At 38.8% G+C, this 288358-nt stretch overlaps 18 protein-coding genes, 2 long non-coding RNA genes and 1 other non-coding gene across 31 annotated transcripts; 11 read left to right on the top strand and 10 right to left on the bottom strand.

The window, feature by feature from the left end:
* The first annotated feature begins 13361 nt into the window (after nt 1-13361).
* On the top strand, nt 13362-15746 carry LOC108651108 (calcyphosin-like protein). The gene is made up of 5 exons (XM_018100567.3): nt 13362-13525; nt 13586-13734; nt 14962-15081; nt 15140-15197; nt 15256-15746. The coding sequence occupies exons 1-5, from the start codon at nt 13517-13519 to the stop codon at nt 15568-15570; spliced, it is 651 nt and encodes a 216-aa protein (XP_017956056.1). The 5' UTR covers nt 13362-13516; the 3' UTR covers nt 15571-15746.
* A 36344-nt stretch (nt 15747-52090) lies between these two features.
* On the top strand, nt 52091-110931 carry beat-Vc (beaten path Vc). 3 transcript variants are annotated; one of them, XM_089264513.1, is made up of 7 exons: nt 52091-52197; nt 59356-60404; nt 94718-94871; nt 97170-97378; nt 108527-108660; nt 109862-110138; nt 110199-110931. In XM_089264513.1, exons 2-7 carry the CDS (start codon nt 60314-60316, stop codon nt 110261-110263), a joined length of 930 nt encoding a protein of 309 aa, XP_089120639.1. In that variant the 5' UTR covers nt 52091-52197; nt 59356-60313; the 3' UTR covers nt 110264-110931. The 3 variants fall into 3 exon arrangements, with proteins under 3 accessions (XP_089120639.1, XP_089120651.1, XP_017953515.1); XM_089264525.1 differs by having other exon boundaries at nt 52159-52197; nt 59840-60404; XM_018098026.3 differs by lacking the exon at nt 52091-52197 and having other exon boundaries at nt 59300-60404.
* Nucleotides 64614-65308, top strand: LOC149092075 (uncharacterized). Its single transcript, XR_016196240.1, has 2 exons — nt 64614-64871; nt 64927-65308. It is a non-coding gene; the product is annotated as an uncharacterized LOC149092075 (long non-coding RNA).
* A 1141-nt stretch (nt 110932-112072) lies between the features above and the next one.
* On the bottom strand, nt 112073-145392 carry LOC149092074 (uncharacterized). The gene is made up of 2 exons (XR_016196264.1): nt 144565-145392; nt 112073-112279 (listed from the first exon to the last, which is right to left on the bottom strand). It is a non-coding gene; the product is annotated as an uncharacterized LOC149092074 (long non-coding RNA).
* A 146-nt stretch (nt 145393-145538) lies between these two features.
* Men (NADP-dependent malic enzyme) lies at nt 145539-157562 on the top strand. Of its 2 annotated transcripts, none has more exons than XM_018113471.3 (4): nt 145539-145785; nt 149386-150181; nt 155445-156373; nt 156440-157562. In XM_018113471.3, exons 1-4 carry the CDS (start codon nt 145724-145726, stop codon nt 157113-157115), a joined length of 2463 nt encoding a protein of 820 aa, XP_017968960.1. In that variant the 5' UTR covers nt 145539-145723; the 3' UTR covers nt 157116-157562. The 2 variants fall into 2 exon arrangements, with proteins under 2 accessions (XP_017968960.1, XP_089112870.1); XM_089256744.1 differs by lacking the exon at nt 145539-145785 and adding an exon at nt 148141-148316.
* Nucleotides 157563-157879: 317 nt separating this feature from the next.
* Or88a (Odorant receptor 88a) lies at nt 157880-159541 on the bottom strand. Its single transcript, XM_018102188.3, has 3 exons — nt 158346-159541; nt 158134-158289; nt 157880-158075 (listed from the first exon to the last, which is right to left on the bottom strand). The coding sequence occupies exons 1-3, from the start codon at nt 159342-159344 to the stop codon at nt 158025-158027; spliced, it is 1206 nt and encodes a 401-aa protein (XP_017957677.2). The 5' UTR covers nt 159345-159541; the 3' UTR covers nt 157880-158024.
* A 136-nt stretch (nt 159542-159677) lies between these two features.
* On the top strand, nt 159678-163068 carry dind (diamond). Its single transcript, XM_018111972.3, has 5 exons — nt 159678-160051; nt 160114-160161; nt 160242-160639; nt 160700-160901; nt 160970-163068. Exons 1-5 carry the CDS (start codon nt 159890-159892, stop codon nt 162116-162118), a joined length of 1959 nt encoding a protein of 652 aa, XP_017967461.1. The 5' UTR covers nt 159678-159889; the 3' UTR covers nt 162119-163068.
* On the bottom strand, nt 163055-166455 carry LOC108659176 (uncharacterized). Its single transcript, XM_018111975.3, has 2 exons — nt 166167-166455; nt 163055-164910 (listed from the first exon to the last, which is right to left on the bottom strand). Exons 1-2 carry the CDS (start codon nt 166188-166190, stop codon nt 163357-163359), a joined length of 1578 nt encoding a protein of 525 aa, XP_017967464.1. The 5' UTR covers nt 166191-166455; the 3' UTR covers nt 163055-163356.
* A 1549-nt stretch (nt 166456-168004) lies between these two features.
* LOC108659182 (mitochondrial import inner membrane translocase subunit Tim22) lies at nt 168005-168893 on the bottom strand. Its single transcript, XM_018111982.3, has 3 exons — nt 168539-168893; nt 168280-168473; nt 168005-168223 (listed from the first exon to the last, which is right to left on the bottom strand). The coding sequence occupies exons 1-3, from the start codon at nt 168774-168776 to the stop codon at nt 168068-168070; spliced, it is 588 nt and encodes a 195-aa protein (XP_017967471.1). The 5' UTR covers nt 168777-168893; the 3' UTR covers nt 168005-168067.
* Nucleotides 168894-169070: 177 nt separating this feature from the next.
* Nucleotides 169071-170211, bottom strand: Gos28 (golgi SNAP receptor complex member Gos28). The gene is made up of 4 exons (XM_018111979.3): nt 170037-170211; nt 169788-169969; nt 169347-169732; nt 169071-169282 (listed from the first exon to the last, which is right to left on the bottom strand). Exons 1-4 carry the CDS (start codon nt 170062-170064, stop codon nt 169180-169182), a joined length of 699 nt encoding a protein of 232 aa, XP_017967468.1. The 5' UTR covers nt 170065-170211; the 3' UTR covers nt 169071-169179.
* A 106-nt stretch (nt 170212-170317) lies between these two features.
* Nucleotides 170318-172826, top strand: Cpsf73 (cleavage and polyadenylation specificity factor 73). The gene is made up of 5 exons (XM_018111971.3): nt 170318-170498; nt 170556-170717; nt 170778-172069; nt 172136-172578; nt 172645-172826. The coding sequence occupies exons 1-5, from the start codon at nt 170425-170427 to the stop codon at nt 172732-172734; spliced, it is 2061 nt and encodes a 686-aa protein (XP_017967460.1). The 5' UTR covers nt 170318-170424; the 3' UTR covers nt 172735-172826.
* CstF64 (cleavage stimulation factor subunit 2 CstF64) lies at nt 172758-174260 on the bottom strand. The gene is made up of 2 exons (XM_018111976.3): nt 174031-174260; nt 172758-173974 (listed from the first exon to the last, which is right to left on the bottom strand). Exons 1-2 carry the CDS (start codon nt 174165-174167, stop codon nt 172828-172830), a joined length of 1284 nt encoding a protein of 427 aa, XP_017967465.1. The 5' UTR covers nt 174168-174260; the 3' UTR covers nt 172758-172827.
* A 70-nt stretch (nt 174261-174330) lies between these two features.
* On the top strand, nt 174331-186427 carry LOC108659171 (uncharacterized). Of its 2 annotated transcripts, none has more exons than XM_018111970.3 (7): nt 174331-175304; nt 177095-178066; nt 178133-178959; nt 179042-181145; nt 181284-181423; nt 181491-182533; nt 182591-186427. In XM_018111970.3, the coding sequence occupies exons 2-7, from the start codon at nt 177284-177286 to the stop codon at nt 183367-183369; spliced, it is 5676 nt and encodes a 1891-aa protein (XP_017967459.1). In that variant the 5' UTR covers nt 174331-175304; nt 177095-177283; the 3' UTR covers nt 183370-186427. The 2 variants fall into 2 exon arrangements, with proteins under 2 accessions (XP_017967459.1, XP_089121750.1); XM_089265624.1 differs by lacking the exon at nt 174331-175304 and adding an exon at nt 175443-175793.
* A 157-nt stretch (nt 186428-186584) lies between these two features.
* qin (tudor domain-containing protein qin) lies at nt 186585-257167 on the bottom strand. Of its 2 annotated transcripts, none has more exons than XM_030383075.2 (11): nt 256869-257167; nt 255393-256015; nt 255181-255261; nt 192015-192218; nt 191801-191952; nt 191062-191742; nt 190870-191007; nt 190104-190558; nt 188843-190027; nt 187615-188780; nt 186585-187559 (listed from the first exon to the last, which is right to left on the bottom strand). In XM_030383075.2, exons 1-11 carry the CDS (start codon nt 256999-257001, stop codon nt 186825-186827), a joined length of 5553 nt encoding a protein of 1850 aa, XP_030238935.2. In that variant the 5' UTR covers nt 257002-257167; the 3' UTR covers nt 186585-186824. The 2 variants fall into 2 exon arrangements, with proteins under 2 accessions (XP_030238935.2, XP_089121510.1); XM_089265384.1 differs by having other exon boundaries at nt 186585-187556; nt 256869-257165.
* On the top strand, nt 197176-212690 carry LOC108659181 (uncharacterized). The gene is made up of 4 exons (XM_018111980.3): nt 197176-197927; nt 210310-210504; nt 211747-211857; nt 211940-212690. Exons 1-4 carry the CDS (start codon nt 197867-197869, stop codon nt 212164-212166), a joined length of 594 nt encoding a protein of 197 aa, XP_017967469.1. The 5' UTR covers nt 197176-197866; the 3' UTR covers nt 212167-212690.
* Nucleotides 213652-213723, top strand: TRNAP-UGG (transfer RNA proline (anticodon UGG)). Its single transcript has one exon. It is a non-coding gene; the product is annotated as a tRNA-Pro (tRNA).
* LOC115562175 (uncharacterized) lies at nt 222769-255156 on the top strand. Of its 2 annotated transcripts, XM_089265398.1 has the most exons (8): nt 222769-222870; nt 223734-223975; nt 248390-249413; nt 251814-252380; nt 252508-253298; nt 253833-254038; nt 254096-254238; nt 254303-255156. In XM_089265398.1, exons 2-8 carry the CDS (start codon nt 223924-223926, stop codon nt 254913-254915), a joined length of 3396 nt encoding a protein of 1131 aa, XP_089121524.1. In that variant the 5' UTR covers nt 222769-222870; nt 223734-223923; the 3' UTR covers nt 254916-255156. The 2 variants fall into 2 exon arrangements, with proteins under 2 accessions (XP_089121524.1, XP_089121530.1); XM_089265404.1 differs by lacking the exon at nt 251814-252380.
* On the bottom strand, nt 243911-245263 carry LOC108659179 (Testis-specific serine/threonine kinase). The gene is made up of 2 exons (XM_018111978.3): nt 245006-245263; nt 243911-244930 (listed from the first exon to the last, which is right to left on the bottom strand). Exon 2 carries the CDS (start codon nt 244889-244891, stop codon nt 243989-243991), a length of 903 nt encoding a protein of 300 aa, XP_017967467.2. The 5' UTR covers nt 244892-244930; nt 245006-245263; the 3' UTR covers nt 243911-243988.
* LOC108659178 (testis-specific serine/threonine-protein kinase 6-like) lies at nt 246318-247813 on the top strand. Of its 2 annotated transcripts, XM_089265621.1 has the most exons (3): nt 246318-246510; nt 246564-247534; nt 247571-247813. In XM_089265621.1, the coding sequence occupies exons 2-3, from the start codon at nt 246614-246616 to the stop codon at nt 247640-247642; spliced, it is 993 nt and encodes a 330-aa protein (XP_089121747.1). In that variant the 5' UTR covers nt 246318-246510; nt 246564-246613; the 3' UTR covers nt 247643-247813. The 2 variants fall into 2 exon arrangements, with proteins under 2 accessions (XP_089121747.1, XP_017967466.2); XM_018111977.3 differs by having other exon boundaries at nt 246564-247813.
* Nucleotides 257168-257563: 396 nt separating the features above from the next.
* LOC115562176 (E3 ubiquitin-protein ligase RNF181 homolog) lies at nt 257564-280937 on the bottom strand. Of its 3 annotated transcripts, XM_030383078.2 has the most exons (5): nt 280704-280937; nt 274989-275006; nt 257931-258254; nt 257834-257866; nt 257564-257762 (listed from the first exon to the last, which is right to left on the bottom strand). In XM_030383078.2, exons 3-5 carry the CDS (start codon nt 258237-258239, stop codon nt 257661-257663), a joined length of 444 nt encoding a protein of 147 aa, XP_030238938.1. In that variant the 5' UTR covers nt 258240-258254; nt 274989-275006; nt 280704-280937; the 3' UTR covers nt 257564-257660. The 3 variants fall into 3 exon arrangements, with proteins under 3 accessions (XP_030238938.1, XP_089121581.1, XP_030238939.1); XM_089265455.1 differs by lacking the exon at nt 274989-275006 and having other exon boundaries at nt 280704-280837; XM_030383079.2 differs by lacking the exons at nt 274989-275006; nt 280704-280937 and adding an exon at nt 264372-264635.
* fray (oxidative stress responsive kinase frayed) lies at nt 258985-280905 on the bottom strand. Of its 2 annotated transcripts, XM_030383077.2 has the most exons (3): nt 280704-280905; nt 274989-275006; nt 258985-262062 (listed from the first exon to the last, which is right to left on the bottom strand). In XM_030383077.2, the coding sequence occupies exon 3, from the start codon at nt 261551-261553 to the stop codon at nt 259877-259879; it is 1677 nt and encodes a 558-aa protein (XP_030238937.1). In that variant the 5' UTR covers nt 261554-262062; nt 274989-275006; nt 280704-280905; the 3' UTR covers nt 258985-259876. The 2 variants fall into 2 exon arrangements, with proteins under 2 accessions (XP_030238937.1, XP_089121543.1); XM_089265417.1 differs by lacking the exons at nt 274989-275006; nt 280704-280905 and adding an exon at nt 267581-267931.
* Nucleotides 280938-288358: the final 7421 nt, after the last annotated feature.

Here is a 288358-nt window from a genome sequence, read left to right as displayed (position 1 = left end):
AACAATGTTGTTGCCTCGAATTATGCAGCCCTTGCTGTGTGCTAAAGGAAATTTGATTTTTCCGACTGCAGAGCCTACCAATACACAGCCATGCCGGTGTCACTCACTCACAATGGCCAAAACCAAAAATTGTCCAAGAAAATTTGCTCAACAATGTGCAAAGGCTCAATGCAGCTATGCGTGTGTGTGTGTGTGTGTGTTTTCACATTGGTTACAAGTCAAATTTCCTGCACACACCTGAGGAAGTCGACTCCCACAACCCACCCTCACCACCTTTGCCAGCCCACTGGCCATTCTGTGCGGAATTTGTAAAGATTTTGTTCGCTTCCCTCTATCGACTCTTTTCAGTTTAGTTCTCAGCTCAGTTTGGTTGCTCTGCTGTGCGAGACATATGCAGTAATATACTAATACATGTGCAGCATTTCACCTGAGCTGAATGCGACTGCTTTAATAAAGCCTGCCTTCAGCTGCAGACAAGACACAAGTTAACCAGCTGCCCCGCCCCTCCTGCTACCCGTTTGCCATGTGATTACAACAATGGTCGCTGCTGCGTTGAGCCGCACACTGACTGCCAAAAGTATGCTACCCAGCTGCCAGTCACTGGGCCACAGTGGGCACCAGGCCGGAGCCCAAGCTGAAAAGGGTAGCTTGTAGTGTGTATAATGAATCTGATTAGTTGGAACATTTTTGTATATATATTATTATTTTATTTATTTATTTATTTTTATTTATTTTTTTATAGTCTTATGTTAATTATTTATTGATTTTTAATTCTAATTTGTACTTTAATTTTGGGTTTCATTTCAACTAAATCTCTTAATGACAAATATTGACCATGATATGTATAAGGAAAAATATGTATTACATAAATATTATTCTTATTAGCATTATGTACTACTTAATTATTATTTATTTATTTAATTACTACAGAGAATTAATTCTTACAATTTATTTAATTTAAGTAAGCTTCAGTTTGCAGTTTGCTCATGTTCACTTGAAATTTATTTCGGAGATTTACTTAAGGCGTTTCTGCTGAAATATCACTCAGATAAATTGTTTATACGTGTATTTGAGTGAATTATGAATTGCTAAGAGCACAGACTGTGAACATCATCTATTTGTTTCACAATAAATTGATTGATTATTTCTGCATTACATTTTATATATTGATTATTATTTATTCGCTATTAATAGTATTATTATTAATTCGATTTTATTTTTATTAACATTAAGTAAAAGTCATGTAAATACACAAATGATTTAGTATAATTGAGCAAATTTGTTTCTATATAAAAGAGTAACTAATGCTCCGGCGAATTCCAATAAAATGAAGAGGATTACTTGACAATATTCAATTCAGAACTAAATATAAATAAATACCAGCCATCAATAATCTATCAATTTGATAAAATATAAATATTTGTAATCTCTTATATATTTCAATAATATGTACATCTCAAATATATATATCTTTAATTAATTATTATTAGTATATAGAGTATAAAGAAACTCTTTCGCCTTCCATTCATATTACGCAAATTAGCCAATTTAAGTTACACATTACAAAAACAATTCATTCACCATAATTTGCTGTTTGCTAGCAGATCCTCAACCAAGCCCGAATGAAGCACGGCTAAATGAAGTATTTAAGCCACAGTGGCAGCAGCAGCAGCAGCAGCAACTGTGTAAGTATTTTGTAACTGAGCGAGTGTTGGCCTTTGACGAGCTCTGTCTTTAATATCCCAATGGTTGGCTAGCAGCTACAGCAGCAGCAGCAGCAGCAGCAGCAGCAGCAGCAGCAGCAGCAGCAGCAGCCGTCAGGCAAAACAAGCTAAAAGATGCGCTACTCATTCCCGGCAGGAGCTGCTTTGGCTGCTTGCACACAGCGGGGCCAACACATGGCAGTTGCCTTTGTCAGACCCCATAGAGATTTAGCAATGGCAGCCCTTGGCATATTAACGAACTAACACATCGCATGACAGCACAGACCCAGATACAGATGCAGACACAGATGCAGACACAGATACAGATACATATGTCGATGCAGATAGAGATACAAATACAGCTGCAGATATGGCTTAATGGACGCGTCGTGGCCTGCCTCAGTGCTATGATTAATAAAACCTCAAACAAGCATCTGCATAGACAGCACTCTCTCTCTCTCTCTCTCTCTCTCACTCACTCTCTCTCTCTCTCTCTCTCTCTCTCTCTCTCTCTCTCTCTCTCTCTCTCTCTCTCTCTCTCTGTGTGTGTGTTTTGTATCCAGTGCTTGGAGCTCGTCTGCCACTGTGCGGATATGCACGCGAGTGCCATTCAATTTGCCGACTCGCCCCATTATTTATTGTTGTACCCGTTGGTGGGCGTGGCGTGGCGCATGTCTCACTTGTTAGCAGGACGCACGAAATGCCTTGGCAGCATGAGCATGATGTTCTATTGAAATATTTGCAAATTACAAAAAGTACCCATATGCCCGCCGCTGCTTTGATGATCCTGCTGCAGCATAAAGGACATCAGGTATTTAAAATGCACTGTAGATGGCGCTGTGCCAAGCAACGAGCAGCTACTGTATTCTGTATTGTTTAGCCAGCACAGTGTAGCTGCTGGAGCTGCTGGAACTGTCCGCTGCACATAATTTATTACACTCGGTAGTTATTTTAAGGCGTTACAGGATGTGCACACACACACACACACACACCCTCCAACACACACTTACACACATGACAACCAATTTTTCTCCATTGTGCAATCTGTGGCATTCATTAAATAAAATAACTCTGCCCTGTCGTAATTGTCAAAGACAGTTTTGAAGCTTTTGTGAAATATTGCCCGTAAATTGTTTCGTTGGCCATTGTCCCGGCCCGGCCCGGCCCGTCCCAGTCCGATCCGATCCGGCCCGGACTCCACTCGCATGCAGATTTTCTATTACAAATTATTGTCTGCTGTATCCTTATTGACAGTGCTGCAATTTCATGCATATCAAATGCGCACAGTGGCTGCGTGATGTATGATCCCAGCCATGATTAATGATGGACCAAATCGATAGCTAGAATGGGGAAAAGGGGGGGAACTGAGACAAAAGTGCCTGAATTGCTTACGTGGCAAGGTCAAAAATCGTAACAAACTCAATTAATATAAGCGCCAGGCAAACAATCAACAATGAAATTCTCCCGTTAGCTCCCGCTCCTGCGGCATGTCCTTGTCCCGTGTTTGCATGCGGCGACAATGACGAGGCGAACGACCGTCGCGACGTCCATTGCGGTCCGTCATTTCACTAATTAAGCAAATATTTACTAGGTGCTTCGCTGTCCACTGTCGGCTGCCCGCTAACTCCTCCCCCCCCTCGGCTGTTCGCTGCTGGCGCAAGTTATCTGAAAATTTGCACACTAAACGCCGCAGCACTAAGTCCCATCTAAGTCCCTTTCTTTCGCAGCGCTGCCATAATAAAGACTAAGAATAATTCCATGCCAACACACTCATAAATAATGAACTGGCTAAAATGCTGGACGGCAATGCTGTCGCTGCTGCTGCTGCCTCTGCCATCGCCGTTGTCCTTGCCAGCGTTACGCATACATTTAAGCACTCCAGGTACAGGCGAAAGCACAGCCAGCCAAGTATTTATCATTTACAATAACAAATTCGGGACAAGGCTTGACCAAGTCGCAAGTCGAATGCTCTCTCTATTTATAAATGCCAAGTATTTGTATTAAAAATTTTTAGTTCGTTTTCTTATTTAAAAAATATTTAATATTTAAAAATAAAGATACAAAAAAAATAATAATACAAATACTTCTTAGATATATTTATTATTGCCATTTTTTTAATCAATTGAAATAGAAAAAATGTTTTTTTAATATAATTTTTTTTTTTTTTTTTTAATAATTTTAAATTCCTATATTCTAAATAATAATAAATAAATGAGTTATTAAATTCTTTAGAAAATAATTCATTCTTTAAATTTAATTCTTAAAAATTATTATTTTTTCTTTTTTGTTTTCTATTTTTTTTTTTCGTATTTTATATTTATTCATTTTTTATTTCTTATTTTATTTTTTTTATTTTTTTTTTAATGTTTTATTTTTTATTAATTTTTCTTTTACAATAGAAAATTTTAATTTTTGCAATTATATTTTAATTATGCATGCAGTTTTTCATATATCTAAAAATGTTTTAGGCTATTTAAATTATTATTTATTTATAATTATTTAATACTACTACTTATATTTGTTTTAATAATACAATTTTATTGTTTTATCATTAAATCAATCATCCACAATCATTCCGAAAATACATTAAAGACTTAAAAGCTTCAACTTTTTAAAACGATAGCAATTCTTAATGATGCATACTTAGAGCCAGGCTCAACCCGATTCATAAAGCAGAGCTCCTCCGCAACAATTGATGTATTCGTATTCGCTGGTTATTCGGTTTCATAGGGTATTCATAATTTGTGAAGCATTTTTATGGTCGACAAATTTATCAGTGCCACAAAATGAGTTTCCCGCGGTGTGATATAGCTGCCGCTGCCGCTGCCGCTGCTGCTGGCCACACCCCCCTCTGTTGGCTGTCGACGATTTGTCATATTTTAAATAGAACAGCAACAACGATAACAGCAACAGCAACAGCAACAATGAGAGTGGGAGGAGAGCAACAAAAGACAAGGCAATAATGCGTCGCAGCATAAATTTTATTTATTTTATAAGCGCTGCGAGCACTTGACGTGGCCTCTGCAAAGAGGTATTCAGATTGCGAGCAGCGAGCAGGTCGCTCAGTGACGCCACAGAGTCACCGTTTGATGGCGGGGGGGCAACATTGTTGTCAGTCGGGCATAGCCGGGAGTAGCCAGGATCGGGTGGACGGGCTGGACAGGCGACACTCTTTCTGGCTGGCACTCAAATAGGTTTTTAGTAGACCTTCGTGACAGCGCCCGTTATGAATGGAGCGAGCGGCTCCACACTGTGTGTGTGTGTGTGTGTGTGATATCAGTGTCCTGGCTGCCACTTCATGTCAGGCTTTGAGCGTAATTTTTCTCAAAAAACTCAGAGGAATATGAAAGCTTGCAGCAGCAACAGCAACAGCAGCGGCAGCAACAGCAGCGACAGCGGGCACTAAACGAGATTTTCGCGTGGCAAGGACGCGCTTGTAAAAGTTGAAAGATTTGCATAAGTAATTTGACAAAATGTAGTTGACAGTAAAGGACGCTCAAGTGCTGCCGAATCGCACACACACACCCGCACACCCACACACATGCAAATAAAAGTGCGAAAATAATATGCGAACAAAGGAAGTCGCACACACATAAAGCAAATGCATGAAGCTAGAAAAATGTTTGATGACGGCGCAATTTCTCTTACTTAGGCCCAAAACACATACAGACAATGAGCACAGCACATGTATGTACGTATGTGAGTGTGTGTGTGAGTACTATTACTACTTCAACTACATCGCAAATAATGCTAAATGGCAAAAATGCATTCATCATCTTAAAATACAACAAGAACTTTTTAATAACAACTGCAGACTGAGTTACCTTGATGTTTGTTGGCAAGAAATGTTTTAAGATTTCAGTGCTGTTAAAGAGTCTGCGGATCAAGGCATAAGATAGCTTTAAATTTAGAGAGAAGAGAAACGGAATATTTAAGAGGAACCACAAAAAAGTCTTGAATTTCTATATTCAAAAATCATATAAGATAGAAAAGGAAAGAAATTTTTGAAAGGGGGAATATTTAATAAAATATAATATATAAAAAAAAATATTTTTAAAGATTATTTAAAATATAGTAATATATAAATTTACATATTCAAGATCATTTTTGTTAAAAAAAAAGCATTAATATCAAATGATTTTGAAGAAAAAAGTATTTAATAATATATATTATATAATTAAAAATATATTTTAAAAATTATTTAGATTATTTCTTTATTTAATTTTGCAAACTTAAAATAATGTCTATTAATAATAAAAAAAAAAAAATATGTAAATTTTAATCAAAAGAAGATATTTGAGAGAAAAATATTTAATATTCCAATAATTTAAAAATATATAAAATTTTAATAAAATAGCAAAATAAAAGATAATTTACAATATTATTTAAAAATATTAATTAAAATAATATTTGAAATAAAATAAAAATAAAATAGATGTAAATCAAGTGTTTACGGAGAGAAGCATATTTGATGGAAAAAAAAAAATAAATAAAAAAATAGTTCTTAAATATTATTTGCTCACATTAAATAACAATATTTTTTACACTTATACAACTAAATCAGACTGCTCATATTTCTGTTAATATTTCAACAAAATATCTAAAAAGCCACAACTTTTAACAGCTCACTCCTAAAATATTTATGCAGAAAAAAAAAGAAGAACAAAGTTTATGTTGCTCCAGCTAGACCCTAAATAAGCCATTTCCAAAAAGCTCTTCAATTGCAAAACCTCTGGGAGCTATAAAGAGAGAGAGAAAAAAACTACTTTAACAGTTAATTAGGCTAAAAGCTTTATGGTAAATGTAAATAGGGAAAACAAAAAATAATTTTAATTATTCGCCTAGCCCTAGGCAGCGGGCTATAAGAATAATTAATTTCTCAAAACTCTTTCGAGTGGGCTTCGAATCCATTGACAAACATTGCAATTTATTTTTGATGCTATTTATAGCAAAGCTTATAGCGAAATTGTAGCAGTGGCTGTTTTTGTGTTTTATAGTGACAAAACCTGAACGGCGCACAATGTGAGCAATCAAATTATCTGGCACAAAATAATGCCAGAGAACACAACTCATAAAGCGAACATCAATTTGCCAAAGCGGGCCACGATATGAGCGCATAAATTTTATGCACTTCGACACCACAAAACGGTAATGATAATGCCGTGTCGTGCCATAAAAACCAAATCCTCCATAACAGCACAAAGCCCCATGCCCGCCCCCCCGTGCGCTTGTGACAAGGTGGTAAAAAGGTGCGCAGCAAATGTAGCTAAACAAAAATTGCGAGAAAGGCTCAAAAGCTTCTGCTTGAGAATGTCGCTATGCATTTTGGCAATTGCCAGCCAAATGGTTCAACTAAGCTTTTTTCAAAATACCCTGCAGTGAGCTGAGAGTGGGGGTATGATGAGTTGCAGAAATGCACTGAAGGAAAACAGGAATTTTGAATTGAAATATATTTATGTTAATTAAAGTTTATATTTATGTATGACCCATAAATGCGATTTTTTTATACCCTGAACCCATTGAAAATGGGAAATCAGGGTATAATGGTTTTGTTAAAAGTATGTAACAGGCAGAAGGAGGCGTGGCAGACCCCACAAAGTATATATATTCTTGATCAGGACGACAAGCTGAGTCGATTTGGCCCTGTCCGTCTGTCTGTCCGTCCGTCCGTCCGTCCGTCCGTCCGTCCGTCCGTCCGTCCGTCCGTCCGTCCGTCCGTCCGTATGTATGAACGCGTCGATTTCAGAAGATATAAGAGCTAGAGACTTCAACTTTTTTTTAAAATGTCCGTATATATCACGCGCAGATCGAGTTTATCACTAAAAAACGATAACTCATTCCGATATTTTTTTATCGATAAAAAACCTTATCGAAGATCACTTAAATAATTATATCTCCTACATCTTTCAAGCTACAGTCTCCAAATTTAAAATGTATATAAAGATGATTTTATACAATTTCGGTTTTTGTTAAAATTTACCCCCCACCCCTAAATCCACCCCCTCACCCCCATCTTTGTAAAAGTCGTATATCAAATACTAGAAACTTGTGCTTCGGTATACACATACATTTTAACATTATGATTACGTTCTGAAAGTTTCATTACGATCGTACGTCTAGAAATTAAATTATTCAACAAATAAGTTCTCCTAATATTGCCAACACTGCAGCGCAACCCAAGCGCAATCGCCTGTATATGTGAGTGTGTGTATGCGTGTGTTTGTTTGTATGCGTGTGTGTGTGCGTGTATTTGTATGTATGCGTGTGTGTGTGTGTGTGTGTGTGTGTGTGTTTGCTAATTATTTTTGAAATATCAGTTGCTTGTAGGGTTCAGGGGATCTCGTAGTCGAGCAGTCTCGACTAGAGCTTTCTTACTTGTTTATAATTATTCTTAATTGCTAATTTGAAATGAGAATGATAATTTGTATATAATCTTTATTTTATTTGTATATATTTTTATTTATATATTTTAAATAAACTTGATTGAAATATAGCTATTATATATATAAATTATAAATATTACTTTTTACTACTTATTGATTGATTTTGAATTTTTTAATTTTTTAATTGATAATTAACATCAGTATAATTTTTTGATTTATCAATTAATCAAATTAACATCATTTGCATGTCATGTGAATTTTCTTTATATTATGAAAGTTACTTTTTATTGCCATTCACAAAAATAAAAAGCAGTCATTTTTTATTTATTTTATAAAATTATATATTGCATCCATGTCATTGACATTCACATTATTTTTCGTTTGAAAATAAATTATTTTAAAAATTCATAAAATTTTTTTTTTTACATTTTTTTTTTTAAATTGAATTTATCTACATATTTATTTATTTTATGCTTTGTAAAAATTAAAAAAAAGGAAATTTTAGTAATAAATATTATTTTAAGTAATTTTGTCAAATATTATTTTATAGATCAGACGGAAATCTCATAGCTAACTTGAATTTTAAATGTCAAGCAGAGAGGGATTTTAAGACAGTTAGAGAGAGAGAGAGAGAGAGAGAGAGAGAGAGAGAGAGAGAGAGAATGAGGAAATATTATAATATATTAATTTATATTTGTGTATATTTACAAATTTAGCCTTATCACTAACGTTTATCCTTCTGATATTAGTTTTAATTTGTTAGCATGTACATGAGTTTACTATATGATAATTATATATGTATTTATGTGCTTATATATATGTGTGCATTTGCATACACATCTAAGGCAACTCATATCCTCTCACTCTAAATTTCAATTGCAGAGTATCTTCTAGTCCATCAGCATCACCATAAAGCTCTCTTTATAGTTTGCCAGCTGTTGTTGTTGCTGTTATTGTAGCTTTGGCTGGCCTTAGTTTCATAAGGACGCCGCTTATGGTGCTGACTGTGGCGACAACAACGCCAACAACAACAACACGAGCAACAACAACACCAAGTAGATAGCATTATTGAGTGTAGTTGTCGCTGCAACGGCTGACTGGCTGCGCGGCTGTCGCTTGATGTGGCTGGCTCAGTTGCTGGCAGCGTTCGGCACACGCGACACGTGCGAGGTGCGTGCAAAGTTGAATTGTCAGCGGCAAAAGTTGAAACATTTTTGGCAACAATAAAATAACAAAATACCAACAGCCAGCAAAAAACAATAAAAGAAGGAAAAAGTGAAAGAAATAGAAAAGTAACCAGCTGCCAAACACACCGACACACGCCTCCCTCCGCTCGACTCAAAGGTAAAATGTGTGCCAAGAAGTAGAAGTAATCGACATGTCTGTTAATTATTGTGAAAGTTTTCTGACACACACGCGGATACAAATTGTCAGCCCTTGTGCTGTTGCCCACTCCTCTCCCGCTGCTGCTCCTTCTCGTTCTCCTGCTGCTGCTGCTGTTGTGTTGGCGTTTCTATGCCATATGACAGCTGCTGCTGCTGTTGTTGTTGTTGCTGTTGGTGCTGCTGACAGGCGGCGCCCTGTGTGAGCTGCAGCAAACGTTGTCGCATGCTGTGTGTGTGTGTGTGTGTGTGTGTGTGTGTGTCTGTTTATCTATCTCTTTATCTGTGTAACTGTATCTTCAGTTCCATCTTTCGTCTCCATCCCCAACTCCATCAGCATCGCCATCTCCGTTTCCATCTATAACTGTAACTGCGCTGCGTGTGCGTGTGTATGTGTGTGTGTTCCACACATAAAGTTATTCGCCCGTATGGGGAATGTGTTTCATGTCATAAAGACACGCACAAATCATGCTTAAACTCGGCCAGGCGATGCGACGCTTGCCTCGCGCCTCCTCTGCTGCTGCTGCTGCTGCTGCTGCTGCTTCTTCTTGCTCCTCGTCATCTTCTACTTGTTCTGGTGTCCTGGGCGTCCTGGTGCTCGTTGCTTTTTGCTTAACTCGCAATTTATGGTTAATCGATGTTGTCTTTGAACGTGACCTATTTGCTTTATTTCGTCGCGCAGTATCCTTTGTCGCCATGTCCATGTCCATGTCACCATTATATCCGCTGCTCGTCTCACAATGTCACCTCCCTCTCTCTCTCTCTCTCTTTCTCATTCACTTTCTCGCATTCTCTCATCATGTCCGCCCCCCCACACACTCCCATCACACTCAGCGTCCTGCTGACGTGTTAAATTGTCTTTTTGTTTACCCTCAATAAAGCAATAATTTATTTTTCATGCTCTCGGCTCTGCGTTTGCTGGCTTCAGACTTTTTGCATGAGCCCAATACAAATATACATTTATATGTACATGAGAATATATATGCACATACGTATATGTATTTATCTTTAGATTTGCCAAAATCGATATATGCGAATAACCTTGACTTTCAGGCTGAAGCTGCACAGCCTCGCAGACTCTCTGACTCAGCTGCTGCAGCTGCACTTTGTTGCCAGCCACATTTGCTGTCGCCGAGCAGCAAAAGCTTTACAGTTTTGCAGGCACTGCCACTGCCCCTGCCACGGACACTGCCAGGCGTGACCAGCTTCTGGCATGACGCATCAGCGTGAACTAAAGTGCCACCTGGGTGCTTTAATTAGTGTCATTGTGCTCTGCTTATCGCAGCAGCTGCAGTCGTGACAGCGCTCGGCTATCTAACTGGGCCATCGAACCCGTTGCGGAGGACACTTTGCCTGGAGCAGGACACGGCCAATGAATGAGCTCATTAGCTTATCGATTTCATAACTGACATCAATAATTCGTTTACCTTTTGCCTTGCGTACATCAATTTTACATTGATAGGTTTGCAATCGTCTGAGAAATGCTTACATGCATATTTACATATTTAACATGCCTGTTAAGTTCATTGTAAGGAAAGAGTCTTAATCATGGTACCTTATTCTATTATTGTTAATATTTATTAGCTTATTGATTTAATATTGTGCCTCTGCATTTGGCATTGCTTGAGGTCTAGTTTGGGTAAACTAATAATGAAGTTAGATAACACATTTAACATGCATGTTAAGCTGACAAGAGCTATAAAGTATGAACATGTTACGGGCATATACATACTTGTAGTAGGAGAGATGGAGAATACTATAAGTGCCAGAAATGCGGCTTGATTTGGCAGTGAACGACTAGGAAATACCCTGATCAGTTTTTTGTTGGTTTACAATGTAAACTTTACATCCATTCTTAACAGTTCTGTGAGAGAAAACTAGCATAGCAGATTTAATGTAGGAGACAATGTAGTCATAAAATGGATATAGAAGCAGTGAACGACTAGGAAATACCTTGACCATTGATTCATCTATCTCCAACAGTTTTGTGGTTGAAAACTAGGCAAAGTTTCATACATTATTACGTATATAGCAGTTCACACTATTCATATAAAAAAAATAGAAAATTTATAATTTACTAAATCACAAAATTTATATGAAGTAGTTCAGATATGAAAAATTTGATACAAAGAAAATGAATTCTTGATTTATTCATATGAAATATATTGAAAGATAGTGACGAAAAATTCTTTAAAATAAAAGTGTGATAATATATTAATGCAGCAAAATCACAAAACTTCTTTGGGTAGATAAGTACTGGGAAAAATGTAAATATAAAGGTGTAAGAGTGAATTAAGTGGGTTAGGCTGCATATTTAGAAAAAAGTATAAATTATGTAAGTGTATGTGAGTTGGGTGATGAAAGTGCACGGTCTGGTAGATATTCAAATGGATTCTTATAAATTTGAATTCAAGGAACGGATAAAACAGAAACAGTAATACTGACTAGACTAGGCTCAATCATGGGAGCTGATCAAAAGTAAATATATTCGCGTTTCTCTCTGTCTAAGAGTTGAAAGAGTAAAGGTGTATTAACCTTGCCATTTTCTCTTCCCACTCTCCACCTTTTCATTCGGAGTTTACCTTGCAAGGGTAATTCCTGTAAGCAGTCAGAGTTGCGTGTCTACATTTGTTATTTGATGGCAGCCCAATCAATAGCAAAAGGTAAGCAAAGCTCAGTTCTGTCACAGAAATTACAGCCACTCCCACCCGCACCTTCTGTTAAATTCAGTTGAAATATTTTAGAAAATTCCCATTTAATTTTCTTGATTTATTTGTGTTACAAAGTAATTATGAAAATATTTTTCCATATATTTTTCTTCAACAATTTATTCAAGAGTTTCCAGCTAATTGTTGCAGTGGGTGCAGCAATGGCTCTCGTTGTGGCACGAGCGCGTGTCGATGTGTCGCAATTGTCATTGTGATGTCATGCATGAAATATTGAGGTGAACGGGCACACACACACGCACACTCACATACACACGTGAGCAGTGACTGCAACACTAATCAACCCGTTAAGGTTCAAGCAGTTCCGGTTCAATGCGCAAAGTGGCAATCCTATTGATAGGTGTGTGTGTGTGTGTGTGTGTGTGTCTATAGCAAATTGTATAAAGCTGAAAGAAGAGCGTTGCGCGTGCCGAGTCTATGATACATTTATATCAACTCGGGCTGTGTAAACTATGCGCAGTTCAGTCAATGGGTGAATCTCTCACGGAGTCAGCTATTTAAGCAGTTTATCAGTTATCGCAGAATCAATCAGTCAAGCTGTCATAGAGCTATTTGGTTGAGTAGAACAATGAATCATTTTGACATTAAAGCGCAGCTCTGATGACCTTAAGCAGCTGCCAGTGTGCTTTATTATATTCACAATTAAGATAATGGCATACCCTACAATGCCTTTTAAGTCCGAACTGAATAAGTCAACTGGGCGCAATGAAGCGTTAAGTGAATCGACATTAAAACACACACACACTGGGAGAGAGATTCATGTTTGGGCATCTTTGCTGTTGTTTAGAGCCCTTCCCCGCCCCCACCACACAACTCTTGCCCTAATTAAGCCAAATTCTTAACCATAATAGCTGCCGGCTACGGTTGTCATAATAGAAATAATTATGCGAGGTAAATTACCCAAAGTATTAAGTGAAGCTCGGATGTCCGCGGGCCAAATATCGACTTCATTTACACAAAAATATGAATGCAATAAAAACAACAACAAATGAAAACATTTTAATTATGTTGAGAGCAAATGAAAAACGATTCCTGTTTGCCGACGCCCCGAATAAAATAAATATATAAATATTATTATTGAAATGCTGTCTAGGCCCCGCTTTCAAGCCATGCGATTTCAACTCGAATTTCTAAACGCACCAGGGATAGCATAAAGTCGGCCTGGAGTTTCAACTCAGGCGTAGAGCTACTGAAAATATTTCGTTTAGTATTTCATTTCATTAGAATCCAAATAGTTTAATCTTTCTAAATTTAACAATATATCGAATTTTGCTATTTTTTTATATAAATTCGAATATCAGCCAATTGATCTAAAAGCAATCATGGTGAAGGTAAAACCACATAAGAATTGAGTAGCGAACGAGTTTACATGATATTTTTGCTCTCGGCAGATGCAACGCGAGGACATGTTCTCCAAGGAGGCGGCTCTGAAGAACCAGGCCAAGCGCGAGCTGGCCAACGGACTCGAGAAGGCTTCGCTAGACAAACTGCGTCTGCAGTGCTTCAGCCGCGGCGCCACAGGCATCTTGGGACTTGCCAGGTGAGTGAAGCACCCAAAGATTTTTGCTTGTGTGCATAGCCAGCAGAGCAAAGAGCATGGAGCATGGAGCAAAGGGTCAGAGTTTGGGTCAGGTGGCCCAAGATAACTTTCTTTACTTTAGTTTTTCGCTTCGGCATATCTATTAACAAATGCAGGGTAGCTGGCGGATGATGATGAAATTGTTGAGTGCTCAGCATGTGAAACATGTAGAATCGGCAGCTGCCCAAAACTGAAGCATGTTTTTTATACCCCATGCATGCCAAAGATGATGAAGCTGCTGCTGTTGCTGCTGATGATGATGATGAGCATTGAGCTGGTGATGTGTTGGGCCGTGCTCGAGGTTAGTGGGGGAGCGAGCCGAGTTAGGCACTAGCAAATATGTCGAGTGCATGTTGAACTAACATTTCGAAAGCTTCTCCAAGTGTGTGCCAAGCGGCAAAAACTATGGATGAAGCAGCCGCAGCCGCAGCCGCAGCCTCTGCCTCTGCTGCAGCATCTGATGCTGCCGTCGCTGATGTTGGGGGCTGTGCGATAGCAAAAATCGCTGACTGAATGCAAACAAACATAATTGGATTTCTCTGCTTTCAGTACCATTCAACACTCTTGCGCACACCCCCACACCCACCCATCCCCCACCCATGGGCCACCCAAACGCACTCACGCCCATAACCTGGCCGGGCAAACAGAAGAGTTTGCTTCTCGGCTCTCAGTTTTTATTTCAATTTCCGACTGGCAGCAGGTCCGTTAACAATTTTCCGTATTGAACATATAGACATTTTTAACAAAATCGCAACTTCAATATACACACATGTGTGAGTGAGCCTCGCTGTGTCTGTGTGAGTGTGTGTGTGTGTGTGTATTAGCTGAATCATTGTATGTCTGCCTATTGACCAGCATGAGTGTGCATGTGTGTGTGTGTGTGAATGCATGTGTGATTTTTTTTTATTTGTATTTATGCAGCTTGTTTGTCAGCCGGAAAATTCAATGCATTCAATGCATTTTCTAAAAAATTCCACACATTCTATTCAGCATTCTTGCCCCCTCGTTCCGTTTGTCATTGCATTCATTTCACGGCTAAAATTTATTTAAAATAACTTTTTTGTTTAGGGTCAGAATCGGTTTAATAACTGATGAAAAACGTCATAGCTTTGCTGGTTAGACGGGGAAACCTTTTATATATAGGCATGTCATGAATCGTATATTCCCTCATGGTTTACTCCATTTCAGAGCTTTCCGTGTAATGGATGACGATGGCAGCAAGACCCTCAGTCTGGAGGAATTCAAGAAGGGCGTCAACGATATGGGCTTCGAATTCAATGAATCTGACATTGAGGAATTGTTCAAAAGGCAAGCTAACCCAATTTTCAAATGCTCTTCTATCTGCTCACAGTTAGTCCTTTCGCAGCTTTGACACCGATGAAAATGGCTCCATTAACATGACCGAATTTCTCATGAAACTGCGCGTAAGTCCCTCATATTTCTCAACAGTATACATGTCTCTAGCGCCTTCCTTTCTCATAGCCCCCCATGGGCACATGTCGCCTTAATATCATCGACAAATGCTTCGACAAGCTGGACACCAATTCCGATGGCCAAATCACAATTGAGGACCTGAAGCACGCCTACTCTGTGCAGGATCATCCCAAGTACTTGAGCGGCGAGCTGAGTGAGGATGAAATCATGACTGCGTTCCTAAAGAACTTCGAGGCTGGTGCACCCAATCCGGATGGCATCGTTACCAAGGCAGAGTTCATCAACTATTATGCCTCGATCAGCGCCTCGATCGACAATGATGCTTACTTCGATTTGGTGTTGCGACGTGCCTATAAACTTTAATACCTTTTTCATTTTTATAGTATTGATATACATATGGAAGTGCGATCTAAGCTCATACGATTCCAATCGACGGCTATTTAACGCTAACTATATTCCATACTGAACAAAAAATTCAAAAATATTTCAAAAAAAATTTCTGTTGATTAGTAAAAAAGCTCTACGCTAGTCTAATGCTATTGTTTTAATTCATAACTAACGTCCTCTTTATTTTACTAGCAAAATTAAAAAATCAGTAAAAATTTTCAATTAAAATCTCTTTTTGTGTATTTTTAGCTGAATTTGAATAAAGCGGGAAATGTCTGTTAATATATTATATTTATCCTGTATACCTAACTCATATATATGCATATTTCCTTTCAACAACAAGTATTTGCTTGTCTTCCGCCATTTGCTTTTGAAGAGAGCGAAGAGAGCGCCCATTGACAATCAAAACGAGCCTGTGCGAAGCGCTTACATGGCCCTCTCGCTCTCACTGAGCAACAGCCGAAACTCTACATTGAGCCGCAACTATTTTAATTGCCTTCTCGCTCCCACACAGTAATGAGTAGTGCTCTGCCTGTTAACAGTGCTCGTTCAATAACAGCTGTGCGTATCTCCGTCTCACTCCAACTAAGCTTCACGAGAGGATATGTTCAGCTGGTGCTATCTTTGACTCGCTCTTTCGCTCGGAGTCCGATTAGAAACAACAAATGGGAAGCGCGCAAGTTTAACGCAAACTCATTCGGATAATATATATGTATTTATTAATATTTTATTTAACAATTCTATAAGCTGCTAGACTTGTTGCTGATGATGATCAAAAATGTAACAAAATTTTTAAACTATAAACAAACTTTCTATAAATATACATATATATATATACACATATATGAATGTATGTATATACATATGTATGTATACTGTATCTATGTACTCTACTATAACCTCCACGCTCACAAGACTTTTCTTATATTGTCTCCACGCTAGCTCATTATCTATCATACACGCTATATTCTCTAGACAATTGGCATAGGCTTGACATATCTGAGCCGACTTTAATCCCCTTGTTTTTCGACTTAAAACTAATACAATAGCTGCTCGAATTGGCTAAGAGTGCGTGTTTGCATCCCAGTTGCGCAGTTGATTCCCTAGTTTCACGTACTTTTGTCCAATATAATGTGCTATAATAATTTATTAAATTAAAACCGCGTGCTAATTAGCATAAAACTAATTAGATTACTTGTACATGTGCAGCCACAAAGCACAAGAGGGATAGCGGAAGAGAGTGGGCGAGTGAGAGAAAGTAAAAGAGAGAGAAGGTTGGGTATGAATAGAAGCATGTACATGGAGTTAAATATTTGTGGCGTATGCGCAATCGTTGCCTTGCGTAAAATTCATGTTTGCCAAAAAGTCAAACGGCCCACACACACACACAGACACACACACACGCAAACACACACAGCACCAATACCACACACGTGGAAACAAATAAGCCTGATTAGCTGATGTTTTGTGTACCCATGAAACCGTTTTGAGTTGAGTATGATGGGACTTTAGAGACAAGCTTTGCCTATGTGATTTCAATTTATAAAGAGAACAGTTGGAGGAGTGCACACATACAGGGTATCTCGTAGTCGGCTACAGCTACAAAATAAATTCAAGCTTCTATTTTTTAGGAACGGGTGATGGTGCCAACACCATATGATGATATCATCGACACCTTTGCCCTTCGGCAGGCGACGGCTGCGGCCCGTCTTTAGACACCGCTAATTAGAAGCTTATTAGAAGAGCAGCGGCAATTGGCAAAAGTCTAATTACATTCATTTCGCACCAATGATAACAATGCGGCTTGCCCAGCATTTAATGCGCAGTACAAAGCCAAGCCCGGCGTATGTGTGTGTGTGTGTGTGTGTGTGTGTGTGGAATACGCTTGTTAGCTAGACAAACATCGAGGCCAACAGCAAATGCTATGAGTGTAGCGGCGGGCATAGATATGGCCGGGAGTCGAGCCATATCCGGATGACGCTCGCTCGCACTTGGGGCCATTGATTATGCAGCAAAGTTTTAGTATGCCAAGTAGACAATGTTAAAAGTTTGCTCAAGTAATTAAATCACTTCGATCTTGGCTAATTACAAGCGGCGAACATACAGCTAACAACATGTTGGCTAAAGGCTCACCCTCAGTACGTGTGTGTGTGTGTGTGTGTGTGTATGTGTGTGCGAGTGGCTCGTTAGATATAGCCTGGCAGCGGCAACATCCTCATCAGAACAACAAGAGGGCAACAACAGCAACAACAAGAACGTTGACAAGTTACCTGCCAAATTAATGCAAACATGAAACGTGCGGCAACCGGGAATATTAATTAACTAACAAACACACACACACACACACACACATGCACATGTACATGTACATACATATAACATAGCTGCAACTCGTTCGTGTCCCTGGCCTCTGCAGTGTTGGCACTTGGCTTTGTCAGCAGTTTGTCAGAGCGAAGCAGAGGGATAAAGAGAGAGAGAGAGAGAGAGAGTAGGAGAGAGGGAGAGAAGGTTAGTATAACACACGAGATCTTTTCCCAAAGAAATGTCCGCTAGTCGACAGTCAAACACCTTGACTTGAAGACGTACAACGTGGCGTATGAGCAATTTGTTGCGCTTATAGCGACCAGCGCTGCTGCTGCTGCTGTTGTTGTTGTTGTAATTGCTGCTGTCAAGTGGCATATGATTAATGAACGTTTCATTAGCGCAACTCACATTACAAATTTGTCCGAGTGTACGTGTGCGTCTCGGTGTGCGTGCGTGTGTGTGTGTGTGTGTGTCACTGCAACTCAACTTGGGGCATGTTCTATTTGCATTTCAGCAGGTTGCCGAACGTGATCACAATATTATCTCTTCATCAGCGCACGAACACAGACAGACAGAGCAAGAGAGAGTGAGTGAGAGAGAGAGAGTGAGAGAGAGAAAGGAGCTGAAGCTGCTGCTCTGTCCCCATTGGCCTAGCCTATCCCAACCTGGCCCAGCTTCGTCTCTGCTGCTCGGCAAAAGTTAGCTGGCATGGATTCCATTTAGCCAAGAGGGGGCATGTGCGGGGTGGCGGGGCGCGCGGTGCCTTGGCAACGAGTTACAATGATTTTCGTGCTAATTAAAACGGTTTTTGCATACAGTTTACCGCATTAGTATTTCGTTTAGCAGTTGTACAAACACCTTGGCGTTGTCTGGGCACGGGCAGCAATAGCATCCATCCCATGTGGAATGTTTGCTTACGGCAGCCAGCAGCCAGCAGACACACACACACACACACACTTACATAGATGCTCAGCATAAATTACGCATACGCAGCATTGCCGAGCGTCGACTGAAACACACAAAAAGCCTTAGCCAGAAAAGTATATTTTTCAACTGACGCAGCTGCGCCTAATGAACTCCCATTGCGGGCTACCACTGGCCCCGCTGTCACCCATCCACATTCATCTCCTACTCCATCTGCATCTCCTGCTACATCTCCATCCATATAAGCATATCCATATCAGCCTCATAGCCACACACAGAGCTCTATCTGTTTTTTGCGGCCAGCTGCTGTGAGAGTGAGCGCAAGTTGTCAGTGAGTCGACTTAATTAGCTGTTTGATATTTTGACAGCTGAGCGTAGTAAAATTGAGCTCGTTAGTGGCTGCGCCATTATAGACTAGCTAGCATTTATCAACTGCGCCTGTGGCTGGCGCTCTGACTGATTATTGCTCAATTAACAAGCTTCTGGTTAACGCCCGCCAGTTTTATTCACATTAGTCGAATCCGCTCCAACTAGTTGCGTATCAATTTTTAATTAGAGACTTCATTTGCATTTTTTATGATAGGTAAACTATCTGCAAGCGCAAACAATTTGACTTGCTTAACAAGGCAGACCTGTCAGCCCCCACTGGAAAATTCCTTGGCTCTTTGCCCACTTACGAACTATGAATGAATACAATTAAGTGCAATTAAAGTAAATAAATAAAATATTTGCCGAATACTCATTATTGAGGTACTCCATGCGTCTATTGTTGCCCTCTCGCCCAGAGAAAGGGGAGCGCACGCTTGATGCAAACTTTGCCCCCAGCACGACAATGTGAAAGTTTTTAAAAAATAATACAAAAAACCAACAAGAATTCAGAGGGAGGAATCTGTTTTGCAAGTGAAAATACCCTGCGATAAAGAGTGGTGTGTAGGGTAAATATTATGAAATGTGAGCGAATATTGTAGTTAGACATAGATACCCTGTAACTTAGGGAAGTGGTAGTAAACTCAAGAAATTGAATAATATAATAATATAATAATATAATTTAATTATATATACGCTGGAAAAAAGTGCAAAGTTTACAGTAAAAATAGGTAATTAGTAAAATATAAAAGGGGGTGCATAGAAAATGGAATTATAAATAGATACCCTGTAAATAATTTTGATTGTTTTGAGTTAAATTGTTATTGAAACACTGCAAATATCCTAAACTGACAAAAAAAATTGTAATAGATACCCTGTAAATAAGCCAAGTATAGAAAATGAAAATTTGATAGTAAAATTAGCTGATGGAAACCCTATAAATAAGTTCATTTGCTATTGGCTGTCGAGTAAGAGAAATCTCAAAAAAGAGATTGAAAACTTAAATGAAATTCCACAGAAAATTAAGAATTTCAAAGAAAATAAAAACAGTTTATCAAATCTGAAAATGCACAGATTTGGAAATGACAAAAAAATAAGTAATTGATATACAAATACATATATCTGGCAAATATATATATCTGTAAGATAATATATACCACAAATCGATGTCCTTAATAACGAAATTATATACTCAAGTAAAACAGCAGATTTTCTTAATTACAATTATGAATTTAGCCAAAATAGTTCATGGAAGGCATATACCCATCCTTTAATCAAAAACAGGGCATAGAGTTGCACAAGTATTTTGATAGTTTTCGAAGAAGGTATTCTTATTGGCTATATATAGTTACAGCGCCTGCTGTAGAGCAAGCCAAGCCATGGCTACAATTGAACAACAAACGATTGACTTACACACACACACACACACTCTCAGACACACACACAGTGAATGAGTTTGAGGAAAATGGCAACTGAAATGCTGGACACGTGTAAAAGTTCAGTTTTTAAACACTCGAACACGAAATGTTTGTTTCGATTTGAAAACGTTTTACGCTTTTGTTTTATGAATCACAGCAGAAGTCCTTACATGTGTAGCAAGCATGTGCGACAGATACACAGACAGAGAGAGAGAGAGAGCGAGAGGGGGGCACAGGGTAAAATCCCCAAAGCGCTGCACAAACTTTTAGTTTCGCTTCGGCCACGTTTACTGTCAATAAAACTTTGCTTGAGCTGGGGCAAAATGAAAACAGCATAGATTACTTTGAACAAAAAGCCAGCGAAGGCGTACAATCTGAGTACAAGAGAGCTGTAAAAAAAAGACACAACACAGACACACACACACACACACACTCATATATGACTATATATAAAATATGCAAATGCAATGAAATTACAAGTTACGTATACGCCGCATGTTGCAGCGCCTCGAAGGACTCGCCTCTGCCACTGCTACTGCCGCTGCTGCTGCTACTGCTGCAGCACAAAAGGATTATGCAAAATTATGCAAAAACGGTGGAAGGCAAAATCCACGCACATTAAATTCAAGTGCTTTCTATAAAGTCAAATCGTGACTCTGCTGCTAATGATGAGCATAACCGAAAAGCATCGAACATTGCCACCCCATTACGCTAGGTACTACGACGAAGGCGGAGAGGGCGCAGTCGGAGCTGAAAGTGAAGTGTTTTTTATTCATTGACAAATTGACTTGCAAATCATTTTTGGCATTTGCCATGTTCGGCAGATTATCTACTGAAATTTATAGCAAATTGTACTTAATAAATTTTGCGGCCATCAAACGAACAATTTTTGGGGGGCATTTGCTGATTTGTCAACAGTTTAACAATGCAGAGAAAGAGAGAGAGAGAGAGAGAGAGGGAGAGTGAGAGAGAATGTGTGTGTGTAAGCGGATGCCACACTAAAAGCGCACTCAGCTCAAAGACAACTAACGGAAATAGTACAACAACAACAACAACGGCAACGGCAACGGCAAAGATGCTGCTAAAAAGTGCAACAAAGCCCGTGCCGTACGTGCCCAGAGCCAACAAAATGGCGGCCCAGACGAATCATAAGCAGCAATGGCCGACAATGACCCAAGTGCGCGGCGTCGTGCGGAGAGGAGGGACGGGGGCAGGGGGAGTGGACGAAAAACCGCAGCCAGACGACGGACGAGTCTGGGTCAGGGCGAGGCGAGGCGGGGCGGCGGATCATATCATTTATACTGAATGGATTTGGATTTGGATTTTGGATTTGCGCACAAGATAATGTGCTCAGTCGATGCTGATGGAGGTGGAGCTGGTGGTGGTGGTGGTGTTAGTGGTGGAGGCCAGCGTGCGAGCAGCTAAGCAGCTCCAATGCAACGGAAATAGTTTTGTGTGAGATTTATTACCACTCTGGAGAGTCATAAAACGGAAATTGTACACAAAATCCTTTCGGATGCTCGTTTAAGTTGCACCATGCCTCAGCCTCAGCCTCGGCCTCAGTCTCCGACTCAGCCTCAGCCTCAGCCTCTGCCTCAGCCTCGGCAGCACTGAGCGCCGTCTATTGCTATCTCGCTCTTGGCAACGTTCGTATGTTTAGATTTTTATGGCTTGTGTCATTTCTGTTTACTCAGTGCTGCTCCGACTCCAACTACTCCTGCTGCTGCTGTTTCTCCTGCTACTCCTGCTGCTGCTGCTGCTGCTGCTGTTTGCTTGTCCTTGTCCCAATGTTTATGTAAGTCATCGCTTCGTTTACGATGCCCAGCGCCAGTGCAGCTCCCTTCCCCGCCCATCCCCGCCCCACCCCTGCTCGGCCAGTGTGGCATATCCTATTTTGAAATTATATTTTTGCCCATTCTGTGTGCTGGCAATGTCCCTTGTTCGCCTGCTCGTTGCTCGACTGATTTTCTGCTAACTAAAAACTCTTTGCTCTGCAATTTCACTTTATTTATATTATTTGCCACATTGCGAAAATGCCTTTGACCGAGCGAGCCACCGACCGACCGGGTCAGGCGAGGCGACATGCCGCAAATGCATTCCATTGTCCAACTGCCCCAAACTCTGCCCAGCCGAGCCGAACCCCTACAAGTGCATACTTCATCATTTAGAGCTGCATTGAGACAGGGCTTTTAGGCTTAAGCCTGGCCCAAACGAGAATTTACAATTCCAAATACTTTGCACTAATTAAGCGAGTGCACGGAACTCGATTGCAAGTTGATCTAGTCGCAATCTTTAATTAGATGACAGAATGTAAATTTGCCCATCAGTCACTCATTCACCCAGTCATTCAGTCACTCAGTCATTCACTCGGTATTGGCGCAAGCTTTATTAAAATTGTGCAAGCCAGGCAAAAGTTGAAACCGAAAAGCCAAAATGTTATTCTCATTCATTTCAATTCCAAATCAGTTTTGCCCCAAACTAACTACAAGACAGCTCCACCTCCAGCTCCAGCTCCTGCTCCTGCTCCAGCTTCAGCTCTAATAATTTGGCTGACAACCAAAAACCCTGCCGCCCCTCTCCTGCCCTCTGCGGCCGCTGTCTGGGCAGTCATTGCCTTGGCTGATGACAACCCGCAGATATCGGCTCTGGGACGCCCGGCCAGCCCAGCTTGCACAGGGAAAACGATTTTCTATGGCCATTACCATAGATCTAACGGTTTACCGAAGTGGAATTCGCTTTAAGCAGGACGACTCATAGCTCCAGCTAGTCGCGTTCGCCTTTGTCATCTTACGTAAACAGCATGAACTACCTTGACGATGGCGAGTATTCAGCTGCTGCATGAGCTCCACGACTCCTTCCCCTCCTGCCCCTCTTCATGCCATTCCTCACTCCAGTTTAATGCTTACATGCCTTCGCCTGGTCATTTCCATTTCTGATGCTGACAAATTTTTGGCAAGAGATTTTCTGCTTATTTGCCACAAAAGAAAACCGAGCGCGACAACAGAGATGCACAGATCACGAAATCATCAGCAGAATCACAGTTACAATTTATGTGAAATATATTGATGGAAGTTGCACAATTTATTATATTTGATTGGAAATTAATTTAAAATTTTAGTATGATTTTTTTTAATTTTTGACAGTAAATATATTTAATTTAAAAATATTTTCATATATTTTTCCTTTGCATATATATTGATAAAAAAATATATAATTTAAATTATTTTTTTATCAGTATGTTTTTTTTTACTATTTTCAGCTTGCTTCTAAAACATATGCAATATATAAATTGTCTATTTGTTATGTGTTTGTTTCATACTAATTTTTTTAAAGATCAATACTATAAAAATCAATAAATTGACATTATCAATAAGAACCGGACAATATGAAAAATAAAATTGTTTATAAATATATAAATACACAAAAAATTCCCTTATTTGTATTATTAAAATAATATTTGTGGAATATTTTTGTATATTACTTATATTTTATATTATGGAATATTTTGTATATTATTTCTATATTACATTATTATTTTTTATTATTATTTTATTTTTAAGCTTTAAGATAAGATAAATATTATAAATGTACCTAAAATATGAAAATAGTATATAAATAGATGATGAGAAAGAGAGAAAGAGAACAAGAGAAATAGAATGTGGAATATGTTAGTTCTTCTTTATTCTCTGCCCCTACATCTGCCAATAGAAAGTCAACTTGATCTTAAAGACTCCCTCTCTCTTTCTCTCTCTTCCTTTCACTCTCTTTATATACTGAATTAAATTACTTATATAAAGTAATATTTATTCGTATCTTTATCTTTACTTATATAATTTTTTTATCCATTTATTTTGTGTATATTAATTTTATATTTTATAAATATCTAAAATGATTGTGCATTTAATATTATGTATTTATTTTTTATCATTGCTTATATCATATTTTTATCTATGCTCATTTCCACTTCTGAGCTGTTGTGTTTCAACGGTAATCCGTAGTTTGTCTCTGTTTCTCTTTTAATAGACTTGGCCAGGAGTTACCTCAAGTGCGGGCTTTGCTCAGCTCTGGCTGTGGCTGCTGGCTGCGATATTCCCTGGCTCGGCAGGCAGCCCGGCAGGATAATCATTTTTTCATAAAGTCATTATTGTTGTGGTTGCAATCGCTAGTCTCTGTCTCTGGCTACGAGTCGAGCACCAGCAGGGGCAGCGCAGCAGCAGCAGGAGCAGGGGCAGCAGGGGCATTATCTACGAATTGTTCTCAAGTGTTTGTCATCCTGACTGTGACTGTGACTGTGGCCAACTAAAATTATATTGCTGATGGCCGAGACAGCCGCAAGCAGCGAGGAAAACGAAGGCAGGAAAACTAGAAAACAAGAAAACAATTTTCATTTCAGACATTTGCTTTTCAAGTAAACACTTTTTGAAATGTGGAAATGGCTGAGCGCTGACAGCGTCAAAGCAAATGATGAAGCAGTCCCCCTCTCTCCCTCTCCCTCTCCCTCACACTCTCTCTCTCTCTGGCTGGCTGTGATTTCTAAAGGACTTTGTCCTTTAAGTGCGACTGCAATTAACTGCGCTAAGCCACGAGGCCGACTTAAAGGCTTTGCCATTTGAGTTAATTGATCGAGAGCGCAAAGCCCAAAGCCATATAACCATATCACATTTCAGCCAATTGCACAGACGCGCTACATTTTTCAGCGGGGGCGGTGAGGGGGCAGGGCCTGAGCTCCCCAGCTCTCCAGCTCTTTAGCTAAATATTCATTTTGACTCATTTGCCGCAGTCGAATTCTAATAGGGTCAATTGCAATAATATCATTAACAAAATTAAACACGACCAACGACAGCCCTCGACGCAGGCAGCGGCTCCTGCCCGGCCAAGTCAAGCGTATTATGCCTAATTGGGCGCTGCCAGCACCAACCAGCCAGCCAGTCAGCCAACCAGCCAAGTGGCGGCCCCATCTAGGACATCCAGCTGTAGCTGTAGCTGTCGCCATTGCCATTGCCAACCTTCTCGGCCATCGTCTCGGTCTCAGCTTCAGCCTCAGCCTCGTTCGCGTTGCACGTTTTGTCTACGCGAGTAATTAACTTTAATTGCGGCCATTAAAATAAATTGGCAGATACCTTTAAATATTGTTATTGTTGCATACTTAGAGGCGCAGCGAACGTGGCGCCAACTTAAGAGCCCGCCACGCCCCACAGACACGGCCAAAGCGAAGCACCTGCATATTCCTATATTGCCGGACAGCCACTCACTGAGCTTTGTAAAAAAAAACCAAAAAAGTAATTTGCTTTTTAAAATTAAATATGAAACGGTGCTTAAATATGAAAGGCCTTCTCTTAAGCAGCTATACTGCAGAGATTTTTATTATGTTTTTAGTTGACAGAAATCTTTTATGTTTTATAATAATTAAACATAGTGTTAAAATATTAAAATAGAAGTACTAAGTATATAAGTACTATAGATATATGACAAATATTATCGGGTTTTGTATCACTGTGTATGTATTTTATGTCAATAGGTCAAATTCTTAATCTTAAAACTAAAATACTATTTGAGCAGGCTTACATATATTGACAGCTCACTTATTATACCCTGAACCCATTGAAAATGGGAAAGCAGGGCATAATGGTTTTGTAAAAATGTATGTAACGGGCAGAAGGAGGCGTGGCAGACCCCACAGAGTACACATATTCTTGATCAGGAGGACGAGCTGAGTCGATATAGCCCTGTCCGTCTGTCCATCCGTCCATATGAGTGCGTCGATCTCAGAAGTTACAAAAGTTAGAGAGCTGAAACTTGGCATGCATACTTGTGTATATAATAGGCAGCACGAGTTTGTTTTATTTTTTCGATAACTCATCCGATAGGTTTATTATCGAGATTAATCGAAAAATTGATTTTGTTTTGTTAGCCCCATTGGAATGCTATTAGACCTAAAGACTTCAGACTTACTGTGTTTATACATATGATGAATACAAACATTTTGTAATCAACAGATTTTGGATACCACGCCCCCCCTATGCCACCAATTTATAAAACAGCATTTCAAATTTTAGAGACTTGTGTTTTGGAATGTAGATACATTTGAACATTATGATTACGTTCTGAAAGTTTCGGTAAGATTTTACGTCTATAAATTAAATTACTCAACAAATAAATTCTCATAATATTGCCCACATTGCAGCGCAGTCGCTGCTTACTGCGAAGTTAGCAGAGTTCGGTTTTTACGTGCATGTGTATGTATGTATATGTGCATAAAAGAAGTACAGAATGATTATAGTATCCGATTGGAGGGTTCAGGGTATCTCCTAGTCGAGCAGTCTCGACTAGAGCCTTCTTACCTGTTTAATCGAAAACTAGTTTCATTTCTCCTGTTGCTTATGTCGAGCACCTTGTCTATGCTCTTACCTGATGTCTTTTAGTTCTTGCGCTTCAGTTGGCAAATATTTATAGTTTTGTTTGTTTTCTTAATATATTATCTGCTATATGGTGACTCTGGTCTGTCTGTCTCTCTGTCTGTCATATGCCTACGTAGAGCCAGTCGCTGGGCCGGCGGCAAATTGGAAGCGCAAAAACTTCTTTAATTTTTGCTGCAGCGCCGCAGACGAGCGAAGCGCAACAACTAAAAATGTTTGGCTTACGGCAATAAATGTCAAACAAAGTTTTACCATAGTTTAAGCTGCTGTTGCTGCTATTGCTGCTTCTTCTTCTTTTTTTCAATTAGAAAATTTCTGAAATAAAACGCAAAAGAAGACGAAGAAGAAGAAGAAGAAGAAGAAGAAGAAGAAGCCATGATACGAGCAGCTCGAAACGGAGAATGGCGAAGCGACAGACGCGCGCTAAATCAACTGGAAATATAAATGGGAAATGGAAAAGCCGCTGAGGTAGAAACTGACAGTGTGACAAGCGAGTGATGCGCAGCTGACTGGGCTGCAAGGCTGCCAGGCTGCCAGGACGACGACTGCAGGGATTCAGGGACAGCTGCGAGTCGCTGCAGCGCCTGACTTTCGGGTATTTCAATAATAAACGCCTCACTCGCGACAGCGGCTTGTTTGCGTCGCCCGATTGATAACAGCAATCAGAGCAGCGCTGGGCACGCGCACATTGATCGAGGCTACTCCTGCTGCTCCTGCTGGCTCAGTCGCTACTCTTGCACGTTGGCAAACTTCCGTTTCCGGTTTTAGTTTTCGTGTCCGGCAGATGGCAAAAGTGTAGGCCGCAGGCATTCACTTGATATTTACTTTGTTGCGCTGTTTACTTAAATACATATTCTCTGCGCGTGTGTGTGTATTGTACCACAAAGTTGCTTACTTCCGCCTGCGTCTATCAAACTTGCGGCTCATCTCCGTCGCTTGACCAGCAGCCTCCTGCTCCTGCTGCTGCCTCCTGCTCGTCAAATGTTTTTGTTGATGAAAAAACTTTGACTGCCTTCAACACTTCTCAACTTTTGTGTTAGTTTGTCTGGTCGCCTCGCATCCGCATCCGCATCCGCATTCGCATTCGCATCCCCATCTGGTCCCATCAAGCATCTACATATCTGGCCCAGGCATTGGGTGTTAATTGTTTTCGTTGCCACATATCGAATGGGCCCCCATTAATGGCACAGCACTCATACGCGACTTCAATATACTATCTAGACGAGATGAACTTCCGTTCTGACGGCCAGTCGGCCAGCCAGTCAGCCAGCTGGCCAGATTGGTCTAAGCCAACATGGCTTTTGGGGCGACGCGCAAATGGTCTTAATCACTTCGAGCTCCAGCCAGACAGAGAGCAAGCCAGCCAAAGCGTCCAAGCTGGAGCCACTGAATGTTTTGCTTGTGTGCATGTATGTGTGTATGTGTGTGTTTGTGTGTGTGTGGACTTTAGCTGCTGCCAGAGAAATTGAGAGAGACACTAATTGCTTTTCTTTCGAAGCAACTCTTTTTCTTTTCTAATTACTTTATGCATGTCTATTAGATGTGCGTGTGTGTGTGCGTGTGTGTGTGTGCGTGTTTGTGTGTGTGTGTTTGTGTGCGCTCTAGTCAGACTGCTGGCGACTGGCGACACACATTTGGCTAAGTAGGAAAATGATAGTTTGAATGCTCTTCAGACAGCGTGCTCAACAAAAGGCAACAGCACGATAAGGACGAACGAAAGGACGCACATTTAAAGCACATAATTCGGTTTTGATTATGTTTTGGTCTTAGCTGCCACGCCCCCCACACACCAGCTACCCGCTGCCCGCCTCCTGCTGTGCTACCCCGAAAGCACATTTCTAAAGTTAGCAACTTCATTATGGCTAAGACCCAAATGTGTTGATATTGCGGCTAAAGCGTTCCACCATCGCCCATTCCCCCTTCCACCCTCCACACCCCCCCTCTCTCTGTGCCATGGCAGACGAACTAAATGAGTCTCGTTCAATGGCTTTAGCATCTCATATGTACCCGCAAATAGAGTACCACTTGCTGTTTATTTGCGGCTTAAGCCACGCCCCCTGCCAGCCCCCGCCGAAGACGAATCGAATGTCTTAGAGATTAGTGCAAGTAACTTGGCTTGAACTATGGCCTGCCTGGACTTGTGTGCGCCGCTGAGCTCAAAAGCCTTCGCAACAAGGCAGTTTCTAATCTATTTTTGGGCATTCGCTAGCTCAGCTTCGCATGATATCGCAATGCCATTCTTAACTTTCACCAGTTCGCTTGGAAATGCTATAGACTTGAATTTTAATTATTATTCGTTGGATTTTTAAAAAGTTATACAAATAAAAGAATAATGTCGTTTCTTCGTCTCTTTAGAATTCATGGTAGTTTATGTCTCGAATGGAAATCATATACATATATTTATTTTCTTGTCCAAAACTTTCTGATGACATATTCTCAGAGTTTGTAGAAATCATACATATATTTGACATTTGTCTTTATCATTATTATTGTAATCATTATCATTGCGCTTCCTACTCATTGTCATCATTAGCATTATATTTTTAGACTTTAAATTTTAAATCATCACTCACCCCTACTGTTTCCCCACAGACCCTGCTAGGGTATTTAATGTTCCACACTTTTGCTCTAACTAGCCATCATTTGTTGTTGTTGTTGTTTTTTTTTTTTCCATTTGCTTTACAACGGCCTGAGAAATTAATCCGAGTTGGTTCTTATCACCTGAGACCTGAGCTCCTTAGAGGTTGGCACATAATTTAAGCTGTTTATGCACAGGTTTTGCTATAAATTATGTACTAAAAGCCGAGCCAACAATTCAGCACATCGTTTTGGACACACTCAAACAAGACTTAGGACCCGAACCTGGACCCCAAACCGAGCCCAAGCTGAAGCGGAAGTGCGTAGAAGTCGCGCAGGAAAAGAGTAAACAAAGCAAACCGAAAAAAACGTAAAGGAAAACATAAAAAATATTAAAGCTTAGCAGAGTGAAACACGCCCAAATGAGATGGAAGAGATGGGCATAGATCACTTAGAGATACCCTGGAATAAAATACAAAAAATAACAATTGACTATGAAATGTATTTAATATGTATAAAATTGATTGACTCAGAGATATCCTGTATACAAAAAATGAAATTTAAAATATATTTATTCATTTGAATGGAGGCAGGCCGAAGGACTGTAGTTACCCTAGCTTCTGTTTTGTTACCTCGACTCTACATAGATCTCAGAGCCTAGGTCAATATACCCATCTTCAGCTATGCTCCGTGTCTGCAGGGAATCGAAAGGGTTTGGCGCACGAGTTGCCGCAAATTTGGCAAAAATTTAACTTTAGCCAAAGTTGCGCGATTTGTGGCATGGGGCGGGGTGAGGCTGGGTGGGAGGCGGTGTGCGGGGCAGGGTCGATAGGTGCCTGTGATGTGTCCCCAAGCTGACGCAACGATGCTCGGGGAGCAACGCCGTCGCCAGGGGAGACGCTGGGCGTGGCATAATAATCAGCGGCAAGCGAGACTTTAAATATTTTATGCTGCTCAAATTGGCGGCCAAAAAAGAGAAACCAAAAACAACGAATAACGGGTGGAGCAGTGGGCGGGAGAAGAGGGCGCAAGGGGGCGCCAGGGGGCGCTATCGCCCGATGCCAGGGCGCTGTGGTTGTCATAGCTGCCAAAGGGAAACTCGGTGCACCCACGTCCACGACTCCTGCCACAGGGACAACAGCGGCGACCAGACTGTGGGTGGACGAGGGCGTGGGCGTGGGCTTGGGCGTGGGCCTGGACGTCTAGCTGATCCGGCCAGTTGTCTGGCAACTTGAGCCACTTTGATTTTTGCTCAAGCGTAATTACAAGTTAAATGAGGCCAGCAGCAGCAGCCAGCGTCCAGGATGTGATGGCTGCGAACGGCGGCCGCCAAAAACAGTGTCATCATGCGGAAGGATACTGGACTGCGGCTGCGGCTGCGACTGCGACAGCGACTGCGACTGGCAATGAAACGGAAGGAAGGAACGACAAACGGATGGACAGAGGGACTGACGAAGGGACGATGGGACGATAGGACGCTGGGACACACTGACGAGCTGACGGAAGGACGGACAGACGGACGGACGGACGCAAAGCGTGCGCTCGGATGATGTACGGGGCGGCGATTGCAGGCGTTGCTCGCAGGACACGCTGCACGGAAGGAGTCGGGACCCTCTGGTAATGAATGAGCTAGCCCGTTGGCGCGTCTGCTGCTCGGCCGGCTCCGGCACCGGCTCCGGCTATGGCTATGGCTGTGGCTGTGGCTGTGCCTGTCCGCTGCCAGGCGAAAAATGAAAAATTGCGCTGTGGACGTGAAGCGTCGTCGTGGTCGCGGTCTCAAGCTTGTTTGGCTTTGGCAGCCAGGCCGCGTAGCAACATTGTTTGCTCTACTCTGCGCTGCAGATTGCATAAAAAGCGACAGAATGTAAAACAAAACATGAAATAACGAAGCGCTCAACAACAACAACAACAACAAGAATAGCGAAAACAAACCGCATTAGTGAGCAGCAACGGGCGCTGAGGGCGTGGCAGCTGGACGAATGCAACAATGAATGCCGGCGGATGGCAAGCAGTGATGATCGGCGAGGAAGCCGGGTCGCAGCAGGCACTGAAAACATTGTCAGCATCCTCGCAAAAAGGACATGGACACAGACATGCCTGAGCTGCACAGGAAGCAGCAGCTGCTGCTGCTCCTGCTCCTTCTCCTGCTCCTGCTCCCGCTGCTGCTGCTGTTTGCTCAAGTCCAAGCTGTGCCGCATCTCGACTATGCGAGCTCAGCTCATCAACGGGAAAGTTCATTTTGCAGTAATTAACAAATTGTAAAACGCACGCGGCAGGATGGTGCAGGAGGCGGGCGGCGGGTGGCAGGAGGCGGCAGACCTTGGACAAACGGGCAAAGCCAATGCAAAAGTCCGGCGAACTGTCAGCTGAGTAGAGTTCAGTTCATCTCGGCCCGGATAGCCCAAGTTTGTTTGAGCGCAAGGAATTATAGATGCCCGATGCCCGATGCCCGATGCCCGATGCTTGGCTGTTGATGTCCGTGCTGCTGTCTGGCGTCCAGTGCAGCACAAGTTTCGAGCTGGGCTGCCTTTGGCTTGATGATAGACACTTGGCAAGAAGTTGGCTCGATTATTAATATTTTATTCCATTACACTTTTGTCAGCAGCACTTGTTGGCCGAGCAGGAGACGGAGCAGCAGCAGCAGCAGCAGCGGCAGAACGAACAGAACTGCCAAACAAAATGCGAACTGATGATTGAAGTTAGCAAAGTATTACACAAGCGGGCCAATGCAAATAACGATTCAACAATCATTCACAGCGATAACCGAACAATGCACTTAGCCAAATCAAAATGATGTAACAGCTTCGATTCCCTAAATAGATATATATCTACAATTGAATAATGAACAACTTGATACAAATTTCTGCTCTGTTGCTCTGCTCTGATTGCTCTGATATCATGCAAAGAAAATTTTATGAAATACAGAACAAATTAAAAGTCATTTATTAATGTCAAAAGTGTTAAATTTTTGATTTAAATTCATATATATTTATGTTCACATTGTTATTCATTATAATATTAATAGATATTTTGTCTTCAATATTCTTTATACATCCAAAAAATATTCTTTATTTCTATTATTTTATTTTTTTTTTTTTTAATTTTTTTTTTATTTTATTTTTTTTTCATTACATGCATTTTACTGTATAACTTTTGTTGTTGTTTCATTTCTATATGTTGTATATATATAAAATAAAATAAATATATATAAAATAATATATCTCATTTATTTTCATCTTATGTCCACCACTAGTATTTTTATTACACTTTTTACTTCCTCACACATATATATATATAATATTGTTTTCTATATACATTTTTGCATTGAACACTATGTAATATCTCCAATATTCTTCATTGTACATCTCATGTATCTTCCCTAGTTATTTTATTTAATTTTTTTTTCCTAACAGTTCTTTGTTATATTTTAGCATATGAATTAAAATTTGTTTTTGTTGATTTCAGTTGATTTTACTCCTTTTTATAACTACATGATTTTGTGAATGGTATTTTACAATATTTTAAGAGTTTAGCATATAAATTTTTCTGCACAAATTGTGTGTTTCAGTATTATTTGATATATCTTTTCTATATAATTTATCCTATATCTCCCACAAACATCTTTATTTCAATTATTTATTATTTCAATTATATAAATTTCAATACATATTTCAGATTTTTATATATATTCTATACATTTTGCACATAATATTATTATTTATATTATTATATAAATTATTATATAATATAATATATATATATTCATTTCATTAACTTTTCCATTTACATTTTTGCATCGAGTACATTTTGCAACACTTTCGCTTCGGCGCACGCAATTACAATGTTTGCCTAATTGTGTTGTTCAGCACCAACCACGCCCCCTTTTCACACGTACACACACACGCACACACACACACTCACACGTGGTGTCTGGGGCTTATTGTCAACTTAGCGCAGCTCATGTCAAAGTGTCAACTACTTTTTGCAACCTCAAGGCTCACATAATTAAGCGACGGGCTGCAAGTGCGAAGCTGCCGCCAAATGCCAAAAAGTATCATGCAAAAGAAGAAGCCAAGCTAAATTCTAACTGACAGACGCCGTCAGCCTCCCACACACACACAGAGAGTGTGTGTGTGTGTGTTGCATGCAACATCATGTGACATCGGCTGCGACAATGCCGCAAAGCCATGTCAACAAAAGCTGCAGCAAAAGAGGCTGCCAGAGAAAACGTTGCACAGATCCCCCTCTCAGGCAGCCCAAATTGATGTGCGCCAGTCGTACTAGGGGGCGGGGCACTCGTCTTTGTTTGAGCACTTGAGCGCATTTGGAGCACTCCAGTTAGCTGGAGTCGAGTCCAGCTGCAGTTGCAGTTGCTGCTGACATCTGACAAACGTAAATCTGCAGCAGGGATTTAATTGCGATTGGCTGGCAGCCTGCTAGCCTGGCCAATATGCTAAGCAGCTGCCGACGAGCAGGTGTCGAAGAATTCCATAATGCGAACCACAAGCCACGAAAATGTGCCGGACATTTGAGTCGCATGAGTCGAGTCTGGAAATTCCTTGCGGCGGAGCTCAAAAGCCATTCGCATGAATTTCGTGAACTCGATTGGGCATTAAAATATAAATGGCAAAGCAGGCATAAATAAATTAATTATTAGAAAATAAAGAGACCTTGTTGGACTTCAATTTAATATTTTAGGCCAAAAGCGAGAGGATAAAGTTTAATTGTTTATATTTTTCGCAGTATAAAACTGAAATTAATTTAAAATTTACATTTTTCAATACTTTTCCAGTTTGTGAAAACGTTAAGGAACAATTTTTACTTTATATTACTTTATATATGTATAGAGATATTGCATATTTATTTTATCTGATGTCTCTCGCAAGCACTTATATTTGGCTATCTTAAATATTAAATTTAATTTCTATTTACTTTATATAAAAATTGGTTTGTTTCTGAATATGCATATATACATATAAATAAAATAAAAAATTTAATATATATTTTTTTTATTTTTATCTATTTAATTTTTTTGTGTTATATATATAAAAATAAAATATATACAAATAAAATGGTATTTTATTACTTATGTTTTTATACCTTTTTATATATTTTATATATATTTATTTATTTATTTATTTATTCATATATTCATTTCTTTATTTATTTATTGATTTATTAATTAATTAATTTATCTATTTATTTATTTATTTATTTATTTATTTATTTATTTATTAATTCATTTATTTATTATTCATTAATTTTTATTTATTTATTTATTATTTAATTATTATTTATTTCTTTTCATTTATTTTATTTTATTATTTATTTAATTATTTGTTTATTTTTTATTTATTTATTTATTATTTCTTTCTTTAATTATTTTAATTATTTATTATTTCTTTTATTTATTTATTTATTTTCTTTATTTTTTATTTTCTTTCTTTCTTCTTTATTTCCTTTCTTTCTTTCTTTCATTCTTTCTTTCTTTCTTTCTTTATTATCTCTTTCATTTCTTTGTTTCATTCCTTTCTTTATTTATTTCATTCCTTTTATTTACTTTCTTTTTTCCATTTTCTTTGAGTCTGCCATGAAGTTTCTATCTGAAACTTTTCGCATCTACAACTTCCTCACTTGAGCTCAGCTCGCTTGCCTGCTTTTGGCCAACTAGCTCTACTCAAGCCAACTTATGAAATTAGTAAAATCAATTCGCAGGCAATTGGCATCTTCAATTTGGCGAAATTTCACAGCACAGTGGCTGAAATATGTTTTGACACGATTACACTGCGCAAAAAGCCATAGCAGCATTCAAGCAGCATATCAATTTGCATGGCTCGTCACTTCAGTGGCGAAATCTTCACGCATTTTGCATTTCGCATTTCACATCTCGCATTTTAGTTGCTTTGCTTCGTTGCATAAATTACTCGAAGCATTACTTAGTGCCCCGCCCCATTGGCAGCGCTCTTCCCTTTCGCTTTGCCCTTCTCTGTGCCCTTCTCTTTGCCTTTCCCTTTCCTTTTGCACCCACGCAGCCACACAGCTTCCACTCCAGCTGCATCTCAATGCACAATTTTATTGTTTCAGAGTGCATATTTGCATATATGAGCAGGCGCTGAGGGAGAAAGAGAGACACAGTGAGATAGAGAGAGGGAGGGGGACTCATCTGCCATGTTTGCGCCAAGCAGATTTCAGCCAACAAAAACATGTTGGGGAAGACAGGAAGCAGCTTTAGCTGCATAGAAAATGCTGCATTTTTACGCTTCACTCGCGAAAAGTGTCGTAAATTTTTGATTTGATTAAAATGCGTGTCCGGCAATTATGGCCATAACTTGAGCAGAGCGAAGAGAGAGAGAGAGAGGGAGAGGGAGGGAGCAGGAGCAAGCAGGAGGCAAAGGCAGACACAGCCAGCCAAGCCAAGCCAATTGGAGCATGAAATATGAATCGAATAGCATTTGATTTCTAGTCGAACTCGCATTCAATTGCAGCGCACTTTTAATCGATAGCAATGCGAAGTAAGCAAAAACCTGCGATGGTTTCAGAAATCAATACCAAACGTATACCAAAATGTGAATGAGTTACCCAATGAGAATGAGATATGAAATGAGGTATTCAATGCGAATGAGATATCGTAAGACAGTTAATTAAAGTTTGGTGCGAGTGAGAAGAAACCAACTTACCTTCAACTCTCTTCACTGACGTTTACTCTAATACTCCATATTGCAGTCTATATCCTTATCCGATTAAATGTATATAGACTTTATTAGGTCGATTAGCAAAGTTGACTCTGTCATGCCAGTGCGTCCTTCTGCCTTTCGTCTGTCTGTACGTTTGTATGTCCTTCTGTCAGTTCATCTGCCAGTCAGTCCGTCCATTCATAGTCTTTTCATCTGTCCGTATATCCATCCATTAGTCAGTCCGTCTGCTCATCCGTTCGTATGTTTATCCGTCCGTCTGCTCGTGTGGACGCACTGATCTCGTAACGCTCGTAAGATGTCAAGGCATTCAACTTCACTTCGCATCAAAGTCAGCAAACCTTCTGTCTCTCATAGTTGATGCATGATAATAGCTATAAGAAGAAGCAGAAGCACAAATAGCGTGAAGATAATGATCTGGAATATATATTCCCATGCATTGGCAATTGTCGCAGCTGTCGCCTTCCACAAGGTATAATAATGCGGGCGCAGCATCGTTTGCCGCATGCGGTCGAAAGTTCATTTGCAGTCAACTGGAATTTTTTGGGGCCAACATTTGAGGGCCGATAACACATTTGGCACTGCCCACTTGGCAAGGGTTCAAGACGGCGCCAGCAGCAGCAGCAGCGACGACGACGACACTGACGACGAGTAAGCCCGGTTAATCGGCAAATAAAATACGTATAAAACGATGGCCAAATGGCCAAAAAGAATATCAAAAAAGTTGAGGAAGAAGTAGAGGAAATGGCAGAGGGCATAAAGCGCGCGCCAACTAAATGCAGCAGAAAATCAAATGATTTTCAAGCTTTTCGCATTTTCCATGGCTTCAGCTGCTGCACCACATTGCATTGGCAACTGATTTGCACTTGCTTATCGTCCTGCTCGGGCATGTGCAAAAATATGGGCCCGCGGCCACGCCCACGCTCACGCCCACTTTAGCCAGAGCCAGAGCCATAGCTGTTGCTATTTTGGGGCAGTCAACTGCAATGGCCGTGATAAAGATTGACGACGGCGCTGTAAATTATCTGATTTTGTCACTTCGGAAATTGGCAAAGCCTGCAGCGGGCAGCGGGCAGAGGGCAGCGCTGCCAGCTGAATTTACTAAACTCCATTGAAAACTTATTTATAGTAAATCAAAATTTGCACTCGCCAAATACTTGGAAATAGTTGGAAAGCGAGGCGCAGGAGGCGAAGTAGGCGAGGCAAGGCGAGTTTTCATCTCAGTAAATTCATTAAAAATTTGACAACAATTTAATTGCTGTGCAGATAACAGCAAATTGAATATTTATTAGAAATATACTTAAAAAGTTTTCATGTGGACATCAAACGGCAAGCATTAAATATTTAAAGCTCTTGACTGCCAATAAAAATAAAATAAAAATTGAAAGCAAACAAGAACAAGAAGAAGAAGTAGGAGAAGAAGAAGAGGCCAAAGAATCCAACCGCAAAAGGCAAGGACAATGGCTGCTGCTGGGCAAAAGGCTGCCCAAAGGGACATGAGATCTAACGTATGTTGCTCTCCACTGTTGTTGTTGTTGTTGTGGTTGTTGTTGTCCATGCCTGAGTGTTGCTGCCAAAGTGCAAATAGAACAACAACAATAACAATTGAAAGGAATTTAAATTTGCATTTGGCGCCGAGCTCATGCCCCAAAACTTGTGGGAACAAATAGATGTACATATGTATATATATATATGAAGATATATATCTTGGCATATGTATGGCTCTACTCTACACATCGATGTCATCATTAAGGCAAGGTGCAGCAGCGTCCACTGCGGGGCCGGCTGGGCCGTCTAGAATTTCAAATTTGTATCGCATTTTTATCGCCATTTAAATGTAAATTGTTGCTCAAAGGGGAGCCAAGCACACACTCACAGAGAGAGAGAGAGAGAGAGAGAGAGAGAGAGAGGGCTAGAGACTGTGGCTAAAGGGGAGCTGCACAGTTTATGTGAGTGCGACGACTTCCGACCGCAATTGAATTTTTTAAAAGCGCTGAGCGTTGATAACCAAAACAATAAAAACCCCAGACTAGCGAGCAAAAAAAATATAAAAAAAAGAGGGCAAAAAAATTGAGCCAAAAGGAATGTAACAAATGTTTTAAAACCGCTTAAATATTCAACAAGCTAGAGCAGAGAGAAATAGAGTGAGAGAGGGAGGGACTGAGCGGCAGGGGGAGTGGCAAATGTGTGTGGACACTGAAATATACGATGCAAAGGGCACAAAGCCCAGGCCGGCCTATAACAAAATATGTGCCATTCAGCCAAATATTTAAAACGTGTCTCTGTTTGTTTTTGGCAGAGGCTCGGGGTTTTTCTTTTTTTTTTTGCTTTCAGCAGCCACAGCCACAGGACAGGAGTGGCATTGCCTGCGCCTGTGCCTGTGCAACGTCATGGGGCATCGTTAAATTTGATATCAGTTCGCAAAATTTGTTAAAATTAACAATAAAACGTGACCAGGCAAATAATTTCCAAATATGTCGCAAGTGAACCGAAACGAAAACAAAAACAAAAGCAAAAGCAAACAAAAAAAAAAAACAAAAGTAAACAAACACACTGACTGAACTAATTTTTGCCATTGTAGTTTATGAGTAGAATTTTGCAGATCGATGGGGGGCACTGAGACTCGACATGTTACACCTGAGCCCTATAAGCATATGATGTATGTAGATAGAGAGAGAGGAGTATACACGTAATCTGATGTATATATAGGTAGAGAAGGACAATGCTCCTGCATTGATATAGATGTATAGATGTTGCTTTAACTTTCTTATAGAGTAATATCTTTTATCCTACATGGACTGTAAACTTCTCTTCTTCATTGCGCTTTTTCTATAACATTCTGTCTCTATATTTATGTATATTTACATATCCATGTCAATCTCTTACTCTCTCTTACAACCATGTTTTCATCTCTTGTTTTCTCTTTTTCTCACTCCATCTTCGTATCCATCTCTCTTCTTCTTTCTTATTGTAGATATCCCTTTTTTTCTCTCGCTCACACTTTGTCAATTTCTCTCACTCTGGATTTCCTTATCTCACTCTCTCTCTCTATCTCTCTTTCTCTATCTCTCTCTCTCTCTCTCTCTCTCTCTCTCTCTCTCTCTCTCTCTCTCTCTCTCTCTCTCTCTCTCTCTCTCTCTCTCTATCTATGTCATTATCTGTTTTTCTCTCTTCCTCCGACTCACTCACTCTCACTCAGTGTCTCTCTCCTTCTCTCTCTCTCTTCGTGCCTATCCCTCTGATTTATTCATCAATCAACTTTCTTCTGTTTCTCTATAACTCTTTCGGCTTCCTCTTTTTCTGATCCTCTAAATTTTCATTACTTATTTATTCATTTATTTATTTTTTATTTTTTTTATTTTTATTTATTTTTTATTTTTTTTATTTTTTTTTTTGTAACTTTTTCCTAAAAGAACTAATTTAGTTATATGTTGAAATGAACATATTTATTGCATCTTCTATCCAATTCATATTTAAATGAACACAAACAAACATCTTTTGCAGCAACGCTCAGGCGAAGCATTATTTTGTAAACATGAAATTCAAATTGGATTTGACTTATAATACCTACTTATGGCTGGCTATATTTAAATATATATGTATGTATATATATAGTATGTATAATAAATATTTCTCATAATTTATGCAACACAATTTGTTGCACATTAAATCGTATTACTGCAAATCCATTCCACATGAAGCAATGAATGATCGACTAGGAGATGACCACGAATGAAAGAATTCATAAAGATAGAATAGAAGATAGAAGATATAACAAAAGTAGATACTCTAGTTATATGATCAGCTCTCAGCAGAAGTCTGGGCATTTCTCAATACCACACACACATATATATATAGCTTACTTGGCAAACCTCCCCGCTTTAACCAATTCCCATAGGGTATATACAGCTTAAATTTAATATCTCTGGCCTAGGCTGGTGTAATTAAATTTGATTTGCCGCATTAAGGCACTAAAAACTAAAAACCAGAAACTGAATACTAAACACAATAAATGAATTACAAATCTGAGCTGCAAATAAGCTGCCAAAAATGTTGGAAAATTAATTATAATAAACAATAATTGTAGTGAGCGAGCCTAAAACAATGCGAAACACATGCATTCCGTTCATACCTTGTAAAATAGCTCATAATTTATAATCGAAAAAAAGGAAGAAGAAGAAGAGGTGTGCCAAATATATACGACTAATAGATGCACTCTCTCTCTCTCTCTCACACCAATCAGAACCTTAATAATACATTTATATCAATTTGGAATAAATTTCTATATATAGCGTACATATAAATACTCTCTCTCTCTCTCTCATTCTCTCTCTCCCTCTCTCTCTCTCCCCCTTGACATCTGTAATGCGCTTTTGACATATTTGATAGTGTATTAACCCGCTAGTTCAGCCTGGTTTCTGCTATAGATTCTATTTGGCTTTTATTAAATGCACCATAAATAATAAATTGCGCTGCCTGGCGGTAGCTTTTGTTGAATTTCAGCATGGATAACATTTAAAATCTGCTAATTTGAATTAATGATAGTTTTTTTCTTTTTATTTATTTTACTATTTTTTGTTGCTCACTTTATTTACTGATAAAAATTAGAGAAAAACGAATACAAATAAAATGGGATAATAAGTCATTAAAGGGATTGAAGACAATGAATTTTTTTTATATATATATTTTTATACCCTGAACCCATTGAAAATGGGAAATCAGGGTATAATGTTTTTGTGTAAAAGTATGTAACAGGCAGAAGGAATCATCGCAGACCCCATAAAGTATATATATTCTTGATCAGCACGACGAGCTGAGTCGATATAGCCCTGTCCGTCTGTCCGTCCGTCCGTCCGTCCGTCCGTCCGTCCGTCCGTCCGTCCGTCCGTCCGTCCGTATGAACGCCGAGATCTCAGAAGATATAAGAGCTAGAGAGCTGAAATTTTTTGTGCATACTCGTGTATACCATACGCAGTACGAGTTTGCTTTATTTTTTCGATAACTCATCCGATAACTTTTTTATCGAGAATAATCGAAAAATTGATTTTGTTTTTTGAGCCTCATGGGAGTACTAATAGACATAGAGACTTCAGATTTACTGTGTATATATATATGATGAATACAAACATTTTGTAATCAACAGTTTTTGGATACCACGCCCCCTTCGCCCCCAATTCGTAAAAAACGTATTTCAAGTACTAGAGACTTGTGCTTTAGAATGTACACACATTTTGACCATATGATTACGCTCTGAAAATTTCATTAAGATTGCATGTCTACAAAAAAAGTTATTCATCAAATAAATTCTCATACTATTGCCCACACTGCAGCGCAGCCCAAGCGCAGTCGCTGCTTACTGCGCAGTTAGCAGAGCACAGGCGCGTGAGGGTGGATGCATGTGTATGTATGTATGCGTGCATAAAAGAAGTGCAGAATGATAAGAATATCAGCTTGGAGGGTTCAGGGTATCTCCTAGTCGAGCAGTCTCGATTAGAGTCTTCTTACTTGTTTTTATTTTCTATTGTTGATAATGCAGACAGATAATCTATAATCTATCTATCTATCTATATGTATATTTAATACTATTATTAGGAGTAGCAAATGGGTATAAATATCACAGGTAAAGACGCTTTGGTAAGTCAAGCTGAATTCTGAATCGCAAAAGTTATCTGACTCAAGAGAGAGGAAACGAATCGCCTGAGTGGCGCTGCGGGTAACCAAGCAACGGCAACAATAAAAACTAAACAACAACAAAATGCGCAGAGATAATATTCACACAAATACACACACACACATATACACATACACTGTGTAATGAGAAGTTTATGCATGCAGCAACTTGAGTAATTTGATGCAAGTTTTTTAATTCCGCTTTATGCTGCATTTACTCTCACTCAAATTGCAATTCATTTGATTTATTTTGCGCCGATCATTCACTGAACTGAAGCCAATTCGAATGGATTCTATGGTAATATGTATGCTCTATCTATCTATGTTTTTATCGATCTGTCTATCTATCATTTTATCTTGGTGGATAGATATCCATCTATCAATTTTGCTATCTTTTTATTTGTCTATCCATCTATCTATCTATCTATCTATCTATCTATCTATCTATCTATCTATCTATCTATCTATCTATCTATCTATCTATCTATCTATCTATCTATCTATCTATCTATCTATCTATCTATCTATCTATCTATCTATCTATCTATCTATCTATCTATCTATCTATCTATCTATCTATCTATCTATCTATCTATCTATCTATCTATCTATCTATCTATCTATCTATCTATCTATCTATCTATCTATCTATCTATCTATCTATCTATCTATCTATCTATCTATCTATCTATCTATCTATCTATCTATCTATCTATCTATCTATCTATCTATCTATCTATCTATCTATCTATCTATCAATCTATCTATCTATCCTACCATCTATCTACTTATCTATTCATCTATCTATCCTATCATCTATCCTATCCATCTGTCTAACTATCTATCTATCCATCTATCTATCTCTCTATTTATTTATAAATATTTAGCTATCTATCTATGAGCCATCTATATCTTAAGTTCTTCAAATTCAAAATTTACATTTTAGGCTAACAAAATTACTATGAAAGCTTCCACTGACAAGTTAATGGCACACTTTAGCTATGCGATTACAGTTCTCATCAAGGAAAATACCCAATTCATACGCCCTGTTGCACACTCATAACAGCCTGCTACAAAGTTCCAAGTATAAATACATATACATGCATACATATATAAGCGTATCTATGTAGATGTTGTTTATCTGCAATGATTGCTTTTGCATTCGAGAGCTGTCAGCGTATTTAATGCTCTTTAACAAGAGATGGACGCCACGTACGTGTCCAGTAACTGAAATGGTATATAAAATGAGCGAGAGAGAGAGAAAGAGGGTGAGAGAGAGAGGGGCAGAGAGCGAGAGTCAACTCTCGAATGAAGTCGAGCTGGTTCCAACTGGGGCGTCAACGCAATGTTAATTGCGTATCTACGTGATTTCTTACCAAATTAATTTGGCCAAATTGCGAATGAGACAACAAGCCAGCAAGCCAACGAAGCTCAGGCGTATAAATCAGTTAAGTTGCTGTATTAACATTGAATACATTTGTTTAATTAAATGAAACAAAATATAATAAAATATGTGTGGCCATGTGCTGGCCACGGAGTGCACTGGAGTTGGAGCTGGAGTTGGGGCGAAAAGCTTTTCCTTTAATTGAAAAGCCGTTAAGCCCGTCCCCTACACGAGTCGAGCGCATGAAATGCATGAGCCAACACCAGCAGCGGCCAGCATTAAAATCTACGTCAACAGAACTGCTAGCTGGCCAATAGGTGTTACCAACGGCCAGTTAGTTAGTTGGCCAATGTGTGCACAGCTACAATCATGGCCATCGTCATAGAGACAACGCGCTGCATATGAATTTGCACATAGTCTATCCCTCTCTCCCACTCTGTCTCTCTCTAGCTCTCTCTCTCTCTCTCTCTCTCTTTCATCTTTGTTAGCAAAACATGTAATGAAAACATTCGGTCTGCTGCATGCAACAACCAGGAGAACGCAAACAAAACGCTGCCGAGTCGCCGCATAGACAAACAAACAAACAAAAAGTTGAGCTCCAAAATTATTTCTGTTATCACAAGGGTCATCGAAAACAATCAACAGAGAGCAGCGACGGCAGCCCTCATATGTAGCCAGTGCAAAAATGCTCTCGCATTAGTCTTAAATGCCAAAATGCTACTCAAATATTTGTCAAGCTATTTAGAAGTTCGCAGAAATTTATTGCAATTTCGAGCAATTCAAATTGTTTTATGCTAAATATTTAGCCAAAGCAATTAAGGGAAGCTCATAAAATTGCAATTAATTTATGTTTATTTATCATTTTAGTTTTCTATACTCATATTTGAATTTTAACGGAACTCTTTTTTTATTGTATTTGTATGTAATTCAATTTTAATATAAATATTTAAATATTGTTTTTATTTTTACATTAATTTATATAAATATATTTTTCTCTTTAAATTAATTGTATATTTTATATTATATAACCAAATTTTCTCTTAAAATAAAACGAATAATTATATTTACTATTCTATTTAAATTTTTTTAATTGAATGAATTTATTTTTAACAAAATTTCTTGTTTCAATGTTAATGCAATTTTTTTTTTTTAAGTTATTTTGAATATTTATTTTTGGATAGATATTCACACTTTTAAAACTAATTTTATTTATATACAAATATTAAAATAATTAAAAATATATATATATGATAAAATTCGTATACATATATAAGTTTACTTATATTATTATAGAAATTTAAGAAATATAAAAAAGTGTGAATGTCCAAAGAGAATGTGAATAAAATAAATAATTTAAATAGTTTTAATTAATTTTTTATTGTATATAGTACCAATTTTGTAATCATTATTTTCTTACATTAATTTGTATTATTAAATTTATTTATATATTAATTATAACTTATAGGAATTTTCGTTTTTAAATTTATTTATTAAATAATTTTTTTGTATATAAATATTTTATTATATATTTTTAGACTTTTATCTTTACTCATTAATTTTCATTTACATTAATTAATGTTATATATATTTATTAATGTTATATAGTGAATTTATATTATTTTTGAATCCTCAAGCCTTTTTAAATATATGTATATCTAGTATGTTAGTTGCCCAAAGGGAAGCCTAATCGATTAACATTCAATTTACCTTCATTTATTGCTAATGTAGCTCAATAATAAATAATATCTAATTTGATTGCAATGATATGGAGATAAACAGTTATGTGAGCAAAGTCCATCAAATGCTGCTTATGCATACATATATAATACGCACTTATCCAATTCTTATAATTCCATTCACTTCATCAGTTTTGTTATGAATGGCAATTCGGTTATTTGTATGCAAAGTCAGTCAATGTAGCTGGGAACAATATGCACGATTCTCTCTCACACTCTCTCTCTCTCTCTCTCTCTCTCACTCTTCCTCTCTTTCTCACTCTTTCGCTTGCTGTTACTCTTATGCAAGACTTGGCCAAGCGTTACCAAAATGCAGCTTAGCCGAGTTAAATGGATGTTTTGCTGCTTGGCTCGCATACAATTTCTATAGCATACTTTGCTGCGCAGCACTTGACACTGATAACACATCGTCTGGCGCATTAAATGGACAAAGAGCAGGCGAACCCATGACTGCCACGCCCTGTCTCCCCCTCTTTCTCTCTGTCTCCCCTGTACCCACTGCCAGCTGCTGCCTTGTGTCGTCGTCTTTGTGGCTTTCAGTCATGTTCTGCTGTTGTGTTCCCTTCTCTTCCACTTTTCTTCCCCTCTCTTCTCTGCTCTTTTGTTGTGTTCAGCTCGCACTTGCTGCATTTGCATGCAACTGCCAGCTGCCAGCTGCCAGCTGCCATTTGCAACTGCGACTGTAACCTAATTTTGTGCCTCTAATTGTTTCATTATGTCGCCGCATTAACAAAAGCCCGGACCGCATCAAGTGGAGCGGCAAGCGAAAAGATGTCGAAAGCGCAAAAGAAATGCGAGTCGGCCACACGAATCCAGCTAATATAATGTGAGCCAGGCTTTGACTTGATTGGCTGCCTTGCGAGATGCCTCGACTCTGGTTGTTGTTGTTGCCGTTGCTGCAGCCATTGTTGTTGCAACCTACTTTATACAGCCATTGTTTGTTTTTAATTAGCCGCAATAAACGCTCACACACACACACACACAGGCTGGCAGACACATGCACACATGGGTCACGTCCGTTGCGCCCACTTAAAACAAACAATTGGCAAATGGCATTTCACTAAGCAATTGAATTTGTGCCGAGGCCTTGAAACAATTTGTTATTCTTTTATGTAGATGGAGGACAGACGGACGGGCGGACAGACGGATAGCCCAGCCTAGCCTCTGCCGTCTGTTGGGTAATTAACTTGGCACAACATGTGCCCAACTTTGTTTGACTCTATTTAAATGACACACACACACACACATGTCTTAATGAGTGTGTGTGTGTGTGTGTTCTGCCTCTGCTCAAAATCAAATTAGCAGCCAGCAAGCCGAAAATCTATAAATCTGCTGATTTACACAGAAATAAAGCCATCGCTCGCTCATATGAGCTCAGCCATAAAAACAAATTAGGCCAAACTGTTAAGTAAACAACATTGGCTAATACCGACTGCCTCCCCTCCCTCTCCTTCTCACTCTTTCCCTCTCTCTCACTCTATCGTAAACTTATCTTATTAATTTCTCGGCTAATACGCGCAATCAAATGCGATAAATATAACCACATATATATGTATATTCCAGCATAATTTCTGTGTAGGGACTGCGCAAGGCTGTGGCTAAGCTGACAGAAATAACACTTAAGCAAATATTTCCGCTCCTGGCCCGGCCGAGTCTGTCTTTGTTGCTGGCCATTTGACTGGCTATTAAGCAATGTTTGCTCTACGGATTGCTCTGAGCCAGGGTCGAGGGGCGCCACGCGTCATCTATGTATGAGTAATCGCTTTCATGCTTGATGGCCAACATGATTAATAGCCTCGGGGGCCATTGGCTAAACTCCAAGATTAAACGCAACAGTTTCGAGTGTTGATCATTTGTTATATATCATTTTTCAAGGGCCTAAGCCTTTACATACACAGCTACACACACACACATATGTATGTGTATATATTTGTAGCCATTTGTCTATATATATATTGGCCTAATGAAATTTCGTGCCAACCTTTTCGTCATATTTTATTAATAATTTTTGCTACAAGTCGTATAACAAATTTTGATTTCATGCCAATTTCTCTTCATGTTTTCCCACTCACTGAGAATATTTTATGATTTTTTTCGCAGAGTGCGAGGAAGGAGGAGGAGGAACAGGAGACTTTCAGCTTGGCATGTATATTAGTATATTATTATTTGTTTACACATTGTCGGCAAATAATTTTATTTGCTTCATTGTTTTATATCTTGATTTTTTTTATTTCTCATATATTAGATATATTATATACAATTAATTTTATATGTAATTTTCTGTTGATATTCTCTAGAGATATTCACATCATATATATATATTTATTTTATTATATATACTATATTATTTTATGATATATTTATGATATATGCTACATATATCTGTATTTTTTATGACTCAAACGTTGCAACAATTCACTTTCCAATTGAATCACTGAATTCGTCTATTATTAAACTCGACTTCACTTTAATCGATTATGAATTCTAAACATTAATAATGAGTGACTATCAAATTAGGCATTTATTTAAATGTGACACTTCATTTGTCTAGATTTAAATATTAATTTCATTGAGTGTATGACATATAATATTTAATAATACAGGCAATTAAACTTTGCTTTATAGCCAACAAGTTTACATCAAAGAAATGTTGAAAGTTGAGAATGGAGTATTTATATAGAGAACCTCTTAAATGACTTGATTAAAAACAACTAAAAATAAATAAAAATGTATTATATGCATGTTGAAATAGATATATGATATAGTCTAGTCTCTATCATTTTTACGCCGCCAAATCGAAAATCGCAATAAATCGAAAAAGATTCTATTATTCCCTTAAAATAAATTCGATTTCAATCAAAAAAATTTGATCCAATTGCCATTTCGAGTTGTATATGAAAAAATTTTTAGATAACTAGCTTGGCCTAAACTAATTAAAACTGAGCTATTGATTCTCCTCAGTCTCAATTCGTCTGAATTCTTTCGCATTCATTTACAGTCTTAAGTCTAAGCAATCTATTTGAAGTCTAAAAAGTCTGATCTAAACAAAATAAAACTAAATTTATTCTCAGTAAAACATATGAAGCACTCGCTGCAACAAAAGGCTTACTATATCCCTCTCTCTCTCTCTCCTCCCCCCCTGCCCAAGTCTCTCTGGAGTGCAATTTCCGTGGCTCATTTCTAGTTGGGCTTCTGTTTAGCTCTGCAGTTGCAGAAGAGCGAGAAAAATAAATGCTTTATCGCATGCACGAATCAACAAGCCATAAACAATCCAAACAATGCAGCCCTTACTCCCCAAGGACTTGGCACCCGGCAAGGATACGCCGAATGCGTAGCTGCAATTGTCTCGACAAATCCTTCCACTCCTTGCTAGTTCTCTCATATTCTTTTTTTCCTGTTGGTTTTCTGTTCTGTTTTCCTTTGGCCTGCTGATGTCTGGGTCACTGGCTGTGACATTTCCAACCATTTCAGTTTGTTTTTTTTTTTTCTCTCTCTGTGTGCCCGAACTCTGGTCAATTTGACTATGACATGAGCGCGCAACTGGAGCTGGCCATAAAACATGTCCGTGGCTGGACGCAAACAATTTCACGCGGAGCTGGCTAGCCCACTGCCAAAACCCATTCGACGGGTGTATCAATTTTAGCCAAACTCTGGCCCTTCGGGCCGACAACTTAAAGCCGAGCTGCGAACTTGACGAGTTTTTACCCACGCGCACGCAACTCGAGCCAAACATGAGCAAGACGAACGACGACAACATTCAGCATGTCAGCCAACAGGGGGGAGGGTGGGTGGCGGTGAGCGGTGTGCGTTGGGGCCACTCTGGAATCTGTCTTGTGGCCGCCAGCAGCTAGATGAAACTATTATCCACGGAAATTAGCGCGCTGCATGAAGAAAAACACATGAAATGCGAGCAAGTTTTTTCCCTACTTCAAGCGAAATTTCTAAATTGCTGTTGACATTGATGTTGTTGCGGTTGTTGTTGCTACAGTTGTTGTTGTTGTTGTTGTTGTTGCTGGTGTTGCTAACTGCGATTAGCTCAACTGAACGCCTCTGCTTACACATGAAACTTACTCAATTCGCATTTAAGTTCAATCAACAGCAGAAACGTGAGATCTGGGAATGAAATGTTGAGAGAGGAGAGGGATTGATAGAAGCACATTGAATGCTTAAACGAGAGGAAGGAATTCAGTACCTTAAAAACAATTATGAAAATGTATGCAAAAGGCCAAAGAAGGCGTGGCAGAACACTTAAAGTACTTACAGTTACCTTAAAGCTAATTTAAAACAATTTAAGCAATCGAAAAAATCTCAATTAAAAAAAAATAAAATAATAATAATAATTTTATCAATGAGATGTAAATACAATTTATTAAATTAAGATTACAAGATATGAGCTTAATTAATTCTTAAAAATTTTTAATAAAATTTATTACAAAAGTAAACAAAAATAATGTTTTATAGTTTGCATATACAAACTGGCTCAAAGTTATTAGCTCCAATAATGGTCAAGGATGTTAAGCAAGAGCTGGGCTAGATATGCCAGCCAAAGGGGATTGAGCTTGGGTTACTAAGGCAAATATAATATATGTATACATACAGAAAGCTTGTATAAATTATATAAAAAAGATGTCATGCATATGCATGCAGAGTATGTAACTATTTATTAATTATATTTATATCATCTATCGTGTACTTAAACGTCAGATAAATTGAATTGAATACTTACAAATTATTGGGCACATTTTTTAAGATTTTTATTAAGATCAATATGCATACAAATGAACGTATAAAACCTTGTAAAAAGTTGGTGTAAGAAAATGTGAAATAAATTAAATAAAGAAAGTAATTTATATATGCATAAAAATAGGCAATTAAAACCTTATAAAATAAATGTACAAAATATTTTATATAAAATAAGTAAAGTAATTCAAATTAACGAAATGAAATTTCAGCTCTGCTGACTTGCCAAATGTGACTAGGGTAAGAGGCAAATAGAAGTAGCCGCAAGGAGCATCACTTCAATGATAAAGAACCGCCTAGAAATCCTATTCAAAAGCAACTAGTCAAGAATATATACACCTGAGCAGAACAAAGAATTCAGTCTATATAGCCAAGTCGACTCGTCTTTCCCTCTGAGAGTCTGTGTGAATGCAAGTAAGTCGTAAGCTATAAAAACTAGATATCTGGAACTTTAAATATTATTTATTTATTTATAGCATTTTGAAGTAATTAAATAGAATATTAGATCTAACTAAAGCACTGACTGCTAATGTCTTTGATTGAACATTTAAATATATGTATATATGTAATATTATGTATATTTCAGAATACCATACCATACCATAATCTTCGCTAACTCAAGCCGTTTCCCTTCTATCGATACAAATTGCTCAATTCACTTCCAATAGCAGCTTCGCCCCGAGCTTATCTCCTAATTCTAGCCCCAACTAGAGCATATACATAGTATATCATATATCACTTTATTCATTGCTTAGCATAAAGCACACACACACACACACGTACATATGCGAGAACATGAACTGTCCGTTATTACGTAAGCAAATACCTATTACAGCGCAACTACTACCTAATTCATATATAATCTTCAGCTTTACTGCAAGCTCCATTAATAAGCGCTTGCGGCGTCTAGCTAGATCTGCAGACAAGCGCACGATATTTATGTATGCGTGCATATAAATTACATTGGACTCGATTCGGGGCCATGTTCTAGTCTGTTACTCTTGCCTGGGCCGCTTAACTTTGCGGCCATAAAAGTCGAGTCCAACATTTTGGCACATAAAATATGCGTAAGATATACGCGCAAATAGTTGACGGCTCGCAGGAGTGAGGGGACATTGCCGGACTTGGACCCGGACCCGGTCAGTGGCTAATAGCAAAAGCGAGTCAAAGATAATTGCTGTCCGACTACATTGTCGTTCTGTGCTTTGCATTTCTCTGCCGTCTCCGAAGAAAGATACACTCAAAACTTTACGAGCGCAAATGCCATTAAATATCCAAACGAATCTTGGCTACGTGAAGTGGCCCAAACGGCTGCCTATCCAGAGCCGTCGCGCTGCTCGCCCTTCGCCAGTCGCTTTTATTGCGACCCATCAAAAAGCCAAAGCAGAAGAGCAAAAAATGCCAAAAATAATGTTAAAACGAAAGATTTTCATGCCCATTGTCTGAGCCAATGTAATTGCCGAATGTCTGAAATTCTGTCTGAGGCAAAACACTTGAGCGTGGAGCAAAACCGCTAACGAAGCTGCTTTAGCAGCGACATGCAATGTTAAGGCTAACAGCGAGCGTAGCAGCGCGTTGGCAGAGTGGAGACTTTTTAGCAGCGCTGTTAGCCTAACAGTCTGCAATAATGTTAAGCGCTGTGGGGCGAGCAAAATGTGAAGCGAAACGAAAACTTAAAATAAATGCATTTTTAAAAGAATTTCTGATAATTTACTAGACTGTTATTTAACATTTCTTCAACAGCAACTGACCCAGTAACAGGAGCGTCGCTTAAGAGAGTGGCGACAGAGCGGCAAAAGAGAACAAATGCAATGGCAGAGTGGCTGAGTGGAAGGGCGTGTGGGAGTGGCAGAGGCGCGACAAATGTAAAACCGAACGTTGAACATTGTTGAGGCAGGTGACGAAGTGTTGAACTTCGTCCTTGATACGACAATATGTTACGCTGAGCGCTGCCGCTAATGTCCTGGCTGACGGCACGGCCAAAAGACAACAGCAGCAGCAGCAGCGGCAGGAGCAGCAGGAGTAGCGGCAGCAGCAATTGCGGTGTCTTCGTCTCATGACTTGAACGAAGAGATGTCGACAACAACAACAACAACAACAGGGAATCATTCCTAAAAGCAACCGACGATGACTGAGGCGAGAAACAAGTTAGCTCTGTCGTTAGCGACAGCGACGCCGCCACTGCTGCTGCCGCTGCCGACGTCGACGTCGCTTTGGCTACACGCTGTGCGCGCCGAGCGATTGGCCCAGCATCAGTCTCGAAAAGCCTTCTGTGCGTGCAGAGGTCAACGCGTGCCACACACGTCGCTAACGAAAAGACGAAAAGACGTAACGCTTTGCGCTAACGAAAAAGACGTAAAGCCCGAGTCACGTGAAGTGAGTGCGACTTGGAGTGTTTGTCTCTCAGTCTGTCTGTCTGGCTGTCTGGCTGTCTGTCATGCTGGCTGTCTAGTGTTAATCCTTGCCAGGTGCCTAGCCCAATGAACCATGTCGAAGGCATTGAACTGTGGCTGCACATGGACACGAACGTGAGCGTGGACAAGGCGCTGGCTAAACCTTTGGCCAATACACGGGCCGGCAAAGATGGCCATTAAAAATTGATGGCCATTGAAAGGCCCTAACAAGTGCGAAGGGCTGGGCGTCTTTGTTATTGTTGCTACGCATGTTTTTGACATTTTCGGCTGGCATTGGCAAGAGGTCAAAGGTTGAGCAGCCGAAATTGCCAACTTGACTGCTCGAGTGCTACCAAATTAATTAACATGACAATGACGAAGGTGAATTGCGTGTTTTTTCTTGTTGTTATTTTTTTTTTTTTTATCCTTTACGACTTTTGCCATGCCCGTGCCACAAAATCCTTTCTGCAGCAGCCGCATTAAAAAGCTGCCTCTGCCTCTGCCGCTGCCGCTGCCTCTGCCTCTACCTCTGCTGTTGTTGTTGTTGTTGTTAAATTTTTGTTGCTTGATTTCCGCAAGCATTTACAACTTTTTAATTAGACCCTTTATGTGTCGAAGGCATCGACTTTGCACCGTAATTAATTGTTTATTGTTTGGCGATTTGAGGCCGTGTCTGCAACGCCTCCCCAATCGCTACGGCTACTCAGGACTGAAGGCTGAAGGTGTTGAGAGTGGGCGTGGCACGTAACGCCTCGTCGCCAAAAGCACTGACAAAGGCCAGCATAATTAAGTGTGAAGTGAATTGGTCGCGCCTGTTACAGCCCCATCGAGAGGCCCAATGCGACAGAATTGCTCTGAAAACAGAGTCTCATGCTCGAGCAGCAGAAACTAATCAGAGATGCCGACGAATCAATAGCAAGACGTGGCTAATAGAGATGTGATTGTGTTTCGATAAGGGTTGACTTTATTTTTTATTATTTTTATGAGTGATGTTATTGTAATTTTTAGTGAAATTTGATTTTGTAGGTCTTTCATTCATTATATATTTAATTATTTAAGAAATCATGTTTCCTTAAACATTTTTAGCAATATCATAATCATTGATGGCCGCTCTGATAATTACTCTAATATATAAATTTATTATTTCGTACTTGGCTAATATTATATGTGAATCTTTCGCAATTATTATATCAATTAATTATTATTATAGATTAATTTCTACTCTACAAAATTCTTTTATTTATTTTAATACTTAACACAGTGTATTTTAGATATTAATTTGTCAAACAAAATGAATTTAGCAGTTTTCCATTTCTTAATAAAGGGTTTACTTAAAAAAAAAAAAAAACATTTTGTAATTTTCATAAATTTATAATTTCGTACAAAAAAAATTAATTTCATTACACATAATAAAATAAAATCATTTTAAATCAAAAGTAAAATTAATTTTAACTTTAATTAAAAATCAACTTTGCATAAATAAATAAATTTAAATTCTGTATAACAATTGACTATTAGTATAAGCAATTTATCAATAATAAAATTTTAATTATGTATAACATTATTTACTATTATTTTTTTCATAAAAATTTGTAAAAATTCACGTTTAAGGGAAATGTTATGAATTTTAGTAGTATTACAATTAACATTATTGACAAAGATAACAGCCATTAGTATGGACAAAATTAACGTAGTCCTGACTATTTTCCAATTATCTTCAAATTTGTCTTAATTCTTTTATTACAATATTAACTTGAAGATCTTAGATCATTGGAATTATCAATAAGTATTAACTCTATCATCATCTATATCAATATATGTATATATAATTATATAGATATAATTTTTACTATATTTTTTATATATAATTATAGTTATATATATATTTATTTTTATTTTTATTTATTATCATTTATTTATTTATTTATTTTCTATACAACATTTTTGTTAATTTTATTTTTATTTTTCAGTATTTTATATAGTTTTACTTATATTTATATTTATACAATTACTATCAATATTTTTGTACATATTTATTTAATAGTATTACTACAGTGACGATCAATAAAATAAGATTCCATATGATTGAAAAATTCGTGAAATTTATGAGGCAAAAAGTATTTAAAATTATATATTAATTTTAAGAGTATTTTTTAGGTATAAAAATGCAAACAGGAGATATTGATTCATGCTCATTAGAGCATTCACAGATGTTCACTACACAATATTCATTATTTAGCTATTTTCCCTCTCAGCTTTCACCTGCCAGCTAATTTCCAATGCCTGCCCAGATCAAGGGAATATTTGTGCACAATGAATTGAAGCAGCCAGCTTAAAGCTAGGCATATCGTTGCTTAAAGATTATAGAGTGGAGCGTACAAGTTGCTCGTCACGTTTCCAGAGCGCTCAAAGCAAACCTTTTGCCTTGAATATTTGTCTAGCAATAAGGGGATGACTGTCAGCTGCTGCTGCTCCTGCTGCCGCTGCGACTACTTCTCCTGCTGCTCCTGCTGCTGTTACTCGTAGCTGGTTGTTCGCTGCTCAAGAGCTGGCACTTAAACCCTTTTGACAATGTCACAGGGGTAGCATCAAGCTGATGGTTGCGCGTGATCATCATGTCGATTATGTCGATGATGATGATGATGATGATGTGGCTGAATGATGAGTTAGCATATATATATACGTATATATATATTTGTTTAAAGCCAAAGCATTATTGATAGACTGTAATAGGAAAGAAAAACTGACAGCGCCCAAAATAGCAGCAGCACAATGAACTCCAGCTGAAAGTAGCTGCTGGGTGCGGAGGAGGGGGGGTGAGAGGGGAGACGTGTAACGGAAGTTGCTTTCATTTGAAGTCGACTTTAATGGAGGGTAATGACAACTCGAGTGCAGCACTCCACATAAGCATATCACAAGGGCAGGCAGCTCAAAATGAAGTGCTCGACTTGACTTACAGCAGATTGAAATTTAAAGCAGGCAAATTGCCAAACAACTGGTTAATTTATTTGACAGGCACTTTACCAACGTTGACTGTGTGCGAGCGAGAGAGAGAGAGAGAGAGAGAGAGAGGAGTAGAGCTCATTAGATCATAAATTTTTAATACAAATATGCAATGCTGTGCTCTCTCTCTCACACTCTCTCTCTCTCTCTCTCTCTCGCTCTTTGTTTTTAGCACAAGGAGGTGAGCTTGCAAATTGAAAATGCAAAGCACTTCAAGTGACATACACACGCATACAAACACAAATACACAAGCACATGCTTAGGCAACAGCAGGAGGGGGGAGGGGGACAGCAACAATAATTTATAAATGCATGAATAAAAGGGCGCTGGGCAAATAAAAATAAATAAATAAATAAAACTGGCAATGCGGCATAAAATGTGCGCCGCCTCGAACAGCGAACAGCGCGCAAAATTGTAACTGCGGCGCGTTTATTTTATTGCGTATACGCAGCGTTGTGCGGCCCCACCAAAAAAGAAACGCCATATGACTTATGTGCTCATGTGTGTGTGTTCTGTGTGTGTGTTCTGTGTGTGTATCTGTATGGCCACAGCAACAGCAGCCACGCAGCGGCTCAACTTATTTTCCACAAAATTAAACCATCAAAAATTTGCCAACAACAATGCTGGGGTAATTTATTTGACTCATGGTGTTTTACCCGCTTGTTTAGAAAACGCCAGCCGCAGCCGCAGCAGCAACAACAACAACATGGCCAGGGGCTAAACAACAACAACAAACATACACAAACACACACTCACATATAATAGCAGACAAAAAATAAACAGTCAAGCTGTATTTAAAGCCTGTGCATATGAGCAGCCCGCATCGACAACAACAACAATAGCAACACCAACAACAACAACATGGACTGTGGTCATGTTGGCAACGCGAACCACTGCCACTGCCTGCTTTTGGCTGCATTTGCGAGGCGGCGTCTAGATTTAAGCCCAACTGGTTGACTTGATGTACAGCACGTATACATCAGCAGCAGCAGCAAGAGAAGCGCAGAGAACAGTTCCTCTATTATATAGACTCAGTATAGGATACCCTGTACTCACGAGAGAGAGAGATAGAGAGCTGTCGATATATGAGTTGAGCCAACAGATTCATTTATAATTTTAACATTATTTTTTTTTTATAAATATTTGAGTTTAGCAGAAATTAATTATACTTAATTATATTATTTATATTTTATAAGATTTTCTTTACTAGTCTGCACAGAAATTCGTATAAGTTTATTTGCAGCAAATGGAATAGATGGAATTTTCTTAAGTGTTTCAGGAAAATTTAGGTTCTGTCTTCATCAATCAAACATAAGCATCATTATTTATTAAAATTTGCAGAGTTTTTATTTGCATTGATTTATAAACAAAAATTGGTAGAAGATGGTATGGAAAGTCTTTTAGATGAAATTCAGCTCAATTTTGATATCGGTTTAGAAGCTAGTTCGCATACTCCAAATATCTGCAGTATAAGAAACTAAGCTTAACATTTACTTTAATTATCAATTATTTAGTTTATTTTATTTTGAAGCTCAACATTTATCGAAAACCGAAAACTAGTTTCATTTGGCAATTTTATATATATATATATATATATATATATATATATATATATATATATATATATTTTTTTTTTTTTTATTTGCAATCTGTCTTGTACAAAACAATAAGCAAATTTTTAAACTATAGCTATAAATAACTGGCAAATAATATTTATAATTTTAAATTGACTTTAAAAGCCTACTTGGGTTACATGAAATAGAGCTTACAAGCCATATATATTTTTGTAAATTTTTTCTTCATTTTTGAAGATAGTTTTTAATATATTATTTAACAAGCCTGTCTAAATAAGTTTTTAAATTTTTTATAAATTGTTCAGTTTTGATATATTTAAATTATTATCTCGAAGAGCTAAAATTCGAATGACATCGATTCAAAAGCTTATGCATTATAATCAACTATCGAGAGCGCTGTGCCTTGTCAGCCAGACTAAGTAAGAGTTTTATATAGAGATCTGCAGAGAGATCGATAGTTGATTAATGCTTCTCTAATTGAATAGAGAATTTTGTCAAGTTTACCCATTCAAATCAAAGTTTTTCGTTTCCCACTCTGGCTCCATTTCGACTCAGTCAATATCTCAATAAGCCTAACATCTTTTTCCTCACTCTATTTCCATTTGAACTCTGTTAATATAAAACTAATGCTTTCATTTCTACTCTATCAATTTCTCTTTCATCTCTTTCCCTATCTAGTTAGGGTATCTGTGCGTCGCATATTGTCGACTCTGTCGAGCCACTCCTTTTTTTTCGCCAGTGGCCCCTTGACGTACCGCACTTTTTGTTGCCAAAAATTAAACAGACTGCTGTGCGCACACTGCTGCGCCGCACTGTGATGATGAATTGATGTTAATGCCGCTGGGGCTGCTGGGCCACATACTCTCTATAAGTATGTGCCACACGCGACTCACGCCCCTTGACTTTTATTTATTTATTTATTCTTTATTTTTATTTCCTTTGCTGGCTTTGAAAGAGTTAAGCATTTATTTATTTACATGCACATTTTTGCTGTTTATCCTGCTGTCATTTCTGTCCCCTCTCCCTCCCGCTCGCTGTTCGCTCTTTTTGTGTGTGTGTGTGTGTGTTTGTGTCTGTGCAGTTTATTAAGTCTCGAGTGGCGGTTCCCAGTCTCCGTCTCAGACTCAGTCCCAGTCCCAGTCTCAGTCCCCGTTCGAGTCTCCGTCTCGCTCGCAGCCAATTTCATGGCAAGTTGCGCCCGCCTAAAGCTGTCGTCCTTGATGGATGGCTTTTGACGCAGGCCAGCCAGCATTTGGCGACCAATTTGATTTGCGCCGCATTTGCCAGCTCAGGCGAGGCCGCGCTGTAGGCGTGGCCGGCGTGCCAGACAAACGCTTCAACTTTGCCTTGCAGGCTTGGCCAACTCGCTCGCCTTGGCATTCACAATTGGCATTCAGCGAAATGAATTTGCATGCAGCTCGGCAATCATTGAGCATCAGTATTTAGAGACTATTCAGTCTTCATTGAGGCGCTGCCCTCTGCCAGGCTCTAAACTTTTTTGATGTGTGGAAGGGCAAACGGAGGAGCGTAAATCCCATGCCTGACAGATTTCTGTCTCTTAAACATGTCCTAAATAACTCATGAATGGGGTTTATTGAAAGTATTTCAGTTGCTGTATGTTCATGTTCTTATTTATATTATCTTATTTAAAATTGTTGTTTATTTTATTTAATTAAATATTCTAATTTATATTATTATTTATACAATAAACAATGAAAAAATTTAATTAAGATAATTTTTCAATTAATAAATAAAAATAATAAAACATTTTTTATACATAATTAATTTATATTAATAAATAATTTAAAAAGTATATTAAATTAATTTAATTTAATAATTTAAATTAAAATAATAATTCCATAATTGAATTAGGTTAATCTAATTTAAAAAATAAATATATACCATAAATAATATATATTTTTTTTAAATTAAATTAAATTAATTTCTATTTTTTTTTATTAAATAATTTAAGGAGTAAATTTAATTAACTTAATTTAATAAATTAAATTAATAACATCTAAAATATTACAAATAATTCAATAACTAAATTAAAATCCTTTCATTCAATTAATTAGGTTTATTTTATTATTTCATTTTATTTTATTTTTATTTCTATTTTTATATTATTTTTATTTTATTTATTTTTTTTTTATTTTCTTTTCTTTTTAATATTATGTTTTAATACTTGAATATTTAAAAAAAAAAAGTTATTGATTATCTATTAAATTTTGTACACTTGAAGCTTGACTTTACAAATTTTTCTACTATGATGAACTAAATTGGCATTAAATGTCTGATATAGAGAGCAAATGTAAAGCGGAAACCCTTAAGTTTCAAGTCGATGATTTATATATAAATATATATATGTTATGTATATATATATATATATATGTATGTAAATTTATATAAGACGATGATTTATATGTATGTATATGTAAATATTTAAGAGGTTGATTTATATATACATCAAAATCTATATACATACATACATATATATGTATATATCCACGCATCTCTCTTTTCTACATCATCGCATGAAATCTCCAACATCTGCGGCTACACAGTCTCAGATTGACGCATTTGCGCCTTATCTGTGAGTGCATTAGATGAAATTCAACATTGTTTCTGTTCCGCTGTGCCGCTGTCCCCTGTCCCGTGTCCCGTGTCTCTCGCTGGCCCTCGCTGTCGTGGATAGAACATGCCGACAAGCCGCATGACGTATACGCCCCGGGGGCCGCAAGTGCAACAATCAGCTTCGTGCCTTCCGGCGCTGCCAGCAGCCAGCTAAGAAACCCTAACCCAAGCAGTCAGCCAGGCAGTGAGGCAGTGAGGCAGCCAGATCGTGCGTGTCTGTCTGAACTTTAAGCCAATGCTAAGGCAGGTCTTTGCCAATGTCTGTAAGTCGAGGCGACGTATATAAATTCTCCGAGCAGCAGCAGCAGCAGCGGCAGCAGCTGTGACAGCAGACAGCCATAAATCTTGAACAAGGATTTTGACAGTGAGCTGGCAAAAATTTAATTCGACAAACCTTTAATACAATTAGCATAGAGTTGAGGCAGGGCGTGGCGAGGCGAGGCGAGGTGAGGCGAATGCTTAAAGAGCCAGCAGCACGGCATAAATATTATCAGCGGCAGCGACTTGACACGACAAGGCGCCTCGCATAGACCAACAGAGGAAAATCATAAAAAAAACGACATAAAAAACAATAAAAAAAAGAGCAGGCAGATAGTGAGTGAGTGTGAGAGAGAGAGAGAGAAGGAGAAGGAGAAGCGACGCTGGGCAACCGGAGCATTTAGCAGCAGGCAAACTGGCAGCCAACTGCTGCGCATCCTGCGCCTCCTTTTGTGGCAGGCGCGCATTTCCGTTTGTTATCGCGGCAATGTAAAAGCGTTTCCGCTCCATGCGCCCAAAGGACAACGTCACCAACGCCAACAACCAGCACCAACACCAGCAGCAACAGCAGCCGCTAAAGACGCTGTTAAACTAGTGCGGATTACACACGAAATTGGAAAGGATTCGAGAATGAGCCAGCCGCCAGAGACGCAGCCAGCGTCGACGTCGACGTCGCTGTTGATGGCGACTCTGCTGCTACTACTCGGCCTCCTGCTGCATGGTAAGTAATGGGGCAAGTGGGGGCGGGGCGTAAAGAACTACTGAGGCGGGGTTTCAATTTCATTTTCAAATATTTATGCACGTGATTAAGCGCGCTTTTATGTGCAGCTGTGTGTGTGCGTGTGTGTGTGATGCGCACACCTATCATATGAGCCGCGATTTATATACGCTCACAATTTATTTGCACAACTATTTACGAGCTTTGGCAGCAGCAACAGCAGCAGCAGCAACAATTCAATAAATGCAACAATTTGCATCGACAACAGTCATAAATTTATCTTAAATGAACAAATATTTTCTTGCTGCTGATGTTGATGTTGATGTTGAAGCTGCTGCTGCTAGTGGGGCAAATAAAATGCGATATGGTTATATGCAAAAAGCTTATCGCTGCCACAAAAGGCAGCAGCAGCAGCAACAACAACGACAACAACAACACCATTTACAACAGCAAACAAATAAATGCTCGCTGTGTGTGTGAAAACATGACTCACAATTTCACAATGCATTTCAATTTGTAATACATTAAAGACAAAGTGCATACAGAAACCGAATACATAATAAATACTTAAGCCTACACGGATACACAACACACACAAACAGACACACAGATACACAGAGATTGTTTGCATTCGATATTTGGCTCGATATGTTTTATTTTCATTTTGGGTTGGCATTCGACTACTTATGACAGACGGGAGTCATATTGTTTCAGATCAGATCATATTTGCTGATATTATTGTATGTACAATATATATGAATATGTATGTGTATTGAAAAAGTTATTATATGTATTGTATGATATATGTATGTATAGGTATATACTTAAAAAGAGATATTACTATCGTATATTCATATTACATTCAATTTACAACAGAAATATCAAGGCAGAAGCTTCAAGGAAAGAGTTATATTACGGACAAAAGAAGATGGAGAGAGAGAGAGAGAGAGAATGAAATAGACTGAGAGAGAGAGAGAGAGAGAGAGAGAGAGAAAGATAGAAAGAGCCATAAAAAGAGAGAAATAGAGAGAGATAGACTGAGAGAGAAAGAGAGAGAGAGAGAGCGCGCGAGGGATAGAGAGAAAGAGCCATAAAAAGAGAGAGATAGAGAGAGTAGACTGAGAGAGAAAGAGATAGAGAGAGAGCGAGAGAGAGAAAGGGCGAGAAAGGAAGACCCCGTATATATAGTCGTGAAATTAAGCAGTACAGAGTTGCCCATAATCGACGGATACATCTGGCAGCCCCACAAGGTTGCCCATATTCAACTTATCTAAGTTAAATATAAACTCAAATTGTTTGATGATAAAAATAATATTATTTGGTTCGAGTAGATTTGTTGACATACTTTTTGTGAATATCATATCCCTCTAATGGCCGCCATGAGCCTGAAAAGCTAAAGATATAGGGTTGCCAGATGGGTCTGTTGAATAGAAACATTTTTATATATGTGATCTCAATATTTAAATGAATTAAACTGTTGATCTTAATATTTGTTTCCAATTATTTTTTAAAAATATTCACCTGTTCTTAAGTGTTTTTCTTCACTTAATATCAATATAATAATAATTAATTAATTGTTGTCAATTTATTCATTTTGATTGCCTCGATTAGTTGAGAGATGAGAAATGCTCTAAAATCAAATATGCAAACCAATAAATAACTCCAACATAAACCCAAGCGCAAATCTCATTGATTCAGATAATTCGAGGAGCACTATAAATCAGACCTGACGCAGCTAGTTGAAAGATATGCCATCAGATCTGCTCGCAGTGCAATGCTTCTGCAATTTTATTTTCATCGTCATTTAGAAAACAAATGCATTTGCTTCAATCAATTCCTTGGGTTTTATTATTGTTGTGGGGAGGGGGGGGGGGGGGGGGGGGGGGGGGGGTCCCCAGTACTTTGGGGCTTTGCACATATGTCTCTGCTGCGCTCGAATGGCACAGTAATTTGATATATATTTATGCTCGCTGTGCGAGCGAAAGCATAAACAACGAGAAAAAATAAATAGATTTCTATATACAAATATATGTCAAATGCAAATTACGCGCATAAATATAAATATAAATATATCAGCAAATAAATGCGCTTGCACCCGCAACAACCCCCAATGCCAATGTGTGTGCGTGTGTGTGTGTAAAAGTCAATTTGCTTTCTGCTGTCGCCCAAAAGTCGCGAGTGTCATAAACAGGGCCAACATGGCGTATGACCGCCGAGCAAATAAAAGCGCGAGCTGCCGCCGGCAAATGCAAAATAATTGCATATTTATATGGGCAATCGAAGATGCTGCGCCGCGCACGTCTCGAGGCGCTGCCACTGCCGCTGCCGCAATATCATAAACATAAATCTGCATTGATGCCTCGTTTAATAACGCACCAAATGTGCAGAGATATATTGCCAAAGCTGCGCCATTTATCAGCGTAGATTGCGCCGCGTCAGCAGAGCGCAGCGCGCAGCGCGCAGCCAATGAGAATGAATTCTCAATTCAATTAAGTAAATACATAACTCAGCCTTATGGCCGTCTCTTGCTCTCAGCTGATCTGGCTTAAGTGATAATTGATTAAGACGGCGATTTGCATTACTCATGCTGAAGCAATTCAATTGACTAAGAATTAATATAAATACATTCGCTGATGCATTGTTTTATACAATATTCTCTAACTTTTCTTTGTATTTCTAATACATTTAATTCGAAATGAAATAAATAAAAATCCTTTTAACAATTGCTTAACTAATTAAGCTATACAAATATAGCCCAACTGAAAAGCAGCTCTACCCAAGAGGCTCATTCAACTCCTTATATCTTATATGAATTCGAGGCATTGAAATATCGATTTATGCCTTAAGAGAATCTTATTGTAAATGTTGAGCAATGCAATGCTAGCAAGAGTCGGTGGAAGTTTCTATAGAGAGTGAAAGTATACAGAGAGTGAAATGTCAGCTAGACTTTTAATATTGAGTCGACAGGTTAAATGTTAGTTCATATTAATAATAATAAATTAAATGAATTTTTCAACAAATCTTAAATGCATATCGTGTGACTGTAACTACTATATAGTACTAAGAGGAGCTAATGAAAAGATTAGATTATTTGGATATTTGGACCTATAGGTGTCAAGATACAGAGATCAGGAAATTGCAAACTCAAATAAAATTATTTATATCTAGATAGAGCTAACATTCCTTCAATTTATGCTACCAAACTGATCTATGAGAAAAAATAATTATTAATTATAAAATTATAAATAAAACTAAATAAAAATAAAAATAAGAAAAAAAACAAAATTAATAATATAAAAATGTGCATACATTAAACTAAATACTTCTGTGCAACATTTAAAAATATATATATATATTGAAATTAAAAGTAGGCTTAAATCCATATTTTAAATGCAATTTAAGGCATCCCATATCAAGTTCTATTTAACATATAATAAGCATTTTTTATATGCAATATTTACTGTACATCTTCTTTACATCACTTTATAAAACCCGTCAAATCTACATCATTTGAGATTTCGACTCCAGCTGGAGTAACCGAGAGCAACACTTGAGTTGTAATCGAGTCAAGTTGTGCATGCAAAGCTCAAATTGTGTTTGCCATGGAGATGACTGTAGATTATTGTTCGGCAAATGCAATGAGTACTGTAATGTACTGTACTGACAAAGCAACTTAATTACTGTCAATTGTGTGGATTGATTGACATCAGCTTGCAGGCACTCAATCGATTCTTCCCCTTCCAGACGAATCCTTGCAAGCCAAGAACAAAGCGAATTAAAGTTTGTGCACGAAGCCAAGAGATGTACAAATATATATATAAAGAGATACAGGGAGAGGGAGAGAGAGGTAGATAATAGATAGGGAATGCAGGAAAATAATCCAATGAAATTCAGTTAAAATCACTCAAGAGCATGAATGGCAGCATTTTATCTTGTCGCGTTGCTTTTGTTCTCTGGCTGCGGAAAAGGAAGCGCGTTGATAATAATAATAATAATAATAATGCCAACACTTGGCTTTTGTTTTAGTCACCACAGAGTAACAATAAGTGAGCGAGAGAATGTATGTGTGTGTGTGTGTGTGTGAGAGAGAGAGGGGAATACATGACACTTAAATAGCATAAATGCGCCACTAAACAAAACCAAAATCAACGAAAATGGAATGGGGTAACGGGCCACAGCAATGGCAAGGGAAGTGGAGAGTGGCAGGGGGAAGGGGGAAGGGGAAGTGGCAGAGGAACTGGTATGCAGACAGCGCCAGCAGCGCACAGCTGTCATAATGAAACAGTCAAGGACAATGGCGGCCACAGGATATACAAAGTGTACACGTTCCTGGCAGTCGGGCAGCCACTGTGAGGCGGGCAGGCACAGTGACCTCACCCAGCCACGCCCCGCACCCCAAAACGCCGCCTCTGACCGGAGCTGTCTGTCGCACCGCTGCGATAAAAGCGCCAAACGAATTGTTGTCGGTGAGTCCACGAAGGAGGCGGCAGGCAGGAGGCGGCAGGCAGGAGGCGGCAGGCAGGAGGCGGCAGGCAGGAGGCGGCAGGCAGGAGGCGGCCGGCAGGAGGCTGGCGCTGCGGCCATTTATAAGAGCATCAGTTACAATAACACTGTGTGCGCGATGTGGGCGTGGCTGGCCGACAACAATAGCCAGGCCATTGTCATAAATTAAAAATGAGGAAGTATATGAAATTTAACAAAAACAAACGGCCCGCGGAACAAACAGCAGCAGCAGCGGCAGCAGCAGCAGCAGCGGAAATACAAAAAGCGTTGATAAATAAATTTCTAAAAAACAAAACAAAAAAATACACTGCAAAAATATGATATAAATAAAAAAGAAATGTGCGCGGCACATGGCATAATGTTACGCCTAAAGTCAAAAGCCGCAGCTGAAAAAAAAAAAATAAGGAAAAACCAAAAACAATTTTGCCGCAGGACCAGCGCAGCTTCAAGTTGGCTTTAGTCTAGGTCAAGAGCTGTTGCCAAGGCGCCTCTATTGACGCACTTAATTTACTGCCAGTCTCTCTCCCTCTCTCTCTCTCTCTCTCACTCTCTCTCTCTGCCCCTCTCTGTGTCAGTTAAAGCGTATTTGCCATAGAGCCGAAATTGTTATCGCCTTAAAGCAAGTCTAGCTGACATTTTGAGCGCGTGCCGCAAATATCCTGGTCACGCGTATTTCAGATATGTCCTTGAGTGTCGCAGTCACTACGCCCACCCACCCATACACACACACACACACACACACACACACAGATACAGTTATGGCGTCTGCAGTGGCATGCCACACTGCAGCAGCAGCAACAGCAGCAACAACAACAACTAGAGAAATCCCTTTACAAAGTCGTGGCCGCTGGTTTGCCAACCTGGCATCCGTGTCCAAGTCGCAACGGCTTTGCTGGCATTTAGAAAACTCCAATGGCCAAATAGGGCAACAAAGAAGCAGAGCGAAGCGCTACACATAAATTGCCAACGAATAACAAATACACTCAAACTGTGACAGCAAATGTAAAAGCTGAGCTGACTAAAACTAACTAAAGGCATTCAGTTTACTATTAATTTTATAATTATTGTTATTTATAAAGTATGTTTATCTTTTTCAATTTTAAACGTTTGTTTATCCAATATTTTTAATACTAATTATTGGTGTTTTGCGACCTAGAGAACAATAATTCACACAAAAAAAAATACAAAAAGTATTATATAATATTTAAAATAAAAAAATAAAAATAAATACTGTATTAAGTTTATTTTAAAAATTTTTAAAAATTTGTTTATTCAAATATAAAAAATTTAAAAATTGTATTTTACCTTAAATCAAAAGAAAAGATAGAATATTTGTATACTTTACAAAATAAATAAATAAAATTAAAAAGAAAGTATAATAAAATTTTTTATTTATTTTAATTAATTTTTGGAAATTTATAGTTATAAAAATAATTATATAGAAAAAAAATTAAGCACTTATGTACGTTTAAAATATAGAAAAAAAAATTTAATAAATGTTCAACAAATTATTGAAAATAGACAATTATTTATTGATATATTATCATATATACGATTTGTACATTTTTATAATTTTATAAGTTAATAACATAGCTAGCCATCAATAATTATATTAAACATATGTCTATCAATATATATGTTTAATTTTAATTAATCTTTCTTAAATTATCAAAACAAATCGGCTGCTCTCGTCTTCGCTTTGCCTTTTCGAATCGATCTTCTTCGCTTCCATCGATATCCAGCTCAACTATCTCTTTGCCTTATACTTATACTTATCTAACGATAGTTGACTTCCCTAATAATTCCCACAAAACTGTTGGCAAACCGCACTTCAATTCCGAACTACCTCTGCTGCAGGGCATTGCAAATCATAGCAAACTCTATTTTTATCTATGACAGCTCTTGTTTGGGCTCCTGCATTGCTCAGCTATTATTTCCGGCATTTTACTTTATTTTATATATGTTAGAGCCAACATTTTTTTGCACTCTCTTTCTCTCCCCCTCTCTCTCTCTCTCTCTCCATATCTATATATTGTTGGTTTTTTGATTATTTTTAAGCTGATTTGCTCGCACGGCACGTTTCATTTTTAGTTCAGTTCTCGACTCGGCGTAGATTTTCGTTTGGGCTCTCAGTCGAGTCCTTTGCGTCATCTGTGGATTTATTTTTGGCTCTGGGCATTTGTTTAAATTAAAGATTATGCAAAAGTGAAAAATGAGCCCAAAACCAACAAAATGCCTAAAACGAACAGCGGAGCGCCAACCAAAAATGCCTTTTTAAAATATTAATGTGTGTGTGTGTGGGGGGCACACGCGGCGTATGATGAATATAACTATTTGAGCCAGCCACAGGAGCATCACGAACAGTCAAATCAACAGCCTAGACAGTCGAACCTTTTGCTTAGAGCAAAGTGCGCAATATCTCTGCCTCTCCCTCTCTCTCTCTCTCTCTCTCTCTCACTCTCTCTCTCTTTCACACAATGACGCAAGTTGAAACGGTAAACAACACACAAAGCACAATTATAAATGAAAATATTCGTTGTAATAAGCCATTTAGCACTCAGTTCTTGCACAGCCGCCGCCTTTTATATAATTTATATTGTTAATTCCTTGCCGGGCGGGAGGCCATACACCTCGCCCACCCCTCGCCCAGCGCTCGCCCCTGAAGCACCATAAAAGCTTCATAAACATTTTACAGCTGCAGTCGTTGCAGGAAACTGCGCCCGGGCCATAATTGCTGCCAGCCATTTTCCAGTTTAGCCAGCTAGAAAGTCAGCTAGAGGACGGAAAGAGAGAGAGGGAGCCGAGTTGGGGTGGGGCCAGCGGGCGGCGCCCTTATGGCATTGTCAAAATGTTACCGCAGCAAGCTCTTATGGCATTCTACTTAAAGCATTCACAGCTGACTGAGCGAGTTTTAGCTAAAACTAAATTTTAAACCGATTAAGGCAAATAGTAGCAGAACAAGTTCTTCATTTTATTCAATTACAATTAAAAACTAACGATGTTGCCAGCCCTCAGTATCACTTGCTATTCATTTGAGTCAAAAACGTAACGGAATTCGTTAGAGTTTAATTGGGCCACGTTGTTCACCTGCTTGTTGGCCAAGGTGTAAATTACAAATCTGAACGGCGCATAATGAATGAGGTCGGGGCGGGCTGAAGTGGCCGAGCGAATGCCTAAATGAAATGAAATCGCTGCGAAAACGCTTCCATTTAGGCCTGGCCAAGGCAGGCAGAGAGAGAGAGAGAGAGAGAGAGAGAGAGAGAGAGAAAAAACTTTTGTGTCGCGCGACAAACTGCGGTCCAAGTTGATTAGAAACCGGCCGCATTCCCTTCTGGGACTGAATGGGGCTGGATGAGCACTGGGGCAGTGGGGGCCCCGCCTAATGAGAAACTTGAAAATTTACGGTCAACGAGTTGTCAAAGTTCCGGCACCGGGGCATAGTTTTCGATGCCAACTCAAACAATTAGGCGCCTCGCTCCCAACGAATTCCATTTTAAATAAATAATTGCCAGCGAAAGCGAGTCGAGTCGAGTCGAGTTTAAAGCCTCGCTGTAATCTCAGCTGCGTCCAGGACAATGTAATGCGAGGCCGCCTGGAGTAATGACAGGAAACGGCGATAAAAGAGAGCAAAAGAAAGCGTATGCATTAACATTGATAAGAAGCGGACGGCGACAACAAATGCTGCTGCGAGCCGAGGGCAGCGACTCGGACAATCGTCAACTAAATGTTCATTAGCGCTGATCGGAAGCGGAAATGTTCGTGGGGGCCAAATGACCAGCCAGATAGCGCGCAGCTGAGCCCCGCCCGGGCGGGCCTAGGCGGAAGCGGAGGAGCGGACGTTTGCAGCCGCTCATTAATAATTCACCGAGAGCAAATGGAAAATAACAAAATATAGAAAAAAAAAAATACAACAACAACAGCAGCAACAACAACAACAGAATTAAAGTGCAATCAAATGCGGCTTGAAATTAAGAATGAAATGCCACGAAAGCTTTTAAGTCCTCGCCCAAGCCCAAATAAATAAAACCGAATGACAAAAGTTAATGCGAGCGACACAGAATCGACGAGGCTCCATTAGAGATGGCCACATTATGGTAATCCGCTTAGCCAGCGCCCAAGCAGATGCGATATTTTATGCATATATATATACATAGTGAATATCGAATGTATAAAGCAGCAAGCGTTGGCTTGATGAAATGCAGCTGCATTAAGCATATATGGGAGCATTGTGCAGGCAATATTCCGTTCAGCATCTGAGCTGAGCTTTAAGCGCAAAAATTTTTCCATTATTAAAGGCAGAGGGAATCACACGTAGATGCAGAAAAAACTAATTAACAAAACGTGACAAAAACCAAATGGTTTCAACTAATGCCAAAGGGTCAGAGAAATATGTAAGGGAAAGCGGGGTAGATTAGCTGAGAGGACAAGAAAACGAAGAGCAGGTGAACTTTGACTGATATCTTTATAATATTATCAAACTAGCAAACTCTATCTCTCTAGAACTGCATATAATGCTGAATACAATATACAGGGTATCTTGCAGTTGATCAGCTGCAAAGCAAACATTTGTATTTGCGGTGTTGAGCACGTTTCCATCTCTAGTTTGCACAGCATAGGTCAAAGTGCGTTACTATCTGTGTGTGTGTGTGCGATAGTGTGGGAGCGTGTGTGTGCATGTGTGTGTGAAGCATTTTTGGCGACCCAACTTGATGCTATCATCAATTGTCAAATAACCAACTGTGTGAGATTTGTGCACCAGCTGTGCCAGGCGAAGGGCAAAGCGTTGAAGCATTCATGGCGTTGCAAATCAACAGACAAGAGAGAGCGAGAGAGAGAGAGAGAGCAACAGCATGCATGTGGCATACCCATAGAACAACTCACTTTGTGGGCTATTTGTTTTGGTCATACGCTCATTTGGCTTTAGCCAGGGAAATCGAATGCGGGTCCAGCAACGTGGGGTAGCCAAAAAGAAAAAACAAAAACTAACACAAAAAAAAAAAAAAATCACAAAAAAAAGGCAAACGCAAAAGGTTTCCCAAACGTATCCTTGAGCAGAAGTGAATCGGAATCGAAATCGAAATCGAAAAGTACGCAAAAATCAAGCGCCAGCCCCAGCGCAGCGCCAAAACAAACAAAGCGAAGAGCGAAGAGCGGCAAGAGGGGGGCGGGCGGCCGACAATAAGGAGCTGGGATGGGCATGGTCAGGCAGTGTTAGCGAGGGGCTGAGCCGCAGTGGAACGTACGTATGTACATACAACGAATCATTGGCCAAGGCTCTGGGGCTGCCAAAAACCGAGAGCCAAGCACCGAGCTGAGCAATCGTAAATCTTCTTATGTGCAGCAGCATTTTAACGATAATTTGCTTTATTGGAGCAGTTTAGATTTGGGCAGCGGACCGGCCAGCAGCAGCTCCGACCACAAGTCAAACGACACAACTACAGCGCAGCTACATATATATGTGTATGTGTGTGTGTGTGTGTGTATGTGAGTGTGTGCTTGCATGTGTGTGCGACAATGTGTGCTTGTCTGTTTATACCCTGTGTGCGTTTATCGAATCAGTAGTGTATATAGTATATACAGTTTCCCTTAAGCTGAAGGGAAAATACTTGCCCTAAAAAGTATGCTATATATTTTTATATTTTAGAAGGGCTTCATCTCAAACTCGTTGCGAAATTCCACTTTAAATAGGGAATTATGCTCTCAACTAATTATACTAAAAGTGTTGTTAAAGTATAAATTGATGTTCAGACCACTTTATAATAATTTAATGTAAAAAATAATACTAAAAAAAATTTTTGTTTTATATAATAATGATTGTAATAATATAAAAAAAAAAACACTAACTTGCAAAAAATACAAAAATTTAAATTTGTTTCTCTGAAATCTGCATTAAATTGTTGCTAAATAATAAATTAAATGTATTCCAGAATTAAAAAAAAAAAAATTTAATTAACTTAAATAAATTTAAAATTACATAAATTAATAAAATAAAAAAACAGAAAAAAAATAAATAAAAAAATAATACAAAAATAAAAGAATAAAATAAAAAAATATGTATAATTAAAAAAATTTATAAAATAAAATAAATTTTAATTATATATTTTCCTAATAATTTTTTTTTTTAATATTGTTTATTATAGCCAAACAGATTTTTGATATAAACATAGCAGCTAAGCCTAGCGAATGCTTTAAAAAAATTATATTTAATATATACCTACGTATATACAGACATAAATATTTTCAACATTCATCAGTGACTTCAATATGTAAATACTTTGAAGCAATTAATATGAGAAAAAATGTAAATCAATTAAAGTTCAATTTCTCTTCTTGTTAAAAAAAAATGCTAGAATTTGCAAAAAATTATAAATATGATTATCAGCACATAATTGGCAAAAATAAATCCAATTGATCTTCTAGGAGCTCCAATAAAATTTAAATTTTCAAAAGGCTTCCAACAATTTTGCTTTTACTTTAATTCAAGCTTTTTTGCCCATGCAATTCAACATCTACTATAAATATTTTTATGCACAAAGGAGATAAAAAGTAACAAAAATTAAACAAATTTTCATTAACAGTTTTGATAAAATCACAACAAAGGAGTATCTACTAGCCGGTTACTCCCGTTCATAACACTCTTCGCTTGTTTAGATTAGAGCTTGGCGCTTGGTGCTGGCTGGTTGGGGTTTGGGGCTTGGGTCTCTGGGCTAGGGTTCTCTGGTCTGCTGACTAGTTTTCGCAATGTCCGACAGTGGGTCTTTGCCTTTTGAATGTTTCAACGTTTCCGTTTAAATGGTTTTTATAGCAAATTTATGTAGAGGAAAAACACTTCTAAGGTTCACCGAACGACCAGATGCAGCAATTCGAAACCATAAAAATTGCTCACAAACACATGCGACCCATTGTCGAAGGACCTGTGCTGGCTGCCTGACTGGCCTCAACTCTTCACTTATCCCCATCATCATGCCCATCCTGGTCCAGCTCCAGCTCTGTTTGGTAGGTGTGAACAAAGATTTGGCACTTTTGTTGGTCATTTAGTTAGCTGCCCTCCGCTCCGCGCCGCTCGACCAAATGCCTCAATATGTGCCATGAATAATGACCCGACAAATTGCTGCCAGCTCGATTTGTATCAGCTTTTGTAGCTGCTGCAGCTGCTGCAGCAACTTGTCGCATCCATGTCGGGCTGCTCCTCGCTTTCGCATTGGCAATGCTGTAACCACACGGCTTCAGGTAATTGCCGGTTCATTTAACTGCTGACAATCAATTGGCAGTTGGCTAACATGGGTCTAATATGCGGTCCACTTGCGGCCGACTCCTCGATTCGATTTAATTAGACCTGAGGACCCTTTTTCGTTACCCCAAATCCCTTTAATTAAATGGCATGTTAACTGTCTAGTAACTGTAAATAATAAATACCTGCTGTAGAAAACATTGGCCCATAGCACGAACTTTGTCAATTTCTTACGAATTTCGGCTCTGTTTGCCAAGTAATTCGATTCGCTTGAGCTCGACATTTTTATGTGGAACTCTATTGACTTTTGTTATTGAGACTATGTTTTATGATAACAGAAATTGTATATGAATTTTTAGAATAAGCTTTATATGATTTTTCAAAAGATTTTTCTAGAAATAATGCACAGAAATAAATTCTAAGAGCCGAAAACCGAAAGCCAGTAGGAGAACCGGGGCTGGAACTATGCTATTAACATAATGCTGTTAATAACATAACATGCAGCAGCAAATCCTGTTAAGGAAATTTATCATTAAAAAAGTCCTACATTATTTAGTTGCTTGAAATTATTTGTTGCGATATAAGCAATCTTGGCTTAATCGACTATGCTTGAAACCAATTTCCCTCAAGGAATATATTCTTCTCCAGCAAAATGGCTAGGAAAAGATTTACAGAAGCCCAAAAATGGACTATAATTGAACTAGGCAGCAATGGACAATGCTCTATCTATATTCATCCCTAAGCCAAGTTTCCATTTTATATTAAAATTTTACTCACATTATATATATTTCCAAAAAAAAAACCATTCCGAACTCTCTTCCTACTGCAATTCTTTCGACTCTTCAATATTCTCTCTCCCATCAGTGATGCCCCAACACGCAATATCTTTCAATTACATATTTTTTAATATTTAATATTATGAAAAGAGTAAGCACACACACACAGTCACAGCTGCCATCCACTTTTGAAGCAGCAACCGGCAAAAGATTCTTTATGAGTCCACTTAATTAAAATATTTTCTGAATGGATGAATGAAAAAGTGCGTCTCATAAATTCGGATTGAACAGTAGGCAATAAATCTGGGCTGACATTTAAAGCTCATTATTTCCATAATGAAATAAATAAAATAATATTGAGAGGTCAGCCTAAAATGAGAAATGCATAAATTATGTGAAATTGCGCATACGCCCGATTGGCATGCTTTTATTTTTTAATTATTTCATTAATATGCACTTATCTTTAATATATATATGTATGTGTGTACATTATATATAGAATTTATCTGCTCTTTGCTTTCGATTTTATTATTTCCGCTCTTGCCACACAGTAGCGTGCCGCAAACAGAGCTGTTGCATGCAGCACTTCCGCTGTTGACATTTCTTTCGTAATAAAGAAATAAAACCCTTTACTCAGCGCTGTGTGAGTGTGGGTGTGGCATGCTGCACTTTCCCCGGCTGTGGCTGCATTTTTCTTTCTTCCTCTGTCACTCTCTCTTCTCCTTTTTTTTGCATTTTGTGCGCCGGAAGTGTGCGTCGCTGTAGGCCTTTGAATTATGTTAAGCTTTGTGACAGCAGTACTTGTATTCACACTCACACAAACACATCCCCACCCACACACACACACACACACGCACACGTCTGCGTTGCGCATTGCGAAGCCAACGCCGTGCCTTGAGGCTGGCTAGCAACTGACATTTGCCGGCATAAAAGTCAACAACTGTTGGTGTTTGCTGTTTGCTATTGCAAGTGTGTGAGTGTGTGTGTGTGTGTGTGTGCAGACTATGGCTGTCAACAATGCCAAGGTGGCGCCTGGCTGTTGGCATTCCATTGCTGACTTTGTGGCCAAGAGCCACTTACAAGTAATTCACAAGCACCTGTTACTCATACGACCCGTTGCCCAGTTAAACAGCGCTCGTAATTATTTTTGTTTAGCCTAATTTGCAGCAGCGCAGCACAGGCAGCACACACACACATACATATATACACATATATATTTACATTAATACATATACATATATATATATATATATATATTTATGCCCTCGGCAGCTGTTGCTGTCCCAAGCCAAAACACATGAGACTCACATTCCGTCTGATTGGCAACGCTTCGGAGTACAGCATAATTATATTCAGCTATGGCACTTGGGCAGCCAACTTTATGCATAAAAACAACAGTTATCGCCATAATAATAATCATCATAATAATATCAAGAATATCGTTTGAAAATAGTTGAACGGGCTTCATAAAAATCCAGCTGTTAATGCCGCCATTCTCATAATATCATCAATGCATAGGAGAAGCATGCCAAACAAAAAGAAAAAAAATGCTAAAATGGTGTGAAGAGAGAGAGAGAGAGAGGGCGAGCGAGAGAGGGGGTGCGCATAGAGAGAGATAGAGAGCGTCTGGGCCATCATAAAGTGCACAATGGCCCAGAGTGTTAATGGCCGCCAGAGCCGTAAAATATTTAACCCCAAAACTTAAAGAGCCAACTGCCACAAATTGATTCATAAACAATTAGCTGAGCATTCAAATTGCTCAAATTGTTGCCGGCAATTGCTAAAAATAAAAGCGGAGCAACACCTAAATTAAACTAATGCCAAAAACGTGTGGGATAACTGAGGATATGCGATTGATAATTGCGGTTCAATTTATACAAAGACCTAAGATTTTTAGATTATTTCAATGGGATAATTGAGAAAGACTACGTTGGTTATAACATGTAGATACAAAGAAGTAAGAGCGGGCAAAATAGGATAGAAAATAAATGGGAATATTAAGCAACTAATTAATGCATATTAAATATAAATAATAATATAAATATTTATAATTATTTAATAAAAAATAAATAAAATCATATTGAAATGATATATAAAAAATTTAATAATAAATAATATAATATATAAATATTTTATATAAATATAAATACACTCGGATAACAAAAAATAATATTAAAAAAATACACTCGGATTTCATGAATATTTAATTTTTATTTTATTTATTTATTTTTTTACTTAAAATCTTTGAAGAGTTTGCAAATAAGCTTGAATCAGGTTAAAGAAAAAACTTGTAATAAATACTTCAAAAATATAGATTAATGTATATAAGATTTATGACATACATAAATAGCCAGTAATTGAAAATTATGAAACAATTGGCCATCATATGAGTAGATATATCAATTCAATATATTTTGATAATTAAAAGCCAGGATCACATATTTTTCTATAGCAGAAAAAAGGAATATACATGTAAGTGTGTATTGTGCTTGTTATGCAAGCAAAAAAAAAAGAAAAAAAAATCGACTTACCTAAAATATTATTACGAGCATTTACTCCAAGTGGAAATTTTTAGCACTTTATGTAATGGAGCTTTAGATTTCGATAGTAGATATATTATTTGATAATATTTCCTGGTCTGCCACGCTTGCAGCACATTATTAGTCAAGCACACACTCAAGTATACATTTTCTATATCATATATCTAAATTGAATAACAAGACGAGCAACAACACAGACATTGAACTACGCCAAAAGAAAGTCCACAATGAATGCATAGTTAATACCATAATAATCTCGACTCTGTCATAGTTATATGAATATCTACTGATGATGCTATAAAACTAAAAATATAATTACAATAGGTAATTTTAAGTCTATCATAAGTATATGAACATCTACTGCATGCATTGATGTTATGATACGGGACATTCATTATTCAATTGAATTAAATTTGGTATTCTTGACTCGATATAGAGTACTTACTCTTACTTACTTACTCTGCAAATTCATGTTAATCAATATCAAAATCCACCGCCGCATGCCCAAAACCCGTAGGCAAATCCAACTTATTTATGTCTTCTCTTACGTTTATGGTTTCTTGGTATTTGAGTGCATAAAACATTGCGTGGCAACGTACTTCTGTTCCGGGCAATACATATGTCGGAATCAGTTACGAAAATCTGACAGCTTATCTTACACCAAATGGGATGAAACGTCGTTGTTTATAACGTACTTCTTGAATTCCTGCAAAACAATCGACGGAAAATACACCTACGTATGGAAGCTCTTAAAGTGCGTAAGAAAATTAAAATTTCTGTTTTGTACTCAGGATATAAATATTATGGTAGCTGCTATAAATAACAAAATACAGATCAATATAGCTGAAAATACATGCATTTATAAGACTCTGTCTAGACGTTTCGTCAAAACTTGTGACCTGCCTCTCAATATAGATTTAATAGCAGTTTAATCTCCCTTTGAAATGCTCTCTCAGGATTTGCGATATTCCGAATACTTTCTGAATACATCTTCAATCTGTTGATTTCCTGCCATTATTCTCTTTTGTATACATACATCTCTGTTCGCTTTGGGCTTAAGGTCTCGGCTGGCGCTTATCCATTTCATGCATATCAATAATAAACAGCCGCCCGACCACGCGCCATTCGAAATATGATTTATGTGGCCCGCAGCGGCCAAGTCCGCAGTGCCACGCCCCCCCATACCTACCCAGTGGCTGGTAAAACTGTCGAAAGTTGTAAGTGTTGCCAGGGTGATTTACTCGCGTCTAAGCGAAATCGAATGCCGCCTTAATAGCCCCCGGACAGACGATTCACATAATTTTACACGCAGACAAGCGCATGGACACAAGGGCGAGGGCGAGCGAGAGGGCAAAGTCGCTGTGGCCATGGGAGGCGCTCTTCCTATTAGCAGTCCAGGAATTTGAAATTATAATGCCACTCGACAAATCGGTAAAGTTTTGCTGCCCTCTCGTGCCTGGATCAGTCTGAGTCATAAATTTGAGTTTGATTTTTACATTGGCCTTTGATATGTGCGAATTTTTACGAATCAAACATACAAAAACTTTTCAAATGTGCTCAGCGAGAGGAACCTAAAAACCATATAATACCCGATGACTTACGAAATGGTCGATCAATCGAGTTTTTAATAACTTTGGCCATAAAATATTTAGATGCTTGACTGGAAACACACACAATTTCTGAATGCCATTTGCATTCGCAAAGTATTCATAGATGAACAGTTTATGCGAGTTGAGTACTTCAATTGATTTTTAATGGTTCATAAAGTGGGACATTAAATTACTGACTATAGTGTATGTAGAAATTTTTGTGTTATTTTATAAGAGATTTTATATATATAAGTATATGTTTTACAGTTGTTTTAGTGTTCTTTTTTTTTTAGCTGATGTTTAATGTGTTTATATTACATTTTTGATTTCATCAATCATAATATCCTTTTTTTAGCTATGATAATACTAAACCTATTAGGAAAAATTTATAAACAAAAATTTTCACAAAATTTTCATATCGAAATGAGCTTAAGAACTATCAAAAGGCAAGCAAAGATGTATATAAAATTAAGCCTGAATTTTCACATTTGCTTTTAGAGTTTCATAATCTGTCATCACATGATTCAACTAGCTTGTATATTGGGTATATCTTAAATCTTTAGTTTCTGCATAAATCATTTATAGATTCTCTTCCCATCAACCTTTCTGCATTTGCATTAAAACATTTCCTAACCTTGACCTGTTCCAATTGCTGTTTATCTTGATTATAACGCGAGCGTTAGCATTGACGTTAACTTTAACGTTGACCATGATTTGCGTTTGTTAAACAGCAAAAACTTTTTCAACACACACACACACGCACATACAGTTATATATGTATATAAATCAGGATATGCCGCTGTGTGGCATTTGGCTTACTCAATGAGTCAGCGCCAAGACGCAAAAAACTTTTTCATTACGCAATTTTGGCGCTTTGCTTATGTCATGCTTATAGTTCTAGTGCACACACGCTCACACACACACACACACACACACACACGCAGTGGGAGAGTAGTTTTTTAACAAAATCATAGTCATATACATAGCTGCGTACGAGCATATTAGTATATATTGTTAGTATGTATATTTAGCCTGGCTTTTTGCTTAAAAACTTTTCTAATTCCATTAACGAAACGCACATGCGAGTGGAAATCCTGCCGTAGATCCTTGCTCCACATCCACTTCTCTCCCACTCTCTTGCTCTCCCACTCTCTGGCTGTTGCCACGTTTTTGCTGTCAGAAGTTTTTCGGCCACAATGCATTGGCCAACAGCCTGGACCCAAAAACCAAACTGCGTGACTTCTCAAAATTGACGAGAGAACTTTCTCCTCTCTCTCTCTCTCTCTGTCTTTGTCTCTCTCTTTCTGTCTGTCTCCTATATAATTTGCACTTTAAAATAAATATTTGACGCGTCTTGGCCAGCTTTAATGAGCTGTATTTGCGTACAGATTTGGGCCGCAGCTCGTCAGCCGCAGTCGCAGTTTCATGCTTCAGCTACGCCCATCGCCCCACCGCCCCAACGTTCATTTCGAATTGTTAATGAAAAGAAAATTTAAATTTTATATCACTTTTAATGTCGGCCAAATGGAACTGAACTTGAAACTTGAAGATTTAAGCGAGTGTTTGGCTGAAGTCGAGTCAAGTATTCGGATTATATCCAATAAATTAGGCTGAAGTAAAATTAAGTATTCAGATTAATTATGCTAATGAATAAATATATGCTATTTTAATCTTACATGGGATCTTATATAGCTCTATAGCCTGCTAATATAAATCTGAATAAGTTAGAATAAAGTTAATAATAAAGATAATTTTTTCCTTTTTTTTTTTCGTTTTTATAACCATAAGTTCCAAATTTGAAGTGGTTTGAATTTAATCTATAAATAATGTAAAGAGTGGGTCAAAAACCTATAAAAAATTATCGATTGAGGGGCGTTGATAATTATGAAATATGTATAGTATATTTATATTCTATGATTTGAAATAATTAGAATGAATTCTACAGATGTATAAAAGAGCAGCCAGAAAATAGCTTAAAAAAATTTTAAAATCCTTAATATTATATATAAAATTTTTAAAGTTCAGTAAACCTAGCTAACGTTGGCTAAAACATTAACAAAAATAAATATAATATTTTTAGTTTTTCATATTAAACAGAATCTGACTTATTTTCTATAACAAAAAAAACATATATATATACTCATTTCACGTAAATGAGTATACAAATCTAAAATAATAGAAAATAGTGAGAAAAAAGTCTTTATAATAGACCTCAGTACACATTAAAGACCTCTCAACTCTATGAATAATATACATAGATTTTAAATCTACAAGCAAATCTGCCCTAGCATCTATAGCAGGAGCTTTCCACCCTCTGCGAATTCGTTCAATTATTATGCAGTTAAGTCCACTTCAAATGGCCATAATCGCTGCCTGTTCCATTCGAGTGTGGCCAGCACAGATATCAAGTTCAAACAGATTTCATTTTCGTCTATTTCAAGCTGTAATTGAGCCGCAAACGAGTATTGAGCAGCCGACCACAGCCAAATCTTATGTTTCCATTTATTTATTTATTTATTTTGCTTCTGTTGGTAACTTCCTGCCTTCATCTTGGCAATTCGATTGCTATGGTGAGCTTTCATATTTTTCCTGAATATTCTTGCCGTTGTCGTTGTTGCTGTTGCTGTTATTTTTGGGCAACTGTAATTTGGTTTAATTTCAGTTAATAATTATTTTGCACATTCTTAGGATTGCTTGCGGTGGGTCTGGCAGCTCGTCGAGGGGCTGGCAGCGCGTTGCCTGGACGCAGGGATCACAGTTAATTAGTTTGTAATTATTATAAATTGAGGATGAATGCTTGTGGCAAGTTTAATTGGATATTTGATGTTTTTAAATTACGCAGAAATGAGCGTGAAATATTAGCCCCGCATACTTTGCGCCAAAAGCCAACAGCTCGACGCGACTCGACTCGACTCCGTATTGGCTGGGCTCTGGCACTTAGTTATGTTGCAAGCAAATTAATTTTTAATGCCTTCACTATGTCAGGCGGCCTCATATATTTATGTGGCAAGCGTGGCATGACTGCAGCTGCTACTATATCTCAAGCTCTCTCACGCTTCCTCTCTCACTCTCCCTGTCTCTTTCTCTCGGCCTCACTCTTACACTATTCTACTCTGTGCATGGCTGTGTCGTTGACCGTTGCGCTTTGTCACACGTGCCACGCCCACATCACAACAATTAATCATAATCTTTCGCACAGCCCCCAGGCAGTACTTGGCCCACGTACAAACCTTCGCCTGTACAGTCGCCACTTTTTCACCAGACCCAACCATAAATTTTACATTCTGTGACTGCGTCTTGAGCAGCAGCCATAAGTTGTCCTCTAACTCGATCTCTCTCTCTCTCTCTCACTCACATATACAACCTCTGCCTTGCTCTCACTCTCTTTCTCTCTCTCTCGCTCACAAAATATGTTTAAATTTGCCACAGTTTCGCAACTGTTATTTTTTGCATTAGTTATAAATTTGTGTGTCGCACGTAGCTTAGCAATAATTTTACATGAAATATGCCTTCATTGAGAGCGCACACACACCTTCCATTGGACACCCATTCCAAATGCCTCAGCTTTTTAAGTAGCCTACTCCAACCAAAATCAAGATCTAGAGGTAATTGTATTCTGGACAGAATAAAGCTGTCAAAACAAGTTTTAACAGCTAATAATAGTGATTTTCTTAATGCTAATGATAATAATAATGGTAAAGCTAATGGTAATGCTGTTGGTAATGTTAATGCTAATGGTCTAGTAATGCCAACGCTAAGTCCAATGTCAATGCTAATGCCAATACTAATTCTCATTATTCCAACGCCAATGCCAATGTCAATGCTAATTCTAATACCAATGCTAATGCTAATACTAGTGCTAATGCAAATACTAATACAAATACTCATGCTAATGCTCATGCTAAAGCTAATGCTAATGCTAGTACTGATGATATGCCAATGCTAATGCTAATAACCTTATAGCAATACTTTATTCCAACGCTAATGTCATTGCCAATGAAAAACTTAGTTTTTGATATGATGCGAACAATAGTGAATTATTATATTCTAAAGGCAATGCTTATGATAAACCAAATAGAATTTATTGGCAATGCCCATGGTAAAATCATGTTTTCAAATTTTTACCATAGATAGCGCCAATAATAATGTAATTATGTAATAATTGCTATGAAATATTTAAGCTGAAATTAAATATTCAAATACTCCCAAAATCAATGCTATCCACAAATCATAAACTTTATAACTTTATAACACTTGTAAGCGCTTCATTACAAAATGTCCAAAGTCCCAGAAGGCAGAAATGGTACGTGCAATTTAAAGTGTATCTGGAAGTGCAAAACAGTTGCCCAGCTAAAACAACAGACATTTATCTGGCTTTTGTTCTGGCAACTTTAACCCTTGGCATTTGTATTATTGGCAATAATATACTACTCTCTTCTGTGACTGCGACTGTGAATGCGAATGCGAATGCGATTGGGAATGTGAGCTCTGCCATGTGCAGCTCGACAAGTCAAACTCAGAGACCCCGTCCCTGCGCCAGCTCCAGCCCCTGCCCCATTTCCTTACTTATTTAGCATGCCCAAGCCGAAGCTCAAGTCCGTATGTCTGCTGTCCAGATGAATTCCAACTCCCTGCTCCATGCTATTCCTCAGCTCTGAGTAAGGACCACAGCAATGTGGGCTCCTTTTGTTGTGTTTGTGTGTGGCAGAGCGCACTTGGCAGTTGGGTGGTCAAAATTGATTCCATTGGCTTTGTTGTGATAAGGTCAAAAGTTTAATATAAATGTTGTGGCTGGCCAAAAGTGAGACAGTTTTCTATGAGGTTTTTAAATTAAAACTAGAAACTTTTCGACTTGATCAAATGCCAACTTTTGATGCAGTCTCTCGACAAGTTTAAGTTTCTTTAAATTTATGTTAAATAGATGAAAATGACAATGACAATGACAATGACAATGACAATGACAATGACAATGACAATGACAATGACAATGACAATGACAATGACAATGACAATGACAATGACAATGACAATGACAATGACAATGACAATGACAATGACAATGACAATGACAATGACAATGACAATGACAATGACAATGACAATGACAATGACAATGACAATGACAATGACAATGACAATGACAATGACAATGACAATGACAATGACAATGACAATGACAATGACAATGACAATGACAATGACAATGACAATGACAATGACAATGACAATGACAATGACAATGACAATGACAATGACAATGACAATGACAATGACAATGACAATGACAATGACAATGACAATGACAATGACAATGACAATGACAATGACAATGACAATGACAATGACAATGACAATGACAATGACAATGACAATGACAATGACAATGACAATGACAATGACAATGACAATGACAATGACAATGACAATGACAATGACAATGACAATGACAATGACAATGACAATGACAATGACAATGACAATGACAATGACAATGACAATGACAATGACAATGACAATGACAATGACAATGACAATGACAATGACAATGACAATGACAATGACAATGACAATAACAATGACAACTTCCATCATATAATTAGATTTAATAAGGATGCCACCATTACTTCAATAAGGGCAATTAACCTACCGTAAAGTTCAAGGAGAAACTCTAAGCTGTTCCTCTTCATATTTAATTATAAGCCTCATATTTAAATATTTGGTAATAAAGATATTTTTGCAGCTAATCAGAGCAATCATTTACCCGTTTTAAGTATCAGGAAATTAAACAAAAACAAAAAACTCGCAATAAAAAACTTTTAATATTGTTGTTAAAAGCTCGCGTGCAATGAAACCGCTAATTTAATGTATTTTAAAGACTTGGCTCTGCCTCGGCAATCCACAAGCGGACAGCCGTTGGAGCACCCTGTGCCCAATCTCCCAGCATTTTTGGTATCATAAAAAGCAATGCCTGGCTGGCTGTGCGGGCCGTGCGGGCTGGCTGGATGGCTGGATGGCTGGCTGGCTGCCGAGAGCAGGGCAAAGTTTTGTGCGTAACATGAAAAACTTCGATAAATTCACAGTTGAAACAATTACCATGAATTTTATCAAAAATGATACGCGCTGTTCGTATCCGACCATGCAGCAACAATATTTTTTAATGCACTTTGGGGGAAAATGAAACGCGTGGCACGAGACGCAAGAAAAGAAAGCAAAAACAACAAAATCGAAAACGAAAAGAAAGGGCAAAGTGATGCTAAAGAAAAGAAAAGCAACTGTGGCAGCAGCTCTAAGAACTAAGTAGATAAGGATCGAAGCGGACTGAAGTGCGGCTAGCATGAGGGAAATGCCAACAGCATTCCGTCTGCTGACAGATAGACCAGGAGCAGCAGCAGTAGCAGCAGTAGGAGGGTGTTCTGGAATAGCAGCAGAACCAGGCTTCCAGGCAGTCGGTAAAATGTAAGCGAAAAATTGCTTGAGAAAACTTTCTCAACTTTTCAGCTAATATTTGACTTTTGCAAAATAAGTAGACGATGTGGAAAAACAACGCTGCAACATGGCATCGAATGAAAATACATATGGACTCGTATATGTATAGACATACACACACATATATACGTATTCAATTTTATTTTATTTTGCTTTCCTTTTCTGCTCAAACATTATGCGTGACATTTGCGTTGATGTGGTAAACAGAAAAAAAAAATAAAATATATGGGAATAGCAAAGAGAAAATAGGAAAAAAGCAAGAAGCTGCTTTAAGAGCATAAGGATGTGGCCAAGACAGCCAGGCCCTAAACCTATTCAATTTCTATCAGGAAGCAATGCATAAAAAAAGCGAATAATCTACGCCCTTAAAGATATGTAACCTAGATATAGGTTTGATATAGCTCTGACTTAAAGGGGCCCACGATATGTAGATGCTTAGCAGGCAAAGACTTGTTTAGAAATACTTGTATTTATATTATATGCAACTTTAATTGAGAAGGGTTGGCAAGTGGGTTGAAATAGACAACAACTATTACCATAGAAAATATAGAAAAAAAATTTTAATTTCGATTTAATTTAAAAATTATAAAATAGAGTTAAATAAGAAATTATTTTTTACACGGTAGCTTAAATGATATAACACAAATATTCGGCAGACTTGTGTATGTTTATATGTAAATATATATATGTTAAAGGTGAAGGGTGAGTTTTCTAGATGATACGCTTGAGTAACATTAAAGGACTGAAAAATTATTCTTAAGAAAAAAAACATTATTTTTTCAAACCAAAACTATACAAACAATTTCTATTAAATATAGTATAATTTTGTAATTTTGTTCAATTTCGTAATTTGCATCAAATTTAATAGAGATTGATAGAAATATTAAAAATATGGACAAACTTTTGAGTCCCAGTCTAAGCTAAAGTCTCTTGAGATATGATTTGAAGGAAAAAACTTCACTTTTGTGCAATCTATATTATGAAATATTAATGATATATTATAATCTTCCCTTACTATTACCATTATTACACACTTTTTATAACAATCTATCAGAAACTCCCATCAAATACCTACCTGCTTTCCATATATACCGACTCCATATCATACATCATCTATAAGTAGACATCTGCTACAATGCCTAACACATTCAGTAGATAGATTTACAAACCTCTTGGGCAGAGCATCGATATAAGTAAATATGTGGCAACAGTTTGCTAAAGTTGGGTTTATTGATTTTGCTCGGCAGCTGCAAATTGCAGCAAAACTTTTGGCCTAAACACCGCCATTTCCGGCTGCAATTGATGTTGCCGGCAATTGAAAATTTAAATTGATATTTGCGTTGGCCCAACCGGGCCAACAGGGCGGCTTCGTGGTCAAAATCGACAACTTTAATGGCCGTCAATTGCAGGCGAGGCGAAAAACTTTTCTTTCGAAATTCGTTTAAACTTAATATTTTGTTATTATTGCTCGTCCGTAAGTGTCCAGTGTTTTTCTTATGTTTTCTTTAGTTTTTCTTCGCAGTCCCTCTTCTTCTTTTCTCTCCTTTTTTTTTCTTTTGTCACCCTCCCACGAACCAAAATCAAATAGATTTTGAGTAGCTTTTCAGTTTGCGCCAACGTTAAATGAGAAAAGTTTCTCGAGTGCTTGTTGCACTTTTCGTTCAGTGTTGCACTTACACTATCTCTGCCCACCTCTCTCCCCACTCTCTCTCTCTCTCGTTTACTCTTATTCGCCATTTTTTCTCTATCCGTGCTAGGTAAACACTTAGGTAAACTGCTCTGATAACTAGCCCTGCGCTCTTTTTTTTTATCAGGCTCTGCCGTTAATGATCTTTTGGTTAACTGTTTAGCTTTGGTTTGCAAACCGTTTAGTCAGCCATTTAAAACGAATGAGTTTCAATAGATTTTCAGTTAAGGCACTAACGTAAATTGTTTTTATAGTTGAGCTTAACAGGAAGTTAAACTGTGTAGAAAATATGCAACTAAGCTAATTATTCTAAATCATTTAAGTAGAAGATTAAAAACAAATATTTAAAGCTATTTGACTGATTAATTAATTAAAAAGTCTTATTAGTAATGGAATGCGATATGTAAAGTCTCGATATTAAAAAATCTTACCCATTTAAAATTTTTTTGTTCAAGGCAACAATCTACAGCCCCTTGAATGCATTCTACTTTTCATATTCATCCTGTTTTTTTCCCACTTCTTGTTCGCTTTTCGCTCTCATCGATTTTCTTTAATAATCGCTTAAGACTTATTTTCTCCATGCCGAGAATCAATTAAGTTTGATTGCTCTATATGCAATTTTACTTCACTTACTGAGCTGTACAACCTCTGTCTCTGCCTCTCTTATCCTGGCGTATTCTGTTTCTCTGTCTCTTCCCTTTCTGCATCGCTTTTACTTCTTGCCGTTTCTGTAAATGCAAACCTCATTTATTGTGCTGCCTTAAAGCCTTTTGTTTTTGGCCCTTTTAAAATGCAGAGTTCCCTGGAGTTAATAACTTCTGCAATTGGCACACTTTGGAATTGTTTTTTTTTTTTTTGTGTTCTTTATAGGCTACAGTGTGCTCCCCACTGCAAACCCACTTTACTAATTTTAGTTCGCAACTTTTCCACAATAAATAAACACAAGCGTCTGCAGAGACTCCGCCGCTGCGAACTGCAACAAGAACAAGAACAGAATAACAACAGCAACAACAACAACAATGAAAACGAAAACGTGTCCCGACGAGACATGGGAAATCTAACAAAGGACACGCCAATGCCAACGCCAAAAACCAGTATGGAAAAAAGACGAAAAAATATACAGAAGCTGGCAAAAATTAACAGCAAACAAAAAGCAACTGCCGCGCCCCAGTTGCAGCCCCCTCGTCTGCCGGGCACCAGCCACCAGCCGACCGGGCATATTGTATTGAAAGTTCGTTTTAATTAAAAGAAAAAGAAGCAGCGAGAGCTCAGGCAACACCAGCAAAGGTTACAGGGCGTTGCCTATACACGAAAAAAAAAACAAACAAGTAAATGTTAAAAAATATTTGCCACGACTTTTGCAACTGCGAAAATATATATGAAAATGATTAAAAAAGTTGCAACAATACATAACGAAATTGTCAAAAAAAGAAGCAGAGTAAAGCTAAACAAAGATAAACTAAAATGCAGAAAACACTAACGAATTCGCCTGTCGAGGTTTAAATACAATACCAGAAGTTATTATAAAAAAATAAAATAAAATAAAAAAATACAGTGCTTTAAAAAGGCATGTCTAACTATTTAATGTTTTCTCTCCGTCCCTCTCACTTATTGTATGTAAATATCCCTCACACGAAATATCCCTCGGGATCATATTCACTTCGACCAATGACGTGAGCTCTTGATCATCCCATTCACATTGCCTATATAAAGATGCCTGCAGGCAGTCGCCGTCTCTTTCTTTCTAATGCAATTGCTATAAGTCCGATTTTGTCAAATCTATTCAAAAGCTAATGAAGTTGCGCTCATATAAGAAAAGTAACATAGAAAGTTTTTTTTCTCTGAACTTATCTAAAAACCCTTTCCAGTGTATTAAATGCGGAGCGTAACAATTCGAATGCATCCAAGTGCTTTAATGCAGCACGCAACACTGTTTACTATGCGCTTAATTGCATTCTCTTAATGCGTTCACGCTCTCCTTCTCACTCTCTCGCTCTCTCTCATTTTGTATGTCAATGCCTTGCGTACTAAGATAGCGGGATCATAAGCCCTGTGACCAATGGCGTGAGCTCTTACTCCCTCTCTGTGCATTATGTATATTAGCTGCGTGCAGACAGCCTCCGTCTCTTTCTCTCTACTGCAATTGCCAATAATTAAATTTGAGCAAAGCTATTCATAAGTTAATGAAGAATCTGTGCGAATAAGAATATGCTCATATAATATATGTAAACACGCTGATGCATGTAATTGAAAACTTTGGTTAGATTATATGAAAGGCAAACAAATGCGCAAATTCGCTGCAGCTGCATGGCATATTAAATATTTATCTTATATATACATTTTTAATAGATTGCAAGATTCGAAATTGATTGAAATTAAGATAATTGATAATGTAATATAATTCAATTCTTCTATTATTATGCTGTTTTTGACTCCACACATCATTACACATTTTACGATCATATTCTAATACCCCTTTCTATAATAACAAAATAGCCAGACAGCCCAACAAATAGAACAAAATATTTAAAGCAAACAATACATAGCTGCATATTTCTGCTCCAGCTTCGTCATGTACAAATATTGCGTATACGCTATATAATAAATAAAACAAGCGGTGAATGGGCAATGCAGAGAAAACTGGCGTTGATGTTGCTGCTGCTGCTGCTGCTGCTGCTATTGCTATTACTGCTCCCGCTGCCGCAGCCGCTGCTGCTGCGGCTATTACAGCGACTACTGCGACGGCTGCTGCTGCTGCTGCTGCTTCTGCTGCTACTTGAATCTTTTGCTGGCTTGGCACTGGCAAACAGTTTCCAACTCAATGACTTTATATCTACGACTCGAGCTACATTTGCCACAGATGCCTTGGATATCGAGCATCCGCACCGTTGCCCTCGCTGCCAGACACCGCTCCACTCACCTCCGCATCCGCATCAGCATCCGCATCCTCCACACGCTAGCTAGCTGCTCGTTTGTGCCAGTTTGCTCGTTTACAGGCTTTTACCTGAAACTATTACCCACTTGCCGACTCAGATGGTCCGCTGGTCCATCCGTTCGTTCGTCTATCTGTCTGTGTCTGCTTGGCTGTATTATATAGCCATTGCCAGATGCGGATGCGAATGCTACTGCGGATACGGCTGCGGATGCGGATGCAGATGCAGAGAGTCCTTATGCAATCAACTGTCGACTCGTTACAACTTTTCCTAGCAAATCTGTTAAGGTATTATATTTTGTTGAGCATCTGCAGCTAGTCGCTCATCTGATTACATATTTATCTACAATTTATACATAATTCTGCAGCGTTGCAGTTCATCTCAGTTGGCCCGCAAAATACTTTAAGCTCTTTTAGTTGAGCTCAGCTCAGTTCAGTTCAGTTCAGTTCAGTTCGGCTGGGTTCAGTTGGGTTCGCTTCGGGTTTCCTTCCTATTAAGTTGCAGCTGGCGCGAAGACTTTGCAACAGGAAACGCGGCATTCACCGAAAGACGCGCCAGCTCTGCTGTCGACCCAAGCAATCCATCAGCACATACTACCTGAGATGACTTACGCCGCCCGCCGGCCTTGCACTCGTCCTCATCGTCGCCCCCGCCCATTCAGTCCCCGCGGCATAAAACTGCCAAAAACTTGTGATGTGAGCGCGAATCTCGCACGCATACATAGCCCAAAAACAAATTTCGTGTATCCTTAAAGTTGAGCTTTAACTTTCCAGGGTAAACAACAGCCGGAAAATAAAACGAAACAATGATGAATTTGCCCCAAAAATATGTGGGGCAAAGCAAAAGTAAAAGTCGATGCCCAGCATAGACACACATACATACACACATACACATGCATACAAGTTCGCATGTTCGCATGATGAAATATGCGTCATTTTTCATACAACAACTTGCGCAACTTCAGTTTTCCAACTAGTGAAAGCATTGACAGGCATAAGAGCATATGCTCTGAACATAAATCATAAGCATATTGAATAAAACGAATCTTTGATACACTGTCTGCTCCATGAGATACAATTATGATGGCCCCAAACTGTTAATAGGGTAGCAACAGGTGCTTAAATACCCATCAATAGACGGAAGCTGAGAACTGGCACTAGTTTAAGCACAGGACAACGAAGCATTAAAGCCAATGAACAAGGCGCCCACTGCTGTGGGGCTGAGTCCTGCGGGCGGGCAAAGAAATGAGCCACATGTCAATGTCAAAGGCGATGACAAAGACAAATTTACCTCGTAGATGGCATTAGAAGCAGTTACCTAGACCCCACCGGAAGATAGAGTATAGCTGTTGAGTATTTAAGGAAGTTGCTTGAAGGAGATGCTTCAAGCACTTGCTCTTTCAATTTAAATACAAAATGTTTTCGTACGGACTTTGCTTTCTTTAATCGAAAATTCCAAGCATGCTGTTGCTCACACACACACACACAAACACACACACACAGAGAGAGAGATACATAGAGCTCGAATGGCGCCAAATTCCGTCCAGCAATCAACTAAATTCAAAGCAAATTGCCCGCATAGTGAATTTTTGGCCATGATTGTAACAGCGAATGCGAACGAGTGGGCCAGGAGGAGGCCAAGCAAACGCCTCATTATTTTGCGCTTGAGATATTTCTGTCTCGTCACTAATTCATCATTGTTTCGGCACATTAAATGCTTGAACGTCAACGCATTCATTATCTTATGGCCCAACTGGTCTTTTCGGCCAACTCATCGCCCTCACACATGGTCAGCCAACTGTCAATGCGTAAGCGTGTGTGTGTGCGCGCGCGTGTGTGTGTGTGTGCGGCCGTCGCCAAGACAGCTAAGTCTCATGTCTGAGTGATATTAACTGACCCAACAATCCGTCAGCGAGCCGCCCATTAAAAGAGGAAGAACAGAACGAGTGGGAGGGCTTTTAATAGGAATGCACGACTGATAAATACCCTAAGTTTTTATGAGATATTAATGCTTTAGAAATATTAATATTTTAAAAATATGTGCATAAATTAATATTAATTATTGTAATGAGTTTATATGGAATGACAGCAACAATTATTTCTGCTAAAAATATATCGACATTTCCAGTAATTAGCAAGATCTTTTCAAATTTCGATAAATATTATTAAAGAGTGGACCTTTTTTTTCTTTATACATAAACTTTGACTTATCAAAAATGTTGAGTTTTCAAACTATGCCTAAATAGTCAAATCTTTAAATCAATATTCATGATAATGTGTCTTTGTTTAAATATATAACTGCGTGTCTAGGCTTCAATCCAACTACCCTTGCACTAGTTACCCTAGGGTATTATAAGAAAAAGTCCGAGAGCTGGCCGGCAACGACTTGAGCCAGATTTAGGCGGAAACCCATGTAGTATACATAGTTGCGGCCAGGCTCACAAAATGCCTTCGTCATTTGCGCCAGAAATCCTTTTTAATTTCGTTGTATGTTAAGTTCTCTATGTGTGTGTGCGTGTGTGTGCTTAGCATGTTAATTGCTTTCTAAGCTAATCGAATTTTTTGCTCGTCATTATGAGTAATGCGGCTTGGTTTTGGCCTGGTCTGAAGCAATTTGTCGGCTAACTTTCGGGCTGGCAAATTGCTTTAAGCCTGCCCTGCTCTCGGCCCATAAATATTAAAGCCATGTCAATGTTGCACAAGCAACAACAACAAGCTAAGTAGTTAATCGCACATGTCAGCCGTACTTAATTTTTCAAGCAAACAAAACCATTTTGTCAACAAAAATATGTTATGTACATAGCACAAAAAAATGCATTAAAAAGTGCATAAAAAGTGTTAAATATTTGCACAGATGTATTTTATAAATAAAATATTAATTCACATTCTCACATTAATTTACATATCTGATTAATTTTTGTATTTATTTGAACTATTTCTTTGTTGTTCCCCCACTTAAAAATAACTACAAAACAAATTTGTTATAAATTAAATAACAAATACAAAAAATATCTTTAAATTTAATTTAAATACGATTACATATTTGTCCCATCAATAATATAACACGAATAATTCATAATGTATAGTTCTGGGGGCATACAGATACAGATACAGATACAGATACAGATACAGATACAGATACAGATACAGATACAGATACAGATACAGATACAGATACAGATACAGATACAGATACAGATACAGATACAGATACAGATACAGATACAGATACAGATACAGATACAGATACAGATACAGATACAGATACAGATACAGATACAGATACAGATACAGATACAGATACAGATACAGATACAGATACAGATACAGATACAGATACAGATACAGATACAGATACAGATACAGATACAGATACAGATACAGATACAGATACAGATACAGATACAGATACAGATACAGATACAGATACAGATACAGATACAGATACAGATACAGATACAGATACAGATACAGATACAGATACAGATACAGATACAGATACAGATACAGATACAGATACAGATACAGATACAGATACAGATACAGATACAGATACAGATACAGATACAGATACAGATACAGATACAGATACAGATACAGATACAGATACAGATACAGATACAGATACAGATACAGATACAGATACAGATACAGATACAGATACAGATACAGATACAGATACAGATACAGATACAGATACAGATACAGATACAGATACAGATACAGATACAGATACAGATATGTGTAAACATATGTATATGTGTATAAATACAAGGATTCAACAACACCTCTGTAATTCTCTCTTCTCTTTTGTTTTCATAAGGCATTCACTTCAAATGCATTAGACCTTTAATACCCAGAACCCAGGCCTTTTGACGAACTCAGCACAAATTCTCGGAATCATAACAAACATAATAATTGAAATGAAAGGGTTTACTCCCATATTGAAGCATGTACATGTGAAATCTCTTTTATTTACGGCTTACACGCTTCGGCTTATTTGAAAGAAATTCACAGAAAATTAATTTAAGACTTGAAGTTGGCAGTAGTCTGACATAAGTATATTCATTTATTATTCAATTGAAAAATCAGGTATTCAAGAATTTACGATCCCTTAAAACTTAGTGCTCAGGCCTGAAAATGGAAAGTATACAGGGATTCTAAATATGCTTCTGATGACTCTCTAAGGCAGATGAATGCTGACAGCCTAAAATAGCAACGCCTTATTAACCCAGCCATAGATACACTAGATTTAAGTGTTGAGTTTATGTCTAGGGTATAAAAACCTAGACATAGCTACATGAATTCATGTTGTGACTGAAGTCTTTCATTCACATACCCACAAAAAACTTTGTCCATAACTGTGATCTAATACAATAACTCAGGCAGCAGTCGAGCCCAGCACACAATTTGTCGTAATCAAAGCTTAAGTGCATAATTAAAAATTATATCTATATTTATATATATATATATAAATATATTACTTTTGCCTCTCAAATAAATCAATTATACTTAATATAATGGGACAAAGTTTATGAGCGAATTATCGCAAAGTTCTGCCTGAGCAAATGTCATTAAGCCGAGCCAAACGGAATAAGTTATATTACGTTGCTAATTTATGGGGCACATAAGTTAATTTTTGTTTGTTGTCCGTTGTCTGTTGCTTGTTGTTTGTTGTTGTAATTAGTGAACATGACTATACAGGACCATTAAATCCGGCTCTGCCACGGAAACTCGGACACATAAACAAATGAAAAACTGTTGCTTCCGCTCCTGCACAATGGGCAGAGCGAGAGGCAAACAGGCAAACGAGATTTGTGTGCGAGCGAGATGGCAGCACGCTAATTATTTTGTCGGCAGGCAAAAGTTCATAGTTCAGATAAAAAAAAACTCACACACACACACACACGGTTTAAGATAGAGGGAGAGAGAGAGAGAGAGAGAGAGAGAGAGAGAGATAACAACTATCAGAACAAGGACTACAATAATAATTACAATGCCACAAATACATTTGGCTGCCTCTGGTCAAATTGTAGTAATTTTTATTATCTGCCAAAAAGTGCAAAAGAAACTTAATTAAAAGCCACCTACCTGCCATCTGTGCACCCTTTGGTCAGTTAAATACACTATTTAAATGGGTAAAAGATACAAGGAACAAGCGACAAATGAATATATGTGAAGCCTTGGGCAGATGTGGAAAAAAATTATAGCATACATTTGAGCGCCACGGAAAACGGCTGAACTGATGAATGATTTGGCTGATGATTGTCGGTCTAATTGATAATCACTTAAGTTAATGCTTGTTCGCAAGACTGACGAAACATTTGTAGGTGCTTAACTTAGATACTTTTGTGGGCGCTAGGTATGAAATAAATTTGTTGTATTTAGATTAGTCTGAAATATAGTGAAAATGAAATGAAATTGATATTGCAAATTAAATTTTTATATACTTAAAAATTCACTGCCCAATGTTAATCAAGAATGTTTCAGCAAAATCATTTGCAATCCAAGCAAGAATATAAGTATTATCAGAAATGGCTATTTGTTGCTCGATTAAAGCAGTTGCCGTTCGACTGAGATGCTCCACGGATCTTGGCAAACGACATTCTGTGGACATTTTCATTGACAGATGAGGGCTATAAGACAACTGTCCGAACACGTAAAAATGTGTAAAGTTGTGCAAGCAATATTGCATAATATGAAATATCGAAATCTATATATTCATGTATAAATACTTATCTATATATTTATCTATTTATTTATAATTATATCGTGAGAGGACGCAGTTGGCAAGGAATGCAGCTCGAATGCTGAAGAGTTGAATTTCGTAATCAAATATAATTAAGACAATTGACAGGTTAATGCTCAAGCATGAGCATGGTAAATATTTCGAGCCTTTCCAACGTTGAGCTTCAAAAAGCAAAGATAAACCCAATAAAAATCATTGTAGTTCCAACATAAGAATTTTCAGTTCATGTTGGTTGAGCCTTAGCAAAAAAATATTTTAAAGAACTTCTTCATTTCCTTTCAATAAGCTTTATGGACGAACATAGCATTCAATGCATTGCTCACACTTTTCTTAGCTGATTCAACGATTAGAAATATAATCAAATGATATGAATGTATTGTCATTAAAAATCTATGCAGTAGGGCGCCAACATCATCCCTACTCTGCTCTTGACTCTGCTCTTACTTATGATCTAACCATAAACTGAAGCTTACACAGTTGCATATTCAAATTTAGAGCTCTAATCTCCCATAAGCTGCAAGCATCACATCATCAAAACTAACTAAAAATGCTGTTCAAAAATAAAAAGTATTAAATCTATAAGTCTACATTGAAATAATTCTGAATATTTAACAACAATTTAAGTCGCAACACATTTAGCTGAATGCTTAACTACAATTTTTGTCGCCCTTCATCTGAGGGCTTACACTTTGTATTTGTTTTGCTGTGTGGATTGAGGACATTTTCGTATGACTGCTGTTATCAACAGCTTTATTGATAAACAGCGGCATTTACCATTTACCGTTTGCAGTTTAACCATTTACTTTTCTGGTCATTTTTGCAGTTGTTGGGCCCAGCGAGGCGCTGCACCTGTCGAGCCTCTCCGTCCCGCCCATTATCGATGTCTCACAAAAGGCCAAACTGTTTTGCAGCTATGAGATGGGCAATCGGACCCTCAACTCGGTCAAATGGTATAAGGACGGCCATGAGTTTTTCAGGTAAGCATTGGCCCTTTTTTTTTTTTTTTTTTTTGGTAACTGCTGCTGCTGCTACGACTGCTGCGGCTGCGACTGTAAAACAAATAAAAAACAGTCATAAAAATATTTTCGACTCTGCCTGGAAATAATAAAATGGCTGGGCGAGTGTGCCGGCGCATTCATGCAGATTTTATGGTGCAAATTGAAAACGTCATGAAATTGCAACACTCTGTGCAACATAGTATTGCGTGGCAGCAGCAGGAGGAGGAGGAGGAGCAGGTGGCGGATGGCCGGAGCAGCTGAGTGTCACTGCGCACTCGATCGGTTGAAAGTGTCGCGACTAATTTAAATGCTTAATTGAAATGGATTTTATGGGCGCCAGCAGTGGCACGTAGGTAACACCCCCCCACAGTCGCGCCTCTCTCGGATCAACGCTCACGCCAGCCGTTTAAATATGTGTAAAGCGCAGTTTTTATTTAACTGGCTTAATTGTTGGTCAATGCTTCGGCTTAATCGAGCACAAAATGTTTCCGCTCTTTGGAATCGGCATTTTCTTTTTTTTAGGCAAACATTTTTCGGTTATTGATTTAAGAGCTATGAAAATAAGTTGTTGAAACACATGTAAAGCATCTCCATTAGCTATAAAAATGCCAAAAGTTTTTAGTGTGGCAAATAAACGAAATTATTTATTAATTAGTGCAACAATTCACATGGGGAAAAACATTAAATATTGCAAACTGATATTGTGCCAAAATAAAGCATTATTGAACAGATACAATTTTCCATCGTTTAAAATTATGAATTGAAATAAATTCTATTGAAATACATTATCAAACGAAACTATTCTCAAACAATGCAAAATTTTCAAATACATATTTAAGCAACGCCAATAACAATGCAAACTATATGCAGTCATATAACGTTTATATTTCAATGTTATTATTTTGCATTGATTTATTTATAGATGATATTTTTATTTTATTATTATATGATATTTAATGGGAATTTATATGTATATTTATTATGCACAGACATTTTGTGGCCGTGAAAACCGAAATTTTTCTAGTTAAATGTTTTACGTGTGCTGCTCGTAAGGTAAAACATTTTTCAATGATTGCAAATAATTTTAAATTTTGTTTCTCTCTCTAAACATCACAAATGATGTTTTAGACTTGCTAGTAAATGGGTATGGAAAGAATTGAAGTACAAATTATTAATGAAAGCTAAAGAATATGGAAAATAAAAGTTCAAGTCGAGACCCTTCCATCCCCTAAGCCCTGATCAAGAATACATATATCTTACAGATCTACCACGCCTCTTGACAGTAGCATACATTTTCAAAAAAAGTGTGTATAATAACACTGAAATCCCAGTAGCAATGGGTTCAGCGCATGATCCTTTATGTGAAAACCGTTTCATATATCTCATAAGAACTGGTTATTATCCAAATTGAAATGTTCCTTATAAATCTAAAACTAAAGTAAGTAATTCTACTCAAAGCATTCAACATCTTTGTATTATATGAATACTTAGTTAAGAATATTTATAGCCTAAGAAAAAATATCTGATATAATTTGAAGCACTCAGTTAAAGTCGCTTCAATTTTTCCTTAAAATACATTGAGAGCTTAAACAACAAAAAATTAAATAAATTTACAAGCAGCATATTTTCACATAAAAGGTAATCATAAATAACTAAATTAACAAATTCCATTCCACAAAAAGTCAGCGAGACAAATTATTCAACTATTTGTGTGTGCAATTATTCAGTGGGTCCAAAAAGTTCAATGAGAATCACATTTATTTTCAAGTTATGCACAATTGTGGTGCAGCCCTGGCAAACGCATTTGAATGTGAATTTGATTGCAAAACGTTTTTTTTTTTTTTTTTGGTTTCTGTTTTGTTTGAGTTTGTTTCAAATTGAAGCTCTTGAAAGGTACTAAGCCTCAAGCACAGCCGCAGTTGCAGCAGCCATTGAAAGCGGCATAATGCCCGCGATATTCATACATAACGAAACATATATACGTATGTATGTTTGTATGTATGTATGTATGTATGTGTGCATTTATATGAAACGGTGCTGCAAATCGATGGATTTTTATTTGAACCGCAGTTGCGCAACGTTGGCGCAAAATGCAGCTGAAGCCGAGCCTTTTTGCATGCGGCTCATAAATATTTCATGGATACGATTTTTGCGCAGCACTCGAACTCCAAGGCGTTCGCTCGCTCGCTCTCTCTCTCTCTCTCACACACACCCTCTCTCTCTTTTTCTCGCTATGATTCTCTCTGTTACACTCAGTCAATTTCTATGCCTTTGCAGATACTCGCCGCTAACGCCGCCAACAACAAATTGGTTTCCCGTCAAAGGTGTCACCATAGCCGACGGCTCGTCGCATTGCAATCAATTCATCTGCAACGTGGAACTGGAGAAGCTGAATATCCATTCGTCCGGACAGTACCGCTGCGAGGTGTCCGGCGATGCGCCCGAGTTCGAGCTGATCGATAAAGCGGCCAATATGACCGTTGGCGGTATGTATCAAAAAAAAAAAAGCTAGACAAATTATACACAGCCCACTGACCCAGCTGCGTGTCCTATGCGCACCGACACGGGCACGACAATACACTGCGAAAAAAGTCAAAGAGAATTTTAGAATGAGTTAGAAATTCAAATGAAAGAAAGTTTAGAAGAAAAGTCTTTGACTCAGTTTGTTTATGAATGTGAATATTAACCTATTTTGGCTTTATTTTAGCTTTAACAGCTTGAAAATGTAAAAATAATGTTAATTGACTAAGAATTCTGTAAATAATACAATTATATTATAAAACCGAAACGCTTCTTAGCTTCTTGATATGAACATGATCTGATGTCTATATAATATATAATATGATATAGCTCTCAGAGTCAGATCTCAGATAAACCTTAAATGAAAGAAAACATAGATCAAATATCAAAGAAATAAAATGTTAGGTTTCAATATGCTAATTGAATATATTAAACCTACGAAATATTATTATATTTATTTGCAATTGAGTATTGGATTGAGTAAATATGCATTTCCATAATTATATATAATCTAATATAATAATAATTATATAATAATCTAATAATTCTAATTAAATATACTTGAACACAAATTTATATTAAAAAGCTAAATTTTTTGTTTGCTATTTTATTATAAAATATTTATTTTTTTTTTTATAAATAATTTATGTAGATTTTCAGGCATTTATTTCTGTAAAATTTATAAACTCCAATATTTAATTTTTATACTAATGAATTTAAAAAAATAAATACAATTACATAGTATAATCCCATATGCAAACCTAACTCTATATAAATTTCTCTAAGTGCACGACTCTCGCTATTTACTTATTTGATTTATGTATATATGTATGAATGTATGTATGCCTATCTATGTCTGTATGTATGTCTCTCTCTCCCTCTCTCTCTCTCTCTCTCTCTCTCTCTCTCCCTCTCTCTCTTTCTCTCTCTCCCTCTCTGTTTCTCACACAAAGACAACAAATTATGTGCAATTTTGAAAACACTTAATAAAATTATAAATGGTCTTTGCACGGTTCGCCGCCAGCGGTGCCAACGGTGCCAGCAGCGAGCGGGCGGGCGAGTGGGTGGTGCGCGGTGCTCAACTCCTTTTCATTTATCATTGGCAGAGCGACAGTCGGAGTAGGCGCGTACGCGCAGTTCAAAGGACGCCGCATAAATGCTGCAAAATTGTGACACGCTTCAGCCATTTGTATGAGTAATGATTGTTAATAAATCTAGAGCTCAGTCTCACAGTCGGCGCAGCAGCCCAGCGCCTATCTCGACTGCTCTGCCACCTGACTGGCCCAAGTTCAGCTCAATTGTGAGCTTTGTACGAATCAATTTATAATCTGCCCCCAAAAAGGCGGCTGGGCCGTTGTCACGTGCAGCCCAGCCCAGCCCAGCCCAGCCCAGGCACTAGACAACGGAGCATAACTCAAACAACAACAACAACAACAACAGCAATGATAACATGTACAAATCGTGGTTGAGTGTTGAACGACTTAAGGGATACCCTAGAGGCCGATTGTCAACACTTTTAGCTAAAAATGTGTGAGACACAGAGTGAAAGCTACTCAAGCAAGATATATCGAAAGATAAATAGAACATAATAAATGTTGTATGTAATTTACATAGATGGAGCGTCATATCGATTTTTAATCGAATTATATCTGCTATCGATAATATTAGATTGAAGTAATATGAAGATTTAATATCCACAGACTTTTGCTTGAATTATGATTTGCCTGTCTCTTTTTGTTTATCTATCTCTCTCTCTCTCCCTCACTCACACACACTCTCGCTTTCTAGTCTGACTGTCTCTCTCACTGGACTTGTAGACTAATCGATATCACTGATGACTTCTTCTATTTCTTTCTCTCTCTCTCTAGTTGTTTTTTTACTATCTAATTATCTATCTGTTTGTTTATCTCTGTCTCTGTCTCATGCTCTCGCTCTGTTTCTCCCTTTCTCATGATCTTTACCAACACTTTTATGTATTGCTGTCTTTCCCCCCTCTATTTCCTTTCTCTAGCTCTCTTCGGCCATCTTCATAGCTTATGTTACCTAAGTTCCTCACTGCTTAGGCATACCGTTTACTCGCATTTTGAAGAGGGCTCAGCAAAGGCGACAGCAGCTCATTTTTTGCGGCCGGGTCACGGCGTTGCTGTAGTTCGGTTTTGTTAATGTCAGCGCCGCGGGCAATGATGGCCGCCATTTTGAGCTCGCACTCGCTTTGATTGGCAACGTAGATGACGCAGCCGCTGCGGTTGCGGCCAGCATCCTGAAGGGTAAAGGGGCAGGGAACGGGAACGATTGCGGCAAAGCTCTGGTCTGGTCTAGCGTGGTCTGGGCAACAGGGTGGCACACTTTGAAATTCAAATCAATTGATTCGGGCCCAAATGTCATTTGGCGCAAATGAAAATGGGCTGCTTATGTCTTTTGTTGCACGCGCACGCGAATCCGAATCCGAATGCGAAAGCGAATGCGGCTCAAAATGATTTATTTGTCGCAATTTTCCTGCTCAGCGATTTGTTGCTACTTCAAATCGTAGCGCGTGGAGAGCCCACCATGGGGCGCTCCTTTATTTATTGACGCTACTTTAAGAAGAGTATTGATTTGCATAATGCGCACTTAAGCATTTGTTTACGCGTAACAATCAAATTTGAATTCGCATTTTGCCTTTAATTGGATGTTTTTAGATGTCCCAATAAGAGTGCTTCCCTGTTGTTACCTTCTCCCCCCCACTTCCACACCCACACCCACACCCACTCTCTCTTTCTCTTTCTCTGTCTTTCTTTCCGTCACTAGATTGTTTGTCGTCTATGCCATTTGCATGTCAATTTGAATTTTATCTTTTGTACTTAGATATGGCAGTAAGCCACGCTTTACTTGTTCAACATGCAAATAACAACGACTAGATTAGATCCAATGCCATTCGAGCTTTATCATCCCATTACAATTCGTTTGATTTCACCTGCTCAACATGCTTCAATTAAGCCCTGAAACCACTTTTGGCATAAACAAATAGTTTGTATTGCTTAATATAAGAACTCCGCATTGCCTTTGACATTGAATTATTGCTTGTATTTAAGATATTAATATGGCGATATATATACAGGTATCTGAATATATATTATATACATATATATATTAAGTAAAATTGAACTTCATATAAATTTCATGGTTAAGCATATTTAAAATACATATATTATCAAGAATCAAGTTAAAGTTAGTTACGGGAGCTGAATTGAGGAGTTAAGTTGGCAATTTTCTGTTTCTTATAAAAAGTCAACAAAACAAATTCATTAGTTATTATTTTAATATGTATTTAGAAATAAAATATAATAGCCGGCGATGCTCGCATCTAACATATTCTAAGCCTTTAAGAGCGTTTAAAGGCTTTAAAAACTAAGGAAGAATGATGAATGTTTAAAATATATATTATAAAATTCAATTAAATTTTTTAAATTAAATTTATGTTAGTTTTAAGATTATATTTTATATACATACATATATAGTATATAGTCCACCTATTTCGATTTGCCTCTGTACACTTGGCCAAATGTTTTCAAACAGTGTAAATCACATCTCTAAAGAATCCATGAATATACAAAAAACTTTGCAAGAGTACTTATCGATGCAGTTATATTCGATTTGCCTCGAGTTGGAGAGAGAAAAACGGGAGAAATAGAACTTAGAGTGAATCCAAAGCATGACTAACATAGAAAACCAACGGCATTTTATATGGAACACTATGTGGACGTTGCACTGAAATAATATCTACAATGATTTAATAAGCATCTTGAGCAGCAAGTGGAATTAATAAGCTGGCAGAAACTATTTTAAAGTACATAAGTGCTTTCAGAAACCGTATATATATAAATATTTTTTTAATTTATTTCATCATTTAGTTGATGATTCTAAAGTATAAATAAAGGTCAATCAATCTATTTTGATTCTGACATAGTTTAAAGAATAATTTAAACATATATTTTAATCAATGACTTATATAATAATACAAGTGAATCGTATTGAATGTGTATCGATAATAAAACCTAAGCACAGCGCCTCATGTTGGGTGGGCCCAGCTGGGAGATACCCTGTACATAGTATTGTGGAATAAAACTTAAATACTCTAGATCTCAACAAGTTCGATGATTAAGATTGAACTAATTTAGTATCTTGTGGATTCTAAGACCTAAGCAGGCCATCAATCACTTGACTGATCAATAATTAAGCTCAAATAAAGTCGCTTATACTCTGTTCATCCTGTTATGTTTGTACATTTTAAGCAAATGTATGACCTGATTTCGCATTTCAAGTGATTCAACGAATAAAAAGCCCAAGTCAACCTCATTATAAGTGATATTGACGCTTCTTATGTGTTACAGATCTCCTTAAATTCGTAAAAGACGATTTTACTGCTGCCTGTGTGTACGCCTTTCATAACAACAGTTCTTGTCATGTTATAATAATATATTAACATTTAATTAACATTTGCATCAATTAAAGAAAACTTTAAGCAATAAGCAATAAGCCAATAAACAATTTATAAAACTTTTTGTAGTGCCACTAAAAACATTATAATACTTTTCATAAATGTATTTAAGGGAAATCATAATGAAGCAACAGACTATTGGATAAGACTAAGTCTGTTTCACTACACCTTTCATTCTATCTATAGCACAGACTGTGACAATGCCATTATAAACTGCACTCGTCTTTTCAATAGATTCAGGGAACGCAAAGAAAACAATTCGATATGTGATTAAATAATTTGTTTAACACGCACGTGCCCTTATCAAAATTTCCCAAAAATTTCCTATAAATAGTCTGCAGCAGAGTAGACTTTTAACTAGAATCGTAGTACCGCTAACATGAAGACTACAACCATTCTACTGGCTCTCGCCCTCGTCCTGGCCTATGCGGGCTGCGCTCAGGCGCAATGCTGCCGGCAATCGATGCAGCTCACCTATACTGTGGGCCGAGGCAGCTGCGGCGATGCGGGTGGGCGTTCTGGCATCGGTGGCATCTGTTCGATTGTCATTTGTGGCGATGGAAAGCGTAAGGTGGGCACCTATTGCGGTCGTCGATCCTGCAACATCTTCGGCTGCAATTGTGGAGGTGGCTGCCTCGGAGGCGAGTGGCAGCGGAGTTTCATCAACAACAATAGAAATCAACTCATTCGAATTACAAACACTAGATGGATAAATTAAACTGGGGAAATCTACTACAGCTATCCGTATCACTGATAAAAATACGCAAGAATAAAAATCGTATAAATAAAGCAAATTCTTCTGTTTCTTAATGCAAAAAAATCTATGTTCCTCATTTACTAAATAGATTCGTGGAGGCGTTTAGAATATATGTATGTCGTATCAGTGCGATATTACGCTGTTGTTGGAGTTGAAATTTGATTTCTTAATACAGTAGTCTTGGGAAAGACTGGCAATTCGAGCTAATCGATTGATTTAGTGTTGAAGGGCAATTAAAGAATGTATTGTCACTAGGAAAAAGACAACTGTAGATGTTGCTGAACGTGGTCCCAGGTGTCCTGAGTAAGAGCGAGACAGCTAGTAACAAGTATATGCGACCAAAGCTAGAGGTTTTGACAGGAGAAGAGTATTGGCACTTGGTCATGGACAATTGAGCAAGAAAGTGTTTTATAAAAGAGTTAAGCGACACCGGGAAAGTGCTTTCAGAAACCGTATATATATAAATATTCATTTCAATTATTTCATAATTTTGATGATGATTCTAATGTATAAATAAAGGTCAATCAATCTATTTTGATTCTGGCATATCTTAAAGTATAATTTAATTTATTTAATCAATGACGTATAAAATGATGCATCTGCTTCGTATTGAATGTGTATCGACAATAAATCCTAAGCACAACGCCTCATGTCGGAAGAGCCCAACTGGGAGATACCCTGGGCATTGGATTGTAGACAAAAAACTTTATTCGATGACTAGGAACGAAAGTTAATCAATTGCATCAAACTTATTTAGTGTCTTGTACAATCCAAGGCCGAAACAGGCCATCAATCACTCGGCTGTTGCACCTGATCAATAATTAAGCTTGAATAAAGTCGGCCATGCTCTCCTCTGTTATGTATGTACATTTAAAACAAATGTATGACCTGATTTTGCATTTCAATTGATTCAGCGAATAAACAGCCCGATTTGACCCTATTATAAATAATACGGATACTTACGTCAACAGATTTGCTGAAATTCGTAACAGAAGTGCGTTAGACAATTTTACTGGCTGCTGTGACTTTCATAACATAATGCTACTTAGCAGTTCTTCTAATGTTATAATAAAATATTAACATTAAATTAACATATGCAACTATTCCATAAATTAAAGAAAAGTGTAAGCAATAAGCAATAAGCAATAAGCCAATAAACTAATTATAATACTTATTATATGAATTTAAGCGAAAACATAATGAAACAATTGAACGGCCAACAGACTATTGTATAAGGCTAGCTTGGTTCACCTGTTTCGCTAAACCTATCATTCTGCCTACAACACAGACTTGAACAATGTCATTTTAAACTGCACTCGTCTTTTCAATAGATACAGGGAATAATGAAACCTTTATGGCTTGAATATCCATGTTCAATTCAAACAATTCGATGGGCGCTATGTTAATTGTTTAACACGCACGTGCCCTTAGCAAAATTTCCCGAAAATTTCCTATAAATAGTCTGCAGCAGAGTAGACTTTTAACTAGAATCGTAGTACCGTATATTAAGTAAAATTGAACTTCATATAAATTTCATGGCTAAGCATATTTAAAATACATATATTATCAAGAATCAAGTTTAAGTTAGTTACGGGAGCTGAATTGAGGAGTTAAGTTGGCAATTTTGTCTTTGTCAACAAAACAAATTTAAGTTTTTTTTTTTAATAATTATCAATAAAAAAGATATTCCGGACTTACTCGGATTTATTGTACTATATAAACAGTTTGTCCGTATTTAAGAGAATTTAAGAGCTTTCAAAACTACACTAGAATGAAAATCTATAATATATTAAATTAAAGTCAGTTTTAAAGAAAATATATTTTATATACATTTATAGTCCACCTATTTCGATTTGCCTCTGTACACTTGCCAAATGTTTTCAAACAGTGTAAATCACGTCTCTAAAGAATCCATGAATATACAAAAAACTTTGCAAGAGTAAGTTTATGACTTACTTATCGATGCAGTTGGTAAATATATTCGATTTGCCTCGAGTTGGAGATAGAGATAAAGGGAGAAAAAGAACTTAGAGCGAATCCAAAGCATGACTAACATATAAAGCCAACGGCATTTTATATGGAACACTATGTGGACGTTGCACCGAAATAATATCTACAATGATTTAATAAGCAACTGCCCTTCGTCTGGCTGATGCCAAGACTCAAGCTATCAATTTCCTAGGTCGTTTCCTTAAATAACAACAAATGATATGCTCTTTACAATAGTAAAACGATATCAAAGCGACAGAGATCTTAGAGAATTTTCTCTTAAGAAGCATCTCATATTTGGCTCATATTTTTCAATAACCAACGAGAGACGCATAAACTGACCGCCCGAACATAAAAGAAATGACTGAATTTTCAGCATGTTGTGAGCCATTTCTGGCATATGCCAACAGCCATGCATATAGCATATATCTGTGCCTCTGTGTTTGTGTGCGTCCAGCTGAAGCCGTAAAAAGAACAATCCAAGCCATATATAAAATGAGGAGACAACATTACCAAATATAAAAGCCAACCAGCCAACGTTGCCCATCAAACTTCATCAACGAGCTGAGCTGAGCTGGTGACAAAAGTTTTCGAGAGCAGCAGCCATCCAGCTGGCCACGCCCCTTTAGCTCAGCTTTAACCGCTCTGGTTGCATAAAACAATGTCTCCCATGTCCGATGCAGCACGTAGTTTCAACTTAATGCCCATGCCCTGTGCTGGGCTATGTTCTGCCCTGTTGTCCAGTGTTGTCCAGTGTTGTTGGTGTAGTGTCGTAGTGGCTTGTAGTCAGTTTTTTGTTTCAATGGCTGCGAGAAGCTGTTGACAGACCAACAATCAACTTGGGAATTTCTGTCACCAAAGTGCCATCGCCCAGCATCGAATCCACCTGAAAAACTTTCAACACAACAGCCAGCAAAAGTGTTTGCCGTGTCTCGATTTTCTAACGGCAATCACCTAGCGCTCTTTGATGATAGCACAACAGCAACAACAAAAGCAAAAATGGCTTTGTGGGGCGCGTGTAAAAACTTTTAGCTTGGCAAATATTTTTCCGCTTAGTTGCGTGCCATGTGTCGCACTGGCTGCCACTGATTAAGTTTCGTCAAAGTTTGCTCTGGACGTGATCCAAGTAGGTGTGTGAGTGTCCTTTGTAAGCACACACACACACACACCTAATTACTATAGAGATTTCCCATATATAAATATATACTTAAAGGTCTAACCTGCTCTGTCCATCAAGCACTTTTGACTTTTGAGTTTTTAATATGGGTTCATCATTTGCGGTGCCCGGACCGGACACACCGGCTAGCCCCCAAAGTGGCTCACCTGTATATGTATTTGTATGCTCTGCTTGTTTTCACTCCAACTTCCTCAACTCATTGTTGTACTTGCTGTTCTTGTTGTTGGTTTTCTGGTCTCGTTTAGCATTCAAACTGGCAGCAAGCAATTTCCCCAACTGCCTATAGTGTCATTTATTTCCTTACTTTATTTTGGCTTTTGTTCTTTGCTTTTCGATACTCTTGCAGAGAAAGAGAGACTAACTGCTTAATGGAGCTAAATGTAACATTTCTGCTGCGGAAATGAGTATCAAAATGTTATATTCAATAAATTTTTCAATACTCGACTTGTACGGAGTATTCATGTTTTTATGAATATGTGTGTAGAAAGCGTTAATATTTATTTATTAAAATAATATTTATTATTAATTCTAGTTTTTTATATAATACTAATTATTCGTTTGCCAATAAAATTCTCCAAAAATTGCATATTAAATATATAATTTTATGATAAATTGATCTCTATTTTCTATTGCATTTCCATGACCAATAGTCACGATTCAAACTGGCAAAATGGCAATTTTGCTCTTCGGCCATTTACAATCATGGCGACCGTGTGAGGATAGCCTCAATAGCCATCTCGCTCCCACTCAGTAACACTGCGGAGTGCACAGTGTGGACTGTGTGCAGCAACAACTAAAGTTGTCTCCATCTCGCTCGCTCTCTTTCAGCAAGATTCGCAGCTAAGTTCAGCAATAACTATATTTGTCTCGCTCTCTCTTTTACTTAAGTGAGCGCAGGCAAAAATGCACAGCAAAGGCGCAAACTCACTCGAATAATATTTGTGCATTATTTTACTTTGATTACTTATTATTATTTTAAATTAATTTTCTATTCAGGAATCTATCCAGCATATTATATTATTTTATATAAACCTTTCTGCGTTAGAGCATTCAACGTTCCGCAGTACAAAGGACCTCATTGTCATTTGTTTACATTTGATTTCTGTTTATTTTGAGTTGCCTTTGCCATTGTTGTTCCTGCTGTTGTTGTTGCTCTTGTTGTTTGTGTGTGTGTTTTACTGGTACTTTGGCATTTTTTGGTTTATTTATCCGAGTTGATTGCTTTGTTTTCGTACAATTTTCGCATTTGCCGCATGCCGCATGCCGCATGCTGCGTGTTGCCTTTTACCAATTCGAGTCACAGCTCTGTTTACCACTCTGGCCCCACCGGCGAGGCTTCACCCTCCCCCACAACACCACTTACAAGCACATGTACCTTGTACACCTGCAACATTGACCGCTCCGATCTGATGTGATGCCACCAAAAGGCGGCACAACATGCTCGCAATCATCATCAGCTGGCAAGCACTTGGCCAAAATACTTGGTACTCGGGCACTCGGTGGGTTAACTGACGGCCAGAGCGTTGCGGCAGGCCGGAGAGGTAGCAACAGGGTCAGGCAAACTTTCCACCAAAGTGGTTTGTATTAAGTCAATTAAAAAGTTTATACTACTGCTGACTGCTGCTGACTTTTGATGGCCCCTGCCACAGCCCCTGCCACAGCGCACCCTCACTCGCTTGTATTCCCATGCCTCCGGGTGCGTCCAAGGCCCTGGTTATGGCTGCAGCTTTGGCTTCGACTACAGCTCTCTGACTATGGCTCCTTAGCATATTTCACAAATTTTCAACAGCAACAACTGCTGCGGCAGTCGGCATTCATTTGACTATAGCTCAAACTCAGCTAAAATTTTCTTGTTGTTGCTATTGTTATTTTGGTTGTTGTTCTTGTTGCTGTTGTTGCTGTTGTTTTCTGCCCAGTGTTTTGTGGTTCAACTCAAGTTGGTCTTTGTTGTTGTCGCTTGCTGGTTTCTGGTGACGGATACTTTGTTTTCTACACTCTGTGTGCGTATACAACTGTGTATGTGTATCTGTGTGTGCATCTGTGTGTATCAACGAAATAAACCAAATTATTCTTGCTTTCATCAAAAAAGTTTGTCCTGTGCAATTATTTGTAAAGATTAATTAACACTTTGAACAAATATTTAGAGACTGCTGGCTGCCTGATAATTACCTAAGTGCTTCGACGCTGGTGTACTCTCTACCAACTAACACCTCAGCTGACCCACAGCCAACCGAGCAAACAACCAGCTGCCGGTTAAGCTTGAAGCCAACTGTCTTTGATTCCAGTTCGACCAATAGATAAATGCCGTTAACTGCGTGTTAAGCAAATACAAATTTTGGTCATTGAGGCCAAAGTGTTGGAATTGTGGATAGGAGTTATGGAATTTCACCAAATATTACATATATCCTAAGTTAGTGATGTGTCGAGAAAATTGTTGAAAGCAAAGCTCAAGTTGGAATTGACCAACTTCAATTGCTTTTAAATAATATTCTATATACAATTAATAATTGACTGACTGAATGATTGATGAGCGGAAGTTCCATAGCCTAAGTCTGCCTTATTGCTGTTTTTATACTTATATAAGAATACAAATTATAAAATACATATACATATACATATATATACATACTCCATACATATTTACTTTTCCCACCACATAGTTGGGTCAGCTTCATAGCCAATCTCATCTCACAACTCATTCGCTTCTTTCACAGTGCTGCCAAAATTTGATCCATTGATCTCGGGCATTCGACGGACGTATAAATATCGCGATACGCTGGTGGCCAATTGCAGCTCGGAGTGGTCGAGTCCGGCGGCGCGCCTTACATGGTATATCAACAACAAAACTGTAAGTATACAATTTTCGCGCGTTACGCATACGCACCGTTGCACGCCGGCCAAATCGAAATGCACATTAGATAGCCATGGACACGGCCCAAAAACTGGTTACCACATTGGCCGTGTTGCATGCCCGAAAATTACTTGCGGCATGTGGCAATGCCAGTGCAATTTCCACACTGACACTGATTATGCGAGACTCGCTTTTGAACAGAGGTCGGCCCCAATATTTCGGTTTCGTTTCGATTTGTGCCTCGAATGCCCTGAAGCTATTGAGCGTTGCAAAAAGAAGTGGTATCCATGTAATGGGCAGAACGAGGCGTGGCTGGGCTGGCTGATGATTCGAGTAGAAGTTGTGAGATGTCTGTTTGGTTGTTCAGGTGGATGTTCTATGAGCTTATCTCGTATACAATAGAGGTCACAGAGTTCAGATAACTTTCGCAGCTAGAGACTGCGTACGTATATAGCATTTGATTTTCGATATATCGATAACAAATCTATATATGAATATGGTATATCAGCTAGAGCTTGATCTATAGATAGAGAGCAGAAATTTTTACTTTTGTCTGGTTTACGCTAAAATAGAGGGTTTTTTATATCGCATTCGATATATCGATAACAAAATCGGTTACAGCTTTTCAGATAGAACTTGAAGCACAGGTAGCAAACTTTTTTACTCTTGTTTAATATACGCTCGTATACATACACTCATGTACATACAAAGTTTTTTATAGCGCATTCGATTTTCCTTATATCGATAACAGACCTATAAGTTAATATAGAATTTCGGCTATAACTTGAAAGATAGATTTAAAGCAGAGCTTTTTAATTATACTTCTGTGTGGTGTACGCCCAAATGCAAGTTTTGTTTATATTACATTCGATTCTCGATATATCGATAACACATTTTTTAAACTAATGCAGCATTTTAGGTTAAATTTTGAGACTTTTGCTCACTACAAAGTTTTTAGCTAGAAATGTATGTTTCTATATCTCAAAAACCTAAAGTTAAATCTATTTAAATATGCAGAGTCTAGGTCTATTGAGTACACACACATTCTAGATGGTATACTAAAATCCAATAGCTTCTGTGAGATGAGGAAGTAGCATAGCCCATTTTCTGGAATCCAGCTAAAATTGAGTTCCGGCTGTTTAGCAAGTCTGTCCGTGCCAACTGGAGCACTCACTAACCTACTCCCCTTTTGTGACAGGCGCCACAGATGCAGCTGCAGCCGCAAATCAATGAAGTCATCCACAACACCGAGGGCTTTCCGCTCTATGCGAGCAAGCTGCAGCTGCGCCTGCACATCGATGACCAGCGCTTCATTGGCAAGAGCGAAATGCTGGAGCTGCGCTGCGTGGCCGACATACTGGGCGTGGCCAGCCTGCGGCGTGAGAGCTGGCTGCGCACAACCATAATGGCGCTGAGGGACAGCGGCGTCAACCAGCGGCGGGCGGAGAACGGTGCCTGTGCCAGTGCCCGAGCAGGTGAGTGACACGAGAGTGCGAGAGTGCGTTCCTTGTAATCGAATTATAATGCTCTTACAGCCACATTCGCTGCCTGGCTGCTGTGCCTGACGTCCCTGCTGCGCTGGCACTGCACTCTGAGTTAGTGGCTGTATCTGTGGGCCGCGTTTCTTTTAGCCTGATTTTACCACATAGCTGTATTTGTTGTTTTGATTACATTAAACGAATGTAATTTAAGTCCAGTCAAGGCGATAAGTCGGACAAGGGCGGCTTTTTTAAAGCGCCCCAACTACGCCAAGTCGAAGAGAATGAAAAGTTAACAAGGCAACTGTTGAATTTGTATATATATTGAGATATATGTATGTATATGCTAACATATATACATATATTAACTATATGGTAATTGCACAGCCAAGCAATTTTTCTCACACACACACACACACACTAAATGGAATCTATAGAAAAACATAGCTAAAATCTAACAAATACAATTTGATATAGTTGGCTAAAACGAAAGCAAGCACTACATATGTATGTAAATCTAATATAAAATTATAATTAATAATGAATACGAAATGCACATACGTTCAGTACATAATAAAAACATACATATATAGATGCATATGTGTGTGCATATGTATTTGCACACAGCGAGAAATGAAACACAATCAACTGCAACTAAAAGTAAACATAATTATTAAATGTGAAATGTTAATGTATTTGTATTAAACGATGTACGAAATAAATAAAAAAAAAATGCAAAAATAAAAATAAAATAAAAACAAAGATAACAAATAAAAAAAAAAAACAGATGGAAAACACCAAAACAAACAAAATCAATTTCAAATCAACAACTTTAATTTTGAAGCAATTAAATTAAACGAGCTAATATATGTTTTTATTTGCTAATTATCTACAGCATTACTAGCATTAGTCGAACACTTTTGGAGGGAATACTGGTTTCAGTTCGGCGAAAAGGCGAAGCTCTCAGCTGTCATGCAAGCTGGAATCCAATTTTTGACGATATCAAAACATTTGATTACCAATAATGAGATAAACAGCATTAAAAAATTAATAAACCCAGTCGACCCCGGACTTATAATGAAAACTTGTTAGTTTTAATTATTTGCATACTCAAGCTGAGAGTTTAATAATTTAATAAGACAACCAAATCATCTTGTTAAATATGATGCTGACAGTCATAACAAGCCACAGCGCTGCTGTCGGGTGTTACTGAGTGCGTAATACTCGATCATGATGCATGGAGAATTAAATATAAATTATATATATATAAATTATAAATATAAAGGAGTCTAGAAGGAATCTGGACTTTACGGTATTTCGAAGCATCAATATCAAATGTTATATAGTCATTCGATTTCAAATTCCTAACTGTATTTTCTTGCTTGGTCACGCACCTATTGGTCAGTCCTTAGACATTTATCAGACGAACGTATTGAGGACCTCATTTCAGCTGAAAACCAATATACCCATTTCGCTTCATGAGTGAGTATAGCATGTAAAGCAAATCTCATTTAATGAGTTCTGTGTAAATGAAGCGAGATCAAATCGAATATAAACAGTTAAATATCGAATACCCTTATAAGCAATTCAAGTATTTTCTTTTTCTTATTTCAAAAAATTTATTATTTTCCTTAGTTAATTAAAAAAAATAATAACATATGGAATATAGTATACTTATTCTTTGTTTACAATTTATTTTTTATTTTTTGCACCTTTAGAAACGAGATGACCTGAGCAAATGTATTATTTGAAGACCTAGTATATTAGGGTATTGCAGATTCGTTATTATATCAAAGATTTGCTGTCTTTACAGTTCTTCCAAAATTTCCTATAAATAGCGCGAATCTCAATAAATAGTCTAACAGAAACGCGCGACGATGAGGAATACATCCACGATTCTACTGGCAGCTGCTCTCTGCGTGTTGGCCCTCGTGGGCAACGCTCGGGCGGATTGTTGTCGGCGTACAAAGAACGTCTCGTTTACCGTGGAGTCGGGTCGCTGCAAGGATGTTGGTGGGGTCAACAGCAGCATCTCGACGTGCACGATTACCATTTGTGCCGATGGCACGCGTCTCATTGGCAGCTACTGTGGCCACTACTCCTGCAATCTCTTCGGCTGCAACTGCGGAGGCGGCTGCCTGAAAGGCAAATGGGAGAAGAATTTCATCGAAAGACATCCAAAATACAAAATTCGAATTTTGAGCAGCAAGTGGAATTGATAAGCTGGCAGAAACTATTTGAAATTACATAGGTGCTTTCAGAAACCGTATATATATAAATATTTATTTAATTTATTTCATCATTTTGATGATGATTCTAATGTATAAATAAAGGTCAATCAATCTATTTTGATTCTGACATAGTTTAAAGAACAATTTAAATATATATTTTAATCAATGACTTATATAATAAAACAAGTGAATCGTATTGAATGTGTATCGATAATAAAACCTAAGCACAGCGCCTCATGTTGGGTGGGCCCAGCTGGGAGATACCCTGTACATAGTATTGTGGAATAAAACTTAAATACTCTAGATCTCAACAAGTTCGATGATTAAGATTGAACTAATTTAGTCTCTTGTGGATTCCAAGGTCCAAGCAGGCCATCAATCACTGGACTGATCAATAATTAAGCTTAAATGAAGTCGCTTATACTCTGTTCATCCTGTTATGTTTGTACATTTTAAGCAAATGTATGACCTGATTTCGCATTTCAATTGATTCAACGAATAAAAAGCCCAAGTCAACCCCATTATAAGTGATATTGACGATTCTTATGTTTTACAGATCTCCTGAAATTCGTAAAATATAAATACTGGTGCCTGTGTGTACATCTTTCATAACATAGTGCTACTCAGCAGTTCTTGTAATGTTATAATAATATATTAACATTTAATTAACATTTGCATCAATTAAAGAAAAGTTTAAGCAATAAACCAACAAACAATTTATACAACTTTTGTTGATATGGCAATTCTAATATTGCATAAGTGGCAACGCTATCATGTACTTAGATGTTAAGAAGCGTAATAAATTTAGTCTCACTTGAACAACCAAACGTTGCAGTTCTGCTTATCCACTAGCGCACCAATACTCGCCAACAGGTTATGGGCCCAGGGCTTATGTGCCACATGGTCAGAAGCCCATAGGCTGCAAATGGGTGTTCACCTTAAAGACGAATTCATCTGGAGAGGTTGAGCGCTACAAAGCACGCTTGGTAGCAAAAAGATGCAGCCAGAGGTATGGCATAGACTTCAAAGAAACGTATTCTCCAGTAGTGCGCTATAGTACAATACGGATGATCTTGGCTATGGCTGCAGAATATGAGCTTTATGTACATCAACTTGATGTTTCGACGGCATACCTAAACGGCATTCTGGAAGAAGATATCTACATGCAACAGCCAGAACTCTACGATGACCATTCTGGATGTGTGTTGAAGCTTAAAAGGCCACTGTATGGCCTGAAGCAAGCTGGTCGGGTTTGGAACACTAAGCTGAACGGCGTTCTAACCAAAATGGGATACAGGGCATGCGAGAGCGAGCCATGTCTGTATACCAAGTGCTCAGATGACCAGACGATAAACCTGATTGCAGTATACGTAGATGATATGCTGCTGGCATCTTCAAGCATGGGTGAGATAATAGCTACTAAAGCGGCTATTTCTTCTGAATTTCAGATAGTGGACAAGGGTCAAGTAACGAACTTCTTGGGCCTTGAAATCCAGCGAGAAGGAACGACTGGTGCGATTCGTGTGAGCCAAAAGAAGCATATAGTGGGTCTGCTCGATGAGATGGGCATGTCCAACTGCCGCACTACGTCAATACCATTGGAAGCTAACTTCCAAGTGAACTGCGAGGGAGAGTTGTGTAAGCGCGTTGATATCACAAAGTATCAGTCTGTGATTGGCTCGCTGATGTATATTGCGCTATGCACACGACCGGACATCTTGCATTCAGTGTGCAAGCTAGCACAAAGGAATTCAAATCCACACAGCGAACATCTCGCAGCAGCAAAGCAAGTTCTGAGGTATCTGCACAACACGGCAGATCTAGCGCTAGTCTATGAGAAGACCGGAGAGATGATTGCTGGCTATGCAGATGCAGATTGGGCTGGAGACTCAACTGATAGGAAGTCTTTCACAGGATATGCATTCATGTGGGGAGGCTCGGCATTTTCGTGGACCTCGAAAAAACAGAAGTCGGTGCCGCTGAGCAGTACTGAGGCGGAGTATATGGCGCTCTCTGATGCTGCAAAGGAGGCGATTTACTTAAGAAAGTTAATAGGCGAAATTAATCCATATTTTAAGAGAAAGTGTATTAAAATCTATGATGATAATGTAAGCGCATTAAATCTGGTTAAGAATCCTGTATATCATGCGCGAAGCAAACATATTGATACCAAATATCACCATATACGTAATTGTTATGCAGATAAGTTAATTGAGTTATCTCATTGTCCATCAAGTGAAATGGTTGCCGATATATTAACTGAGAATTTGTCAAAAGTAAAACATATGAAATGCACAGCGTTGATCGGCCTAATGTAATATAAGAATTGAGGAAGAGTGTTGATATGGCAATTCTAATATTGCATAAGTGGCAACGCTATCATGTACTTAGATGTTAAGAAGCGTAATAAATTTAGTCTCACTTGAACAACCAAACGTTGCAGTTCTGCTTATACACTAGCGCACCAATACTCGCCAACAACTTTTTGTAGTACTATTAAAGACTTTATAATACTTTTCATAAATGTATTTAAGGGAAATCATAATGAAGGAATTTAACAGCCAACAGACTGTTGGATAACACGAAGTCTGTTTCGCTACACCTTTCATTCTAACATCACAGACTGTGACAATGCCATTATAAACTGCACTCGTCTTTTCAATAGATTCAGGGAACGCAAAGAAAACAATTCGATATGCGATTAAATAATTTGTTTAACACGCACGTGCCTTTAGCAAAATTTCCCGCAAATTTCCTATAAATAGTCTGCAGCAGAGTAGACTTTTAACTAGAATCGTAGAACCGCTAACATGAAGACTACTACAACCATTCTACTGGCTCTCGCCCTCGTCCTGGCCTATGCGGGCTGCGCTCAGGCGCAATGCTGCCGGCGATCGATGCAGCTCTCCTATACTGTGGGCCGAGGCAGATGCGGCGATTCTGGTGGTCGTGCTGGCTTCGGCGGCGTCTGTTCGATTGTCATTTGTGCCCATGGAAAGCGTAAGGTGGGCTTCTATTGCGGTCGTCGATCCTGCAATATCTTCGGCTGCAATTGCGGTGGTGGCTGCATCCAAGGCCATTGGGAGACGAGTTTCATCACCAGAAATATAGAGCAACCCATTCGAATTAGAAAAACCAGATGGATAAATTAAACTGGGAAAATCTACGGCAGCTGTCCGTATCATTGATAAAAAAAAACACGCAAGAATGAAAATCGTATAAATAAAGCAATTTCTTAATGCAAAAAATCTATTTATTTACTAAATATTTTCGTGGAGGTGTTTGTAGAAGGCAAAATGCACTGCTCTCAATCAGAATATATGTATGTCTAAATGCCAAATGCCATCGAAACAGCTGCAAACAATACAGAAACAACAATAGAACGAATGAATTATTTAAATATTTCTTCAAGAACGAGACTTATATATAGAAGAGAACCAAGGAAGATAGAAGATTTTATTCCAATATATGAAATGGGGAATACACTTCTTGTTAAAAGAAATAAACTCACGTGATATATTATTATTCAAAGTTTATTCAAGCTTTGTCTGTATTTATTGGAGTTTTCGTCAATATACTCCAAGTAGTTTTTCAAAGTAATTACCCTAACTATTTTTGCTAAGTATTTCTTCTATGTATTTGCCTTAAGTACTTCCTCGAAGTCTTTAATGCCCAGCTCAACGATCACACACTTCACTTCACTGCACTTTGCAACACTGCACGACTGACCTCCACCCGGCCTGCAGCTGCCGCCTTTATATAGGGCGACCATCACTCAAGCACAAAGTCGCACACAAATCTTGGGTCCGATGCCAGGTAGAGGTCGTTGCAGTCGAGCCTCAAGTGACCAATGGGAAGACTCTCTGCTGGTGCAAGCATTCTAACTTCATTTTACCGCAATATAAATACCGAATGACAGACAGAGACAGGCGGAGAGGCAGACAGAGAGACAGATATACAGACATACTTACAGATATAAAGGCAAATAAATACTCATAGTTAAGATATTTTGAATAGACAAAGTCCGATGGTTCTACTCTCTCTTCGCTCACCTCTTCTCTCTCGCGAGAGAGAGAGCGCGGGCCGCGAGGCGAGATGAGGCGCGCGCGACGAGCGCGAGAGATGCGCTCTGCTCGAGCTCAGGCTACTCGAGAGCTTTCGCTATCGCGATGCTCTCGATCTTTTCTCTCATATCTCGCTCTCTTCTCGCTCGATCGCATCTCTACTCGCCTATCTCCTCTCTCTCATCTCCCTCTCTATGCGCTCTTCGCCACTCTCTCCTTCACCTTCTCATATCTCCTCTCTCGCTCTTCTCTCTCTCTCTCTCTCTCTCGCTCTCTCTCTCTCTCTCTCTCTCTCTCTCTCTCTCTCTCTCTTAGACCTTCTGCTTATCTGTGAATTGGTAAATACGCCCCTTTTCCGATCTCCTCATGAGAAGCAGCAGCAGCAGCAGCAGCGGAAAGCCAAACAAGGTCCCCAGCCCTATGCCATAGATTTCCGACTAATTCGTTTACCCTGCTTATGGCGAATTGATAAAAGTGTCCCACAGCTAAATTATATAAAAAAGCCAAGAAATTCGATTTAACAGCACTGGAGGGACAAGCAAAAAAGCCGAACCCCTGTCAAACACTATTCAGAGGCGATGCGAGGTTCGCTTGCGAGCAAAATATTCGGCGCATTATGACAAATCCGGCTAAAATATGCACGGGCCGGGCCAATAGCCGCAGGTAGAAATGGCGGACAATAAAAGAAAAAAAATTATGCATAAAATGGCTTTGAGAGAGAAAGGAGCAGCAAAAAAAAAAAAAAAAAAAACAGACTGAACCAAAAAGCAAACAAAGATAAATTCCGGCTGTCTCTGTATTGGGGTCCGAGACTCTGCTGTCAATGTGCCGCCGGGCCATTAAATGACGGAAGTAAATAAGCTTGACAAATTTCCACTCATCATTTTTGCATTAATTCGGGCTTCTTTAACGCAACAACAACAACAACAACAACAACAACAACAACGGGAAAAAAAGGAAAGAAAATGTCCTTTGATTAATCAAAAAATTGTTGGTGGCACTGGCGGGTGGACAAACACAACAAATTACCCAAAGAGGCGCCGTCGGCATGCCGTGTGCCATTTGTGGCAGAGGCGCCAACACACACACACACACACACACACACATACGCCCTTCGTTGCGGCTTGCGGCAGCTTTAGAGACGTAAAATCCAACGCTTTGAGAAACATTCAAAAATGAGCGGCACACTTAAAAAAAATATATATATATATGTATATATGCATATATATGTACATATATATTTATATAGAATCCACACACACACACACACACAGTGAGCAAGACACGCCAGATTTTTGCGCGCGATTTGTCAAGCTGACATTTGCGTGACGTTGACGTCGACTGCGACGCCGACTGCGTGTGCTGGTGCCACAAACAAACTTCAACTTCAAACAGACGACACGAGCAGCAGGCCGAGTTGATTTAGTAAGTCACGTGGCCGCCTAACTGTAAATTGCCAGCGCTAGCTCCTGCTCCTGCTGCTGCTCCTGCCGCTGGCTCAGCAGCCTCCACAAACCCTGGCACGAGTCCAGCGCTTGGTTCGGCGTGAAATAAACTGTCGTTTCGTGTGTCTTTGTTAGACTGTGTTGTTGTTACCTTTTCCATGCGCTGTTTGCCAAGAAAAACGAGTATATTCGCACTTGCATATGCGATTATTTAATCGAGCAACAAATATTTTTGGCTCACGAGTTAATCAGTTAACTATCTATCATTCAATGAGCTTCATACATATATCAAGTAAATTCTGAAACTCTTCTCTGAACAGTGTATCATTCAGTCAGAGCGAAATAATATTGACCCAATTTTTTCCTGTTTTGTTTTGGGCAAGTCTAAAACGTTTTTTGCACCCATTTTCGGGCTGGCGGCAAACAACTGAAAGCAACAAAGACATTTGGCCCGATAGAAGATAAGCCCAGCCGAGTGACACCGCGCCATGCCCAACCCATCCAACCCAAACGTCTAGCCAGCAGCCATGTGTTTCTGTAATTTAAGCAAAGAAAATGTTTCAAATTAAATGAAAACATGGACAGGTACTTGGCCCCGACATCGACATGTAGATTTTACCAAATGAAACATAAGCAAAGCGCCAAGCTTTACCCGCACCGCAGACAGTTGGCTCCGAGCTCCAAAGATTAGGCAGCCCACAATCTGCTGGGCGAAAAAACCCCAACCTGGTATTAGGCACAACTGGAAGCCAGCTCAAATGGCCAACAGAGCAGAAAATTTAAATTATAATTTTTAGCTAACATGCATATATGAGTTCAGATGTGTGACAGGCAGTTCTTCAGCTGAACTGAAGAATTTTATCATTATATTCTACCCATTGTTGAATATGAAGTCTAATTTTCAATATATAATAAAAATATAATACTGTACTATATTAAGTTAATCTGTTGAATAGAATATATACCATATATAACTTGTACTTCTACAAACATATATACATTGTTCATAAAACGTGACTTTTTGGAATTACGATATAACTTCATACAATACTGTATTCGTTACAGTTAAGCTTGACAATTTTACAAGGAATTAAAAATATGAAACATGTTTACAATTGATAACTTATACAAACACAATGAGATACAAATTCAACCTTTGTCGCAATCAGGTTCAGCTTTACAATAAAAATAGCACAATTGACGCGTGTTGAATTTGTGCTGAAAACACAAAAAAAAAAAAAAATTATTTTTCAAATAAAAAACTGTTTTATTTATTTATTTATTTTTAATCTGCACTTATTGCAGTTTTTAAAAATACGAGCATCTATTTCTCATTTTCAGCCACGAAAAGGGACCCACTATTATTATTCATAAAAATGTTAGCATTTATTCATGGACATGCTGCTATATATTCATAAGAGCCATCAATAACATAATGTGAAACTGTAAAGATAACAGCGCGCCTTAACAGCATTGTCTCCTGCTGTTACAGAAGTGTTGGTGCAAGGCTGAAAGCTCGCACAATGTTAAATGAAAGACTCAAGACGACTCTGGCTTATCTTCGGGAGAGAGAGAGACAAAGATAGTTGTTGCTGATCATAATCTCCAGTGTGGCTGTGTTAGAGTGAGCTAGCTACTTAGGCTATATATACAGAGAGAGCCAATCAAGTTGAAAAAGTGATATCCGGTTGAGAGGGAAGAGCACACACTCAAGGAAATATCAAATGTGAAATTATTCCGACTAGTCTACGACATACATACATATATAAAGAAGAAATTGTGAGTAATGCTGATGTGTGAGGGTATTTGTGCATAAAATAGTGAATATTTGCAATTGACTCGCCTGCCTCTTTGACTCTGCTCAATGCTCGACACAAATCGAAATCGGAATCGAAATTGATGCCGAAAAGTGATAATTAGCAATATCAATGCTGTGCTAATTGTAGCCAATGCCAGCAGCAGGAGGCGCAATGACAGCACAAAATGTTAGCCAAGAGGAATTCGACTTTTGATGCGCAAACGACGATAAACACATCCGATTAAATGGGCCAAAGCGTTTAATTATAAGTTCACTTAATGTCAAACAGAAAGCCAAAGGCTTTACGGCCAACAGCTCTCGTTAAAGCTGATGTAGAGCGAAAGATAGAGACGGAGCGATTGGAAGAGCGCGATGGCAATATGGGCATAGGCACGCGCTCGATTGCCTTTGGGCCCGGCTATGTGCCATCGTGACGTGGCATTTTGACAGTCGGAAGGCAGAAAGCCGATAGCAACAATATGTCAATGCAATTGCCAATGTCAATGATATGGCCAAAAACAATGCACACAAGAGAAAGAGAGAGAGAGAGAGAGAGCGAAGAGTAGAGAAAGATAGACAGTTGCTGTGCCAAAAGCCTTCCTTCAATCAGTTCGAAATTCATTGGACTTGGCTTCAGTCGGGGATTTTCTTTGACGATTGCGTTTTTAATTACAACAAAGCGCAGCAGAGAGCCTAAATCTCTGGCCAATTAGCCGCTGAACCGTCTGACATGGCACGACAGCAACAGTCAAATGCATCAGCTGAGCACTAGCTACAGTCAGCGCGACTGGCAGATACCACTTAAATGTGTTCAAGTCGAACAACTTTACCGAGCTCAACAGTGATTTGTGTATTTAATCTTATTTATGTGAGATATTTGGCACTTGATTTCTCTGTGTTTTATGTGCCAGACTACCCTTTTAGCTGCACGCATTTTTTGCTGGGCGACAAAACAACTAACGGAAATGTTGCGCTTGTTTAAATTGCCATCAACGCGTTCAACGCGTGTCAGCCACAGCGATGCGCCTCGCTGTTTGTGTTGGCCGTGTGGCACGCGACACATTGACTGACAGCCGAGGCTAAAAGTGGAAAATCAATGCAACGTACCATTAACCGCCGTGACTTGACTCATTTCACAGACAAAAAAAAAAAAACAGAATCATCGGCATTTTGGTGCTTCACTTCAGTTTCAATTGGCTATTTACGCTTGGTGAGATCAAGTGCATTTTAGAGATGTTTTGGAATTGGAATATTAGCATAAAAAAAAAATAATAAATAAATAATAATAATAATAGTAATAATAATGACAATATAATTGCTGCGTTAGTTTCATACTAATAGTTTAAAATTATTCGGATTATATTTTCGGCTGATATTATATGCTTCTGATTATAATTTTTTAGATATCCCATGACATAAATACAGTATATAGTTCAAACAATATGTAGCCTTTACAGTTTTTAAATATTATTTATATATTATTTAGTATCTATAAAAAATATATATACAAATATATGCTTTTATATAGTATAAAAAATACAATGTTTTCAGCTTTTATTTATTTAATTTAAATATTCTATAACTAACTATAAACTAAGTCCTGTGAATCATTCAAACCATATAATATAATAATCATATAATACATATTAATATTTCATAAAATGTATATAAAATTAGGTCAAAAGTAAATAAGGTCTAAACTGGCTAACCAGGAAGTAATACTTCCCTAACAAGTAGAAAAAGACTTGATCGAAAATGATCTAGAGATTTCAACTTGAATCTAATCACATATAAATGTAGCCTTTATCTAGACACAAATACTTGATCAATTAAAAAAGTCAAAATCCTAGATGTGCCTGCTCCACTCATTAACTGCCTTTCCCATTTCGTCTATGGAAAAAATTTATATAAAAAAAATTTTTGAACTAAATTTTGAAGCACGTTTTATATTGTGCTACTCGAATCGTACGATTGTTCCTCAAAACGTGCAAACTTCAATAAGATTGAACAATAGTCAACAAAGAAGCTCATTTTTACAAGGTCTTGAGAAAAAAGAAAGATACAATCAGTGAACTGAAAGCGCGTGTGTCTTCGGCTGAATGGAGAAGCGTGTGTGAACACATATTTATTTATTTGTTTCATTTATTTACAATTGATATATATACTCCACAATAGTTAAAGGTATATGATAGTCGAGCATTTCCTACTCTCTCTCTCTCTCCCTTTCTCTCTCATTACTCCTTTTTTGAAACCATTTTTTTATTTGAATCGCGTGTGGCTAACTAACCGTCGATTGTTAAGTGAATTTTACTTTAGTTATTTTAACAACAAACATGTTGAATGCTTTTCATGTTGACAGAGTGACATGGCGACCGTTAGGCCAAATACCAAATATTTAATTTAAATCAGTGTCACCGGCCATTAAACCATTTCTGTTGGCCAACTCTGTATGCGAAAGTGTTGACCCAGGACTCTGAACGGGCTTTTGACTCTGACTCTGACTAAATTGACAATCTATTGTTGTTGTTGTTGTTGTAGTTGTTGTTGTTTGAGTGTATGTGAGCAATGTCAAAGTGTCGTATTCGACATTCAATTATTTGTTGTGCTTGATGGAATGACTAACGGAATGAATGTTTGAAGAACAGCATGGACAGCTTAAACTAAAGGAACTAAATATTCTGAGAGTATTCACTGTAGCAGTGGGAATTCATAGTAAAATAAAAGAATAAAAAAAAAAGACAAATCTTAAAATCCTAAAATTTATTGGCTCCTTAAAAATACTATACATCTTTTTAATAATTAAATTATTAACATATATTGTGTGTAATTTACATTCATGAATGAACACGCGCAGCTAAAAGAAAATAAAGACAGAGTATTTTTCACATTGTCTGTTTAATATTTTTCTCGTATCATAATGAATGGGGTCAACGGAGCTTATAAATAAATATTTACGTTTAGCAGCTGCACGTGTCAGTCGAAATGTATTCTTCTCACAATTTCTTTTCGTATATCCCATACAGAAAAACCGCGTAAATATATGTAGACATAAAAAAAAAAAGTTTTTAGAATATTTCAAGTTAGATGATTATATAACAATTAGATAGTATTAATAAATAAAACTGAAGCCTGAGTCTATTATCATTGATGAGCTTTAACATCCAATGGAATGCATCATTACATATTCGTTTTCATGTTTACTCAAATATTATCTTAAATTTACAGCTCACTTCCAGGCATCTATTCCTCTCGAGGAATAAGAGCCCCATTCTATATCAAAAACGTATCTGGTAAGCTCTATGTCCATCTCCTGATTCCCTTCTTGTCTATTGCTCGATGCTACAGTATTCCACCGATCCGTTACCATCTAAATCACTATCCAATTATATTTTAATGCGCAGCCTCCACTACTCCAATTGTACGCACAATCTCCCACATGGGTACCATTTAAGCCATATGTCATAAGGTCGCCAAGATGCTTAACTTGGCTTCTTGCGATGCTGTTATTTTTATGACAACTCGGGACAAGGACTCCCCAAACTTTTCCCCAAGCAAGTGGATATAAACGGGACCCCCCCACACACACACGCACACACACACACGCATGCAGACAAAACGGTCTTGGCAAATTTTTAGGCCGAAACGAACTGAAAGATGTCGACGTGTAGTTATAAAAAAATTTTTATCTTTAAGCGACTGTCAGGCTGTCTCGCGTGTCTTACCCATGCCCAATCTCTGTCTCCTTCTCTCCCTCTCTCTGTCTGTCTGCTGATGAAAACGAAGTTGACAATGCGAATGAGTTTCTTATAACAACAGCAAAGGCGGCAACAACCAGACGGAAGTGCAAAACAAAATGAAGCGACAGCAAAAAGAATTGGAAACGTGCCGCTAGCCTAGGCCTAACTTGTGAACATATACAGACACACATATGTATGTACATGCATATATGTATGTATGTTATATTCGAGCAGAAAGGGCTAAGGTTAAGCACTTGGGCTTTATCAAGCAGCCAAAGCGAAAACCTTTTTCGAAATTGTCGCCAACGCAAACACAACATTTATGTGCGGGCTAAGTTTTTGTGTGCGAGGCAGGCAGTTCGAATTGTGGGCGGGGCAACAAGCTGCTTTTACTCTTTGTCTGTGCGTTTGTTAACGTTTAATAAATCAAAATTACTTTTCATTCCTATGACAGTCATAATGGGGCGTTACTTGACATTTTGCTTTTCATTTCGTGGCTCTGCCGCCATTTTGTGTGTGGGGGGGGGGGGGCGCGCTTTCTTATTATTATTTTTTTTTTCTTTTTTTTTTTTTGCTTCTGCTGTCTGTTCATTTACGCTGCGCGCAATTCGCAGCTTGTTGGCAGATGAAATCTCAGCGTTAAGAATTTTTGCCACATGCTCATGCTTAAAGCTTATCCTTATCGCATACTTAGACAGACACACACACACGCACACACACACACACACACAGGCAACATACTCACACATTGTTGATTTTTATATTGGGTGCTAAATTCAATGTCACAAGAAGCGCAAGAAGAAGAAGACGAAGAACAACAACTACAACAGCAGGAGCAGGAGCAGGAGCAGCAGCAGTAGCTGAAAAAAAAAATGTCATTTAATTTCGTTCATTTTGCCGCACGCCGCAAAGGGGCATGCCGCTGTCCTTACACAGGATAACACCAATTTCGCTTATGACAGTTATTACAAATGCTTCTTGTCTGCTGCAAAACGAGCAGCCAGTAGCAGGAGCAGACAGGAGGAGCAGGAGCTGGCTGAATCGGAGCCACTTTGCGCTTATCCTTCAAATGAAAAGTTATTGTTGGGAATTTTTAGCTCCCTCAACGCCGCCATTCTTATTGATGTCTTCAGAATCGATTGTCGCTGTTTGCCAAAACAGCAACAACACCCACAACAACAACCACAGCAACAGCAACAAGAGCAACCAAAAGCACATTAGCGCAGAACTGTAAAGCGTTGTTGACTTTTGCTGGCATGCTTGTTGCCCCTATGCCTCTCCCTCTCTCTCTCTATCTGTCTTTCTCCCTCTCTCTTCTCTCTCTCTCTATCTCTCTCTCTCTCTATCTATCTCTCTCTTTTCCTCTGTTTCCCACACTCACTCTAACTCTCTCCCTCTTTCTATCAGCCTCCTTCCCACACTATCGCTCTCTATCTCCCCTTCTATCTTTTTGTCTTTCTGCCTGTTCATCTGTCTCCCGCCCTGACTGTCTATTTGCTCTGTTAAGTATATTTTCATGGTTTTTCTTATACTCTTAGCTAAAAGTCTTATGATTTTAGCTTGAGATTTGCCATGTAATAGAATTGAAGTATAATTTCCAAATAAACTATATTCTCTACATCTTTTTAGTGTACCTATGAACAGAGTCATCTTCTGCCAGTCTCCTTATTCTTATATGGGTTAAGCGATATTTCACTTTTCCAGGCCAGCTTATCAGCCTAGGTTTTACAGAATATAGTATACATAAGATACTTTAAACATTTTTTTTATTATAAAATAAACTTTTTCATTAACCATATCATTAACAAATTGTGATAAAATTATTCTAGTTCTATCACAAATAATAATTTGGAAATAAAGCATATATTGAATTGAATTGAATTTTTACAAACACAGACTTCATATGATATAATCCATACAAAACTCATTTCCATACCGTTAGCTGCTGTCATTATATTCATGCTAAACTATTACAGAATTTTTTTTAAGTGTATTTACAATTCTCTGCGCTGTCATTCTCATTATTTCTATTCTTTCCTACGATTTTTTCGCACTCTTCATTTTTTTTTTTTTTTTTTTTTTTTTTTTTTTTTTTTGCAGCGCCGCCTCTTTGGCTCTGTTGCAATTTTCATTGAATATCGATAGAGCAGCCAGCCAGGCCCAGAGACAGTAAATTAATTTTTCAAAAATTGGCATTCATTTTGTATTTTTATCGTCTTTTTTTTAACTTTTCAGGCGTTGATTTTGCTCTCCCACACTTCATTTATTATTATTGTTATTTATTGTCGCATTGTATTGCCATTACGACATCGACTCGATGTTTTCTATTCCTATTCAATTCAATTATCAGCACTCACAGTTGATAATTTTGAACATAAGAGATGCGACTCAATAGACCCCGAGGCCAATGAATTGGGCCTGAAAACATCTGTTGTTAACGCGTGAATAGAACGCAATCAGAGCTCATTTGGAATTATATTTTCTTTTTCCCAATGCATTTACTTTGGCTAACAATTAAATTGGCAATGATTCGACTGATAAGCTCTACTGGCTTTTAATTAAATACTTGGATTAAATTCAACTTGGCCAAAATTTGACTTGGCTAAGCCAATTCTGCTTAATTCTAGATTTTAATGATAGTTTGTCATAATGGAAATACGATTTCCCTAAGAATTCTCTTTGTCAGCTTTGCATAACTCAGTTTCGACTTTGCAATTGCTATGCTAAAATAACATTTTCGACTCTTTGTGTAGCTTTGTTGTGGAACACGTAAAGTTTTGCGCATTGTTTTGGCGCCGAAGCGCGTTATCGCGACTGTCTTAAAATGTTCATCATCTTTATGGGTAAATTGCATTAAAGCTTGTGCTGAATAGCTCATCAGGCGTTACGGCATCTCAAACGCTCACCCACTAAATATGCAAGCAAATGAAATTAGAAGCAGCTCACCGCACTTGCCCCTCCCCGGCCCCATAACCCATATCCTTTTCCACCTGCCCTGCTGAGGTGGCAGCCTTTTGTTAAGCTCCCCAGCACCAGAAGCAGCCACCATTAACTTGACGCTTCTCTTCATCGTTGCGGCGGGGGCGTACTTCGACAGGCGTCGCTCTCGTCCCTCGTCCCTTGTCCCACGTCCCACGTCCCTTGTCCCACATCTTTCGCCTTTCGTCTGGTGAATTTCGTGTAAACCAAAAATAGCATCACGTTTTAAATTGCTGCTTATCAAAACATGTTCTTGAACTGTAATCTGTTTTTGTGCTCGCGCGCACGCCAATCTTGGGCGGCGCCTTGCCTTACCTGCCATTTGTTTGGCAATTGGTAGAGCGGCAAGGGCAGCCGGCGGGCACATACCCTGTACTAAATTGTAGTCAAGCATATAAGTTTCTCAGCTAAAATCTGATTAGCATTTAAAGTCCATTACCTTAGGGACTATCAGGTTGCAAAGTGAGAAGCAGTAATAATGTATCGATAAGAGTAATTTCGATAATATTTGTTGAAATGTAATTTACAATTACAAGTAGTAACTGTAACAGCTAAGCGAGCAATGTGCATCATAAAAGTGTGATTACGTTTGAGCTATGTGCAGCTTAAGCTCATTATTATTTATCGATAACTCTCTCTAGGTTTTCGTAAGAGCTTTGAACTGTTGTTATTAAAAATGATTGATTATATATATTTATTAGAAGAGTCTATTTAATATTTAAGCAAAATTCTCACAACTCTTTAATTTTGTTTTGGATATCGATATGTATCGATAAAATGTTAGCTACTCTTTATAGATGATGGGCTATATTAAGAAAATATAGGGTTCTCTTGGAGTACATATCATTAGAGCATGAATTAATCCAACTCTATTCTATTAATAACTTAAATCGATAAGTATCGATAGATTTTTTGCTATATACATAAAGAGATTTTTGCTACAAAAGTAGATAGATAGATAGATTTCTCTTCTCAATATTTATTCGCAACCTTTCTATCATATAATTTAAGAATCCATAATTATCGATAACATAACAGCTTCTCTTAAATGAGAAGGTGACTTAACAGAATTATAATACATATGCAAATCGAACGAATTTTTCGTTACATTACTACAATCGATATATATCGATAGACATTTTTATGCAATTTTCATACATATTTCATAGACAGACATCAAGAGAGAAAGGTATCTAGCTCTGGATCTACTCAACAAACAAATGCTCGAGACATTTTCAGTGCAGGGCATTCCCCAGTCGATCACTCTCTCTACCTGCTCGCTATTACTGTTACTTTTTCACATTTTTAGTACCACAAAACCAAAAGCCGGCAAAGTGACGGCAACAGCAGAGACAGAGACTGAGGCAGAGGCAGAGGCAATAGCAACGGCAACGGCAACGGCAACGGCAACGGCTGTGTCAAGTGAGCAGCATCACCTCAAGCATAAAATGAGCGAAAGCGAGTCGGAAATAAAAACGCAGCAAGCAACGCAAACTGACACATCATTTATATGGAATGGCCGTGGTCGAGGCATGAGTGAGGTAAAAGGCGCCTAAGGATATGGAATGCACAGGCATTATATGTAAATTGAAACGAATAAGATGGCAGAGGCGGCAAGCGTTACCTGGCCGTGTCCCATATACCTACAGCTGCACACATACATACACACATATACATATCTCCTGGCGGGGGCTCCCGAAATTTACATTAAAATTTAGTAACGAGCGAAGGCTGAAGCTGGAATTTGTTGGGTTTGCCACTTGTGCAGAGCTATGCGCTGCCATGGAGCCATCGCCATCGCCATCGCCATCGTCGTCGTCGTCGTCTCCAAATCCATCCTCATTTCAAGACGCAGCCACATCCGCAACAATCTGTCATCTGTGCTGGCTGTCGGCGCTCCATAAATTTGTGACACTTTTTAGCGAATTTATTGCGTCAACTAAATCAGCATGTTTGCCAGGACAGGGCGGGGCAGGGCTGGGCATATGGAGCAGGCTAGCTAGATATGCAGCTCATTTGGTATTCATTAGAGCTGCTCTCGACCTGGCCTCAGCCACTTCTGCTCGGCCAGCTGCTTTGGGCCAAGTTAATTAATTGAACAAAAGCTAACTGGCATTGCCAGCGCCAGAGCTACCCAAAGGAAAGGGGCTGCGCCTCGTCTTCACCCTGGCTCGCAGCCCAGACTGAAGCTGAAATTGGAGTTGAAGGCGGATGTGCAAAAATGTTGCCACCTTGTCATTGCCCCTTTCGCTCTGCCTCTGCTTCTCGCTTTTCCTCTTCGTCTCTGGTTTCGTGTTGATTTTTGAAATTGTTTGGCACTTGAGTGGCAAAGTGCTCCCTGGTGGCAGCCAATGTCTGGTCATGATTGAGCAGCCAGCTGGCAAAGAGCATGAGAAATTGCAGCTGCAGTGCCAAAACAGACACATCCCTAGCTCAGAGACTAACCAAACTAAGGGATACCCTATAAAATATCTATAGACAATGTTTTCGTTAGAAACGTCTTGTCTTCTATCTCATATATTGTACGAATACCCATCCTATGAATAGTAAAAAATTGTTTGATGAACGCATGCAGATACCCTGTCAATAAGGTATGATAAGAAGAAGATCTATCAAAATTGTTTTTAATTACTTACTATGTAACAAACATAAATATTATAGGGTATACCCCAATAGTTTCATAGAATAGTCTCACAGTTTACTATGAATGCCCATCGATCACAGCATACCGCATTCTGAACTATTATAGGGTATAACTTTGATAACATTACAGAACGCCAATGCAAATTTCTCTAACAAATTTTCAATAATTTATCGAGCACTCATCAAAACAGCGTATAGTAAAGAAAATTCCAGGGTATATTATTAAAAAACCATGAAATTATTTACCAAAATATTACAATTCAAAGGAAGTACTGCAGCAGAATCTAAGACTGAAGTCTATCAAAAATTCTGGCATACCCCATTATGATTTATTGCAGGGTATACTGTTGGTCATACTAATAAAAACTAATAAAAATCTCTAAGCAATTGATATTAATTGATATTTAAGCACAGCATACCCGATGAGTACAAGTTACAGGGCATACTGCAGCAACATCATAGTATGCTAATAAAAATAACCTTGTTGCCGACCCGCCCCCGCCCCTCCCTCCACTTTGCAAAAAAGGCGACGTCCGGACTCAATTAACCACTTGCGGATAGATTACGGCAAATTGCTGGAAGTATTCCGTGCATACATCCCATCCGAGCAGAGTTATTATTCATGCGGCACTCGCCTGGCTGAGCAATTAAATCTAGTTCAATTAATTTGGACCAAATCGATTGGAAATTTTTCGTCAACTTTTGCATTCAATTGCCTTGGATTTGAATGCAAAATTAAATAAATACACATTTGGCAAATATAACAATAATATTCCATTAGTAGCTTCATAATTTCAACATTCATTTCACTCCAATAAGCTGTGTGGGGCGTCAGAGCGTTCAGCGCTGCATTAGTGAAGCATCCATCATTCATATTAATTGCCTTAAATGTGAACATTGAGTGTGGCTATCAAATAATTCAACCTCAGCCAGGCATTCGATAAAAGCCGCAGAATATTTCGAATGCAGCTTATCAAGCTGAAAAGTTGCAAATGGCAAACAATTGATTGCATTAATTATTCCATAACAAACATAATAAACTATTTCCGAACTCTATTCAAATCGTACAATGAGCTCTAATCTCTAAACAAAGGCGTTGCTCCGACATTGCATCTTTGAGCAGAGCAAAGCCAAAATCTTTTGTTGTGGCAGTTGTCATGGTCACTGGGCAAGACAGTTTAAAGAGGAAATTCGGGAAAACAACGAAGAAAATCTAGTTGTATTTGCTCGACTAATATACACCCGGAACATACGGTAAAATAGCTTTTATAATCATACAACATGTAACTGGAATTTGATTGTAAAGATAAAAAATCAGCTGATGCATAATAAATCTGACATTATTTATTTATTTATTTAATTTTATTTTTAATTATTTTTTTCATTATTTTTTTAATATTATTATTTTTTTTTTTTCCTAGCATTTTTTACAAATTATTTTAGATTAGATACTTTGTAGTGGGCAACAATCTAATAAAGGCCAAAACAAGGCCAAACTTAAAAGTTAACTGAGTATTCTAAAAGGCCTAACCTCTTGACTTAAAGTGCAAAGCTTTAGTAGTTAATGAACATAGGAAATACGTAGCCCCGCTGAAATTCAATATGAGCGTAACTTTTGGAGCAGACCTCGTATACTTTATGCAGTCAGCTGATAAATATATATTTTTCCAAAAAATCTATTTTGCATTGCGTGTAGAAATTAAAACAATTTTATATATTTTACATAAAAAGAAAAAATTTGTTTAGCCTAATGACTCACTATATGCCTAAAAACTTACTATATATGTATGTACATATGTACATATATGTATGTATGTCTGAGGCGAAAACGTCCAAGAACTCTGCAAATAAATAATTAAATAAAGGGCTACCCATATTTGACAGACCCATCTGGCAACTCTATATCCTTTGACAGAGACGAGCGAAATACGCCGTGCAGCCAGCAAAAATATCAAATATCAAAAGAGCAGAGTGATATCAAAAAATCTACGCAACATAATAAAAATGTTTTATTTCTTATTAAAAAAAAAAAATATATATATATATATATATATATATATTATAAAAAAAAAATATAAGTAAAATATATCAAATAATATATATAGAATATAATAAATGAAATAATAAATAAAAATGGGGAATATTTTAGAGTTGCCAGATGAGTCTGTCGAATATGGACAGCCAGTATAGTCTGAAAACTCTATACAGCTTAAACAGTATATACCTACACACTTACATCTATATGTCAAAGTAGAATTGGTCTAAGACCTGCAATCTTTAATATAAAATATTAATGTGAAACGGTAACATCTCTGATTAGCTTGTAGCTCGATCAGACTTACTTCAATTTCTCAAATTCGCTGGCTAATTAATGTCGAGCCGTCAAGAAATCTATTCTCTTAACACAAAATCACATATGTTTACATAAAAGCACACACATGCTTACCTATACAAAAATACATTCATATCTCTCTCTCTCTTTCTCTCTTTCTGTATGTGTGTTCGTGTAAGCAGTTGAGTTTTTATGCCCATTACGTATACGCAGCGCTGGCCATTGCGCACGCATTCAAGTCATAAGTAAGGTCATCATTATGGATAAACGCAATGCATGCATGTGTGTGTGTGAGTGTGTGTGTGTGTATGTTTGTGTGGGTTTTATGTACTTAACACTTCAGCTCGTCGTTGACACAGAGCCACAGTTGGGTTAAGAAACCAAGCGAATGGCGCATGAGACGGGGCAGCAATGCTCACTCAGGGCAGAGAGAGAGTGGGGAGGGGAGGGGAGGGGCAGGCTCATCGTGCGTCGAGGTCGAGCAGATGAGCAATTTATCTCGCAGCTGTTTACTGTTTCACTTGGAGCTGGCAGTGCGACGGGATTGGAGGCGTCACGCTTGGCTAAAGCCACTTATGCACACACTCACACAGCTGTATGATTTATGTGTTGGTGTAAATACATAAACACATCAGAAATAATAAAAAAGAAGCAAGTCAAGAAGAGCCTGCAAGCCAAATGCCGAGTGTCCTTGTGGCCAAAGTACGTTTGCATTAAATGAGCAACAAGGAATGCCAGCATGAGATAGAGTGAATGAGTGAGAGAGAGTGAGAGAGAGGGGGGAGGGGGCCTGAGCGGGTTAAGAGGGCGAAAGTGAAATTAAAAACTAAATTCGCGTCAAAAGGCGTGGCCGTCAATTGAAAGGCAACATGCAGAGGCAGAGGCAGAGTCAGAGGCAGAGGCATAGACAGAAGCAGAGGCAGAAGCAGAGTCAGAGGCAGAGACAGAGGCACAGCCAGAGCTTCGTCCTTGCCTGTTTGCATTTCATTTGGAGCAGCAGCCGTCAGAGTGCAAATAGCAGCGAAGCCTGCTGAACTGTGGGCGGTCCTTCAGTTTTTGCAGTCACTGCTTATGTCCTTTGCACGCATGACGCGTCATTTCAAACACACGCGTGTGAGTGCCCAAGTGTGTGTGTGTGTGTGTGTGAGAGAGTGTGCGTGTGTAGTCTTAAGCATGCAAAATGCAGCTCTGCACCCTTTAAATGTGAATCGCCGTGCGCTCGTTGAGGTTTTTTACATACTCTGCTCACAGGATATTACAAATGTTATATATCATTTCAGATATTTTTTGCTTTATATAATTTATCAAAGACTCAAACCAGAGCTTGAGTTGGTCAATAGAAAGTTTTTCTTTATAAGACCAAAATATTATATTCTGAATTCTCTTCGCTCTGATGCTAGATTCATTATTTATTAATAATGAAATCTCTCGCTCTAATGCATGAATCGAATAATAACTCAAATAAAACTTGGGCTTAATATATTCCTTTGATTTCGGCAGGCAATCTTGGGACATACACTCATGATGAAAATAATAGATACACCAAATTTTTTTTTAGAAATTCTGTCATAACTAATTAATTTTTGATATTTTTGAAAAAAATTTGATGGTAACTTTAAGGAAACCATCTGGCAATATGATGCATGCAAAAATTTTTTTTGTATTTTCCCGTAAATTTTTTGTAGTCACAATTCATTGAAAAGAGCTTGCTGAAAATAATAGGTACACTCGATCTCTTCAGTCTGGAAAAAAATTTTAACCAAAGAAAAACGTCTTTTATTGTTATAAAATATTAAGAAGTCTTCATAGAGATGTTATAAGTAAAAAAAAAAAATCAATATCATATGTAGATGGGTCGGAATATTCATTGTTCTAGTGAGGAACGCAGAATTGCTAAAAATCTTATAAGGAGTGGCAAATCTTTGCGGGAAATCGCCAAACTGATGAACAGATCTCTTAATTTTGCTAGAAGGGTGCAAAATAAAAAAAAAAAAAACACGTGGACGTTCATCAAAAACCACAGCAGAACTGGACAGATGCATTACAAGAATTGCAGAATCTGACCCTTTCAAATCTTCAAGGGTCAATGCATCCGAAATAGATAATATTATTGATGCTTCTTCAATTGGGGGATGACTACATATGGCTAAGCTACCAGGTCGTATCGAAAAATTGGTTCTTTAATACGCATCAAAAAATTTGATGATGGTGCAAAACTTTTGCTAAAGACCACATCGCCTGGGAAGGATCTGAAAGTAAAAAAAAGTGGCGTAATATCCTATTTATCGACGGAACCAAAATTTTCCTATACAGAAATGATTATTCTAGACATGTAAGAATTCCTAAAGGAAAAAAATTGGATCCTCGCTAAACAAAAAAAATAGTGAAGCATGGCGGTGGAAACATTATGGTGTGGAGATGCTTCTTTTTGTATGGAGTATATCCGATTTTTCTAATATCTGGCATTATGAGAACAGCTGACTACAGGGATATTATCGCAAATATAAAAATAACATATGCTGAGAAAAACATGCCCCTGCGATGGGATTTTCAACACGATAATGGCCCGAAACACCCGTCTAAAAAGAGTAAAAACTTGGTTTTATGTTAATAAAGTGGAAACTCTCGCTTGATCCAGTCATTCTCTTGAACTGAATCGAATCGAAAACTCGTGGAGTAAATTGAAAAAGCAAATGGTAAAGAAAAAATGTGATAACAAACGCCAGTTATAGGATTGCATCCAAGAAACTTGGAGAGAGATTCCGATTGGGACCTGCCAAACTTGAATTAGGAGTATGTCCATGCGGATGGAAATATTTATTAAAAATCAAAGAGGATATATAGGATATTAATCCAAAAATATAATAGTAAAAGATTTTGAATGATTTGAAGATCAAAAATTTAAATACAACTTTCCAAAGTAAAGTGTACCTATTATTTCAGTCAAGCACAAAAGCTGCACTTTTGATTTTTTGTTTGTAACTTTTGAATAAATTAATTTTTTTTTTCCAAATTTACTTATTTTCTTTTATATATACCTAAAACAGAAACGTGCATTAAAATTTTAATGTTTAGGTCAGTAGAAAAAATGTTTTGCTAAACTAAACTCAATTTTAAGAAGTGTACCTATTATTTTCATCATGAGTGTATATAGCTAAATTCTGCGACTAATTCATTCACAGAAACCTTCACGCAAGGACAACTTCTTCATAAACAGTTATTTAGCCGAGTTCATCATGCTCTATCTGTTTGCTGACACTAAAATTAGCCAATTAGCTACTTAGTCAAGTTCTGCTCTTTACTATATTTATACTCTACTTTCTCTCTTTTAGTGTATTCCAACTTCGTTCTGCTAGCGTGAGAAATCTCTTATTTCTTGTTATTACGAGTGTTTCTATTTGTTTGTTTACTTTGCTGCCCGGTTTTTGTTTGTGTGTTTTTTTTTTAGCCATCGCTTTCATAAACGTAAAGTGCTCTTCATTATGCGCATGAAGTGAAAGGATAAGTGCAGCGACTCTACATACTCACACACACGCACACACACACGCACACATTCCGGCTGAAATATTATGCTCTTTATGTTTATGAATTGCCGGAAAAAGTGCAATGCAATTGCCTTGAATTGCAGCTGAAGCAACAAATTGTTTTAATTTCTATAAGCAATGGGAGCCAACTGGAGCTGCATGAAAGCTGCACTTAGAGACCTGGCCAACAGATCGAAAAATAGCTGAAAAGCAGCTGGAATACAGCTAAAAGCATAGCTGGCAAATAACAGTTAAGCGCTTGATGGGACACGCTCTGCTTGGGAGACCAACCGAAGCCGAGAGCAACGGCAATTTTTTCTTCCTTGCAGTTGAGAAACAGAAAAAAGAGAACAGATATATTAAATATAATATTTAAATATTTGATTCAAGCCAGTATTTATAGTTTAATATATACTAAAAATGATCAAGCGATCACGTGTATATAAGAAGTTCCATTGAGATCCTAATTAAACATAACAAGTTGATTCATGCATGTTATTATATTTGAAAGAATGATTCAGAGATTTGGCAAACTTATCTGTTCCAAATTGCTCCCAAGACTGTAACACCATAACGCCTATTACGATCCTCGAAACCTCATGCTTAATAGATATGGTGTAGAAAGTCTTAATAAGTGCCTCAATATGTAAAATCGTATAAGCAATGCTTCCAATTTTCGGAATGCGATTGTTATTTAATGTCACTAAAGTAGATACTCTGATAAACTTATATCAAACATAGCGTTACGCTGTTAATGAGAGAAGCATGTCCGTGAATTGTAAATACCATAAAAGTTAGACAAGTAAACCTCCTTTATATAAAATCCAACAAATTCCCCCTCGAATAATACAAATAGATCAGACACTATCAAGCACTCTCCGCACAATAAAACCTTTAATTGCCCAATTTATGTACACGCCCCCGTAGCTGCAGCATATTAGGCGGGACGCCCACTGACAGATGGGACGCCCGATTATGCCCTGAAGCTATGTGTTTGTCACACTGTGCACAGTGTGTGAACATTTCGTAAATGCCCGTGGGCCGTGAATGGCGGCCGAGTCAAGTTGGGGGCATTTGTAACAACTGTCTTTGGGGTCTGGCCAATCGATTGGCCGTCAGGGTCAACGCTTAGGCCAGGCCAGTGCTTAGCTTCTGGCCCCTCAATCGCAGCGAGTCTCGGCCGCATTGTTGTCCAGAAGCCTAACCGGGCTTAAATTATGTCTGACATAAGCGGCAAGCCGACAAACTGAGCCAAGCCGAACTCTCAGCTGCCAGCAGCAAAACCGATTTGAATTTTTCACACAATTCCCACACCAACCCAACCCCAAAACCCTGTAACCTAACCTACCCTACCGCACCCTAGCCAGACAGCTACAGCGAGCCTTGAGGTGGCTGGGGGGTTGGGGCGGTGCTGTAGCAGGAGTTGACAAAGTCTTTGGCTGGTTTTTTGGCACACTTTCGGCTGTTGTCATTGACAGGCGGAAGACAGCCGCACAAAAGGCCTTTGACACCTTTTGTGTCTGCACGTGTATGTGTGTGAATGTGTGTGTGAGTGTGAGTGTGCGACAAATTATAATGCGAATGCGTCTGCCAGCTGCCTGCCAGCCATCATCTGCTTAAGCACAACTCGGCTCCTAACAAGGCCTAAAGCATCGAATGCATTACATTGAATGGGCAAAGAAGCTCGCACATGTAAAGGCCGCTTAAAGTTCTCTAGCGAATGTCAGCAATATGTGGCTAATATGAGGAGGGTAAATACCTCCTCTAAATGATATACACTTTCTAAGAATTAAAATATTCTAGCTAGATATTCTCCATACGGAATGAGCAACATTTATAATGCATATATATCTCATGATTACGAATTCAAATCTTAAAACGAGCAACTCAAGCTTATGATTAACTATTTGACACTATCTATCTATCAGTTAGACCCTCCCCAAGACTTTTACTTTTCCATTTATGTTCATCTAAAATATTCCCTAAGACTTTTACTTTTCCATTTATGTTCATCTAAAATATTCCCTCAAAAGTTACCTCAGCTCTTCGATAAATATGAATATATTTACAATTCAAATTATAGAAAATTCATAAAGCAAATTGAAATCAATATTGATGCATATAAATATATCAATTAAGTATTAAATAATTTAACTACAATTTTCGCAAACCTTTTGCAGCTCATTCAAGGTAAATAAAAGTCGAGCGCATAGCAATACAATTTATTGCCGCCTGCCATAAAAACTGTTTTCTGTTTACTATATTTCGATATATGCATACATGTATATATAAATACACACACACACACAGTGGCAGCTCGTGCATGTAAATGTCTGTTGAGTATTGGAAAAAACAATCATTTTGCCATAATAAGCACTAAATATGCAGAACGCCCCTATGCTAACTCGTTCTGTTTCATGTTGATAAATATTAGTTAAAATATGTATAAATTTTTATGCGAGCACCCACCTGTATGTGTGTGTGTGCGTGTGTGTGTGTGTGGGTGGCAACAATTTGGCAAACGGTGCGTATACGTAACGTAACGAGCGAAATTGATTGCAAGACGCAATGAGGCGCGTCCTGTAAAACCACTTAAAACATGCCTCAGTACATGCCATAAACTCAGCCCAGGAAACATTCGAGTCCTTCTATGCTCTGCGCTTGAGCGTTTGCCAAAGCAAGCCCAAGACGCCGCACACACACACACACACACACACACCAGCACACCAGCACACCCACACCTGTACACCCGCCAAATGCAAATGCAAACACAAGGCGCACAAGCCAAGCCGACAAACATTTAGCCGGCGGCTATGAAATTCGATAAATATCGACAAAGTTTTTTGGCCGCCTTTTTGTGGCAGCCAACGCAGCTTCCTGCGGCTGCTCGTCGCGGAGTTTATTAAACACAGGAAGGATATTGCCTTGGCTTGGCTATAGCGCCAGGCTCTGTCTGCGGCCATTCGAGCAACGTTCGCAACTTTGACATAAATATGCAGTCACACGTTGCCGCATATATTCCGTATATCCGTATAACCGACCCTCTTCACCTCACACTTCCGTCTCTCACTCTCACTTCCTCCCTCTCTCTCCCCTCTCTCTCTCTCTCTGCCTGTCTCACTCACTCAGCCATTCCACTCAGAGTTCAATTACGCGCGCTTTTTACCTTCGTGCCAGGGCAGAGAGCCCCCCGAAGGATTATCGCTTACATTTTCAGTCAAGTGCGCCCGCTTATTGTGCACAAAGTTGAGCGCAGTTCAAGTTGCTGATATTGTTGGGACTCACGCCTCGAGCCACGCGCGCGCCCAATAAATGAAAAAGCGAAAGGACATGTGCGCCGTGCGTTGATTTGAAAATGTCACAGACACGCATCTAGCGACAAGGATTTGGCTAGATACCCACAAAACTCCCCTTCCATTGGCCCCTTATGAGTTATGCGACAGCCCCTAAATTAACTGTAAAACTGCGAGTTTCATATGCGGCAACGGAAATGTTTTCGTATGTGAATTTGCTTGAAAGTAAAAAAGGCGTGCTCATTCATCCATGTGGAGCCGGAGATGAAAAGTCCAAGCGTTTGTTCGATGTGTCTGCGTAATACTTAAATACTTTTCATTTATTTATTTTATTTTATTTTATTTTATTTTTATTTTTTTTTTTTTGATATGCTAAATTTAGTTAGTGGTTTTGCTGCAAAATCATTGAAATAACAGGATCAATAGAAGTGCAAGCTCACTAAATTACGACCTCTCTCATTTCTATAATCGAGCATTCTCGCGCTATCCTTTATTTTATTTTTTGCCATACACAAATATCACTAGATCAAAGATCTGCAGGGCTGTAGAAGAATTGGCCAATAGCAGGCAACGATTAAAATATCTGCGCTCACAGCAGCCGCCATGCTCTCTTTATACAGCTGCAGGCGCCATTACAACAACGGGATCTGCAGGCTAGGCGACCAGTAACATAAGAGGACATATGAGCTCTCTCATTTACTCAGTCCACAATCTAGCTTTCTCGCTCATGAGTACATTTCCTAAATATAACAGAATTAGCCAATGGCAAGCGCCATGTTCGTTTCGCGAGCTGCCGACACCATTCACATAACGGGATCAGCAGCTCTGAGAGAGCGCATTCTTATTGGCTCTCTGCAATGCAGAGTCTGCATCCATTCATGCAATCCACATACGTGTTCCACTCTTACAGTCCACAAATAAAATAGCTTCCAATGCAGCAATGGCGCCTTCTACTCTCGCGTATATTCTATTGATTTCATATATTTCATTTTAAAGGTGAATCATATTAATATGCGTATGTATTTTATAGGGTTCACTGAATTGATTGTGCTTATCCAACAATCTGGAGTTTTCATATTTGACTCATTTTTTTTTTTTTTTAATATAAAACACAAAACACAAGCAAAAGATTCGTACAGGTTTCCCCTTACTCAAAAACAACAAAAGCTAAAATGATGAATGAGTGGCAGTGCCAACAGAACCAATATACCCCTTGTATAGTTTGTAACAAGAAAAAAAAATACTGAATTTTTCGGTTGTCAGGACGTGACATAAGCAGATGTCGTCGATGTTGTCGCTGGTTTAAAGACAGCTGCAGAAACACCCACACACACACACACACACACACTGTTACACACATGCTGAAATGGTCATTGTATTTGATTTTCCATCAGTTGAAGGAGAGGGATAGCCTGCCTGAGAAGATGAGAGCGAGAGCGAGAGAGAGAGAAAGAGTTATAAATTCCTTGCTGGTTCGTCAATTTGATTAAAGCGCCCCCGCGACAATGAAAACTTTTTAATTAATATCAAATATGACGAGATGCTGAAAAGAGAGGCAGAGAGGGAGAGAGAGGCAGAATAAGGGAGTGGCCAGACTTTTGGCCCAAAAATTCCACGTTCCACAAATGGCTTCGATTAAAGCTGTCTGCAGCTGTGAAGCTGACAAAAGTGAAATCAAGCAAAGCTTGTTATAAAACTTTTAATTAAATTTATTGTTGTTGCCATTGTTTCGCTAGCTGCATTTGTTGTTGCCCGATGCCGTTTAGCAATTGTAACGTGGCTATCTAACAGAATTATGTAAACAATTACGGAGTACCTGAAGAGTCGATGAGAGAGCTGCTCTATAGAGAAGAAGCAAGCTGAAAACTAAAGTTGAATTTGTTTATTCATATTATAATTGGTGTTTATGAGTACCTGGAAGTTAATTTGGCGATTTATTAGTAGCCAATTTGAAATCATTTATATTTTATTGTTAGTAAGATTTTCCTTAAGCTGACTTTGCTTCTCTGTTTGCAGATTTAAGCAACATCAGCTTAAAGTTGATTTTTCCATAATAATTTGTGCAGCTTTTCTGCGGTTTAAACGGTGCGCAATGTTTTTATACCCAAGTATACCAAATGAACAAGAGTATATTGGTTGAGTCTATAATAAATAAATTATAGCATATATAAATATATATACAAATCAGTAAGGAATTCTATTCCTTTATCATCCATTATCACTCTTTATCTGCTGACTAATAAAAATACTCAACAAATAGCCATATTTGCTGAACAAGTATTACGCAGTCGTTGACACCTCGCTTGAACTTGTCCTTTTTATTAATTTGCCAATCGGAGTTTAAGGTAAATGCAAAATCGTTTGTATGCGGCTGCCGTTGCGACAACATGCGGCATTTTTTATTGACTGCATTTTATATTATTTTTATTATAATTATTATTAAAAAATTAATTACATGCCAGAGCGCATAGTCTGGCAAGCTTGAGCGGCTATAGAGCAATTAATATTGAAATTGACGTACGGAAAGCTCGCGCAGGAGCGCACATCATGCGGGGATACAAAGGAAACATTTAAAGCTCTTCATGTGCTTTCTTTCATTGAAGTAGTCTGAAAAATAATACCCAAAGTTCAATAACCTGAACTGAATGAACTGAGATGTGTAGCTTAGATATGAAAATTGGAAGTAACATTTATTATATTGTAAAGACTTTTACAAAGCTCGCAGCTTTAAGCGAAGTTTTTTTAATTTCAGCGCAAGCACTACAAATATGAAAGCTTCGAGCCTATGGGCCAGCAGCTCTTTTTGAACGCTTTTAAAGTTATTTAAGTAATTTTTTTGATTAATTTAAGTTATTTAAGGCTTTAAAACTTTACAACTTAATTTAAAATGTGGAGATAATTGAATGAAACTTTGATTGATATGGAATAATAAATGCCTATATGTATATTAGAAATCCCAATTGGCAATCCAATAAAAGATATATCTGAGGTGAACTTTGGATTTTTCAAGTAAGTTTATTGAAAGGTTATTGATTCAGATTGTAAACAAGTTTTCAAAGCTTTTATAAAAGCAAAGGAAACTGATATTGAAAGAGATAGCAAGAGTAATAGCCAAAAGACAGCGAATGTTCGAACTGATTTCCTTCTCCTCTTGGCTATTTAAAAGCTTTTTCAGCTAATTATATTATGAGAGATTAAATTGATTAGAGATCAAGAAAAAATGTTCTTTTTTGTACAAATATATAAATAATAAAAAATAATAAAAATCTATTTTTTTATAATTCTTTAACTATTAATCATAAATCTATTTCTTATGCTGATATTTAACTATTCGCATAAAAAACAAATTTCTGATTAATAGTTAAATTTTTTTTATAAATTTGTCCTTGATAATTGCAAAGAATATTGTTGATGTATAAAAATCTATATGAATTCATTCTCTTCAGTTTCAGCTTACAAACATTTCTTAGAATTTAATTTATGATAGGCAGCAAAAATGTGAAGCACTTCGATTATTAAGAACTCGCCAGCATAATTGCACTGCTGTCCGAATGTCTAACTATACATGAGTGTGTGTGTGTGTGTGTGTGTGTTAAGCAAGGACAATGCATTAGACTACTACAACAAGCATGTAATAAAAACTGCTTTATGCTGTCTGTGTGCATACGTATGTGTGTGTGTGTGTCTGTGTGTATACGTGTGTGTGTGTGTGTGTGTGTGTGTGTGTGTGTGTGTGTGTGTGTGTGCGAGAGACTCATAAAATTGTTGGCTATTTGAACGTTTTCATTTTTTTTATTTGCTGCTAGCCAAAGCCAAGGCATTGAAAAATAAAACGCGACAAGTGCAGCTAAGCCAAACACACACACACACACACACTCACACAGGCACAACAAGTTTTGAAAAGGGTGCAAAAAAAAGGAGAAAGGAAAGCTAACAAAAATAGGAGCGCTTGACTGGAATTTCATACTGTTGGCATGCCATGTCCACCCACGTGTGTGTGTGTGTGTGAGTGTGTGCTATGCTTTGGCGACTGTGTGTGCGCGTGTGTGTGAGTGTGCTTGGCCTGCGCTTGAGCCGCGTGCAGTAGCTGCCTTCACGTCGATGTGTTGGCCATTTTATTATATTTGCTCGCAGACATTTTTGCTCTAATACGAAAATGGGATTTTAGGATATAAAAATTATGATAGATTACCGCTGAGCACACATATACATATATATATATATATGTGTGTGTCTGTGTATGGACATGTGCAGGACATGCAGCTGACGTGACTGCAGCGCCGTGAAAATTGTGCCCAGCTTAGCTGAAAGAAAATCATTTGATGATAGAAGTGGACCCTCAATTGCTTTTGTTGCTGCTGCAGCGCCTTTATTAAATTTAAGTCCAACAGGGCTCCAGCTTTGCCGCTTGCCGCCTGCTTCGTGTGCAGCAAATTGTTGTACAAAGCAGCTGCTAAAGCAGCAGCAGCAGCAGGAGCTGCAGGAGGAGCTGGAGGGGGAGCTGCAGGGGGAGTAAGAGCAGCCACAGCAGCAGCAGCTAGCGCAATAATAGTAATCCATTTGAGACGCGGTTTATTAAAAGATACTTCAATTTAACCGCATTCATTTTGTCATGTATTATATTAACTAGTTAGTCGACAAAGCTGCTTAAAATCTGCCCTAAAATTGCAGTTAAAATTTATTGGTGTTCTATTGTGTACTTTCTCATTAATTTTAAATATATTTCAACAAAATTTACATATGTATATATAACTACTTTTATTGAAAAAATTATTTTAAAAATTTTAAAAATCTACTTAATTTTAAAAATTTTACATAACTTTTACTTAGCATTTTCAGCTCATATAATTATTATATATTAATTTTTTTTATGCATAGTTATTATTTTTAATTTTTTACCACATCATTTATTTTGAATTAATTTAAAGTACAGTTATTTTTTTTTAAATAAAGAAGCAATCATTTAATTAGGCTAGCTGACAAAGACAGCTGGCGCCATCTATGGGTCTTCTATAGTAACTTGGCTTAGCAAAGACAAAAACCTGCAAGCAGCGCCATCTGTTATTAAAGAGTGTAAAACACAACCAATTGCTAATTGTTTGCTTGTATTTATATAAATAATAAAATATTCAGAGCTAATATTAAAATTGAAATATAAATTATAGATCAATATGCATATTACAATTTTAGATAATTTAAAATAGAAAATAAACATTTATTTTTTTATTAAAATAATTATAAATAATAACGCTTTACATAAATGCATATGAAGATTGCACCAAAAAAAAATATGATATGTATAAAAAAAAACTAACTTTAATTGAACAAAAAAATATAACGAAAAATATTCATACTAATCACATTTATAATTCATTAGTTTTGCATTCAAAATATCCAAAAAATCTTTACAAAATGATTAAATAAACTTATTAATTTTTAAAATGTATATACAATTTTTTAAAAATTTCTCACTTATTGCATATATTTTTGGAGCAACAATTAAGCAAACTGAACTTTCCGAGAAATGTATCCGGTCAAGTCAACAAAATTTGAACTCTCCTTGAATAATTCATGCCAAAGGAATTCGCAGTCACAACTGAGATAATTCGCATTGATATAGTAAAGTTTTTGTGAATGTGTTTAGCAAAATGATTAACTGAATTCGCCTGGCCTAATGAATATAACTGTACAATAAACGCAGTCATTAGTGCGTTTCGTATTGTATACAAAATAATTGCAAGCCCAAAAAAAGAAAACACAAAATGAGACAAAAAATAGAGTTAAGTTAATTAAAAGTTTTTGTGCAACTTAAATGACAACTAAATCAACGTCGAATCATTAAAATTACGAAATCGGAGAATCGGCATCCGACGACGTTAGCTTAAGGCCACAATCAAGTCGACTGACCGATGCGCTATATGAGACTTGGTACGATACTCATTGTCGAAAGTGAAATGGGTATATTAGTTTAAAGCAATGCCAGACATACAGTCCGTCTGTAGATGTCTGAAGATGTGTTTAACAGTAACTTAACGGTTTCTTAAGCCCCCGATATGTCGTAAGACGTTAGCTTCCAAACTCAGTGAGTTCATAGAGACGTCGGCTTTAGATAAATAGATAAACAGACTTCAAGAGGCAACAGCAAAAAGAGCTTATGCTTTATATGCTCTGTTTGCTTCCTAATGATGTATAATTTGCTTATTAAATTAATTAATAATTGAAGAATTATATTCTTCAAGGGAGTTACACTAATTTTGATTTCTAGTAATATATATAACTTTTTTTTTCTGACTAACAAAAAATCTGAGCAATAAGTGCACCCCTTTGAGTTGAGTTCATTCAAGTGCAACGATGGTCACTGAGTTTTTTATACTTACTGCGTGAGTATTATTGTTATTATTATTGTTATTATTATCATTTTTTAATTAGCCACGAGCAACATGTACAACAAACAGTGAACAATAGCTTTATGCAATTTGTTGTGGCTAAGGTCACAGCGATTAACCAACTGGCCAAGTGACCAACATGTACTAACATTTAAGGTAAAACACGAAAGAGCCGCACACCGAATGCTAAATGCACTTGAATTGAGCTGAAGGCGTCAAATAGTATTATATAACTGCATTTGAATATTGAATATTGAATATAGAAAATATTACAGATATGCAAAATTGTAATGTTTAACTTATTTCTCAAGAACTAATAAAGAAAATTATTTTAAATTTTATTCTCATATTTAAGTTATTCACAATTTTTGCTTCAGCATTTCGCTCCATTCGACTGCACACATCTATCAATACTGCCTCTTAAAAATTAGGCTAAATTTTGCAAAATTTTTAATACATTTTTGTTGTATTAAAATAACTGACAAAGCAAACAAAGCTGAATCAATAGCAAACAAGCTCATCGTTACGTAAACACATACGCACATACTGAACTGTCGGCTCTTATACGTTACTCACTACGTGACCGAATGATGCGACTCTACGTAAGCGCATAATAAGGCTGTGCGTCCAATTAAACAGCTGTGTGGAGCGCCGCCAAACTATGTGACTCCCTCTCTCTTCCGCGCGCACTCCCTTTTACATACTCACACACACACACACACACGCCACCTGTCATCGCGAACAAGCATCGCGTGCCGTTGGCTGCGTGTGTGAGCGAGCCAAGCTGTTCGCCTAATGCCGTCTCCCTTGCACCGACGCGACGCCTTGCACTGGCAGTCAATCGCCTTCTCCTTTGACCATGCGACAACATTTTTGATTGTAACAAGTGGCCGAGGCGGGTTTTAGTTTTAGCTTTAGTTTTTAATTCAGTTTCGCTCGAATCACAGTTGACTAGCGCTCGGCAAACAAAATATAAAAAAAAAACGAAAATAAGTTGAATATAATTTAGGAAAAAAGAGCACATTTCCAATTTTGTTTAATGTTTTAAATAATTTATAAACTGTCCTTGCGGTGCATTAACTGTTATCCATTTGTGTTATACTACCAACTGTTTATTTATTTAGGCAGAACTAAAAGAAACTTTGCTAAAATGGGCAACTCGAGTTCCCTTTGTGCCGATCGCAATGCTATAAGGAATTTCGATGAAAATGGGTAAGAGGAGAAGGAAAGCGAAGTGTGTGTGTGTGTGGGCGAGGGCAGTTTGATTTATTTCGAAGATAGCTGCGAACTTAGAAGGCTATAAAATGAAATTAGATTCATGTTTAGAGCTTTAACTAATCTAATTAGGCAATTGGGCATTTAAAAACTGTTTGACATGATAAATAGGCTTTGAATATATTAAAAACAAAATATACCGAAAACTGATAATAAAAAAAAAAATTAAAAACAACATTTGTCAGACTATGTTCCAAGCTATATAGCTTAGGTATTACTTTAATTTGATTTTCAAAATTGATGCCTGTAGTAATACGAGTACAAGTGAGTTATAGAAGAGTTCTACTTTAGTCTAAATACTCCTATATTTTTAGAGCAGCTTCACTTCAGACAATATATTAAAATGGCACTTATATGATTTATTTCAACTATATTATGGTAAATTCAATTTAAATTTTTAGTCTACGTACTACCTCAAGTATATAAAAATATACGCAGAATTATTCAAAATTAATGCATTTTCATAAAATTATTGGAAAGTCTATAGAGTAATATTTGTATATTAGATAAGAGTATTATTTTCTAATAGAACTGGATTACACACGACTCTCGGCCATAAGCATAGTAGTGTTCAATGCACCATCTCCAAGAACTAACGTTATTAAACACTTAGTATTAAATATATGTATGCAGAGCAAAAAAATAATAATAATAACACCAAAAACACCCAAAAAATATTCATATACGATGAGTAAATATACTTACATGCATTAGTTTATGGTATTCTTCTTCTTCATCTAAAAACATATTTATACTACTGCAAGTAAGAAATGTAATTTCGATGACTGAACTCGTATTGCCTGTGGATATGGTGCCATAATATTTTTCGCAGCTCTGTATATACATATGTATATCCACATATAGTATATTCACCAAAATGTCAATTAGATTATAGTAGCTTCTTGGTTTGTCCTATGCACACAAGCACAAGTAAGGCGTGTGACCACGCCCAGTCTGCCTGTTCGTCCTTTGGCCGTACAACCGTAATTAACATCTTAATGATGCGATTCACTGGCGTTTTAATAGCGATTTAAGCGCGTTCACCTGACCCCCAAACGCTCCAGTTGGTAGTTAAAGTTGTATATGTATGTGTGTGGGCGTGGTCGGGCATTGATTTAATCGATGTAGTTGCAGTTTCAATAATAAAAACACAATTTGTGTGTGTGTGTGTGGTAAGGTTGTTATTTATTATATTATAGAAAACAATCACAAAATCTGTCTACAAAATCCTCCATAAAAAATTCACAAAAAAAAATACGAAATTTAATAATCAAAACAAAATGTTTAACCTATTAATATTTATGAAGGTCAGACACATGTGTAGAAAATTGCCACGTCTGAGATTTACTTTCAGTTTTTGTGGATCAGCTTTTGGCATTGGGCTGTGGCTCGATGCGAGAGTCGAGTTTACAATTTGCGCGCTTGCAGTGGCCCATGATTACGCGGACTGTCACGATATTTAACACGCACTGAGGGGGGCCAGTCTTGAACTATATATTTATGCCGGTCCGACATGCGAGGCCAATGTAGAAATGCTTATTAGATTCATATCTCTGTCTGACTGGCACTTGCTGTGGATCGAAGTTTCAGTTTATCTATCTATTAATCGATTATTAATTATATATTCATGTAATGAAGTAGAAGTTTGCAACCCTATAGAGTCATGTATTTCGTGAATCGGTCAAGCAGCTGGTTAGTCAATTGATCTATCAGTTACTCAATCAATCAAGATCAATCTTTCAATCAGTCAGTCAATCTACTTATCAGTTAGTTACTCAATCAATCTGACATTTGATCAGTCAATCTATCAATCTCAAATCAATTTATCAATCAATTTGTCAATCTGTCAATCTGTCACTCAAAATCAATCAGATCCGTTATAAACTAAAGTTAATTTCTATCCTCAATAGCTTAAACTAACTTGACATTTACTTTTATGACAATCTCCTTATATGCAATCCAATCTCAATTTTATTTCAAACATATTTACATTCAAATCAGCCCCCTTTAATCACTTTTGAATCACATGACGCCTCTGTTTACTTATATTGCGAATTGTTTACATGTTGGAGCAAAATGCCCTGATTGATTGTCATAAAGCTATTCTGGTCTTATCAGTCAATATGTAAAGACATACATACATATGTATATGTATAAATGCATTCCCTTTTGTCTCTCTTTCATTATGCTTCTAAGCTGAGCGAAAGCAAATAGCGATGAAATCCACAAAGTGTAATGAGAAAATAGAAAACAAATTGCCTCAATGGCAAAACCTCTGAATTTCCTATACTCAGTTTGAGTTCGGTGCTGGAACGTTTCGGTCAAAATTGAAATTTTACGTACACATAATAGATCTACGTAGACCTACATATATAGACTCTAAAAGTTATAGAATATAAAGGAAATAAAAGCATGTACGCGACTCTGCAGCGCTTTTCGTCAATTCAAACCTTTGGACGGCTCAAGCAGTATGTACATACATACATACATATGTGTATTATATATAGACAATATCAGTACACTCTGTACCTATCAGTCGAGAGCAGAAAGTGGGCGTAGCATACTCCTTATCTCTAGTGTCTAGTCTAGCTGTACAAAGCATCACCTGTTTCATAATGTTTTTCGTATGCCAAACATATTCTTAATCAATTTGAATTGCTATTTAGCATAAATAAACTACAGTAATTAAGTAGTTCATTTTTAAAGTTCCTTAAATAATGACAGCATGATGTAAGGCACCTAGGGAGCTATTACTTTTTATCAGCATTTTCTTTCTCTTCGCCCTTGCTCATGAAGTGCCGTTATTAAGTGACAACAATGTCATGCACATAGCATCACATCTTGTTTTTATACCCATTGAATATGAAAGCTGAGAGTATATAAGGTATTGTGATTCCAATTTGACCTATTTTAGTTGATCTCTGTAGATCGGTGAATATATTAAAGCTACATAGTTCGTAGTTCCTTTAAATACTTGATATTGTATAGCTGTTAGAGTTTCAACACTGATTAATACTAATACGATTGAAATCGGAATTGATTTGATAATTAGAGGCATTAAATAAATAAATAAATAAATCATTTGAAATTTACGAGCATTTGTAAAATTAATGTATCGATAATAGAGTTTCAATTGGCAATTTTATTGACTTCAGAACAGTTTGACAAATTACTCAAAATACGATTGGCTTTTGAAAATTAATTTTAAAAAATGTGGTTTGACTACTAAGCTAAAGTTCTGTAAGCTAAAATATATGTAGAATATATACATGTAGATATAACGTAGAATGTTAAACACCTGCTCAACATGGACTGCAGGGTATTTCTGAGTTGGGAATCTGCGTTTCATACATGTTCGTCTAATAATTAAGTTATGCCGAGAACGAGCATTTGTTTTGTCTACCTACCCAACTTACAGTTACCCAAACAAACTCTCTCTCACACACACACGCATGCAAAGCACTCTCACTCTCAAATTCACTCGTTTGCCTCTCTCACTCGCGCTCTTTCTCTCTTCTTTCTTTGTATCATTTACAGCACGCCGATTTATCCAACGGCCAACAATTCATACAGCCCTTCCAATGGCCAAATAACACCATATCATCATAAGCAAGAGCAGCAACAACAAAATGAGCACGGCTATTACAAGACCACAATACCCGTTGGCGTTGGTGCTGGCGCTGGCGCTGGCACTGGCAGCACCGCTAACAGCAGCAATAGCACTCGCTGCGCTCACTGCCGAACAGCTGATTTGTACACACGCGCACTCACTCAAGAGAGAAACGGCGGTGGCAGCGGCAGCGGCAGCAACAACAATAATAACAAGCTGAACGTAGCGCAGCCGACACACATACATGCCCACACGAAGCACACACACGAGAGCACGAGCAGCTGTGATGGTGACTGCGCTGCCGCTGCGACTGCGAAATGGCGCAGTAGTCGTGTGTGTAAAAATCATACGACTACAACGACAACAACACTCGAATACGAACTTTCCAATTTTGCAAAACTCACAACACAAATCAGTACGCAACGCGACGTTGACGGAGCAGGAGCAAGTGTTGACGAAGCTGAGATTTTAGCACCACCGATATTATCCTCGAGCCACTGGCAGCAGCTACAACAGAGCCTGCACGAGCTACACCAAAACCAAGCCCAATCACTACTTGGCAACCCTAGCAACATCAATTCGCACCAGATACGCAACTACAGCAGCGACAACATGAGCAAGGATTTGCAACGTGATCGTCTCGGACATTGGGGCACTGGCGACAATGAGATCGTTGGCAGTGTCTCTGGACTCGATCGCATGCGCCTAAAGCGCTACAATAAGGTGAGTTTAAAGAAAGCCGCGAGCTGCCCATACGCGGGAATAGTGGAAAAGTACCAGCAGAGAGCGCCGACTATTGCGGGGTTGTTTTCTGATATATGTACATACATACATACATACATACAAACCTATAGTTATGCATAGATATATACATATGTATTTGCTATGAGCATACGATTGGCGCTACTTATTAGACGCTACACTCAGAAAAAATATGTCCTGAAAGCCAGTTCTCTCTTAAGAACAGCAAGAAACTAAATTTTTACTTTCATTCTCTAGTTTGTTGTGAAACGATGACAACATTTTTTCACAGTATGCCCTTAGCCCTCCCATTGAAACCAAAATGTTTTTCAATTTTTTGTTGCTATTTTCGTGCCACTGACTGCCAAAAAACGAAGACTCATAAATAATAATATTTAACACAAGTGTCACCTAACAATTTCTAAAAAGAAAAAAAAAAAAATAGAATTTAGTTGCTGCCGGTTCGCTTGACCTTTAGATGACATAGCCAAAGCAGAATGTGCGTCCACGCGCCGCACTGGAAGACCAAAGCTCATGTTTGATGGAATTTTTTTTTTCGGTTTTCTTTTTTTTTTGTTGATGTCAGCATTGGGTATAGAAAATCAATAAGGCAACAAATATGAGTATAGGCTTGTTATAATTGAGTGCCCGATAAATGGAGCAGTTAATTCAAGCTAATTAAATATTCGATTAACTACTAAAGTGTAAACATTTTGTCCATTGGGTTGCCTGCGTTTTGTCGTTACCGTTACGCCTGCACTTACAAGTTCATTGCCAATTTGCAGATGCTGTGTTTTTTGTTCTCGCTCTCCCTCTCTCGCTCTTGCTATTCGTTTTGTAATTTTTTGTTGAGCATAAAATTTGCATGCAAATAGCGGAAGAGCGACAAAGAGAGGCAGAGCGCAGAGCGTGATTGCTGTTGTGCAAGCGGGAGGGATGTATGCGCATGAGCTTGAATAGTGGGCTGAGGGTCGATTGTTGTTGTATAGAATGAGCAGGCAATTAAAGACGAAAGAATCCTTAAAAAAATGTTGAAGCTACAAGATAGTAATTTTTAATATATTTTATAAATAAAATATATACAATGTAACATATATATATCAATATAATTCAAGTATAGCAATACTTATAAGAATGTTCACTAAAAACTTATTTAAAAAAAAAATTATATAAAAAAAATTAAATAAAAAAAGTCGTTTAAAGGTGACCTACAATAGCGCTCAAGAGCTCTTATCAAATTTGAGTAGGGCTTTCATATCGTATATATATTTAATACTAAAAATATATGTATACATGTATAATATATGTATATGGCCCTATACACATACATGTATAAAATGTTGTCCGAGACTTTGCCTATATACATTTACGTTGCATAATGGAATTTTTTCCACTTCTTATCGCATTGCATATACTAAATACTTCGAAAGCGACAAGAACTGACCTACGCCAAGACTTCAATACAGTTTAGCGCGAAAAAAAAAAACAATGACAAAACTCTTTGTATATATGTATATCTGTATCTGTTTTCGTATATCTGTATATTTGTCACAAGGCATTTGTTTGGAGATCACAACAGCACAAAATAAGATGTTGATAAACAGACTATTAGCATATTTGCCTAACTGAGGCGTCAAATACGGCTAATTAAACGCACGTCGAATTTTAAATATGCTGATAAAACACTTAAATTAAAATCACTATAAATATATGCAAAAATTAGTCTGTCACGATTATAAGGCTTTCTTTTGAAATTTTTTAATACGGGACTTTGTTGACTTTAAATACGCTGAAGCCGTCTGATATAGCTAAAATGCCCATATTAAGTGTGTAGTAAATTTAAATAATTAATACGGTCAATGTGCTCTCCGAGAGCTTACTTCAGTAGTTCAATATGCAAAATATCGAGGGCATGCTACAAAAATAATATATCACATGGGAAATAATATATCGTAAGTGAAGTAAATCATATGAAAGAAAGTTAATATAACATTAAAATTGAGGAAGATTTAGATGATTGCATAATAGTCTTTAAAAAGTTTAAATATATGTATTTTGAAAAGCAATTATCATGCCATAGACCAGCACTACCAAACAATTCGAAAAGCTTGAGCTGCGGGTAGCCAAGCACAGAGATTGTAAAGAGCTCTCGACTTTTGCAGCTGAGGAAACAGTTTGTGTGAAATTGTCTGTGGCAGCATCTTTTGTTGTAAATTGGCCGTTGGTGTCGTCATCGCTTTGAGGTCAGGTTTCCCACTGCACGCTTATCGCCGCCAGCGGCGAGTGTCTCCTCATAATGATAGTGCTAATGCTGATAGTGCTAATGATAATTATGATAATGATGATCGGGCCAGACAACTCAAACATCAGCTGAGCGCCAAGCGAATTGTTTTTATATTTATTTTATTTTGGTTTTGGTTTTATTTATACATATTTTTTTTTTTTTTTTGCAAATTTGTATGCGTAATCTTCAAAGGTTGCGCATACGCTGCGTGTGACGTGACATGAGGCAAGCGCTGGGAATCGCTTACAGCGGCGTGTTGAAACAGTACCCAACAGTTAGACCTGTTGCCAGGCAAACGATCCCACTCTCACTCTCTCTCACTCTGGCTCTGTCTTTCATTTGCCATCTCTTTCGCACCGTCCGCTTATCGTACCACGGGCGTTATTTCAATGTCAACGGTGTCGTTTTCAGCAGTTCCACACTAACTATTTCATCAGCACCATAGATGACGTATGATATCGTATCGCAAATGATAATACCCGTTCCCGGGTGTTTGCCGCTTCTCATTGGCTAATGCCCTACAATGCCCTAGAATGCGACGTGCTGTTGCTGGTTTTCAAGAGTCAATTAGTTTAGATTATCTGAAAGCACTTTTCGGCACTCGCCCACCGCATGGGGTCTTGCTTTGAGAGAATGCTGCAAACTTTTGATTAGATTAAATCTAATTTGCTTGGCCGCTGCGAAACATTTCCACTGCTCCGGGGTCAGCTGTTCCCATTTTAAGACACCTCCAAATGCTGTCAGCCCACATTGATTTACTTAAACGCACGATGAGTTGGCGTAAAAGTTTCCCCAATTTATGATAGTCTGGGTTTTTTGTTTTTTCCTCTGAGCGATTTGGTCTTTCTGCATATCTTTACGAATTCTCAGTTTAGTCATCGATTCGGAAATAGTAAAGCAATTTGTGTAATTTATTACTGTAAATTTGTTAAGGCACGCGATCGCACAGTTTAATAAGTCGAAAACATGCACACGTAAAGTAATGTAAACAAATATATATACATATATAGAAGTAAAATTCAATTATCGAAATTAACAACTTTTGAGAATACGCAATTAAAATCAACACATCTTAAAGGAAATATAATTTGTATAAATTTTTACCACATTTCTGGCTAGCACACGATTTGCTTATTTTTAATATCATTTGCAATTATATATAATATATACAGCTATATAATATTCTTGATTGTAAACATATCCAATTGATTACCTATTATAGTAGGTAATCTATTATAGCTATATAATGACGATAATGAATTTAATAACGTGTTTAGTATTATTATATCATGAGTTGAGATATGCTGAAATTGTATAATGGAGGTATAGAATTTTCTGTATTATATAGTGTGGTTTAATAATTCAATCTAGTTGAGATCATGCTGTTCGGCGAAGATGGTAATATTATGCCATGTTCATATAACTACAGATATAACTATCCGATTTTAATCATACTATGCTCCCATATAAAGTTCATAATAATAATAACAAATTGGAGACCTATTTGACAAGAAAAATCGATATGATTTGATATGATGATATGATGATGATGATGATATGACTGAATAGAAAAACAACTCTAACTTTAACCATATTGAACTTACATAAAATCTTCATTCGCTCTTTATTAAAATACCTTTTAATCAGCATAAACTACAATTTAAATGTAAGCAATAGCATAATTAATCACTTGATTATATAAACCCATTTCAACTACAAAACTTAGGGCTCTCAGCTATAGTAAACATTTGTATAATGAGTTACATGAGCTGTCCGACTTCGCCTTTTCCCACAATGTACATACTATGTATATTCATGTACATGTCGAATGCACAGAAGCTAGCTATAAGGAATTCTTTGTCATGTCACGATTTCCCCCATTGTGCAAAGCCTTCAAAGAATGCGCTGCGCCTCTGCCTTCTGCCGCATGCATATTATCAGGTAGACCCAGAGCAACCCAGAGCAAACACCCCAGAGGAAGTTGCACAAGCAAACAAAACACACAAAAAATGAAAGTATTGTCGCACACTCACACGTGCAATCATAGTTCGTATATTCCGTATAGTTCATATCAGTTAATTACACAATAATGAATACTTTCAATTGTTGCAAATCACGCTGCTGGCATATCGAGGCCAGGCGCTCGCTGAGTCAGCCAACTACTATATTCGACTTTCAAAACGAATGCCCCAAATGCATTCGAATACCGGTTCGCAGGCGTGCTCGAGATGCTGTGCGCATTTGACTTTGAACTTCAAGCATAAGTAATAAATGTACATACATATATGTATATGTATGTATGTGCATGCAAATCGAGCTGCCTGTCAGCCAAGAGGCGTGTTTGTCAGCCCATGGGCACGGGAACAGCATGGACACGCACCCAGCCAGGGCGCGTGGCACACTGTGATAAGGGTTTCAGCCAGATGTATAACATATTGACTTATGCTGACAATCGGCTGTTGTTTAATCTAATCTAATCGAGACTAATTCCAGACCATTTAATTTATAGCCCTATCACTGGAAGAGGTCAGCTCAACTTGTGATCTTAGCTCTTAGTTTGAATTTGGGTTCAGACTTTACTTTTTTACTACTTGAACCGACATCTCTATCAATCTAGTGAACTTAATCTATAGGTCTATCAGTAGGAGAGATCAGCTAAACGGCTGATCTAAACAATGTTTGGGATGAAGGTCTATCAGTAGGAGAGGTCAGGGACACTTGTGAGCTTAACTGAGACGGTGTTAGGGCTCTTATGAAAACTGACTGCCCTTGACTTTCCAGCTTTAGCCTACGTCTCCACTTAATAGGTCTATGAGTAGAACGGATTAGCAAAACTTTTCATCTTAGGCCATATTACAGTTAAGGTTCCAAGTACTTCAAGTCCTAACTACAATTGACTTTCCAAATTCAGTGCTACATCTCCATCAATCTAATCCTCTTCGATCATCTCTTTGTTTTCAGGGCCTGGCCTTCACACATGAGGAACGTCAGTTGTTGGGCATTCACGGTCTTTTGCCCTATACGGTGAAAACCCTTGAGGATCAGGTGAAGCACTGCCGTATCTTGTTGGATCGCTTGCCTAACGATTTGGACAAGTATATGTACCTGATTGGCCTGTCGGAGCGCCACGAGCGTCTCTTCTACAATGTGCTCAGCTCAGATATTACGCACATGATGCCGCTGGTGTATACGCCCACGGTGGGCCTGGCCTGCCAGAAGTACAGCCTTGGGTTCATCAAGCCCAAGGGCTTGTTCATCACCATCAAGGACAAGGGACACATCTACGATGTGCTCAAGAACTGGCCAGAGACGGATGTGCGCGCCATCGTGGTGACCGACGGCGAACGCATCTTGGGCCTGGGCGATCTCGGCGTCAATGGCATGGGCATACCCGTGGGCAAGCTGTCGCTGTACACGGCTCTGGCTGGCATCAAGCCCAACCAGTGCCTGCCCATCACCCTGGACGTGGGCACCAACACAGAGTCCATACTGGAGGATCCGCTCTATGTGGGTCTGCGCCAGAAGCGCGCCACGGGTGATCTCTACAATGACTTCATCGATGAGTTTATGCGCGCCTGCGTGCGCCGCTTTGGCCAGAATTGTCTCATCCAGTTCGAGGACTTTGCCAATGCGAACGCCTTCCGTCTGCTGTCGCTGTATCGCGACAAGTACTGCACCTTCAATGATGACATTCAGGGCACTGCCTCTGTGGCCGTAGCGGGCTTGCTGGCCTCGCTGAAGATCAAGAAGACCAAGCTGAGGGATAATGTGCTGCTATTCCTGGGCGCTGGCGAGGCCGCGCTGGGCATTGCTCAACTGTGCGTCATGGCCATGAAGCAGGAGGGCCTCACCGAAGAGGAAGCCAAGACGCGCATCTGGATGGTCGATAGGTAGGTCAAATACTTTACGAACTCCTCATTGCAAATCCAAGTAACCTCCGTATCTTTCGTTTGCAGCCGCGGCGCTATTGTGCGCGATCGTCCAAAGGGCGGCCTCACTGAGCACAAGCTGCACTTCGCTCAGGTCAGCACGCCCATTGACACCTTGAAAGACGCTGTGGTCAAGGTGCGTCCGAATGTGCTGATTGGTGCCTCGGCTCAGGGCGGCGCCTTCAACCAGGAGATCCTCGAGAAAATGGCCGAGATCAATGAGACGCCCATCATATTTGCCCTCTCGAATCCCACCAGCAAGGCTGAGTGCACCGCCGAGGAGGCCTACACCCACACAGAAGGACGTTGCATCTTCGCCTCCGGCTCACCGTTTCCGCCAGTCACCTACAATGGCCGCAAATATTATCCGGGCCAGGGCAACAATTCGTACATCTTTCCGGGCGTGGCTCTAGGCGTTTTGTGCGCCGGCATGCTGACAATACCAGAGGATGTGTTCCTCATCGCTGCCCAGAGTCTCGCCAGCATGGTCAGCAAGGAAGACCTGGAGAAGGGCAGCCTGTATCCGCCACTCAACTCGATCATTCAATGCTCAATGAATATTGCCGAGCAGATCGTGACCTATGCATACAAGAGTGGCAAGGCCACCGTGCAGCCGGAGCCCCAGAACAAGCTGGCCTTCATCAAGGCCCAAATGTACGATCTCGACTATCCTCGTGCCTTGCCACCCACCTATCCCGTGTAAATAGAGACGGAGCATGCGGCCCCCTCAGCTACTCAACCCTCTCCTCTCGCCCTCAACGTCGCGACTCTTGGCAGAAACTCCATTCCATTTGCCTTCTATGAGGAGCCCAGCAACATCGGGTGTCGTTATTTATTTTACAGTTTCATGCACACACCTTTACAAACTTAAAATACTGAAGAAGAAGAAGAAGAAGAACAAGAAGAAGAAGGGGAAAAATAACAAGCTTCGTATGTCGCTTAATGGCCCATATTGATAACAAGATTTGTTTTAGATAATCATTTTAATGATGCAGTTGATATATGTATGTAAATGGGATATTACTATTCTAGATATCTATATGTGTATACAAATTCTATGTAAACGTGAACACAAACTATCTTAAGTACATAAGTCCAAAAAAAAAAATATATAAAAAAAAAACATAATAAAAAAATAAAATAACTAAAAACAATAGTTGATATATGTTTGTTAATTGAAAAGGAGATGGATTAGCAACCTCTTAAACATTAATGTTAAACTCAGATTTGTTTCGGACTTAACAATGTCTCAGCTTAATAAAATCGTATTGGTTTTAAGCTTTGAATCTAACAGATCTTAAAAAAGTGAATAAGATCCAGACATCTAATGCAGCATATATTATATAAACAAGAATTGAATCTTATATCCTTTTAGTAAATCTGGATTATAGTTGGATTAGAGATTATCTTATCTCTTATTCAAAGAATTATATAATATATAATATAAGAGCAGCTGTCAATTGAGGTAAATAATTAAGTACTTAATAATTTAAAATACATAAACCATTTATGATTGGCATCAAAGGATTAGATAAAGAGAACTTTAGAGACTTTTGGGGTATGCCGAATCGTATAATATCGATTTTTTTACATTAACTGCAACTCTATATATCTACTGTCGTGACTTCAGAAATGTGAAAAGTCTGTAAGCAAGTTGCATAATCTGAAATAAGAAATTACACAAATAAAAATGTTTCCATCAGAATCCAAGCTCAACTTACGTCCGTAAAGTGCATCATATTAACTTCCACCAAGCCATAGGCAGTTAATTTGCGGGTGCACTGAGAATATTTTATCCAGATGAGCATCACTTTACGATACTTCTTGCTGCCGTGATACCAGCTGTGATTATACAAAGCCTCATTCAGGCCCGCAGACTGGGAAATAATATATGTATACAATGAATAAAATAGTGTTATTTAGTTCAACTCACGGCCTCCTCGAGCTGTGAGCCACGCAGGCAACACTCAAAGGTGAAGGCCACCAGAGCCATGGTGGGGCCCAAGAACTTGGCAATCATCAGTTTGTCGCTGGCCTCGGACATCAAATACAAATGGAAACAGATGGAGGTAGCTCCGACCAGATCGCTCAGAAAGATCGCCAGCTTGAATAGATCATTAAACTTATCGCATAGCACATTGATCTCCTGATGGCGCCGTATCAAGCTGCTGATGTAAGCAAAGAACCTCTGCTCGTCCACTGGATTCTCACTGTCGTCGGCATTCAGCTGCTCGATCTGCCGGCGCAGGCCATTCAGATGCATTCGCAGCAGCGTCTGAAATGCAATGAACAGGGTGTCGAAGGTGGTGAAGTAGGTGACGCCGACAAGCATGGCATAGACGTCGTAGATCCACACGAATGGATAGAGCAAGTGGATCTGTCGAATATTATACGGTAGCCAGCCGCCAAGCAGCTGTTGGTCCAACAGGATGGGCGCATTTCGATCCTCATAGGCGAGTATATAGAAAATAATCGGTGCAATGCTAAAGCCTCCTAGAGCGACGTATGCAAAGAGACCTACGTAGCCTTTTCGCTTCTTGTGCTGCTCAAATATCTCCGCCACTTGGAGGTGCTGTTGTGTGGGCAAATCCCGTGGGAATTCCCGATCCATCACGTTGATAAAGTCGATAATTTCGTGTCGCTTCGTATACAACAGTATTCCACGGATGGCATAATATACCGAAATACTCAGGACGGGCAGATTTTGACTGGAAGGCACGCCTCGGCGCATTGACCAGAAAATATCAAATAAATTGACACCAAAGAACCAGATGTCCAATGAAAAGCCCGTAAAGAAAACCAATTCCGATCTGTTGACAATACGTCCCGCATCATTGCGATAAAATTTAAAGTGTAGTAAATGAAAGAATTGCTGAAACTTCTGAAATTCAAAGAATGACTCAATTTTAATGGGTTGAATTACGTTATCCATTTCTAGGAATATCTTGCACAATATCTTTCACAAAGTTTGTTCAAGCACTATAAGGCTGTACTATTCACAGCGTCTATATATACGGAAATCTAACACCAGCCCACAATTGGATAATAATTGCCAGTTGGTGGCAGCAATCAGAACATTTTTAATTTCGCATTCTAATTGTTGGTTGGAAGGTGATAGTGAATTGGAAAATTAGTGGGTGCAAAGAAATGATTATATCAATAAGAGTCTGCCCAGAGACACCCTGAATCCCAGCCGAGTAGCATTTCAGCACATATGCATACATAGAATATGTCACATACTCCTTTTATGAAACCCTAATTTTCTGTATATTTGACAAATATAATAAAATGTATTTATCCTGTAAAACTACATTTCAATAATTTACTCATTTTGTTTTGAAAATCTCAGTTTCAAAATTACCGGTTTTATTTCCCGTTTTTAATGTGTCGATAGGCTCCGAATTATTGCGTTAACGTTGCTCAGTTTCGCGCTTACGTTACTCAGCCGGCGTTTACGTTTGTTTTGGTTCTGCGCACATGGAAAATGCTATATGTCAGAGCGAGACATCAAATCAGCTCGTCTCGCAACTGCATCCCTGGTCTGCACATATGAATAACGTAAATATTGTTGAAAGCCAATGCAATAAAATCTCTAAATTGTTGTGCAAAATAACTACGCATATAATGGAAAGATTAACGGTAAGCTATGCTGCAAGCAATAACGAATTACAAATAAATATTTCCGCACATTTTACGCACAGGCATGTTTCGGACGCCGTCAATTGGCCAACGAGCTAAAGCAGAAACAGGTGAGTGCCGTGTCGAAAATAAATACATAGGTGCACATACATATACATATCAATGCTGACCACATGCAATACCCAACTAGGCCATAACAGATCAGCTACTGCAGCGCATACTCTATTCGAAAAGATTGCTAGTTGATCATGTGGAGGCTCTGGAGCAATGTATGCAAAGCCATCCCGAACAGGCAACCGGCCGGCAGTTGCTAACCACGCGGAGTGCTTGCATTTTGTTGGGCGGCACCGTTCTACAGCATCTGGTTACTCCGCGTGGCCTGCGATTGTCGCTGATGCCATCCATCCTCCTGACCACCACATTTGGCGCCCTATGCGTCGTCAAGAGCGTTTTTGTCTGCCGCAACAAAATCGTGGAGCGCAAACTCGAGGAGCTAGTGAAGACCATCGATGAGTTTGGCAATTGCATAAGGCGCAACATGACCTACTTTCAAGAGATTATCATTATGAAACAGGCCGAGCTGATTGAGTGAGTGCAAGCAACAGATAAAATAAATCATTACTGGTCTAACTGATTTTCCGCTCGTAGATCACGTCAAATTGAACGCGCCTGGGACTGCATTACGGCGGCTAAGGAGGTCACCGAAATCCTCTATGATGCGACACGCAAACTGGAGCTCGACTATCCCCTGCCCCCCAAATACGGAGCCTACTATGCGCCCATGGAAGAGCTGCGCGAATGCGAATACTTTAAGAACAATGTCACGGACTACAGTCCGAAGCACATAAAGGTGCCTACCGTAACTGAACAATTAGGCACCTATGTATATATTCAACTAATCTCCTATATTCCCTGCAGGACTTTCACAACATATTCGCCTATGTGCAGTCACAGTATTTGCTGCGTCTGGCGCTCACCATTATGACGCGACCGTCAATTTCGCAGCTGAGCGAGGACTTGGTGAAGATTGACAACCAGGTGCGACAGCTCGTGCAGGAGGAGGAGCAGCATTTCAAGAATCTATCGATTGCCATGCAGAACAAGAAACAATTGGAAATCGAGCAGCTGCACGCAGCCAAGGCTGAGCAACAGAAAAGCGGCCCCATTGCGGTGCTGCAGCACTCGTCCCTGAAGCTCAGCGCCTGCATGGTGGCTGTGGCCGGCGAGTGCCAGGCACTCGATGTCACCCTGCAGAAGCTGACCGCCGCCGAGGCGGCCAAGAAGAACAATGCAGAGCAGCTCGTGGCTGTGGCCAACAATATGCGTGGCATTGAGAATGCTCTGGCCGTGTGCTGCGATGATTTCCAGCGGCTGATGCTCGTCTATAACAAGTTTCTGAATAGCAAATTGGATCTGGGCGTCGATAACGCTGAGAAAAGTAAGTCGCCCGCCAAACAAGATGAATTCCCGGAGAGTATTTTACGCGTCGAGTACTCGCAGCATCCCAATGAGCCGCAAAAGTGCGATGACTTCTATGCCTACATGTACGACGAGCAGGAGGCGCGACAGTTCGAAGACGAACAGCCGGCGCCGTATCCGACACCCGAAAAGGAGTTGCTCAACTTCGAGAAGCGCATTACCAAGGGCAAGTTCAAGCCGGTGCTGAGGCAGCTCAAAGATCGTATTGATCCCATTCGCCGGGTGATGCTGGAGAAGGAGCGCGAAGTGCTCGCCGCGAAAGGTATCAATGTAGACGAGCTATTCGGCAAAGTGGAGCAACTGGAGCAGGAGCAACAAGCGCAACAGGACAATCGCCTAAAGGAGCCAACAAGTCCCAGTGACTCAGAATCTGATTCAGCGGATGAGCTATACGAAAAGCGCAGCAAACAAATCAAAGAGCGCGACAATTTTGCCGAAATGCGTCAGTTTCTTGCCCAGAAAGAAGCCGTCAATCTGTTCCAGCTGGACGGACAGATGCGTCAGCTGCTGGCCTCAAAGGCAGGCGACTCACTGCCGCCACGGCCGGCGCCTGCCCTGGAGGAGGAGCTGATCGAAAGCGAATGCTAGACCCCCATTAGTCGCATTATCTTAATAGTTTCGCAACCTATCTATAAACATTTCAAAGATAAGCAGCTGGCACAGCTGGCGACCACAGTTCGTCATCTATCGGCTTCTCTCTCTGACTGTTTTGCGCCTTTCACCGTTTTCTCGGATTCTTTTTTCGTGCTGTACAAAAAGTCAAAACCAAATAACAAAAATAACAATAAACAAATATAGACAGAATATTGTGGCATGTATATAGTGCTTGAATCTCATGAATTGAGAAGCTTAACAATTGTTCCCTTATGTAGCACACTACAGTGGTTGCTCGCTAAAAAGAATTGAGCTGATTCTTACGTTTGATATTGTTAAAGCATATTATAAGTTTAGAGAGTTTTGTTCAATGCAAATATTTTAGCTGAAAATTGTACCAAAAGTTGTTTATACAGCAGTGACTACTGTAGGTATCATATCAGAAATTAGTAATGTTATATTACATGCAATTCGAGATTTACATAGATAATAGTCTAGTTATGTATGACTCAGACTACAGTACTCACTCGATAGACGAATTAGGACACTTTGTCTATTTAAATTGTTATATAGTTAAAGAAATTTAATTTTACAGAATTTTACTCAGTGCAAATACACTTATACTAACAATTCTTTATACAGCAGTGACTACTGTAGATACGCATTGCTGATTCTATCTAATTTAAATAGGGATTTAAAGAGATAATTGTCAAAGACATATGTGAACAACTATGTATGTGTATCCTAGACTACAGTACTCACTCGATACTAAGAACCTATAGTGATTATATGTCAAAGTTACATTTTAATATATGTACTAAATGAAAGCCTTTAAGTTTAGCCCAGTTTGTTTAACAGAAGATTTGTCACTAGCCGTCCTTCAAGCACTAGTGACCACTGTATCAGTTCAAATATACATGATTCCTTGAAAATGTTTATAAAAATGCATTTTATTTCACAGTGATTAAAGGCTAACGAAACTTAAGTACAATACAAACATCGATGGCAACACTAGACACTAGGGATACGAAGGCAAATCTCCTGGAATATATGTATGTATGTATATATGCCATGTACATATGTATGTATGTATGTATGTATATCCCATATACTATATTCAATATATACAAGCAAATGCATGCACGCAAAGTCTTGTCTTGTGTGGTGGCTGAAACACTTTCGTGAACATCTTTGGCTCGGAGCACGTGCAGCAGGCGGGAGCAGGCCTCGTCTCAGGCATTGGGGGCGCCCGTTGAGCCAGCCGCGGAGGCGGCGGCGGAGGCGGCTGCATTGTTGAATTTCGTGGTCACCGAGACCGGCTGCAGCTGCGAGAAGGCAGAGAGATTGCTGCCCCGGACACTTGTGTAGCGAATGGGCTGGACGCCGTAGTCGTTGCCCTTGAGCCGGCGGCGCACACAGACCACGATGAAGCCGATGATGAGCCCGGCGACGACCACGACGCTGGCAATGATTACCGTGAGGATGATGTAGCGACGGCGCAGAAATCTGGGCGGATCATCCTCGACGGCGCGATACTTCTTGGGTATGACCATGTTGCAGATCTGCTGGGCCGTTAGATTGGTCAGCGGCAGGGCGGCCAGCAAGTAGGGCGTGTCGCAGCGGGCGACCGCCAGATTGGGCGCCTGCAGCACTTGAGGAGCGCCGGCCTGTTCGAGGGCCTGGAGCAGCTCACAGCTGCAGTACCAGGGATTGCCGGCAATGGCCAGGCTGCGCAGCCTGGGCCAGCTCGTCGTGTTGGTTGCGTTGAGAGTGAGCGTCGTCAGCGCGTTTTGCGAGATGTCCACCTGCGTCAGATTGCGGCTGGTCACCAAATCCGCCAGCTCCAGTCGCTCCAGCTTGGGATTGCGCGCGCAGTCCAGCTGCTCCAAGGCGGGCAGCTGCAGAGCACCGAGCTCAATAGTGCGCAGGATTGGCATTTCACTGATGTTCAGGCGACGCAGTGCATCCAAATGGCGGAAGCTCTGGGCACCGATCTTAACCAAGCGATTGCCCGCTAAACTGAGCTGCTGCAGGCTCTTGCCCAGCTGCTCCAGGCCGGCTGGCACCACAGAGAACTGATTGCCCGACAAGTCCAGCTGGTAGAGATTGCTCATCTTGGTGAAGAGATCGCCGGGCAGCGTCAGCAAGCCATTGTGCGACAGATCCAAGCGCTGCAGATTGGGAATGGAGGCCAACGATGCAGTTGTCGCCGCATCCAGCACACTGAGCCGATTGTGGGCCAGCGACAGTTTCCTCAGCTGCGGCGTGTGCTCGAAGAGCTTGCGATCCAGCCGCAAGATGCTGTTGTGGCTGAGATCCAAATCCTTCAGAGCAATCGGCTCGTACTTGGTGGCCTTGAAGGGACCCCGAAACAGATCCGGCTTGAGAGCATCGTCCTTGATCTCATTCCAGCTGAGATAGAGACCCTCCACATTGGGCACGTCCATGAAGAGCGGCACCTCCAGCTGCTGTATGCCGCAGTGCCGGCACGAGAACGTCAGCGTGGCATTCGTGGCCGGCAGCTGCTGCAGCACCCGAATGCGGTTGCCCGAGAACGAGGCGACAATCTCCATGTCCGCGTGCTGGCTGCCAAACTCCGGCGGCCAGCGGGCCAGAATGTGCTCGAAGTTCTTCATGGCGCAGTTGAGTGTCTGGTGCAGGCGATGATTCGTGTCCTGGGCGGACAAACAGGTGCACGTCTCGCAAATGTTAGCCACGGCCTGGTACGGCATGCTCTCCTGCTGGGCCAATGCGACACTCAGCAGCAGAGCCTCCGCACTGACGAGCTGCAAGCAATTATAATTGTGGATTAGAACTGTGTATATATGAAGATATTATATGATATATATGATATACTGTGTATATATCAAGATATATATTGTATACATATGATTAATTAGCAAGTTTATAAAGTAATTGATTAATGGAATCTACAAGCCATAAATTACAGACAGCACATATGTGTGTATATATATATATTTTTTTTTTAAATTCTTAAATAAATATGTATATTAAAAATTTTTTAAGGTATTATATTACTACTTAAAAGCCTTATGAAATACAAAATTTTATTATATTATTGCATTTACTTTTTTTTAATATTATATTAATATTAATATTATTATATTATTTTATTATTTTGTTAAAAAAAAAATGATTTATTGAAGCATTGTACATATAGATCACAAATTTGTTAGAGAGATAAGAGTTTTAAAAATAATATTAAAAACAAAAAACAAAAAACAAAAAAAATATATATATATAAATATATATATATACTTTATATATATATATATATATATATATATATATATATATATATATATATATATATATATATATATATATATATATATATATATATATATATATATATATATATATATATATATATATATATATATATATATATTTTTTTTAATATTATTTTTAAAACTCTTATCTCTCTAACAAATTTGTGATCTAAGATATATATATATATATATATATATATATATATATATATGTATATATCTTAGAAAATATTATATACTTCATACTAGACTTGCATTGGCTTTACGTATTGAAGGCTTTTTTCTATATGATTAATTTTAACTTCTATCTGTAGTCAATAAGATTATTGTGCACTTATCAAAATACCTAATAATACATACATATTTATATTCAATATACATATATACTAAATATTTACTATCTATATACATATATACTTTATAGTATATATTCACTTCAAATAGAATTCAATGATGTTTTTTTTTTCTATTCTATGTACCATAAAAAGGTTTCCCTAAGTAGAGAACTTATATTATGCACATATTTATACACATATATAATATACACATAATACATATATAATGTATCTGTACTGTATCAATGTATGTACATATTCTTAACTGAGTATTGTGGTCTTCATAACCGACCCCAACCACAAACAAAAAAACAACTTCAGATAAGATAAGGAAAACACTGAAATTTTAGATACTAATACATACTACGACTATATATACATATATACTATATGTTTGAATATTTGTACACTCACCAGCAGCAAAAATTTGTACTTCATGCTGTAGAAGTATGTACGTATGTAGCTGTATTTCTTGAAATTCGATTAACAATTTGCTCGTTTGTTGTTTTCTATTGATTAAATTACAATTAAAAGCACTTTTGGCTATTAATTACACTGTTGCCTTTGTTTTCTTTTATATATGTGTTCGTTCTGTTGAATTTGATTGCGCTGCGAAATAAACAGCTACCACGAGCACTGCTGGAAGTAGAATTGAAACTAAGGTAAACGATTCAAACCGCAGAACGCGCATCGAGGCATTATTTGTTTTGATTAGATATCAGCTGGGTGAGAGAGCAACAAAGACTTGCCGTTACACGCGCTCTCGCTCGCACAGGCGATCTCCCGCTCGCTCGCTCTCGCTATCCCAACTTTCGCTCTCGGCTAAGCCGCTGTTGGCGGCTGCATGCGCAAGTGTTTCGTACAGGGTGTCTGGGGAATGTTTTTGGTTCTGCTGCAAGGCCGTCTCGTAAGTTGTATGTTGATGTACCCAATGCCAGACGGCGACTGTCTGAAACAATAGACTGCGACGTGCTATTGTTATTGTTTTTCAATTTGTGCCACAGCGCGTCAATGATTTCGGCGGATAAGATAACGAAATTGTGTCGCATTCAGCAGCAAGAGCAACACACAGTTGACTCAGCTTGCTGACTCTCCGCTCGATTCATATACACATACATATGCATACATTCATAGAAAGAGAAGAATTCCAGTCAGAGGAAACATATTAAAGAAATGCCGACTCCAATTAGACTCGTAGAGGCCAATTGCAATGGCAACGAGCGTGTGTGTCACTACGTTCCATTGAACTTTGCGCCATCATCTAGATACACACACATACAGATGCATACATATGAATATGTATGTGCGTGTCTGTGTATGCATTGATACAGCGAGACAAATTGAGTCGTTCAAAGAACATGCGAATTGATGCTCAGCAACAACAACCAAGTGTCGGCAGCTGGTGTACACTGTACAACAAAAACAACAACAAAATAAGAAAAGCAAATAAATGTTTGGGTCGCACGCTGTGTGGCAATTGGTTGCATAAACAAAACAGAACCCGAGCTGACTCATCGATATTTGTATTCGCAGTAAATTTTAATTTTCTTTTTATTTTCTTAAGACTTTTTTTTTTTTTTTTTCTTTTTTTGTTACACGCTTAGAAACCGCAGACAACAACGTCGCACGCGTCGCCTTTCCCACTTGCAACACGAAACCCGTTTACAATTTGTTGTTATTGCACTTTTGCAGCTGCCCGCCGTGGCTCATCCTCGTTCTGGCTCTTAAATCAAACGAACAGCAACAGAAACTGAAAGCGAATCTAAAGCAGCAGCCGCAGCCGCAGCGGCAGCGGCAGCCTCGGCTCGACGATCGTTACCTGCGCTGCCTGTTGCTCAAATTCAACTGAAACTGGAAATCGTTCAGGCAGCAACAAAAGCAGCAGCAGCAGCAGCAGCAAACATTCTCTGTCCATGCCTTAAGCTGGATATCGATGGCCTTTCCCACAAGCTGAACGCGACTGTCCCCTTGGCAGCCCTCGCCCCCGTTTGTGCTCCACGAGCCACCCCAAAAACCGGTCGCTGCCCGAATTTTAGACTGTGGCACATTGTTTATGCCACTGCCGAAATGCGCCACTGCGCGGCTGCGCATTTCAATGCTTCAATATTAATGTGCAGCAGCTGTGCCTGTGTGCCTTAAATAATGGCTCCAACTGCAGGAAAAGCTTCGTCGTGCCGAGCTCGTTAAACGTTGATTTGCGTGCATTTCCGGTGCGGCAACTTTAAAGGTCAATGACAGACATAAAGACGAGATTTGTAATTAAGAACAAACATTTATACGAGCTACATATATACACACGATGTTAACTACACCCCTTATCTCATATGCATATAGTAATCAATCGCCGTGGAGAATGCCGCAAAACCCAGGCCGCCAATGATGCCTGCCTTGATGCCCGCTCGCAGACCAATCAAGCCGCCGGTAATGCCGCCTGCATAGGTGCCGTTACGCCAATCGGTGACACCACGTTGCTGATGAATAGAAATGCAGATATAAGAGTGAGCAATTCACACGTCGCCTCACTTACGCTTTCGATGGTGCACTCAACCACAGAGAAGACGGCGCCAATTAACGCGAAATTCTTGGCATATGAATGCGTTGTGGCGCGCATCTCACGGAACACCTCACGCGCCGTCTGTTTCTTTTCATTGGCGAACGGATCGGCCATATTTGGATTTACGGAGGCGCTGAACAAGCCCAAAGCAGCGCCCAGTCCATAGCCTGGCAAGGAAAATCAATAAAGATGAGCAACTCCCATCATAAATGCTCTCCCAGTTTCAACTCACCCATTACACAGGCCATAGCACTTTTGAAGGCACAGCTCTCCACGGCTGTTTCGATGAGCTTCTCCTCGTTTGTTTTGATTTTGACCGGCCCATTGCCTTTGGGTATTACTATATTCTCGCGATATCTGTTCAGATTGCCCACAAAATGCATGGCCATTCTGTCAAGCTCCGCAGTGTCTAAGACTCTGGGCTTGGGCGCCTCAGCGGACTTGGGATCATCCTTGGGTACCACTGACATGACTGTGTTTTATTAAACAATCTATTTTTTATACAGTATTTGGATGAAACTATGTAAATTTAAGACGCGTGTGGAAATAGTTAAAATTGTTATCACATCGCAAGCAGCAGCTGTTGCGTCAGAGTTGTCAGATACCATTAAAATATTTCGATAACAGCCCTATCGATTGTCGACAAATTAACGATTCGTTAAGTTAGCTTTGAATTTAAAAATTGGGCATAACTACGTTTTCCCTCTTTTAATTTGTACATTTAATTTATATATTTTTGGTTTTTTTTTTAATGAACTGGCATATACCTAAATATTACATTTTATTGCTATCACAAGTTGATTATACACATACATATACCAAATGGAGAAAACATACAGAAATAATTGTCAGAAATGTGTCAAAAGCTTCGCCTTAATTAAAGGCATAAATTAGCAGCAAAATGACACAGAAGCCAATTACAGCCCCTAAGATAAGCGAATCTCGTCGCTTTTTGATATTGATGCGCTGTATCAAACTGCAATATACAATTAAAAATTGAGTTAGGTATTTCGCAAATACAATTTCCTTTGTTATATTACCTTGATATTAGGGGAAAACGATTGGAAATGTCGTTGAGGCGAGTCTGCAGTCGCTTGAATGCCTGTCGCTGTGCATGCAGGTTATCGCGCGTCTCGATGGCGATGTTAATCTGATCATTGACCATGTTGCTGGCGCTACTCAAGTGCCCGCTCTCCTTCATATACATCTCCCGACGACTCAGGCCGGAGATCGACGGACTACCGCTAGTGGCCAGCCCTGAGCCACGCAAGAGTTCCTCTCGCTCGATGCGCATCGTGTGATTGGCACAGATCTTGTTGAACTCCTGTCTATAGCCCTGGAGTATTTCCCTGTGCCGCTGCAGAGTGTGCATTGCAGCGCTTCCAGTTGCGGGCAGCTCCGACATCGATTCATTCAGTGTTGATAACTGAAGGCATTAATTGGATCACTTGGATATAATTTGTAAAGTGTTTGTATCTTACTTTGTCGAGCATTTGCTCTATTTCAGCAGACAGTGAATCGAATACATGTTCGCCGAGCAGAGGTGATGTGTCAGCAGCGCTGCTATTGCTGCTGCTTATGCTGCTGCCAGCTCCGATTTTGCTGAATGCCACAAGTTTGAGGTCAATTTCATTTTCCAGGGTGCGCGCCTGCTTGCGTAGCACTTGGTGATTGTTTCAAAAAGCAGTATAAGCACATAAGCAGGTGAACAGTTTGGCACACATATTTACCATCGTAGCTAGAGCCAACCATTTGCATTTGATTAAGATATTATATTTACTTGCATGCACAACAAATACAATGAAATTCAACTACAGATACTAGGGCTGCAATAACCTGCTCATTTGGTATTTTTCTTTATCATATTAATTAAAGATAATCTGTAAAATTTTTAAGGCAGTACTAAGAACTTGGTTAAATTGATATTCTATTTCCGCATCAAAATATAAATAATATATGTATTTCAAAACAAAGAGACAGTATTTTTTAAGTTTCTCTTATGACAATCGATAATTGCTAATCGATTATTGCAGACATCATATGTGAAATAATTGAACGCGTTTTTGTTGCCGGCAAACATCGAAAGTATAAAACCATAATTTAATCAAATAAAAAAGAATGGCGCAAGCCCAATCAAATAATGACACCCGAGTGCCAGATGAAGAGAGTGATCTGTTACAAATCAAGCCGCTGTAAGTAGCCAGTAACTTTCTTAAATGAAGATTGATGTTAATCTTTCCCTCTTCCAGTGGAGCTGGCCAAGAAGTGGGACGCTCCTGCATCATGCTGGAGTTCAAGGGCAAGAAAATAATGTTGGACTGTGGCATACACCCGGGACTGTCTGGCATGGATGCCCTGCCCTATGTGGATTTGATAGAAGCTGATGAAATTGACTTGTTATTTATATCACAGTGCGTTTAAAAGTTTCAAATTTTAATTGCCTATTCAATATATTTTAATTTGACTTCTAGTTTCCATCTGGATCACTGTGGGGCTCTGCCATGGTTCCTTATGAAGACAAGCTTTCGCGGTCGCTGCTTTATGACACATGCCACCAAAGCCATTTATCGCTGGATGCTCTCAGATTATATTAAGATCAGCAACATATCCACCGAGCAGATGCTTTACACTGAAGCTGATCTGGAGGCATCCATGGAGAAAATCGAGACAATCAATTTTCACGAGGAACGAGATGTGATGGGTGTCCGCTTCTGCGCCTACAACGCTGGCCATGTTCTGGGCGCTGCAATGTTTATGATTGAGATCGCTGGCATTAAAATCCTTTATACGGGCGACTTTTCGCGCCAGGAGGATCGCCATTTGATGGCCGCCGAGGTGCCGCCCAAAAAGCCAGATGTGCTGATCACAGAGTCAACCTATGGCACACACATACACGAGAAGCGCGAAGATCGCGAGAGTCGCTTCACATCGCTGGTGCAGAAAATCGTAATGCAGGGCGGACGCTGCCTCATTCCGGTCTTCGCCTTGGGCCGTGCTCAGGAGTTGTTGCTGATATTGGATGAGTTCTGGTCCCAGAATCCGGATCTGCACGAAATACCCATCTACTATGCGTCCTCGCTGGCCAAGAAGTGCATGGCCGTCTATCAGACCTACATCAATGCCATGAATGATCGCATTCGGCGTCAGATCGCTGTGAACAATCCATTTGTCTTTCGTCATATTTCCAATTTGAAGGGCATTGATCACTTTGACGATATTGGACCATGCGTCATCATGGCGTCGCCGGGTATGATGCAGTCGGGCCTGTCGCGGGAGCTCTTCGAGAGCTGGTGCACAGATCCCAAGAATGGCGTCATCATTGCCGGCTATTGTGTGGAGGGCACTTTGGCCAAGACCATCTTATCCGAGCCCGAGGAGATCACAACCCTGTCTGGTCAGAAGCTACCGCTCAACATGTCCGTCGACTACATATCCTTCTCGGCGCATACAGACTACCAGCAGACTAGCGAATTTATTCGCATGCTGAGACCTAACCATGTGGTGCTCGTCCACGGGGAACAGAATGAGATGTCGCGCTTGAAGCTGGCGCTGCAGCGTGAATATGAAGCAGATGCCAGCACGGACATCAAGTTCTATAATCCCCGCAATACTCACGCTGTAGATCTCTATTTCCGCGGCGAAAAGACAGCTAAGGTGATGGGTCATCTGGCAGCTAAGAAGCCCGAGGTGGGCAGCAAGCTCTCCGGCGTGCTCGTAAAGCGCGATTTCAAGTACCATCTGTTAGCTCCCTCGGATCTGGGCAGTAAGTAGAATTAAGAAGTTATTCACCTGGATAGCTTTTACTGAATCTCCGCCCCTTCTCTTTCAGAGTACACCGACATGAGCATGTCGGTGGTCACCCAGCGTCAGTCGATACCCTGGACCAGTTCTCTGGCCACGCTTCAACTGCTGCTCGATCGCATTGGCGCTGGCTGTGTGGAGATCATTGAGCCGGATCGCAAGTTGCGCGTCTTCAACTGCGTCGAACTGATCGTGGAGCAAAAGATTATTATCATGGAGTGGCATGCCACCCATGTGAATGATGTCTATGCGGATGCCGTGCTGGCCTGCCTAATGCAATCCGAGCTGGGTGGCACCAACATCAAGGGTGCCACCAAGCAGACCAAATCGGAGGAATCCCGCTTTCGCGAGTGCCTCATCGAGACGCTGCAGGACACCTTCGGCGACAGCTGTGTGCCCAAGCTATTCAAAGGCGACTTGCTGCCGGTTACAGTCAGCGGCAAGCACGCCGAGATCAATCTGGAAACATTGGTAAAAACTAATTCACAGAGGAGAATAATTATAATATTTACAAATGCTAAATCTCTTCAATTACAGACTGTGCAATGCGTTGAGGATGAGGTGCTGCGGCAAATGCTGAATACCACCGTGCAGAAGCTGCACCAGACCTTGGTCTCTGTTCATTGACACAATTCCAAACCCAATGTGAATCCTCTTGATTAATCTTTATTATTAGTTTTCCATTCATATGTTGTACAATAAAAGTCGCAAACTATTTATTTATCGTGCGGTTCGGGTTTTGGCTATTTGCTCCTTGAGCACCAGAATGCTGGCGCGTTGCTCAGGCGGGAGCTGCGCAATCTGATCGTCAGATAACTGCAACACCTGCATAATGAGTGCGGCCTTCTCTTGGTCCGAGGCATCCGACGGCAACACGCCATGGGCACCCAATCGACTTTGCAGCTGTAACGCCGCCGATTGCTGCTGCTGCGTCACTGTCTGCTGTACCTGTGGAGGCGGCTGCTGCTGCTGTTGCACCGGACCTGGCGGCATGGCACCACGTAGACGAGGATCCATTGGACGTTGGCGTGGATCGCTTGGGTATGGAATGGGTGCGGATGGCGGTCCTTGCTGTTGTTGCGGCTGCATTTGGGCCCGAGTGCGTGGATCCATAAGTGGCGGCGGTACAGGATTGGGCATGGGGCCTGGCACTTGACGCATGTCCTGGTCCATATTACGACCCATCATACGTGGATCCATGTTAACCGGCCCACCGGGCACCATGCGCAAATCGATGTCATTCGAATGCATATTATTGAAGTTCGGGCCGGACACTGGCATGGGTTGCATCGGTCCAGGACCACCAACACTCCCTGGCTGTACGGGCGGCTGCTGCGGCGCTGGTTGCTGCTGTGGCGCTGATCCCATGGGCATGGGACCCGAATTAGCGTGTGGGTTGCCACCCAGAACGGGAGGCATTTGGTTAGCCTTGAAGAGCATACCCAATGCCTGTTGCGGATCAACGATGCGCATCACCACCATGGCCTGAAGCAGAGCATAGGCCAGCTGCGGATTCAGCATAAGCATCTGGCGTGCTTCCGAGGGATTGCTTACAATGCACAACTTCATTTGCTTCATCAGCTCGTACATCTGTTCCGGCGGCAGGGAGGCAACTGTTTTGGTAATCAATTCAGGTGCATCGTCTGGGTCACAGGGTTCGCCATAGGGATTCTCTACTTGTGGTCCCTGCAACAGCTGCTGCATCTCCATGCGTGATTTCTCTGTACACGCATTGTCCACTCGCAAAGTGCGCCCACCAATTTCGTAGCCATTGAGATTGCGCATGGCACTCAGAGCAGTTTCCTGGTCCTTGTACTCGCAGAAGCCAAATCCTTTGGGTTTGCCACTCTCGCGATCAAACACAAGTCTGTAATGGAAATATTATTTATAAGTAATTCTGATTTACAGATCACTGAGGCTTACTTAAGCGAAAGTACCGGACCGACTTCACTGAAAATTTCCTTTAGCTTCTCCTCGGTAGCTTCGTAGGGTATGTTGCCTACGAACACTGACCGCATGGACTTGTCCATAATACTCTGTTCTTGTGCTTTATCGGCCATTTTAATATTGTTTATTTGACGTTTGATAAATAATATTATTAATTGCTATTAATTGTTCTGAGTGCGAATGCCACAGTCGGCTAAAAAAAATTCCCAATGCTGCAGCCACACAGAGTTGCTCAGCACAGTGTAGTGTTGGCAAACATTGAAACGCTAAAATCATAAGTTTTACAGCACTCTAACGCCTGGTGTTGTAATTTTTCATTTGTCGCAAGGTGAAATCGAAATGACGGCTATTTAATAGTGCAAAGTGAATTTAAATCACTAAAAATATCACCAAGTTGTGGCTAATAAAGGCGTGCATCCGTTTAGCATAAATGCCCGAAGGAAAATCTATACCAAGTGCATGAAAAACGTGATTGAAAATTTACTTTGTGTGTAGCACACACACGCACACACACATGAAGATAAACGCAGCAATGGCCTCGCACTCACAGCATATATGTATATAAAAGCTCAGTTGTATATTGAAGAAGGAGCGCACAAAGCAGAAGACGAGAAGAAAGATTTCTGTGTCATTGAACGAGGCGAAGAGGCGACGACCAGACCAAGACCAAGGAGCTCCCAAACCACAACGCAGCAATTATATACACATACAAAATACATACATACACATATAATAACAGCTGCAGGTGCCCCATCAAGGATACTACGCTCTGTTCCGTACCCCCGCATGTTTATTGGAGAAATCTTGCCCTTGCCTTCAACAGGCACACACACGCACAGACGACGATCGATATTGACGCCGCCTGTATATGTATAAAAAGTTTTTATTGAACACATATCCCATACAAATGCAATTACAATTCATTTACAATTAGTGCTCATAAAACATTGTTGTCAATGTGTGTGTGTGTGGACTTCTCTCCTTGAATGAATTCAAAAGAGAGCAGAGAAAATTAAAGAAACACAAAGCGGAAATACTCTGAAATTGTGTCTACCTTGTTGTGCATGTGTGTGTGTGCGTGTGTGTGTATGGGCAAGTATAGCAAACGGTAGTGCTTTGTGCGTATGTGGAAAATCAACGCATCAGAATACGAAACGCAATCAGAGCTCGGCATAGCCCGCAGTTAGCTGTCCTGAGCAAGATCATACTAACACACACACCGCTGCAGCAGTAGCAGTACAAGCGAGAAGGTAGGTAAAGAAGGTGGCAATTGCACTCTTCACATGAGTTCTTTTAGTTTTGTAATGTAAATGTATGTACTCATTGGAGAGGAGGTATCGATGTTTGTATGTATGTATGTACGTGTATGTGCTACTCACGCACTTTTGATTTTTGTGCGACTTGTTCATCGCTTTGCATTGTAAGCTTCGCTCGAAGGAAAAATCAATAGCAACAGACGTAGACATTGCTGCTGTTTTTATTTTTGTGCAGCCCCAGCACAACCCTTATACGTGTAGTGCCCATATACGACCAATACATACAACAAAAATATTTAGATAAAATAAAACAAACAAAAAATTACCCATTGTGGATGTACACGAAAAAAAAAAACTACGCAAAAAGTTGACCATTTCCAGCGGCATTGCCAGTGCTTAACAACAACAACAACAGAGCAGCGCTAGAGCACAGATGAGCGACGATGTACTCGAGTATACACACACTCGTAATCATAAGTGTGTGTATGTGTGTGTGTGTGTACTAATAGTGCGATTGAGTACTTGTGAAGAATATCGATATTCTTAGTGGGCATTTAGATCATAGTGGGTAATTACGGTACATTTAAACCAATATCCCATAGTTACTGTTAACTTGAAAGCATTGCTTAGCTAGTCTTGATTGATAAGTAGATTAAGCACAAAGAAAAGTGCTTTGCAAAGCATGATAGATAATTGGAGAATCATTTCTGCTGTTTGTGCTGAGCAGCTGTTTTCTCTCGCAGCTGGAATTCTTGCATAAAAGAAGGGCTTCGAGATACAAAATAAACTTCCTTTCTATTGCTGTTAAGGTGCGACAACGCATTGGAATGCAAATGTTTACACATATCGAGTTATAACAATAATATTGGTAACGAAAATGCCCATCGCATGCAGCAAATATTTCTGATGCCATTTGAAACGCTTGAAAACTAAAGAACTTGATCATATTAATGAAGTTAGTTATTTGTATATAAAAGTAAAGTAAGTTTTGCATGCCTTATTTGCGCAAATTATTGATCTAAATCGGTCGCATAAATCATTTGAAAATCACAGTCACTGAAGTTTAGTGTGTGTTGTATTGAAAAGTCACAGTATTCGCTGATTCATTGCATTTATTGCTCATGCCCAGCAAATAACTCGTCATTATCGCGATGTTGCCGTGTGCTCATCGTCCTCACAAGTTGAATGCACAGAAAAAGCTGTTCCAAAAGTTGCTGTTGTTGTTGTTGTTGTTGTTGCTGCTGCTGCTGTTGGCACAACTGGGCATTCCATTCCATTCCATTTGCACTCGGTGCTCTTCTTCCTCCATAGCAAGCAGTTCACAGCCGGACGAAGCTTTAACCGATGCTGTTGTTGTCTCCGTTTCCCGTTCCCGTTGCACACACACACACACACTCGCTCATCATATATGTAGCTGCATAATAGGCACTACAATACATACGCATAGTTATGTTTATTTGTTGTTTTTGATTTCGGTTCACGATTCACGTCCTTTGCTTAGTCGCCGCCGCCTCACTTGGTGTTTGTGAGAGAGGCAATACACTTAAATTTCCCCTTAGCCAGAGCTTTAGCTGTGAGTAAATAAATAATGCACGTTTTCGCAGATTATGTGGCAACGATCCGGGGTTTGCATTCTTCGCTTTTGCCATATCAGTTGGATATCAGTGTCAGCTTACGGCAATTATTATCGAGCTTCGCATAAATATACATATGCATCGTATATGTACACACGTCAACATCACGTACAATTTGTTTATTTTTATTTTTATTCTCTTCACTTGCAGCGCCGCTCAAGGATTGAGCAAAATGGCCGCCACACGAGCAACTGCACCGAAAGTCACAGTTTTATGACTCTAAATTGATATTGAGCGCGACAGAGAACGAGAGAGAGGGAGAGGAAGCGTCAGAGGACGAGTGCAGCAGCTGCAACCATACGAGCTTGATTAACCAGCGTTAGCAGCCCAATCATCATCATGGTGGACAGTGTGCAGTGCCCCGTGTGCACCTTGTACCTGCACGCGGGCATGAATCTCTCCGATCATCTGGAGACACATCCCAAGGAACAGGTCATCAAGGCGCTGGTGCAAATGACCATTGTGAACAACAATGGCATGGGCAGCGCCCTGGCAGCAGCTTTGCTCTCAGGCGATGGCGCCACGAGCTCCACCTCATTGTCAGCCACGAATGCGGTTGATGTCAAACCAGTTGTACCAGCATCTTCACCAACACCACCACCACCTCCACCAGCACCACCAGCAACAGCTGCAGCTGCAGCGGCAGCAACTAAATCAACAACAGCCAAGGCTGCGTTGCCCAGCAGCAGCAGCAGCAGCAACAGCATCAGCAATAGCAGCTGCGGCAACAACAACAACAAATTGAGCAATCCACCGATAAAGGCAGTAAAAAACGCGCCACCCACGACTGAGGCGCCAGCCAACGCATCAAACACACCCACCACAAGCAGCGTGACCGCCATCTATTCCGACTATCGCTATGAACAGCAACCCCAGCAGACGCCAACGGCACCGACTGCGGTGCACGGCTTTGCACGTGGTGCCACCACGCTGGTCATACCACAGGCGCCACACCAGCAACAACCGCCGCAACAACAGCCGCAGCAACAGCATCAGTATCTAGCCTCGCACCAGCAGGCTGCCCACTTTGCCCACCTTCAGCAACAACAGCAACAGCAGCAGCAGCAGCCGGCTCTGAAGTATACCTATGCAGCAGCGCTGCCACCGCCGCCACCTCTGCAGGTGAGTGTCTCAATAGCTTTCCACACGCCTTGTGTATCAATTAAGAATGTTTGTTCTCTCTTGCAGCTCTTTGCGCAGCAGGCGACAGCAACACAATCACATCAGAAGCCACCGCCCGCCTATGGCGCCGCCATCAGTCAAATTCGATCTCAGCACAACCAAAACAAACAACAACAACAGCAGCAGCAGCAGCAGCAGCAACATCAACACCAGCAGCAGCAGCAACAACAGCAGCAGCAGCAGCACCCACAACAGCAACACATAACCTTGCAACATAACATTAACCTTGCACCACCGAGTGGCAAGCATAGTAAACTCCACACGGATATCTTCCTGAATCCACCGCCACCGCCACCGCCACAGCTCACGATTCCGTCAGCATTGTCGACTGCCTCATTAAGACTGCAATATCCGCCACAGCATCAACAGTCTCTTGCAGCAGCCAGCAGCAGCAGCAGTAGCAGCGGCGGCGGCGGCGGCAGCAGCAGCAGCAGCAGCAGCAATTATGCCGTTGCTAGCTGCACAGCTGCCAGCTCCTCCTCTGCCTTGATGTCCTCCATTTCCGTTGGGCGCGCTAGCAGCAGTCGCCAGGCAACCAATTCGCCATTTGGTGCGCTGCTGAATGCTGCGGCGCAAGCTGCCTGCGCCTCTCCCGCCTCGTCCAGTGCGTCCGTGCTGCGTTACGCCGAGTCGCCAGTGGCTCACTACTTGGAGCGGGAGAACGGCGACTTCATTGTCCAAGAGACTCCCAAGCACATCGTAGAGTGCGTGGAGAAGGAGGACGGTGAATTCTCGGTGATTGAGCGCATCTATCAGTCGCCGCCCAGCGTCCTGCACATACACGACGATGACGAAGACGACGAAGAGGAAGACGAGGAGGAGGATGACAAGGGGTAAGCCTTGATAGTGACTTTTAATATGCTTAACTCAGTCAATATTCTTGCCCTTATTTAAACATGAAATTCCTCTTTTTAGCTGGGCCAACAGCGATGCTGAGGACCACCTGAAGATGGAGGATCATGTGGAGGATGGCGACGATGAGCACGAGGATAGCCGTAGTAGAGCTTCACACAAGACGACAACGAAAAAGTCACGCAAAGCAAAGGCAAATGGGCGGAAGCACAAAAGGGCCAACAAACATCAGCCGGAGGATGAGGATGACTTCATGAGCATAGGCAGCAGCTGTGCCGAGAGCGAGCACCAGCTGGAGCAGCAACAGCAGCAGGCTCAGCAATCGCATGTCCCACCGGCTGCGTCGCCCGCACCTGGTCCACTATCCACGGCGCCTTCGACGAGCAGTGGAGCAGCCGCTGCCGCGTCCTGCAGCACCAACTCGAACAAGTCGAAAAAGAATCGTGTGACCGTGCTCAGCGATGTGCCGCTCAACATGAACGAGTATCTGGATCTTGTGGGCAACATTGTGGCTTCCAGTCGAATTAGTGCCACGCGCCCATTTGCCGCTGTGGCGCCCATACCCTTGGTCAAGGTGGAGAAGGAGGAGCCCATGGATGACTACGATACCGTCAGAGATGAGATGCAGGTCATGGAGCAGAAGCATAGCCTGGAGCATGCCACTGGCAGCAGCAGCAGCAACAGTGGCCACGGCACCACCAGCGTCATCCGAATGGCCAGCACCAGCAGCGCCGCTGCTAGCGCAAATGTGGCCACCGACGATCTCACGCAGCCGCCGCCCATGAAGGTGGAGGTGGAGCCGACGGTGCTGCTGCCGCAACGCTTTTCGGCGCCAGCGCAGCATCGCGGGCCCAAGAAGTTAGTCATCAAGCCAAAGGCCACAGGGACGGCGTCGACGTCGGCAACGACCAATAAGACTGATAACAGCGCTGCCAGCAGCAGCAGCAGTAGCGGCAGCGGCAGTGGCGCCAGCAGCAGCAACAGCGCCGAACCACTCAGCATATCATCGAAGGCATCCGCAGAGCCGTTGCAGATCAAGAGCGAGGCTGGGGAGCATGTCTCCGGCAGTGGCAGCATATTGGAAAAGCATTTGACCAACAGCTACGCCGCCCAGCAGGCGCGGAAGCACTCGGCAGTCAACGACGACGATGCGCGCGTGCTGCTCGAGTTTGCCAACTCGAAGCAGCAGCCGCCGGCGGGCAACAGCAACCAGACCACGTTTGTGGTGAACGCGGCCAGCTTCGCCTCGGCGGGCTCCGTCTTTGCCAGCGGCAGCAGCGGTGTGCCCAAGCCACCAGCTAAGCCGGGCGACGAGTACATTCTGCCAGATAACAATCTAGAGGTGGATGAAATCGTGATATCCTCCTCGTCTTCCTATGCCTCCGACTCGCAGCACGCGCAGCTGCAGCAGCAGCAGCAGTCGCATCAATCGCAGCAGCAGCCGGCAGCGCAGCAAGCCGTACAGCAATCGCAGCAGCCGTCCTCCTTTACAGATTTCAATTTCCTGTACCATCAGCATGGAACCCCAACTGCAGCAGCAGCAGCAGCAGCAACAACGACGGCAACAGCAGCATCCACTGCCTCAACCTTTGCACCATTCGGCATGCAACAGCAGCAGCAGCAGGTGCTGCAGCATCCGCAACACGGCTCGAGCGAGGCCACCAATGCGGCCACACTAGCCTCTTCCTCCAGCAACTCCTCAGTCCTGGATCAGGATTGCTCCATGAATGCCACGTTTCGCGTGGGCAAACAGCAATCCACAATGGCCTCGTGGTATCAGCCACAGCCACAGTCGCAGTCGCAGTCGCAGCCACAGCCACAGCCCAGCACTTCAGCACACAGCTCCAATGTGGAGCAGTCTAGCAATTTCATTGCCGCACTTGCGGCTGTGGAGTGCTGCAGCGTGGCAGCCGTGGACAGCGATGTGAGCGAGGCCAAGTACTTGGATCTGGATGCCTGCAAGCGGGAGCAGTTAAGCAATAGCAGCAGCCACTTGCCCTCGGCCTCTGCGTCCACCACATCCTCCTCCTTCGCGGCCGCCGCCACCGAGAGCAGCTTGGTGGGTGGCCTGGGTCTGAACATACGCACCGATGAGAAAATGCCCGCCAAGGGTGAAATCTCCGAGCAGGAGAGCAACTGTGACATTGAGAACTCGTGGAGTCAATCGGTAACCCATATATTAATATTGTATTAAATCACAATTATATATCGTTTATCTATATAAACATATATATAGATACACATCTTATCATCAATCCAAATATGTATTGAATTTATAAAGTTTATCAACTGTCACTCATTTCAGATGTACGGCGACTTGTCACAGCGTTACTTTAGGAATCAGTTTGCGGATGGCTACAATCAGCAGCTGGCCGATTGGCGCCAAGATTACTATCCGGCGCAGGATCTCAGTGGCCAGCAGCAGCCGGAGCGTGAGCAAAAGCGGTTAGTATTTGTCTATTCCTGAGCATATGCTTATATATTTCAAATATCGCTCTTGCCCGCATTCCAGTTTTGATTTCAACGCTGTTGCTGCGGAGTATACGCATACGGCGGGACAGCTGGATGCCTCCCCGGGCTCGACTAGAAACAATCATTTGCTGGATGCACAGCCCACCACTTCCTCGTCGTCGTCGGCATTGCTGGCTGGTCCACCAATAGCCTCGACATCGCGTGCTGCTGCCGAAGCGGAGGCTGTGGCCGCAGCCCTGGCGCAGCGGAAGCCGCCGCGTCGCAAGATCTACAAATGCCCGCACTGTGTGGCCATCTTCGAGAAGCTGAAGGAGCGCAATGCGCACATGATTGGCGAGCACAACTATGTGCGCCAGAATCGACGCCTCATCTGCACGCAGGCTTTGGTCAATAGCAGCTTGGCGGGACCGCAGGAGCAGCAGGCGCAGGGGCAACAGCACCAATTGCTGCAGGCAGCGGGGCACAGCAATGCCGACATTATGCATGAGGATTCCAAGGATGGCATTGTAAAGATTAAGCAGGAGCACTGCCACGATAAGCAGGATGCCTCCGAGCAACTGCTGGGCCATTCCGAGCTGCCCGACGTTAAGGACTCCGGCCTGCTCAATGGCAGCGATGAGAACGGTCGAGATCCAGACATGAAACCGCCTGCGGGCGTCACAGAATTGGACGAGAAGCCGACCATACCGCCGCTGGCCATGACCACGCCAGCGGCCAAGCTGGCTGCTCTGTATCGCATGCTCATTGCGTACAACGAGTCCAAGCTGGGCCAAGAGCGCAACAATCTCAGCGAGCTGGAGCAAAAGGCCATGGAGAAATCCATATTCCTATGCTACGTGTGCCGCACCGACTTCCCCTCTGTCAAGCTGTACGATGCTCATCTGACTGAGCATCCGGCCGAGTGTTTCACCTGTGGCAAGAAATTCTATCGCTGGAAAAACTTCTCGCTGCATCTGAAGCGTCACTTGGGCTGGAAGGAGTTTGGCTGCTACATCTGCGATAAGAAGTTCGTGGTGCGCAGCGCTCTGGTGGAGCACATGCGCATGCACACGGGCCAGACACCGCTCAAGTGCAAGATTTGCGGTAAGTAGTGGAATAGCAGCCACAGGCAAGCAAAGTAATCCCTCTCTGTATTTGCAGGCAAAAAGTTCAAGCGGTACTCGAACCTAACACAACATCGCAAGCGTCACACCAAGATCCTGGTGCGCAAGAAGGAGTATGTGTGCCACTGCGGCGAGGTGTTGCCGTCTAAGGCGCGCTTCCTGTGGCACAAGGAGACGCACGACTTGAAGCCCAAGTGCTGTCCCTATTGCTGCGATCGTTTTGTGCACGCCAATTCGCTGCGCCGGCACATTCGACTGGCCCATTCGGATAAGTTTGATTACGCTGAGCCCATGGAGTGTCCCATGTGCAAGCAGATCTTTGCCAAGACCTCGATCAAGGCGCATATGGCGACGCACTCAACAGACCCGCAATACGATTGCGCCATTTGCAACAAGAGCTTCTCCACCAAATGGAATCTCAAGATACATTCGTGGGTGCATGCGAATCGCACAGCCAAGCCGTTCAAGTGCGAGTACTGCCCGAAGGCATTCGTGCGCGAGCTGGACTTTAAGAATCACATGAACGCCCACAAGCAGATCAAGCCGTACACGTGCGAGTACTGCGGCTGCAAGTTCATACGCAAGTACAACTATATGCGGCATCGGCGGGAGCATCACGGCAACAAGAAGTTCACCTGCGACCAGTGCGACAAGTCTTTCCATCGGCATTATTATCTGATTGAGCATCGGCGCATCCACACGGGCGAGCGTCCGTTCCACTGCACCATCTGTGGCAAGAGTTCGACGACAAAGACCAATCACAATAAGCATCTGAAGATACATCATTCACGGGATCCATTCACCGTGGAGGTTTAAATGAAATATACTAACCAACCAACTAATTGACTACTCTAAACTAAAGTTTAATTCATTAATTAGATAGCTATTCATGGCTCTTCTTTGTGTGTATGTGTATGAGTGTATGAGTGTGGGAGTGTGTGGGTGTCTTGTGTGTCTGTGTCTATGGTTAATTACAAATAACAACAAAAACAAACTAGTATTACCTATTGAACTATATACATATATAAACATACACATAAATGCATCTATATCTACATATATATGTACGTGTGGTTTACATATGCGAATGAATGCCAATTCTTGAAAACAAAACATGAAATCAATTTATCATATTATAATAACATTTTACTAATCGTACATTTGAATGTGGTTTAAGAAACTTAGCTAAATGTGAATGTGTTAACCCCTTTCGCTCCACTTTTCGCTTCCTAGACAACACTTCAACTGTCCACCCACTCACACTCACACACACCCACATAGACACTCATCTACACCTAAAAACAAGAGCTAGTTTTAAACACAATTATTTCAAAATGAAATCGCTTTAATTTTTGTTCGATTGTAATCATATTTACAATTAGTGAAATGACATGCCTAGTTCAGTGCAATATTCATTATTATTATCATTTATTTTTACGCCGTAGTCTTAAAGCATCTCAACTTTAGTTTGATAACATTTCTTTGTAATCATTTGTATTTACTTATCTCTATGTAGATACACACATATATATATATATTTTTTTTAATGTCTAATGCGTTTGTAAATGGCAACACAAATCTAGTTAATTTAAGTTAGTTGCAATTGGTTTAACTATATAACGACATATATACATCTATGTATGGATCGTTATACTTTTGAGTTTTCCAAACTTGAGCACATTCTAAGCCACAAAAACACAAATGCACACACCAATACCAACACCTACACCTACATACATATAATATAGGACATTATACAAAATTGCAAGCGACCCGTTTAGAAATTGTTATATAATTTACGTATTTTTTAAACTGAAGAGACAAACTGTCTACCAGCGATCGAAAGTAAACGAACACAACTGTCATATTGAATGAATAAATCTAAAAGTAAATACCATCTCGATGTTTGTAGAATATACAGTACCGAGCAAAAATGAGTGAATGTTTCACAACTTTGACTTTCATCACGCATAAAAATTAAACCATACAAGCAAATCAAGATTTTTTTTTTTTGGTTGTTTATTAGTTTGTTCTTAACACATAACAAAAACTGCAAGGCTGAATATGCCAAATTCAAAGAGTTAGAAATCAAAAACCAAAAAAATCCACATAAACTCAATTTTGCACGTTTAAAAAAAAATTAATTAACTAACAAATTTTAATATTTTGTCCAAAAAACCTTATTGGCAATAACTTTGTTGATTCTGTTCGGCATGCTCTTAACCAAACTGTAAATAATTTCGCTTGGAATTCGCCTCCACTCCGCTTCTACGCGCTCCCATAAGTTGTCTATGCTCGTTGGGGCTGCATCATACTGCCCTAGCCAACTTTTCACTATTGACCACAGAGTTTCAATAGGATTGAGGTCGGGACTCTGTGCTGGCCAATTCATTAGGCTAAAATTTTGGTTTCCAATCCATTCCTTCACGATTTTGGCTGTATGTTTTGGATCCCCATCTTGTTGAAAAACCATTTCATCTTCGGGATAAGCACATTTATCAATAAAATTGGGAAGATGGGTTTGAAGGATATTCATGTAATCTTCTTTGTGCATTATGCCTTCTACTCTATGTAGAGGACCAACGTTCCACCAAGTAAAGCATCCCCAAACCATAATGCTGCCGCCGCCATGTTTGACCGTTTGCTTCACATGGTGTGGTTGAATGCGTTCCCCAGGTCTGCGCCAGCAATATGGCTTTCCATCTGATTGGAAACGGTTAAATTTTGATTCATCCGACCAAATAACTCGTTTCCAATCATCAATGCTCCTGTTTTTGTGATCCCATGCAAATTTCAAACGCGCCTTCACATTCTTTTCTGACAATGCAGATTTGTTTTTCTTAACGAATGAGACATAACCGATGCCACGAAGTGCTCTTCTAGCAGTCCATTCGCTAACATTTTTATTAATTGCTAGAGAAGCACCCTTTGGTGTTAGCAGCTTGTTCTTCCTCATTTCCGACATCATTATACGAGCATCAGAGTCCGACAACAGTTTTTTGCGACCTTTGACTTGAGTTTTCGGAGTCAAATTTCGTCTCTTTTGAGCTGCGATCACTGCGGAAACCAAAATTTTAGCCTAATGAATTGGCCAGCACAGAGTCCCGACCTCAATCCTATTGAAAATCTGTGGTCAATAGTGAAAAGATGGCTAGGGCAGTGTGATGCAGCCCCAACGAGCATAGACAACTTATGGGAGCGCGGAGAGGCGGAGTGGAGGCGAATTCCAAGCGAAAAGATTCACAGTAGGGTTGAGAGCATGCCGAACAGAATCAACAAAGTTATTGCTAATAAGGGTTTTTGGACAAAATATTAAAATTTGTTAGTTAATTAATTTTTTTTTAAACGTGCAAAATTGAGTTTATGTGGATTTTTTTGGTTTTTGATTTCTAACTCTTTGAATTTGGCATATTCAGCCTTGCAGTTTTTGTTATGTGTTAAGAACAAACTAATAAACAACCAAAAAAAAAAAAATCTTGATTTGCTTGTATGGTTTAATTTTTATGCGTGATGAAAGTCAAAGTTGTGAAACATTCACTCATTTTTGCTCGGTACTGTATATATTTATATATACATCAACATATATAAATATATATAATACATATAAATATATATTTAATTTGTAGTAGTTGCAACTTCTCTAGGCTTATTTTTAATAATTGTTTGCGATGGTTTCGATTATGGAGCGATTAGTTAAAATTTCTAGTTTGTAAGCAAACACACACAACAACATAAGCATTATGAGAATTAATTAAATAATACATTACCTTATAATATGGAAAAAAAAAACCAACAAAACCACTTTCAAATATTTACAACTTACATACAGATTTCAACAAAAATCAATGAAAGCAAAAAAATAAAAAATTAAAACCATTTTGTGGAAGAAATAAATGCAATTTATGGATAAATATAAATACAAATTGTATACGTTGGGTTGGGTGCGTAGTGCATATGTAGTGCAACCATAGACTCTTTGAAAATAAGAAAAAACATTCGGTAATAGAAGAAAGATTAAACAATTGGAAAAATTAAATTTCACTTCTCTCCGATAGTGAATAAGTTTATTGAAGAACGAAAAATATTTCAAGAAATCAAGAATACATAGTGTAAGATCCTGCAAATAATAAGTACATACATATTCAGTTATGTAATTACGTCAGAACTTCTAAATATAAGTTTAACTTAAGAAAAGTGGGGAGTTTGCCTCTTTGGCTCCTTCAATTCACGATTTTGAAATCTTTTTTTTTTTTTTTTTTAATATTTGAAAACTATTTTAATAGTAACATCCGACTGTCGATTAAGGGCTTGTATAGCAGCTCAGTAGTGGATTTTTTCTCAAATATTTCGACCTCGAGTAGTTTGTAACTCTTCTTAGTAAAATCGCTGGACGAGTCCGGCTCGGATTCTCCATAGTCGTCGCTCTCGTTGTGGTAATTGTGCGGATAGTGAACGCGTGCGTATACTGTGGGGTATTTGCATAGGCACGCTTGGAGTGCTTGGCGCACAGATGTGTCCGCAAATTTTCTGTTTAGCTTGATGCCGTAGAGATTGACGCGGAACGAACGCTGGGGGAACATAAAGAGCTGCTTGGGCATCACCTTTAAGTCGATAAAGCGCACCGTTCCGGTGTCATGAAAGTCCATATAGTAGACAGTCGCCTGACTGGAAGCATAAAACACTTCCTTGATAACTGCGCGATACCATTGACCGTCCAGACTGTAGCGGGCCAGGCACAAGGATTCCATCTCCACAGGATTGAGCTGTGCAGCATCGCGGATCAAGGCGCTAGTCTCCTGGGCCAGCACAATCTCCTGCTTGGCAAACTCAGTTAGTTCTGGTGTTATTTGCAACTCTGTGGCGGACACCACTTTGTCGATGCTGCACGGAAAATGCTTGACGCCAGTGGGCAGACATTGGGGCTTGAAACAACCCATGCTCTCGTGATATGAACGCTCCGTAGATGTGTCCATTGGAGAGAATTGTGCGCTTTTCATCCTTTCCTGCTAAAAGAGAAAGCCCTGACTAACCATGAACTTCATGAACTTCATTCGAACATACCTTATATCGCAGCTGAATGCGTCGGCGCAGTTGATCCACAGCGGATATGTTATGCGGTGGCATAAAGCTGGCCTGCTCCTGTTCGGCACTGACCGTTTTCTCATCATTCTTATTTGAATTATCTTCGACAATCTCCTCGATGACGTAATCATCCGAAAAGGCCTCAGCGGAATCGTTTTTTTCCGAATTATCTTGATCGCTCTCTGCTCCCTCCAAATTGGCACTCCTATCAAGCTGGTCCAGCTTGGCTGCCTCCTTGCAATCGAAGTCCTTTTCGCAGTCAGTTGGAATCATCTCTTTGCTGTCCATCATTAACTTTTTCTTAGCGGGCGGCGGCTGAACAGTTGTATTCACCTGATCAAGTGCCAGAAGTGGCTGGACGTCGCCCAACTGGAGAAGCTCATCGAACACCTTGAAGCTCTTCAGTGCCTTAGCGCGTTGATGTTTCAGTTCCTCATCTGCGTGGGATGCAGCACGTATCGCCATTTCGTTGTTTAACATCATGGTCGCTATGTCCATGCCGCCCACCTTGATTTGACACTGCGGTATACCACCAACTCCTTGGGCCTCCATAATACGTACGCTGCTGAGCTTCATGACCACAGTCTGATGCACAGCGTCCATGGTCTTGATGGTGTACTTCTTCTGCTTGGGCTTTACGCCGTGGATGGCTATGCGCCAGCACATGGCATTTAGCTGCGGGAATGGGGCATAGGGCAGCATATCAGCTGGCGATACGTTCTCCTCGTTCCCGTAGTCCACATAGTACACCTTGTGCTCACCTTGAGCGCTCAACTGGCTCTGGACAATGCCGCGATAGAAGAGATTATCCAAGTGATAGATGGCTACGACGGGCTGACCAACCACATAGTTGCACGGCTTGCGCTGTCGCTCCAGCAGGGGCTTGAAGTGATTGCCGAGCAAATTGCGCATATAATGGATGAAGGGCTCATCGCTGGCCAGGCTCAGGTAAATCTCGCACTGATGATTCACATATGTGGGCAGTGCAGTGAACAAAGTTTTGTTGCATTCACGCGGCTGCAGCCAGGCCGATGGCGCCTCGTCCCACCCGGTAGTGGTTGTCTTTGTATTGAAATCGTTGAGCAGCTCCAGCGGCGGCATGCCGTAGCTGTGCTCGAATTCCACCTTGGGCACTATTTGGGGCACTAAGAGAAGCGAAGGCAGAATCAAGAGACAGCTTCAGGTTTAACGAGTACTCAATACTTACATTCCAATTTTGCAATATCGTCGAAGCCTGCGAACATGGCCTGATCGCATGACTCGTTGGAGCAGAAGCTGCCGCTCCTGCTGCTGGATGTCGACTCTGCCTCCTCCTTTACCCACAATTGTGGATCTCTATTGGCATGTCCTGCCTGTAATAGCATCTCATTGATGTTCGTATACTTGGTGCGCGCTGGCGAGAACGGTCCACTGATTTCGGTTCGTGCTCCCCAGAGAATCACGTTCAGACAGTCTCCGCTGCGTCCATAACCCGTCACATGCAGTGAGCTGTAGGCGTCCAGCTGAGTCTTGAAGAACGTTTTAGCCTGATTCGACCACTCCTTGCCATTGGGAACAATGCCAACCAGGCGGCAGCACATGGCGCTGTTGCTGATGCGCACGAGCCCCTCGTCCATCACGGCCAGACAGTTGCTGGGCACGCCCAGCGCTAGTTCGCCAATGTCGCGCAAGCGCACATCGTATTTGGGGGTTGTCTTCGAGTCGGTACAGTCAACAATCTGGCCGCGATGCCAGAGCAGTTCCTGATCTCCCTTAGCCATCACACGTACATAGCACATGTCGCCGCGCTTCCAGTTCGCAGAGACTGAGCAGCTCTGGTACATCTCCGCTGCTGCGGCCTGCACTGTTTTCCTCAGCTCCGCAATGGCCGAGACAAAGTGCGCGAGCGTTACATAGAATTCTCCTGGATGCTGCACATGCAACACTTCGATGGGTGAGCGGTTCGTATTGTCAGTTTTTTGAGGTTGAGGAGCTGCATCCAAGGGCTCCTCCTTGACCTCGTCCATCAATTTACGCGTGTCCACATGCAGTTTCGAGAGTCGTGTCTGCTGCGGCTTAATAAATCTGCTGCTAACACCAGTAGACTCGCAGTGGCCCAGAGAGACCAGCAGGGCAGCGACATGGTGATTCCCATAAAATAGCGCTACATTGGCCACCTTGTTGTGCACGGACACCACCTCCATTTGGAGATTGGGATTGGAGGTTAGCTGCTTAAAGTCATCAATTGCAGCTGTTGTCCAGGCATAGCCATTCTTTTGCAGCGGCTCCACATCGGCCAGGCAGCACTTGATGGCCGACTCCTGGGTCCAGAATATGCGGGGCAGCATGAAAAGCTGATCCCAGTACAGTTTCTGTGTGATTCCCGAGTCCACCAGACGCACTAGCACATAACCTGCCATAGCATCAAATGATAGATGATATACATATATATTAGTAAAGTCTTAAATTGCATTGGCTTATCCACTCACCTTTTGGCAAAATGTGCTGAATGCTAGCGCGATGCCACTGACCCTCCGATTGCACCACACAGCCGAGCTCCAGGCGACCCAGGTAGATGGGCTCCAACTGGCTGAGACTCATGTGATCCATGAAGCACTGCAGCTCGCGCTGCATCGCGCAGCGCTTCTGCTCCACTTTGTGTGGCATCACATAGAACTCCTGCGGCTGCTCCACATGCAGCATCTGTATCATCAGTACATCGCCCACATGGGGCATGTATTTCGGCAATCTCTGCGGCTCCAGTGCCATCAACTGCTGCGACTGCGGCATCAACGGGGCGCCAACGACATTTCGCTCGCGCGCTAATCCAGTGTACAGAAATGCTTCGCGCACCGAAATGCTCGCATCGCAGTTATTGGTGATGAGATCCACCTCATAGAGCTGTGTGCCCAAGGCTCGTATGACGGTGATGTGCACAGGATTACTAGGGGTGAAGGTAAGAGAAAATTAAAATATTTGTGTAGATTTTCATAGCTAGTTAATCAATCAATCGGTCTATTACTAAGTCTGGCAGTCAATTTATAATCAGTCCGTCGATCACACGGATATATAATGATTCAAAAACATTGAATTACAGTAGAAATCTGGTTCCACACAAATATTATATGAATCAACTTATATAGGTCTAGCACCATCCGGATATATCCATCAGATTCTACTGCATTTCATAGTTAAAAGTTGCCTTAGTCAATAAATTAGTCAATCAGTCAATCCTCCATCACTCCAGCTACATACTTTTGCACCACTTGCTTCAGAAAGTCAATCGCCTGTGGCTCCCACTCGGTGCCGCCGTTGCTGGGCATCAGCTGCTTCAGGCTGCAGTGGACGGCTGTGTAGGGCAACTTGGCCAAATGTTCGGGCAGCTGGCGGAAGCTGCAAGAGAGTTCACAATCAAAGAGTTTCTACATCACGAGAGGATTGGCTTACTTGCTGCTGTGCACCTTGCGGGAGATGCCAATGTCCGGCAAGAACACATTGTAGATGTCACGCGATTCCGTCTTGCGGACGACCAGAGCGCGATGCCAGCGATCCACTTCAAGTTGATTGTGGAACGTGATGTATTGCTGGCCCACTACAATCAGGCTCGGTGGGCGGCAATCGGGCGATTCAGCGTATGCCTCCAGATTCTCACGCATCTGCTGCGCCGCTTCGATGCACTGTACGTAGAAATCCTCCGGGGATTGAATGGCACGAACACGCACGACTGCATCTGTGCGAAACCAGTCGCCCAGCTGACACGACACCGTTTTGGATGTGGTACGGCTCGAGTCCGAGTTGCTGATGTCCATGGCAGAGAATGTGCGCAACAAATTGAGCTGCTGGACATGGCGTTCGCTGTCGCTGTCATGCACGGAACTGGAGCTGCTTTCGGCTTTTTTGGGGCGACGCTTATGCTTCTTGCTCAGTCGTGAGTGGCTTGGGCCTATCGAGGCCGTTGAATGAACGCTCTGGCTTGGCCAGTTCGACTCCTTCGGCGGGCTACTGCTCGACGAGATAACGCTCTGGTAGCCGTATTCGTTATTAAAGCGCACCTCGATCTTAGCATTACGATATTGGCATTTCAAATAACGGCTTATCATGTCCGATAGATTATTGTTAGTCTCCAAGCTGTTGTAAGATCGAAGCGTTAAGAAGAATATCTAATCAACAAACATTTCTCACTCACTAATAGGGATTACGATCAATGTTGGTGACTTCCACATAGGTGGGCATTTTCTCCAGATGCTCATTGACAATCATAAAGACATCCCTTAGCCAAATATCCTTCGGCACCTCGCAGCGATCATCGACTCCGCAGTTCAGCAACTGGCGTAGGTTCTGAACAAATGCAAATGGATAATCAGATATAGATGATAGCTTCACATCATTTGGGCACTCACCTTTAGCACTGCTTCATAGCCATTCAGCTGGCCTATGGCCCCGTCCAGCTGCTGCTGCGGCGACTGGCTGGACTCGCGCAACATCTCAATCGCCTTCTGTTCGGCTATCTGCAGCTGGCCGTGTAGCAAGCGGAAACGCTGTGAGATGTTGGACAGCGTCTCGGCCACAAAATCGTTAAGTTTCTTTTTCTTATTCTTCACCACCTATAAGAGAGAGAGAGAGAGAGATGGAGAGATGAAGAGTGGATGAGCGGGGCATCACCATTAAAAGACATTCTAATGATGCGAGTCTACTCTACAAAAGCCGCCTGCGCTGCAGGTGAATGGCGAGTGGCACTCGCTGCCACTTTTAATTGTGCATTGAGAAAAAAAAATGATCATTATCAGCGCCTCGGCATTTGTCTGCCTAGATACCTTGTGTCGTCTTGTATACAGCGTATGCCCATTGCATAATATTGAAGAAAAGGTATATTCAGCTGGTGCATATGGTATGTAGCAGTTGGAATTGGAGTAACAGCAAGGGATTTATATGCAACTTGGATTTATATGCAACTAATGAGGCTTTCTAGAGATATTTTGCATATGTTGTTATTATTATTATTATTATAATAAAGCTTAGTTCATATGGATATACCATAGTCATGGACAATGACTTGAAGAACATGAGATAATGAAAAACTTTTACAAGATATTTAAGACATATGAATAATATTAAACAAGAGTTAATTAAGCATTAGAGAATCTGTTAAGCTTAAGCATTATAGAATATATTAGATTTAAAATCGGCAGAACTTTTACACAGAAATTCAAATTATCGATAATAATTTTTTTTTCAAGGACATCGAATTTTCACCTTCTATTGCGATTTTTCGATTTAGCGTAGTTATCGAGACTCTACTGTATTTGTAAATATAAATTTTCTAAAAAACTTTAGTATATATAAAAAAAAAAAGCTAAACTATTTGCAAATATAAATTTTCTAAAAAAAACTTTAGTATATATATTAAAAAAAAAGCTAAGCTAAATGCAATATTTTGTATACCCTATTATATTATTATAAAAAAGTTTAATATTATATGGTAAATTGATTTATATTCCCACGATTCTCAGCTCTTTAAGATCAGACAGAAATAAATTTATGTTAATCCAGACATATTTAAAAATAATTGAAAAAAGAGATGATAATTCAATATTTACTTAAAAATATGAAAACAAATCTCTCAAGGGATATTTTCACAAAAATGGTAATACCATCCTAATTAATTAAGTTATGAGTTCTTTCGTTCGTTTTACAAAACTCCATTCAAAGAGTTATTCATATCATACGCTTACCCAAAAAGATCGACTTAGAGCACCACCTAGGGTATCTTTCGCAACAGCACTCACTGTTATTGCTGCTGTAATAATTGTTATTGTGTTATTGTAGCTTTTGAAAGTGATTGTAAAAACCACCAAAAATAATACGAAAATGCTGCTTTGGGCTGGCTTATGACAGCTGATTTGTAGCAGATGACAGGCAAGTTCGCACCAATCGCTCGGTTCTACCATAAAAGGCAGGCGTAGATCGTAGATCATAGATCGAAGATCGGAATAGATTGAGTGACGGAGGAGAGCGTCGATCGAGAGCCAAGTGTAAATGAAATCCATATTGAATGGAGCTGACGTTCGCACATCATTAAAGCGAAACCTCATATTGATTTCGTTCGATTTTCGGGGTTGGGCTTTGTTTTACATCCATTCGAACGAGGTGCTCGACTCGACACGACTCGCAGCGAGTCGAGATCAAATCAATTTACTCTTGACCTTGCTCTGGCTGGCTGTGTGGCCGGCGGGGGTAGAGGTGAGCCAATCGCATTGATATGCTCTATTGTTTTACGCTTCAAGCGATTTAATAGGCCAAGCCAAATGGCCAGACGTGCGTGCCCAGCTCAGCTCAGCTCCGTTCAGTGTTTGCTGCCAATTAGTTTTAATGGCCAGCGTAGCAAATAGTTCTCAGTAGTCTGCAATTTTTTTTTTTTCGGTAGGCATTTCACACACTTCCTACGACAAACTGTCAGTCAGTCAGTCAGTCAATCAGTCAATCAATCAGGCTTTAAGGCTTTTGGCTGAGCAGCGAGCACGCAACAATTGAAGCCCGCAAGAATTCTTAATTATGGCCAAAAGCAGTAATTGGCATTAATGCTTAGCTGCCATAGACGCATTACAAATGCTCTAACTGAAGCATCAAACAACATTTCGATTGTACTCAACATCAAAGATCACGCTCGAGCAGACAGCTCTGCTGCTAAAAATTGTTAACCTTGCTGGCAAATCATAATCATTAACTAAGTTAGGAAGAGTTTTGGAAGCCTTTATAGTTTTTAGTTGCCAATAATTTGGCCATAATTTGAAGCAACTGCGTTTAGCGCACATTAAAGCAATTAGTGAGCAATTGAAGTAGTTGTAAGAAATAAATCAAAAATAAAAAAAAAAAAAATAAAAAGATGATTGCGCGCAATTTTAGTGAGTGTGTGTGTGACTGTGTGTGTGAGTGAGTGAGTAACTCAGTAACCCAGTCAGCCGCAGTAAGCCACTTCATTTGGCCAGTTTATCAATTACGGACGGACAATTTACTGGCGCTTTGAGCCGCCTCGTTAGCCGCCGCATTGCATTAATCATACACTGTCCAAGGGCATGTTAACTATGCTACGAAATATGTAACATCACATAGATGTATATTATATCGACTTGAATTATATCATTGTTAATTAATATCAACTACAGCGTTAATTTAACTGCAATTTAAAAAGGTTTTACTAATTTTACTATCTACAATCAAGTGTCTAGTAATAATATCTAATATCTTGTAGTATCTAGTGTCTAGTATCTAGTATCTAGTATCTAGTATCTAGTATCTAGTATCTAGTATCTAGTATCTAGTATCTAGTATCTAGTATCTAGTATCTAGTATCTACTATCTTTTATCTTTTATCTAGTATCTAGTATCTTTTATCTAGTATCTTTTATCTAGTATCTAGTATCTAGTCCTAGTATCTAGTATCTAGTGTCTAGTGTCTAGTATCCAGTATCTAATATCTAGTATCTGGTACATAGTATCTAATATCTAGTATCTTATATCTAGTATCTAGTTCTAGTATCTAGTATCTAGTATCTGGTACATAGTATATAATATCTAGTATCTTTTATCTAGTGTCTAGTATCTTGTATGTAGCATACAGTATCTAGTATCTGGTATTTGGTATCTAGTATCTAGTTTCAAGTATTTAGTATCTAGTTAGAATCTAGTTTCTAACATCTAGTATCTAGTATCTACCAACATTTATCCCCTTTTCGAAACATTTTCCGTAGAGTATTTCATATTCCTCATGCCACACATTAATCGTTCTATTATGGCTACTTATTTCTGGTGCTGCGCGTGCCCGCGCGTTGTAATGAGAAATCAGCTTTTGCCATTTGCAATTTTTATATGTTTATATAATAGTTAATTCGTGTTTTTTTTTACTGCTATTCATTTTTAATGTTTTTTAGGTGGGCGATTCGCTAACGCAAAATTTGTGTTTAATGCACAGCTCAACCCCAGGCCCAGACCCGAACCCTGCCTAATGTGATTATGAATTATGCGTATGTAGCGAGGCCTTGAAAGCGCCGCTGTTCCTGTCCCACCAAGGCGAGAGAGAGAAAGAGAAAGAGAGAGAGAGAAGTATAGTATTAAATATAAATAAACCAGGCTAATTTGGCATGCTGGTCAGCGTGGCAAGGCAGCTGGCTAACATAAATCAGGCCAAGACACATAATAAATACAGTCCCGACTGAAAGTGCATGAAAGAGAAGTGAGCTGAGATTAAACAGAACTTCAACTATTCCTAGATCGAATACGGGTTGCTCAAAGAAGGTATATTTGAAACAATATAGCAGTGAATGGTGTAGATTATATTCAATTTATTTATTTATTTTTTGTATAATTAAAATAATGTTAATATTTAATTTCTTTTTCTTATTGCATAAATTGATTTAGATTGTAAATATTTAAGAAATAAAAAAACTTTAATATATAATAATAATACAAAATAATAATTTTTAATTTCAATAATTTACTATATTCTAGATACATTTATAACTTAACAATATTTAAAAATTTTGCTTAGATAAGGTATCGTATGAAATATAACAAATTTGTAAAGCTACTCATACTGAACTAGAACAATGAAATATTATACCCTATATCAACTGGAAGTTGGCATGCAGGGCTTAATATTCGTATGTACAAATATAGGACTCACTGAAAAATATGGCCAAGCTTGTAAGGCAAAATCAATAGTCAAGTCAACAAAGTCTGTGCAACAATTTATGATTATATGATAGAGTCAAAAATAGAGAACACAGTGGCTATTTATCTTTTAAGTATTTGTTAGTCGTGCATTCCCCACATCAACCTTTCGTTTTCACTGGTTTCTTCTGGTTCTTCTGCAGGGCAAAGACATTCTGGTCAGGTTCTGTGGCGGCAGCAGCAACAACACAGCCATAATAACTTGGCTACAAGGTCAGGCTTGGCTACAAGATGCAGCAGCCAAAAACAAAATGAGATAACTATATATACATATAATAATATCTATGTATATAGATACATACTATATAGTAGTAAAATGAAAGGACACCTTCTAGGCAATAAAGTGTCGTTTCGTTGAGGTTTTCCGTTTTTTCTTAGTTAATTCAGTTCTGGCCCAAAGCCAAAATGAAAAACTTCTTAATTACATGATGCCGAATTGGCCTTATATACATTTATTTTCACACAAGTTTTTTGTATTGGCCATCGTTAGTTAGTCTAGGCGAAGGCTGACTCTAGGGTCTCTGATCAGTGTGACTCATCAGGCTTTGATTTAATTTGATTTGCAATTGCGTAAGGCCAAATCTAGTTAGCACAATTAAAAGTGAGCACAGCTGAGAGCTGAGACAAGATTTTTTGTTGTTGCTGCTGCTGCTGTTGCTGTTGCTTTTATTATATTTTGGAGGCACGACAAACGAGTTGTTGGCCAGACTCAAAGCTAAAAAAAAAAAAAATCGACTCAAGTTTTGACTCAAGCTCTTCGGAGCGCAGCAGCACTGGATGTTCACGTTGCGAAAAATTCAGCTAGACAATTGAAAACAGAAAATCAGTTGAAGCTGAAAACGCCAGGCGATCAGACGTAAACGCGCGACTTGAACTGCAATTGGCTAAACTGCTGCAAGACAATACAAAACTGAGGCAGTCTATGGTGCAGCAGCTGGAGACAACAGCTAATAACAATAACAACAAATAGCAAATTTGTGATGTGTGCTTAGCTCACTCTGTGTGTGTACGTGTGTGTGTGTGTGTGTGTGTGTATATAGATTTATGTATAGTTAGTGCAATACTAGTGTGCTATTGTTTGCTGCTACTGTTGCGGCAATTGCAACTGCCAACAAGAGTCGCCCGCCCGCTACTTGGGTGCCACATATTGGGCAACTGCAACTGCAACAGCCAACAGCCAACAGCCAACAGTCAACAAGTAGTCGCCGTTGTTGTGCTCAGCCAGGCAAAGCTGACACAAAACGTTTTCCTTTCTTTTTGTGGTGTGGCATTAAATGTATTTATTGAAAACAGTTTAAACGAGAATTGCGCGCGTTTTTTGTCGCGCTCGCGTTTACTTAGCGGTTTATTTATTATTTTACCTTGCCCGTATCAATTGGAAAGTCAGCATTTGTTTACGCTTTATAAAAAAGGTCAAAAGCAATAAGACAACAACAGCCGCAGCAGACACGAGCATCAGAAGCAACAGGCGGCTGCTTGGCAACATTATTTCTGGCTGGCAACATTTGTAAGCGGCGTTAGCAACATGTTGCCAAGGCTCACATTCGCTGTGCTCATCGTCTTTTGTGGATATTTACTGTTTACGGGTAAGTCACATAACTAAAGCCGTAAATCATATATGTTGATGCAACAACAACAACAACAACACTTGCAACCAGAACATGAATTATAGCCTGCGGCATTTTTGTTAGCTCTTGCTGCTGCTGCTGCTGCTGATGTTGTTGTTGTTGCAACCAAATCGAATTACAGCAAAACGCAAGCTAAACGCAATAAATCCAAGCAGATTACATGACACGCGCAGCAATCGGCGTGCGAGAGGGCGTGCGGGCGATTACAAACGCCTTGATGTGTCAGGCGTTAACGAAAAAATAATAAAAATAAATATACAAGAGCGAAACTGGGAATAGCGCATAGACGAATATGAAATACCCTGCAAATTAGTTGGCATTTATAAGAGATGTATTAAGATGTATTATATACTTGTACGTAAAGTTTCATAGGCAATAAAACAGAGTTTACTACAGTCTAGACTCGATAATTTGTGAACTGTTATATCGAAAATCGTAATAAATAGAACAAAACGATTTGTTCTTGTTCTCGGTACTTTGATTTTCTGTTTAAATCGAAAAAAGTGCTCCCATTTCGAGTCATCGGAAGTCAACTATAGTTGATTTTAATATATACCAATAAATAGAACCAATCTTGAAATCTTTTGTTGAGCTCAGAGCTAGAATTCAACTGTGAAGCTAACTTCCTTTTTGAGTAGTCAAAGGATTAAAGTGTTTGTTGCTTGTCGTAATGCTAGAGATAAAATTGATAAACAGGAAGTAAAATAACTTCAAGCTTTGATTTATCACTCCCATTTTATACTGAGGCCTTGTCTCCAATAAATATAACATATATTTAAGATCTCAAAGATTGGTTCATCATTTGCTTGCCCTCAACAGAGGCTCACAACTAATATAACCACGTTTAGGGTATAAAGTGCAAAAACGAAAAAGATCCAAAAGCCTCGTGCGAAACGCGCGTATTTGACATTTATGGCCAAGCAGACAACGCGTCGTCATCTTGTTGGCCTGCTGCGATTTATTTGCTTGGTTGCCACCAAGCGACCAACACGAGACTTGCAACATAGGCAACATAGCTGCTGCTGCCTTTTACGACTCCAGCAATTTTCTATTGTGTAACTGTTTAGCAGATGAGCTGTACGTATCATAATCTTAATAAAAATTCCAATTCAAATCCTCATCCACATCTATATCGAAATCAAGTGCCTTTCATAATGTGTCGGGAAAAAGTTCTATTTGGCCATTTGACATTTGCAACATTTGCTGCAGCAACATTAGTTGTGTCTCACGAAATTTGAAGGTTGTTGGCGCCGCGTTCGCACCCAGCAACAAGCGACAAGCGACTGCACGACATTCTTCCATGTGGCAAGCCGCAGAGGCGGCATCAGGGATACAAGCTAAAAGGAGGGGCGGGGCAGCATCTTAAGTAAGCATTCATATTCGTTTGCCATTTCGATTAGGTGTGAGAGAGAAGTTTGCGTTTGCGTCTAGTTAACAATCGCATTGCCAATGCTTTTTATTATATTATTGCCAAGTTTATTATAGCCCACATGCAGCAAATTCAACAGCAACAACAACAACAACAACACTAGCGACAATAGTGCAATAAGAGACATAATGTCAAACCATTCACAATTGTTTTTCATTATACCCTGGCATAAAAATATTAGCTAAGAGTAGATTGCTGCATGTGTTTAATTAAAATGTTTTTACGCTTATATTTATAAAGGAAAATTTTTATTTTTAGTCGGAGAAGAGAGCTATGGGGAAGTGTTTAAAAATATTTTAATAGAAAAGAAAAACATTAAAAAACATGTTGAGCTTAAGATAATAAAAATGTTAATCACGAATTCGATTGCCTTTCCTAACAGAAGAAAACATTAAGAATCATATTTTTGACCGTTCTTTGTGCTTTCAAATGTGTTTCAGTCTTGGTCTAAAGATTTTTGATATATGTTATAAAAACAAATTAGTTTTAGATGCCTAGAGCTTTGACCTTGCAGCTGAGGTGTGAATAATCAAAAGGAAGTGATTAATTAATGGATACAGAAATTTGTACCAGAAGTTATAATATAATCATCATCATAAACCAGAGAGATTGTTGAAATATTTTTAGATAAAACTTGTTAACAAACTTGTTTTAATACTAATTATAATTAATATATTATTATAATTAAAAAATTAAAAAATTCTGTTTTGTATTTATTTAATATTTCACATAAAATATTGACAATGCAATTATAAGCCAGAGATTCGTGAAGAATTTTTAGACAAAACTTGTTTATGATTATCTCTATTTCGTTTCAATACTAATTATAATTATTATATTATTATAATAAATTAAAAATGACGTCTCAATCATTAAATACATTGATAAATGACGGCAAAGTAAATTGAATCAATGATAACTCTGCTAGTCATGCACTCAGCGCTAAACAAGTGCATATAAATATAATATATAACTACATATATTTGCAAGTCAGATCTATATATCTATTACAATTGTGATGGGTTTACGTTAGTTTCAAGTGGGGGCAACTGCATGCAAAATGCTTGTTAATGCTGCGAGGGCTGAGTGAAATAACAACAATCTTAGCGGATATGAAGTCTGGACATAAATTTCTTATAACATCGCAATATAAAATTTAATGCAAATTAAAAATAATAAATAAATAAGAAAAAAAAAAAGTTGAAAACAATTTTCAGTAATAAAAATGAAATGAATTTATGCAATGTTCAGCAATAAAATGTTAAGCCAAGACTGCATTTTTTGAGTGTGTTGTAAGGCCGGAAAATCTTATGCCAATGTAAATTTTTTTCTGCCATAAAATGCGCCAAATAAATTTATGAAATATTAAGTGATTAAATACAGGAAATGTTATGGTAATGTTACACTTTTATGTTATAGATTATGTTGGATTATTAAATATCTAAAGTAAACTTAAATATATATTTAATAAATTTCAAAATTCTGTTAGTTGCACTTAAGCCTTAAGTTTTAAGATTTTCTCTTTATAAATCACTGGCATTAATCATTGCCCACATTAAATGACATTTTTGAATTGCCAATAAATGTGGGCCTCGCCAGATTTAAAGATATTTGTGCAGAGAGGAAAATGGCAATCTATCTATTGTTTTAATCGCCATTTATAGATAATTAATTGCTTAAAATTAATTATGCATGCAAGCAGTCACAACACTCAATTGACTTGATAAACTTGTTGTCTCATCTCAACAACAAAAATAAGACAAATGGCATGTTCTCTGTTCACCTGATGTACAGCTAACATTCTCCCCATTCACAAATTGCGGCGGCAACGGCGCGTATACTTAATGCAACAGCTTATGCAGTAACTAAGCGTCTTTTGTTTGATCTTCGAGCGCACATCCGCCAACAAGTACAGAGACTCAACTCAACTCGACTCGACAACAACAACAAATTGCAACATGATGTCAAAACATTTGCCATCTACTTATAACTATGCAAATGCTGTGCCTCTTGCTTTGCGGAGGAAAAACACAATTTATGGTTCTCTGGCAAAAGTCTTTCAATATGCATTTAGCCTATCTGGTTAATGCGAAACGGAAACTTTTATGAAAACAAAATGTGCGATAAAGCTACCCCACTCCCCCCCACGACTCTGATATATGACTACGGCTGTATCATATGCATATACTATATAAATATATATATGCATATGTATGTATATATACATATAGTTGAGCCTATAAATTGAGGCTAGATGCTCGTTTATTTGTCTTGCAGTTGACATGCTGATAAAACTTTGCCTCCAGTTGTCACTTGTTTGCAGCTCGTGTAGCTTTTGCCCACTACCGCCAGGTGGCGCTGCATTGCAAGCCCAATTGCATTTGCATGTTCGCCAAAAATTAATTGATTTATAGGCGGATAACAACAAAAATAGTTGGGCTACGCACACGTGCAATGGAATTTACCTGTGCGCACATGCTCTGCCATTGAATTGGCAGCAAGGGCATATTAGCTTGTTTGATCAGCTAGACAAATGGGAGAGTTAAAATGCGATGGAAAAAGATTACATAGTGGATAAGATTTCTATGATGTTATTTATTTATTTATATGTATAATGTTAAAAAAGGTTTATATGCAGAGCTTCGTAGAGTTACTAAAAATAAAATATATATAATACAGAATTTGAAATTATAATTTTATTATCTAAAGTCGTCAGCTTGATAACAAGAAATTATGTATGCAGATCTGAAGCAAGTTGAATGTTTTAATTTTCTATTTTGTAGTGTTCATTTTAGTATTTATATATAATGTTATATTGATTATATTGTCACTTCCTGGAATAATATAAAATACAATTTTTCTGGGGAGTTATGAAGAGGTAGGATTAGTTTTTGGATCGGAATGCATTTTAGCTTCTAGCATTTTGTTAGAAGCAGTATGACAGGAAGAAGAGGTATTATAGAGCCAATGAAGAGATAATGTCCTATTGAATAAGACGATAAGAGGACTGTTTAAAGTTTAAGGCTCTGAGCAAGAAAAATAAAATCTTTGAAAAATATCATTGCTTAAGCGGACCTTAGCATGATGTGCTGAGAGCCTACAAGTTTTTGCTAATGATAGTCTCAGATTTCAGATCTAAACGTATCGCGCATACGTAACGTAATCCTAATAGATGCAAATCTTTTAATGTAGCTGTAATTAGCAAACCAAGTGCATAAGCTCACATTCCTCGATGTTAAGCAAAACTTTTGTTTTATTTACAATGCACACAATTATTTACAAAAACTACTTAGGCAATGCCCACAATTTTCAACTACTAGCAGAGTATTGCACAGCTGTGCTTGACCGACTTAATCTCCCATTATTCTTTTTTGGGCGCGTAAGTCAAGCATTTGGCACACATGAGAAAACAATTTATGCGCGGCTGTTGGCCAGGCCAACAAAGACAGCAACAACAAAGATATAAACGCCCAGCTGACATATGCAAATGGCACAAAAGGCGATAAGCCCCAGAGAAAAAAATGAAATAAAATTATAATGCCAAACTCGCAATTCGATTGAGAAAGAAACCAAACTGAGTCTGAGGACGGCCAACAACAAGTTGGCAACAAGATTCGCAAAGAAAAACGCCTTCAGGCATTTCCTTACAATTTGTGCGGAGGATCGCGCCATTAATTTGCGATTAATGTTAATGCCATGGCATAATTTTCAATTAAAATGAAATTTGCTTTGTGCGCGACAAATTGCAAAAAGTAAAAATTATTTATATATGTATATCTATAAATGCAATAAAAATTGTGCTCATTTATATTTATGAGTTGACCGCTGATAAACTGCCTGTGGCCGAGGCGGCTTTCAATGCAATTAATATGAAATAAAAATTCATAATTACATACAGATGCGCGTCCATACAAAAGGAGAGCATTAAACAGTTTCTGACAGCAGACAATATGATTTACCTGCACACAGGTAACGACCCCGTGTTGCATGCCGCCAAAAATGAATGTTGAAGCTCTTTTCACAAATCTCTATAAAGCATGTAGAAGGCCTTAATTAGATAATAAATAATAAGTTCAATAATTTTGTTGGCTCATAATTTTAAAACACACTTTTTTAATGTAGACTAATTTTTTGTATTTATTGCTAAGGAAGACAAATTTATCAGGCGACTTTTTGTAGTTTTTGAATCATTCTAACTCACGAAGATTTCTCTAAGCAGATCTAGCTTTAAATAACTCTTTTAATATATAAATTGTTGTCTTTAGTGCTCCAACTACTGGTACTATTCCTATTACTATTACTGCTCCTACTACTGATGCTACTACTATTTCTATTACTATTACTGCTCCTACTACTATAACTAATACTGCTTCTACTACTGCTACTACTACTATTTCTATTACTATTATGGTTCCTACTACTACTTCTACTACTATTCCTACTACTACCATTCCTGTCCCTACTACTATTACTATTACTGCTCCTACTACTGCTACTACTATTTCTATTACTATTATTGTTACTACCACTACTTCTACTACTATTCCTACTACTACTTCTACTACCATTCCTGTCCCTACTACTATTACTATTACAGCTCCTACTACTACTACTATTACTACTGCTCCTACTACTACTACTACTATTACTACTACTGCTTCTACTACTACTACTGCTCCTACTACTACTACTATTACTACTGCTCCTACTACTACTTTTACTAATACTACTATTATTACTAATACTACTACTACTGCTCCTACTACTACTACTATTACTACTGCTCCTACTACTACTTTTACTAATACTACTATTATTACTAATACTACTACTACTGCTCCTACTACTACTACTACTATTACTACTGCTCCTACTACTACTACTACTATTACTACTGCTCCTACTACTACTACTACTTCTACTACTACTACTAGTACTTCTACTACTACTACTAGTACTTCTACTACTACTACTACTACTACTACTACTTCTACTACTACTACTACTACTACTTCTACTACTACTACTTCTACTACTACTACTACTACTAGACTTCTACTTCTACTACTACTACTACTACAATTACTACTGACTGCTACTATTTTACTACTATTATTACTACTAAGGCTACTAGATTTCTAATACACTTAAAAAGTATGTATATACCATCTACATAAATATATATACTATATATACATTGGCTAGTTATATGTGCGATCAAACAAGTTTTGTCTATTAAGTCACAGTAAAGAAGCTCTTCTCAAATCTCAAGTCGTTATTTGACTACAAAGTCAGATGCTCCTTGAGATTCGCTTTATTACAAACTCAATTTACAGCCTACTAAACATATTTATGGCTTTAACGCGATACAAGCTTTATGTTTCCTGCTGTTGGAAGTGCTCAAAGAAGAGTCTGCCTGCCATATATAAAGACTACATGTCCCGGCACTTACTGCAATGATCTCCATGCTGCCGTGGCAGTTGCTGCTCGCAATGAGGTGAAGGGTTAAAAGTCAGCAAATGGAAATTGTGCGGCATTTTATTGACAATTATGAGCAGATAAATCATTTAAAAACAAAAGGTATCAAAAGACGACATGGCGGCAGGCACATCCTTTCACAACGAGACCGCAAACGGCAACAACAAGCGGGCAACATGCAACATGCAACTGTCGCCGCACACATAATTCAGTTCCGCGATGATCCATCGGCGACTCGACTGGTTGAAAGCGGCGCAAAATAAATTAAGCTCATTATATAATTGAATCCTTGATAGGCTGATTATCCACACGGTTGAGTGTCTCTGCGAGTGTGTGTGTGTGTGTGTGCTTATTAAAAGGATAATGCCCAGTCAAGCGCAAAGAATGCCAATGGACAGCACAAAAATTATGTAAATGAATTTCCTGTTGCGCCTGCTCCCCAACAAACACAAACACACACACACACGCACACAAGTGCGCAGCCAGGTGGGCACGACGGCAAATAAGCTCTCTTTAATACAGATAACGCCGGAATATGTACGTATATATACATGTATGTGTATATGTGCCCATATCCAATCAAGTGTGTACTTTAGCATAATCAATGCATTGCCTGAGCTTTAAAATCGCAGCAAATAACATAAAATACAACAAGATTGCTCTAACCGGGAGTGCTCGACTAGAATATACCCTGCTACCACATAGCAAGCAGAACTCAGATGAGGAGTGACTACAAAGTATATTGTTACTCAGTTATGCAGAAGGATAAAGGTTTACTTCGATAGTTTACATAAATGTCCAAAGGTTTGAAAGTTAGGGTTACCTATATGTGAGATATTATGCATATATTAAATGTATATATCCATATATTATATTATGTATCCCTGAGCATCTGACATGTCTTTCGCCATATCAGAATATTAGCTAATAAAATAAACTATTCCTCCATATTCTAAAAATTTTAAATAATATATTAAATGAATAACTTATAGGGAATTCATATAATATCAAAATACTTGAAAATATAAATACTTCAATCCAACAATTCATTCAAATTCTAAGTAAAACAAATGCTTTTTTTAAGCTCTCAAATATTTGTTTGCATTTATTGCAAAAATAAATATCACGTACTAACCGCTTCTGCTTTGTTTCCCTCTTTTTACAGGGTATACGCAATATATTGTCTATGCCGAAAAAAAAAGCAAACAAAATCACAGCGAGCTCCACCTTAAAAAATGTGCATGTGCCTTGAATCTGGCCAGCTTTTGCGGCCTAGTCACAGATTTTAACGGCAACTTCATGCAGTCACGATTTGTTACACACACACACACACACATGCAGAAACATACACACATACACGTCCATTCAGTTTGATGTTGGGTGTATAGACTGAGCTCCTTAATCTATCGACTAAATGCATTGCATAAACTGGCGGCCAAACCTCAGCGACGACGATTTCAGCCAAAACAATGCAACAAACGAGTTCGAAGTTGTTTTTCATTTTCATTTTGATTCGTGCAAATAGCTCAAAGGCTGTTTTTGTCTTGGCCAGCGCACTGTATATATTCTGTTGCTCCCCTGCTCTTTACCCCTGCCCTCTCGCACTCACAACTCGAACTCTCTTAAGCATATTTTACGGCCATGTCAAAAATTATGAACGCAGCCAATATCCATTTGATATGGGCTTTATGAACAACAAGTTTCTTGGCTTCAGTTAGCCGAAAAAATGCAAATTGCCGCACTAAATTGAGCCGAATTGAACAGCAAAGAACAGCTTTTGATTCATATCGAGGGTATCAAATAACGCCCCCGACTGCTACGCCTATAACGACGTCCAACAAACTGGGCCGATTTGCGGTTAGAGGCTATCAACAATTTGAAGGCGGCAAAAGTCGCGCATTTAACTAACCCAAAGCAGTTGCAACAAATCGCAGTTAGAGTATTACTGGAAACTGTTTAGGAGCTGTGTGTGTGGGACAAGGATGTGAAGTAGAGATATATTAAAGTGGGCCAGGCTGATTAATGATATGCCAATACTTGAATGAAAGACTAAAAAAATTAAATAACTACTTTTGTTTGTATTCATATTATACGAAATTGTTGAGGAAGCAAGAGTGGGACAGGGACATTATGGATAAGAGATATTTATGTGGGCCAAGCTAAGATTTTAAATATGTCCTTTAAAATACTAAAAATAAGAAATTCTCTAGAATTAAAGATATATTTTATTACAGTCGAGTCCCGATAATTGACTTACACAGAAACTCAAATTAACGAGAGTAAACTCTTGTCAAGGAAATACAATTTTTTCGATTTATCGCGATTATCAATCGATTAATCAATCGACTATTACAACTATTTTGTTAATGTAATTTTCTATCTCTTATTCAGAAATATTTTTTTGCTCATAACATCGAATTTCCTTTTGCTCTTCGTCGTTTTATTCCCTTCATCAGCTACAATTTTCTATTTATGGCACTAAGAAATTGCTGTACATTTCGTAAAAAATTCGTCATAGGCCCAACTTTAGGCACAGTTATGAGTCGATGCTTAATTGCGCTTCTGGCAGGAAGTCGAGACTTCGGAAATGAAACATGAATAATGCAACTGATAAAAAGGACAGGCTTAAGAGAGCAAGAGAGATAGAGATAGAGAGGGGAGAAAGTGCAAAGATTTATGTTAATGTGTGCTTTACAGGTAAATCGAAGCCCTTCGGCTAATAAGCTCTGGCCAGGCACTTTATCAATGGCCAAGTTAGCGCAAAAGCCAATTACACAATTGTGAAATGCGTAGCTGCCACAATTTGTTGCATGCTGCAGCGTATGGCAATTACTTTAATTATGCGACTGTTAAAACCAAAAAACCCAATCACACTCGCGTCGACAAGCCACCAAAGCGTGTGGTTCGCTGTGGTGTCGCGTGGTGCACCGAAAAACCAGCACTCGCCACACATACAACATATATATTGATTGCTATGGCCAGAGAGGAGGCCGGACTCCACAATCGGGTTACCTAATCCAATGCCAGACGTGGCAAAGGGGTGTGCCCCACAGCCAGCCATGATGCAGTGCATCCGCTGGACAGCTGCCCAGCCCATAGCCACAATCGCAGCCGAGCCCAGCCCAAATCTCTGTTCCGCCATGCGAAATGTTTCATTAGACACAAAATTATTTCGTTTTTTCTTTTCCTTTTTTGCCACGCACAACTTTAGACATTAGGCGCGTTGTGCGTAGCTGTTATTGGTTTATATGTATATAGAGATATAGATATAGATATATATATCTCTCGCAGACATACTTCACAATTTGTCGTCGGCTTTTGTGCCATGTGCAGTGGCAGTGGCTGTCGCTGCTTTTGCTGCTGCTGTGGGTTTTTGTTTGCCTCGCGACTCGCCTCTAATTACAATTTGATTGTTTTTCGCAGTAATTATTTCATTTGTAATAAATTTTGCTGTCGTTTTTACACACACACTTTATGGCGCAATTTGTCGCAGACACACCGTGTGCGTGTGCGTGTGTGTGTGCGTGTAAGCTTATGTGACTAATAAGAGATTTTTTAATCCTCTGCATTATGCTGAGTGGGATTTGCCTGCTATAATATTAAAAAAAAAAAAATCCTTAAACATCTGCAGATAAATTTCCAGTTTTGCTTATGATGCAAACAAATGGGCAGTAAATTAAATTCAAAAGTGCTACATATAATATTTTATCTCAATAAATGTTACTTTATTTTTCCTAAGTCTTACTATTCATTACCTATTTCAATTTAAAGACTGAATGTTTTAGACTAAAAAATAAATAATTACAAAATTTTGCACTTAAATACATTTGAGTTTCCAAAGCTTTGATAGTTAATTCATTTATAATCAAAGGTTTAGACCAACACTAAAAGCTTTTAGTTGGCTTAAAAATAAAAATATATTGAAATAATTTAAAAAAGAAAAATTTTTTTATTAAAAAAATATGAATATATTCTTTTTGCAAAATAAAAATTTAATTAGTTTTCACAAACATCTCAGCTTGAAGTGCTTGAAGTAAAAATTGTCGTCAATTTCGAGCCTTTTTTTTTAACAATAAAAAAATGTCTATTTAGCCAACATTTCCGTAGGTGTTTTCCTATACATTCATAAAAGGTAAAAATCTAAAAGGCTAAATATTTATTTTTTTTTTTTTTAACTAATAATAATAAAATAAAAATTAAAAAAAAAATTCCCAACAAACAAATTATGTCAGAAGTTAAGACTATTTGTAAAAAAAATTTAAATATATAAATAAATAAAAAAAAAATAATACTTAAACTAAAATTAAGTAAATAAATAATAAAAAACAATTTAAGCAGAAGAAGAACAAATCTTGTTTACCATTCTTAAAGAGAAGCATTCGTTTTCTTAACAAGCTACAAATCTTGTTGGAGCCCCATTTTTTGAGTTAAAAATAAAAATTATGTTTATGTCGGCCTTTTCACAGGGACAGCTGCCCTTCAACGAAAGTTCATGTGCCTGCGGCATGAAGGCAGTTGCGCAACACACACACATACAGACGCACACGCAGCAACACACACACAGTCGACACTCGACTTGAATGACCGCATTTAAAGCATTGAGAATCGACGAAAAAAAAATATATTTATATACATATATATACATATATATCAGACACACACTATATCAAGGTTAAGGTCAATTACAATTACAACAACTGCGACAACTGCCGATATCGTGCATAAATTGCGCAAAGTGTAGAATGAAATTGAGAACAAGTTTCGAGCCAACGGGCCACTGGACGGACGCGGCTTGAAGGCAAAGCCATCATGCAAAATACCTGTCGCCGCCGTGTGGGCTGCTGCAAATAGAGGAAGCGAACGAGCATCGCCGCTGCTTGCTTAGCCGCAGCTGCAAATTAAGCTAATGAGCGTAGAAAAACCAACAGCAACAACAAAAGCAAATGGTTATTAAGCAATTACGTGGCAACGTTCTAGCCAGCGTCAGCAGCAGCAGCTTCAGTTAGTATTTTAAAGTATTTTCCCAAAGAAGCTACAAGGTCAATAGCCAAAAAGAACGTCAGACGACAGCAACATGTCAACATGTTGCACAAGCTGAGAACGTGTTGCGCAATGTTGCTGCAACAGAAGCGGGGGTCAGAGCCAGGGGTTAGAGTTGAGCCGCAGATGACAGCTGTGCTCTAGCTCGAGCTCGACTTCGACTTCGACTTCGAATTTGAATTGAAGCTAATGGCCCCAAATGCGGGTGCGGCCGAAACCCAAATTATAATCTTGACATTAATGCGATTTGCAACGCCCGTTACTGTTGTTGCAGCCTTGAACTTTAGCTTTTGGGGCTTGGTTCATTCAAGTTAATTAGATTTCATGTTGGCTTTATTTATCTCTCTATAAATATATGTATCTTCATATACAATATGTTTTCACTTCCCGTAGATTGCCGCGAAACAGAACGCTCGAAGCGCACCAAACGCCCGCGCGCTCCGGAACCCGTCAACTTTGAGCCGGAGCCGCAGCAGGATCTAGAGAATGAGGAGAGCGGCAGCCAGGAAAAGGATCTGCCCGAAATACCCGACAATTTTTTGAGTCCATCAGTGCGCGAATATCTGGAGTTGGGCAAATCAATACCGGGTGAGCATTACAACTGACAACGCCATCAATATGCGCAACTGCCACGAGCACTGCCCAAAATTAGGCAGCCGAGCTGCTGGAGAGGACGACAACACGCTGTCAATACTGAATTGCAATACCCTGTAGAGATTGCAAGTGGGTATATAAGGGGTTGCAGAGGAGTAAGAGTACTTTTGAACTGTGTAGAATTCGATAGCGATGCTTGCTTTTACTTTATACGTGGGTTAAGATTTATAGATCCCATAGATCTATTTCCTACAGCTAATGTTAGAGAAATTCACTTCTATATTGTCTTTTCATTGTTGTTGCCTTTGTCATCGATTTAAAGCTTTTATATATAGCAGGCTGCTTGCAATTATATTTGGAATTTGAGTCACATTTAAGTTTAGAACTATGTCAAGTTCAATAGAGTCTTTAGAAGTACCTAATTGACAGACATGATAGATCTGAAATATGTGTTTAATAATATTGCTATGCGAAACAGGAATTAGATCAAACATTTTATTTAATTTCTTTGCTGTTGCTTTGCTTAAATTTCAAGTCGATTCAATCAGCTTTTCTGAAGTCTGCCTTGGTATTGAAATATACCACATATAAGTATGATAATATATAGTAGAAGTTAAATACTTTCACAAATGAACATTATTCTTGCAGTGAAACCAAAAAATTCATAATAAACATTATCAAAAATTACTAAGAAATTCAACCTATATCTAAGTCTTCTGTTGGTTATATAAAGTAATACCAGTGTAAAGTAATATCAGCTTAACTAAATACAGGATATCAACTAGTCAATTATTCGCCCGGCACAACTTGTTTTCATTTTCAGTTGCAAAATGCGTTTTTCGACCAAACAGAAAAAAAAACCTTTTTTAAATTATTTTTCGAATGGAAAATTTGGCACAGAAGTGCAGCTACTCGTAAATTCATTTATTAGCGAGTGACGGTGGGGTCACGCCGGGTCGGTGGAGCCGCCGGTGCATGTCAGATTTGTTTATGCCATACGACCGACTTTTTTTTGTTGTTTTGCATACGGCCGGGCTGGGTGCGTGCGTGCATTTGACATTTTTTGAGGGGAGCAGCAGCAGGAAAAGCTGGTTTGAATGTGCGTTTTTGCAGCTGCACTTTCCTTGAAGTAAACAAAAAAAGAATTGCCAGCTGAATCGAAATTGATTGGCAACAAACAAGATGGTTTGTTTATTTTCGCTCGCACTAATTGCAATCACCAAATAATCTTCACAGGTCGACCCGGCGTAGACTATCCCATACTATCGGCCATACCCTATACGAACTTCTACTGCGATGAACAGGCCTATCCGGGCTTCTTTGCGGACATGGAAACTAGATGCCAAGGTGAGTAGCTCCTACAACTCTCTCCCTCTTTCTCTCTCTCTCTCCATCTGTAATACATTGTTCTAACGCTTTATATTGATAGGCTGGCACTATTGCGACATTGATGGACGTCAGGCCTCGTTTCTGTGCCCCAATGGCACACAGTTCTCGCAGGCGGTCTTCGTCTGCGATTGGTGGTTCAATGTACGCTGCGATCTCTCGCCCCGGCTCTATGCGATCAATGCACGACTATATCAGCGCCCCAAGGTGAACCCAACTCGACCACATCGCATCATCACCAAGCAGCTGGTCGAAGATATATTCACTTAAGCAGCAGCAGCAGCCTGCACAGATCTTACTTATATAGACTTTAAACATAGTTTGTCAACAACTATTAGTGCTTAGATTTCAGTGTTTACGCCACGAACATGCTTGTGTTGCTATCATGATTTATAAATGGTTCTCAATTAGATTTCGACCGCGTTTAGTTTATTTCTCAACCGTCAAAAAGTGCTGCAAATTTATACTCCTTAAACACGCCAAGTTTTAACTTAATTGTTGTTGTTTTTTTTTTTTTTTTTTTATCAAAATATTTGCTTTGAGAGCTTTTAAAAGATCTAAATGTTGATCTGATAGAGTTCAAGGAACAGCTTAATGTATTAAAATTTATATTAATTGCTGGAAAGGAAATATTGTATTAAATATTTCAAATAAGAAGCCAACAATATTATGGAGCACTCAGAAAAATCTATGTAAAATTAAAGCACAACTAAATATACTTTAATTAAAAATAAATACAAAATTAAATTTCATTAAGCAACCGCATATAATATCTCAAATATTATAAATATTCAGTAAAAATATTAAAGAAACATTGTAAAAATATAAGATAAATGCATTTGATACATGTATTATAGTTAATCAACATGCATTTCATGTTTAGCTATATTTTCATATACAATATGTGTTCTATATTTAGTACTTGCTGTAAATGTAAAATTTTGTATATACATATACTTAGTTTGATTAAAATAAAAATTATTCCTAAGTAAAATAAAAAAAGTTTTTCTTTCAATCATTTTTAGTAATTTATTCAATGAATATCTTTTGAAGGATTATTCAGTATCTTATACCACAGCATCATTAACCAAAAATCCACACAATTCCAAGATATGGTTCATAGACAAGTTCAATGAAAATTTAGCTGCCAAAGCCATACCCTTTGTGGTATACTTATATTTTATTATAATTTACGGTCATTGAACTGTCTACTAGCGAGAAACTAGTTCTGACACCCATAATATCTCACGATTTGCCACAGGAATGATATTTAGATGATATGAACATTTTGCATGATGTCTATACTAAAGGTAGATCTCCGACTCTATAGCTTCAATAGCAAACAATTTCAGTTTTCAAAGGAATGAATTGTAACAAATAAATAAAAATACTTAATACGCATTCACTTCATGTTTAAATATTAAGAAAACAATTTCATATCACGTTCCCCCTGTTGAGAGATTACCAAAACTACCCAAGACATCTATCATCCTATAGGTAATGATAATGTAATATCTATTATCCATCCTATGGATAACAAGGAAACGACTTCCAGCATCCTACATCCAGTCAGCATCTTCCCATAAATAATCCAATTGCCTATCAGCAGGCGCACACAAATTCATGCTGTTGCCACTGAAAACCGTTGCACACTTTTGGCTGCTGCATGCAGCGGCTAAAAATAAACTAAACGTGGCCAAAACGCCCGCCTTGGCCGTAGCAAAAGTTTTGCCGATGGCTGCTTGGCGAGCATGCGGCTCAATGGTCTAGGGGTATGATTCTCGCTTTGGGTGCGAGAGGTCCCGGGTTCAAATCCCGGTTGAGCCCGGCTATAAAAACTTTTTCGTAAATATTTTAAAGGCGGCTGTTATTTTTTATTTTATTTTTTTTTTTTTGTACGGTTAGTTAATTAAACAAACAAGTCGGGCGATTGTCATTTGTAGATATGAGCAAAGTATTTGGCTAACAGCTGCTGAGGCTGGGGCTGCTGCTGCTACTGTCGCTGCTGCAACAATTGAGAGATGGCTGCCGGTTGATTTGAGCGGACGCTGCAGTTGCAGCCAAAGCAGCCGCAGCAGCCAAGACGATAATGAGCCGGGGGCTAAAATATGTGCAGCTCGTTTTGTAGCTGCAACGATTGAGCAGCCGATAAAGCATTGTGTGTGTGCGTGCGTGTGCGTGTGTGCTTTATAGACGACAATTGGAAAATTGTGAACAATGAATATGGTTTGCCGTTGCATTCGCTTTTGACCAGTTGCATTAGCCGGTGTGAACCGATAGTAGAAAATACCGTCAAAAATACCGCCAAATGCCCGAAAGTTCAGCGCTTATGATGTAAGCGCGAGCTATCTGCTTAGATAATTTCCCCAGCTTTGTGTTCGTGTGTGCGTAAGACATTAGCCGTAAATAATTGACTCGAAGAATGGAGACATCTCAATCAAGTCTTGCCAAGCCGCACAGCTGACTTTCACCTGGCCTGATGCGGCGCAGCGCAAACAAATCAAATCAGCCAACGATATGCAATTTCGGCTAATATAACTTTTCATATCGTGGCCTTCGCTGCATGCGCCTAAATGGGACTTCAGCACAAATAACTGCAGGCCACAAAATCCAAAAATAATATAAATAATAAGCAACTGCGACTTCGAGTTAGCCGCGACACAGAGTCGGCAACAACAACAAGTGCCTGTTAGCCAGCTCCACGGCACAATATCAACAACAACATCAGTCAACCAAAAAACAGCTCACTTTTTGGCCAATCCGAGTGACAGCGGCCCACAGCAGCAGCAGCTGCCTTTACGTCAAAACTCATGAAAGCGCAAAAATGTGGCCTTAGAGATGAACGCGTGACATGAAATCCTAGCAAACATGTGAACTGAATAAGATAAATGTAGTTTGAACCGTGTTAAGATTGGCTTGTTGAAATATGGTTTGATCAAAAGAAAATCATTTTGAAACAAACTGTGCATAGGAGAGATTTAGATTGAGCTAAAGGTCTTTTACAATGAGTGTTTTATGATAATTTTTAGACCATTTAACAACTAAGAGCAATCTAAGCTAGTTTCTTTAACCATTTTATAAGATTTTTATTAGATTTTACAAAGATTCCTTCATGGACAACGTATTGCATTTTGTAACTGTGGAGCTGCAGATAATGACTTTGATGAGTAGCCATAAGATCTCCATACTTAAGGTTATTGTGGAATATCAAAAACTCGGCTGAATTTATATAGAGAGTGGCAAAAAATGATTAGTACTTTAGAAGAACGCTATAGCGCTATAGCAAATGGCGTCAAATGAAATGGAGACCTAAGATGGAGCATCGGAAGATACACATTTGTATATTAATATGAATTCATGTCATACAACATGCCAAACAGTTTCCGTTTATAAAAGCATGTATAGCTCAGAGTCGTCAAAAGATGTGAGTTCTCTGTTTCTAGAAGCATAAATAACTTATATCCATCAAAAGATTTCTGTTCTCTGATAAAAAGAAAAAGTTGATTTTTTGTGAGAAGCTTTATAAACCTCAAGGAGTTAAAACTTTGAGAGAATGAGAAATTTTCTTATCGAAGAATAGTAAAAAAAAAGCTGGTTAGGGATTTATGGAATATGCACTATGGAATAGGAAATGAAGTCTTATTCTATTTTTTATTATATAATGTGTATTATATCATTCTTGTTGTCATATGACAAGGTAAAAGTTCAAATCAAATTACATTTATTGCAGTTTATAAGACTAAAAATCACATTCCGTGAGGCACATCTCCCCATCGCTAACAAAAACACAGCTCAATGTAAACTTGGGCCTGCATTTGTAAAATTTCAAAGTTATGACACTGGTTGTTGGTCGTTAGCTGGTATATAAACGTTAAGTGATCGCTGCATGACGACCAGCTGACAACGAGCAAGCTGCAAAAAACCGTTCATGTTCATGTTTCTCATGTTCTTTTGAACTAGTGCACACATGGCGTATGAGTAATATTTTTGGGTTAATGTTTTGTAAAAGGCAGCAGGAGCTGCAGAAACATGAAATCATATCAGTTGCAATTACACTCAACAAATCACAAGCTTTTGCTGCTGCTCGGCAACAAATTGGCGTCTAACTTGACTCAGGTCAAGACAGGTGTGGTTGAACCGTTAATGACTTCTGCTGCTGCCGGCCAACAGAAGCAGAAACCAAACAGAAAATCCGCCATTTTAATGAGACATCGACAAAGAGCACAAACAAGCGATCAGCTGCCATGATCAATGAACTGTTATGCTTGTTTGTTTTTAGACCTGGTCAAGTGAATGCCATTTGCTCCCAGAGACGAAAAGTGAATGTAATCAGCACAGTGAAAGGATTCGCTCAAGGTGCGCCTCAAAAAGATCAGCTACAAGCATACAGCAGCATCCGAATAGCAAACAAATTAATAATTATGAACTTATGCAACTCGGATAATTTGCCTATCAATGCACTGCAAATAGAGCGAATGATTGCTCAAGACCTGACGAGTTGATGGAGTAGCAACAGCTCTCTGTGCACTCATTGTTGGAAATTTGAGCGCCACCACCCGCATGTCACGCAATTGAGTGTAAAATTACCTTTTCATTCATAAAATACCAAAGCGCAGCAAAGAAAAGCGTGCACATTTTCACTTATGCATTTTCCCTTTGCCATGAGGCAACCTGACTGTTACGTGCTGAGCAGCCAAGTCGCTGTAACACTAGCTGCCGCAAAAACTCGGTTACTTGGTCAGCGGCAGGCAACCACCAACAACACCGACATCATCACACTTAACCACAGGCATCTCACTCGTCACGCAGCTGTCCATAATGCAAGCATTGCAAAAGTTGCATCATTATCAACATAACTGTTATGCCTTGAATATATATTTTATATATTATTATAAATGCCAAGAGCCAAAGTAATTTCTCCACCAATCAAAAAATTATATCAAATTTGCGCTTCATTTAAGAAACATTTCTTTTGGCAGTTCAAGCAAAAGACAGCGGGATATTTGATCAGAAGATGCAAGTATGCATGCATTTATGCATGAATGATTATGAGATGGTATTTATATTGATTAATTTTTAATAATTTGAATAATTATGTTTTAGGATCAGTTAAGGATGATGAATCGAAACAAATTTTTAGTTTCCTTTTTTAATGTTCGTATAATCAAAAGCCAAACTTACAAACAAAACTAAGAATAAAATAAGTTCTTAGCTGATTATTTACAGGAATAGAAAGGTTTATTATATATAGATACAATCGGACTTATGTGTACAATAAATATATTAATTTCTATAAAATTTATTTATATACTATAGTTATTATTATGATACTTCGTATACAAACTGATGAAGATGACAAGAATAATAAAGTTCTAGTCGGGAGTGACCGACTAGGGGATGCACAAAATCCTTCCTGAGCAAAGCTGAAATTTCAATCATTCTATAATTGTTTTTTAAACTACATTGACTTAATTGCATAATTATTTAGATTTCCAATAAAAACAGTCATTCACTTTCTCATTAAATTCCCGTTCAAAACAGTTTTTATAGTGCTGCTATTCTCTTTCCTCCGCACAGTTGTCAACAATCTGCCATAGCAAATGATTTTAGTTCCATTATTTAGCCATTTCATCGAAGGCAAGGACACTTTTAGGCAACTCATTTAACCAGGTCGCTGATTATGGGAGGCTAAACACATTTGCACCTGCTCAATGGCAATGAAAACAAATTAAAACCGAAAGCTCTCCACACAAAGTCTCTAAACATTACATTCATTCACAAATTAAGTGTAAATAACACATTTTGGTTGCGCAAACAAATACCAGATCATCGAACGGGAGCTGCGCAGCGGCAGCAAAGTGCTTGACAACAGGTGCATAGCACAGGACGGCGTCGTCAGGTGTTGAGTAAAGTGCATTTGCATAATGACAATGCAATTTGAAATAAACGCAGGACACATGTCGGCGAATAAATTAATTTACTCTACTTCTCCCTCTCCCTCTCTCTCTCGCACTGCCTCACACATTATTTATGCAGTCAAAGCAAACGTGACACAGAACAATATGTTTGAGTTGGCCAACAGATTGAGCCACACACAGAACATGGAGCAGACGTTGCTTGATGATATTTTTAATCCAGTCAGAGAGCCCGACAGTCGTAGAAGACGTGCTCACACACTTGCATTAATTGGCTGGCTCAAATGTTGGCCTAAAACTTAAACGTAGTAAGTAGCTGTCTGCTTTCCATTCTGTTTGTTTTGCAGCTAAACTCCTTTCTGCCAGATTCCCGCTTCCTGCTCTGCCCGCTCGCTTCGTTGGCCATATTTCAATTATAAAGAACTCAAACGAACTCAAAGGCGTGCAATTTTCAAATGCCAATTGATTTTGCAGCACTGACTGAGCCGGGCTCCCACGCCCAGCCGGACGGATGGACAAATAGACCTGCCCACACACACACTCATACACAAATACATTTCCGCCGTAGTTTGCCCGGCGACTTGTTAGTTGCATGGTTTTTCATGCGGGCAGGCAAACAAATGCGGCAATTGGCATAACATAACTAGCGGAAAATGCAAGAGGTTCTGTGCTGACCGACTAGCAGATACTGCGGGATTTATCAAAAAGCAAGCATGATGCATAATTATGAACGACTTTGGAAAACATTTCCTGTTTATTAATCCACGATTCTGATTGAAATTCCAATTATAAATGCTTCCTAATATTTGTAATTTAAATGTTTAAATATTTATGTAATTTTTGCATAAATAAATAGTTTGTGCTATGCTTTAATTCATTATGAATACTTCCTAAAATTTTGTAATTTGAATAATTAAACATTTACATAATATTTTAATACATAAATGGTTTATTCTATGTCTTAGTTTAGTTGTTCAGCTAGGTTTGATAGTAGAATAATAAAATTATTATTACTATAAAATATTAAATATTCTTAATCTAGTTTATAAAACATTCCGTGCATAATTAATAAATATTTAAAATAATTACTTAATAGACTGAATCGATTTACCAAAATTTAGGCATTATAATATTATTAATCTTAAATCAAAAGCCTCTAAATTCTTGCATGTTTTAACATGTTCAAGTTGAGGCGTAGTAAACAAATTTCAATGAAATGAAATGTATTTTTAATACATCTCCATCTAATTAGTTAAGCTTATGAATTCGGATAATAAAGCTAACAGATTAATCAATTATAAGCGGAACGCCAAAAACAAACCCTAATCGTAATATTTTTGACACAACACGCAACAATCCGGAATAAATTTGAATATCAATTCGTGCGATCAATGCGAAAAATTATAATTTGATTTTTAATGAACTACGGCTAACATATTAATTTTTAATATGAGATTCGGATGAACAATAGTGGAGATAAAATCTAATTTTATTAAATATGTGCAGTTAAATAACATCTATTAGTCACATGATTTATCTTGAATAAATATCTCGACTTTGTTATAGCAATAGAGGATATTTTAAGTTGATCATTTCAGCAAACATAAGTCAAAGTCTGGCAAACACTCGCATTCACACTCACACCCACATTCACACTCACACCCACATTCACACTCACACTCACTCTCTCTCTCTCTCTCTCTCTCTCTCTCTGTTGCAGTTTCATTCAATTGCGTTTGGCATTCGAGGCGCGTGATTTTGCAACTTGTGAGCTGCAGATTTGCCTTGTACTATTTTTGCCAGAGCAACTAGGAATGGGGGAAGGTAGGCGGAGGGGGGTATATGCAGTCGAAGCTGGCAACCGCAGCACCCGCAACATTTTGCCAACAGTCACCGCAGCTACAATGTTGACAACGGCAGCGACCCAAGCGCTGCATCCGCATCCGCGTCCATTTCCATTCCCATTCCCATTTCCATGACCAGGTCCATGTCCATGTCCACCATTCAAAACCATTTAAGCGCTTTGGCTAGCTCGGTTTCTGCTTTCAGTTTTCTTTTCGTTTTGGTTGTGCTCCCTTTTTTTATGCGTTTTCCATACACTTTTTTTTTTCTATTTTCCTTTTTATGGGTTATTTTGACGCCTTTGGCGCTCTGCGTTGGAGCAGGAGGAGGGAGTGGAGGGAAAAAAAAAGAGACTGAAGCAAATAAAAGTGCGCCGCAGGAAAAAGAGCATGTTATATTTCTTTGGCTGGGCATTATAATTGAAAATCCCACAAAGGTGTCGTCGTCTGTGCGCTTTGTGACTAAATTGAATTTAGTAATCGGTTCTTTACGTTCCTCCTATTTTTCCTTTTTATACCCTGAACCCATTGAAAATGGGAAATCAGGGTATAATGTTTTTGTGTAAAAGTATGTAACAGGCAGAAGGAATCATCGCAGACCCCATAAAGTATATATATTCTTGATCAGCACGACGAGCTGAGTCGATATAGCCCTGTCCGTCTGTCCGTCCGTCCGTCCGTCCGTCCGTCCGTCCGTCCGTCCGTCCGTCCGTATGAACGCCGAGATCTCAGAAGATATAAGAGCTAGAGAGCTGAAATTTTTTGTGCATACTCGTGAATACCATACGCAGTACGAGTTTGCTTTATTTTTTCGATAACTCATCCGATAACTTTTTTATCGAGAATAATCGAAAAATTGATTTTGTTTTTCGAGCCTCATCGGAGTACTATTAGACATAGAGACTTCAGATTTACTGTGTATATATATATGATGAATACAAACATTTTGTAATCAACAGATTTTGGATACCACGTCCCCTTCGCCCCAAATTTGTAAAAAACGTATTTCAAGTACTAGAGACTTGTGCTTTGGAATGTACACACATTTTGACCATATAATTACGCCCTGAAAATTTCATTAAGATCGTATGTTTACAAACGAAGTTATTCACCAAGTAAATTCTCATACTATTGCCCACACTGCAGCGCAGCCCAAGCGCAGTCGCTGCTTACTGCGCAGTTAGCAGAGCGCGGGCGCGTGAGGGTGGATGCATGTGTATGTATGTGTGCGTGCATAAAAGAAGTGCAGAATGATAAGAATATCAGCTTGGAGGGTTCAGGGTATCTCCTAGTCGAGCAGTCTCGACTAGAGTCTTCTTACTTGTTTTTTTTGTTCATTCTCACATCTTTATTGGCTTAGAAACGAAATAACAATCCAACAGGTTTTTTTTTTCACTTTCTAACTATTCCAATCAATACAATTTTTAGGGCGGTTTTCCCACTTTAAGGTCATAAACAAAAAGAGTTGTTAAATCTATTGTCTGATCGTGATTAAACACGCGAACTCGAATTGCCTCAGTTTTTAATTGTTTTTATGGGAAAATCAACTGGCATTACGACCACAACAATCTATTCGTGCAATTAAACTGAAAACTCACTAATTGAACTTGAAAACTAGCGAATTAAAAGTAAATGTAAATGATGAAAAATTTTAAAGACATTCATTAATCAACTTCAGTGTGAAAAGCGAAAACAATATAACATAATTTCAGGTCATTGTATATGATATGTAATGTGTATACATATCTCTCAATCTGAATGGGTGTATTATGGGAGAGCTGGCATCTTAACGTGGCCATAAATTAATCTTTCGACTTATAGATAAGACAAACACTTATAGAAAGTGCAAAGCTTGCGTGATGGTCAAACAAAAAGTTGTTAGGAAAATCAATGGAAAGGAGCTACGCGCTAAGCTTATACTCTATTGAATGTGTCGAAAGTATCTATAATAATAATTAGGTAATAGTTTTTCAATATGAATGTAAATTCCGAGCAACAATGGGTTGTACAAAGACCACTATGACTAGATTTGCCACGCCCTTAGTGGGCGTATCTAACCTAACCAGCCCAGCAACATTTTATTGAACCCGATTGCATACAAAATGTATATAGTACTTTCCAAAAGTCCATGTTTTAAGCCTTAGTAAACACGTACCTTGCATCCCAAATACTATTGCTAAACACATTCACAAGGTGCAAGGAATATATTGGCTTTGCTTTGAGATTTTCTGAGCGAGTAGCTCCCGGCTGAAAGATTGTTTGAACGAGTGTAAAAATTCAACAGAAAATAATTAAAATCTAATTACAATGATTTATTTAAGTATATAAACATATACTATGCAACAGTTATTTTTATTATAAATAAACTTGACAAGATAGAAGATAAATGCAAGTCAAATATTAAGCTTAACTACAAATGACATACGTTTAATTTAAGGTGAATGGCAGCACATCTACTTTATTTACACAAATACTGCACTTCACAACAATGAGCTACAGTTACTCTATGATTTGAAGAGCCTTCTTTGTTGGGTCATAATATTTGCGTGTTTATATCAAATTTTGTATGTTTTATTACGCTTTCCAAGCTGATCATAGTTTGTGGCCTATGTTTTTCCAGAAGAGCGCAAAGGTTAATTATCGCCCAGTGAAAGGCGGCAATGCACAAGATAAATGGCTAGAATTAGCCGTCGGCTCAGGTACATAAAATGGTGAATCAATCAGTTTGAAAGCATAGCATAGGTAATTGCCTGTTAATGGATTCATTTAAAGCCGCACAAGACAGTTTCAACGACGGCAACAACAGCGGCGAAACGGTAGTAAAAACAAAACACAGACCTGACCTAGGGCAAAGCAAAGGCAACACAACAAGATCAAATGCCGAGGGGTGCCAGGGGGGGGCAAGCAGCACTATCAACAGCCAACAGTCGGCAGATCGCATACAGCACGCGTTTGCTGCTGACCGCACGAATGCAAAAACACGCCAAAAGAGCGAGAGAGAGCGGGAGAGTGGGAGAGCAGCGGCCGCATGCTCTCTCGCGCTGTCGGCTAGCAAGCAGTGCGCGCACTGCTTGGCTTCAGCTGCAACAGTTTCAAATAAACGAATCGCGCAGCCGCGCTTTTGCCTCAGTTTCAATTGGAACGTTGCGCATGCGCCGTGGACGAGATTTAACGCGCGCGGTTTTCGATCAGTGAATTGTGATTTCGTTTTTGTTGTGGTTTGTGCGAAATCTCTGCCATTCAATCTAAAAAGCTTATAGTTGCTAAAAAAAACCACACATTCTAGACTATTTTCATTAATGAATGATAAGAATCGCGTACGGCTGCAATGTGAAAGTTGACTTACACAGAAAATATTCTTATAAAATTAAGTTGATTGTGTGTTAAGCGCCAGCAACAATGAAAAGTGAAAATATGCCGAAGAAGCTTTGACATTTTTTTTTTCTAAAATATTTGTTTTGTTAACACAACGCGACGAACCCCAACACAAATAGACGACCCCTTTTGAATAATCCGCCGAGAGACAAGCTATAAAATGGACAGATTTATGCACAAATTTATTTGTATTTATTTGCTTGGAGAGAGCGACAAATTAGTTTAAATGCTTTAGTAATTTGAGGTGTCAAAAGGTCGTAAAATAACAATGTGAATTGAAAATGTTGCAAAAAAAAAAAAATAATAATAATGCTAATAGAGGCTTAGCTTTTCTATGTCATCAAACAATTCACTCAGGTTTATTCAAGGGATTTTTTTTTTGGGTCATACCCAAAACAAATCAGAAATTTCACTCTCAAGCCAAAACTTCTGGACAACTTTCCAAACAGATTTTCTTCACAGTCTATGATTGACGCCAATCTTGTGATTCTATTGCATCGAACAACTGTTAGCTTCAAAAAGCCCACACCTTAAAACAATATAAGAGTTAGACATTCTCTTTTTTTATTATTATTATAACCTCCATTATTATTGTTTCGCATTTAAATTCTACACGAAGTTACGCCTACTATTGAAATTTTGTTTCTTTCCGGCGGTGCTTTCTATTGAAATACCATTAATTTGATGTTGATATTTCTCAATTTAGTTTTATCTGCTCATCAAATTATACACAGTTGCTAATCTGTATATAGACAAGATTTAATATGCTACTATAGGCAGCTGATTTAAATCAGAAATACCAAAACGACGAGTTGATTTATAAACGCGATTCCTGCATCACCATCAAATAGAGGAACCCAAAAAATAGAAATAAAAGGAGGCAGAGATAACTAAAAATGCGAAGTCCGAGCCGTAGCAGTTGTCGCTGGCTGTTGCCATTGGCATTTGGTAAGTACAAATCAAAACCAAAAACAAGAATAAGAATGCTCTAGTAGGATATGCTCGACTTGCATACACCCTGAAGATTATATTTATATTATAAATGGGGAATGTTATATATTGATATAGGTGTTTATTTTTTTCTACATCATTCATCTAGATGTTCCAAAAATAAAATATCTTTTAGTTGAGGTTTCTTGAAAAACATCTTAATTTTAGTTCGATATCTTATATATCCATCTAAGAAATCAAGTCTTCAATTCCATATTAATTGTTTTGTACAATATCATTAGAGCAGTTTTCGATCAAAAGTAAATGATCAATTTAATACATTAGACTCATGTTATATTCGGCAATATCTGACTCTACAGACTCCGAAAGTCATGACTGAACCAATATAACAAATCTATCTATAGTGAGCTCACACAGCTTCACCTGTTCCATACACCTGCACAAAGTCAATATGCCCAGTTCACTCGTTATCAATGCGCTTAGAGTATAATTACCCGTTTATACCGCTAGTCGATAAACTCGTTTCACTTGCCACCGGGCCGCCGTTGCTGTTGCTTCTGGCGCTTTCAGTGCCGCTGAAGCTGGTTAGCTCGGGTGCTTCAACGGGAGCAAGGTCGCAAATGTCGGTAAATATTGGCTAAAATTATGCAATCCCCCAGGGGGGACGACAGGCAGCGGCTGACAACAGACGAGTTCGCGCGCTGGCCCCAGGGATTGGCGAGGACATTACGAAATGTCAACAAAATCAGAGCGAAGCGATGCGCGATTGTCCAACCATTGAATAATTGCCAGGAGCTGGTCACCGGTCGCCGGTCGCATTTTGAAAATTATGTATAAGCGGCCGCTAATACCGGATCTAGTCGAAATGATAAATATCCCAAATACGTGCGCATAGTGGCATTTGATTCGTTTAGCGTTGCACGATTGAGCAATGTGCAATGGACGTCCATGAAGCTGTGGACCTTAAATAGGATTCATCATATTCCATTGACAGCCAACGAATTACAGCGTCGCATTTTTACCTGTCTAGGTGTGCTGTCTGAATATCTGCGGTGCGGTGTGAGTTTTCGCGTTTGTCTCGGGGCAAACGTGCAACATTTTGTGTGCACTGCATTTGCAACTGCAAAATATGCAGCTAATTTATGCGGCTCGTTAGCGCATGGAATGCGCTTTCGTGGGAGTTTTCTGGGTATAGCTGCCATTGATATGTTAAGCAGGGCGGCAGGAGTTGAGCTGAGCTCACTGATATGAAGTAAGGAGAGCTGCTCAAACAAAACAAAATAATACAGCAGCAGCTGTCAAGCACTTGCGAAATATCCCAAGCAGTGGTATCAACTGCAATTGTGTGTGTGTAAATCTATGTGCATGGATTAGTGCATGATATTTGCGGGTTTATATATAGAAGAGGGCAGCAGGAAGCGGGTGATCTCAGATCACTGATCTGTGGTCTGTGCGTGTGAAAAGTTAATAGAATTATTGAAATTTATAATAATTTAGCTTGATATAAAAACAATCAAACTATATATAAATTAGAACAATCTTATTCTTGATACATTGATTGACAATATTAGCTCTTTAAGTAATAAATATTTGTCTTATATACGTTCAATATGTCATATTTTAAATATGGACTAAAATCATTCACATTTCCACTAATTTGCGTAAATTTCCAAACATACGTTTAATTAACTAAACTAATCCTCAAATATTTCAACACTTGCATTCACTTCGCTAAGCCTCTCTAAGCCTCTCTTCACTTAACTTGGGCTCTAGTCAGTTTAATGTTTGCGTAAAACCTGAAGATGGATTACTTGAAATAATTACAGTTAACCTGTTGGATTGCAATAACTTTGGTTTAAATACATTTTCCATACAAAAAAAAAAAAACACATGTTAGATAAAATTTATTAGCAAACTAAACTGGAAACGCTTTCCCTTGACATTATGTTAATAACTTCCTAAATAGATTATGGCAAAAAGCAAACAAACAAATTCACGTTCACGATCACGTTCACTAATTACCGTGAACTGTAAATCTCTCGTAATTTTACTTCACAATTTGAGTTTGTCAACTTTTTGGCTTTCGTGATAATCAACAAATTTTGTGCATACATATATATATATATATATATATATATATATATATATATATATATATATATATGTATGCACAAAATATATATATATATATATACATATATATATATATATATATATATATATATATATATATATATATATATATATATATATATATATTTTTTTTTTAATTTTTTGCCCACCAAACTTGAAATAATGGTCTTCAGGTGGCAAACGATTGCCAACAACTAGCCATGTAGTCAACGTGCCAGCAACGCCCACCTGGGGGCAGCTGCATGGAAAATGCTGCAACGCTTAGGCCTCAGCATTCAGTTAAAACAAGATTTTTCACTTGCCGCGCGTGGACAAACACAACTCGACCGCTAGTGAAAAGAAAAAGTAAAAATGTTTGCCGAAATCACTGAAAAAAAAAAGAGGTAAAAGTGCTCAAGGAGCGTGTGCTCGACTAACAGATACCCTAAGCTGCTGTAACATATAATATATATATTTAGATAGGATCAAGGATAGTAAAATAACATCAAAATAAATATTGTTTATCGAATTTATATTGGAAGAAGTAACAAAAATTTGGAATACTCGATATTTTTGTATACCTATTGCTGTACCTATATATAAAATTTGGTAATTCTTACTTTAAAAATCTCCCAGATATGCTTTACTGAAGTTCTTATATCGATATTAGCTATCAAAATGTTACCGATTTTCAGAAGAGGGTTATGGGTTAGTAAGTCTCTTTTAGGATTGAAGATAACTGCACATACCTTCACCTAAAACCCTGACCGCCCCTTACGATTTTAAGAGCTTACAGCAGCAAATCAGACAGAAGGAAAAAATTGTATCTGGCGAGGTAGTTAAACGGAAACGCCTCGGCTTGCTGCAGCCTGTGTCAATGACTTTGAAATGATTTCAACGGCGCTCGCGAGTTTCTCAATTCGAAATTTCACTGAGTGCGCGGGTCAGCATCGTACGTGAATTTGATTAGCAATTGGATAATTGATATAATGCGATCTTAAACTGATGGAAAGCATTGCTAGACGAATACGTGACATTACACTTTTACTTAAATGCATAAATTGTCTGCACTCTCTGTGAATACCAAAAGGCGATGATTCGTCGACTCAAAACGGATATTACGCGCATTTTTAACCCAATTAATAGCATAATTTTCGCCAGATTGAGTTGGATCCTAAAACGAGTTGTGCAACTTTTGCTTTCAGCCGCTTTTCAAGTTCAATGCTGTTACGGCTTTTCCAATCGGATTGCTTCACGCTTCCTGTCCAGCAGCTAATTTATGCATTCAATTTTCCTTAAATACACATATGTAAAACAGTTTCTCATTTTATTTTTTATGTGTGGAGTAAAGCCAAAGCCAAAGCCAGTTGGCTTAACTATTAATCCTAGAGGGGAATTTCACAATTTCACGCGGCGCATTGCAACACTTATTTCTCTCTCTCTCTCTCTCTCTCTCTCTCTCTCTCTCTCTCTCTCTCGTTTTACTTTTTGCCACGCGGCTTTCATTCGAACTGGACTTTTCATTTGCATTCGTGCTTTGATTGCTTTGTGGCCTTTGGCAAATTTGCACAATTTTCAGCCAAAAGCAGTTAATAATTTGGCAACGCAATTGGCAAGTCCATTTTGCAGATCAAGTGCTTTACTTAAGCAGGCGGAAGACAAGACTTAGGCTCTAAACTAGTTTTCGGCTATTTCGAGTGCCCAGCAGGTGCATAAACCCGGAGCTAAAATACATTTTTATGCCATTCTACATATTAGCATAATATTTTAATTGGAAATTCTTTTTATTAGGGTTTATAATCGTTTGACTCTTATATGTTAAAGAATGTGATTTAATTTTGTTGCTGTGAATTGTTGAGAAATCGAACGAAATATGTCATAATCATAGGCAACAACAACAATAGTAATCGATGCATTACATAAAGAAAAAGAAAAGCCAAAGAGAGTTAAGGGAAAGAGCGCTTCATACATGAATTTTCTTCAATCAAAATTCAAATGAAAGCAAAACGAGAGCAGAACGAAGTCGTATATACCCTACACAGACTGAGATATCTTATAGATAATTCATGTTACTTCCCAGTCATCGATAAAAGAAAGAATAGTTATCGATTTGAAGGAAAAATGACTAAGAGATTTTACGAAAAACAAAACCCCATCATTTGACACTTAATGATGGCTAGTATCCAATGTAATACTCTCGATAGTAAAGGGTTTTTATCACTATAGATAACATCTACAAAGATTTAAGCTTCATTAGCGCAGCCCCCAAACATTTGTTTCAAGTTTTTTGTTTATCGTAAATGTATTAAGAGCGGCGCCTATCAATGGTATTCTATGAGTAGGAACTAAACGAAACTATCGAAACTCTTTTAGAGTTAGTATCATAGAACAGCCAAGATAACCAAAAGATTTAAACCAGTTTTTGTCTTAACGGGTTTGCTGAACTGGCTCCAAATAGTGAAAGCTCAACAAGATGTGACCAATGTCAAGCCGCAGAGCGTTCAGTTCAGTTCAGTCAATAAAACTATTTAACATATATCGCAGTATAATTCAATTCAGTTTAGTCACTTCTGGGTGTTGCGTTTCAAAATAATGCCAAATATTTAGAGTTAATTTTCACAAATTCTTAAGAGTAAGGTTATGCAAAGCCCCAATAACTGGAAATGTCTCATTAGTTGCCGTCAAACTAATAAAGAATATTCATCTCAAATGAATACAAATTGCTTCACATATGCGCGCTGCATAATTAATAGACTCTACCAATATTAGTGTATATATGTACATATACATATATATTTCATGCGCCGCTAAACAACAACAACAACAACAACAATTGAAAACTGGGCTAACAACAATTGCATGAGCAGATGATGTCTATGCGCCCGCTGAGGTGTGTGAATATTTTTACAGTCATTACACGGCGTACTTTTGATTTTGGCAATAACAACCACATGACGACGTTGGCCAAATAAAGCCGAAAAAAAAAATGTCAACACATGATACGGTTACACTTTTATATATATGAATTTAGTTGTTTTTAAATACCCTTTACGCATTGAGAGTGTGCAATGCATTAAGGTTGATTTCATACAATAGCATATTTTATTCTAATCTCTCTGTGTAAGACTCCTATAACACAGATAATCGATTATTATCGATTCTTGTAAGAATTTATATCTCTTTATATATAATATAAATTCTCGTTTAATATCGATCCTTGGGCTTATCACGTAATGTGATTATAATCCTCATATAATTACAGAGAAATTTTATGGAAATGACAAGGCATTATTTTTTACATTTAGCATAAATGGTAATTTCTCTGTATATCTAATGGCTTCCAAAATATTTTCCCAATTGAACAAAAAAAAAACATATTTCAACATTTAACTCCAGCGAAAGTTGCTATACAGGGTATCTGCTAGTCATGTCCATTATCTTTTTGGCTTTGCATCTCTCTGCCTCTGTTTTGTTGTTTTTTTTTTGTTAACTTGGCTTATTATTAAACAGTGCAGAGAGTTGCTTTGTTAAATGGGTAGACAATGTGTAATGGTAACCCAAACAAAACGCTGCATTTGGTAAGGTATTCCATTGTAGTTGTTGTTGTTGTTATCATTATTATTATTATTATTGTTGTTGCTTTTATTTGGCTTAAAGTGCGACGCTTTCATATACAGCATTTTACTTAAGACTTAGGCGTTTGGCTCGTGCGTAACTCCGTCCGTAGGCCTTTATGGCACGGTTAGGGCCCAGTGAGCGGACTGAAATTTAGATGACAACATGACATAATTGCTCATTGTTATTGTTATTGCTGTTGCTGTTGCTGCTGCTGCTATTGCTGTGAAAATATTAGCTGTGTTGACAACGCCTAGAAGTGATATCATTAATTATTTAATTAACTACAAAGTGACATAAGATCCTAACCCAAAGGGAAAGTTGCTAAAGCTGCCGATGTGACTTTCGGCTAACTCGTAGATCGGCTTATATCTCAGCTATATACAGAGATATATGTATGTATGCATGTGACAGCGGGTTTACTGAACGATCGCCAAACGTTGGCAGCTGCTCAAAATCCCATTCACTTCGCACTCGTGCCACGACGACTCGCTCATCGAATTGCACAAAAGGCATAATTGAAATTGTTCACTCACGAATGCATTAAACGAGCGGCCATCAGTGATGCGATTCAGAGACGATAGGCCATATGGGTATTAAAAATTATTATTATTATTGCATTATTAGACGTGCAATTATGCTTTGATAACTCTATTCACTAAGCAGAGTCGCGAACTTGAAATGTTATTCCCCTTTGTAATTGCGGTTTTCCTAGGGTAGCGAGAAAATGGGAGATAGAGAGAGAGAGAGAGAGAGAGAGAGAGAGAGAGAGAGAGAGAGAGAGAGAAAGAGAGAGAGAGAGAGAAAGAGAGAGAGAGAGAGAAAGAGAGAGAGAGAGAGAGAGAGACTGAAAGAGAGATGAGAGAGAGAGACTGAAAGAGAGATGAGAGAGGGACTGAAAGAGAGATGAGAAGCAAACATAAAAAGTGAAAATGGTTAAAGAGTAGAGAGAGAGAGAGAGAGAGAGAGAGAGAGAGAGACGTATGGTATATAGAGAACACTAGAGTAAATTGAAGAGAAATAAGAATAGAAATATATTGAATAGATTGAGTAGGTGCGCAAAAGATTGTTAAAACAAGAGAGATAGGGACGATAACAGAGAATAAGGCAAAGAAAACTTAATTAAATTAATTTTTATTTTTTTATTTTTAATAAGATGAAAACTGGTACCCCATATGCATATTTTCATTTTAAATTAAATACCTCATTTAGTTTGCCATTGGATTGCCTAGGGAGTTCTAGTTAACACAACTCCTTCATATAATTTATCAAATTATTAAGGCTATAATTAGCTCGAAGTTTGTGTTTATGTTAAGTGCTCAAAATAACACAAATGTATCTACAAATTAACATAAAACAGAAGATATCAACGGTTGCAATCGAAAATGTTGATTCACTATGTTTAGCTGATTATTGATCGATTGCATAAACTAATTCATAGTTAGTGTTACTGTTGTTGTTGTTGTTGTTGTCAAGGTTCATTGCGACTCTACAGACGAGCTCTTCATAAATCAACGAGACGCCAGCCGTGCCGCAGATTAATTTATGCTTAAACTTAAGCGCCGTTAAAAGCCTGTGCCATGTCTGACCCCTGAGGTTAGACTTTCGGGCAAAAACTATAACGGCTCTCAGGAGGAGTGGGCTTATTAGTTGAACTGAAACAATTGTGTTTTGTTTCTTGACATTAACATAAATTTCAGACAATTATGTTTGACTGAATGAAATGTATTTATGATAAATGCTTGCTAAAATACAGTTACAACTGAAGGTCGGCTCGTTTATGTTAATTATATCCACAAACAAAACCCAAAAACTGGGAAGTCTTGAGTCATGAATGATTTCGACATGGATTGCGTAACTTTTATTACCGATTTTGGGCAGCCGCCGGCAGGTCAACAACAGCAAACAGTATTGGTTCTTAATCAACGGCAATAAATCGTGAAAAAATTGGCAACAAAGTTGCCAACTTGACAACATGATGCTCAACACCTAATGCAAAAAATAGTTAAACAATTAATTAGCTCGTAAAGATGGCGACATTGTTATTTGCATTTTTTGTTGTACATTGAAAAGGGTTTTAGGCAGGGTATGCTGATTTCGGGCAAATGTATGTGAAAGGCAGCAGGAGACGTGGTCCTATCGATAAATTATATAGATTATCGAATACCCCACACATAAGACAAACTTATCATGAACATAGATACCTATTAAGCGATTAGATCACACATCGACTCTATATGCCCACCTTCATCCTATATGCTGGGTAACTGTTAGTCCATCACTTGCTAAACTAAAGCACTTTTACTAAATTTTTTTTATTTATTTATTTTGCTTAGTTTTTGGCTTGAGGCCAAACCACAATCTGAAGCCAATGATCTCGACCGAACGAACAATTAAGCACTCCGATTCTAAGCCACATAATAGCGTTTACTAGACCATAAATTAGGGGCGGCATTTACGGCCAACAGCGACAACGACAGCGTAGGCGAACGTCTGACACATGCCAACCTGGCTAACGCCAAAAAAAACACAGAGCTTGGCCCATAGCCGCACGAATTACAATTAAGAGCGACTTTTAAATGCAACTTCAATTAAAGTGCGGCACATACTTTTGCTTTTCAAGTCAGCTATTAGCAAAAGATTTCAAAAATAATTTTACACATTTTTTGAATTGTGAGAATTGTTTAGATTTTGACAAAATTGAGAGAAAAACTTGAAAAATTACAAATTTGAAATACTCTTAAAAGTAAAGGCAAAAGACTTGACTTTTAATAAAGGATTTTCTGTTCTTTGGTAGCCTCAGAAAAACATTTGCAACTCATTTTTAAAATATATTGGGACTTTAATGCTCTTGAAAGTACATTTAATATTTTTCAAAGAAGCCAAAGGCTAGGAAATAAATTGACTTCATATAAAGGACAAAAGGATTTCTATTTTACATACCATTTTAATATATTCAGAACAATATATCTCCTAATTTATACAATACTATATATGTATATACACATATGATAAAACTGCTTTAAGAAATCATTGCCAAAGCCACGTGGGATCAAGATTTCGTATAAAAAACAATAAAAACTCTATAGACTACAACTTAATTTTTCATTGAATTTTCATTACAAATTAAAATAAGAGTAAAAAAAATCCTAAAATAAATATAATGATTTATTTATATTTAACCCATCCACTTAGTCTTCAACAGAAGCCGCGCCAATCGCAATCTATGCAAATTTCCATGACGGTAATTTGAAAAAACTTGTTCGCTTAGAGACGAATGGGTCTAGCGGGTCGAAGACCTCGCCAACCATGCGACCCATATGATCGACCAACGTTATGAAGCTCTGTCACGAGAGAGTATATCGAAAACTGAACAAAATTCTCATCATTGTCAATTGAGCCTTTCGCTGAGAGTGCATAGGGTCAATTTGTTGTGCGGGTCAGTTAGTTAGTTAGTCGACGGAGTCGACCTTGCCGGGGCCACAATTAAAGACGCCGACTTCATAATTGCGCCCCCAAAACTTGTAATTTGCAACAGCATGCACTTAACCGTTAAGTGAGCGGCGCATTCATAATTCCAAATGATTAAATTAAATGCGTATACGAAAAGTTGATGTTTAACTAAAAATTACTTCATTGCTAATTGCTTCCTCTCGCTGCCCACAGCAACAAAATTGATTTCTATCGGAAAAGCCTATCAAGCACGATTCATACTTTAAGTAATTTCGTAGCAAATGAAGCATTTGACAGATTGAGGAAATTGTTAGACGATTAATAATCAAAAAACTATTTAAAATCAAGAAAATGTATGTGAGAAAAGTTACATAATTTGATTAAGAGATATGTTTAATATATTCTTAGATTGCCTGCGCGATAAGAAAAACTAATAGCTAGCCATGGATGGGCGGATGAATAGTTGAATGCAACACCTTGAATTTGCCTAAATTTTCACATTGACTAAGCACCTTGACAAAATATTGAAAGCATTTCGGTTAGAATGTGTATCACATATGAATTTTATAACCTTCACATGAGTGAATATGGAAATATAATTTATTTTAACTAAGGCAGATTAATGCAAAAAATTTAGAGATAGATTCGATAAATAATTATGCCAGATTTTGTTAGACGAGACTAGAAAAGTATTTTATTACTACAGCTTCTATAACTAAATTACAAATATTATTGATTTTACCATATTTATTGCAATATGGAATGGATCATTTTTTTAATTTCATAATTCCACTTAATTCGTAATTAATAATAACACATTATGCAAAATACGAAAAGGGAGATACAGTGAAAACAAAAAATTAATAAATCAAAGTGATAGATGGCTCATATTATTAAATAACATATAAACTATGTATATAGTATAATACTCTTATTAATTTCCGCATCTATTTGTTAAGTCTGTGAACCACAAGCAACTGGCCCGAAATAATCAAAAATTTGGGTTAATTAGGAGAGCTGCAGTTCGTTACGCCCAGAAAAGAAATGGCTAGAGATCTGCGCGTTGTTTTTATTAATCATTTACGTTTACCTGAGCACCAACAGTAAATATTTGGCTTTGCCCTTAGCCGGAACGGAGCACGTTTTGATTAAGACCTTAGCAACGCTTGTTGGAGCTGTGATTAGTTATGCTTTTCATTGGCCCCCCCCTGGAAACGTGACTATGACGATCGAATTAGCAACATTTTGTGCCTTATATTGTCTCTGCATGTATATCAATCAGACAAGCCCCAAGCAACGGCTGGACAATCGACGATTAATTCTAAGCATTTCCATTTGCCGACAGGCAGCGACTAAACAATGGGCTTGTGCATTAATTGCCATTCAGTGAGCGCATTGACAAACAAACCAACTGACCTCGCCATGCGCCCATGCATTGGTCCAATGAGAACAAAATTAACCTCTGCATTCAGCAAATGACCCCAACAATTAATACACGTTTCTCTAAGCAGCAAAAATAACAAATCATAAGTCGAGTTTTTGCTGTGAACGTTTTTCAATTACTCCGAGTGCAGCATGGCAACTAGAGTTACCCTTTACTATATTCATATACATTTTTTTGATGTATTCAAAGTGAATTCCTACACTCCTTTAATACGCTATTAATATTAATAGACATTTTCAATTAATCAGCATAAAATATAAAATTAAAGCCGCTTAACTTTATGCTCTCTTGTACCCAAAACAAAGTGCTATGCAAATGATTCAGTTAAAACTTTTATCTATAATTTTCATAGCTATTAGATTTTTGTAACTAAAAGGTTCCATTATATAACATACAGAGCTCTACAATTTTTATGCTTATCAAAGCAGTATGAATTCAAGTCATTAAAATTCCGCTAAATACCCATTAAAGATTCATTTATAGCTTGTGTTTTTACAAGCCAATCCTAAGTGTATTTGTTGCTCTTGGATTTAACATGCTGATTAAACCCAAACGAAACTGGAGACCAGCTCTACATGACAAAAACAACTCGTCTGATACATATCACTAATATGCACTGCATATATATCTGCTAGCGAACTAGCAAACGAAGTCAATTCTGATTTTTTTCTCTTTTATAGACTTTGTATCATAAAGCTCTGGTGTCTTAGATCGTGCAGCCGCAACAGCTCGAGCCGGAGCTGCCGCACAAATTATGGCCAGCCGTCAGCTGGCAGCTGGCAGTCGACCTTGATGTGGCCATTTGCACAAATATCTAGACGATCTCTTGCCTCGATCGATTTTCGTGGCGCGCTACAAATCGATCAGAGCCGCAATAAAACAAAGTTTTGCAGCGTTGCGTCTCAATTTTTGTGCAATGTTTTTCCATTTCGCTTCTTTTTTTTCGTTTGGGGCTGTAAACTAAATTATATTCAAATTTGTTTGGCTTGGCTGCGCCTCGACTGATAAAAATCCCATTCGGACTGACTTCAAGTTGCTTTTACTTTGCCGCAACAATGAAATAAATAAATAAATAAATTACATTTAATTTGCGTAATCAGTATTCAATGGCATTGGAAAATTTCGATTATATAATTGCGGCCTGCAGTGAGGGCAGAGGGCCGGACTATATGAATGTGCCGGCAAATCGATATTACAACAGTAATTGTATGCCTAGATTTATAGCTGGAATTAGTTCATAAATTAAGCCGCATTTTCTTAGCAACCAACCACAACCACAAATCGTGCCTGGCCACGATTACTGATTGCTCATACGTCCCGTGGGCGCTGCATGGCAGCGGGTCAAACGTTTGGGTCAACCCGCCCAAAACCGAGCCAAAAAAGTGAGAGACCAAAAACCGAGTGTGAGACAAATTGAATGCAGCAACTGGTCATGAGTCATGAGTCATGAAAGACAACTAACTAACTACTCACTGCAGTTGAGGAAATCATTTTGTTAACAGATTTGCAGGAAGCACTTATGTAAATATTTGGAAGTTTTTATCTCACTTACGGATCAACTGGCCATGAAATGCAAAGCCCCATCATAATGAGATGCACCTGCACAAATGCAGACAGCTTTCGAAGAAAATGCAAATGCCTTAAACGCTTTACCGCGGCGGTCAGAAAGTGTAACAAAGGGCCGCAAAGCAATGCACGAATGAAACCACATTTCATTTGCATGCAATTAGCGGAAGCTGATAAGACGCGAAGAAAACGACTCGAAAGTACCCTGGGGAAAAGTTTGAGCGAACTGTGACTAAACCTCGCTAAGGTTAACCTATAGATAGTTGGTCAGTATATAGATAGTTGATGTCTTTTAGCAACTCGATATTGATCAAAATTCTTAATTCGTGCAAACCAAACCAAATTTTAGTTCCCATAACATTTGGAAAATAAATATATATATATCTTAAGAAATATCGAACATTTTAAACGATTAAATATCAAATAAAATATTTATAGAATTTTTAAATAATTAAAGAAATATTAAAATTGATCAACATATTAAATATCAATATCAATTTGTCTATATTAAATATTTATCGATATTAGATATTAAAACGCATTAATCAATATTTATTGAAATTTTATAAAACGTATTAATCTATCATCGTTTAATAAAAAAAAAAATAAAATAAAAAAAAAAAAAAAAAAAAAACATAACCGTTTATAGATTATAAGTTATAATCGTAATAAATGAGTTTCTGTTGAATTTTTAATATTTAGAAACCTATCGAAAATACGCTCCAATCATATAAAAGAGTTATCGAATTTGTGCTCTTCAAGTATCACCCTTAGTTGTTGAAACTGATAACGCAAAATGATCAACTAGAATTAATTATATATTGTACTTTACATACAATACGTTGTCTATGATCTATTCGATTTCCATGGAAATTTAGCAATAGACAACTGAAAACAAACGTCATAGAAACGTCAACCAATCAGACCCGGGCAGTTAGACAACTGGAAGTCGCTCGAACTTCCAACAAATTGAGCTCATTCACCACGCCATGCGCTATTGACAAGAAATCGTACCAATTCTAAAGTTGACAACGTGCCAGCCTCGCCCTCTGCCCCAGCCTCGCACAGCCGTCGCTAGTGACTTTGATGAACGCAATTTGATTAGCTGCGTTGCTCTAATAGACGGCTGTCAGGCCTGGACCTGAAGAGTTTGGTGCAATGGCAAGCCATTGCGACATTTGCAAACCGAAGCTAAATGCTACAGTCCGAAAATAAAATAAAAACAAAATCAACCCATTCACTTTTTTCCAGTGGAAAACGTGGAAATCAGCCAACAATTGAACATATTTTTTTGCTATACTTTTTTCCCCTTACTTAGCCAAAAGTGTAATTGTTCGAGCACAGCAAAACAATCGCTAGCTAAGTGCAAAGCATAACTTGGCTCACATATGGACTTAACTGAAAACGGATGCTTGTCGCATCGCAAGACAACTGGAATAATTATTAATTGATTTTTTTCTCTGTATTTTTTTTTCTTTCTCTGTTAGGCAAGTAGTCAAGGACAGAATGACTTTAGAATTGGCAGTTGTGAATTATTAAGCTCAATTAAGTGTTCTTACTCTTCGTAATATATCAAACAGGTATTTGTGTGGGAATTACCCGAGTTTAAACATGGCTGGTTCTTTTATCATAAACAAAATGCCAAATATATTATTGAATGTGAGGTGATCATATGTGAAATGATTAAAGCATTCTCTAAATTTTATATGAAAAAGTAAGAGGAATGTGAATAAAATATACGTTCCGCCTTTTGTTAATCGAACAGTTCAACTTTAATCATAGATGTGAAGTCGGTCTTTGGGAAATATTTGTATTAAATCAATTTTATTTTTATTTTTATCAGCGATTAATATGTTTGCTTGTACTAATGCGTGTCTATAATAAGCTACGACGCAACAAAATATATAATAATTAGTTAATTATTTATGCATTTGTTCAAGTATTTTTATAGTTGTGAAAAGCATATTAGAAAGTCTATGGGTTTATGTATTGCAATAGATAGAATTTCGAAATATATGTACAAAAGGCAGATAAAGTATTCAGAAATTTCTCAGCACAGTTATTAAATTCTAAAACATCTTAAGCTCAGATCAAAGACGTACATTAGCACAAAAAAAAATATAAATAAAAAATTTAACTACGCAAAGTTCATCAATATTTGATTAAATATATAATGAAGATATCATGAATGCATATGGCTTATTATATATGAATAAATTATATATTTTGTTAAACATATTGTATATTTCAAATAAGCTTAACCCAAATATTATTTGATATAACTTTCACTAAAAAATAAATATAACTTTCTATTGTTGCATGTTTCAAATTTAGGCTTATGCCAAAATTTGGCTTTCCGATAATATCGTATCATAAGCCACCTACTAAATGCCTTTAAACAATGTAATTATGCGAGCACGCTGCTATTTAGATTCAACTCAAGCCATAGTCCTCTCTTATGTAAATGCGGCAAATGATGATTAGCAATTTTCAGAAACGAACTACGCTGACCCCACGGCGTCGTAGTTTAAACTAATCTATGTGCGCTGAGCTGAACTCGCGCAACTTTTCGCACTTCAGAGCTGGCTAATATTTTGTGAGCCGAGCTTATTGCATTTATACGGACACTGTAATTAGCCTGTAGACAAGAGTCGGGTGCCGTGGCACGGCGCCTGCGCAAGCGGCCGACAGGCTGCAATTCAAATTGAAGATCAGCGGAGGGGGAAAGGGGCGATCAACTTGGTGTTTCACCGGGTAATTGAAGAAACTGTTGGTAAAATTGTAGCCAATGCACAATTTGCGCCATAAATGGATAACAAAAACAACAAAAAATAAGAAAAACAAGCAGAAACAGACTCAAAAATAAAATAAAACAATGTCGACAAATCTGTGACGTCTGGCTATTATAATTTTCAGTGGTAAATTGTTAGCCAAGTTTGGGTATTTAGTATCTATCGAGAATGGGTACGTCGACCCCTACGGCCGGGGCTCACAAAAATGTGTCCGAAAACACACAAATCGTTGCGTTGCGATGACAAAATTAAAATTCATTTACGCTCAAGTAAATATTTACGCAATAAATTTGCATTTAATTGCATTTGTGAAAAGCGAGCGAGCCGGCACAAGCGACCGAGGCATGCGAAAATGCCACAAAACATTGGCCAAAATCAAATCAAATTTGAAAGTGACGAAAGTGAAATGGCGACAATTAAATACACTTCCAACGTGTGCCAGATGTACGAACTAGAGTTAAGAGATAGGCGGGCTCAACGGCTCGTATGCTGGCCAAAATGCTGACGTAGATCAAGACTTTGATCTTGAAGCTTAAACGTGAGCTGGTTTATAAATTGTTAATGGCCGTTATATGGCTGTAAGTAATAAGAGAAGATAATGTTTTTAGTGAACATATCAGATATGTGGTATAGTAAATAGATGGAAGTTGAAAAGATTTTTTGTGAAGATAATTGTAATAAGAGAACATGTCAGATATGTGGTATAGTAAATAGATGGAAGTTGAAAAGATTTTTTGTGAAGATACTAGAAATATTTGTTAAGTAAATCTAGGAAGCAAAATGTAGAAAGAAATTGAATTTCGATTGGGTTGAAATTAATTAGTAAATAGCACATACAAATGAAACACTAGAGATATGTATTAGAACCATACAACTCTCTTTTAACTTAAGAACCTGAGCAATCTAAGCTTTATAACTTAGTTTAATTTTCATTTAAACAAACAGATTGAAAGGGTAACTTGGTAAATATTAAAAGCAGTATAGTCTGGAGAAGGTAGGCAGGTAGGTATGATATCAGTATGAATCAGCAAGTCAAGAAAAGTATATTGAAACATAGCAAGTTCTTAAATTAACTTTCATTAATATATTAAGAAACCAAAAATAGTAAAGGAACGTCCTTGATTGACAGATAGTTAGTATAAAATCCTAGAATTTATTTTTAATACCACAAAAATTACTTAAATATGATATGATATGATTCATATGATTCATGTCAAGTAACAAATCTCTTTAGCAATCGTTGCCTTGAATGTTTTATCATACAACCAGCAACTTGATAATAATCTGTATATCCCTTATCATGTAATATCCCCATACATATCATATTCCATATCCATTCTCAAAACATTCCATGTCAAAACTGTCATATGCTCTGCCAAGTGTATCTCATACAATTGCCCGCAAATGCAGTCCAAATGCCAACAGCAGGCCCAGCACCCCAAAGCCCCGGCTACCCACCAGTTGGTAGCCAATACGCAATGCTCAGACCCCATTTCGATGTCGAGGCAATCGAGGCAAAACAATTTGCGCGACGTATCGAAATCTAATCAAATTATGCGCCAGAAATGTCGAAAAAGCGTGAAATGTTTTGCCTGCGGCTCGGAGTACGCTTGCCCATTAACCCTGACCAGGCTGGACTAGCACTGGGGGAAATGAGCGCCTAGCGGGTATTTGGATAAGAGGGGGTCGGCGAGTCAGGCGGGGGTAATAGGTAATGGTTGCGCACCTGACGTATTCAAAAATTGCATCAAAATTGCAGCAAATAAGAAGCGCCGAATGCAAAGCATTGGCAAATGTTATGCAAAAGTGTTTGGCAAATAGCAAATAGCTACAGTTAGCTGTATCTGAATGTGCATCTGTATATGTATCTGGCGGCATGCGTAGTGCAACTAAGCACGGATGATGCGTGGAGACTCCATGCTCGCATTATTGGAGCGCTTCAGCGTTGCTCTGCGCCAGGAGTTGGGCTGCTGCGGCCAAAAATGTTTTGATGCGGTTCGCTTAATGTGTTTTAGCCATAAACCAGACTCAACTTGTCGCGGCCAAAAATGCAAAATGCCAACAATGAACATGGCGCACAAATGCTAACAATATCCAAACTCTAACTGCGTGGCCTCCCACCAGCCTATATTTTTCTTCTTCTTTTATTTTTTGTTATTTGTATTTGGCTTCGTTTATTTGTTTTTGTGCGCCTAATTGAATTTGCGGACGCACTCTATTAGAATGTATGTGTGTGTGTGTGTATGTGTGAGTGGGTGTACGTGTGTGTGTGTGTGTGTTGGCCAACAAGTGTTGTACACATGAGCAGTTCATTTGGGCAACTATATGCTAAATTTTGCATGTTCCTGCCACACCTTGTAGACAATCGTTAAGGGGCGCGTTTTTAAACGCTAGAAAAACGCGTGCAAGTCGCCTACATTGAGATTGTGAAAAGCGTGTGAAAATTTATATTTATAAAATTGTTTACAAGCAGCTCATTAAGAAGGAATAAATCTACACATATTTATTGATATAAATTTATATACATATATCATTATCTGTTTATACATATATCATTATCTGAAGATGCTTCTTTCACTTATATAAATATATCAACAGAAGCCCTTGTTTCTTTCAGTTCACTAACGGAAGCGATTAACTTTATAGTTGGTTGACTTGAAAATCAATTGAACCAGTTTCCCATCTATCTATAATTGTATTTTAATTAGAGGCGCTTTGGTAATTCAAATTCAATTATCCAAGCCAGCTGTTCAGTCAAGCCAAACCAATCGAATTGAAACCGAAATTTCATTCAATTGTTGAACTGCAATGCTGCAATGGGGGGACAGCAGTAAAAAAGATTTGTCAAGCTGCAAAAAGATGAGATAGAGAAAAGTGAACGGAAGTTGCCAGGCAACTTTCAGCAAACACAATGCACTGCAGTTGGATTGGCAGAGGAGGAGCAGGAGGAGCAGGAGAAGGAGTTGGATGATATGAGGCTTGTTTAATAAGCCGTTGCAATAACAACAAAGATGCGTTGCAGAGATGATGTATCACGTTGCCTGGAAATTAATTTGAAAGCAGCCAATTAGAGAGAGAGAGAGAGAGAGGGGGGCAAAATAGATGAGCCAATGCACAACATTTTAGTGCCACAGGCACACACACACACACACACAGGCACACGCACTCACACATGCACATATTAATTAATTCAAAATTGCATTACGCATACGCACAGGTGTACGAGCGATGCTTAAACTAAACGAAAAGCCGAGTTGTGCCACACATGCAGCTGCAGCAGAGAGAGCGAGCACTTGGCCAAAAGACTCGTAAAATAAAAACCCAGCACACACGCCGCACATAAAACACAGGCAACAAAAACCCGAGCTAACGAAGCAACAACAACAACAACAACAACAACAACAACAACTGCAACTACAACTACGTCAACTAGAAAAGGCTCTAAAGACCCAGCTCTAAACATTTTGATAGAAATTAAGTCGGAATATGACCAAATTCAGGTAGTTGGCTTGCAGCCAGCTGAGACTGTGGGTGCACACTCAACACCACATGTCACACAGCCAGTTCATGTGTTGTGGCACGAACCAAACAGACCAAGGCAAGACCTGCCTGGCCGTCCGCCGTCCGTCCACATTGCCGGCCAGACTGTTTGGCCACTTAAGCTGCCCGCGCTGCGCTCCAATGCAAATTATCTACCCCAGAGCTCCGATTTGGCTCGTACTTTCGGACACTTATTGTACGACTGTCGTCTAGAGATTGCCGTTGCCGTTGGTTGTCATGGCTGCCAATTGCAAGTTGCAAGTTTGTTCAAGTTTGCAACATATGCCGCCCAGGACACGGCTGCCTACGATACATAAAGAAGCCTGACTAGAGATGGAACAGTGAGCAATTCATTGAATCGATAGTTTCAGAAGATGAATTAGTACTATTAGTACTTATATTTGGTAAAGATATGCCTTGCAATAATCCCAAATATTACGAACTAGTACAGTTGAACAAATTTTAGTTAATTTTGGTGAGCTTATGAAACTATTTCAGTTGAAATACAGCATTTACTAGAGGACACTGGTTCAAATGAACTACTCGAATATATACTCGAACCAGGATCCATTTGAGCTAGTTCAGTTTAAATGTGAGCACACACACACTTACAAACATCAAGGATGAGCTAGTTCAGTTTCAATGTGAGCACACACACTTACAAACATTAAGGATTATGTTATTTAGGGAGCGGAATTAATATTTGTGCTGCTGTTCCTTTGAAACTGGTTCTATTAATATTATAGTTCAATCTCAAGGAAAAAGAGCAGAACGAGTTCATTTCAGAACTTATATTAAGCTCATATATTGATCATATTATGCATTCCTGCAGATATTCATATTAAAAGCAATCAAAATATTGAGCTAGTTCATTTGTTTAAGCTGCATCTTGGAACTTCGTACTCCGATTAGTAAAATATTGCATTAATTCAGATTTTAATATGAATTCTAGCGCGGATTTTCATCTTTCAAATATAAAATATAATAAATATAAATTCATTGGTAAGACCAATAGATTGGGTCCATCTCTAATGCCTAGTCCGCCTCGGTCTCGGCTCACCAAGCGCAACAAAATGGGCGAAAATTCACTTAATGCTGTTTCATGTTTTATAGTTGTTTTTCTTTAACGATTATGACAGCGTGGTCTGTGGTCAGGCATCGTTGGTCTGTTGTGCTACGGGAAATCTATGGAAGGCGCGACGGCTACTGGAAGCACCAACAATGACAATTCTAATTTTATTTATCATAAATTTAACTAAATTAAGGTATAGCGTACAATTTTAACTACTGTGAATATTGATACATATACATAAGTATATATCTATATATATATAGTCTTATTATAACACATAAAAGTATACATATATAGACATATGTTGAGTTAATAACACAGCCGACGCTAGTTAATCTGAATATACATGGGATGCTCTGTTTGCCATTGAAAATATGATATATATTCATATAGGCAAAGATATGTACATGCTCGATTCAGTTGGAAGCCGACGGACGCGGTTCCTCCATAGAGATCAACCAGCTACAATTAAGTATTTCGTGTAGATCCCAACGAGTCGATGCGTCTGGTTCCAGCAGTACAGACACCGTCGCCTTCGCGTGCGGTGATATTACATCCTGCAGCTTGCGGCGAAACGAAAACTTCTTGCCGCGCTGATCCTCCAGCAATTTGGTCAGATTACTATCATCAAAAGGCATTTTCGCATTCATCATTATAAACAGTATAACGCCCAACGACCAGGCATCGGCCATCTTTGGATCGTATGGCACACCACAGACCACCTCCGGTGCTGCATAGGCGGCGGAGCCGCAATATGTTTCCGATTTCAATTGATGTCCGGACTCGTCTCGACAATATCGCGCAAAACCAAAATCGGCCAATTTGACATTTAGTCGCTTCGACAGCAATATATTCTCGCACTTGAGATCCCGATGGGCAATGTCGTGACTGTGCAGATACTTGAGAGCTTTCGCCATTTGAAAGAACCAGACCTTCGACTGTTTCTCATCGATGGGGCCCGTCTTCTTGATGTGCGTCAATAGATCTCCCTTTTCGGCGTAACGCATGAATATAAAGATCTTGGGGCCGCGTTGCAAAATGCTATGGATCTGTATGATATTTGGATGATCCAGCTTTGTCAGTATCTCCAGTTCACGCGGAAAGAACTTGTGCACAAAGTCGGTGGGTGCTTTCGCCTTATCGATGATCTTGCATGCCAAATTAACGCCATGCCCAGTTTCATCAGCATAGCCAGCGGTTATAACTGTCGCATAGGAGCCCTCGCCGATCTTATGGCCAATATTATAGCCACGCTGGGCGAGGGCATCAATATCGGAGCTGCGTGTGCTCAGCTGACGATTGCCTCCATAGTTGGTCATGTTTTACAACGAATGCTAATGATCCTTTTAGTTAACCAACTATTTGGTTTGGTTCATGGCAAAGTTAATTAGGACTTGAGACACATCATTCACAAATTAATTACATATATTTACCGTTATGTTGGATATTCCCTCACTAAACTTGAATTTGATGGAACTATAATAAAGTTAGACAACTGCCTATTCCAATCCAGAAATTTTGATGAAACAACAAATGTTGTGAAAGAGCAAAGACAAATAAATAATAAAATAACTGAAACTCAAAATGCAATTAACATAAATTTTGCGTTAACTAGCCATGTCTACTATGCTCCACATTTGCCTTTTCTCTATGAAATAAATCTTCTACTTGAAGTGTAAATACAGATATAACTATTTTTTTGTTTTGTTTAACTAATTAAGCTCCACTGACAGCTAATGATATCGTTGCCTGATGATCATAAACGATATAGTCATTATTTTCTTTTATGAGCGTTATAATTGGGAAAAAATATAAAATGAGAATGTTCTAGATTCGACTGGTAGATACTACTTAAAAACTATAAGGTTAATGCTTGTAGAGAAGCTAAGGGTTTCTATCTTACAATCTGCGTAAGCATTGCAGATGCGGATGCCAAAATATTTATATAGATTGTCTTTTATGGCTAGACTGCTTTGATAAATGATTTGAATTATAAGACACACTTAGTCACATCTTGAACTGATCTTCAATGATCTATACTAATGATTCGAATGAACATGCATACGAAATTACATATAATTTTATTGTATCAATCCTTATACTTTGCCATATCTTATTTTGAATTATAGAAAATGTAATAAAACTTCAATTTAATAAATATGGATGTAGTCTTTGATGAATATTCCCTCTAATAATTCGGATAGGTTATTGATTAGTATTATCATTTTATGAGGGAAATATGCTTCATAATGCATTAATATGCTTCTCAATTAAAAATATAAATAATTTGAATGAAGAGTTAATAAAATTACGTCATAATATTTCACAATAATTATCATTAGTTATGGTAAATCGAGTTCATCCATTCTTAAATGACATACAATAAAAGTATATCATCTCAATGTATATGCACTATAAATTATACACTCTATGCTCGCATCATAAACTGATTTTAAATAGTCTATATAAATAATTCCACTAAATATACTTTAAAAATGAAATAACTTTAAATCATTTATGCATTACTACAGCATATACACCTACTCAAATGACAAATAAATAATCAGCGCTGACAAAAGCTCAAATACATTTTTAAGTCTTCTCAGATTACTCAATGATATAGTTAACATAGGCATTATTTGTCGAAAATTGTGCTAGATACAAATCTGTTATCACTCATTTGTCATGTGCAAGTGCCTGCAACTGCTGTTCACTCCACTTTGAGAGAGAAAGATATATATATATTTTGTAAAAATCAAAGTTAACTGGGTCTCGTTGATCAAAAATCGTTTTAGTTACATTTAAGTTAAGTTCATTATTGTCCTTGTTCTATCACGTTTTTATTTTGTCAAAATTTCTGGAACCGAATAGGAATTTTTGTTATTTTTATGTAATAGTACCATCAAATTTAAGTTTAGTCCATTTAACCAATGCAACGGTAAATATGAGAGATGAATGCATTTAACAGTTAATTAACCACGCCCCATCTAGTTGGTAAATAACACACACACACAAAAAGGCAAAATTGGCAATACTAAATCATGTGCAACAATGGAGAAATAGTACCCCAGACAAGGGGCACTCGAAGCTCCGACATCCACGCCCTGGCCCAGCAGGGCTACAAAATCGGCACCAAAATCGGCGAGGGATCGTATGCGACTGTGATAAATGCCGGCTTTGTGGACGAGTCTGGTCGTAATATCACTTTGGCCTGCAAGGTTATCGACAAGGACAAGGCGCCCGCTGACTTTGTCGAAAAGTTCTTTCCGCGCGAAATGGACATATTGACAAAACTGGATCATCCCAATATCATTCAGATCCATAGCATTTTGCAGCGCGGCCCCAAGATCTTCATATTCATGCGTTTCGCCGAGCGAGGCGACCTATTGACCCATGTCAAGAGAGTGAGCTTCATTGAGGAGAAGCAGGCCAAAATATGGTTCTATCAGATGGCCAATGCATTGAAGTATTTACACAGCTTCGATATTGCGCACAGAGATCTCAAGTGCGAGAATATATTACTCTCCGAGCATTTCAATATCAAGCTGGCCGATTTTGGATTCGCCTGCTTCTGCCACAGCAACGGCGGCAAGAGTGTGTTGTCCGACACATATTGCGGCTCGGCAGCCTATGCTGCCCCAGAGGTTGTCTATGGAATGCCCTATGATCCAAAACTGGCCGATGCGTGGTCATTGGGCGTCATTCTGTTCATAATGTTAAATGGCAAGATGCCGTTCGATGATGCAAATCTGTCCAGACTCCTGGAGGATCAACGCGCCAGAAAGTATGCGTTCCGTCGCAAGCTGCATAATGTTATCTCGCCTCATGCCAAGGCAACTGTTGCCGTCCTGCTCGATCCCTGTCCGGAGTCACGTTGGAATCTGCGCGAGATTCTCAAGTGCAGTTGGCTGCAGAAGGAAAAGGAGCGCCCAAAACAGGAGCACTTGCCGTCGCCGAACCAACTAATGCAATACGAACACCAACACGTACACGAACACGAGCACCAACACGAACACCAACACGAAAACGAACACGAACACGAACAAGAACAAGAACAAATACAACAATAATTTATAACAATATATGCCTACGAATTGTCTTTTGTCCATTCTCGCTAAATAATTCGCGTTTTGTACATTGTTTTGATACCACAAAAAGGCTACGATAGAACTTACATTTATCGATAGTTTACAATTCAATAACATTGCATTATCGCAACCAAAAAAAAAAAATATAAATAAATTGTCATTGTTTTAAAAAAGTTTGCATAAGAGTTTGAAGACAAAGGATTTCCTAAGTTTATAGCAGTCCTCCAAAAATCAGACCAAAATAATCTCAAGAAATTAATGTAAACTCATTTAGATTGATGTATCGACATTGAGCTCAAATATATTCTGTGAAATAAGCGAAGCTTTTGGACTATATACGACATGCATGATAAAGTTTTACTGTAATTTTTAAGAATTCCCTTACTCATTGAAAATGGAAAATCCGCATATATTTTCCACCATTAATAATATATAAATATTTCTTGGTTCTTGTTGCCCATCTTAGCTTCCTAAAAACTTTTATTTTGTGCCTAAATTTCTGATGAAATTTCGTAATTTATATCACAATGCTTTTATATAAATCTAAAGCCCTCAAGATTCACCAAGCTAAATAAATAAATAAATAAAGCTAATAAAATAGCAACGCTTGCAAAGATAGTTCGATTTTCTCAGAAGACATTTTCCAACTCTTCCTCTTGCTCAATTGTCTACCTCAGTCAATTACATTTATGTAAGACTAACCAAAAAATTTGTCATCTTTTTTTACAGCTGTTTGCCTGCTGCAGCTGCCACAGGCCCACTGCAACGATGGCAAGCACAACCACAGCAGCGTCATTCCCGATGCCGAGTCGAGTGGCTCAGAGCGTAATCGTCGCCTGATACCCTATATGGCATTCTATTTGCCAGCACCGGAGCTGCCCATCAATCAGCAATACGCTGTGAAGCATGGCTCGTCCGCCGGTGGCTCACAGCTGTTGGCACCGCCACCCGCCGCGCCACCCAGCCGCATACCCGTGCCGGTTGCCTACATGCCGCCATCGCATCATCCACAACAACAGTCGCATTATCAGTCCAATGCAGCCGATGTGTATCATGCGTTGGCAGTGCCGCATGGGCCACATGGACCACATGGACCACTGCCACCTGTGCCGGGCAAGGAGCCACCATCGCCGGGCGCCACATTTATTGCCTACAAGCCATTGAGCGCCGGCGCAGCAAAGGCAAGTACCACAAATAAATATGATTACTGCATAAATAAAGTCGAATATAATCGTGAAAATGATCATAATAAATTACAGCACAAGACGGTGCAGCACTTTCCGCCGCTGCCGCAGCAGGAGCCGCCACATCATCGCCAGCAGGAGCAGCCACAGCAGCAGCAGCAGCAGCAGTACGAGCTGCTGCCACCAGGACCGCAACTGCAGCTGCAGTTTCAGCGACAGCGTGCTAAACAATCAAAAGTCAATTTAACGCCGTTTACACCGCATAACACGCTGCCGGGACACTTTGTACCGATTATTTATACGCCGCTGAGCAAAACCAATAGCAACAGCAACAACAACAACAACAATGAGCTGCATAATGGCAATACAATCAATTACAACAAAAAGCAGCCGCCATCTGAAATTGTCTACCATAAAAATGTGCATCAAACACAAGTTGCCACGGATTATGCGGGGGATGTGCCCACTATAGCAGGAGTCGTCCCAATGCCCGAGTCGCAGTCACAGGAGGAGCAGGAGCAGCAGCAGCAGCAGCAGTCAGCAGAGGAGACGGTGCCAGCGAATCCAAGGTAAGATTTCATATTGTGCATACATATACTTAGTTATAGATAGCAGATATAAAATGTATCTCTTGCCAACATTTGTATCTCTGCAACTGTCAGATACAATATCTATTGTAGCTATTAGCCCTGCTCTTAGCATTGTTTATGCTGCTTTCCCACACACACATGCACCTAGTCACACACACACACACACACACCCCAAGTCACACGCCCATTCAGTACCAGGCATGGTTGCTGTCGCATTTGCAATTGCATGTTGCATATAAATTGAAAATGTTGCACCCATTTCATCAAGAATTTGAAAGGAAAAAGATTAACAAACTCTTAAGCAGCTCGATTTTTAAATACCCTATATTTACCTAAGAGTAACGGGCTAGACGATTCTAGTGATAGCTAAGGGATTGATTTATGATGAAGGTAGATGCCTCAGGAGAACGTCTCTGTAGGTAATATTGCCAAATTAATAACAAACTCTTAAGCAGCTCGATTTTTAAATACCCTGTATTTGTCAATGAGTGTTGAACTAGATGATTCTAGTGATAGATAGCTAAGGGATTGATTTCTAATAGAGGTAGATAACCGAGAACGTCTCTGCACGAAATATTACCAAATTAATTCCATCTTTTTATTTAGAGAAAATTTCATTTACATCATAATAAGATACCATATACTCTTCCAATTTTGTTTATATTAAATATAGAAAATATTGATTTAATGTATACACTTCCTAGGCGATCGATAGTACTTTTCTATAGTTGTCAAAAACTAAATTAAGTTAAGCTCATTTAACAAGACATTTGAGTAACTACATTGGCATTTTGTAGAATTATCAACATCATCAATGAGGCACTTTGTTTTGGAAAGACTTTTAAAAATTATATAAATATTTTAAATTGAAATATCTATAGACATTTCTCTAAAATCTATCACATAGCATATTGCAATATTTTGAATTTTTTTATAAATTCATAAAATGTTTTTCACTTGAGTTATCATTATTTTCTCTTTCATTCCCCGCATGATTGACATGAATTCATTGCAAATTTCTGCCTCACACTTCCACTGCTGCTCGCGTTGCATTGTTTACTAATTGTGAGCCATTCGACATAGTTGTGACATTTTAAATAATTAAAATGGCAAATTAAAGCTGGCCGAGCCAAGCAGCAGCGAGCAGAGCTGCTGAAAGAGCAGTGACACGGCACAGGTTGCATGCAACGCCCTTGGGCATAGAATTCAATTGCATTTAATGCATTGCGCCTCAACCCCAGCAACTGCAACTGCTGCAGTGGCTATAGCTGTGGCTGTTCTCTTGCTCACTTTCTGCCTGCCCACCTGCCCCCCTGCCCCCTGCCTCTGTCGCATCTCTTGGCAACGTCTCTGACGACATTCGCTTCGGCTGACGTAAGAAGCTGTTTGCTGTACCCCACGAGGCGACCCCAAAGGGGCATTCAATGGGCGTGTATTGATGAGCGCCTCGTGTGCTCCATCTCGTAATGTTCACAAATTGCAAAATCATGTCATAAACAACCGCAGGCTAACCGGCCCAAAAATACACAAATTCATATATATTCCATATATATGTATATGTACATATATATATGATACTGGTCAGCCAATGGGCAGCTGTTTTTACAGCCCCATAAAGTGCACCCTTAGCTTAATGTTGAATGGGGATAGACCAAGATATAATGAACGTAGTTAGATATCAATTATTCCGCTTGTTTCTCTAAATAACTTCAGATAAAGTTAGTTTGCACAAGTTAAGAGAATAGCGAACCTATTGTACAACTTGACGAATCTTCATTAGAAGTAGGGCATACCCTTTTATAAGAAACCCATACCTTAATAATAATATAGTGCAAGAGAGATTGTGAAGTGAATGGGAAACTACCAGGAAAATACCAAATACCAGCCTTAGTTAGATATGTTTCAATAACCAACTTAGCGATTGAGATTATATTATTATATTATACTTATTCTATATTCTGCATTTTGGTGAAGGCATCTCGAAAGTCGGGCATACTTTCTAAAAAGAAACGCTAACCTCTGCATTGAAGCAGTGAGTGATATATCATGGAATGAATAGCAAAAGGGAAGAATAGATATTAGAACTTCGCTTTAGATACTTATTTAGATAGGATTGATTGTTTCTATAGAAAATTTACTTAAAGCATGGAATAAATTTACCATTCAAAGGCCGTTTATCAAAGAACAAAGAATGATATGATGGCGATATTAATTATAAATTTCGATAGACAGCCTATATTCCCTTTAACTCTAAAGGACCACAAGAGAACAAAGAAACATACCCATACATCAACACATCTATCAATACAAAAGAAAAATCCATTACAAAACCCCACTCACTCTCTACACCACTCATACGCTTTTGCATGTGCCCCACAGCGTTGGCTATAACGTGTACAATGAGCCAGCCGTTGTGACATCGGCCACAGCCACCTCCTCCACCTCATCGACATCCACAAAAAGCGCATTGCGAGTCCATCAAAAATCGCCGGCCTATGGACACGTAAGCAAATACGAGAGTTACTTCAGTATGTCGCCGGAGCAGCAGCAACAACGGCAGCCACAGTCCCATCCACAGCCACTGACGCCACAGGAGAAGTACGTGCTATATTTGCAGCAGCGCATGAAGCAACAAAGGCAGCAGCAGCAGCAGACACAACAGGAACGCTTACATCATCAGCATCAGCATCATCATCATCACTCGCATCACAATCATCATCAACAACAACAGCCAGAGCCGAGCAATACGAAGGCGGCCAAGCACCCACACACTCCACACACACATACTCCCACAGCCGAACCACCATCAGCATCGCACCACAGTCAATTACACAATTACAACGGGCTCTTCGGACGTCCGGAGACCCCTGAGCAACAGGTGCTGCATATACCATTGCGCGCCCTCCTCAATCCACTGCAAGAGCAGCCAAAGGACACGCTGCTCGGGTAAGTCCAGACTCACTGCCGCCGCATCAATATATCAATGTTCCTGAACATATGGCCTGGGGTTCTTGAGTTGCTTCTCGTTGAGTTTTGTTTACTATTTGTAATACATGCTGTTTTATTTCCTTAGATCCCCAGCTCCACCACAGTTTATCGATTATCTCATCGATGGACCGCGACAATCGCTGGACGAGGAACAACAACAACACCAGCAACAACAACACGCCTACATCCTGGTGACCACCACAGCTCCTTATACGGATCATTCGCCGCGCCTTCCGGACTTGCCACCACCCACCCGCCGTCCGCATCTGTACAAACAGCAGCCCACGCTGCGCCTCCAGCCCGTGACTCCAGTGCACAAATACCAAGCCACCCGTCGACCCGTCTACATCAGTCCGCCCACGCCCAGCGAGACCGTCAAGATAACGCCCAAGTACGTCTATGTGACCAGCAAACCGCCAGCAGGCGCTGTCCACAGCGAGCAGCCCCAGGCACCGCCGCCCATCAAACTGAAGCCCATTCACAAATACGCCCAAGAGCGACCCCATGCGGCGCCTCGACCCAGTCCGGCTCTTGCACCGAACGACATTGATCAGCTGCCCGACATACGCACCTCATCGCTGGCCGAGATCCTGCACAAGCTGCAGGCGAGCAATCACCTGCCGCAAACCCTCACCCCGGACAACATAGACAACTCAATCAAAACGCTGATACGCATTCTGCAGAATCTCAAGCGCACCCAAACAATTGTGCCCGATCCGCCACAGCATCACGAGACCAAACCTAGCAGCAGCAGCAGCGGGAGCGGGAGCGGCCATCCCGATTATGATTACAACACGGGCAGCGACGAGGCGCAACAGACGCCAGCCAAGACGGCGGGCCATGTCGATGCGGATCTGCTGAATCTAAAGGGACCAAGTGAGTAGATAACAAAAATAAAAAAAAAGAATAAAGTCAACTCTCACATAGAAGTGAATCGACGTAATCTCTTCTTCTTGATCTCTTCAGAGTTGATTGAGATCTTGATTGACAAAAGAGAATTTCCATGGGCGTGAATCGTCTGAAAGTTTTTACTTTTCGTTTCTTTAAAATGGATAAGTTTTGATTAGCAAATAGTCTTTCACCTATTTTAATTAGATATAAACCACTTCTCAAATGATCTGTGGGGAACGTGAACTTTAAAATCTTGAATCAACAACTCTCAGCGTGAATTTATTGAAATTTCATACTTCTAAATTTTATATTTATTGAACTTAAAGGAGAAAAGTTTTTCACCTACTTTCCATATATAAAACTCACCGAAACAACGTCCGGATATTTATCCACCAATCTCAGATTTTAACAAAAATTTTTCATTTCCAAGATCTGTTCCACTCCGAGTAGTGAATTGTGTCTACGAATTGGTCCATAAGCTTTTCTATCCAACTTAAAAACATATAAATCTTTCCGTAGATAAACATCCTGGACCTAGCACAGGTCGAGCGGGCATTGATTATCCCAACTATGCGGAGATACCGAAGACCAGCTTCGAGTGCACTCAGCAGCGTTACAAGGGTTTCTTTGGTGATCCGGAGACCAACTGCCAGGTGTGGCACTACTGTGATCTCAACGGCGGCAAAGCCTCGTTCCTGTGCCCCAACGGCACCATCTTTAGTCAGGTAAAGCAACATAACTCTCTCAATCAAAAAAACGCATAGAAAATTATCTATTTATAGATTGCGCTGACTTGCGACTGGTGGTTCAATGTAAAGTGTTCGACGACGTCACAGTTATACGTATTGAATGAGCGGCTGTACAAGTACATACTGCCCTTCAATCCGAAGTTCCCCGAAGATTACAATGGACCCATTGTGGATAAGTAAATGCAACGCATAGGCAATTCATAACTAAACAAATAACGAACATTTCAACTGCTTTTTCAGATATTTGGCCATGAAGTTCCAGGAAATGGAAGAGAAAATGCGTCTGGAAAAGCAGCGTAAAGCCAATCAAATAGCGGAAAAGCCAGACGCGTTAGGCGAAGCATCTACACCCGCATTGCCCAAGAATCACAAGCCATCGCCCAAACATGGCAGCGGCATCAATGCACAGGTCTACGAGCAGAGCTCGGAACGTAATCTGCTCATCGATGATGAGATTGACGACATCTCGGAGCGCGGCACCTTCGACACCTATGGCCAGGCGCCAACAACGATAATGGCTCCAGTCCCAACAACAACGCCAATATTGCAAGACTCTCAAACCCTGGGACATCGGCCGATAGTAGTCTCATCAACACCTGGGCCAGATCTATCCGATGAGCTGGACACGCTGCCCACGTTATCTAGCGATCCAGAGTCTGAACTGAGCGAGGACTCGCCAGAGAGCAGCGAGGAAGTGGAGGAGAAGCTGCAAAATTTGCGTGACACAAATTCGGCTGCCGGCCAAAAGCAGCTCGAGACGACAAAAGTGAGCGTCGAGAAGCAGGAGGTGATTGAGATTAAAACAGATGGCTCGACTGGACACCTAATGCCCATAGAGCAGGCGAGAAAGTGAGACCGAGAGAGATAGAGAATAAGAGAGCCTGTGGCTGAAAGCACGCTTGCCATATTTGTAATGAGAGTTCTTGTACTTGTTCATTTTTTGATTGCGTACGCCCATTAAATTATTCTTAGCGAGCGACTACTGTAAATAGCTAACTGTAAATGAAACAAAAACTATCTAACTATATATACTCTATAGAAAACACTTAGATGTACGTTTTAATTAAAATAAATGCAAAGTATTAAGTAAAATATGTACAGAATTTATATTTACTCACCAACTGAGCATTGTTGATTTGCAAGAGAGCCGCATCAATGGAACTCAGAGAAGATGGAATTTCGGCAACATAGCGATGATTCTACAAATGGATTTCGATAAGTCAATTAGGAAATTACATTTTTTATTGAATTTATAGACTACTTATGCCGAATAGTTATTACTGCTAAAACTCTGAGAGCTTATCTCTGTTATCACTCGTCTCTTACTCACCATTTCGCTCACTGTGCATGTGACATGATTGGCATGATGCCGAATGGCGCAAGCTTCGCAGCTGTTGCGTCTGCATGAGGTGCAGAAGACGGTGGCCGGCACATTGTGCACGTTGCACATCAACTGGACGGGCATACGAAAGATATCATTGCCGATGCGAAGGCCGGTGCCGGTGCAAGAGTGCTGCTTATCGTCCAGGAGCTGGAAGAGGTGCGTCTTGAGGACGCGACTGTGCTGATGCACCGTTTCGTAGCAGCGATGGCAATAGAACGCATTGCACTGCTTGCACTCGCCTCGGGCTGCACTGTGGCCGCATTCGCTGCATTTGGTCTCCAGCACAATGTCATTGGGCAGCGAGGAGCAGATGAATGACTCATTTAGTGCATGCATTAAATAACGGTTATCATACTCAAGGCTATTTGCCTCGCCCAACACGTAATAGTTGAGCTCGTAGTAGTCGCGTATGTTGCCAATATTTTTGCCATTGGATCCCTTGGCAATATAAATGGGTAACGCTGAGCTGGAGCAGACCGAGCACTTGAAGTCCTTTTGCTGGCAATGTTTTGAAATGCAAAAATCGCACATATGATGACCGCACGGTAACAAAAACGGACTACGATTATCTGTATCGGTTAAAAGTTATGTAAATTCACTGATTAATTAGCAGAAAATAATATATATATAATTAAACATAAATATAAGAATAAATGATGATAATTAAATATAAATAAATCAAAAACAAAACAAAAATATACGAATCTAAAATTTTTGAAATAATAGTTAATAATAATTATAAAATAAAAACAAATCCCCTGCCTTTAAAATAATATCCCTTCGCATTTCCTTTCTGCTTCAATAATTCCCTCTGCTAGGAAATATAATTTACTGAGAAGCAACGCAAGGGAAAAATAACCGCACACACAAAATAGAATAAGACAAAAGATCTGTCATATTCAAACGAAAGCCCTTACTCAATTTACAGTTACTGTATTCTCAGCGCAGCACAAAACGTTTGCCTTCATTAATTGCCCTTCATATTTCCTGATTCAATAAAAATTCCCTTCAGCAGACAACAAAAATTTGCTGTGCCCGTCTGCAGCGCACAAAAACTAGAAAGCCGCGCATGTAAATACACGCAAAATAAAAGAACAAAACTATCATACATATGTAAAAAAGCCCTTGCTCAATTTGCTATTTTCTCAACATTTGGCCTTCATACAATAAAAATTCCCTCTCTGTTTAGAAGCAGCATAAAGGCAAAGTCGCAAAATTCTGCGAGTCACGCATACATCCATAGACAAAAATAACGGTTCGCCACTTACACTAACGCACGCCAGAGAAGTCTGCACACACACACACGCTTACTTTAAATTTTGCCCTCAGGCGCCCTAAATTTTTGTATGTACATTTATGCTGATGGCCTTTAATTGAAATCTGACTTTTCTTACCACGAATAAAAAACTATTTTTAGCTTACCTGGAGATGCCCCTTCTTTGGCATAATTGTGCGAATATTCGCGAGTGCATTTTGGACAGCGCAATTGACTGCGCAAATTGTCCACCACAAACTTGCGATCGAAAAAATTTACTTCGCCGTCGTCGGCCATCATTTTTTTGGTTTTTATTTTGTATTTTGCTGTTAACACAGCTTGTTTGCTGCGAAACAATTTTTAACCAAAAATGTCGGCGAAACTTCCCCAAAAAATTAACACAACTAAATTGACCGGCTTAACTAAAGTGCGCACAAATATGAGTTGTGTAAACAGTGTTGGAAAAGAACGCGCTGATCGCTGGTTCATCTGGCAAATCAGTTGCTCGCGAGCTGAAATTAGTATGCTGTTAAGGCGAATGTGAATGTATATAAAAATTAATTAAAAATCAAATATGGATTGTCGATGAGGGATAATTTTTTTGATACACATTGTTTTTAACAGGAAAATATTTGTACACTTCTTTCTTATTGTACTGATCAATTTTAATTCAGATCATCGAACTGGCACTAGTTCTTCGAACTAAACATCGTGAACATTGAGCTGGCGAGCAAAATTGTGCTAAAAAGAGATAGCCTATGTTAAGCAACAGCTATTGGGTTGGGTATCTTCTAAATTTAAATAAAGCTGCAAAGTATTTCTTGTTTGTCGTCTGTATTCAAAAAAGGACCAGAACGTTAGGTTTTATTTTATTTTATTGCATTTTACACGACACCAAATTCACACCAAAACCATTGCAAAAAATATTTAATTAATGTATATGTTGGTTGTTTGTTTTTTTAGCCAAACATGGAATCCATCAAATTATCTTGGCGCAGTCGTCGATTGGGCTCGTCCTGCTGGAAACGTCGCAGCTCCTCGTAGACCTCATCGTCCGTTTCCTGTGGGTAATATTTATATTGAGGTTAGGTAGTAACTTTTTTATAAATATAAATATATTTTTATTACTTACAAAGATATAACGGCAAATGGGACATGAATTGGCCTGTAAAGGTGCGTATAAATGCGAATTTACATGTTTTCTATATATTACAAATTTCCCTCCTTACCTTCTTTAGCCATAGCAAAATGCATTCCTCGTGGAACTCGTGTTTGCATGGCAAAACTTTGAATTTGGCGCCAGCCTCGGCCGGCTCCTTGCACACGGAACACTCGAAATCTGGCTTCACCTCGTCGGCTGTAATTTCATGGATGGGCAGCGCGTCTATGGCCCTCTTCGATGCCTCGGGCACTTCGATCTCCATATCGATGCCATTCATTATGGCCAGGACCTGAAGGCGTCGAAAGTTTCGATCGTAGTCGTTGGCGCCCTCCGGACCCGTGGGCGTATGACCCAGCTCATCGAAATAATCGGCCATGGCGCACGCCGTGCTCTGCAAGGTGTATCAGAATTTGGAAAACTTTATATATGTACGGAAATATATATTTTCGATCTGGGCGGAATAAAACCTGTTTTGAAATGGGTTCGTAGAGCCAAATGCCATTTTATTATTTATATCAATGTCAAATTAAATCGTATACAATTTCTCTGCATTAATGTAAGTACAATAAGTTTTTGACAATATATATATATATACGATCTATATATAGTTGTCACCGATCTGCGCCTATGGCTTAGTATTTCGTAGCACTAGGAATATTCAAGAGGTCTTTGCATTTAAAATGTGTATTTTAAGAGCTAAATGTTTAATTTAAAAGTACTCTCCACTAGTCTAAAATTACAGGCAATACTGGCATATATCGGGAGTGCTACAGACTCTATAGTTCCTCTTTTTGTTTGTTTTTCTTATCGCTTTTACTGTATTTATTGAAAAGGTATCGCAAATTGAGCTGATGATAAAAAAGTTTTAAAAATTTTCTTTTAATAGCTAAATATTTTAAAAAATAATTTAAATTAAATTATGTTTTAAAGCAACAAATTTGTAAAAAAGCATTGCAAATTAAAAATCTAGAAACTGCTTGAAATTTAGTTAATAATTATTGTACAAATTTCCATTTTCTATAATTAAAAAAAAAAAAAATATTATTCCCAATACTTAAAATATATTTAAAATTTCCAATATCTAAAAGAAATCCCTTTCGAAAGAAAAAACACAAAATAAATTTGTTGTTCTCATCATATCTTTTCATAATTTTTTTTTCGTTTTTTTCTTTTTTGTTGTTTTTTTTTTTACTACAAGTATGTGTATTAATATTCATTATAATTATAATATATATATATGTATGCATATATGTAGATTTTACTGTACTTCATGAACAATTAAATACAATCTTTAGCAGACAAAATATTACTAACGCTAATTGGTAATTATTTAGCTGTTATCGACACAACTGTACTTCATCGAACAATCTTAAAGATTTAATGGGGGCAAAAGGGGTAAGGGAAAAAAAAAACAAAACTTTAGCTTAAACTAGAGAATAAATTAAAAGATGCCCGCGAATCGGGTTTAAATATTAGCCGCTACAAATGTACATATACTATATATATATATATACGAATATATATATACATATATGATTGTGTAGGGATTGTAATATATAGTATATATATATATATATCTGATTTCTATATATGCAGAAACAATAACGAATAAGTACACGATTTTCGATTTAGCTTGGATGCTGCAACTAACTACGGCAGGTATTTCTCATTTTTTTCGGGAGGTAGGACTGCGAAAGGGGGTTCTATGAAGTAATTACAATGCGCAGAGCGAAAAAGATAGAGATAGAGTTAGGAAGAGTGGGACAGTTAGATAGAGTGAGAGTGAGAGTGAAGGAGATAGATACAAATAGCTAGCATGATATTATAGGCATATATAATTTCTATAGTAAACGAACGTCTTGCGTTTTTCTCTTCTTTTCTCTCCGATCTATAACTAGCATTAGCATTTACAGTTATAGTCTAGTTTCTAGTCTATATAGCTAAAAGCGGCGCAGGCAACATAACGGTAGATGACCGTAGGGGAGGTTATTAAGGTGGATATGTGACCGTATCCTAGTCCGTTATGGATATCTGCGCATAGCCCACCAGCGAGCGTTCGTCGGGCGTCTCGCCCGGCTGTACGCCGGAGCTCAGCTGGAACGTTATTGTCTTCATCGTGTCGGATTGGGCAATCAGCTGATCCAGATGCACGGCCATCGGCTGTGTGTCCAGGGCATCCACCAGGCCCGCATCCACCAGTTCCGTTGCAATACCCTCCGCCGTATCCTTGCCCACGGCAAACTCGAAACGGATATCGTGCAGTTCCCGCCGCAGGTTGCGCATGCGCAACACCAGATTCACCGGTGGCGCCTCGCCGGCCGCTTCGCTGGGCAGCGGCATTTGAGCCACACCAGCGGCCAGCTCCTGGGCGGCACCAGCAGCTGTTGCAGAGGCGGAAGCAGGAGCAGGTGCAGCGCCACCCGGCGTCATTGTAGCCGAGGATAGGCTGCGTGTTATATCGGGCGTTGTCTCATCACGATCGCTGTCGGAGGAGTCGGCCCGTTCGAGTCGATTGATCGGACGATCCTCGGACTCGGAATCCGATGAGGGATTCTTGCGACCGCCAGTGCCGCTGGCGTTGTCCTCCTCCTCACTGGACCACACCCATTCGCCGGTGACCGTGCGATGCAATCGCCCCGAGGCGCCCGGCTGTCGTTTAGCTGCCTTGTGGACGCGCGTCTCCATGCTGGGGCCGGATTGGAGCAGGGTTTGTGTTAGATATTTACGATCCTTGGCCTTCTTGAAGAAGGCGTGCTTGAGCAGCTCGCTGGCAGTCGGACGCTTCGATGGCTCCTTTTGCAGGCACTCAACGATCATCTTACGGAATGTCTTGCCATAGGCCTTATACTGATCCTTGTCCTCGGCGCCCGTGTCCAAGGTGGGCGGCTCATTCTGCAGCGTCAGCATGAGGACCTTCATCGGTGGATATTTGTGGTACGGCGCCGTGCCCGTGGCCATCTCAATGGCCGTAATGCCAAACGACCAGATGTCCGCCTTGAAATCATAGCCATGATCCTGTTCCATCACCTCCGGTGCCATCCAGCAGGGTGTGCCCACAAAGGTGTGCCGCACCTTCTGCCGGGACAGATCCCGGCCGGTGGCCAGCCAGGCGCTGACACCAAAGTCAGCGATTTGTATGGTGCCATCGTCGCCGATGAGTATGTTGCCCGCCTTGATGTCCCGATGGATCTGTCCGTTCGAATGGAAGTACTCCAGGCCCTTGAGCACCTCCTTGAGCACGGTGGCAATCGTTGCCTCATCGAAGACGCCCTGCTTGCAGTTGGACGTCCGCATCTTGTGCTTGATGATGTCCAGCAGGGAGCCACCCTCGAGCAGGCGCAGCACCAGCCACAGCTCCTCGCGCACCACAAACGATGTGTGATAGGTGACGACGTTCTCGTGATTGCACGAGGACATCGCCTGGATCTCCTTGAGCAGCTCGTCCATCGAGGTGTTCCACTTCTCCAGATTGATGCGCTTGATGGCGCACTTCTCGTTCTTCGGTATGCAGTAGGCGCCATGCACCACCGCCGTGGCGCCCACACCAATCACATCCCTCAGCTCGTAGTCGTCCTTGGAGTTCGGCCAGGGCTGTTTCTCCGGCGCCGTGGCGCCCAATCCAGCTGCAGCCGTTGCAGCTGCTGTTGCCGCAACATTGTTGCTGGACAGCGTGGCAGGTATGGAAGTCATGCTCTTGACGGCGTGCGGGGGCGGTGTTCCGGGACGCTTGTTGCGACTGAGTTGCGGTTGCTGCAGAATCGCCGGCTGGCTCTGTGAGCGCTGTGTCGCTTGTCGCTTGGGTTGTTTGGCTATAACAGCAACGCCCGACTTGATTAGCTTCTGCCGCTGTTCTCTCCTCTGCTCGGACTGTTGGTTAAGCTCCGTCTCCTGCTGCCGGTAGTAGCTGCTGTTGCCTTGGCTCTGGCTCGCTGTGGCACTGGGCTGTTGTTGCACGTTGTAGCTGCCCGAACTGGCGCTGAGTCTCAGCTGATGTGAATCTGTTTCCACCGGCTGCTGCTGATCCGCCGACTCCTGCTGTTGCTGCTCCTGTTGCTCTCTCTTGCCAAAGCAGTCAAAGATGCGTTTTTTATCAACGTTTGAATCTTCAGTTACTTTGATACAATTGTTGTTGTTGTTGTTGTTGCTAATGTAGTTACAGTTGTTGTTGTTGTTGTTGTTGTTGGCGAAGTTTGCAACTTCTGCAATAGAGCAAAAGAGAAAGAGTTACGTATAATAGTGGAGCGCCTTGGTACCAGAAAATGCGAAGCAATTTAAGGTAAAAGTATGCCTACATCAATATTGATTGATTGAAAATGATCAATTGATTATTTTAGCATGCATTTGAAGGCATTGCCAATTTATTCATTTGAAATCCACGCGAAAGGGATACATCAACTGATTGATTGATTGATTAATACACTTAGCATGCATTACAAAAGTTAAAATTCTATTAAGGAAAACACTTTCAACGAGATACTTCTATACATCAGCTGCTTGATTGATCTACTAATACTATTAGCATGCATAAGAAGGACTTAAAATCGGGTTTTCATCAATCGAAATCACATACGGTTTTGGCAAAGAGTAGAAGAGTTATGGGATTTTAATGAATGATTGAAACGGATTGAATGACCAATATGATTGATAAGAAATGTGGGAATGAGGAAAAGAAAACATTAATATTCTAAGAGCTGACTGAAAACCATGAACACTATCGCTCACTATATATATCATAAAGTTATGCATTTAAATAGAAATGTCTGATTAAAAGAGTGATTCAAAAGTCTTCAATAGACTAAATATAAAAATAACTAAATGATAAGTTAGTCAGTATATTAAGTGTAATCAGAAAAAAAAAAAAAAAATTAACATATTTTATAAAAATATAACAAAGGAAACTCTTTGGTTAAAATGAATAAATAAAATATTACAGAAATTTTTATTTGAATTGCAAAACTCTCAACTGTGCCCACTGTGCGAACTCTTACAAGTACAGCTGAGCGGCGCATTTGATTTTTTTTCGGGTAGCAAATATGGGGCTGAGAGGGAATTTACTTGCACTCGCAGCCGTTCATAAAGTAAACAAAATGTTTACGCCCAGCAGCACATGCCGCCGCCACACACAAACACACACAGCTGTCGCCACACACACACAGGCACACGTACAGCTGAGAAGACCTGCTGCCCTGCTAATGACTGATAAATAGAGTAAAGGCACAAATTTTTCCACAACCAGGCGAACTGATAAGCGCTGTGTACATATATTTAGAATTTTTATGAATCAACTGCAGTTAAGTAAGAGCGTGCTCACAATTCTAGACGCTGACTGTACAACAGTGGCGGCAAATTGAGTGCGTACAGTGCGCGCTTGCTCTCTTTATAATTAAATCTCTCTCTCACTCTATCTCCCTCTGTCCCTCTCTTTGTTTCGTTGATCCGTTGTAGCATAAAAATTGACGCTCGGCGCAATCAGTTTGGTCTGTGCGGAGGTGTGTGAGGGACCAATGACCGCATTCAGTTATTTTTAGATCACCGCAACAACAACAAAAACAACAACAGCAAAGTGTAGAAAGTGCAATTAAGTATTCAGTTAACTGTTTATACTCAACATGGAAAGAGTTTTGCGCTCTCGTTCGAGCAGTTGCAATTGTTTCTTTTTTTTTTTGCATGTAATCACAGTTAGCTGGAAGGGAGTGGACTGTATTTCTAGTTATGATGGACTAATATCTGACGAAATATTAATAACAGTAAAAGTATTTTTTTATCTAGAGCGCGCCATTATTGATAGTGTCGAAAATAAAGTCAATTCCACTTGGAGCTAACGGAAACCATTTGCCGAATTTCGCCATAATGAGAATGGCAAATAAAATGCTCGAAGGCAATAAAAACAATATGTTTACACAACAAACAATGAGGCGGCTGGAAGGGGGGAGGGGGGCTGAAGTTAAGGGTGCTCTCGCACAGGAAATACATGCATACATATATGTATGTATGTATGTATGCAAATATTTGTTTCTTGTTGCTTTGGAAAAAGCCAAATACTTGAGCGATGGTATTGACGCCTTTATGTGCATGCTAATTTAAGCGAAATCTTGCGACGAAAAAATAAAACGAACTTTTTTAAAATAGCAACTAGACAAAAGAAAATAAAAATAAAATCGAAGAACCGACAGCAAACGTTGCCAGGCGCCGCTAACTAAAATTCACAATGAATCAATATTAGAATCACACGTTAGCCAAGCAGCTGAGGGCGGCGTGTGGGCGGTGTAGGGGGGGTGTGGTGTGGGGTGCACCAGAGCATACCGCTCGCACGATCATGTGAAAATGATAAGCACAGCGTTTTGTCACACGACCGAGCCAAGGAAATTGTCTCGATGGGCGGCGATCACAAGAGTTCAATTAGTTTCGATTAAGGCCCTGCATTTCGCATTTTTATTGATTTCACGCAAAAGAAATCAAAACAATTTACGGAAAACTATGATGATTTCTTCATTGCTACGGTAATTACATTTTGCAGTAGATGCGCCTTCCTTCTCTCTTAATATATCTCTGTTCGTCTCATACACACGGTGGACGATCGACGTTGGCAGCAAAACGCACGCGCGCGTTGTTTTTTTCTTCTCGTTCGTTCTTTCGGTTCGTTTCGCTTTACGCTTTGGGTATCGCTTCGCTCGACGCGATATCGACGCGTTTGTATTCAACGCCGCACAACAACTGAGCGATGTTGGCGCAACCCGAAGCGGAATAGCCCCCAAAAGGCAAACGGTGGAAACGTCAGCGCCAACGTTAGCCGCAGCAGCAGACAGCAACGGCAACAGCAACAACGCGTAACAAGTGTGTAAAGAGACGAGTGTAGAGGCAACAGGCAAAAAGAAAAAACAACAACAACAACGTACATTAGAACTACAAAAATAAATGTATTGAGCAAATATCAACAACAAGCCAGCATGAAGCGGGGATGGGTGGTGGGTTTGTTTTACAGTGCACTGAGAGCGTAAGAATGAGAGAGGAATATGATAAAGTTGCACAGTGGAACACATAGTCCCAATTAGGAAACAAAATATATATAAATCAAAACACATCAAAATATTTAAAATAAATTAAGCTTTATGTCACCAATAATATTTTGCTTTGTATTGTTAACTTAACTTTCCATGTTTCCTATATATGATGTTTTGAATTGAATTTATTAATTAAGTTTCAATTGAAATTTTCTGTAGAGTATTTATAATTCGTTTATGTGTAGTATATAAAGATGTTCCATTTGGCTAGCGGCTTGTATCTTTTCTATATATTGTACTAGATTTTTATCAACGCAACAACAACAACAACAATACCATAAGCAACGTTTTTTTTTTATATATGTACATATATAACAAACGAATACAATTAGCAACAATGAAGCTCCAAAAAGTGGAGCATAGAGAGAAAGACAATATATTCACATAGCTATAACCCACAATAACCTCCATTCCCTTGATATAGACAGACATACATATATGCATATACATACATACATACATTGAGCTCTCGGTAAATACGTTTTGTATCTACGTAGAAAGAACCGTCATGGAAAATTCGTGAATCGCATTGCTTGGCTGGCTAATGATTTAGTTTCCATGTCTCTAGCATATGGCATAGACGCATTTCTCTGACGTTCGCTAAAAACGTATTATATATGTACATACATAATACATACATATATTTATAGATATATACATATTTGAATTATCTTTATCCACATTTATTTAGAGTCCAAATTTTCGCCACTAGGCGCTAAATACTGTGCAGCTTTATGCGCCCTCATCGGCTTACATACATACATACATACATACATAGTGCATAGTACATATCAAAATAAATATTCGCACGCTAGAAAACATTTCTCATCTCACTGCGTGCGATTCTATTTATAGAAGAGTTCACCACTTCACGGTTTTGCATATCATTTCCAATGCAACACGCGTAAGTTGGGCAGGGGAATGGTGGAACTGTGGAACGGTAAATGTGATCGTGATTGGCTAGCTGACAATTGCTTTTAGTGTGAGTGTGAATGCATGTGTGTGTGTGCGTGTGTAACGTGCGTACCAGTTGCTTGAGTGCGTGTGTGTGTGCGTGTGCGTGTGTTGTTGTGGCTGCGGCGTCAACACATTTTGCGTTTATTGCACTTTGCATTCGCAAATATGTATTTATGAGGTTTCTATTTTTAGACAAGGCATTTCTTTCTGTACGATCTTTATAATTTCAATATTGACACATTAATGGGCTGCGATCAGTGTGCACAGTGCTTGAACTCTTTATGGGAATTGCACTTTGTATTTATATTCACTTGATCGATATGCAAATATTATGGATAGCGCCATTTTTAATTGAATATTAATCTAGAGAGATAGATAAATGCGATCGTATCTTTATTGAGACTTGAAAACTTCACTAGGTTTAATAGGGATTTAAATGGGATTGAAGGTTACATTTTTATTATTCTAGTATCTAGTTCTAATAATATTCATACTATATTTTCAGAGTAAATTATTAAAATATCTATGTTTACCTATCCTAAAGTTTACTCGAATTGCTTCATACCTCTCATCTTGGGTCTTGAAAACCTAAATATAAATTACTAATAAATCCTTTGCATATCTAATCTTTGGTATATTCAATTTATAAATTTGTATTCAATATTTTATTTTCTTAAATAAATTTTGCATTCTATTTATAAGCCAAGTTGTTGACATTTCAAGTTTTCAACGTTTAGCATGAAGATTAATTGATACTTAGCACTGCATTCGCTCAACATTTCGTTGATAAATGATCTACAAGCTGAGAACGAAAATCTCAAAACAAATCTCAATTTTTATTTTGGTAACAGCTATAAATATAAACAAACTTGAGAGATATCATCGAAGTCGGTTAGTATTTAGTATAAATATTAGAACAAGCTTTAGAAGCCCAACAAAAAGTGACCTTAATCAATTATATATACTTTATGTAGTCTATATACTAAAATATAATATATAGTTTCTATCGAATTCTAGTTTTCTGACCTTATATGACAATGCAACATGAAAGCTCTGTGAGTTATGCATGCACAAGTATGGAAATCGTTGTTGACGAATATGCTCGCTCAAACACTGAGCTGAGTATATTGGTTTCTCTTTGAGAAACTTACAATTTCTTCTATAAAGAATACTTATTCATGACAAAAATCAAAATGAATGTAAAGGAATCTATTTATAGTGTCAAACTAAATTTGAACGAGCATTAAGCAGTTAGCTGATCTTAATGTTTGTTTTAATTGTTTTTATTATATACTTATTTGTACGAGTTGATGAATCATTTATTTATAAAGGCATTAGAGTCATAAAATTGAAAAAGGCCATTATATATTAGCCAAATGTTTATTAGATTCTAAAAATCTTTTATAGTAATCTTGAGGAAACCCCCATTATTTCACATTAATCATATTATATTATATTATTTAAAAGTAAACTTCATAAATAAATGAACAAAACATTTTCACTAAATCTCATAAAATTAGGCATTTGCATTTGATCAAACTTTGTCTAGCTTACGAATGATAAATTGCACAAAGTTTTAAGTCTCATCAGAGAATAAATATTTAAATAAAAGTTTGCATATAAATTTTTTATGTTTTCTTTTTATGTTAGGCACTTGGCACACTTTTTCAAATATTTATGATATTTATTTTTCACCCACTTTGCTTGAGGCAGATCAGATTTAAGAACTGCATTTTGACAGCTTTCAATCACGAATTTTTCGTCCGATTTTTTCGTTTTTTTCGGTTTAGAATTTTGTGGCACTAGTTAAGAGCGAGACTTGAGACTAACTGCGCCGTGCGGCATTTGAGATGGCTATTGAAAGCGATCTGATACGATCGTCGATTGATATTGAGGCCGCAAGCGCCAGTCGCGTGCAATTTAGAATAGGAAAAAAACAAACACACACGAAAAAATTGCATTCGCAGCGCTTGATCAGTCGGTCGATCGGACGCCTGGACGGTCGATCGGTCTGTCTGTCGCTCCTCCAGCGTGAAAATCACAAATTCGACTGAACTTCACAAATCGTTGTAATCAAACATTTTAAATGAACATTTCGTTAAGCAATAAACAACAATAAAAAATTAAATGAGCGCTACAAATGGCGGAACACGACGGCAGCGTCGATTGCGACGAATTCCACAAAAGCACAAAAAACAAGTGCCCCAGTCGATAGTGAACGACTACCAGATACCCTGAATCATGCGCCGAACAACTGTTTTTAGCTCAACAATTCGAAAGTTTCAAGCCTGTTTTTGGCTAAGAGAAATCTCTATGTATTCAGAATTGCCAGAGATTGGCTCGAGCTAAGAACTAGGGAAAGTACTAGATGTACTCAACATGTATCTATGAAAAGAGGAGTGTTACCAACGTGATTTAGCAGTGTATAAGTGTTAGTCAAGCCGAGCTTTACAGTTCTTATAAATTCTATATGTGCAGAAAGTTTAAAGGGGCTGAGTTAGATAAGTAAAGTTTGCTAGTTCTTATAGACATGGCCGTTGCAATAATATACAATATATAGAAGCTATCTGGGTCACGCCTACTTCCAGTGCTTATATATAGAGTTTCAACTGAAACATCATGCCCTGCCTACTCATAATCATGGGATTCAGGGTATAACAAAAAAAGTGCGAACTTTTTACCGCCTACATTGGGTATACGAGTGTGAGTGTATATACGTATGTGTGTGCCATGCGTTTAGCTACTCGTATTTCGTATGATTCTTATTCCTTCCACTACAGCCACAGAGTCAGTCATAGGTAGTTCGTATATCAGTGAGTGGATTTAGTGCTGGATTTAGTGCTGGATTTGATAGTAAAGGCAACTGTCGAAATTTAAATTCCTTGACTTTTTTTTAGCTTTGATTGAAAATTAAAATTAATTAGTTTTGATTTATTGACATGATTATTAATTATTACTTTTCCAACATTTGTGGGCGCTTCGTTTGACTGCGTTCAGGGACTTTAGAATGAATAACTTTTTTTTTCGTGAAAAACCCATTTTATTCGTAGGTACATAAGATATAAAACATATGTAAATATGAAATATTGAGTTAATATAATGTCAAATTGTGAAATTGAATGAACTTTGCAATATAAATTCTAAAGGGAATCCAGAAAAATTATAAAAATTAAAAATAATAATAATAATACGAAAATTAAAAAAAATTGTAATTAGCCTAGCTAATCAAATCTAATTTAACATTCATTAAAATCAAATTTAATATGCATTAAAATCTAATTTTATTTTCATTCAAATTTTGACATTTAACGAAATCATATATACATACATATATAAATTGATATATAAATAAGTTTATATATTTTTTACGGAATTTATAGAAGGGTTCTACAATAACTTTGATTATATATCAACTTCGGCAACTTCGCTTACTTTTAAATCGATAGAATCTTTGTGCAGCCCTGGTCTAAATACGTTTTAATTTTTGTATTTGCTCATGAATTAGCAACTATTTTGTGGTTTTTCTTTCTAAGTTGCGTAGTTATTATTAGTTATAGCAATTTGCATGCTGTCTTCAAGATATTTTTAAATTTATTCAGCTGCTTTCCCCTCTTTTATTTTATTTTTTAAGCACGCCTATTAACATATCTAGCTTGTATTACTTGAAATGTGTGAAATTTAAACAAACGAATTGACAACAGCAATACTTTAGATACTGTATCTATAGTGAACTTCTTTATGTCCACCCGCAACACGAGTCAAGTGATCAAAATTTATTGTAAGATTTAGCACTTGCGGGGAGAAAATATGTAAACAGGTTGATTTCTAGCATAACCGACTGCGCAATGCTCGTTCAGGGTGATCAAATCATTTGCTGTTTGGATTTGTCATGAATCATGTGAAGAGGAGGATATATTAAGTCAGAAATATATTATAATTTTCTATTAATTTGTAGAGCAACTCAAACGTAGGACAATTATTGGAATTCTTCCATGAATCACTATAGAATTTACGGGATTTATAGAATCAATAGTTCTTTAGTGGATTTACCTATATATATGTAGCTTTCGAATTGCCAATTATATAGCTTCACTAGCAGCCTTCATTCAAGTGAATAAGTGAAGCCTATATACTCTCTTGCACTTTTAGATTCAAGTATAAACATTCCAATACGCAAACAATTAACGCCTGATTTTATAGCACGTGTGTAGGCGGGTCAAAATGTGTTGCAAAAGTCTGCAAGGTTTTAACGACTCTCTCTCTCTCTCTCTTTTGGTCCTCCCCTCTCTGTCTGGCTCTCTCTTTGTTGATGGGTTGGCAAATATCTATTTTATGCATATCATTAACGGGGCATTAACACATTGTAAAACGCCCCAGCACCGAAACTATGAATGACCGCAGCGAAACGAGCCGATGTCAATGTGAATGAAAGACGTATATATTGTATATATAATAGTACAACCGACAAGTATCCAACTAAGACAAATGGAACTAGAGATGTATATATACGGGCGCCAAGGTATTTAATATAGTATATATATCTAGAGGTCTTTTCTTTTTAGATATTTTTGGCCATGCAAATCTCATTGAGTAGGGTATTTAGATTTTCCTATGAATTATGTAGCGATAAACGGTTCCTTAGTATTTCATTAAGTAAAGAGTGTAATCATATTTGTCTCCAATCTATATAAGGAATACATTATTATAGATATTTATATATTTGCAGGTGGTTTTCTACATATCAATAAAATAAATTGATCAGAAACTATAGATTGTACGTTCCTTAATATCTAGGGTATAGAATTTTGCACATATCCAAAAATAGTTCTGCCTTGGTTGTATTTTTTATATTTCGTACACAGTCTGAAACCTAAGACATAGAGAGTACGTTTAATAAATTATAAATATGCCTCGAGTGTCAGTCCATATTTATGTGAAACATGTTTCGTATGCTCGGCTCAATATGGCTTTGGCTATGATATGAAGCATTTTGGCCAAGGCAAGGACGAGCGTCTATTGCTCTCCGGAAAGGTGTGCAAAATATTGCAATATGCCAAAAAGCATTTCGATATATCTAGTATTTATGTTAAAATTTGATGAATGGCTTGCCTTGAGTACTAGTGAGGTTATTTCAGTTGAATGAACTTTCAATATAGTCGGAAGTTACGTATAATTATACGGCTATTAGGTGCATAGACTCGACAGAAACAAGCAAAATCTGTAGTGCCCGTTGAATGTGAGCTTTAAGCATGAGAAAATACATTTACATATAGATAATTGAGTTTGATCAATAAGCAAAACTAAAGTACAGAGATCGTTAGCAAATTGAGCAATTAAATTTTTTAATTTTGCAATTAAACTTTATAGTCAAGTCAACCGAATGCCTCAAACAAATAAGGTTTCTTTTTTATATTTTAAGATCGATTGGGGTAGATCTTTCGGAATATGTTTGAAAGACAGAAAGGAAGTGGGAGACAGAGAGAGAAAGAGAGGAACCCTCTCTAGGCATAGAGATAGACAGAGGGAGAGAGACAAGGAGATAGAAAGATAGAGAGGGAGCGAAAAAGGCCAATAGGCAGAAAGAGAGAGAGAGATAGAGAGAGTGAATGTGAGATAGAGGGAGGTAGAGCTATAGAGATGGGGAGAGAGACTGATAGAAAACAGAGAGATAATGAAAGATAGAATGCGAGAATGTGAGAAAGGGACAGCATTACCAAAGAGAAGTTTTAATTAATTGAATTTTAAATATTCAAAAGCAAAAACAAGATGATACCACCCCTCTTACTCCCTCTTCACTTACTGGTTATATCAACTCATGAATTATAAATTTCTATTGCTTAACTAATCTCCTCTCATACTACACAGATCTTCTATAATTTATTCAACCAGCAGGAATTTCAGCCAACTGACCTTGTCGCAAATCCCTAGAATATTATGTTTTGTATATATACACAAATACAGTAAGCGAATAATATGCGATAAAAAAAAACTTCGGACCGAGTCACGTACACTTTTTTTTTATTTTTTAGCAATTTTCAGATGCGCACGACATTTTCCTCAATATGCAAATAATGATTAAACAAAACAAAATACACAATAAAAAGTCAAAGCAAAGCAACAAGTAAAATATTTGCCCGCTTGATGACAATGACTAAAAATAGCTGCCCAACAATTGAAATGTCGTTCCATATAAAGTCAAGCTGCCTTTTGTATTTATTGTTGTAGTTGTAGTAGTAGTAGTTGTTGTTGTTGTTGTTGTTTGTCGTTTTATTGCTGCTAAATTTAAAACGCAACAAGTGAGTGGGCAAGCGGGCCACCACCATCGACCAGGAAACATGCAGCATCCATTAAAAGGGAAATGAAGTCCAGCTGACTGCATAATACTCGCTCAAGATTCCATGAGTTTTTCTGTGGATCAGCTCAAAGGAAAGGTCCAAAACTCGGGTTCGCTCTTGCTAGAATCCATTTTTAAAGGAAATGAAATCAAACTGTCTGCATAATACTCGTTCATTAATCAAGTATTTATAGATCTCTCAGTAGAGCGGAAAATTTGACTGCTAAAACTGTTAAAACTATAGATATCATATGTAGATCTTCATGCAATTTTTTTCAACTTCCAAAAGAACTGAAAATAAACAAAACTGTCTGCATAATACTCGCTCAAGACTCTTAAATAACAAACTTTAAATCTATCTATCTACATAGCTATCCATAGATAAGCTCAAAAGTAAAGCCAAATTCAACTCGACTTACTAATTCTAGCTTCTAAATTGTATAGGTTTTTCGTCTTTTAACTGGAGAACCGCCCACAAAAGAGGCGTTCACCAGCTAAGCTGATGTGTAGACAATCGCAACCGCAAGTCAGTTGGCTTTGCTGAGATTTTAAATATGGAGTTACATTTGAGCTGCTACGCCTTCTAAGTATATAGGTATATAAACTTCATATTTTTATCTCGCATTCCAGCATTCCATTTTGCTAACTACAATATAGTCATAAATTTAAATGCTTAAATATAGTAATTTTCAATTGAGCACGCTTCAAAAAAAAAACCCTTAAGTGTTAAGAATGGTTTAAATACTTGTAAATATCTCAAATTTCTAGGCACTACTATTAACAGGCAGACCACTCAACATTACACGAAAACGAATATACTCGTTATACGCCTTGTGGACGAGCATTTGCAATGCGAACAGAATGTCAATAAAGCGCTGTGCGAATGTATTTCAGGGATTGACCCTGCAGAAATGGAAATCTACAGGCAACTGTAATAATAATAACTACACTCACACACACACACACACACACATACTGTCTCACACACTCATACAAGCACAAGTTCAAAGTCAAAACTTAATGCGAAATGTCAGTGGAAAAAAAATGGGGGCGCCCACAAATTGACTGAGATAAAGATGAAAGATAATGACGATGACGGCGATGATGATGATGATGATGATGTATATGTCATGATGATGGTGACGATTATGATAATGTTGTCTATAATGCTGATCATTAGCTGAGTCGATCATTATGTCAATTTATTGTTGTTGTTGTTGTTGTTTTTCTGCTTAGCCAAGCATGCAAACGAATTAAAATTAGGAAGGCGGGGCCGCATGGCAAAAATTTAATTAAAATTGGCGCACTCGAAGTAGTAGATATACATATACATATATGTATGTATCGATGTAGAAAGATACATACATATGTATGTATACAGTGAAAGCTCAATTGAATGAATATTTGGAAAGCTGAAGAGGGCAATATGCCCTACACAAATTATTGCAAATTTCGCCATAATTAAAGCGATGTCTGATCATGTGAGATCTAATTATGTGGTCTTGATCATGTTCTTAAATATTACAGCCAATAACTTTTCATATAAATGCAATAGATATAGAGATTGCTGTAAAAATTCTCTCAGATCAGATTGTACTATATCTCTATCTCTATCTCTATCTATATCTATATCTATATCTATATCTATATCTATATCTATATCTATATCTATATCTATATCTATATCTATATCTATATCTATATCTATATCTATATCTATATCTATATCTATATCTATATCTATATCTATATCTATATCTATATCTATATCTATATCTATATCTATATCTATATCTATATCTATATCTATATCTATATCTATATCTATATCTATATCTATATCTATATCTATACTATATCTATATCTATATCTATATCTATATCTATATCTAATCTATATCTATATCTATATCTATATCTATATCTATATCTATATCTATATCTATATCTATATCTATATCTATATCTATATCTATATCTATATCTATATCTATATCTATAACTATATACATGTACCCCTACCTATTGAATATACATATTTTTAGTGACAATAATTCACAGCTATACACTTTTTAAAATACCGCAAGAACTTAATTTGTATATAAATTTAGTCTATGTAGAATTTCTATACTAAATCAATGAATCAAATTTATTCATCGAAATTTTATATATGTATATATTTTTTAAACTTTCCATAATAAAAATTTGTCTGCTCTAATTCATAAATTCTAAAAGTAATTGCCTCGGTCTCTATCAAACCTTTACAATTTTTGTTGATATTTATAAATAGGCGATTGGCACAGTGAGCACTAAAAGTGTGCGCCTGACTGAAATGGCCACACACACAATTTCCGCGTGCTTACATGCTGTCAATTACGTGACCCACTGCCCACTGCCCCACCGATCGACCGACCAGCTGGGCCACCCGCTCGCACAGTTATTTTTCTGCTGCTCCCCATTGGGACTATTTCCAATTTAATCACGATTTCAGATTACAATTTAGATTCGCAATTTGTAAATTGTAAATTGCAATTAGTTTAATTAATGCATTCTGTCTACGCGTCCAGTTGAGCAAAGCGCGTCTGCTTCGACTAATGCATCCGAGCACGAACACGAATCTCTCGATTTCTATAATCCAAGTATATATAAGTATATTTATATGCGTATATGTATTCTGTTAGAGTGGTCAGGTTATGTGATTAATGATTTTCTTTTATAAGTAGTCTATATATATTTTATTTGAAAGTGATTTATAGCAAGGCGAAAATCTTACCAACTTGTCCTGTGGAATCTGAAAGCATAATGGAAAATATAAAATTATACTTTTATATATTTTAATATTTAATAATATTTATATAATATTTAAAAATATTTATATATTTTTTAATAAAGTTCTTATAAGTTATATATAGATAAGAATGACGCTACGCTTCGATTGAGGAATTCAAGACTGTATGGAAGGCAGTTGTAAATAAGATTTTTTCAGATTGTTGGAAGATTGGAAGAAATATTGTCAAAAATGCATAATAAATGACAGAGCTTACTTTAAAGGGAACAAAATAGATAACCTAGAAACCAGAAATGGATTTCTAATAAACAAACTCCGTATTACATCTCATTGCTTCATAATCTTGATATATATAAAGAAAAATTAATTACTAATACTAAAAAGTACTAAGAGACTATATATTTTAAATAAATTTTTTATATACTTTATGTTTCATCTGTTGTAAAGCATACTTTTTAGGCTCAGCTAAAATGTCTTTAACTCATATACATATATCCAAACTCTTCCAACTTTCAATATATGCCAAGTTTAATACGTTAGCCAACCCAATATACTCATTCAGCAAATCTTTTACGCCGCTAAAACGACTAAACGGCGCCACTCGAAATGCATTTGACATGCACCGATGGCCACGAAAAATCTTTCTATTAAATCTAGCGCGTCACCTGTTGCCATAAATTGCTGGCCGGCCCTTGGCCGCGGCTGCAGTGGGGCAAACACCTGATGAAAAATTTGACAACTGTGCGCCGGGAAAAGTTTATTAGCCAGCGAGTAGCTTAAATTAACAAAACTTAATAACGGCACACTTGGGCACTAAATATATTTTAATTGGCGATTTTTTAGCAGCTGCCACGGTCTACAAATAATTTATTTAAAATATATTCTAATGACGTCTTTAGTCAAAGCAGTTGACGTCGTTGGACACGTTGAAGCTATTGAAAACCGGATAAAGATATTATTTTTTTTCCCTAAGGTCTTTAAAAGATAAGACAAAGTCTGGACGACTGATAAAACATATGAATGAGTTAAGATAGTAAAATTCGTCTATCCATATAAGCTAAGCCGTCTCATGCTTTACAATCTTTGAAAGTCATTCACAGCAAATTCCATTAAGAACCAACGATTTCTAATGAGTTATTTCCCTTAGGGAAAAACTGTGAATAAAAGACCTATTTTTAGGGTATTTCCTAGTCACCTTCCTCCATTCTACCTTTTTAGATGTGCCATGGAACAGATATTGGCATTGCTCATCTCCCACATGTTAGTTGGGCTAGTCAACAAACCTCTATAGGAAAACTTTCCAAGGCTTGGTCAAAGCCAACACGACATTAGCCTCATTCTCAAATAATTGTCGAGCCAGAAATTTCAGGGTGTGTAACTGAAGACAACCAAAATTAGCATAGAGAAAAATGCTGAATAAAATCCCGTTATCGTTAAGCACAATCTCATTTATTGATTTCTAATTAGCCAATGGGGGTTGAAAAAGTATTGCTATGTAAGGTAAACATTTATATATCAATTAACTTGAATATCTAAATCAAATGAAACGTAACATGGAAAATACTTTTGGCTCTGACTATGAGGTATGATTGCAGTATTTTTGTATGTACAAAAGGCATTAGCTCTTTCAGCTTTTTGTAGGGGTATAGCGGAAGATATTATAAATCTGTATACATTACAGAAATCTGAACTTTTTATCCCTAGTTGAAATAGTGTTGAACTTGGGCTTGAACTAACCAGACTAAATATAAAAATCAGTTGGAAAATTAGATAATATCATAAGCTAATGATGATATTGAAGGACAAAGATTCGTATTAGAATATGTAAATATTTAAATATAATAAATAAGTGTATAATAAATATTTAAAAATATTCTAAATAAAATAAATATATATAAATATAAAAACATATACTATATTAAATATATAAAAATAAAGTCCCCTGATTTTGCAGCTTTTGAGTACCCCACGAGCATAGAAACGGACAGGTGACAGACAGTCAGAAGTTTATATATGTATATATTATCTATCAGAATGACAACAGGAATCTGTCTTAAGTCTCGACTCTATAAGTCATGCTGATCGAGAATATATAAACTTTTGTCTGTTGGCCATTTCAATGTCCATCTTTTAGTATTAACTTTGAAGTCTATAACTAGAATAACTATGATTATTTTCAAAGAATACCTCAAGTTACGTTGAGACAGCTTAAGTACGATCGAATATTTCTAGACACCTGATGGACAGGCATATTAGGCAATTGCAAGAGTAGGCTATACATGTATATGTGTATGTATGTGTATATATAGCACAATAAATAGTGATAGACAATTGCTATACGCACACTTGACTTTTAGTTTTGCAGTTCATTGTGGAGAATTTGAGAAATTTTTGTTTACGCTTTCGGACACGTAGTTGAGCAGTTGCTTGACAGCTGCAGGCTTAAGCATTTGACATAAATTATATATGCAAATATATATATTTATATATATACATATATACGTTTATGCTCAACACGCTGCATATTAAAAATGCTTGAAACGATAATAACAACAAATGGACAAATGGGCGAAATGGGCAAAAAGCAATCAGCAAATAAACATACGATGAGGATGGCACGTGCTGTAAAATCCATTAAAATATGAATTTTTGTGACTACAACAACAACGACATTGATGCCAGAGCAGACAAAACAGAGCGTATTAAATATGAAATCTTTGTGGATGGCCAAATGACATGCAGGACAAACAAATTGCGCATAAATTTATAGCCCAACTGTGTCGGACTACACCAAATAAATAAATTTACCAAATGTGAGTGATACACTCAGCTCTCGGCTCTCGAAAATGGTCAACTGGGTGGCCAATGGGATGCCATGCAGCTACCTGCACAGGTAATTCCAATTAGCTGGCAAATAGTTTTCGCTCTAAATATTTGAATAGCAAGTTTTCAGAGGCCTAAAACAATAAAATGAATTGTAAATCACGCACACAAAATGCACTGCAGGTAAAAGTATTTTTTAATAGAGCTCTAGAAACATTTCTTGAATAGTTTTAGCATGTATATGGACTTAGTTACTGTGACTATAGGCCAATATGCAGATATATGTATATTATCAAGTATATATCCAGCATTTATCGAATAAAGTATATACATATATAAAAGTATATATTGCGTAGCTTTATATAATATACTATGTAGGTAAAATATATCGAGCCCGTATCTATTATAAATACAGCAGATCTTGATTATATCATGAACCTCTTCAATTTATATTAATTTAAAGTAAACATTACTCATTTTGCTATTTCTTGAGTCAAATCCATTTTATTTTAGTGATTAATTCTTTTGGTATTTCAAATACATATATATATCTTAAAAAAAGACCAAAAGAAAAAAATATATATATATGAATTTGGTAAACAAATTTTTTTTCTAAGAACATGGTCAAAATAACACAAGAAATTATTTAAAAAAAAAATAATAATAATAATAAATAAATAAAATCAATAAAAAAATAAAAAAAAATAATAATAATAAAAATAAATAAATAAAATCAATAAAAAAATTCTGAATTTAAGAAAAAATAATAAAAAATAAAATAAATAAAAAATACCAAGGAACAATAAATAATTTATAAACGTATACATACATATATACATATATATCATATTTATGGTATTAATACATATTTCAAAGACATTTTCAAATCTCGAAATTTTATTCTAAATTTTTTTTTTTTTTTTTTTTTTTTTTTTTTTTTTTTTTTTTTTTTTTTTTTTTTTTTTTTTTTTTTTTTTTGTAAAAATTTTTATATTTTATTAACAAGCTTACTGCTACCATAATGGCAACTTAATCTAGTTCTACATTAAAAATAATAACAAAAAGATCTAGACTTAGATTATATATTTATGTGTTAATTTTTAATATTACTTTAACATTACTATTTATATTATATTAATATAGTTTTGTTTAGTGAAATATATTCTAAATTAGCCATAAAAAAATATCAGAATAAAATATCGGCAATAATATAAGAAACGTACATATATATTGTAGACGCAGCGCATTAATTATTCGCATTTGCTGTTCAATTGAAATTCCGCTCGAATTTGGGGAATTTTCACGTTTGCTGCTCGTAATCACGCAGCGCGAAGCGGCTTATCAGTTGCGTGATGCAGCCCTGCAGGGCTGCTGCAACAGCTTTCAGATTTCAGCTGTTGCATTTATTTATGTATTTTCTCTTTTTTTTTATTATTATTGGCGCCCTTTAATCAATGGCAATGGCAATGGCAACGAGCGTGTGTGCTCGGAGCGTGACCAAAGTACAATGGACCGCGACGAGTGCAATAAACAATAACAAGTCGAAAATATAAGTGCAACAAATCAATCAAGAGCAAAGCAGGCAACAGACCAAAAGAGCAAGAGCGAGAGCGAGAGAGGGAGATAGGGAGCAGCACGTGGTGGCACTGCGGCGTCAGTCACATGAGCAACTACAGCAGCAACAACTATCAACATCTCGAGCATAATTGTGTCCGCGGATGCGACTAATTGTAACTGTAAACGCAAATTGGCAGCCAATAGAAATTAAGAGGTGGCGAGCGCTTAAGTCGTATATGTGTGAGAGAGAGAGAGAGTGGTTTGAGAAGGGGGTGGTTTGTGGAATAGCGTTGATCGATTGAATTAGCGGGCATTGCTCAAATCACAACGGAATGAAGAAACGGGAGAGCAACAACCATTTAGGCGCGTGGCAATGTGTGAAATAGAAAAATAATATATGGGAATGAAACAGAGTGTGAGCGGGTAAGGGAAGGGGGTATGGCGTTTGACATTTTAGTTTAAGTATGGCCAAGTTCACAATTGTTTACAATTAACCTTCAAATAGTAGTGTGAGAAAATTAACCTTAGTGACGAATTAAGGCACAAAGCAAAATATGAAGAGCAAGAACAACAACAAACGACGCGCACTACGACACAATGCAGGCAATAAAAACCATAATACGCTAAATTTGTTATTGCATAATGAACGTAACAAGCGCATTCTCGTTCTTTCTCTTTCTCGCACACACACGCTGTCGCAAATGCAAATCTCAATCGCGCGGGAACAGGGCAGTGAACAGCTGAGCGGCACAGCTGCTGCCGTTGGAGGTAGCACCCACGAGTCGCCAGCGCTGGTGAAAAGCATAGAAAGCAAAATGCGACTAATTGAAACTAGTTGTCGGACTGTGGCTGTAACGTAACATCGTCCATTTGAAGTTCGTATCAATTAAGGAAATGCTGCAATTCAATCAATTGCTAATGCATGACCGTGCCTAAGCTATGGGGACGCCACTGTGGTTGCTTTGCACGCGCGTTCCAATTCCAAATGACACGCATAACCTCACACAACTACAACCGCATTCACTGAGTCACCCATGCAAGAGTGCCGCTCCGCAGCTTAGCAATGTATGTGTGTGCCGCACTCTCTCTCACTTACGCTCGTGCTCTTGCTCTCTCTCCCTATGACAACAAGCCGGTATTTCGTTTTCATATTATTACCGCAACGAATGCAAAGCTTAAAAGGCAAACTCAAATGAAATATCTACATACATATGCTAAAAATCGACAGACATACAAGAACCAGTTACTCAGATTGAAATAAGCAAGTAAAAACAGAGAGAAGAAAACAACAACTAAATATCTACAACAAAAAAAACCAACCTGTTTTCCCTTTGCTGCTCCGACAGCCGCACAGTCGGCAAAATCGATTAAAAACCAATAGGATTCTTCCACACACTGTAGCACAGGAGAACACCGCGTCTGCACCACCTTAACGAGATTAACAATTTCTTTTAAGAGTCCACTGGACGAGTTGCCACTGTAGCTGGGCAAAGGCAACTGTAATTATACCGCAACTTGAAAGTTCGGAGTGACGAATCACTTTTTATATTGTTGTAGTTGTATTTCCGTTGTTGCTGTATGTTTATCTGGCACGGGGAGTGGGTTGGCGGCAGAGTGCGGCAAGTCGTTTATCTTTGTGGCTTACTGCAATGATTCAGTGCACTCCTATTGTCCAAGCACAAGCTGCGTTACTTAATTAATTAACTTTTTGCACTTTGCTACTTTGCTGACGAACGAAAATTGAACGCGACTTGTACGAAATGTCTTTCAGCAGCGGCACGAAATAAATATACAATAAATTTGTGTAGCGCGTTTCGTTTTCATTTCGTTGCGCTGTGATACGCTGCGTGTTCTGCATGTTTACCATGTGTACCAACAACATGTGAGAGCGTGTGCTTGAGAGAGCGCTGGAGAGAGAGAGAATGGTGAGCTTTCTGCCATTTTACAGCACTGCAGCTAAAAGCACTGCTAAGAGTTGGCGCGCAAATGATATTTGAAAATTGCTTGGCAAGCATAGAAATGCAAATAAACTTTTTATTTAAATTTTGTTTTTTTAGTGTTCAGCTGAGGGCAGTCATTGCTTTTATAGTATTTCAAGGCTTTATATGGCAAGTATGTAGTTTACATTTTTTAGATTTATTATAAATGCATGAATATTCATTTCTCATAGTATAATTTCTTCTTGTTTTATTTTATTTTTGATTGTATTTTAAAGCAAAACTTAATGTTGTATCATTTCTGTTTATTATAATTAACCTGAAAGACACTTTATTTTCTATTTTATTTTGCCATATTTTTTACCCCTACTTATCCACACACATGTCTATAGGTCGTCTGGAGAGATGTTTTCGTGTTTTCTGTGGCATGCCACTAATGCGTCAATCGAGCACCGTTTTCGTCTAGCTGCAAAGAGGCCAAAATCCAATCAGTCAACGGCTTCCGATGACGGCTGACAAAAACCAATCAACTAAGTGTCCAGTGCCAAGAATTAGCATAAGAAAGCGTCGACGAAATGCGCAAATGAAAAGCGTTTAGTTCCTAATGAAATTTTACACCCAAAGGGCGCTCGTTAAACGGCCACGTCAGCGGCCCATTTGGCCTGGCTTACACACACACACACACAAAGCGGGGTGTTTCCCCCCCTCCCCCAGACCTTTGCCTGCCACTTGTCTGGCAAGTTTGACTTAAGTGCAGTTTTACCGAGGCGCCTGTCTGGATACGCTTTTTGCATCGGCCACCCCCCCGTCCACGCCCTCCGCCCTATCGGCCACTCCACTCGCCGTTTGTTTGCCCGCTGTAAACGTTGGAGGAACGTGTTAACTGCAGGTGTTTGGCATTTGAGTTACGTGCGCATGCAACAAATTGCCGGCCCCACAATTGCGTTTACATTTACCCACCCACAGAGACGAACCCACCCCAACCACCCACCCACTGTAATTAAACGTCAGCAGCTGAATGCGCGCTGCCACGGCTTATCCCCATGCTCTCTGCCAGTCCATTGCATATGCATCGCTCTGCCCGGCCAAATCGACGCGTCTCATAATCCTCAAGTAATCTGCGGGATTACAGCAACAGGCAGTGAAGTGGTGAAGGGGTGAAGGGGCAACGGGCGAATGGGCTAATGGGCAATCATTCAATCAATCAATTCTGAATGGGCTGAAAAGTGGCTGAGTGAGTGAGAATTCAGTTGGCGAGAGGATAAATACATGTGTATGTATATCATATGTATATTATGTATGATATAAATATGTGTTTTAATTTCTATGAGTTCTATTAAAATTAAATTGAGTATTTTTTTAATTTTATTATATTTTACTATTATTTTGTTATTTAATATACATATATATTTTTTTAATATTTTAATCATAGACGAGCGAGAAGTGGAGGTATAGGGAAATGGGTGGGAAATATTTATTTAGGCGAACGATAAGTAAGGCCCAAATATAGAAAGAGGCCCATCCTTTTCTGGTTTATTTTTATTGAAATATAAATATGCATTTTTTTTATATATATTTAATTTTCTTCAATTCTATTCTTATTCCTAATGATTTTTGTTTATATACACGATTTGAAAAGTTAAAAATCGGTTTACCCTTATTTCCCATTGAAAATGGTTTCAGGGTGGAAAAATAGAAGTACTTTCACTTCTTAACCTTTCCTGTAATCTGTATCATTATATTTCTCTTTCATCCCTACTTCCTTCCCTCTTCACATAAAAATTGTGAAGTTATTTATTTCAGCTTCAGATATTCTGCTCAGCCTTATCAATATCTTTCTATTCAGCTAAATACATATATGAGTAAAGTTTTCATTTATTTCTGTCTCCCCTGTTCTAGCTCTCTCTATCTCCTCTTGCTCTCTATCTCCCTCGCTCCGTCTCTCTCTCTCTCTCTCTCTCTCTCTCATTTTTTTCATCCTCTTTCTCTCCCTCTCTCATTTACTCCAACTTTCTCTTTCTCACTCTGCTTTTTGCTTCTTATAAATAGGGTTTTCATATCACTCTAATAAATATAGACTTTGGGTGATTCTTAATCCATTTCGCTTTGTATCTCTCTTAATCTCTCTCTCTCTCTCGCTCACCTGCTTCTACTCAACTCTCATTCGCTCTCCTATCCTAAATAAACTTCAGTTGAAGCTCTCTATATGACACTACCTCACACCGTCTCTCTCTCTCTCTCTGTCTTCCGTTTGCCTGTCTTCAGCTCTTACTAGGATTATATGGATAATATTTTTTGAATTCAATTCAATTACTGGTTCATTATAGATGTGGAATCCATACCTCCCCCATTCCCATTCCCCAACTGCCCATCTCTATCTCATTCTTTCCTTATTCCTTCCCCTTTCATCCCCTCACAGCCCATCTCTACTTCTGAGCATTAGGAAATCAATTAGCTGAGCTTCCCTTGCACTCCAAGTCCAACAATTGGACTCGCTTGGACACTGATGGAGGCCACTTGGGCCAGTTACCAGGTGCTTTGCTCTGGGACTATAAAACAATTAAAAGGCCGCACGAGCGCAGCGGCTGGAGAACAAACAGCAGAGCATCAAGAACGGACATGCTGCCGTATCCTGTGTCCAGGACACTCGTCCGGCGGAACGTGACGCTGCAAGTGGACTCATAATGCAGTCGTCACCTGGCTTGCCAGCCCTAAATGCAATCAGTTTGAGTGCCTTGATAAATATTAGTGGAGCGAGAGAACGACAGGGAGCGAGAGAGAGAGAGAGAGATAAAGGGAGAGTGAGAGAGAGAGATAAGCCAGGCGAATGCGTTAGGCAGCTCATTTGGCAGCCGCACACGTTGCCCGGGTCTCAACTGCATTTGGAATTGGAGTCAAAGCTAGTTAAGAAATAACGCAGCAAATGTCATCAGCATAAGTAAAACAACGCCAAAAACCAGCAGCAGCGGGCGGGCGACAGGTGGGCGTGCCAGCGGAAGCTGGAGCTCACACCTGAGGTGTACTTATGGCATGGCATTAGCATTCCTTACAGCCAGTCGGAAGATAACAAAAACACAGCACAACAATTGCAGTCGAGACGGCAACACACACACACTCACACACACACTCATGCAGGTGCACACACACACACACACTCGCACTCACACTCACGCATCGCAGCTTGTTTTGCGTCGGAAGGCTTCAGCGATTTTATGGCAGCACTTGAAGCCGATGCCGATGTCGTTGGGGTCGCTGCAAATAAACACATTTTCAAGCTCAATGCCAGCGAAAAAGAACAACAACACGCGGAGGCAGAAGCTAACAGGAGTGCGACTTGAAGATACCCTGTAGGTGTCAAAATATGCCTATAGCAAGAGAAGAGAGAACGAGAGAGATGGAGAGAGATGGAAAGAGCCAGCGTGAAAGGGGGAAAAGTTGAGATGAAGGAGAGGTAGAGAGTAAAAAGAAGAAGAAGAAAAAAAAGAAAAGTGATAAAAAGAGAGGGAAATAGAGAGACATTGAGGAAAGAGAGAGAGAGAGAGAGAGATATAGAGTGAGGAAATAGATGTGAAGAGACAGAGAGAAAGAGAGAGAGAGAGAGAGAAAAGGAGAGAGATAAGGATAGGGAGTGTGTGTGTCACAGATAAAGAGAGCGAGAGGGAAACAGAGATATATCTCCGCCACTCTCAATCTCCCAAGATATTGTAGATAGATAGGGAAGGAGAGAGGGAGAAAGAGAGAGATGATAGGAGCGAGAGAGGGGCTAAGCAGCCTGAGCGAATAGATTGAGGGAAAGAGGGAGGGATGAAGAAGATGAAAAAAATGAAAGTGAGAAAGAAAAGAAGGGAAAAATATAATATAATATTTCGGCGATTATTGGCCGACATTAATCGATAAATCAAAAAGAAAATGCATGAGCTTATGGTGAAATTTTACATGTGTAGCTCACATAGTAATCCTTTATATTAATTATTCTATGGGATTTTCACAAACATTTACCCAATACATATATAATAACTGAAATATAGTATACCCTATAAATAAGTTTCCAGGGCATAAGAACACAGGCAGTGGCGAGAACAAAGCCAAACCAGAAATAGAAATGAAAAAGATCTGGCATCGCCTGTGCCCGGTTATTGGGACTGGAACTGGGTCTCTGCACTGCTCTACCCTGCTCTACTCTACCCTGCTCTACCCTGCTCTACTCTGCCTGCCTGCCAAACGGACACATAATGAAGTTTCGCAATCTCGTTGACTGTGCGACTCTGGGCATGGCGTCTGCCTCTGACGTCTAACCAAAGCAGGAGCAGTAGCAGGGCGGTGCGAGGACGGTGTCGGCATGGGATCGACCATTGCTGCCGGCTCAAGTGTGATTACATGGCCATGTTCGCTGGCGTCGAGTGTTTGTGGCATAATATTATTGTTTCTGTGCTCGCGTGTGAAATCAAACTCAATGCAATGCCAAAAGGATTAAAAGGATACAGCGACTAGCGCTGACGTGCCACATACGCCACGTCCGCCCACGACCCACGACCGCCGGGTCAGAGTAGCTGCAGCCCCACGCATCGACAGCTTGTAACTGTAAACAGATACATAAACTGCCGAAGGTTGGCAATGCGAATCGGCTAGCAGGAAGCGGAGAATGCGCTGCTTCAACAGCTTTCTCAGTATATATAAATAGTATACATAAATAATAAATATTAATAATAATAAAAATAATTGAATTTATATACATTTTTCATTTTTATATATTTTTATTAGAGTAAACAAATTCCATCAACATCTTCCCCATTATCTCTAGCCAAGTTTCACTCTCTCCTATCTTTATCGCTTTCTATTAGCCCCATTCCTGCGGTAGGGGCCTCATGCAGTGGCAACAGACGGTAGCACGTTGTCGAGACTTGTTTTACCTCAGCTTCCCAAAGGGCTGGCCCAGATGCACAGAACTGTATAAGCTGTGGGGGGCAAGGGGGGAGGAGCTGCTGCAACATGGGGCAAGCAATACAAACAATAACAACAACAAGTGGAACTTGAAGTACCGTACAGTTATTTGACTTTTAACTTTTATTGCTTTATGTAGTTTAGATAAACGTTTGTGGCATGCCATAAATACGCAGCAGCAGCAGCAGCAAGAGTAGCATATCCAAGACTTCTCGGAAGCGAAAACAATGCCAAAAGGAATGCCGAGTTGTTGTCCAAAAGTTGAGCGAAACCAAGAATAAAAGGAAGAAATAGAAATCAACAGACGAATGTGTAATGCCCTTTGAGAGAGAGAGAGAGAGAGAGAGAGAGAGAGAGAGAGAGAGAGAGAGAGAGAGAGAGAGAGGAGAGAGAGAGAGAGAGAGAGAGAGAGAGAGAGAGAGAGGAGAGAGAGAGAGAGAGAGAGAGAGAGAGAGAGAGAGAGAGAGAGAGAGAGAGAGAGAGTTACACATCTCTAGTAGGATTCGAGTTTATGAATATAGGGAATCTTAAAAGACTTGAGCAGCTTCTCTATAAAAAGTTACTAAAAATATAAAGACTGGAATTCGGATATAACGACGCTCCCTGGAGGACTGCCAACGTATAAGTTTGTCTCTTGATCACAATTTTCATCACATTAACGCTATAAGCGGAGTCCTTATAGCCTGATTTTTCTATATAATGATATACATACATATATACATTTTATATGATGATCAACATTTGATATGAGCATGATGATAATGAACATATTTTTAATTAAAAATCTTTGGAAAATCTTAGGCATTATTTTTTTTTTTTTTAGATATTGAATTCGTTTTATATTTCTCTATAAATGTATGATATCTTACTATATGATAAGAATATATTTTTATTACACTAAATTATTTGTTTTTATTTTATTTTATTTTATTTTTTTTTTATAAAAATTTTTACGTTTTTTTCTTTTTTTTTTTTTGGTTTTAATTATATATTGGTGTTGTAAACTATATACATATGGGATATGTTAAGTCGCTTAAGAAGCTTTGTTGAGCTGTATGGCATTCTTATTACGCAATCTTAAACGGATAAGAACACTTCGATTGCTGTCTGATCCAAAAAACTAGCATAGAATCCATATCGAAAATTTGTATTTCGAACATAGTTTAAAAATTGATAAATTTATAGTCCATTCTCTGCAGAGATGATATAATGTATATAGATGGTGATAGATGTATATAATATATTGTAAATTTATCAATAAGGATATATAGATTATTTTCCACTCAGATGTTTCACATTCCAGGCCAAAGTCATGAAGCCCTTTGAAAGTGTATAAAAACTTATGATAGACACCGCTTGATGTCCTTCGATGATAGACAATCAGTAAACAGAAGGCACGAAGAGGGAGAGAGAGAATGAAGCAGACAGAAACAGATAGAGAGGGAGAGCGAGGCAGACAGAGAGTACATGAGAGCTATTTGTGGCAGATTTATGCGGTAAGTGTAACAAGCTTTTGCCACTTGCCACTTGACTCTGCCGCACAAGTTTCCCGTGTCCGTCTGCTGTGGCAAGTTTTTCCTTTGTTGTTTGTGTTTTTCCGCTTAAATTTCGCGTTGCAAATTTAAGCAGCGAAAGTTTTTTAATTAATTTCACACGCGCGGTAACTAACTTGTGCATCTAATTACTCTCTCAATTATTGGGGGCGGACGGCGATGTTAGAGAAGGGGAGTTGCAGGGGGCGTGGCAAGATAATGTGTCTGTGTGGCAGCCATCATTATCGACAATCATATCGTGACAACAAGCAGCTGTGGCAGCCGCAGAGTATGCAACACGTTTGACAAAACTGTTGAGCAGTCAGTGGGGTGACTAGAAGATACCCTGTAGTTACTTATATTGATATAAATATATCGTGAAATCTAATGTGCATGAGGGTATTTTAAGATAACCTGCATAAAAGAAATGGGTAGAAGTTAGGCCTGGCAGGGGGCGACTTGAAGATACCCTGTGGCTACTTATTTTGGGATGCAAAGGCAAAACTTTAAGGCAATGGATAGAATTTTCGAAGGCATGTATATAGCAAAAGCTAAGTGAAATGAA

This window comes from Drosophila navojoa, chromosome 2 (assembly GCF_054131105.1).
Source record: "Drosophila navojoa isolate 15081-1374.11 chromosome 2, UAZ_NAV_1.0, whole genome shotgun sequence".
In the NCBI taxonomy this organism is placed as follows: domain Eukaryota; kingdom Metazoa; phylum Arthropoda; class Insecta; order Diptera; family Drosophilidae; genus Drosophila; species Drosophila navojoa.
Note: the sequence above shows the minus strand (reverse complement) of the source record. Positions and strands in the feature narration are given on the sequence as shown.

What these genes read in the sequence shown, in the direction of transcription:
- LOC108659176 (XM_018111975.3), bottom strand. Translation starts at nt 166,190, where the DNA reads ATGAAGTACAAATTTTTGCTGCTG. An exon ending in AGTACAAATTTTTGCTGCTG is followed by an intron (nt 164,911 to 166,166) that starts GTGAGTGTACAA and finishes AATTGCTTGCAG; the next exon opens with CTCGTCAGTGCGGAGGCTCT.
- LOC108659181 (XM_018111980.3), top strand. Translation starts at nt 197,867, where the DNA reads ATGTTGCCAAGGCTCACATTCGCTGTGCTCATCGTCTTTTGTGGATAT. An exon ending in GTTGGGCAAATCAATACCGG is followed by an intron (nt 210,505 to 211,746) that starts GTGAGCATTACA and finishes TAATCTTCACAG; the next exon opens with GTCGACCCGGCGTAGACTAT. An exon ending in CATGGAAACTAGATGCCAAG is followed by an intron (nt 211,858 to 211,939) that starts GTGAGTAGCTCC and finishes TTATATTGATAG; the next exon opens with GCTGGCACTATTGCGACATT.
- dind (XM_018111972.3), top strand. Translation starts at nt 159,890, where the DNA reads ATGGAAAATGCTATATGTCAGAGCGAGACATCAAATCAGCTCGTCTCG. An exon ending in ACGAGCTAAAGCAGAAACAG is followed by an intron (nt 160,162 to 160,241) that starts GTGAGTGCCGTG and finishes ATACCCAACTAG; the next exon opens with GCCATAACAGATCAGCTACT. An exon ending in ACAGTCCGAAGCACATAAAG is followed by an intron (nt 160,902 to 160,969) that starts GTGCCTACCGTA and finishes TATTCCCTGCAG; the next exon opens with GACTTTCACAACATATTCGC.
- LOC115562175 (XM_089265398.1), top strand. Translation starts at nt 223,924, where the DNA reads ATGCGAAGTCCGAGCCGTAGCAGTTGTCGCTGGCTGTTGCCATTGGCA. An exon ending in ACGGCACCATCTTTAGTCAG is followed by an intron (nt 254,039 to 254,095) that starts GTAAAGCAACAT and finishes ATCTATTTATAG; the next exon opens with ATTGCGCTGACTTGCGACTG. An exon ending in AATGGACCCATTGTGGATAA is followed by an intron (nt 254,239 to 254,302) that starts GTAAATGCAACG and finishes CTGCTTTTTCAG; the next exon opens with ATATTTGGCCATGAAGTTCC.
- LOC108659182 (XM_018111982.3), bottom strand. Translation starts at nt 168,776, where the DNA reads ATGTCAGTGGTACCCAAGGATGATCCCAAGTCCGCTGAGGCGCCCAAG. An exon ending in TGCTATGGCCTGTGTAATGG is followed by an intron (nt 168,474 to 168,538) that starts GTGAGTTGAAAC and finishes TTTCCTTGCCAG; the next exon opens with GCTATGGACTGGGCGCTGCT. An exon ending in TTGAGTGCACCATCGAAAGC is followed by an intron (nt 168,224 to 168,279) that starts GTAAGTGAGGCG and finishes TCTATTCATCAG; the next exon opens with CAACGTGGTGTCACCGATTG.
- LOC108651108 (XM_018100567.3), top strand. An exon ending in GGCATCTTGGGACTTGCCAG is followed by an intron (nt 13,735 to 14,961) that starts GTGAGTGAAGCA and finishes ACTCCATTTCAG; the next exon opens with AGCTTTCCGTGTAATGGATG. An exon ending in ATTGAGGAATTGTTCAAAAG is followed by an intron (nt 15,082 to 15,139) that starts GCAAGCTAACCC and finishes GTCCTTTCGCAG; the next exon opens with CTTTGACACCGATGAAAATG.
- Cpsf73 (XM_018111971.3), top strand. Translation starts at nt 170,425, where the DNA reads ATGGCGCAAGCCCAATCAAATAATGACACCCGAGTGCCAGATGAAGAG. An exon ending in CTGTTACAAATCAAGCCGCT is followed by an intron (nt 170,499 to 170,555) that starts GTAAGTAGCCAG and finishes TCCCTCTTCCAG; the next exon opens with TGGAGCTGGCCAAGAAGTGG. An exon ending in AGCTCCCTCGGATCTGGGCA is followed by an intron (nt 172,070 to 172,135) that starts GTAAGTAGAATT and finishes CTTCTCTTTCAG; the next exon opens with AGTACACCGACATGAGCATG.
- qin (XM_030383075.2), bottom strand. Translation starts at nt 257,001, where the DNA reads ATGATGGCCGACGACGGCGAAGTAAATTTTTTCGATCGCAAGTTTGTG. An exon ending in GCTATGAAGCAGTGCTAAAG is followed by an intron (nt 191,953 to 192,014) that starts GTGAGTGCCCAA and finishes GCATTTGTTCAG; the next exon opens with AACCTACGCCAGTTGCTGAA. An exon ending in GCATTCAGCTGCGATATAAG is followed by an intron (nt 187,560 to 187,614) that starts GTATGTTCGAAT and finishes TTTCTCTTTTAG; the next exon opens with CAGGAAAGGATGAAAAGCGC.
- Men (XM_018113471.3), top strand. Translation starts at nt 145,724, where the DNA reads ATGGGCAACTCGAGTTCCCTTTGTGCCGATCGCAATGCTATAAGGAAT. An exon ending in GCCTAAAGCGCTACAATAAG is followed by an intron (nt 150,182 to 155,444) that starts GTGAGTTTAAAG and finishes CTTTGTTTTCAG; the next exon opens with GGCCTGGCCTTCACACATGA. An exon ending in CGCATCTGGATGGTCGATAG is followed by an intron (nt 156,374 to 156,439) that starts GTAGGTCAAATA and finishes TTTCGTTTGCAG; the next exon opens with CCGCGGCGCTATTGTGCGCG.
- LOC108659178 (XM_018111977.3), top strand. Translation starts at nt 246,614, where the DNA reads ATGTGCAACAATGGAGAAATAGTACCCCAGACAAGGGGCACTCGAAGC.
- Or88a (XM_018102188.3), bottom strand. Translation starts at nt 159,344, where the DNA reads ATGGATAACGTAATTCAACCCATTAAAATTGAGTCATTCTTTGAATTT. An exon ending in GCTCACAGCTCGAGGAGGCC is followed by an intron (nt 158,290 to 158,345) that starts GTGAGTTGAACT and finishes ATTATTTCCCAG; the next exon opens with TCTGCGGGCCTGAATGAGGC. An exon ending in ATATGATGCACTTTACGGAC is followed by an intron (nt 158,076 to 158,133) that starts GTAAGTTGAGCT and finishes TTCTTATTTCAG; the next exon opens with ATTATGCAACTTGCTTACAG.
- CstF64 (XM_018111976.3), bottom strand. Translation starts at nt 174,167, where the DNA reads ATGGCCGATAAAGCACAAGAACAGAGTATTATGGACAAGTCCATGCGG. An exon ending in GGTCCGGTACTTTCGCTTAA is followed by an intron (nt 173,975 to 174,030) that starts GTAAGCCTCAGT and finishes TTTCCATTACAG; the next exon opens with ACTTGTGTTTGATCGCGAGA.
- Gos28 (XM_018111979.3), bottom strand. Translation starts at nt 170,064, where the DNA reads ATGCAAATGGTTGGCTCTAGCTACGATG. An exon ending in GGTTGGCTCTAGCTACGATG is followed by an intron (nt 169,970 to 170,036) that starts GTAAATATGTGT and finishes ACAATCACCAAG; the next exon opens with TGCTACGCAAGCAGGCGCGC. An exon ending in CGTTTTCCCCTAATATCAAG is followed by an intron (nt 169,283 to 169,346) that starts GTAATATAACAA and finishes TGTATATTGCAG; the next exon opens with TTTGATACAGCGCATCAATA.
- LOC115562176 (XM_030383078.2), bottom strand. Translation starts at nt 258,239, where the DNA reads ATGGCCGATTATTTCGATGAGCTGGGTCATACGCCCACGGGTCCGGAG. An exon ending in TTTTGCTATGGCTAAAGAAG is followed by an intron (nt 257,867 to 257,930) that starts GTAAGGAGGGAA and finishes GCACCTTTACAG; the next exon opens with GCCAATTCATGTCCCATTTG. An exon ending in CCATTTGCCGTTATATCTTT is followed by an intron (nt 257,763 to 257,833) that starts GTAAGTAATAAA and finishes TATTACCCACAG; the next exon opens with GAAACGGACGATGAGGTCTA.
- LOC108659179 (XM_018111978.3), bottom strand. Translation starts at nt 244,891, where the DNA reads ATGACCAACTATGGAGGCAATCGTCAGCTGAGCACACGCAGCTCCGAT.
- LOC108659171 (XM_018111970.3), top strand. Translation starts at nt 177,284, where the DNA reads ATGGTGGACAGTGTGCAGTGCCCCGTGTGCACCTTGTACCTGCACGCG. An exon ending in CCGGAGCGTGAGCAAAAGCG is followed by an intron (nt 181,424 to 181,490) that starts GTTAGTATTTGT and finishes CCCGCATTCCAG; the next exon opens with TTTTGATTTCAACGCTGTTG. An exon ending in GCTCAAGTGCAAGATTTGCG is followed by an intron (nt 182,534 to 182,590) that starts GTAAGTAGTGGA and finishes CTGTATTTGCAG; the next exon opens with GCAAAAAGTTCAAGCGGTAC.
- beat-Vc (XM_089264513.1), top strand. Translation starts at nt 60,314, where the DNA reads ATGAGCCAGCCGCCAGAGACGCAGCCAGCGTCGACGTCGACGTCGCTG. An exon ending in GACGGCCATGAGTTTTTCAG is followed by an intron (nt 94,872 to 97,169) that starts GTAAGCATTGGC and finishes ATGCCTTTGCAG; the next exon opens with ATACTCGCCGCTAACGCCGC. An exon ending in GGTATATCAACAACAAAACT is followed by an intron (nt 108,661 to 109,861) that starts GTAAGTATACAA and finishes CTTTTGTGACAG; the next exon opens with GCGCCACAGATGCAGCTGCA.
- fray (XM_089265417.1), bottom strand. Translation starts at nt 267,614, where the DNA reads ATGCAGTTCTTAAATCTGATCTGCCTCAAGCAAA. An exon ending in TCTGATCTGCCTCAAGCAAA is followed by an intron (nt 262,063 to 267,580) that starts GTGGGTGAAAAA and finishes GCTCTATTGCAG; the next exon opens with AAGTTGCAAACTTCGCCAAC.